This window comes from Platichthys flesus, chromosome 13 (genome assembly GCF_949316205.1).
Source record: "Platichthys flesus chromosome 13, fPlaFle2.1, whole genome shotgun sequence".
Taxonomy (NCBI): Eukaryota; Metazoa; Chordata; class Actinopteri; order Pleuronectiformes; family Pleuronectidae; genus Platichthys; species Platichthys flesus.
Genome location: NC_084957.1, coordinates 15,777,537 through 16,062,756, shown reverse-complemented (window position 1 = coordinate 16,062,756; position 285,220 = coordinate 15,777,537). Strand labels below are relative to the sequence as shown.

General features: G+C 41.9%; 17 protein-coding genes and 1 long non-coding RNA gene across 31 annotated transcripts in view; 12 read left to right on the top strand and 6 right to left on the bottom strand.

The window, feature by feature from the left end:
- Nucleotides 1-5,074, bottom strand: part of sox1a (SRY-box transcription factor 1a) — a 13,281-nt gene extending 8,207 nt beyond the window's left edge. For 2 of the 4 annotated variants that reach the window (XR_009924065.1, XM_062403450.1), the window contains exon 1: nt 812-1,989. Coding sequence is in view for 2 of the 4 variants with exons in the window: in XM_062403450.1 (XP_062259434.1) it covers nt 812-1,654 (843 nt within the window). In the remaining 2 variants the exon portion in view is untranslated. Of the gene's footprint in view, nt 1,990-4,840 lie in introns of those variants that run through there. The other 2 variants (XR_009924066.1, XM_062403449.1) reach the window with 2 other exon arrangements.
- Nucleotides 5,075-68,813: 63,739 nt separating this feature from the next.
- arhgef7a (Rho guanine nucleotide exchange factor (GEF) 7a) lies at nt 68,814-94,608 on the bottom strand. Of its 2 annotated transcripts, XM_062402694.1 has the most exons (22): nt 94,421-94,608; nt 89,928-90,011; nt 83,487-83,571; nt 83,201-83,334; nt 82,377-82,578; nt 81,014-81,102; nt 79,967-80,061; nt 79,678-79,773; nt 79,304-79,426; nt 78,464-78,602; nt 78,311-78,370; nt 78,049-78,195; nt 77,505-77,591; nt 77,341-77,419; nt 77,123-77,262; nt 76,528-76,749; nt 76,359-76,452; nt 75,717-75,806; nt 75,082-75,261; nt 71,177-71,270; nt 70,005-70,059; nt 68,814-69,680 (listed from the first exon to the last, which is right to left on the bottom strand). In XM_062402694.1, exons 1-22 carry the CDS (start codon nt 94,583-94,585, stop codon nt 69,558-69,560), a joined length of 2,583 nt encoding a protein of 860 aa, XP_062258678.1. In that variant the 5' UTR covers nt 94,586-94,608; the 3' UTR covers nt 68,814-69,557. The 2 variants fall into 2 exon arrangements, with proteins under 2 accessions (XP_062258678.1, XP_062258677.1); XM_062402693.1 differs by lacking the exon at nt 75,082-75,261 and having other exon boundaries at nt 94,421-94,600.
- Nucleotides 94,609-100,243: 5,635 nt separating this feature from the next.
- On the top strand, nt 100,244-115,688 carry aff3 (AF4/FMR2 family, member 3). The gene is made up of 19 exons (XM_062402978.1): nt 100,244-100,315; nt 102,067-102,111; nt 105,462-105,536; nt 106,225-106,258; nt 106,358-106,415; nt 107,373-107,424; nt 107,751-107,785; nt 107,967-108,150; nt 110,154-112,118; nt 112,398-112,528; nt 112,665-112,821; nt 112,905-113,008; nt 113,159-113,222; nt 113,751-113,887; nt 113,978-114,049; nt 114,158-114,251; nt 114,330-114,379; nt 114,500-114,705; nt 114,897-115,688. Exons 1-19 carry the CDS (start codon nt 100,244-100,246, stop codon nt 115,016-115,018), a joined length of 3,657 nt encoding a protein of 1,218 aa, XP_062258962.1. The 3' UTR covers nt 115,019-115,688.
- Nucleotides 115,689-118,282: 2,594 nt separating this feature from the next.
- On the top strand, nt 118,283-119,329 carry LOC133967492 (uncharacterized). Its single transcript, XR_009924041.1, has 2 exons — nt 118,283-118,940; nt 119,038-119,329. It is a non-coding gene; the product is annotated as an uncharacterized LOC133967492 (long non-coding RNA).
- Nucleotides 119,330-119,975: 646 nt separating this feature from the next.
- rev1 (REV1 DNA directed polymerase) lies at nt 119,976-130,851 on the top strand. Of its 2 annotated transcripts, none has more exons than XM_062402705.1 (21): nt 119,976-120,107; nt 121,594-121,669; nt 122,166-122,298; nt 122,793-122,961; nt 123,301-123,807; nt 123,887-124,722; nt 125,017-125,115; nt 125,231-125,347; nt 125,488-125,614; nt 125,833-125,961; nt 126,037-126,191; nt 126,274-126,393; nt 126,497-126,717; nt 126,820-126,992; nt 127,097-127,526; nt 127,605-127,892; nt 128,036-128,132; nt 128,226-128,422; nt 128,510-128,660; nt 128,753-128,855; nt 129,063-130,851. In XM_062402705.1, the coding sequence occupies exons 2-21, from the start codon at nt 121,604-121,606 to the stop codon at nt 129,172-129,174; spliced, it is 4,230 nt and encodes a 1,409-aa protein (XP_062258689.1). In that variant the 5' UTR covers nt 119,976-120,107; nt 121,594-121,603; the 3' UTR covers nt 129,175-130,851. The 2 variants fall into 2 exon arrangements, with proteins under 2 accessions (XP_062258689.1, XP_062258688.1); XM_062402704.1 differs by having other exon boundaries at nt 128,226-128,428.
- A 951-nt stretch (nt 130,852-131,802) lies between these two features.
- Nucleotides 131,803-135,185, top strand: txndc9 (thioredoxin domain containing 9). Its single transcript, XM_062402977.1, has 5 exons — nt 131,803-131,909; nt 133,200-133,406; nt 133,578-133,696; nt 134,119-134,373; nt 134,461-135,185. The coding sequence occupies exons 2-5, from the start codon at nt 133,233-133,235 to the stop codon at nt 134,579-134,581; spliced, it is 669 nt and encodes a 222-aa protein (XP_062258961.1). The 5' UTR covers nt 131,803-131,909; nt 133,200-133,232; the 3' UTR covers nt 134,582-135,185.
- A 2,266-nt stretch (nt 135,186-137,451) lies between these two features.
- On the bottom strand, nt 137,452-140,605 carry mrpl30 (mitochondrial ribosomal protein L30). The gene is made up of 5 exons (XM_062401960.1): nt 140,307-140,605; nt 139,776-139,859; nt 139,047-139,193; nt 138,616-138,689; nt 137,452-138,284 (listed from the first exon to the last, which is right to left on the bottom strand). Exons 1-5 carry the CDS (start codon nt 140,346-140,348, stop codon nt 138,152-138,154), a joined length of 480 nt encoding a protein of 159 aa, XP_062257944.1. The 5' UTR covers nt 140,349-140,605; the 3' UTR covers nt 137,452-138,151.
- Nucleotides 140,606-140,980: 375 nt separating this feature from the next.
- On the top strand, nt 140,981-143,036 carry mitd1 (MIT, microtubule interacting and transport, domain containing 1). Of its 2 annotated transcripts, none has more exons than XM_062401958.1 (7): nt 140,981-141,245; nt 141,338-141,439; nt 141,691-141,827; nt 142,075-142,161; nt 142,256-142,368; nt 142,459-142,519; nt 142,612-143,036. In XM_062401958.1, the coding sequence occupies exons 1-7, from the start codon at nt 141,101-141,103 to the stop codon at nt 142,705-142,707; spliced, it is 741 nt and encodes a 246-aa protein (XP_062257942.1). In that variant the 5' UTR covers nt 140,981-141,100; the 3' UTR covers nt 142,708-143,036. The 2 variants fall into 2 exon arrangements, with proteins under 2 accessions (XP_062257942.1, XP_062257941.1); XM_062401957.1 differs by having other exon boundaries at nt 141,335-141,439.
- A 259-nt stretch (nt 143,037-143,295) lies between these two features.
- Nucleotides 143,296-157,358, top strand: cracdla (cracd like a). 3 transcript variants are annotated; one of them, XM_062401955.1, is made up of 12 exons: nt 143,296-144,237; nt 148,944-149,068; nt 149,962-150,003; nt 150,175-150,234; nt 150,765-150,909; nt 150,993-151,128; nt 151,207-151,356; nt 152,873-153,121; nt 153,210-154,362; nt 154,897-155,873; nt 156,607-156,727; nt 156,828-157,358. In XM_062401955.1, exons 4-12 carry the CDS (start codon nt 150,186-150,188, stop codon nt 157,019-157,021), a joined length of 3,174 nt encoding a protein of 1,057 aa, XP_062257939.1. In that variant the 5' UTR covers nt 143,296-144,237; nt 148,944-149,068; nt 149,962-150,003; nt 150,175-150,185; the 3' UTR covers nt 157,022-157,358. The 3 variants fall into 3 exon arrangements, with proteins under 3 accessions (XP_062257939.1, XP_062257936.1, XP_062257937.1); XM_062401952.1 differs by having other exon boundaries at nt 153,207-154,362; XM_062401953.1 differs by lacking the exon at nt 149,962-150,003 and having other exon boundaries at nt 153,207-154,362.
- A 1,454-nt stretch (nt 157,359-158,812) lies between these two features.
- creg2 (cellular repressor of E1A-stimulated genes 2) lies at nt 158,813-164,655 on the top strand. Its single transcript, XM_062401956.1, has 4 exons — nt 158,813-159,296; nt 162,146-162,315; nt 162,733-162,846; nt 163,421-164,655. The coding sequence occupies exons 1-4, from the start codon at nt 158,865-158,867 to the stop codon at nt 163,560-163,562; spliced, it is 858 nt and encodes a 285-aa protein (XP_062257940.1). The 5' UTR covers nt 158,813-158,864; the 3' UTR covers nt 163,563-164,655.
- A 2,059-nt stretch (nt 164,656-166,714) lies between these two features.
- On the top strand, nt 166,715-194,883 carry mgat4a (alpha-1,3-mannosyl-glycoprotein 4-beta-N-acetylglucosaminyltransferase A). Its single transcript, XM_062402079.1, has 16 exons — nt 166,715-167,512; nt 179,519-179,686; nt 180,214-180,354; nt 184,926-185,059; nt 185,174-185,220; nt 185,358-185,471; nt 186,609-186,684; nt 187,343-187,457; nt 188,482-188,612; nt 189,152-189,259; nt 189,348-189,422; nt 189,517-189,635; nt 191,115-191,193; nt 191,488-191,548; nt 192,183-192,295; nt 192,427-194,883. The coding sequence occupies exons 1-16, from the start codon at nt 167,419-167,421 to the stop codon at nt 192,451-192,453; spliced, it is 1,602 nt and encodes a 533-aa protein (XP_062258063.1). The 5' UTR covers nt 166,715-167,418; the 3' UTR covers nt 192,454-194,883.
- Nucleotides 194,884-195,363: 480 nt separating this feature from the next.
- Nucleotides 195,364-197,320, top strand: LOC133967239 (cytochrome c oxidase assembly factor 5). The gene is made up of 3 exons (XM_062402553.1): nt 195,364-195,601; nt 196,636-196,719; nt 196,958-197,320. The coding sequence occupies exons 1-3, from the start codon at nt 195,500-195,502 to the stop codon at nt 196,997-196,999; spliced, it is 228 nt and encodes a 75-aa protein (XP_062258537.1). The 5' UTR covers nt 195,364-195,499; the 3' UTR covers nt 197,000-197,320.
- si:dkey-4e7.3 (uncharacterized protein LOC402865 homolog) lies at nt 197,307-201,459 on the bottom strand. 5 transcript variants are annotated; one of them, XM_062402548.1, is made up of 7 exons: nt 201,328-201,459; nt 200,339-200,427; nt 200,059-200,261; nt 198,851-199,030; nt 198,658-198,769; nt 198,135-198,271; nt 197,307-197,934 (listed from the first exon to the last, which is right to left on the bottom strand). In XM_062402548.1, exons 1-7 carry the CDS (start codon nt 201,402-201,404, stop codon nt 197,587-197,589), a joined length of 1,146 nt encoding a protein of 381 aa, XP_062258532.1. In that variant the 5' UTR covers nt 201,405-201,459; the 3' UTR covers nt 197,307-197,586. The 5 variants fall into 5 exon arrangements, with proteins under 5 accessions (XP_062258532.1, XP_062258534.1, XP_062258533.1 ...); XM_062402550.1 differs by having other exon boundaries at nt 200,339-200,416; nt 201,328-201,388; XM_062402549.1 differs by lacking the exon at nt 201,328-201,459 and adding an exon at nt 200,831-201,048.
- A 779-nt stretch (nt 201,460-202,238) lies between these two features.
- Nucleotides 202,239-219,801, bottom strand: inpp4aa (inositol polyphosphate-4-phosphatase type I Aa). The gene is made up of 24 exons (XM_062402547.1): nt 219,703-219,801; nt 214,390-214,661; nt 214,243-214,287; nt 212,507-212,625; nt 212,288-212,404; nt 211,863-211,942; nt 211,638-211,755; nt 211,290-211,380; nt 211,058-211,205; nt 209,672-209,802; nt 209,119-209,223; nt 208,917-209,025; nt 208,784-208,801; nt 208,499-208,679; nt 207,730-208,011; nt 207,491-207,638; nt 207,012-207,044; nt 206,489-206,661; nt 206,213-206,336; nt 205,531-205,798; nt 205,347-205,444; nt 205,161-205,273; nt 204,912-205,066; nt 202,239-204,375 (listed from the first exon to the last, which is right to left on the bottom strand). Exons 2-24 carry the CDS (start codon nt 214,487-214,489, stop codon nt 204,243-204,245), a joined length of 2,889 nt encoding a protein of 962 aa, XP_062258531.1. The 5' UTR covers nt 214,490-214,661; nt 219,703-219,801; the 3' UTR covers nt 202,239-204,242.
- Nucleotides 219,802-221,096: 1,295 nt separating this feature from the next.
- On the top strand, nt 221,097-234,051 carry slc9a2 (solute carrier family 9 member 2). Its single transcript, XM_062403150.1, has 13 exons — nt 221,097-221,597; nt 221,924-222,138; nt 222,230-222,478; nt 225,485-225,735; nt 225,817-226,034; nt 226,696-226,895; nt 227,234-227,323; nt 227,410-227,480; nt 229,476-229,643; nt 229,736-229,841; nt 231,201-231,317; nt 231,544-231,634; nt 233,064-234,051. Exons 1-13 carry the CDS (start codon nt 221,336-221,338, stop codon nt 233,489-233,491), a joined length of 2,466 nt encoding a protein of 821 aa, XP_062259134.1. The 5' UTR covers nt 221,097-221,335; the 3' UTR covers nt 233,492-234,051.
- Nucleotides 234,052-234,688: 637 nt separating this feature from the next.
- Nucleotides 234,689-240,448, bottom strand: mfsd9 (major facilitator superfamily domain containing 9). The gene is made up of 6 exons (XM_062403151.1): nt 240,119-240,448; nt 238,824-238,911; nt 237,906-237,949; nt 236,961-237,090; nt 236,433-236,642; nt 234,689-236,343 (listed from the first exon to the last, which is right to left on the bottom strand). Exons 1-6 carry the CDS (start codon nt 240,203-240,205, stop codon nt 235,478-235,480), a joined length of 1,425 nt encoding a protein of 474 aa, XP_062259135.1. The 5' UTR covers nt 240,206-240,448; the 3' UTR covers nt 234,689-235,477.
- Nucleotides 240,449-241,524: 1,076 nt separating this feature from the next.
- Nucleotides 241,525-251,598, top strand: tmem182a (transmembrane protein 182a). 2 transcript variants are annotated; one of them, XM_062403467.1, is made up of 6 exons: nt 241,525-243,802; nt 245,416-245,539; nt 245,986-246,012; nt 246,806-246,904; nt 247,005-247,142; nt 247,904-251,598. In XM_062403467.1, exons 1-6 carry the CDS (start codon nt 243,644-243,646, stop codon nt 248,128-248,130), a joined length of 774 nt encoding a protein of 257 aa, XP_062259451.1. In that variant the 5' UTR covers nt 241,525-243,643; the 3' UTR covers nt 248,131-251,598. The 2 variants fall into 2 exon arrangements, with proteins under 2 accessions (XP_062259451.1, XP_062259452.1); XM_062403468.1 differs by lacking the exon at nt 245,986-246,012 and having other exon boundaries at nt 243,036-243,802; nt 247,904-251,595.
- A 26,398-nt stretch (nt 251,599-277,996) lies between these two features.
- Nucleotides 277,997-280,466, top strand: pou3f3a (POU class 3 homeobox 3a). The gene has a single exon (XM_062401926.1). It carries the CDS (start codon nt 278,385-278,387, stop codon nt 279,648-279,650), a length of 1,266 nt encoding a protein of 421 aa, XP_062257910.1. The 5' UTR covers nt 277,997-278,384; the 3' UTR covers nt 279,651-280,466.
- The last annotated feature ends 4,754 nt before the right edge of the window (nt 280,467-285,220 follow it).

Below are 285,220 nucleotides of genomic sequence, written 5' to 3'. Positions count from 1 at the left end.
TCTTAAGAATCAATGCAACATCTTGTGAAATTTATTCAATTCTTGTTCATTGCAATATCAGGGCTTTTCACTCGCAGGAAAAGCACTTAAAATTACAACAGCAGTTGCCCGTCATCCTTTTGAAATATTAAAATTATTCACAATTTACAATAATTAGAGTGTTACAATAAAAAGAGATGATTTCCAAGAATTAAGACACAGGCTTCTGCAAATGAACACAAATATTTAAAGAACGTGATTTTTTTCCCATTTCTTTTTAAAGCACTTTCTTATGATTATGACACGTTTTTCTCATTTTCAAATAACTTACAAGAAAATTATGAGACAATTGAACCAAATACTCCCCACGTGGACCTGGCATAACCCTCAACTAAGACTGTGAAGTAATGGACAAAAAGATGATAGCACAATAACCAATATCTCAGCTTCATATTAGTTATATAATTTCACTGGTTGCTATTCCAAAAAAAGCCGAGATGAATATGCTATTTACCCTTCATTTACAATATCATAAACATTCTGTACAAAATGCAGGTAGATCTCGGGGCCGGGGTTATTTAGAAAAGAGGTAAATATTTGGTTATGTGTTCGTTTGCAGTTTTCAATTTTTCTGTGAGTTCTAAATATGTGTTAGAGGGACCGTCCCGTTCACTCCAGCCGTGGCGCTCTGGTAATGCTGCGGCAAGGCATGGAGTCTACTTTGCATTGACGGGTCCCCCGGCTCTCCGGTCGGTAAATACATGCTTATCATCTCTCTCAAGTCTCCGGGGCAAGGACCCCGTGAGTGTGTGCTGCTGACGGGAGGGCTTACACTCGGCTCCGATTTCACCAGCGACCCTAACGTCCCCATGGCAGTGGAGGAGGAGACGCCGGAGCCCTGGTGCTGTGTGTAGGTGATCCCGCCGTAGCCGGAGGGTGAAGCGTTCATGTAGCTCTGAGAGTTCGAGATGGGGCTGTACTGCAGCGCTGACATGTCGTAGCGGTGCATGGGCTGCGGGTTGTGTGAGTGGTGGTGGTGCGAGTGGTGGTGGTGGTGCGCTCCGCTCCCCGGGTGCTGGCTGTAGGCGAGCTGAGCCTCCTGCATCATCGCGGCGGCTGCCGCCGCTGCAGCCACCTGCCCCGAGTACGCGCCGTTCGCCCAGCCGTTCATGTGCGCGTAGCCGGAGCTGCCTGAGCCTCCGTGACCCCCGGGGCTCTCTAACCTCTGTCCGATCCCCGAGGATCCCATGCCGTGCCCTAAACCAACTCCACCACCCCCACTGGGCCCAGAAAGCAGTCCACCTGCGAGGGAATATTTGTCCTTTTTCAGCAGCGTCTTGGTCTTCCGTCTTGGCCGGTACTTGTAATCCGGATGCTCCTTCATGTGCATGGCTCGCAAACGTTTCGCCTCGTCGATGAAAGGGCGCTTCTCAGCCTCGGACATTACCTTCCACTCGGCACCCAGCCGCTTGCTGATCTCAGAGTTGTGCATCTTGGGGTTCTCCTGTGCCATCTTCCTCCGCTGCCCACGGGACCACACCATGAACGCGTTCATCGGTCTCTTCACCCGTTCCTGGTTCGCTTTGGACCCGCCATTCGGCCCGGTTTGCCCCGTGGTCGTGTTCGTTTGGGGGCCGGGGGAATGGAGGTCAGTTTCCATCATCATGCTATACATTCACCTGGTTTTAAAGTTCGCCACCAACAGAGAAAAAAGTATTTTTTAAGATAGGCTAAGTGCGCACAAAGTTCGGGGACGCACAGGTCGACTGAGTCGCAGAATGGATATTCTGAAACCCAAACGAATCAAATACGACACAAAAAAATAATCCGAGAAGGGATATCAAAATGTTCCAACCAGTTTTTCTCCCTGTCTTCGCCTGGGTTGGTTCACATCCACTGTGAGAGAATGCGCATTTGAGCCACTTTGCTTATGTCGGAGTTGAGAAGTTGGTTAAAGCGGCGGCCATATGATGCGCACTGACAGCGGTTAAATGAGCCACAAGCGGCCAATGAGGCTCTAGCAGCAGACTGATTTGCATGGCGTTTGGTCAGGTGACTAGGGGACCACGGAGGAAGAACACGCCGGAGGAGGAGGCGGAGAAGGAGGAGGCAGAGAGGAGGGTCAATCCCACAAATAGCACAAGGCATTTGAAATTTCAAAACACCCTCTCAGAGGCTCAAACTAAACAAAAATAACTAAGATTTGTTTGCAGCGATGAAGCGACCAAACGGTGGGGGCAGTATGTGATTAGACTGAGTCAAACATCTCAGCATATTTAAAAATATGGCTCATGTATGGATGGATGCTGACTTTCAGAAATCCGCTTTAAAAAGAGAAGCAGCAGTTTAAGTGAAATAATTTATTTAACCTCCACTTTCTCTTCAAATATGAAAGTCCTGAAAGGCTGGATCCAACTGTAACTTTACGCAGAGGTATTACACCACAGCCGATACGAACCAAATCACTTTCAGAGGACTTGATGCGCAACCAGCCCTTCAAAATCTAGATTATTAGTCACCTCTCCTTTTACCCAGGAATATAATTAAGGCAGGCTATGCAAGAGTGAAAGAGTGTGGCGGTGATTTGGTAAAAAACAGTAAACAGGAGAAACCCATGCGGGTGGATGGCCACATAACGGGATAAAATTGCCGGGGAAAAGCGCTCTTATCGCCGTCTGCTGGTGATGGCGCACGAGTCCTCGTGTCTCTGCCTTCAGCTAGAGACGTTGACTTTCTTTATAACAATATTTAATGTGTCTTTTTTAACGTCCAGTCCAGCAGTCCGCGTGCGTAAAAACCATGAGAAGGAACTGGGTCTATACGTGTCTTCGCGTCCGGGCATATATAATCCAGATTTCACAGCTGACCTCCTCTGAAAAGCCCAATCAACCTCTAATTGAAAGGGAAAACGAAATACCACTTCCCGCGGCGAGACTAACGATTTAATCATTCTATCGTTCTTTGCTGTGTTTTTTTATATTTTAATTAGAGCTTAGCTTGATAAAGCTCCCTGCTCAGGGCCTGAGGGAGCGGGATCACTCGGACGGATCCATGCGTCTTTGGTAATAGGGTTAACGGGAGATCACAATGGTCAATAAACGTTCGCAGTGGTCCGGGCCATGTGGCTTAAGGCCCGAGAAAGATGACAATATAATGACGGCGAAGGCGGAGGAGGGGGGGGGGGACATGATACCAGACAACAAGCAAACAATGCTGACTGAAAATAAAGTCCTATAATAAACCTTTGCTCGATATTAACCCTAATAGTCCCCACAAGAGTCTACTGTAATTTAAAATAGGCCCATCATTACAAGAAACGATATAAGCAGACATAATCAAATATTTGGGCACAGTTATTTCAAATTCAAAAAATATATTTTTTAAAATAATCTGAACAAGTAATTTTGATAAGCGACAATAGAGAGAAAGGTAATTAATATTAATATGAATGAAGTGGATGTATATTGTTCATGGAGAGTTGGCCTCACATGCAGTGACACAAGGATCCCGATGGTCAGTGTTTTCTATCTCTGTCATCCCCCATCAGTTACTCCTCATTTAACAAACCTCTTTTCAAGCCTCCTCGCTCCTTTGTGCGCGGCCTCCACAACAGGATGTGAGTGTGTGTTTGAGTGTGCGTGTGTGTCTCTGTGTGTGTGTGTGTGTGCGCGCGCGCTCCTAAGACTGGGGCTAAGGGTCAAAGCAGTTAGCCAACACTCCTACCCACACAACAAATACCCCTTAATATAAATAATCCCACGGCTATGAGCGTCCACGCGCATTGTCATTGGACCCTTATTTCTACACTTTTTCCCATCATCCACGCACAAAAGTTACAAAACCCGTTTTAATCTTTTACATTTTCTTCTAAAATATTTAACCTGAGCCAAAACGTTTCCACGCGCGCGCTGCATGGCTGTGCGTAATTGTGCGCAAGCCAGGACACTTGGAACTGGTTGGCGTTGGCTCTGGGGGTAAAAAAGGTAATATGGTCACCTGCTGATCACCTGGACACACAACACCAGGTCTTGTGTCGATCATTGAACCGATCATACTTGTACATATAGTAGTTAAATGTTTGCGTAACATTGTACCGATTTGTTGTCCTTATTTTTTCTGTTTATTTGTCTATTTCTGTACGTTGAAAGCAACGGAAAAGACGGAGTCAAATTCCTTGTTCGTGCGCGCATACATGGCCAATGAAGCTGATTCTGACCTGAAGAGAGAAAGCACCTGTTCACTCACACTAAAATCTAAAGATGCGGTGATCAGCCCTCGACCACTGTCCCCCGCCTCTCCCCGCCTACTGGAAGGTAAACAAACAGGCGTATAACGTAAATTCTGACAGCCAACAACACCAGTAACAATTCATCGCTTAATAAATAGATCCACATTTTTAAACCACGCAGCGAATTTGTTTCCTCTGTAATTCAGATGGAGACAGATGCATCAGATAATAACCACTCAGCCCGGAGCAGATCAGTAGCCGATAATGTCACTTCGGCGAGAAAGAAAAAAAAAAAATCAACCTGAGTCGGTTAGTGAGCAACTGGTAGCACCAGGAGCCGCGGAGCGCTGCGCTCTGCCGCGCTGCCGAGCCCCGCGGAGCGCACTTGTCCCGAAATAAAACCACAGCCTGCAGCTATTAAAACACACATTACCCCTCTCCTGAAATGACGATGCCAATAAAGACCAACATGTGCAGTGAATGACATCAGAGAGCTGTCAAGTTACCGCTATTTATTCCGCCATACAAATCTCGACAAAAAATAGATTTGACGAACAAGACAGGTTAAGTGCATCAACAAGTTAAATATCGGCACAAATGTCGCCTTTTTTTGGCGTGTATATGTAAACTTACGCATGTTCCCCTGGTTCCCTCTGCTCCAGACCAAGTGGGCAGATTTGTCCCTTCATGCTCCTAAAGCCGTCCTAAACCCTCCAAAGCTTCATGTAAGACCGCTACTCCCACTACAGTCTGGCCGCTCCAGTGCCAAGGCCATCCATACCCGGTGCCCAAACCCACTACTCAACACACACTGAGCGGCAGAGACAAGAAGAAATGACATTTATTGTACACTCTAAAAAAGACAATTCCAAGTTATTGTTTCTCTCTGCGAAAGGGGCTTGCTTCTAACATAATGAAGCGTCTTTTGTGTGGCACAGAACAATACAAAACAAGTATTCTAATAAATAGCCACTTTTTCTTTTTTTTTTGGCTCTCCAGGATGAATGGACTGGAGCGGCGGGGTTCTGAAAGGCAGCTGTGCCGCATTGGCGGAGGAGGGGCGAGGACTTGGCGAGGAGCCCCGCACCCCCTTCGCCTCCTCCTGCATTCTGACTCCCATTACTGATCCTGGAACAGAAAGGGATGCAGCGACAGGGGGAGAGAGGAGGGAAGAGGAGAGGAGGGAGGAGAGGTATTGACTTTGGAGGCTGTTTTCATTTGCGACATTAACCGAGAATGAGATCCTGGAATCACCAAATATTACTGAAAATACTGAGGAGAGACCAGTGTGTCCAGTCAGAGTCCGTTTATATGACTTGTGCAGCTCACAGACATATGGTTCTGACAGCTGACACACACACATACACACATACACACACACACACACACACACAGATTAATCAAACATCTCTTATATACACCCAGATGCACAGTTTGATGAATGTGCAGTGTCTGTCAGTGTGAGACAGACAGACAGACAGACAGATTCGTTTCTTTTCTGTGTAACCCACAGGATGAGAGCCAGGTGGATCAGCTCCTTCTCCGCTGAAGAATCAGGTGAACGGCTGCCTCCTTTCTGCCTGTTGCTGCGTCACAGTTGCCAGAGCTGACGGACTCCCTGATTAAAAGTCTCTGGAGCTGGCAGCATCTCTTCACTGCTTCACGTGTCCAGGTGCTTTCATGCAAGCCAAGGTGAAAAATATGTGGGTGCTATTAAAGTAATTCTGTCATTTAGGAACAACAAAGCAGACTCTTGGAGATGATTTAGGAACTGATCATTCATTGTTTTATAATGATTCGGTGACATTAACAGTAGACAAAGAGGAAGGGTTGGGTCCTCCACTTTAAGCCGTTTTTAAGGAAACACATGCAGAATATGCAACACTTTTACAATACAAGCTGCAAATGCAAATCAAATAAATAACCAAATAAATGTGCTTCAACTAGCATAAACAAAAATGAGATGAGCCCGACTGGGACATGCTCATGGCTCTTAAACTGCATTCAGACATGTAGGCTTGATATTCTCCTTAAATCTACTGGAGGGGCTGTATGTGAGAACACAACTGACGGTGTCATTTGCACCAGACATTCCTCTGAACATTTCCTGCCACCCCCCTGAATAAATGTCCAGAAAAATCCCAGCGAGTGATGGAAGCAAAACAAAAACAAAAAAACGGATGAAAAAGAGGTGCCACACACAGCAGATGTCAGCTTGGAAAGACGATGAGATCGGAGAGCTTTTGGGGATAAGAGGTGTCAAGGTGCGTTAAATAAAAAAAATGTGATTTCCAAAACAGAGTTCCTCGTGTCCTGCCTCCTGCATGCTCTATCTACCCAGATGCCACTTTTCCAGTTACTGTGAAAGCATCTGACTCGCACAATCTCCAGCCAGGTTCATTACTTTTTTGTATTGCCTGGAAACACTTTTGGTGGTAGTGTGACTTTTTGCAGTGCACGTCTCTTTGGTTTTATTGAATATATTTGCAGGGCATGTATTGTTTTAATCAATGATGTTTTTTCTAATTTGCTTGTCCTTTCTCAAGGTTGCAGTGCATTGAGCTCTCAGGGCCTCGGCACATGTGGTATTTCTCAACTCAACCTCAATAAACCTGCCACGGGTAACTCTTTCATTCACCTTCTGTCTGAGAAAAAGACTCGCTGCAGATTAAAACAACTGCTACGTCCTGTCATTTTCACTGATTCACCAGAGATTGCTCTGTCACTTTGTGAGATGTGCGGCATCAAATAAGTGCTATACCCATGAACCACACAAGCAGGAGATTGACACAAAGTGATAAAGCTAAGTAAAAAAGTCAATGTCGAAACTATTGAGGGGGGGGGGGGGGACAAGAGAGCGAGAGAGAGAGAGTGAGAGATGAGGTCAAGTTCAGGCCTGAAAGTGGTGAGGGAAGAGCGAGCCAATTGGCTAAAAGCAGAGGTCCACGCTCCGTTCCTTTGAGTACCCTCTCTCTCCAACACACAAATATTAATAACATGACACTCAAAAACACAAAGAGCTCCACAACAGTGAGAGACAACAACACACAAACATAATAAGTCAAGAGAGCTACCCCCAAAAAAATCAACAAATCTTGAACTTTCATACTCTCTTAGAACGACACAGTATTGAAAACTACGTGAAGGTTGAGGTTGAGAAACCCAACCCTTCCAGCTTTGTAAAAAGGACGAGACAAATGGGGAAGAGAGGAGGGGTTGGTGGAAAATAATGTATGTGAGAACACAAATGTCCGAGTCGGTTGCGCCTTTAATTTCTCCAGAACTTTTGTACAGACTGAGCAGACCAAGAACAGAAATCAGGTGTTGAAATTATTCAAGTTAGTAATGGCTGAAATTGGTTTATTTGCTGGACGTATTGAACATATTTTAGAAAACAACATAATGCATTGTGTCCTTATTGATTCGAGAGTGGGTTGGAAAAACCAAACTGCCAAACTGAAGGTGCCATTTTTTTGCCCTTCAAATCTGGGGCACTCTTGTCTACAAGCAATTTGTTCTTTTGTTGCTCCATGTGCTCTATTTTCATTTTCTCTTGTTAGAATTGTAAGAGAGGAGCATATAAGGGCTTGATGGAGTGGTGAGTCAGAGACAGGACGACATGAACAAGTGAGAAGGAGAGAAGGAGGGAGGGTGAGGGGGAGAGAGAGAGAGAGAGAATGAGAGACCAGGGAGGCCAATGTCAATCCCACAGCAAACAGCAGTGGATAATCATGGGCTTTAGGAAAACACTGTGTCCATAATGCTATTACCCAGGATTACCTACTCCAGCAGCGAAGGCAAGACTCTCTTCATAGTGTGGCACAGACCTTTCAGATAATCATCTGATCACCGACAACAAACTCAGAAGCAACATCCCGTTATTCAGAAAGGACGGAAAATTCTGCAGCCTGTTTGGAATGAAGACATATTGTAAGCCCAAAGTATTTCACTGAAAAAATATCAGATTTTGAATTTAGCACGCCAGTCACTTCCTCTCTCTCTCTCTCTCTCGCTCTCTCTCTCTCTCTCTCTCTCTCTCTCACACTTTCATTCTCTCACTGTTTCCTGCTCCCGGGGCGCTCTCTCCTTCTCCCGCAGGGCAATTAGAGACAAGATTTTACGCATTGTTCAGCTTATCAATTAGCCATAACACCTTCCCCCTCTGATTGGTCTGTAATGAACGTAATGGTTTTAACAGTCAGAGTTGCAACTCTTAGAGGTGCTGCGCTAATGGTGTCGCCACGGCGATGGAGTCACAGTAACAGCTCGGCGGAAAAGCAGGAAGGAGGAGAAGGAGGTGTTGGTGGGGGGGTGTGGGGGGGGGTTAAGTCAGCTCTCTCTAACATATCTCTAATTAGAGCTCACAGTCAGTCATTACTGATGTAATAGGGTGTAACACTAATGGCTATCAGGCAAGTCCCCACAAACAACAGAGGGGGGCTCTTGTAAGGTGAGAGGAGCTGGAAATTTATGGAGGAAGGAGAGAAAAAAAGCTGAGATTATGACGAGGAGATGGGGTGAAATGGAAAGTTGGTGTGTGTATGTGTGTATGTGTGTATATGGGTGTGTGTGTCTTCTACAAAGCCTTGTAGTAGATAAGGTTTTAAGTGCAGCCGTCAGACAAGGTCAGGGCCCATTAATGGAACATCTTTCTTGATGGTGAAATCTGTCATGTTAGACACTGGCCAGATATAGAGATGGACAAGACAAGTAAAAATGGATACAAATTAAGAAGGTATGAGAGCCTGCTTGGTCCCGGGGAGGCCAGAGGACAGACCGAGTGAGCCGGAGGGAGGGAGGCGGTGAGACAGACTCCTGGTTAAGCACTTTGGCACTTTTACCTTGTTAGCACTGATGCGCCCTGTAGCCCACTCAGCTAGTGATGCTTGTTTTTACACTTTTCAGCACTAGATTGCTTTGGCTGGAGCGAAACAGAATGACAGTGGTAAAGAGAAGGACGCTGGATGATGGGGAGCCAACGTCAGGAGAAATGAGAAGAGACAGCCTTGAAACGAGAGCTGAATTCTTTACATCGCCTTGGATCAGAGGGGGAGCCAAAGTCTGAGTAGTTTGTAAAATGATAGATGTTGGAATTAAATACATTATTTAAGATATATTTAGTTATCTAAAATGTCATTGTTGTGTAGATGGGGTACTATTTATATTCAAGGTGATGTGCATTGCCTGTGGTGGTATGGTAAAGTGATGTAGTGTGATTCATGTTAGGATGCTGTTATCGTAGCAGTCATTAAAATGGACAAAGCTACCCAGAATAATCTGTTCCTGTTAAATTTAGTTAACTGGGACCTAAGATCAGTTCTAAGTTTACATCCTGTCGTCATCTCCTCCTTGGGCTACTTATACTTGATATCGATTGGTTTGTAGATTGTAGGCGTGCGTCGGACATTGAGGTGTCAGTGTGGCTATTTTATTCTCTACCTTATTTGAAAAAAGTGCATAGAAAACAGTAGGCTTTCCATTAGGATGGAGAAAATAAATCGTCATCCAAACATGACATGATAGGAGGTGTAGATTACAAGCAATCCTGCGAGGAGCTGCGGCTTCTTTCTCTTCTTCTAGTGTTTTATGTTGTCTCAATTTTCTGCAATTGGTTTACAATTGCAAACAAATCCAAAACACTGCAATCCAGACTGAGACGACCTTTAGCATCGTTGGTCTGGACTGTGGTCCAAGGGACCTTTCAAGTCTGTTATTTTGGTTCGGACCAATCAAGGTCGTTGTGAAAAAGTCCTAAAAGTCAACCATCTTTAAACTCTAAATTGTTCTGAGAAGATTTCCTTGCAGGTTTTTCAAATCACTCAGGAAACTGTTCTACAACTAACAATGCAAATGCTTCTTATTTCACTGTCATCCAGCTGTCAAACAAAAAATGCAACAATATATACATGCAGTCATTCTCCCGTAGTACTTGGTAGACTGAGTTCCTAGTTTGCAGTGAGTCCTCTGAGGATATTAAGTTGAGCTGTGGAGGAATATTGTATGTGTAACCTATTGTGCAGCCTCACTTACAACAGTGGAAGAGACTTGGCCTTTGAGGGAGCCGCAGGACTTCAGGGGGGTCTCTATTCCTGAACTCAGCCTTGAAAGTGTGTGAGTGTGTGTGTGCATGAGTGTGCATCCGAGACCTGGCGTGGGGGTGGGGGGGGGGGGGGTGGGGGCTCCTTAGCTGCCCAACTACAGTCCCTTACCCAGAATTCGAAATAAGGTCACCGTCCCCGGGAGGCCCCAAGTCAAAGCCTCCCTTCTTCACCTGCCCTTTAACTCTCCTCATCGCCTCCTTTACCTAATTTAACTCTTCACCTGGGTCCCAGGTTTCCTCCTTCCATATAATCACATATGGTTTTTTTCTATTAGCATTATGTTTATGAAGTAATGGCCGATTCCTCTGTTATGCTCCACAGATTAAACAAACTTTTCCAAAAAGAATGCGAAATCCAAAAAGGAAGGACATCACAGTGACTAAGTTTCAAATATTCTTGTATCAAATATTATCCTTCACCTCAGTTGGAGCACGATTTTGTTTATCTTGTCCTCTACAAAAAAAGGTTTCAGTAATGTCATTGGGCCTTAAAACTGTAATTTGATTGGAAAAATTAATTTGATGGATTAGCAAAACAATAACAAAAATCATTAGATAACGCAGGTAACAAAGTGTATTAAAGCTCATGGAGTGTGGGCGTGTGTGTGTCTGTGCGTGTCCAGAGCAGCAGAGATGCATACGCCCAGAGTTAAACAGGACAATAACACACCATTCTTATGCTAATCAAGGAGGCCATTAATGTTTACATTCAAAATCCAGCCTTCCAAAGAAATGCATTCCCTCCCTAATAAACAAGGATAATTAGTTCCCTCTTAAACCCCTATTCCATTAACTCAGGTGAATCCATCAGAGTTTCATCAAATTTCTGCTTCATTTTGCATGATAATGTAATTTAAAAGCAAATTACATATTCAGACATACTTGGCGAGGGAGAGAAGGTAATATGTGTGTAAAAAGGCTTTTTTGTTCTATTTTACATGTATCTGGAAATATTTAAAAGTGTTTTCCTATAATTCAATGCTGCTGATTTATGCATAAATTTAATTTTGCAACTGTAACAGCTTATTGACGATTAACGAAGGACGCATTAAATGCTCCCCTGCTGGTTTTTCTGCACACTTATGACAAATATGACACCTTGTGTTCCAATGCTGTATGGTTGATAATGTGCATTTTCTTATTTGAATGGGTTAAGAACTGCAGGGAACCCCAAATCAGCAGTGAAATAACACACAACAACCTTTAGCTTCATTTTGCGGAGTGTCATACGTGTGCTTTCACCAAAAGAGGGAGGGAACATGAACATAAAAGGTTAACTGGTTCACATGCATACTTGCGCACACAGGCACATGTCTGTACAGTGTCCAATGAACTTTGCAGATCTTTACCGAGAATATTTTTGACTAAACCTAAAAAAAGTTTGCGGCAACTAAACAGGAAAGCCCAAACTGAAGAACTATCCTCAATCAGAATCAGAATCAGAATCAGAATTCTTTTTATTGCCTTGTATATTTTCACATACAGGAAATTGCCTTGGTGTGGTTGGTGCACTTTACAAACAACAATATAAAAACAACAATATAGAGCAATATAAACATCAATATAAAAAACAACAATATCGAAAAAATAATATATACAGTAAATGTGTTGTGTTCGGTTTTAAGGTGCAAAGATTGGTGGTAGTGCCAATAATGTAGTGTTATAAATTATGTGCGAGGGTGGGGGGGGGGGGGGTCAGCAGAGTCAGTGTGATGGGGGGGGCTTGTTTGTGAGCCCCACTGCCATGGGGAAAAAACTGTTCAGGTGACGCGAGGTTTTAGTCCTGACGGCCCGGAACCTTTTCCCAGATGGAAGTCTCTGGAACAGGTGGTGACCGGGATGGGAAGGATCAGCGATGATCTTGCCTGCTCTCTTTCTGGTCCTGGAGTGGAACAGGTCTAGGAGAGCCGGCAGGTCACAGCCGATGACCTTCTCAGCTGACCGAATGATCCGCTGCAGTCTGCCCTTGTCCTTGGCAGTGGAGGCAGCGAACCAAATGGTGATGGATGAGGTGAGGATGGACTCAATGATGGCTTTGTAGAACTCAACCATCACTTTCCGCGGCATGCTGAATTTCCTCAGTTGCCGCAGGAAGAACATCCTCTGCTGGGCCTTCTTGGTGATGGAGGTGATGTTCTCCGTCCACCTCAGGTCCTGTGCTATGATCGTCCCCAGGAATCTGAATGACTCCACTGTTTTAACTGGGGTGTCGCACATGGTGAGGGGGGCGGTTTGGGCTGGGCTCCTCCTGAAGTCTGCCACCATCTCTACAGTTTTTGAAGCGTTCAGCTCCAGGTGGTTCTGGCTGCACCAGGAAGCCAGGCTGTTAACTTCCTCTCTGTAGGCGGCCTCGTCCCCATTGGAAATTAATCCAATAAGGGTGGTGTCGTCGGCAAACTTCAGGAGTTTGACAGAGGGATGGCTGGAGGTGCAGTTGTTGGTGTAGAGGGAGAAGAGGAGAGGAGAGAGCACACAACCTTGAGGGGCTCCAGTGCTGATGGTCCGGGTGTCAGAGACAAGCTTCCCCAGCCTCACGCGCTGCTTCCTGTCGGTCAGGAAGTTGGTGATCCACCTGCAGGTGGGGTCAGGCACGCTCAGCTGGGTCAGCTTGTCCCGGAGAAGAGCTGGAGAGATGGTGTTGAATGCGGAGCTGAAGTCCACAAACAAGATCCTGGCGTAGGTGCTGGGGGAGTCGAGGTGCTGGAGGATGAAGTGGAGTCCCATGTTGACTGCATCGTCTACGGACCTGTTGGCTCTGTAGGCAAACTGCAGCGGGGTCACAGAGTCACTTTTCAAATGGTGTGACAATGTGGGAGAGTGAGCGGCAGAAAAAGATGGATTAAGGTGAGGGCATGGGTTTAATTTTATGAGAAAATAAAAAAATTAATTAAACTACACCCTTTGTATTTTACCATTTATGTAATTTCTTTGTTTTCATATATTCCCGTTTACTGTGCTAAACACATTTATATACGGTAGGTAGGTAGCTTGCCTTTTTCTCTCCCTTCAACGCACACACACGCACACACACATGTGCACACATACACACACACACACACACACACACACACACACACACACACACACACACTGTAATGGATAGGAGCTGGCTGAGGGCGTCTGTCAGGGGCGACTGTTCTAATCAGAGCAGTGGGGAGAGAGATAAAGGAGAAAATAATGAGTGTGGCATCAGGCCTTTCATAGCGCAACAAAAGGCCACGGGATCAGATAGGCACACACAATGTGGAGAGGAGAGGAAGGGAGGAGAGGAAGAGAGGGAGAGAGGGATGGGAGGAGGCAGAGCGGGGAGAGAGAGAGAGAAAGAGAGAGAGAACGAGGGATGGCCAGGGAATGGGCTTGCTAATAAGCCCTCTTGCACTGTAGGTGATGTAGGCAACAGTAGGCGACATTATAAAATGCAAGCTTATGTCTGGCTTTACTCAAAGGATACCGTCAATGGGGTTGGATGGACGTTACTATGACAACATCAATAATTTTAGCGCGGCCCTTCAGAGGGAGCTGATTATAAATGCATTTTCCCGTCCGCGCACATCCCTCCATTTGCTGTCTCCAAATACTTTGTCAGCCTCGTGCCCTCTTCTCCTACTGCTGATTAGTGCTGCTTCATTTACTGTGTGCGATAATTTACAGTCATCCTTTGATTATTAATGCTCAATTTACCCAGATTACACTCCTTTGATTATTAATGCCTAATTTAGCCTGATGACTCCAATCATTAGACAGTGCCCAAGCTGAAAGCAAACAACCTTAGTGGTCTTCCAATGTACCGATACAGCCTCTTCCACGGATAATGATACTGTTCGGAGGAGCTGGCGGGTCTCTGAGTGTTAAGTCAATGTCCACAGTTTTACCCAAACTACCATCAAACTTTAAAGAGAAAAGAAATACTAATTAGAAAATGCAAGCTAGGAGAAATGAGCAGGCAGACTCAGAACAGAAAATCCTATTCAGAGACTTAATGAGCTTGTCGAAGCTGAATAATTGATTTCTAATTCTAGCCTGCAGCTGTTGACCTAACCAGGGAGTGTTTTGAATAGAGCTGAAATATGTTGCGCTCTGACTTGGCACTGTTGACTCTCTGGTGGCGGAACCATCATCATGTGCACCTCACACTTTAAGGGTTTTTATTTTTTGACTCAGATGTAAAGTTTTCCAAAGCCAATGACTTGTACAAACAAACACAATCGGACTCCTTGTTTGAAAGTCATCACAAGAAATATCCTCGACGACCTAATCCTCCTTCAGATCTTGTTCAGTATTTCAGACGGGACACGATTCGATAATAAAGGCCGCTTGGTCTTCAGCTGCGACAGCTCGGCGAGGTAAACTCTCCCATCGTATAAAAGCGTTGGGAACCACTGTCCATATCAGATTGTAGGTGTTTTATGTTTCGCTCATTTGCTGCGGAGTGATTCTTTGTTGCCCTGCGTGGACGATCATATCCTGGGGGCTCTGGGGCAGGAGCAGCACAGAGCACCCTGTGTGTGAACCACAGCCGCCCAGCGTCCCTGTAAGATGACCTCACGGAAAATAGGCCTAATTATTGTCGTGACAGCCCATGCTATCATATTCTGGCAGATCAGTCACTACATAGGAGGGGGGTAGAGAAAAATTAACAGAAATATATACCTCTGGGCTACCAACCCCCCCCCCCCCCCAAACTGAGCCCATTTATTTTTAATACTCTAATCAGCGGGTCCCAAAGGTGGCTTGGCTCTCACTCACCCGCACAGTCAGGCACAGGTGAGTACAGGTGAGGCAGCAGGGAGAGAGGAGGAGGTGGACGGGGAGCGAAGAGGCTGCGGCTGGAGCTCAAGTTCTCATCAACAAACACAAACTTAGCTAAAATAATCGGCAGTAGCAGAAAAGTTTGAGGAAAATATAACTTTTCACCTCTGCAGGAGAGATAGGGGATAAAACGGTGCTGGATTAGAGACGAGACGGATGGCCTGAGAGGAAACAGTCATTAGACGCAGAGTTTAAGGTAGACAGCAGTGATTAACTCAAGGATCATCCTATTCCTGAAGCCATGCACATTAGGGCCGGATCATTATATGATACATTTCAGGGCTATTTGCCTGGTTTTGTTCCCAGGGACCGTATTCCGAGAGACACCCTGGGAATGGGACATACTACACCAATAGCTACCTCCGTGAGAAAAACACGGCAAATATCAATGCTCTGTGCTGATGTGTGGATGACGCTGACAGGGATGCTGGGTTGGGTGATTGTAGAGGAACAGAAAGTTTATAGAGACTTAAAATTATTATGCAAAATATTCAGAAGATTCATCTTTTGCTGCTAAAGCAATTTTTTTTTAAAGGAAATTATTTAAAACTTGGGTCTTATATCTGTGTTGTAACTCTTTTCAAGATATACATTGCCAGGCCATTTTAAAGATCTCCTATCTGACATAAGGTTTCAGATGGGAGATCGGTTCTAAGCCTAACAACTTCCTCTATTTGGTAAACTACTTAAATTGTGGCTCTTTAAATACAGGACTACTGTTAACTGTGCCTGTAAACCTGAATCAAATTTTCGTCGAAATCACATTGACCTTTCTACAACAGCAGCTCGATGTGCAAACATCCAAATAACGTTAACATTGTCGTTCAACCCTAAACACTGTTTAAAACCGACTTTCACATTAAAAGTTTAATATTATTCCCAAAATTGCACTTTTACTGTTTTCACCACTGAGAAAACCAGTTGACATATAATAAATTCATATACCCTGTTAACAGTGTAGCCCAGTGGAGTTAACAATTTCAAATACCAATATATCTGTAGGTATAAGAAGGATAATTGGCAATAATTCCTCAGATGTTATTATTAAATCTGTACCACAAAGAAATGTACTTGAGGCTTGATATATTACAGCTATTTAAATATAGATTAGATTAAATATATAAATATGTATACATAAAAAGAAAACAAATAAAACCAAACATAAAACTTTAATTAGGATTTTTTTTTTACTAAAATTATAATATATAAAATTATATCGGCAAACATGAGTGCAGATACCAATGTGTCGATTTGTATTGGCCAATCTATAAATTGGTCAGCGCTTGTCCTACATGTTTTTAACAAGTCAATTAAACATCATCAAATAGTTTATCTTTAGATGACTCACATTGGCCCCTTACACACCTGGTACTAACATGTACAGGTGTGGGGACACTCAGATCACACCAGGACACATTCGGAGGAGGTCTGGTCCACCTGTCCACATTCTTCTAGCAGTGTGAAGGCAGATGTGTCCTGGTCCACATATGAAGGAAACGCCTGCTCAGCTGATGTCCTCTGACCTGCTACAGTTTCACTATGAACTGAACCTATTTTCATTACTCTTTTTAACATGATTGGCACTTTTCATAAATCTGTCAAATCTGTCTTCACTGCAGCTGCACAAGATTCATTCGGCGCCTTCTGACTCCTCTCTCTCTCTCTCTCTCTTTCTCTCTCTCTCTCTCTCTCTCGCCGACACACAGAAACAGTGACATCGGACACATCTGTGAACTCAGACTGGGTCAAAACAACGTAATTTGGTCTTAACTAACACGGATGACACCCGTGTTAATTTGCATGTAGAGCGGGCAAGTGAGATCCGATCACAGGAGGTCACAGGAGACACATTCAGGACGCATTTTAATGTCAGGCGTGAACAGTGATCACACGTACTTAGCGCTGGCCATTTGTGATCGGATCTCTCAGGACGGATGCTAATACCAGGTTTGTTCCTGGCCATTGTGAAAGTCATAATTGTGAAAGTAAAAAGGTAAGCATTAAAGTTACAACCTGTAGTTACTGTAATGTTGCATTTAAATGCCTTTGAAGGATTATTCCACTCACATATCTGGGTTCCCAGGAAACAATTCAATAGTGATTTTATCCAAGCTTATTATTACATAAAGTTGGTGCCGTCCAATCTGATGTAATTCAAGGTGCATTAAAAAACACACAACTTTGCACGTGTGCATTGAAAAGCTCAGAACGTTTTTGAATGCCTTTATTCAGAGTGTTTTAAAACATGACCGAGAGCAGCCCATATAGTCTAACTCCTCTAACTTCATGTGGTCCCTGAACCCCAGCAGCCAGCAGTAAAGAGATGCTTCAAATGAAGGTAAAGAAAAAAAGAATTTCTCTCGCTTATCCTTTCCAGGACTGTTAGATAAGGCTTAAACGTACCAGGTTTACAGGATTTGTGGGAACCCCATCATATCTGTTCATTTGCACTTAACGGTGAACAGTTTGAGTAAATGATTTTCTTTTGTCGAAATAATTTCAGTTAACTTGGAGGTTTGTGTGAGGCTTGTGTCCTCAAAGTTAAAAAACAGAATTCCAATAGTCCCCTAGAATTAAATCAAGCTGCACCAAATTACACACATTCAGATAATGGTCACTAAATATGCCAGATTTTTTTTTTCAACAAGACCAATGAATTATTAGGGATTTTCTATTTTTTTTTTTTATAAAACCACCCTATCTCTCTACGTTAAAGAACAGCCCCTGATCCAGAACTGGGTTCTCCCCTGACCCGTACCACATCCAACCACCTAGTTTCATTGTTGTTCTAGTAATTTCAGGTACTGCTGCTAAGTAACAGACAAACAAACAAGCGCTGATGAAATACATAACCTCTTTGGTGGAGGTAACAAAATGTCATTAGTCTTTAGCCCTCTAGATCGATACATAGAAGTGTTTTCTCATCTGACGCCCTATTGTCACTAGAATGTTCTCCCCAAAACTGTAACAAAGGCTGTGGTGAAGGTTTCTTTGGGTTTACGAAGAAATGGGACTTGGTTAGGTTTAGAGAAAGATCACAAGTTGATCCACCCCAGCCTCCACTGATTTTCCTCACTTCATCACTTTCCCCCTCATTACAATCATGAGTGGATTTTAATGAACATTGTGAACGTACATATGTCATTGTGGTACCTGGATCACTGGCTAGACTTCATTAAGTATAATGTTCTTACAATCAAAAAAACAATGAAACAAAACTTGAATAAATGAAATCTACCTTAAAGCATCTTGCTTGAGATGACAATTCGATCAGGATGATTGGACAGAAACCAATAATTTAACAACTCCACTAAATAAAGATTAAAGCGGAGAAGTGGTGCAAATGCGCACACACACACACACACACACACACACACACACACACACACACACACACACACACACACACACACACAAACAAACACACACACACAATCAAGCAAGAGTAATAAGCTAATAATGTGATTAATTTCACTGATTACAAAATCCGCCATCTCGAGACAAATGCGTTGTCATTTGTGCGTTTCTGATTGTGTGTGTGTGTGTGTGTGTGTGTTTGTGCTCGGATGCATGTGTGCGACTGTGTTTTTTTTTTTTGCTGGGAAAGAAAAGAAAGCAGCGGTCACCCTTGTAACCCAGCGCTGCCCTCCACCCCCAGCCCCCCCCTGCTGTCACTGGCCATGTGTAGTGTGTAATAGGCACTGACAGTGTTTGCGCAGGTCAATAACCCTCTGGCCCCGTCTAATTGAGGCTAAGGATCCCGGCTTGTCCTGCCATCTATAATTAACCACATCATCTGCAGCCGTATGAAAGATTCAGCTGGACTGGGAGTGGCCGACACATGATCCCGCTGGTGGTGTTTACTGCCAGTGTGTAGAAGTGTGTGTGTGTGTGTGTGTTTGTGTGTGTTAGTGAATGCACCGTAGTCGTAGTGACTGAAGGATCTTCTGATTTACCAAACAAGTGAATTAATATGAATTGCCATTTCTACTATTGAGTACAACTGTGTATTTAACCCCTAAAACACTCATTTACGATACTATACATTAGTTATAAGACCGGACGCTGTCACATTTTGTTGTCTCTGATGTTATTGCTAAATGACAGCCACTTTCACCGACATCCAGTAAGTGCATGACAACAGACTTTGCCGTAAAACCTCACGCATCCTCTCTACCTCCCCAGCTTGATCTTTTCAGTGACAGAAACTTGAAGTGTGCGATGCCCCTTCAAACGCCTTGCCTCCCCGGGCTCTCTCTCCTTCTGGTCCTCCATCCCTTTCTCCTCCTCCTCCCGCTGCTGCTGCTCGCACTCCCTTCTCCCAGGCTGCCCCCCCCCCACCCCCCACCCCACCCCACTCAGCTCCTCTCTCTTTCCTTTCCCCGTCGATGCCTTTGAAATACAGGCTTTTAAAAAAATGCTGCTTTTTGAATTAATGAATCATTTTAGCCAGGTGTAGTCGGGGTGAGTGGGGGGTGGTGGGAGGCTGGAGATGGGGCGGGGGTGGAGGAGGGGGCAAAGGGGAGGGAGGCGGGGGGGGGGGGGGGCTAATAAATACAGAGGAGAGAGTGTCACCATTAACAGTCCTTCCTCTCCCTTGCCTGATGCACCTCTACCCCTCCCCAACCAGCACACACACACACACACACACACACACTCTTTCTCACACACACGCCTCTGCTTTTCCTCCCACAGCCCTCCACCCCCAACCCCCGAGATGAAAGGCCTGGCTCGTTCCTGTACCTTTAATTTAAAGCTGAAAAGGAAAACGAGAGCGGGGGTGCGAAACACGCTTATGAATATGGAGAAAATTGAATGAGAACCGTCCCTTTGAATAAATCAGTATGAATGTCCCCTGGCCTTGTTAGGAGGGAGGTCGCAGGAGATCCTTGGATAGATGGAGAGCAGCTTGATGGACCAATGCGTGTGTGTGTGTCTGTGTATCCTTCTTACACATATGCATGTTTTGAGAAGTTTGGAGTGTTTGCGATACTTTTGTCACTTATTCTGTATTTTATGCATATACACACATGCAACAATTAATCATGCTCAAATGCGACTGTTCCTAACCAGCGGGGTAGCAGTGCCGCTAAACACCCGGAGCAGCCATCTCCTCAGGCCTCACATTATTTAAGACACCTGTGGATGTAGGGACTACGAGACCATTCGGAAACATTTTTTTTTTGTGCAAACAAGTGGAGGATGTGACATGAGCTGTACAGGGCGATCAGATCCTCCCACTGAACAAAAGATAAGCTCAAATGTCCTGGATGTTAGTGCCCTTTGGACATCATTTGGAGCCAGACTCCTGCCACAGTGATCGTGGGATGGAGCCTCAGTATCGAGGTCCTATCACAACAGTCTCAGCTGTCAGTCATGATGTTTTACCGCATTTTATTTTTATTGATTCAAATAACTAATTAAAACCAAAATTAACGTTCAGATTTGTAACAAACCTCAATGTGATAAGAACCACATACAATGACAAAAAAATGATTTTAATCTTTACTCTGACGTTTTGGTTTGTCCAATCCATGAACATGGAGGAGGCAGGGTCTATGACCTACACAAAAGCCAGCCACCAGGGGCGATCAAGGTGTTTCGGCTTCACTTTTTTAGGGAGCCATGATGTCGTCTATCCATCTACGGTCAGATCTCAATGTGGACACTGACGACACATTATGTTGTAAATGTAATCAGGTTAAAATCATGCATGTACTTTTTACGGTTCAACATAAACAATGTCTATTATTATTATTACCCCATAATTTATTTCATTTCAAAAAATGATTTGACCAACAATAGCCCTATGAACCTTTGTAGAGGAAATCGTGAAATCCCTACATCTGAGAAGGTGTCACCAGAGAAGGTTTCTGCTCCTTTTCTCAATAAGTGATTGAATGTGTTATTATGTGTCCATGTTGGTTTTTAACGTGTGCCTTTTTTACTGGTGCTCATTATGCTGTAAAAAGCATACAGCGTAATGTTGAATTTCGCGTTGAATTCCCAACTACTGTGGTGAAGAAGGAGAGACTGACTGACACTCATGAGTTAAATGCTAATTGAAGGCAGCAGAGGTTTGGATGTGAGCTCAGAGAGCCCAGCGTGAATGGCACACGGCCTTGGACTGCAAGCACCACAATAGAAGGAGCTAAAAGCAGTGTGCATACTCATGCTACTCGTGGGTTTATGGACATGCTTCCTTTGTTGTTGTTGTGTACAGAGAATAAGAGATCGATTCCATTTATGTACATACATACAAACACATACACACAACAATGTGTATACTGTCTATCAATTTTACAATCATTGTGGTTATAATCCAATAAAGTCACGCAAATAAATAAATTATTATATACAGTCAGGGATTGTATGTATGCGAGAAAAGAGCAGACTCTTTAAATTAAATTAGTGACAGAATTAATTTTTGTCCCTTTCTTAAACATTGCAAGATTCTTATTATTATTTTTTTCATATTTTCACCAATTGCCCGGCAATAACGCATGGATGTTTGATAATTATAAAAGCACACTTAAAAGGTCCAGTGTGTAACATTTTTGTAAGAATTGTTGCTTTTTCTTTAACCTAGTATGAGCCCTTTGTATTTAAATACTTTATATTTAGATCAGAAGCAGGTCCTCTCTATGGAGGCCGCCATGTTTTTTTTACAGCAGTCCAGGCTGGACAAATTGGTGCGGCTCTAAATAGACTTTTTTATTTTAGTCTGGAAGGCACACCTGTAATCCTTGAATGTTGCAGGGTGCCGATGTGTTAGCCAAGGTAAAACTTTTAATTTTAAGATCTTACATCCTGGGGACATGGTAAACACTTTGCACTGGTATGTTTCAGTTTTCATATGTACAAATTAGCAGGTTATGCACTTTTGGGATTATAGAATAAATTGGGAGGAAATAGTGACTTGCTCCACTTTTTCAATGATAATATGGCTTGATTTGTTTGGTCTTGTCTTTGTTTAATGTTAAGTGACCATGTTGCAACATTTATTGGCTAAGACAAGACAAGTTGTACTTGTTCACTTGCAAAAGAAGAGAAACATGAAAATGTGCAGCTGCAATTGAGAATGATTGTGAATTGAGAAACAGCAGCTCAAAAGGTTTTGTTAAATAATGTTTTATTTTATCATGAAATTGTATCCGTACATTCTCAATAAAGATGTGTCAGAAGATCTTCATTGATTCTTTCCATTCTCAGCACACACTGGTATTTACAGCTGATATCAACAGCTGTAAAAACTTTTGACATCGGAGCCCAACACAACTCCACAGAGATATTCTGTCGGTGTAATTTGAACAAGACCCCCTGTGTTGCATGTCATTGATTTATCGGTGGCCCAGTGTTCAATCAATACACTTAATCTGTGCCTGAAATCCAATTCACTGCACTACATTCGACCAATGAATTAGACACCAACCTGCTGTTTATAGGACATGTTTACATGTGTACTTAAACCCAGGTTACAGTGAGAAATACCAAAATACTCATCTGCCATGAATCAAGGGGGACATACACTCACCAAGCACTTCATTACAACCATTTACAGTTTATACATATCTATTAAGTCAAACATCTAAATACAAGTATTCTGTCCTTTCCTGAAAAACAATCACCTGTGCATCAATCTTCATAGTAAGAGAATAACACTGTCACAGTTCAGGATGTTGATAAACAAGGGATGAAACATTGTGCAGACTTTTACCTCAGTAGTTGTGATGCACCAAGGTGTCAGACTCCACACAAACCGTACTAAAGGATGTACAATATATCAAACCTTCTTTTAAACAGGCCCTGGAGCTTCATTATTGAAGACCATAGTATTGATAAACTACAACGTAATTTAATCTGCTGTCGTTACTGGAGAAATTAAGAAAATTAACTTCCCGTTTATTATGCTAAGTTATCTTGCACCCTTACCTATTTCTTTCCCTAATTACTTAAGTATGAAATGTGTCCCCAAATGGTAGCCTATGATAAAACCCACACAGTAACAGTGCAACAAAGTAAACATGAGGAATGCGTTGAAACATCTCACAAAGGTCCATCACACACATAAAGAAACACACTCTTTTCATCTGTTTAACTCATAGCTCATTTGTCTTTGCCCCAGGTTATGTGTGCTCGCAGCCTGGAGCTCACACATTTAATAGAATTGCATAGAATAGAAAAGTAAGTTTTAATGATTAAAAGTAACCTGAAACCAGCCGATTCTTATGGGAACATTCATAAAAGAAATCTAAAAGGGTCAAAGACTCATCTAAACTGTTGCTCAGAAATTTACAGTTTGGGATCCAGATCCCTCAGAGCAGCAGAGTGAAGAGCTGCTTCAAACATAAATGTACCAGCTTGCTATTCAAGAATGTTCATTTGTATACATGTCTGATCACAATGTTTCTTATTCTATCTTTGAAAAGACCTAGTGTAGTTAAAATCTTAATACCAATCTCTATAAATTAAATCATTCAAATCTGATGGTAAAACATCAAAGTCCCTTATAGAGTCAATTTAAGATCTGTTAAAAGCTGTTTTTAAGTTAAAATAAATAAAATGTACCTGTACAAGACGTTATTGCCCTGGTTGTGTTGATTTGTATGGCTTGTATGGACATAGTGATTAATAATAGAGGAATTTAAAATGTTTTTTAAATGGAGAATAATCAATGTTGACACACTACATGCCATTGGAGGTGCAAATACAAATTTCAAACATGCATGGCCCCCATATTACTATCTCTAGGGCAGATTCCTGGTCTAACCTGCTCATTTCCATAAGATGTCGGGGGCAGTGGACTGTGTTAGCACGAGATAAAATGGGGCCTTAACTGTGTACACTTTGCTGTGTTTATAAAAATGGATGATATATAGACCAGTGAAGGGCACCTAAGTGAAAGATCTAAAAACAAGCCAGCATTAGGTTAATGCCATTCATTAGGGCTTGTGCAAAGAAATGTGGAAAAATATTCCAGCAGCGCGAAATACCACTTAAACGCAATGCATGTATGTGCACAATATCTTGGTAGCTTTTCAAACCAAAATTGTTATAACTCTGTTTATAATCTTTCAAATAGGCACAGACGGCACCAAATAACACACTTTAAAACCAATTTACCAGTGATCTTTTATTGGCCGTCAGATTTAACTTTCTGAATAAAATCGAATGGTTAAAATAGCGGTCTTATATTTAAGGCTAATAGCCCGGATCACAGATATCTCAGTGTGACAGTGAAGGGATATTGTAAAGCAGTAACAGCCTACCTTGAGCACAGTAAAAGACTGGATGTATAGAAATAACAGGGGTCAAGTAGTACATGGCTAATTAGTTTTCCAGCAGATTATAAATGAGACAATTTCATAGCAATATTTGTAGCTACAGTCTAAGGTTCAAGGCAACGGCCTTAATATGGAGACACGCAAGTCTTTTCTTCCACCTCCTCCTCTCACTTCTCCATTATTCGCATTATTGCTAAAAGTTTATATTGACTTTTCCTATCATAGCCATTAAAATGGACACTGCAGCACATACACAAAGCAATGATCACATAATACTGACAAGGACACGAGAGAAGCGAACCCAGTATTTCTACAAAGCCACAGACTTAAGACAAGCATTGTGGTGCATTTACTTCCAGGTGGTGATTGCTAAGGACTCAGTTGGATATGGGGGTTGCACCTCAAAGCATTAAATATTATGTAAACATGAGTAAATATATCAATTATTGCTAATTTTTAAGTTTTCTGTTGATGTTTCTGTATCTAATAAAAAAAACTGATATGTGTACGTTATAACATTTTACTCATTAATGGTGAAATATCGAAGTCACTTCCGCTAATTGAAAATAAAATGCAGGTCCAGTTAAAACAGGTGAAATGTCAACAACAACTGTATGGGAATGATGGCAGCAAGTTCATAACCCAGAGTGTTACTTGCAATCTGAGCAATCTCAAATCTCCGCTTTCAGGTACTGGTCGTTGGTCACTAGATAGCAAAAATTGCAGAACCTCAAGATAAAGTTGCAGGAGGTTTATGTTAGCTAACCATTCCAGCACCTTGATGCCCAAAATTCCACCCAAACAGCCGTGTGTTACGATGTCAATGTCAAAATCTACATTGTACCTGTTCAAGAAGTCATGTCTCTATTTATATTGGTCTGCAGAACATACACAATAATCACACAACACTGAAGACACGAGAAAAGTGAAACCCGCTTTTTCATTTAGCAAAGGCACAAACATACAGCAAGTGTACAAGGCAAGCGTTCAGGTGCATTAAATTCTAGGTAGAAATGGCTAGGGGCAAAGGGGGACTGTATCTAAAAGCATATGGTTTAATTTCAAGAGCCGATACCACACATGCAAGTAAACACACACAAACAAGCACACACTCTCAATGACAACAGGTGAAATGAGGGAAACCGTGTGTTGTATCTGAGTGGAGCTGAAACCGCAGTGATTGAAACAAGTAGAAAATGGGTACTTTTTTCTGGGAAGCATAAGCTTCTCTCAGGGTCATGCACCTCTTACTGCTCCGCTAATTGCAACCTTATTAGCCAGGAAGGACTCAGGTGCTGCAGAACGCTTCAGTGAGGGACATCTGCGGCTGACAGTGCCTGGAAGGCCGTCTCATCCAGACTCCATGGCTAATGAAGAAACACAAGGATTTTCTTTCAGATTAATTATCGTCACAGTGAATGGATTCCAGGACCCTTTTGATTGTCGTTCTCGGCATATCATCCTCCCATCAGCCTGTCAATCACCACAGCCCACAAACAGACCCACTGCCTTGTCAACACGGACAGAGATGCACACACACCAACGCAGAAAATGAGATCAGCTAATTAAGATATGGCGGCTGAGTGGGAAGTAAACTCAAACAGGGCCGGACAGATGTCTCACTCTGGTGACTTCAAAAGGGAAATAAAGAACACAGGGCCATGTAATGTGATTTAGATATAATGCTTCCAGGTCAGGGGTGATGGCTTGACTGCTGGGCAGTGGGAGAGCAGCTGACAGGCGTGTAACTAACCATGACGGATGGGAATTCAATGGACTGCCTGCTCTACACACTCTGAGCCCGACGGGAACAAATTGCATGGCTAACCACCTTGTCGGCTAGAGCAGAGGAGAAGATTCATTTGGTTCCCAGAATATTTTTTGACACATGCACGGACTATAATCACGTCAGACAAGACAGCATTGTGAGGGAAAGGCTCCACTCTGACCCTGCAATGGTAATGTCCAGTTGAACAGAATGATTTGATTAATGAGAATAAAATATCGTCAGTGTTCCTCCAGCATTGAAAAGATGTGACAATGATGTGAGGTTGTAGAAAAAAAAAGAGTTCAACATTCAGTTCGCTTGTGAATTGAATTAACAGGAACGCATTGTAAGTGATAAAGGAAAACTGAAACTAAAACGTATTTCCTCCTTTGTTATGTTTTGGGGGTTGTTGAATTGAGATGTTGCGTCTCCTGCAGTCGTACTCCTAGTATGATTAGAAAAGATACCTCCTGACGGCTACATCACTTTATTCCAATGGGCGTATGGACCGTGCATCCGTTTGGTTAGCTGTTACCTGCACCGCACTCATTTCATATCTGACCATTAGAGGAAGCAGCTTCAGTCCAAAGTGAGCATCTATACAGGATGTGTTCAGGCACAAAATTGACTGTAGGTCACCTTCACACTCAGAGCGTAACTACAATCCCTCTAGTCATGCACGTAGAAAGAAGAAAATGGACTTGAAGCATTCAAATATGGAAACGTGAGCTGTTACCCAGACCTTGTACGAAGCAGCAACACTGACTCAATGACTGAAAGACAGGACTAAAAATCCCATAGATTTCTGCTCCTGTGTTGGCAATTCTTGCTGTACTGTCAAAACTCGTTGGTAAGACATGCCGTCTTACCATCTTAATTTCAGACGTGTGTCCTAATCTGAACAGGCACGTTCAATGGCAGGGGGAAAAATTGAAGGTCATTGAGAGAGGAAGGGCATGGTATTGTTTAAATCATAGGATAACAGCATCTTTTTCAGACAGTCTCTCCAGAAAGACAAATAATTGTTCAACAAATATAAAAAAGAGAGCTGGAGAGAGAAAACAAATCCCTGGCTCCCCTCTCAGCTCAGCCCAGCTAGCCAATCACGATGGGATGCGGTTGAAAAGGTTGAATCGTGGGTTGTAGAAGTTTACAGGAATGGTCGGACACATTGTGACTTCAAGAGGAGCTTGTGAGGTTTTCGATTACCATGTGGAAAGTTATGTGCACAGTTTACTTGGGACTTCAAACGGCAATCAAGTTGTGAGATAAACGATATTAGGCAACAACAGCATGGACGCTTATATTAATGTAATGTGTCTGCTTCGAAACAATGAAGGGAGACAATTTAGGGAAGCTAACAGGATGTTAACGTAATGCAGGAAATGCCAAGGCACAGCAGACGGCCATTGTGTTATGAACTTTTTCCTCAGACGTAAAAAATCAACGTGACAAAAATATAATAGCTTAACATCCAAACAATGACATTTCCATGGCCTCAGACATCTATGAAAATGTCAGCAAACAAGTCTCAAGTTGAGGTCCCAAGGATATGAATACCACAAGAGTTCGAATGGAGACTTCTTCTGAACACTTATTTAATCTTCATCTAATCAAAAGTTTAGAATCGAGATATTGATTTGAAGTCATAACTCCGAGACCTAGTCAGTAGCACACCCTGCCAGCTGATGGAAAATCGTCAGAGCAACATTGGCCCTCAAATGTTAGTCAGCAAAGTCAAAATGTCAAAACTGATTTCAACCCTTCCTTAAAAATCTGAAACTTATGCAAAGTAGCTGCAGTGCTTTTGTGTTTCTTGTTTCCTTAATAATACTCAAATTATGAGAATAATGTTATTATTTTGTCATGACGACGAACAACAAACCTGTTAAACCATAAAATAAATAAAGTGCCAGCCATTTTGCAATTATCATATCCTCACAAACAGCCATTAGGAAACAAAATTCACTTTGGAATCCTTGGGTTGAAGAGAAAAGCAAAAGACAAAGACATTTTTTGAGCTCAGGAGAATTTCAGAGGTGAGAGCATATGGGGTGGAGCGCTGAGATGAGCTATTAAAAACAGACAGGGAGAGCATTCAGACATCCTAAGGAGGTGGTAAGGGAAGGAATTAAGGCAATGAAGGGTTAAAACATTTCACCCATTATGCTCTCACTTTTTCGCGTTCTCTGGGAAATTAATAGGAGAAATTAACAAAGCAATTACCACAATTACCATCATATATTTTGGACTAATTCATCTCATCCTGTCACAGCTGCATCCAGAGGTACTCTTTTCACCCTGCCTGCACATGTCTTTTTCCCCCTTTCACAAACGCTATTATTAATTTTACAAATTTCCGTTGGTGTCTTTTAGCCTTTGACACCTGAAGCATCGAGGGTGAACTCTGTGCTGTGTAGTTTGTGCTCTGCACTCTATCAACTCTCCATCTCTTATTCTCGCAGGAAGAAGACAATAGTGCAGTCGGTTTGCGACAGAGGAAAGCGCTTGCAATTAACAAATGAGCTTTTGTGTTGTGTACGAAATCTTTGGGACAGACATCTTCGTCAATAGAACCTTGTTGACACTCATGTTTAACTCAATTTGCCTGTGCCATGCGAGTGTCCCTGAAGTAACTCGTTCGTCTATTATAGATACGATTGAAGGGAAACTCAACTTTATTTTTGTTGTACATTTAATTGATTTACTTGGCGGGATATCGTATTAATAAATTAGATTTTCGAACAATACACACAGTGTATAGAGAAAATGGAAAAATGCCTCCGATACCACTAAAGATACAAGGTCAGACTTCAGCAAGTAGCACCGATCTGATAACACGTCCTTATACCATATCGGTCTCACCTAGATAAGACTGCGATTTGTTTTTGCAGAAATCACTTCATCTTTGCTGATCCAAATTAGAAGTTGTCACTGCCACTTGTAGGTTCTGTTTTTAGGTTACTTGTAGGGTAGCATTAGCCAGAGCAAGCAAAGATGTCAGCAAGTGGTAACAAGTCCCAAAAGAAAAAAGGCAACGTGAAGGCCTATCGAATGCAAGACTTCAGACTCGAGGGGTGGCCCCAGTGTTTTTATGACAATAGGCCAGGGAACAACAGCAATCATCACTTCCATACAAGATTAGTAGAATAGAGCCGTTCAAATATGTTATCCAAGTTGTTATTTCTTTAAATGCACTGGTATCCGACCAGTTCTCTGTATCAGCCGATACGCACAATCAGGTATCAGAATCAATATCAAGGAGGGCAAAATGGAAACATCCCTAATATTGTGTCCATAAAATCTAAAGAACTATGACTGGTGTCTCAATGAATTCAATATTGTACAGGAATCAAACGGAATAGCAGTTGAACCTTCATACAAATGGCAGAATGGAAGTCAATTCTGCCTGTGGTCATTGACTTTACAACTCTTCCCTCAGTGTCAGATACTCTGAGTCAATCGACCGGCTGGATCTATACCATAATTTGTTATAACCTATCTGCAATAACATCTTAGCTGTTGTACATATACTGTATTACAGTGCAGTACTTTCTGTTTCTATTGTCTCCCAGAGGCTCTATGTTTTAATGTGGGTATATAATTAAAGAACAACGTCCCGTTCATGTATGATAAACTCGTTCTGTGTTGCAGTTCATGCGATGTGGTGAATTAGAACAAATTAAATCATGCCCTCCTGTTCACCCTCCTGTCAAGTACAGATTCAATTAGCACAAACTGTGACATGTAAGCAGGAGAAATTTGGAAAAGCGGAGGACAAAATGCCAATAAGGTCATTGTTTACTTTGAGAAAGAAATTGACCACAGGAGAGATTTAAATACCTCGACCTCTGCAGTGTCACGAGAGGCTCACTCGCCGTAGCTCAACACTACTGTCTTAGCGATTCATTGATTAGATTGATCCCCGAGCGTTTTCACTTAGAATCACACTGTATTTTTCACACAGGAGGGAGAGACGAGAGCATCTGTTGCCCCCCGATAGCTTTGACTTATTTGACTTTTCCTGACACAGAGAGATGGGTGCCTGCCTTGATGCATCTCAGAGACATCAGTTGCAATGTGTTAACCTCGGGCCGCCGCGGCGATTCCCACCGGGGCCACTCAGAAAATGTCCTGCCCTGATGGGCTGATGGGAATCAGAGGAAATCAATAAGCAATGATAGACTTCTGCTGTCCACTCAGCTAATCCTGTTAGTGATAGCTGTGGATTTAATCGAATGGTTGCACACACCACAGAAGCTCAGACACTGAGACAAGTGTGTGTACGCACACACACATGCACACAAACCTCCAAGTACACTTAACCCCATAACATTCTTATGGATAAGATCTGCAGATCTTCCTCACACTCCCTCCGCTGTCATTCTGTTGAAACAAGCAGCAATTTGAGAGACAATTCATTCAGCAGCTCGAGGAGAATCAGTCAATTTAATAAATCCTTTGCTCACAGTCCAAGTTGGACCAGATTGCGGGAACATTTCCATTGGAGCTGAAGATGTGGAATAAAGACACATTTTGTCCCTATGATCATTCGATAAAGGATCTCTGTTTTGATATGGAGATCAGTACAATGCATGGCAGTGTATGGGAAGCTGAGCAGAAATGGACTTCCTTTGACAAAGACGATCTCCCCACATGCTGTATACATATCAAAGTGACATAAGCCCTGATAGCTGCTCTCAATACACGAGCCACACATATGTTGCAAAGTATTTCTGGGTTAATACCTTAACCCACACTTCTATGAGTGAATAGACATTATAAAAGCTGGCCCCAGTGGCACATGTTTAAAGGTACATTAAGAGAGCACATCAATTGTAGATGACATAATCCCCAGCCCTCTTTTCAGTCGCTCTCTCACTTCCTTAATCTCTCCGTTCTTTAACCCTCATCTTCTAAGAGGCTGAAAGCTCCCTTCATCTTCTCCTCAAGCTAGCAGAGAAACCGCACGCTGCCTGGGGAGGGAGCAGAAGAAGAGGTATTACTGAAGTCTGATTAAATTAACACTGTGATGCAGATTTCTTGCCTTTTCCTCTCCTCCCCTTGCCTTATCCGACTGTGTGGCGTCTTTGAAAATTAAATGAACTTGTTACACGAGGGTCTGCATGCGTATAATGTGCGTCTACATGTGCATTTGCTTTTAATTAATTACTCTTGTCTGTCATTAGCAGGATCCATGACATGGGATCCCTGATTTGCATAGGTGCCTCTGATATATAAATAAATATCAGATAGCGGGAATTAATAATAGACTTCACTGCACTTCTCTCCACCTCGTCCACCCCCTCACCCTCAGCAACCTCCAGACTCGCCCAGCTCTCCACGAAGCAGCGCGCGGAACCATCCCCTGTAGAAGTACTTTAATTACAAGCTTCCTACATCCAAATAACAAGAGGTTTACATAACTCCCGTATGAGCCGCTCATTATTCACAAACCATTCTTGCCATCCCTGTCTCCCTCTCTAATACTAATGGCGTTCAACAATGTCTGGAGATCCCACAATGCACCTCCTGTAAGTTAAAGTGAAAATTAAGAAAAGTTCACTTTGTCCAACACTACATCCAATTTTCTTCCTTACATGTGAACTGAATTCCAGCTCAGACGCTGATTAAATTCCACTATCTGAAGCTAATTAATCATTTCCATTGTGTCTAATATTGTCATAAGAAAGGTGCTTAGTTGACACTCTAATTCATAAAAATATGGCACAGCTCATCTAGTGTGATCAGTACAATGTGCCAACAGTAGAAAGAAAAGGAATCTAGCTCCACAAGGAGTATTAATTATATTCAATATAGACACTGACCAAGCCTATATATGTACATTTATACAGTATATAAGATGATGGTATGAACGGAACTACTGGACATATGAATGGACTGTCAGTCAAACCTCCCACCTCTCCATCCAATCTGTCATCCTCTTACTGAGTTTGCAGCATCCCCATATATTTTATTTCTTTGATTCTAATTTGCCCACCCATCCAACCCCCCCAAAAGAAAAAAAGACGACGTATGGAAATTGTGTAATTTTATTACTTCTGGCCATTCAGTCTCTGAACCGATGCCATTGTCCTCCTTCTTCTTCATTGACCCCATCCTTCCTACGCCCATCTGCTCCAACTAGGTGATGTTTATCTGCGGCAGGAGGAAATTAAAGCCTTGCTTCATGAGCAGCAGATATGCAAATCTTACACAGTGCAAATAGATTGCGGCGCTCACACAGTGAACGCTCGGTATTGGGCCGCCCATCGAGCCCCACTGATTTGAAATCCAAATCAAGACTTGGAATTACGAGGCACACGTGTGGCTTCCTCAAAAACCTGGACTTATTAAGGGAAATAAATAAAGGGCAGAGGGTGGAGACTTAATGGTGGACCTAAAATTGTAAAAACAGCTTATTTATTCAGGCGGTCCATCAGAGAAGATATGGTTTAATAACTTGTTCGTCCACAGGTGACTGCTTATCTGAAGCTCTGACACACGCAGCATGGAAATAAGTTCCTGTGATATCACCATTATATGGGATATGTGTTTTCTTGAACTCGCAAAATTGGATAGTAATAGTGGCCATGCAAAATGCCTTGCAGTTGTGGAGTATGTAATTTTGATATGCATTAGTGTTATTGTCAGGCGGGGTGTGTGTGCTGTTTCCTTGTGTGATTGCAGGTCTGGCTTGTATTGTGGGAGGGAGACAGACAGGAGAAGATAGTATTAAACCTGTCCTTGCCATTCCAATCGGTCTGCATGTTTCTCTCTATCATTCTGCAGTTTCTATCCACTTACGCTATAATTAAGTTTCCTGACCCCTGCCTTGCAGCCTTAACTAGGCATTGGGAAATATACAGCCACTGCAGATCTCTTAGCCTGATGTGCTCTCTCTCCCTCCCGCCTCCCTCTCTCGTCTCCTTCCCCGTTTCTGAAAGTCTCTCTCTCCCTCTCTCTCCCACTGTCTCTTTCGTTCCCCGGAGTCTCCATGGCACTGTAATGGAATAAGAATTATTAATCGAGTAATTGTGCGGAACACATTAGTTTGCATTGAATTTCTCTCTCTCATTTTCGATGCTTGATTATCAGGCTATTCCCCGCCCCCCCCCCGACACACGCACACACACACAAACAGAACATGCTCCCACACACACACACACACAGGCTACATCACACTTCTTTAAACGGAATAATCTCTCCCTCTTCCTCATTGCATGCTTGGACTGACACACACTCTCTCACTCATACACAGACAAACACACACACACACACACACACACACACATACACACAATGGAGTGAAGTGTGTTTGCATCACACCTAATGCCTAATATATGTGTGTGAGCTGCTGGAGGAGCCTCCTGCTGATAGGACGTGATGTGCCTTTAACCTCCAACATGCCTGATAAAAACAAAAAAAGCCAGACACACAGAAAATAACCTCCAGCATATGTACAAACATGATTTACAAAATAGGAGGAAAACAGACTGGCTGGCGCTAACATTCATCATAAAAAAAAACCTCTTCAATCATAATTAGTCTAATTAATTTAAATCAGTGTTGGATGCCTATCTAAACACAGTGACAACACAAAATGAACATCCTCCCTGCAGCACATAGCCACAGCCTATACGTTCCCATAGTGAAACACACCCTCGTAGGATTAGAGCAGAAGAATAGGGGGATTATTATTTCATGACCTTTCAATCCGCTGCCTGTCAGGTTGAACTAAAGCCATATATGCTGCTGGAGGACTAATCTCCTTCTCCCTTTGTGTCCGCAAGGGATGTGTCATTTCTTTATCCCCTCTATCCAGATTTACACCATAAAATAAACTTCCTAGCCTGATCTGATAAGAAGCCATCTCCTTACCGGGATAAGGCTGTGGTGCCTCGCCTCCCTGCTTCCCCCCGTAGCCGTATTTTTGGGTGTCAGATAACTCAAGACGGGGATGGGAACAGTCAGGAAATGCCACTTTGTCTGTCTGGGAAGCAGGTGACAACAAAACGACAGTGACTCTGATTAGAAAACACCCTCCGTCTCTCCCCCATCACCGCCACCGCTCTTCTCTCTTTTCCCCTCTTTCTAAAACCACCCCAAATAAAAAATAAAAAAAAGCACACATTATCAACACTTGCCAGGTACGCGTGTGAGAGAGAGACACAAATAAATTGATATTTGCAGGCACAGTCGTCACACCGCAGACACACACTTATGTTGCTGTTGCTATCGGCCCATCTTAATTACTGTTAAGTCATCACTGCTTCAGCTGTCAGTCTGAGCCATGATCTGCTGATCCGACTGCTGCCGTCTGCCTGTCCTGTCTCCCTGCCCCCCCCTCCCCAACCCTCCCGCCCGTGTTATCTTTTTTAATTTTTAAATGGACCTGAGTCATAGTTTAGATCTCTAAAGCCAGCGCAGACCGCAAAGCTCTTGCTATTGATGGGATGTGATGTATGAGATTTGATGCACAAATTCAGGGATTTTTCAAATGAAGAGTACAAGCTCCCCTTCCCTAAAGGTCACAGCCTACAGGTGGCAGAAATGAGCATTATGGATTGGCGAGGCAGAGGTTGGCAGCAGCTCGGAAAGTGCTGTTGTAATACACATTCAAAGAAGGAATTTCAATTGAGCCTTTGTCAATATATTATTAAATATTTAAGCCAAAACTACCATATGGGTTATTGGTGCTGAAGAAACTAATTCATCAGATGGTATTAAACAATTTGTGATGTAAAAAACTTTATTTTCTTTTGAATTACAACCGGGGCGGGTTCAGGGCCAATCAGACTAAACCGAGCCACCATAAGCCCACGCTCCATGGTCCTCACCATTTAAGGTATAACAATAAAAAAGCTCCTCGAAACAATAGAGGGGTTGAAGAAAAATAAAATGCTGGCAGAAGAAAACAAATCATATCATGCTGTGCGACAATCAGCAGCAGGGTCGACTTTTATTTTAATATCAGTAAAAACTGGGGTGTAGGCTTATGGAGAGCACTGGCTTGATCACATATAAGCACAGTTCAATTCCTTTGATTCTCATTTAGTACAGACACTAATCTCTAGATGGATAATTCAGTGACATTGTTCATTTTGTCTGCACGGTCTGAGTTGTAATATCTGTATATGATATACATGTATATAGCTCATTATAGAAAAAAGAGGAGTTGAGACAAAATGCTTTAAAAAAGGAATCAGGGTCCAGCCTGTTCATTTACTTTGTTGCTCCTGTAAGAGACACTGTGGACACTCAAACAGACTCATATACCCCAAGTGGAAGTGTTGCGCGTCATTGAGACGCTGTATTGTCCTGCAGCTCATAACCCTAAATGAGAATAAGAACCACAGAGGAGCCTATTCTTGCGCTCCTATAGGATTCCAGGTGCGCGCTTTTACAGACTTATTTATTTCAGCGCAACATTTCCGCTTGTCTGCAAAAACAGGATCCACACACACACACACACACACACACACAGTTTTTTTCTTCCTCCTCCTCTTTAACACAATTGAACGGCAGGTGCGGTTTTCGGAAAGCAGTGGATGTGTGCGCGCACGTACCGTATCACCAAAAATAACGCGGACGCGAAGAAATTACTACGACGAATAATAAAACAAAAAAAAAAATCAAAGGCTATCTTAAAAAGTGACAAAAATGTCTCTTTTTAAAAAAAAATGTCAGAATGACGCCGATAAGAATCTGAGGATGCAGGGAGGACTTTGGTGAGAAGTGACTAATTACACCGTGGACCGTCCTGATAGTGGAGAATAATTAGATTCTGCACAAAAGAGCCCAAACCGGCATCTGAATAACAAGAGCAACATTTTCAATGGGAAATTTTAATTTGATTTCGTTGCGAGTTCCCTGCGTGCGTGCACCCGAAAGGGAAAAGTGGGAGAAAGTATCATATCTTTGTATTACAAAACAAAACAATTTAAAAAAAGAGAGAGAGAGGAAAAGAAAAGAAAAAGAAAAAAGTTGTGTCGTGATGAATTCATGCCTGATTTGGTAGAAATAAAAAAAGCTGACAAAACGGGTTGTAAGCCCTGGACAGCACCTTATATTTATATATATATGCACAATTAAACAGCAATTACAGACAGAAAAACGTATGGACATAAAAACATGGCTCAATTGAACAAAGCTTATTATGAAAGCATCAATCACGTTGTGTTCCTTATGTCATGGTTTTATACAAAAATGGTTTGAAACAAAATGCAAATTGTTAATCAATTAAAAAAAAATCACAATTTCAATAAATAGCTTAAATTATTCTGAGAATTAAACAAAAGTGAGGAAATGTTGCTCATAATAGTTTTTTAAAACTGACTTGAATGAATAAAATGACACACATGCCAAACATTTACATGATTTTAATAAACCACACAAAACCACATTAACACATTAAATGTAAAGGTTTAATCCCACTGGAAAAAGTTCAACTGTAAAGACAAAGAAGGTGCAGAACAAAAATTTAAAACAGCCTTCAGTGGATTATTTGTAAACCAGATAGTAAGGTAGAAATTCAGACAAAAAAAAGGGTGAAATTGATGACTGTGTCATGCAAAGAAGGGAATTATTCTTCCATCCCTGTGTAAAATATCAGCTTTTATCACAGCCCATAGAGACGGGCATGTGCTAACTATGTAGGCCAGGCTACATGCAAATGGTGTAGAGAGTGCTTTAGAAGATTAGAAGATAGACACCCGGCCTGCAGTGGGCTGAGGAGAGGAGTGGGCTCTCCTCCAAGACTGTGTCCCATCTCCTCAGGACTGAAAAAAGAATCCTAATCCTTTACCTTTCATAGTGATCTAAAGCCGATTTAAAACTGTCACTACCCTAGTTTGTGTTTATTTCATGTTCATCTGCAGCTCAAGGCGATACTCTGCACACCCACTTATGACATGAGCAAAAAGATGTGTGTGTGTGTGTGTGTGTCTACGTGTGAGTGAGAGAGGGAGAAGAGAAATTACTGAATAAAAAAGTGAGACGAGCACATGCAGCTAACTGACCAGCAGATGAAGGAAAACCCGATCCCATTTGTGTGTGTGTGCGTGCGCGGGTGTCTGTGTGATCTGACTGCGCTAATTGTCGTATTTCTCTTCATGTGCTCAGACCTTGTGCTTCGAGTTGCAGACATCCACCTCTTATTTTATACGCCAGTCGAAACAAAAACAAAGCAACTCGGCTTGGATTCCCTTCCAAAAATACACACTCCCACACAAATAGATAGCCCACAAGACAGATGAGTAAACATCTCTCTGTTGCTCTCTCACACACACAGACACACACACACACACACGCACACGGACACAATAACACAAACCATTGACCGGCGAGTTTGCAGGCCCACAAGGCAGACCACCTTCCTCTCCTCTCCCGCCTGCTCCTCAAGGCCTTACTGTATTATTCTGTAAACAGCAAGAGCCCAGCATTGACAGAGCTAATCACTGGAGAGACAAGCCCTCTCTCTCTCTCTCTCTCTCTCTAAAAAACACAGACACACACACACACACACACACATACACACACAGAATGATTGACACACAATGGCAGTAAATCTATGCAGTGCCCCCCTGTCTTGCTTTTTGCTTTCTCTCTTCCAGCTGAAAAGACAAGGGGGGAGGTTTGTGTGTGTGTGTGTGTTTGTGTGTGTGTGTGTGTGCGTGTGTGCATGTGAGTGTGTATGTGTGTGTGTGTGTGTTATCTGGAGTGATGTCCAACAAACAGAGCCAGAGAAGAAGTGAGAATGGCAAAAGATGAGCTTGTGACTAACACTGTTGCTATCCATATACTCCTAATCCACCCCCCCCCCACACCTCCCTCCTTACCGGCTCTGTTAGGTGCAGGAGCCAATCTGGAGAGAGAGAGAGAGAGAGAGAGAGAGAGAGAGAGAGAGAGAGAGAGAGAGAGTATCAACCCCTCTCATACGAACGTGATCCTTGCGCTGGCTCAGGCCCAGAGAACCACTGATCCTGTTATCATCTCACCGGATAGAGAAAGAGAGGAAAATGAGAAGGAGAGACGCAGAGAGAAAAAAAGAGGGAAGAAGGGAGTTGCGTTATTTATTGTTTACTCATGCCTCTTGTGTCCTCCGCCAGCGCTTTGAAGACCCATAACCCCCACTTTCTCCACTTAATTCCTCTATAATTTTAAACCTCAAGGGACCTTTACACCGAGTGTGTCACTCATATCAGCGGGTGTAGTGTCAGGTGATAGTCGCCCGTTAAATGTAAGGCTGAATGTTGTTACACCTTTCTGAGCCACACGCTGATCCAAAGCTTAAAACAAATATATATATATATATTTTCAATCAGCATCAATAACATAAAACACTATTTTACAGCTGCATAAATGAATGACATCTGATCTTCTTACTGATTTGTTGGGAATTGGAATTTGTAAAACAAGAATTAAGTGTCAAACATTTTCAGGAGAAATTTACATCTATCTAATATTTCTAGCCGTCTGTGAAGCGCACAGAGGCTTCACTTAGCATGTGTATTGCCAAGGGCCCATGGAAGTGCAGTGTTGAATTTGGTGAGATTGGGACGTGTAAGGACGACACGATATGTTCAATATTAAGAAACTTTGAATAAACAGGCGACAAGTGCTCTATGGCAGCAAAGACAACGGATTCTTCCGTTCGGAGTTCTGCCTACTGAGTTGAGGTTCAGCCAACGTTGAATAAACAGGTGAACACGTCTTTGTGCAGCAGCTGTGGCAAAGCGTCAGGGTTCTGTGGTCACTGAAGGTCACTTTAACAGTTTCAAAACGAGAAGCTGGAGCCAACATCACCACAGGCCACCAAACAGCCCATTCCAAACAGGTAGGTTTAGTATGGCCACTGTGCTTGTAGGGAGCAAAGTGGAAAACAGCTAAACCAAACTGTCCTCTCTTAAAAAGGAATTTCACATCCATAGCACATTCCTATTCTTATTTCTCTTTACTATGTTCACAAAAAGTGTACCGCATATGTAGTGTTAGCACTTTTAATGCTCACCTGTCTTCATATTATACTGTGTTTATATGTTGCCTTGGTGCAGAAGAGTTTCCTCTTGCATGACAGTTGAGATCTGAACTGTTCGAGTGTTTGTGGGAAAAAACACTTTATTCTAGAGTGTCTGCTACCAGTGAGTGATGATTCAACAATACTATGATTTATTAATTGTCAGCAGTATGATATCATGGACATATGTTTGTTGTCCAAATTAATAAGTCATAGATAGATGTTATTAAAAACTAACATTTGTTACTAGGTTATTTAAGTATGAGGAATGTGTAAGAGACAATAGGTTTGTCATTATTTCACTTATTTAACGCATGATAATCTTGATTCATTTATTAGGTGTGGTCGTTTTCTGGCTAAATGCTGTTGCCGAATGCGACCGGATGTGTGGTTACTTAAAGAGTGGACAGCTCTCCACACTCTACTCACACTCTCCTGGTATTGTCATAAGCACCACTCCTTTGACACACTCCCTCAAGAGTCATTTCCCTATGTTTCTTAGGCCATGGAGGGCCGTGACGTGCCCTCCAGGGCACTGAAGCACACTCTGCTTAGTCTCTTTGGACATGTGGAAGCGCAGACTCAACTCCGGCCACAGCCGCCTTCTCTGCATAGACACATCCAGATAGCTGGTGGATAACACTTTCAATTCAGCTTGATGTTATCGCTTTCCTTTTCTTAGAGAAATATGAACCTGTCACATGGGGCGCCTTACAGATTTGTTACATAGTTCCAGGGTAGATAAATCCAACAAAAGGGCTAAGGCCTTGCCCTCCCTGCATGCAGAGCTGGAGCGACCGCAGCACTAATCAGTGGGAGAGGATCACATCTGGCCTGACAGCAGCTGCATCACTGTTTAGAGGAGCTGCCAGCGTGAGAAACACACAGGTCGATTCCCTTTTCTCCCCGGACAGAGTGGGTGTTCTTCTAATTCATTTCTTCTTTCTCCGTCCTTTTCTTTGAGCTAGCCAATTAACCTGGGAGCAGTGCACTAATGAGTTCCCTCTGGTGGCTCTGCACCGCTCAATGGAGAAAAGGGAAGAGCAGGGTGAGACGAAAGGGAAAAGGGGAGAGGGGTCACGGAGGGTTGGCATGTTGGCCAGTGGGTGGCTGGGAACGGAGGGGGTGGCAGTGCGGTCCAGACATGGCAAAGGCGAAGATGGGCTAAGAGAGTTTGAGAAAAGGGTGAAGTAGGGCTGATAAAGGGGTGAGGAGAAGGGAGGGACGAGGACAGAAGGGTTCAGGGCAAGGAAATATGGGATGGGTTGATGCCTGAGGAGAGGGGACAGAGCCCCATCCAGTTGGCCACTGCGGGCCTATCACCAAGACATTGTCAGCCATACAATAGGCTTATCAGCCTCCTTTTCACACCAGTCTGATTAACTGGGAGAAATGGGAGGAAGTGGAGGGGAGGGGAAATGGTATGTCCTTGTACCAGCCCAGTAAATGTCAGAAAAGGGGCCAGGGACCCGAACTAGCCTCTTGGACTGGGCATACGTTACAGAGAAAATGGGAACAGTTTTAAACCAACATCCTCACTATACACGTGTTTAACCCTGTTAGCAGATAGAGGGAGGTTCGGCCGTAATAAATCTACACCCTTTGTAAATGTATCTCACTAACCAGATTAACACGTTAGAGATAAGCACCTTTAAGCACCATTAGCTAAATCTGTCTGTGTCATCACTCACAGAAACACTGCAAAGCTCAGTGAGATGCAGCATGTACCCATAGATGCTGAGTTTAGAAAAGATGGAAATATCAGCAAAAAACACCACTTCTCATTAAAAATAGCACAAAGTTGAAGTCATTAATTCAATATAACTTAAAAAAAAAAAAAATCCTGTGCCCCAAATCTTACAATTCATACTCAACAATTCAAATTACACATCTCAAAAAAGAGAATAGTTTAAAATAAACTGTTATATCTAAACCAAGCCTGTTTGTATGTGGATATAGTCAAGGAGGTAACGTTTTCCCCCCTGTCTGTTTGTTTGTTTGTTCGTCAGCAAGATTACACAAAAACTACTGGAGTTTGCTGAGAGATGCAAGATGAGTTTTTGAAAATTTTCATTGATTTCTAATATAATTGGGCATTTTTAGGCAACTCATATTTATGAGTGGTTTCAGAAGGGGACTGTTGGTCCTTGGTGGAGGTAAGCACTCTACTGAGTGCCATTGTGTTTATATACTATTAACTATGTAAGTATATGTGAGAAATGCTGGTTTAAAGCCACAAACACATATTTGTCACAACTTGTCTTGCCTGCCAGCCACACTTCTGTCAAGCTTGCCGGGAGCTGTGCAAAACAATAGATGACTAAGAGACAGCTTCAGCAACATTGTTTGTGTCATTGTTCATATAGTCTTGTAGGATATTGATCCCGTTTTTGTTTTTTGTTTACTTGCTTACTGCTTCCCATTTGTACGGCCTTGACATCCATCTGTCACACACACACAGAGACAGTGAGAGAAGGGAGGTCGGAGTGGGTGGGATAGTGATTTACAGTGTTTGCACTGAGATAAAGGTGAATGGGGAAACTTTCAACGTGTAGAAGACTGAAGACTTAATAAAATATAGGGGGAAATAGGGATGGAAAATAGATTCTTTAGGACAGAGAACTCAAAATGTTCCCCCGAAATGCAGCTTTTTTGGGACATTCCTAAGCCAATGAATCCAGAGAAGCTTAGGTTCTTGTTACTCAATGATGCCAATTCAGTGGGGAGTGTTATAAAAACCAATGCTCGGCGTAACAAGTGGTTTTACTCTTCTTGCTCTCATTTCCTTTTTTTTCTCCATTTCTTTTTTTTTTTTCAGAGGAAAGGATGCAGTAATTAGAGAGTATACCAGGTGGAAGCGCACAACTCAAGAGCTCAGCGCTAGCTCACCCTCTCCTCTCCTTCCACAGGAAGCTGGGAAGAGGGAAATGTGGAGGAGGGTGGCCACGAATGGAGAGGAGAAAGTGGCAGAAGAATACATCTAGGTTAAAAAAAATGGGGAGAGGGGAAGCAGGGGCCGGGGTTGGGCGCATATTGGGTCAAAGAAAATAAAACGTGTCATTTAGCCAAAGAAAGAAGATGAGAGCAGTGTGCACGGTGTGGGGCGAGAGGGGGGTGATGGTGGTGGTCTTGAGCTATAGGACGGCTGGGAGAGGTGAAGGGGAGGTGGAGGCGAGGTTAGCTGTTAAATAAGGTGGGGGTCATAAGAGAGGGGGTATAAGAGAGGGGGGTGGATGCCCACCGTGGTACAAATGAGGGTCTGCAGGCAGGGGGGGCCACCCACGGTACAACTTGGCCAACAAAGGTGCTTCTGTCTTGGCCTCCCTCCTCCACAGACCTCCTTGAGTGGGCAGGATTCCATTAGCAAGCTGCAGAACCTGGGGTCTATTCATCCTCCCGTCCAGGCCTGACTGAGTGTGTTCGCAGGCACACAGACACACACGGCACAAGCACACACGCACAATGAACCACACACGTGCTCACCAACACGCACATGCATGCACTCATTCACAGTCACTCACTCACACACACACATACATACACAACACCACTAATTAATCCTCAGATTACCCAGCCAATTATTACCACACTTGTACTAATTAGAAATTATTTAAAGCATTTCCCAATTAGGGTTTACATGCTCAGTGGGGCAGGAGTCTGCCTCGATAAACCGACTGGTTTTATAGTGGGGAAAAAAACGGCAATCTCATTCACATATACATCCACATACAAACACACACACAGATTTCTGGATCTTACTGTGGTAATCAGGCCGTCTCAGCGCGTCCCACTCTCAGGAAGAGGGGGATGAGGACAGACAGGAGGAAGAAACAGAAAGAAATAAAACAACAAAAGACATGCTCCTTCAGAGCAGCAGCAATACTGTAGGTCGCTCTTGTTAGGGCTGGGGACAGTGATTAGGAGAGGCCACAATAAGACCTGCCAGGAAACACATGCCAATTACGTTACCAGGAGAACCACGGGCCCTCATTGCTATGGGAAACCCAGTTTCTGCCCCACATGGCCCCCCAACTCTCTCTCCCGCACACGCACACGCACACACACACACACACACACACACACACACACACACACACACACACACTAACACAAACACTAGTTTTTCCAATCCTTTGATTATGACATGAATAAGGGGAAGCCAAGGAGAAAAAACAAGACGGTAAAAGAAGAGGACATGACACTAGTGCAGTGGTAAAAATGATTGTAGTGAAACCAACAGAGCTAAAAGTTGAGGCGGGAAGAAAAAGCTGCATTTTACATCAGAGAGCAAAAGTTAGTTGCTAAGCAGGATCAACTTTTACAATCTCCCGGTGGATTAAAAGGGTGTCTAGTGGTCGGCCAAACTTTCACTGAGACAATGATGGAGGGAGAGAAAACAAGAGAGGAAGAGAGAGGGAGAGAGGGAGAGAGAGAGAGAGAGAGAGAGAGAGAGAGAGAGAGAGAGAGAGAGAGAGAAATTAAAAAGAAGCAACTAACAGGCTGTGGTGGGATAACGGGGGCGGGACTCCAAGGGGAATTATTAGCGGAGAGAATTACAGGCTCATCCATGGGTGACATGTAAGCCTCAGCTACACACTCAAATGTTTACAACAGTGATATTTGCTCAAGCGCGATGTTATCTGGCTTCGATGTAATACTCAAATCTTTTGTTCTGACTTGTGCGGCAACACTCACCATGTCTACAGATGCAATAACCAGGGAGCAGATAGCAGCAGCGGCACAGTGTTTGTCAGCTATGTTGTCCTGAGGAGCCGTGACATGACCCTAGAAGAACAGAGAGAAACCTCACCGTGGAATATTTGCGGCGATGTGATGCTGGCTGAGATGTTGATTAATGTGCACGGCCTCTGTTATTAAATAAACAGGGTGAATACACAAAATATACAGAATAAATTAGCGCGCAACTGATCTCCTCTGCAACATCCAGCTCATTAGAATGCATGAGGAAATGATGTTCTGATTGCGACAAGAGTCACTCATTAAGCCGTGTTTGTCCCCCGCCAGAGCACCACTCCCTGCACGCTGCCCCCCTCTGGCCCAAAACACTTATCCCTCACGCCTGCCATACACTCCACACCAAATCCCTCCCCTACTGCACACTCTCCTGCTAAAAGCTCCCTGACTTAACATCACCCCTTCCCAAAGGATGTCACTAACAAACCACTAACCCTCTTTTCACCCCCTTTTCACACACATCGTCCTCATTTTCCTCCACCCCTTCCCCTCCCACCTCCCCCCTCTCCTCTGCTGGGATCTGTGTCATCATTTTAATTAATTTCTAATCAGGCGAGAGTAAACTAATCAAGGGAGGCGTTAAACAATGACAGCTCTGCCTGCTCAGCCTCACACTGGGGGCTGCCAGGCTGCTCTGCATGCCGAGAGGAGCAGCCGCACATTGATAAACAAGTCAGAGTAGACTGGGTATCTACACCCATCTTCTCTCTCATACATGTTAATATGGACTGCAATGCAACGCATGTGTAAGCCATTTGCACTAAGAGATAATAACGTACTACTATTTGTAGGCACTCTACTGGTCAGTTCTAAAGGCCTCATGTGCAACGTAGTACCAAAGGGATCTGTGTTTAAATAAACATATCGGTTCATGGACATATGATGGACATGCATGTAAATGATCAGGATGAGCGAACAAATAACTGAACCCTGTCTGAATGGTACCGTATGTATCTGCTTAGAATGGGTTGCACAAAGACTGCAGTTATCTGTAGGCGGCCAGATCCCACCAAGGCTGAGCCATTGTGAAAACACAGACAGAGAGAGGGAGAGAGAGACGCACACAGGGAGTGAAAGAGAGAGGGAGAGGAAGAGAAAAAGAAAAAGAGAGCGAGTACTTTTGGGCAATAAATTTACTGAGACAAGAGTGTTGATTAACCTCCGCGAGTTTTACCCTGTCTAAAGTACCTTAAACCAACATAAGTCATTCAAAATTGGCAAATTCTAACTATATGATTGCATGACAATGAAGCTGACTTATTGTCATGCAATGACAGACAGGGACAAAAAATAAGTTAATGACCACCATCACATCCAATGCTCAAGTGTAATTTTAAAGGTGAATAAGTCTGTAAACAGTTTTCTGTAAACTTAGGTGGATGTCACCCCAGGCTCCTACAGGTGCAGCAAAAGATGCAACTCTTTATGGTTTTGTCTCAGTGTTCACAAGGAAGCCGCTTTTACATCTCCCTCATCAAAGCTGTGAAACTGGACCTGATTTCTCCTCCGGCCAGCGCCATGGCAACCGATGACCAACGAGTTAAGGACCAAAGCCCGTTGGGTTAGTTACAGCACACACATGCAAACAGATGCACACACAAAAACACATGGACAGAAGATAAACTTTTAAACTTTCTGCAAAGTCGCGACAACAACAACAAGCACAAGAGAAGGACAAATCTACACTGAGGTCGATGTTAATTTTTTTATGTTGACGCTGTAATTTAGGAACATATTTCAGTATAAAATAGAGATGGAGTGTGTTTAGAAAAGATTTTTTAAATATCAAGCCTCCCCCCCTCTCCTCCACCGAATCACCACCTCCTTCCTTGCCCTCTTTGCCAAGTATTAGATTCCCATGCCAACCGCTTCCCTGGGATAGAATGAGGATTGCGGAGGTGGGAAGCTCAAACCCTTCTATAACATGTCAAACAACGTTGGAATCCAAATCGCAAGAGGAAGAGAGAAAGGGTTAGAGGCAGATTTTCGAGCGGGAGAAAGAAACTGTCACATCATCAGATTGGTTATTCTAAGTGGAGGGATGCGGGTATGGGGGCGGAGAGAGGGAGGGGCGGGTGGCAGAGGCTCGGGCTGGAAGAATCTGGCAGTGATACGCAATGGCGGTATTTCCACTAAAATAATCAGCCCCCAGGCAACGGAAGGGATGGGGGGGGGGGGGGGGGTTGCAGGGAAGAGAGAGACACACAGAGAGGTTAGGGATTGCAGGGGTAGGGAGAAGGAGACAGGGTGGGTGAGGAAGGATACGAGGGAGGGAAATAGCAAGATGGATAGAAAGAAAATCTGGGAAGCTAACCAAGGAAATCCTGCTTCTCAGATATGCAGCTGTGGAATTAAAATTGGTATAAAAACACAAGAACAAAAATATACTTCACACTTCACAAGCCTATTGAAGGGTGGGTTGCTGGAAGGGGTGGGGGGGATGTGCCACTCTTGTGTTGGCACTGATACCTCAGGCACAAGGGGTAAACAGCTATTCTCCTCACTTCATTTTGTCTGGTGCTGTGGTTTGAGGGTGTGAGTGAGTAAGTGTGGTTGTGGTGGTGGAGATGGTGGTGGTGGTGTTGGTAGAGATGGTGGTGGTGGTGGTGGTGGGGAGTTGAGCTCGGTGCCTGTAGGGGTCTCATCAGGCTACAGGGCGAGCTCAAGAGAGAAAACAAGAGGCCCCTCGGAGACCAAGGAAAACAAAAAATGCCCCATGAAACAATTTCTACACCCGTGCGTCCCCTCGAGCACATCACAACGACAAACAGCGAGGCATTGATTCATGATCAAACGACCGTGATCGTCACTCAAATTCAATAATAACAACCTTCACAATCTGCGCTCTAAATATACTGTACCTCCACTTCAGGCCAGGATTAGGCCTTTTCTGTGCACACATTTGTGTTGATGTGCTGCATTACAGAACAAAGAGCTATCAGAATCGAAAAACAACCGTGCAAACACAGATCAACGACAAATCAATTAATTCTAAATGTGATGAAATTGACTGTACCAACGGCGCTGAATTTGATCGCAAAAATACGAATGTGATTATAAAATAATTTAACGCAGGATTTCCCACTGTATATAACACACTTAAAAAAGCCCAAGGAGTCAAAGCCCAGGAGGTGCTGTGTGTATATGATACACACTTTAACTGCAACTTCAAACAACTTAAAGATATTTTCAAAGTTAAAAACATTCCACTCAGAAAAACCAGAAACTTCTTTCATGATAGAAAAAGAAGAAAAAAAACTAATTAATAACTGCCGGCTCTAAGAATCATGTTATCAAACGCAGCCTACTGGAGTGTGACACCACTAAAATAATACAATCATCAAGCATAATGAGCGAGTCATAAAGTTCTCTTAATGCATGTATCGGAGTAAATGGTTGCAGCTGGGCATTGTGTTACTTCATCACTGCAGAGACTTGATCTTAATACAAATCTCTATGTAATACAGGCCTATTCATACAGCCTGCCTTTCCCCTCTGCTTCAATTATCATGTGCTCTTTTGGAGAGGTATTCAATTAAAAATAGGCTCCTCCTTTATTTTTATCAGAAAATACATTTGGCAATACATAAATAATGACTTCAAGACGTTAGCGAGAGAAAGAGGATATTTTGCATAGTCGAAAAAGTAAAAAGTTCGGTTCAACTGTGTTTTGTTTCTTTGTACAACCTCTTTTCCAGCAGTATTTCTTAATTAAGATATTCAACGAATGGGACAATTAAGCAACCGGGAAAATACTGAAAAGAAAAGCAAAAGGCAGAGAGAACAGCAAATCTACCTTATTCAGTGAGCAGTGTTTTTGTGGGAGAATTCTCCACTGAATTTGTCGGCTTTCATTTCATTTCTCTGACATTCTCTCTGTCTGACCATCCAAGTCCTCTCCTGAGACAGATGAGTGGAAGCCGAGTTCCAGAGAGAGCTATCAGGATTAGGATAATTAATATCATCTCATTTCACTGTGCAGCCCTCGTTTCTCCGCAGCCCACTGCACACACAAGGACAGGATGCAGTGAATACTACTGTGGGGAGTGTATCCAGTCGGCTGTCAATCTAGGGCCCCCCCCCCCCCCCCATACACACACTCCCCAACTCACACACACACAAATGCTGCCTCCGCAGTGGCTAAATTGCAGTTTGAGAGACGACAGGGGAGAGGCAGCGGTGGCAGTGGTGGTGGTGGGGGCTGCCGGGCCCGAGGGACGCCATACAATGGAGCGTGCGGCTGACCAGCGTTCAGGTGAAATTGAATTGGAAATCTTCCACGGCTGGTTAGCATAACAAAGGGCCTCGTGGCTTTAGACAAAGGCTGCTTCTCTAATGCACAAAATCAATCTCTCTACGGGCTCGGTGCATTGTTCCCTCTCGCCATACAGGTGTTCCTTCAATGGTCCTTAATCAAAAGTGTCAAAACAAAGTTAAGAGTTATCTCTGCTCCTCCGCAGCTGCTTCTGCACAGCAGAGAGAGGGAGAGAGGGACCAGACGCTCACGATAGCAAACAGCTGAGTATGTGCGTGTATGGGATGTTAGGTGCATTCACTCCATCCCACTGTCTGCCATGGTCTGTCGGTGCTAAAGTTGAGCCACACTAATCTCATTTCTACCAGAGCCCTGTCCAAATGTGAGCGACCGGTGCACCCTGAAGAAATCACAGAACAAATCCAAGCACAGAAAAAAAGGAAGCAGAAGTTTGTCTCAATATATTGCGCGTGACAGTGACCGCCCACTTTTAAAACGGCTCTGGAAGTAAATTTCGCACTTGTTTTTTCCACTGACGTTTAGGAAAATCCTTTTAAAAGAGTTTTAAGCCTGGAACCAGCGATGAATTGAATCGTCACTGTAAATCATTTGATTCGGGGCAAAAAGTATTGGAAAACGGAAAAAACTGGCAAAGATGGAAGACTGTATATCATTATTTTAAGAGTAAAGGAACTACGCATCCCATAAAATATTGAGAATGATCCCTTTCCAGTGACTTCAGTGCGCTTCATCTTACATTTAACCTTGTTTTAACCATCTCTGAAAACCATAGCATGAAAGGGAAATCATGGTTGCTCTGTGGTGAACATAATGTAACGCTGCACCATCCGACCAGAGCCGACATGACTTTTGCACTTGTGATAAACATTTCCTAAAGTTGTGCTTCTCCTTGACATCACAAATAACAATGTTTTTCATACTACAGAGCTGATATCATTCAAATTATCATCAACTATATCCAGTTAGTGTATATAGTGTAATATAATATGTAATATACATAGTGTTTGGCTATTTAAAATAAAATATACAAGGATTTCTGTGATGGATGGAGTTTTTCGGCCAGCGAGAGGAGGATGACAGAGAAGGAAGGATGTGATGCCAGGAGGGAACATCATCTTTTTTAATACAGATGCTGCCCCCCCCCCATCATTTCCCATCCCCAACTTCAATCTGAAGATCTAATAGCTGCCTTTCTCCTTGAATGTTGTTTAACAATAGGACAACAAGTACAAGCCTTTATTAGTACACCGCCCCAACCCGACTCCCCTGTGCTCCTGAACGGCAACACTCAACCCACTCTCTCCATCTCTCTGTAGGCTGGAGACCTTGACATGCTCAGGGTGGACTGAATGAAATAGGACGAGTTAAAACACTGAATACGGACCTCAGGCCACGGCCCCATCTCTTCTTCCTTTTACTGCATGTGCAGCAACTGATTCGTCGACAAGAGGATGACAAGTGTTGTTGTTCCGTTCTCGTTTTGTGTACTAGGATTACATTCATATACCAGATCTTTGTCCATGACATTGCAGCAGCCATACAGCACGGTAAAAGGACTCAGTCTTTAATGCCTGCTTTTCCTGAACTCGTGTTTTCTGACATCCGAGTACAGACGGATTCAGGAGCTGCGTGAGGGCGGCTGCGTGCCTTATGTTTGCACGTATCATCTGTTCTATATGGGAAGAGGATGCACTTGATGCTTGCTTGTTTTGATAAGGTGAGAATCTCGGTCGCCACTGTGTGTGTGGATTACCACACATACATAATAACAAACATAAATAATCTGTAGACTAATCCCGTCTTCTAATAAGTGGCATCATAGACTCCGACGCCTCCAGTTTGACAGCCGCCAGACGGCAATCCATCAGTCCACCAATACACACTCTGAACATTATAGCGTTCCGCACGGTTTAAAATGTCAGCTGAGTGACAGGGAAGCCTCTGTATGAAACCTGACATTTTCATGATTGTGACAAGGGGACAGTAATCTGGAAGAAACCATCGACCACGGTACATGTAATCTTTTACCTCGGATAGTCATACCTATCACGCTATTGTCAGTTTCATGAAAATTGAAACAGATGTGCTATATATTTTCAGCTAATGACGGACTACTCAAGACGACAGATCCTGTAAATATACAGCAACATATAAAGCAGTCGACAATCATTTCAATAACTATTTTCCTTAACTATTAATAGGATGCTACGGAAGTGATCTCTCAGTGATCTCTCTAAACCTGCAGCCCTGAACTCATCATTGTCCGCCATTGAAAAGCCTGAAATTCTCTGGCTGAATAGAATAACACAAAGGGCACACAAACATACAAATTCAGCCCCTGATGTCTAATATTTGTTCCAGGCTGATACCAGCTCACACCATCACACATTTTAAAAGACAGCAAAATTTCACCTATTTTTCTCTATATTTGGCCCTCGGCTTCAAAATATAACTCAGCTTTTCTTCTGAAAACAAAGCTCTTATAAAACTGTCCTCAGTGAGAAAATCTACAAAAAAGCCACATAAGGCAACTATAACAGCTCTAAATCGTTTTAATGGCACACAAACGTGTTATAGGGAGAATGGAGCATTTTTTCATTCCCACTCCCTGATTGTTCTTACACTGCAACTTAGATGAGGGTAAGATTTCTTCACTATCATTTGCCAAACTGAATGATAGTCAGCGGCTTGAACTGCCAGAATCGGGCCCCACCAGGTCCAAGAGTAATGTGCATCAGTTTAACAGACTTCAAATCATGAAAGTAATTAAAAACCAGGGTTCAGCTCCGATATAATGCGAGGGAACCTTAAGAACAAAAGAAACAGAGTTAGACGTGTTTGTTGGAAACTAGTTGAGACAAACCGTAAACCACAAGTCAGCCATGATGTGCTATGCAGCTGAATCAATAACTCATTTTAGATTTGGACATTGCTGATCACACAGCACAGATGTTAGTAGTAAGGTGGGTTTACGTTGATTCTAAATAATGCCTTTGGATTAATGAGACTGATAATTCAGTTCAGCAGGTAGCTGTGAAGACTAGGAACAAACTGCTATTTTGTACCGATTCAGGTTTATAAATGTGTGGACAGATATGAAGGCACAATCTGTTTGCCATCTTACAGCTAACGACTGAATAGATCAATTATCTGTTTGAGGTGAATAAACAAGGAATGCAAAGGGTCAAGTTCAAGATGTGAAAAATCACTTCTCTTTCTGACTTAGCAACTAAACTGAAACTCTCTGCCATCAGTAAAAAGACTCAGTTGAACAGTCAGCTACAACAAATAGCAAAAACTACTTGTGAACATCAACGTAACACTAAACCTTTATCTGAAGTGGTGAAGCTACATACAGTGTGGGCTGAAGAGAAACTTAACAACATATAGAAGAGTATAAAGAGATCTTTATTTTTCAAAACACAGCATATGTTAGCGGAGAGAGCAAGAGACATTTAAGCATGAATGAAGATCTTTAGCGGACACAAATTGTTTTCACACATCGACGGCATCTTCAGAATTAGCCGGAAGACCGTGGATGTCCATCTGTAGCTCTTCTGACTTCCAACATTACCAGTTAGCCAATCAGCAGCTCTCAGCTCAATCTCTCACAGCCTCTGCTGCTTTGGCCCTTGGGACGACTCATGCAGACCAGTTGATTAAAAATCACTTAGTGGGGAACACAAACAAAGCTGTCAGCCTTTGGCTTGCCCTTGGGATTGGAGAGATGGAGGTTGCAGAGGAGGGGGGCATAGGATGAACAAGAACAGATGAGGAGGAAAAGAACAGAAGAGACGCTCGGCGTGTTAAGCTAGATTTTAGAAGTTGACAAATGTTAGAATTAGGAAAAGGCCTAATTTTTACTAAACTCATTTTATGGCTGCTCAGAGGGCATGTCATAACCTCTTGTGTTATGAATACGACAGTGGCTGAATTGCCTGGTGAGCGATATCACCAACTACCACTTGAAACCAAATTGGAGGCGGAGGAAAACATATGGCATCTTTAAAAAGGGAAGGTTTTTAGAAGAGTCCCTGCTCACCATGACTACTAAAGGGTTCCTGTGATCGATTGTCAATCACAAACTAACTTCCTGCAAGACGGCTTTTATTGAAATGAAAGAAAACCATATACCCTACATATGGGGCTGTCCAAAGACTTAAAATGTCTTGTTCTTGCCCCACTTAAAATGGAACCCAACCACTAAACCTTTCTGAAGTAACAAAAAAAAGTGGCAAAGACATCTCATCTCACCTCAAACAATCCGTCACATGAGATACCTGAATTTAAAAAGGCCGTCCAGACTTGGACAAAAACAATAATTACAAAATTTCTCACGACTGCATGGTTAAATATTTGGCTTTGACAACATTCAATCTGTGACCCAGCTCATGATCTACCCCAAAATTGAATTGTTAGTTTCAGCTCTCATCTTTATAACATTTAATTATAAATGTTCAGAGTGTTGCTCACTTCATTACAAAAATGATTATTCAAGTCAGAGGTTCATTGCTGCAGCACCACAGGAGGCAGGCACAGAAAAGTTGGTTAGAAACTGTATCAACACATGATGGCCGTTACTGGTCTACTCAAAAGGTGACACCCCCAACAGTCTTAATTAGTGAGCACATGTAAGCATACACTCACACAGGTCCAAGAATACATAAACGTGCGACACACACACACACACACACACAGCTGCCACTGACAAGGGCAGGGCAGCATCTCCAACGGCCCTCTGGCCTTCACAACCAGATGGTGTTTCCCACTGGTTTTTCTAAGACACACACACACACACACACACACGCACACATTACGCACCTCTAACACATTTAAAGCCATGCTACAAGAAGTGGCAGAATGCATATGGTTGATGTATGTGCGTTCTTAAAAAAACAAAACATAACAGAGCTCAACTTTTCAGTTAAATTAAGATAATTCCAGGCAAATCAATATCAGAATTTGTAGCAGCTAATAAATCAAATGTTTTATTAATTGAACAGGCAAAGACTGGTACTTGTTTTTATGGATTCACCAGCGTCACTATTATGAGCTTGTACTCAGTACAGTAATGTTGGGTGCCAATTATTGATACCGTCAGACCATACATACATTTTCCAGAAGAATATGAATAGCTGATAAAGAAATCACATCATAGTGCTTTGAAGAAGCCATCAATCACTACTATGGCCCATATGTCTGAGACCTGGTCGTCTTGGATGATCTGATCCCAAGTGGACAGCTCTGAGTACAGCACTGAGGTCACATTCAGAGATTGTCTGGAGCAAAAGATCGAAATATAAATCACTGTTACGTTGTTGAAAAATGAATATACAGTAAATCAGCCAATATATCATTGTTTTTTTTAAATCGGCAAATATCCAAACAGACGTAGGCCTTTAAATAACTGTATCAGTTGGGCTTCGGTCCACAACACCCTGAGTTTCTACTTGGTTGTCCTTCAGCAGATACAGTATTATGTTTAACAAGTCATTCAACACAAATTGATCACATCTGCAAAAAGCTTGACCTCCACAGTTGACACTTTGTTATTGACATAACTCAAGGTAAAGCCAAACCTTAAAAGAACTGGAACTTGATTGATTTGTATTATACTGCAATAAAGATGGGTCACACAGGAATATCCAACACTGACCTGCACAAGCATCCACAGCTTATAGGAGCAAGGTGAAATGTTTCCCTGAGGAGGAAAGTTGAAAGAGAGACAGGGTAAAGAGTTAAAGAGTGAAGTACAGAGGGACAATAAAAGAGAGATAAGAGGTATATGGAGAGATGAAAAAAGAAACAATGAATACGGAAGTCTCCCTGGGTGCAGGAGCAAAGTCATCCCCCCCGGTATACCCACTGGGCCCTTTAAGGGTCAACTGAGAACATGGAGGCAAAGTGGCGGCCAGTATTATTGCCTGCACAGACTGAGGAAGGACAAGAGAGACAGACAACTTGTTTGGTGAATTAAAGATACATGCTCACACACAAACACACACACACACACACATATAGGGGCTACTCTCCGTCTCCCTCTCTCCCTCCGTCTCAACCCTTCTCACTGCTGTTGTGATTCTCCATCTTATTTTTGCTGACCTGTGTGTGGTGGGGTTGACAGAGGTGAGCACACAATCTCCCGACGCCCAAACACAGAGAATTGAATCACCCCTGGGCTGACCCCCTCGAAGCAACGCATCGCCTATCTGCACCCCGTGCTGTCGAGGGGTCCATTTAGGGCAGACGCTGACCCCGGCTTGGCCTCCCGGGTCCGCGGCTCCTCTACCTCGCCTGCCGGGCAACATGACATCCTATACAAGGCCCTGTCAAACACATGATTGACACATCCCCCACCCATCTCGGCCAACGTTCACACCCTAAACGGTAAATTACCCCAAAACCCAGACAGACAACGGTGTCTTGGCTCCCTATTTGTTCTCTTGTCATCTCTCATATGTTGTTATTCAAGACACACACACACACACACACACACACACACACACACACACACACACACACACACACACACACACACACACACACACACACACACACACACACACACACACACACACACACACACACACACACACACACACACACACACACACACACACACACACTCACACACTCACACTCACACACTCACACACACACACGCACACACACACACACACACACCGGGTATGGCTAATTGTGTCAAATAATGTATACCTGGCTGCAGCCACACGTAATAAAAGATGGTTTTTATTTTCCGAATGCAAGCTGAACCAAGGCCACAAGACGGGCTCCGATTAAAATGGAGGACCAGGTTATGCGGTGACTTAATAAGGGCAAAATACAAAGCAGGTTATTTAATCACTTTTACTTTTCCCATCTTATAGTGACCGATTTTGTCGCTGCTGCGGGGTCCGCCTGATCACGCTCCGCTCTTCATAAACCACAATGTCTCCCATGTCTTTGACATACCTGCCGCAGAGATTGGCACACGTACAAATACAAACAAATCGCAGGCGCACGTACAGAAAACACTCGCACACCAACACAAAAAGAGGGTCCCTGCTGTGAGAAAAAGAGCTACAGTACTCCCTACATCAACAGTGGCCTAGATAAACACAATACATACAAAAGAGTCACCCCATGAAAATAACCCTCCATCTAAGCATCACTGCACTTATCTACTCATAAACATAGGGATAAATCAATTCAGTGAGAATTCTTTTATTTTTTCACTCTCATTTGAAATTACAGCTGCGGGACCAAAGCTAGCATGATAGCATAGGTCAAATTCACTAACCTCCTTTCTCCATGGCAACAGTCTACCTCTTACAAAAAAGGCTCAGTGTGGTTGTTGAAGTCATTGTGAGATGTTTTTCTATGAACTGTTAATGTGTGCGTCATGTGTCACGAGTGTGTTGCTGTCCATTTGCGCAAGTTTCACAAGAAACACACAAGAATGCACATATATGTGTAAATACATGTTTACTTTCACGTGAAGATATATCTGTCTATCTGTGTTTGAGAGTGTGTGTGTGTGTGTGCGTGTGTGTATTTCTGATGACAACCCTGTTATCACAGCGTCTGTATTAGCATTGCAGCGTCTCACCGCTTTGTTTTACTCTGACCTGTATAATCAGTGTCACATTAGCAAAACAACAAATCAAACGCTGCGAGTTTCCCCCCGCAACCTCTCACATACATGCACTCATACGCGCAACCACGCACACACACACACACGCACAAACACACACAGACACTTACACTGCATGTCCTCCTTCATGTTCCCAGCTGGCCACCATACTGTGTCAAACAGATGCTAATTAATATGATAACTAATACCTATTACACACCATACAAACCTCCAAAACAGCTAATTTAATTTCTCCTCATTCAAAACCAGAATTAAAAACTCTTTGTCCTAATTTGCTCATCCAGTAAATGTCTGAGTAGCTGCTCTCAAAATCACTTGTGGGCACAATTGCCAAACTTTAATTATATCTAATATTACATATTTTTTGGAACTGCAATGCTTGAGTTTTGAAATAGATACTACCAATAATGCACTACAACCAAAATGATTAGTTGATCTTCAGCAAAATAATCTGCAGCGATTTGACTATGCATTAATTGTTAAAAATATTCACTTCACAAACACAAAAGACAACGAAAAGTCCTCATGATGTGAAATCTTGTAGTGATAATTGATTTAAACAAGCTTCTTAATGACCTTGAGCTTTTGAAAAAAAATGTCAAAGGGTAGTTTTCCTTTTTACATTTTAATAGAGGAAACAATTAATGGAGAAAACGATCAACAGTTTAACCGAAAGTAAAAGTAAGACGTTGTTGCTGCAGAGCTCCGACACACTAATTATTTTTCTGAAAGCAAATTACCTACTATTAAATATTTCACTTGGTTTACTGTTGTCGTGTCAAATAAGGATGTCAGTTTTTCTTATGTAACAACCTTTTCTTCACAGTTTTGACCAAAAGTTTTTAATTAACAAATTTATTTAAAAAATAACCCTGAACACTTTTATGTGACTGAAAGTGATAGTAATAGTATGAAATTGACTCACAGATGTCAGGAACTGAGATATTAATTAAGATTTCTTTTTTTTTAATAAAGTACATATTGGCTTTATAGATTAACAGCAGTGCAGATTCTTATTTTCCTCTCTGGTGTACGAGCAGGGAAGTCAGCATCCGCTCAGCTCGTTCTACTGTAAACCCTCCAGTGTTGGGAAAAAACAACAAGAAGAAAGACGAAAAGAGGAAGGAAGAAAGTCAGAAGAGGGAAGAAAAACAGAGGAAGGAAGGGAGAGAAGACAGGCGGAGACAGATGGGCGAAAAAGACGAGTGCGGAAAGAGACGGGAAGAGGGAGCTGAAAGGAGAAGAAGAGGAGTTGGGAGGATGGATTGAGTGAGGAGAAGGAGGCGTACTGTAGGAGATCCAGCTGACATTAGCGGGTGAGTTCATGAGATGTAATGATTAGCCAAATCCTGCTAATCAATGACACATTCACATGGGTTCCTGCTCTGTTGCTAAACACTAATTGGTCTATTCTGCAGCAGATAGGGAGATGCTGCTCCCCTCTTCACTGTAAGCAATGCGAGCTGACACAGGGACACATATGGGGCATGCACGAACACACACACTCCCACACCATCCCACACACTCCCACACACAAACACACGTGTCAAATGTTACGTGCAGGGACATACTGTACATCTGTAGAAGATTCTGGTACATAAAAAGGTCAAATTGGGACTGATTCAATTTGAGAGTGGATGAAGAGCGGAGGATCCTGCTTGACTCGCTCGAACAATAAGGAGAGAATTGTGTGTCCGAGAGCGGCCCAGTTCAACCAGCAGGGTGGGAGGAGTGGGTAGGGGGAGGAGGGGAGGCAGAAGAAGGAGCCCCTAAATTCAATTTCACTTTGTTGAGTATTTAGATAATGTTTCCTAATGTAATGCTGGGCCGGGAGTGGATCCACTGTATAGCTGCAGCAAGCGGTTGTTAATCACAATGCAGCAGCAGCGCCACCAATGTCCGAGCACAGGCACTGCATCACTTGAGCTGCGGGCTGAAACCATGAACCTGTAAGAGACTTGATGCAGAGGCTTCACCTGCAGCTGCGCTGAACATGTGTTGAAATATCAGCTTTTTGTTTATTCCTGCTAAATGGCCAAAATAACTGAGCAACTGAACCTACAATTGTGAAAGAACATGCAAAGAATCATTATTCTTTATATATGATTCAAATAGGTGTAAACGTGAAGGGCTGCAACTAATCATTACTGTTTTGGATTACTTACAAATTATCAAAGAATTGTGAAATTCCATTTCCAATTGATTATTTAATCCAATCACATCCAAAAGATATTCACTCGCTATATATGTAAATAATATTTTACACCTTTTGTCAGTATATTATGTTTGTATAGATATTTTAGAGGTTTATAGGTCTTGTTTCCCTTGTTTTGGCTGCATGTCTATTGGGATATGTATCTTCTAATCCAGAGTCCAATTCCTTTTGTGTGTAAATACAGTTATTTACAGATATAGTGATTCTAAAGCGTAGCATTGATTTACATTTACTAAACTGCAGTATGTATATGATCAAACCTGTTATAACCTAATTTTGGACCCTCAAAAATTTAGATTTTATATATTATCTGTGTATTAATTAGCCAGGAAAACAAGTGATAGCAATTTTGAAAATTCACAAATTGATCAAAAATGCTCCTCCAATGAAGTTTTGTTATCTTTTCAATGATTTCAATAATATATATTTGAGTTTTAACTATTTGTCAGAATATAAAAAAGCAATATTAAAATGTCATATTAAAATTTCGGAAATAGAATTAAAACATTTATTTAAATTGTCAGTTTATTAAAAAAATAAAATTCTGAGTAATGAATGAAAACTATTGTTAGCTGCAGGCCTCTTATACAGAATTTTCAGAAATAACAGATATTCACTCGCTATAGACGCCCTCACCTCAGAGGATATTTTCACATAAACATCTCTCAGTCTCTCTAATACTGTACATACAGACACACGCACACAAACACACACAACAAACACACACAAACACACACACACGCAATACATCCACACCCTAAAGCACGATGCGTATGTGGGCTGTATTCCTCTCTGAGTGAATGCCGGTGGTTTAACAGTGCTTTCCACTGAAGAGGAGGACAAGAGGAGGGTTCACTCAAACAGATGACTGTTACTACCTAAATGTTAGTGCAGGGGCTCTACCTCCCTCTTTCACCCTCTCCCTCTCTCTCTCACTGAGTGTGTCTCAGTATGTGATAGTGTGTCTGTGCACATGTGTGTGAGTGGATGTAATTATGTGCAGAGGAGAGGCTGTTTGGGGTAAATAGAGTTCCAATTATTCTTTTAACCTGTTAGATTGTCAGCCCCACTAACACGAAGGGCCAGGAGGAGACAAAATAACGACCCGATACATTCAGCAAAATACATTTAGTGACTAAACACTCAACTAAAAACTAAACGTCTAAACTCATGTAATGACAGAAATGTTTTTTTTTTTTTTGTCAGTCAGCTTTTAATGGGTTTACTCCGAAATAAAACACCACTATTATTTGTTGATATTTTTCTTCATTTACGAAATTACAATTATCGTAGCGCCTGTGACCCTGAAAAGATTCATTTGAAAAGCGACGACTTAATGAATGGATTCATGTGAATGTATATTTTGTTGTTACTTTTCAAAAGCCCTCAAAATGCACAAGCAGCTTTAAAGGCATGTGGTGAGCTTACTTGCTGTAAGTGGTTTGATCGCTGTGCATCAAGATATGATAACATTGACTTGATTGCCATACACTCGCTGTTTGACAGAGCTGTAATGTAATTCTCCGACAGACGCGTCAGAGACAGGAAGTGCATTATATTTTCCCTCAGTTCTTTCTAAATGGCCTCACAGCAAAACTGATGACTGGCTTTTGAATTATTGCATTTGACTACAAAGACTTCAAGATGGAGCAGAGCGTGTTAATACACAAACACTATTTTACACAAATAGGATCTTTTAAAATGTGCAGAAACAAAAGTACATTCATATGTTTAATCACCTCTTTCAGTTAGGAGTGATGCCTCATAATATCCAACAAATATTACAGCATGCTCCATCTTCAACTTTATCCTTGCACACACACACACACACACATACACAAACACACAAACCCACACACTCACACAAAAACCTAATAATGTTATCGCCTCAGATCGCAAACTCAGCAGATCTCAACCGCATGTCACCCAAGATAACTCAACACACGCACACGCACGCTCTCACACAAACACACACGCACAGAGTTCTGTGACCCTTGTCAATAGGACATTAAGGGTTTTGGCACTAATGACCAGTGTAGAGATAAGAGAGAAGAGGTTAATGTGTTGCTGTGAATGATCAAGATAACACCGATCCCTTCAAGCCTGCAGACAATGAGACAGTAAGAAAGGGGAGCTAGGATACACAAATCAAAGAGTTTTAAAAAAATACACGGAAATAAGCAAAAAGCTTTCTTGAGACAATGTGGATGTCTTTGAGGGAGGCCAACTGCAGTGTGTAAATTTATGTTTATCATATTTGATGTGCGAATAAGTGGATTCATGCAGATTCCGTCCATCGGTGCTGTGTGCATGTAAATATGCACACAGCACAGCAGAGGACATAACACAAAAAAACTGCCATCACCAACCAGTCCAGCCTTTCACTGAGTGGGTTATCAGCACCGCTCAATAGAAAAACCAAATATAAGACCCTGCCTTGCACACAAAAGAGCTTTAACGTGAAGCTTTTTTTTTATTTTGCAGGCCAGGATATTTATGTTTACATGTGGATATAACACGTAGTCTCTCTGTGTGTGTGTGTGTATGTGTTTGTTTGGTGATTTTTTTTGTTAAATGTAGTCTTCGTGGGGGTAGAAAGACATTGTGATTGCTATTCAACTTGCTCAGTGTTCACACTCAATGCATGCATATATGTATCTACACTATACACATACACACACATGCATGCACGCACACACGCACCTTCCTCCCTGTGAGTGAAAGTGACATAAAATGGCTGCCCCCCATCTGTGTGGCCGGCTGGGTCGGCTGACATTTGGACACTTGTCAATCATCTCTTTCAATAGCAAAGCGGCAGGAAAAATGGAGTCGGGGGGTCAGCAACTCAGTGTATCGCCATGGCAACTACTGCACTGAAGTTCATGTGCCTGCTGGGACTGTAGTTCTTAGTGCTTCCATGTTTGTGTGTGCGTGTGTGTGTGTGTGTGTGTGTGTGTGTGAGAATGTCCATTTTTGTTTCTGGTTCAAGTGTGTGTGTGTGTGTGTGTGTGTGTGTGTGTGTCCAATTGTTCCCCATCAGCCAGAGGCAAATACTCCTCCCATTTTAGCTCTTCCACCTCTCAACTTGCACCTCACACGCAGCTTTAGTCTCTCCCTATCTCCCATTTTTTAAACCTTTTTTTTTAACCTCTCTCCTCTTACCAGCGGGTCAAGGAACAAGGCCCTGCAGGAAGTAGCCGGCCGCAACTAAAACAATTAAAAAAGGGTACTTAACCTTTCATCACCTCGGCCTCTCCCTCTCGTTGCCCCTCAGCTTCTCACCATTTCCGTCTTCCTCACCAGAAGATATTTCACCATGATCCTGCACGTGTGCCTGCGCTACATTTAATTATTCTCTTATCTTCAATAGTTGTGCTTTCTTCCTCAATTGGAATTTGTTGTTTAGTGTGTGAGAGGTGTGCTTGTGTTATCCCATATTGTGGTTCCCATGTACAGCCAGGGCTGTGTTCAGCTGATGAACAAGAAAACAGAGAAACTGAGCATGCAAACACAGCCACAACAAAACTGTGGTTTCTGCTCCAGCTGTGATCTGTTTATGGGATGAATACTGAGGATAATTTGTGGTCTCACTCAGGGAAAATAGCTCAGATTGAGCCTCGCAGGACAATCCACTGACCTGTTTACTGAACACTTATCGCAGAGAGGTTCACCGCCACTATTCATCCTCCCGGGGCTTGTGCAGCCGCACAAGCAGGCAAGTAGTCCCTCTCTATCCACCCAGACTTTAATGACAGCACAGTGTGCAGTAACAGCAGCCACACAGAAATGAATTCGACACAATGCTCCAAATGGCTTGAAAAGTTGCAGCTCTGGGAATAAACACCTTTCATGACAATGTTGACATACACAACATTTACACAGCAGTTTGAAGCAGATTTTAGGGATTTGATTAGTTGGAGGGCGAAGCGCCAAACTTCTGTTGCATTTGAGCGCAATTGTGTTTCTTTTGGCACAAAACAAAATGCCTCTTGGAAAACAAAACACTGGGCTGCTGTGAGAGAGGGGGAATAAACTACACAGGTTTCTGGATGTATGTTAATTTTGTGTCCTTCCTCTTCCTGTAACTGGTGACTTTTATGAGTAAAATCTGCTGCTAATAGCTGTTTGATGTGGATTAACATGCTCCATTACCCCAATGTACCAACACTGCCAGAATCATTACAGAGCACACACACACAGGCAGAAATACACGCTCTGTGACAGTCACCAGCACTGCTCCATCCAAATCTCCCCGACAACGTGCTCACACACACACACACACTCACACTTCTTCGTCCAACATTCTCCCTCTTCCCCTCTCCCATCAATGGACAAGGCCTGACAGGAATGGCGTAATTCTGGGGGATAATTCATGGATAATTTTGGGATAATCTCCAGCAAACCATTCGGAACGCTGCCACCCGGTTTGCCCGCAACCTGATTACCAGGCTCCAAATGCCAGCCACTTGTAGTGACCAGCACCGCCAGCAACCACTTTGCTGCATGCAAATAAACACACACACAAAAACAAGGACCTGCAGCCATGAATCCTCCAACTCCATTTCCACAGGGATTAATAAATACAGGTTAAGATGTAAAAGACACTTAAACACACGTACAATAATCTAATGAGATTGTAAAGACACGTGGAGAGCATACACACCCAGCGTCTTCCAAGCCCCTGACACACACGCAGACAAACGCACACTTTTACTATGTGCGATTGCCATCTCGTGGTGGGGGTAACCATGTAATTAAGAATAAACACATGATCTTTACAGTGACATGCAATCAAATATTGTATTTTAAAGTCTAATCTAGTCTAAACGTGAGCCAAAAGCATTCTCTCTCTTTCACTTTTCGGGACTTTCTCCCCTCGATAGTCCAAGAAGTGTTAATTAAAATATCTAAAGCATCAATGAAGCATTATCAACTGACAGCTCTAATTTACTGTTGCATAATGTCTTGATGTTAAGTATATATCGATATATTTTACAGGTATATCATCATTTGCACAAACACCTTGCAGAGAAACATACGCACATTTTTTCTTCTTAAGTTTTATGCTCAATTTGGTGTAATGCAAGAGGTGCAGCAAATCTGCTTTATATGTTGATAAATACTGACATCTAGTGCCTCAAAACTAAACCGACACGGTCCAGGGATCACACGTTTGGATTATATCATCTGATCCAAGTAAATACTGCCACCTCTTGGCCAAATCCTACATAACAACAACCAGCATGTAGAAGATTATTTTGGTAATAACAACTTCCTGATTTCTGTTATATTATTATATGACTTAAATTTCTTCAAGTAACCTTTAAATCCTCTCATTTTAACCATACACTTAAGATTGTGTTGTTAGAAGTTGTTCTCCACATTTGATGATCCATTCATAATGAGCCACAAGGACACACACACACAACCAGGTAAACACAGGTAGGTAAAAGTAGAAACACATTTGTAAAAAAGTTTGCTATAATCATAAAGAAATCCTTCAAACACCATTTCTCACTCCTGTTGTATGATATTCTGCATATTATAGTGTCACCTTGACAATTAAGATGTTGTGCACGATGTTAACGGAATAACTTTAGTGTTTTATTTCACGAGAGAGAAAACTGCTGGAGACTGTTGACCATGGCTAAGCAATTACTTTGCATGCAACGCCCTGAACACACTCAGATACACACACACACACACACACACACACACACACACACACACACACACACACACACACACACACACACACACACACACACACACACACACACACACACACACACACACACACACACATGAACAGGGTGAAGTTTACTCACCATTGGTTAAGGGCCATCTCACCCTCTTACGCAGTAAAAACAAATCAGGTTTCAGGTTCATACTTGTATGTATTTCCTCATCATCCTTCACCTCCACTGTCACTAAACTCTGCTCAAATTCAGAAAAAAAGGACATGACAGGTCGAGATTATGGCACAAGCATCGTGTCTCCAGTCAAACAGTTGGTCAAAAATCACTCTCCATGAACTGGTTCAGATGCTCAGAGAAGACACAGGAAGGTGGGTCCCTTCAGTCAGCACATAAGTCCATAGAAGTCCAGCACTTTTCTTCTTGTCAAACACAGAAACTTCTTCAAGAATGTGTAGACTCAGCTGAAGATCATCGCGGTGAGCTAGCTTGGATCTGCACAATCACAGATTATAACAATGACAGATAGTCTGATGCGTCTGGGAGGCAGGAAAGGCTCACCTGTGTTTCCAAGCCACCCATCACGTCTCCAGGCGGTGAAAGCCCTCCTCTCAGTTTTATACCAGCGCAGACAAGCTGCTCTCCTCTCGTCTCCCCTCTCATCCGCTCGCCTGTTACTCGTTGACTGCTTTGCTCAGCTCTCGGTGCACTTGACCGATCCACTATCAGCCCCACCACTCTCAAGTCCACACAGCTCTGCACAGTCCAACCTATTCATTCTCATGATACTCTCACACACTTGCCTTCTACCCCCTCTGCTGTCGCCGCACCGGTCACCTGTAGGCTTGGAGGCACTCGAAACCATTTCCCAATCTTCTTCCCTCCTTGCCTCCTTCTTTATCTCGTCTGTCATCCGATTCCTGTCATTTTCACCTCCCTCACTCCCACTCACTTCTCACTCCTGCCCACTTTTAGTCTTTTGACTTCCTCTAATAAGTCCTCTGCCTGTACCCAACCATTACCAATTTTCTCTGACCCACTATTTGTTATTAGCCCCTTGCCTTCCTCCTCCCCTTCCTCTTATCCCTCCACTCTCCATCCCTGTCTCTGCCTATCCTCCTTATATATCCTCAGCCTTCGCTTTGCCTTCTCCCCATCTCCAGCAGCATGAATATATTATTATCTACACAATGGGGCCCTGCTTATTGTTTATGAATTACCAGCCTTGCGGCCAAACAAAGCCTATTTTCATAAGAAACCTCCATTTCATTTCAGCTCCAATTAGATTGGGGGCTAAAGAATAGGAGTCCTCAGGCCTCAGCCCCTAAGGATGGCAGGTCCATTCAGCTTCATTCAATGGGGCCTTATTGCTTTCCCATACAAAAGAGCACGTGGACGGGCTTTCAGACTGAAACACCAACCAAAAATGACTGGGAGACAGTACTGTACAATAACAAATCTTTAAAGAAAAGACACTGAGTGCTTATCCTCCCATCCATCAATTCATCCCTCACTCTTCGCTTTCTTCCTCTCCTCTGTTCATATATTGTAAGACCTGGACATTAATGACAGACAGTTGAAAGAGAAAGGGAGTGAAAGAAAGAGAAGAAGAAAGAGGCAGAGCAGCTCAGTTTTTCACAATACATGTCAAGTCTAAATGATCACTGGCTGTTGAATAGACAGAGGGAAGGGAGAAGAAGTGAGTCGTGTGTATGCATGTGTGTGCGTGTGTGTACATCTGATTGATTCCCTGCTTTGAGAAGAGAGAGAAAGGAGTGAACGAAAAGAGAAAAGGACCTTGATGCTTTTTCTGAGAGCCACAATGGTTGCGGGGTCTGAGCCGTATTGTGGAGCAGCCACAGTGACAGGCTGTCACTCCATCCTGGTGGGAAGAAAGAGGCAGAGGGAGTGAAGAGGGGCTGGGGCAGGTCAGAACCTTGATAATGCACGTCTACCTCCGTGGTTCATGAGTTTCTCACCCAGCAGACACTTGACATGAAGACAGAGGCTTTATAAGTTTGGCCCGGTAAAGTGGGAGCAGTAATAAAGCCATGCTGGAGCTCATGTGTCACAGCAATGTGACTCAACCTGGTAAAGCAGGCAACTAAGAGGTCCAGGTAAACTTTGATGTAACAAGTCAACTCTTGTTAATGCTCCGGTTCGTGAATGGGCAACTGAGCAGTTGTCGGCCGATCAGACACTGGCCAGAAGGTTCAGAGCACGACAGCGCTGGCCCTGGCTTTATCTGCCGAGATCTGCTTCACGCAATGAATGCCAATTTCGCCTTTGTTTCTACGAGGAAAATATTCGGCATGAAACAAAAGGCAACAGTTTTCATTACTAATGGGTGGACAAGGTGCAGAGTCACAGTGAAAAGGTTGACATCTGTGCTTATTCATCCAACTGAAGCAAAATGGGATCATCTCCCTCCACAAAGCTTGTCAACAATGGACAGGGGACAAAAAGAGGTGCACAAACACACACAAACATATACACATTCATGGGCATGAATGGTTTTTTTGTTAGGTTCAGAGACAAGATGCAATTGATATGAGTGCCATAAAAATTATCTGAACAACGGAGATGTTACAAATGGTATCTTGGTTTAGAATTGTGACATGTTTTGAAAGAGTGATTCTGAATAATTAGTGTGATTTAAAAGTTATCAACTTTAAATATCAACTATGGGTCATTTTTATGTCTCAACTTAGGTCAGCTCGTGTAGGAATGATTTCTAAGGTGAATGCGGCTGTGGCTGAGGGGTGGAGTGGTCGTCCTCCAACCTGAAGGTCGGCAGTTCGATCCCCAGTCTCGGCATGCTGAAGTGTCCTTGGGCAAGATGCTGAACCCTGATTGGCCCCCAGTAGATTAACAAAGTGCTGCGAATTGATGCACTGTATGAATGTGTGTGTGAATGGCTGAATGTTAAACTGTACTGTAAAGCACTTTAAGTGGTCATCAAGACTAGAAACGCACTATATAAATACAAAACCATTTACCATTCATAAAATCCCTGTGAGCATTAGTAAATGTCAGTGGAGTGAAATGGATGAATACTGCAAGTTAGGACTTATGGACAACACTATAAGCAACAGCAGCAGTCGAGGAATTTGTAAATGCAGGAAAGCACGGCAGATCAAAAAAGATTCCACAGGGCTAAAACTTTGATCTGCTTGTTTAGACACTATGGGTTATTTTCTACATAAAACCTTGCACCAACAACAAAACATCATGCCCCTCTTGCAAAAGCAAACAATAATTGAACATCAAACTCTTATAAAAGCTGTATTTTAGCTTCAAAACACATGATTATTATAAGCACCTGAGGCGAATCCTACGCAGTGATATATATATATATCAGAAATGAAAAACACTTGTAGCTTTTGCTTTTTCAGTTTGCAGTACTACAATATATGCACAATGGATATCTGGTCGCAACAACAGCTTGAACTTGAGGAAACATTGTCCTCTGTCCAAGCAGGAGAAGCACAGGTGTAAATAAAGTTATTAACAGTGTCTCTGATTTACAAAGAACCAAACAAGCTAACAAACTAAATGAAAGTTTGAAACATGCACGAACTGACTCAGCTAAAAAGCAGAGAAACGGTCCTACTTGTGAATTACCCCTCTCTGATCAGCTGTGTTGTCACTATACTACATTTTGATAGTGGAGCAAGGAGCTCTTCTCATGAAATGCCATCTGGAGTAAAGTAGCAGGAAAAGTCCAGAACTATTTAGAGCGCAATGTAAACAGAGGCTCAGCAGCAACTTAGGCTAATTTACTGAAGTAATGAAGAACACAAACATAGAAGACAGATGCTACGTGTTAGCACAAACAGCACTTAGCTTGCAAGGGTGAAGCAGTTATTCCCGGTCCCAAGTATTTACCAGTAGAAAAAGAAAACAGCTTCCAGTGCAATAAACAAATATTTTAGAGGATAATGTCGCGAAATAATAAAAAGAACAGGGGAAACAACACACTGAGGGTGTTTAAGGGGATTAGAGGCAACATGGCGGACGTAAACACTTCAAATAAACCCGCCTTTGGAAAAAAAAAATTGATATACATGTTTATAACGTATCACCTGTGGGCGGAGTGATACACTATGGAGTGGTTCGGTCAGGAACTACTTCGCAGGCTGCTGTTCAAAAAAGGAGAAAATTATGAATGAAAACAAAAAAAACATATCTCACTAAGTTACTAATATAAATTCTCACCTGAACTGTTCAGGTAAAAGGTTATTGCATTATACTGATATAAATTCGGTGGACATAGTAGGTTAAATCAGAATAAAAATGTAACATTATACTATACTTTAAACCATATACTATAAACTAACTGCGACATTAACCTATAGTGTAGTATAGTTACCGCTGGTAGCTCCATCATCATTTATAAGTTGATTATATTTTCCATTAATAATCTAATAAAATATAGTGGAGTGAAACGCAAAGTACTTGCCACCAATACTACTACTTCTCAAGTAAAGCAAATACAGTGAGATTACTACTAAAAGGGACAGACTTAGTGTTTTTCATCAGGTGTTTGGTTTTACTTTAAAACCATCACATGGAGCAGGCAGAGGTGGCGAGGAAACGATGAGTGTCCGTTATGTTGAATGATGCAAAAGGTCTCTTCTGAAAAAGGTCACTTGTTGATAGAGCTGCTGATATTTCATGTTCACAAGAAGCCTATAGACTGTGGTGAGGAGCGCCGAGTAAACGCATCATAATCTGAAAAAATATGAAAACACTAAACAAGGCCATGTACAGTAGTTGTTGGTGATATTTATGGATGAATTTAACTTTTATGGGGCAGCTCCAGATTGATCCAAATAAGATTTAAAGATAATCATTATTCCTGTAGAAGTGAACTATTCAACGTCATAGTTTTCTTTGCATCAATTTAAGACAACTTGATTCAATACAACTTAAAGTATAAACTCAATGAGAGTAAAATATAAACTAAATCAGACCTTGTCAGACAGTTCCTTTGTGGTCTTAAAAACAGATTTCAGAGGCAACTCAAAGTCATCTTCTAAAAACACATTTATTTCTCCCAAAGGACAGAGGCTCATCTTTTAGCAGTATTTACAATATACAGTACCGGGTTAATATCTGTACACTTCCCTTAGGATGCCCAGAAATTAAGTAAAACCGCAAAATGGTCAAACAATAAAGATGAAAAGACAAGAAACATGTATCCTGGCACAGACTTTCGTTAAGCTTATGTCATGGAAAGAGACCCAACAAAAGTAAATTCATAAAAAAATTAAATAACATAAGAGCGGTTATGCGGAAATGGCATGGTTCAAGTTCAGAGTTGTCCAAAGGGCTTTGTAACCATGACAACCATTAATGTACCATTTATGTACCAGTGGACAGCATCCTGATGTATGATTGTAAACAGACGGAGAGAATCTCGCCCTGGTTTCTCTTTGGCCACACTGATCAAGGCCATAGACCGGGGATGATGAATGTTGAAGGGTGTGATGTCCTCGCCCTCTTGCTTGCTGTTCAAGGAATGTTATTGTGGAATAGATGGTCGATGCTGTTGAGTGGTTCTGGTCTTGAAAGGGGCTGTATTGACATCCTGCTTAAAGTACACACACATGCATCCATGTCAAACAAGTACACAATTACCTGTTTACAGATGCACTCTTGCTCTCACTCACACAACCAGCCTTAACGTGTGCGCACAACAGAAGCAAGTCCACATATACGCATTTCTTTTTCTCTTTTCAAAGTTTCAGATGGAGATTGTGTGCGACGGCCTCACAGGTTGGTCTCATCCCAAGTTGGGTCGTTCATGCTCTTTAAAACCCTCCTCACAACCTTCTCTAGATCCTTCCTTGCCCTCTGCTCCTCCTCCAGTGACCTCTTCATCTTCTTAGTGTCCTGTTGTTGAAAACAATATTATAACACAGGCTGTTGATTAGCAGATTTAGAGAAGACATGAGAGACTGTCTCAATCCAAAGCTACAGTCTCTTATTATCGTTTCTTCAAATAATGTGCAAAATCTCAGCTTTCAAAAATCGGGTTTCAAAACGACATTCCTAAACTTTATTACAAAAACAGGTCAATACAAGTAGATCTAACTCCACTTAGTTAAAGTTATGTCAACCAACTTTTTTTTAGATTAGATCGTAAAACAGTGAAATTTTACTTAAAGTTATATAATTGATAAAAAACACAATCATAATCCATCATTGAACATTCACCTGTTTTAGTTCCTGAACCTCATCCCTCAGAGCGTACACCACATCCACCAGGCTCCTATCAGACAGGAAGATTTACAGGTCAGCACATCAGTAACACCCACAGGTCTGCTCATCAAATGATAGGTTCACTCTGATTCAAGTCCATTTTAAAATGAAACTCATATTTGCACTACCACCTTAGCATATTTGCACTATAGCACATAATTGCACTACTGTTTTTTTTCTGGTGTATATATATATTTAGATATATACATTTTAGTTTCGATTTAAACATTTTGATATTCTATTTTGTATTATTTTATGCAATATTTTGTTTGCTTGTAAATATACTGAGCATTGCTATAACAGAGCCTGTGACCCAAGCATTTCATTGCCAGCGACTGCTTAATATAATTGTTGTGCATTTGACAATAAACCCTTGATGTACATCGCAAACATTTTAGGTTACAGTCCATTTTGCATACAATTGTACTTTTGCAGAGAGGTACTATGGATTTTGTCCCCAATCTCTTCATCATCAGTATCTCCAGGAGCAACAACTGTATTAACCAGAATAGGTTTCATTGAACAAATGGGCATGATTGTTGTTTCAAGACCTACTTGATAAGAAGTAAGATATAATCTCAATGCAGTGGCACAGACCAAGACCATAATAAGAGTTACAGTTGAAACGTTACGTACTTAATATGCAAGTCTTGAAAAATATATATAATCTCAGTCATAAAAATGTTTTAAATGAAGGGAGACTGTGCATTTGTTGATTTGCCCATAAACTGGTCAATCCTCTTTATTTAGTAATAATGGCACTTTTTGACCTCTCTTTTTAAGTACTTATTAAATAATTATTCTCTTAATTATCTCACTAACAGAACATTACAATTCGATAAATCTTATTCCTCTGTACCATGAGCGTATTGAGCTGGTCTAAAGTTGAAGTCATCCCTAACAAATAAGTGTAAATAAGAGTAATAATTTCAACAATATACAGCTGTTATTGAAAATTACCCCATATTGAAGATCTTAAAGATTTAAGTCCTCAGTTGAAACAGATTGGCTTGGGGCTGTGTGCTACAATCACAGTTTGATAGTAGACTACGGCTATTTTGGTTTTGGTCCCTCAATGGGATTTACAAAATGTAAATTCAGGATAAAGGAGAAGAACGTTAACTTACTTGTCTTCAGCTGCACTTTGTCCATTGCGACTTACATCTAGGACCTTATCCTCACCAGGGATGATCACATGAAGTCCTGTTTCTCGTTGCGGTCCTGTTTCAAAACAGAGGAGTACTCAACACTTGATACACAGCTTTTTCTCACCTTGCAGTGAGATGACATCTTCAGTATATTACGTTTTCATTCCACAGTGTGAGCTTCTTCTGGAAGGGCCAGCAGCACCAAAGAGAAGGAGATATACCACAATTGTTGGTAGTAGTGTGTTAGTCATGCACAGAGAAGAAATCAGATAGGAGACAGAGGAAAGAGAAAGGAAATGAGAGACAGTGACAATATCAGCCAAAAAAACCCAAAGAAATTCCTTCATTTATTCACAATACATTTCTCTGTCAGTAAGAATCCTAAAATGAAAACACGCAGCAGATATAATCATCATATTTCATCCTCACAAATCACCCGAAAGCCAGTGTCTACCAAATGACAGATTTATTCAAAACTCATAATACAGCGTTTGGGACTTGAACACTTGAGCATTGTCGAACAGATACACTGAAGGCGCTGTTTGCAGATAAGACGTGGTCACATGTGTGAACTGGATACAGCACTAGAGCACACTGAGACGATGTTTGTCACAGACAGTCTCTTTACCCTGCCGGTCCCACAGTTAGTTTCACAGAATACACCCGTCACAAAGTATAGCACGTGATGTAAGGACAGTGATATTCTCAGCTCAAATACTCATAAAAGGTACGATGGATTTGTTTTCGCTTGTTCCATGACAACTAGTATTTACAGAAAGGACGCTGTGTGCTCTTCGTTTATCAAGTCCACACTGACAGTATACAGAGGTTGAGTGAATAGATCACATAGAAATATTTCCATATAGTCATCTCTTGTTTTTTTTTCTTTTAAACTACGAATGAGCATTTACTTTACAGTAACACTGAATACTTAAGTCTACCTTTAGGACTATATCATACACACTCTAGGCAGACGACAAAAAGTACAGAATTTTACAGATCTACCCCCCGCCCCCCCCCCCCACCCCACCCCGACGCCCATTTACATGATTGTGCAAAATAATTTAAACACTTCATGTTATAATTTCAGCGTAAACTTTAAATCAGACCAATAAAATGTAGAAAAAAAAGAACGCAAATGATTCATCCAGGGATCATTTTGTAAACATTGACATAAAGAATAACATAAAAAAGAAAAAGAAATGCCTTCATACAAAATAATGAATAAAGAATTTTAATTTTCATTAAATAGTACCGTTACATGGACCAATATATTCCACATGTTACCTGCATTGCTTACTGTAAGAGGAGATAGACTCTAAGTGGATGTCAAGCTGTACTTTTAATACCAATACTGGAAAAATACTTCTTCATAAAAATAGTTATTAATGCAGGTTAGTATGGAAAACCACGCAAACCAGACAACACAGAGGGGTGTCTGACTTATGAGGCCGTAGCATAGGTGTTAGTTTGTTGTGACACAAGGGATCTTTGTTTATGACGCTATGCTAACTATGTCGAACTGTCAGAGCCATCAACAGCTACACTTTAAAGAAATAGTTAATATTTTGGTATGTAGGATTATTGGCCTGTGTGCTGTGGATTAGTTAAAAAGAGACTGATACCACTCTAATGTCTGTGGTAATAATGGTTGTATCGTAGGATAAGTTAACCAGATGTTGGATAAGCTAACCAGGAGCACCCCAGCTTGGCAGGATAGCTTCTGGTTAAGGTAAGTTAACAAGATTTAGGTTGGTTTAGCAAGACAGCTTCTGGTTGAGGTAAGCTAACCAGATGCAGGTTAGCCTAGCAAGATATTTACTAGTGGAGGTAAGCTAACCAGATGCATGTTAGCCTAGCAACATAGTTACTGGTTGAGGTAAGCTAACCAGATGATGGGTTGCCTAGCGAGAAAGCTTTCGGTTAATTTAAGCTAACCAGATGCAGGTTAGCCCGGCAATATAGATTCTGGTTAAGTTAAGATAACCAGATGCCGGTTAGCCTAACAATATATCTTCTGGTTAAGGTAAGCTAACAAGATGTAGGTTAGCCTTGCAAGATAGCTTCTGGTTAAGTTAACCGCATGCAGGTTATCTTAACAAGAAGGCTTCTGGTTAAACTAAGCTAACCAGAAGTTGGTTTGGATAGCCAGAGGCCTGTAAACTGTAGCTAATTTATTATTTGTTTTCTGTTCCATCCATTGAAGGTTAACTGTTCTCATAACTAAAACATAATCTTCTCGTTATGACAAATAATATATAGATTCAATTTAAATTAGCCAGCAGCTCCTCTTCGTCTTCTCTTTATTTTTAACTAGAATACTAAAGTGTGTCGTCTTTGCACCTGAGAGTTGAATTAATCTTCATCTCGAACTCTCAGCAAGAAAAGCAATTAAGCATAATCCCAGTTCCAAAAATATCCGATCCTTCCTTCAATGAATTGGAGAAACATCCCTTCTCAACATAAATATCAACTTGTACAACTGTAGCTGTATTAGGTTGTAGTTTACAGTTATTAGTTTTGCACTGCCCTGTGCTGTTCTATGAAGCTTTATATTTCATTCATAAAGTAACTTGAGATATGATAAGACTGTAAAGATAACCCTGTAGAACCACTGACACAGTAATATTACTGAATTTAAGATCAAGTTTTAAAGGATTATGCTTAGTAGACTTCACAATACAGCAAATTATTAAAATGTTAATTTAACAGTGCACAAAAAATCTGTCTCACTTAACTCTAGTGGTGGAATCTGGTAATGCAGATAGCTTTCCTGGTATTTCTGCCTCCAAACATAAAAAATGGCTTACTTTCTTTTGCAAAATTTAAGATCAGAAAGGCATTAAATAAATTCATAGCTCACTGATTCTGGAAAGACCAATTGGTGCCAATTGTCTTAAAATGTAAATGTTAAAGCCATCTATAACTATCTGCACAACATGGATAGTACCAGAAATAAGTATGAAAATCAGTTTTTTTTTAATGCGAGGAAGCTCCTTAAAATGCACCATTCTTAGCTTGGATCTAGTTAGTGAAAGCTTGACCAGAGTGTATGTGATGATCTCCTCTTTTTGTAGCAGCTACAACAAAGAACGGACTGACAGTCACATACTGTTAATGTTCGCAAGAACACAGATTATTCAGCAGTGGTCTGGTTATTATGTTGAATATTGTTCTGCTTTCGGCTGGCAACATGAATAGAACTTTAAAATTATTAAAAAGAATATTATAAAATTTTAAGAATTTGGATATTACATTTACATGCTGCTATTTTATCAGCAAGCAGGGGCATATGTGCCTCATCCTGTGTGTCTGTATACGCGCATGTGTCGTATCTGTGCTATATTTGAGCATTCATACTCTAAAGTCACATACTGGAGAGAAGTAGTACATGGTAAATAGAATATTCTCGTTCCTGAATTACATCTGAATATCAGACAGGAAAAACTCAGTCCCCATCTCTCCCCCATCCCTGGTTCCCCCATATTCCCGTCCAACTTCCCTCTCCACTCTCTGCGACGAGAGTCCGTCGCATTTATGGTCAAACAAGGGGAGTGGTCACATTCAAGATAAATTAACAAGAATTACCTAACACTTACTGCATGACAACTACAGAAAGAGAGGAGGCACATAAAAGGGAAAGTGTCAAAGGCAACAGGGAGATGCTTTGAACATCTTCAAAACAGACCGTCGAAATAAATTAACAAAATAAGTTAACAAAAAAAATGAACAAATATATATAAGAAAATAAATAGATCAATAAAAAAAAACGTTTTTCTTTCATACATTGAAGGTAAAAGAGGTAAACGTGCTGTACGTTACATTAGAGTACAGGGTGGCAGTACTGAATATTCTTTAGTTCTGGTGAGAGATGCAGCTCTTGCGCGGCACTGAACCCATCCTGTAACTGTGGTTGGTCCAGATGGAGTCATAGTCAGAGTCCTCCGACAGGTCAGAGGTCAATTCGGGCCGTGACACGCTGCTGCGGCGGCCCGTTGAGTCCGCGCAGGAGCGGTTCACATCGGCAAGCACGTGGTTGTGCATCAGGTCAGTGCCCTGCCAGGCTGGACGAGGCAGAGCCGAGGTAGAGGTGACGTTGCGAATGTTGAGGGAAGAAATGGTAGGCGAAGGGAGAGGAGTGACGGTGCGGTTGGGGGGGGAAGGAGCATACGCAACACGCAACAAATGGCAAATCATAAAACCAATGAGATGGAGGATGAGATGATGGCGCGAATCAGAATACATGGAGAAAATCAAAGCGCAGTATGCAGAGGAGAAAGATTGATGGAGAAAAAAAAGAGAAAGAAGGAATTCAACCACAGCAATGCCAAAGAGTGAAGAGGTGAGGAGAGACAGAGAGAAGAGAAGATATTGTTAGAAAGATCAGCTCTGAATACCAGTGTTAAAGAAAGGCTCTGAGTCACAGATATATAGTCAATACTAAGACAGCGAGCTACAGTATGAACACTTCTTGCACTTCTTGCACATGTAAGAGTAAGATTTGTGTTTTCTTTCTTACTGGAGTTCAGAGTCTGCCTGGTTTTGGCGCTGGTGCAGTAAGCCTCAATAACTTTCAGGATCTGGGCGTCTTCCTCCAGAGCAGCTGTACCTGAGAGTGAGAGGGAAAAATTAGATCTCCCCACACTGCTCAATGCAATACTACCTACATTTTAGAAAATGTGCTGTTTTTTTTGTTTGCATAAGTTAAATAAACCCCACTGTAATAGCTGTCCTTTAGATGGCCCCTTTACTATGAGGCAGCTGGTTGGCAACTAGGTCGGTACAGATGTTTGGCCCAGATTATCTGGTAGTGTGAGGGGTTACAGAGCTATTCTTAAACCTACCGAACTGCCTGCAGCATCACCGGGACCCCATGATAATTATCTAGCATGTTTGATATATAGGATTTAAAATCAGGATGATTGCTTCAGTATATTCCTAACGTAACCAAAACAGCCAATAGGAGAGACTGAAGCAGTTGTTGGTGCAACCAAGCAAAGGTAAGCATTCTGAGGCTTACAAGAGGTAGTGGTTTGTTTACACAAAGAAAAACGTTAAAAACGAAAAAGTTTGAATCAAACTATAACTTATCAGTAAGATATTTCATCTGGGTTCAACACAAACTGTAAAAATAAAAAGGATCTTGAAATTTTGAACATACTCTTCCTCGAGGCAAATTCCTCCTCAGACTGTTTCCTCTCTGGCTTGCGCTTGGGAAGAAGTTTCTTCACACTCTTAGGGCTTTTACTAAGATCCTGTAAATCAGAAATTTATTGTGAGAATTTTAAAGTTTTTATACACACACACATCCAAAAGACAGAGTCCCCCACCTCCTTGTAGCAGAGAGCGGCAGAGGGCCTTAGAGGGGGTGCAGGCCTCAAGCAGCTCAGGCTCCAGGGTTTCGGGGTGTTGGGCGGCTCCAGTGGACCCCACATCATAGTGCTGTGAGATGATCCATGGGAGGAGGGGTGAGGCAGGGTGTGGTAGGTGGGGGCCACTGTCATGGCCCTGCCCTCAGCATGCCGGGATGGGGTGAGGGGGTGAGATGGGAGCTGAGGGGCAAAACAAAAAGGCTTACTTCCTAATATCAGCATCAGCATCAGCCTTCTTAATCCATACATATAATTCACTTTTTACTGTTTGAGATTAGACTAATGGTGTGCAGAGTTATTGAGATACATTACAAACATTTACGTTAAAATAAAATAGTTAAAAAAATATAACATTTGTAATAATTTCTCTAAATTCTTAATTTTGGGGTAAATAAGCACTATGTACATGCTTTGGAATTACAAACTGTCCACCTGAGGAACTGATTTTAGGGTTCACTCTGTATCAGTTGTTCACACTAAAGTGGGTAACACGTAAACAGACTAAAAAGAAAAGCCTCAGTATATGAGTATGTAATAATCGTCAGCTCCTGACCGTGTGGCAGGGCACGGTGAGAGGTTTGTGGCTGGGCGCTGTGGCTGAGGTGCGTTTGATCTGTCGGCTCAGATGCTCCACCCAGTCCTGCAGGTCCTGCTGGTTGGTGCACGCCACGTGGAGACGGTCAAACAAAGCTCCTGCAGGAACACAGACAATGACTGAGGGCATTGAAAATGGATTAAACTCTGCATCCAGCTCGTCTGGTGTGGTCTTACCATTGAGCTCAAAAGCATTTTTATGGGCTTCACAGTCTTCTAGTTTGTTCACTGTCATACTGGTCAGGGGCAATTTTCCCTGCAGAGGAAAATCATTATATCAGACAATGACTTTTAACACTGGGGAGCAGTTTAAGAAATGTTCTGTCCGAGAAATTACTGACCTGGAATATGAAGCCGCTCATCCTGGGGCTGGCAGACAACATGAGGAGGACGTGATGGAAGAGCATGAGGTAACGCTCACTCTTCTCCTAAAAAACAGGATCAAGAACAGAGAGGTGAATATAGAGAGAGTGAATACAAGGAAGCAATCATCTGGTGGGTGACACGGCTCTATAATGTCTGAGCCATGTTCAAATCAAAGATTCACAATAAAGCTGCTCTCAGACATGCACTGAGGTCCAGACATTTTATATACATTTTCTGGAGGGTCTGCATGTGAGAACGCAAAAGTCAGACTCAGTTGATCGGACATTTTCCAGAGTTTTTCCCCGCCACTAATGGAAAATGGCTGAGTTAGCCCATGTGAGAATACAGCAGGAAAATGTCCGGAAGAAAACGAGTGGGATTGCTACTGTAAAAACATGGCAGACTCTGAGGGAAAGGATCTGCCCTCAAAGTGGATGAAGAGGGCTATTTTTATGTTTAGTCACAAAAAAAAACATGATAATCAATATTAAATTCAATTTCTGTGGGCGGTGCTCGTACCTCGGCGCCAGGACTCTGGACTAAGACCTGGCTCATGTAAAGCACAGAGCCCAGCGTCTTGATGTCATCCCCCTCCCACAGGCGGATTGACTCGGTGAGAATCTGCAGCTCCAGCTCCTTACGCTTCCGCACCTCCTGACACTGAGCCTGGCATGACGGGAAAAGACAAGCTGCTTAAAGGCCTGTTGTTGATTCATGACATACAGTATGAAAGTCTGTCTACATGCTGCGTCTGACGAGACAGGAAGTGTTTTCAGCTTACAGACAGATTTTTGAAAGACGCCATGCACTTCTGGATGTCTGGCCTGTCGGGGTAAGTCTCCTGGAGGAAAAGACATGTATATGGTTATTAAAACACAATTCATGACCTATTCTAAGATTGCACCGAGACAAATGAAAAGGCACAGACACACACCTCCATGTGCCTCTCCAGCTCTTTGAGTAAGTTGGGGTACTTGTCGATTCTCATGAAGGGTTTACTGAGGCCCGTGGTCAGGGTGAGGATCCCAGGGATGACGGCCCCCCTCCCCTCCATGAACTCCCCCAATACGTCACTACAAGAGGAAGGAAAGAGAGAGACAGGGAATGGAGGTCAAGGCATCATTCAACCTGGATGACGTGCAAAGATTTTAAATATGTTCTCTACCTCACAGACACTTTTTCATTGGGTTTTTAACACAACCAACAAACTATTCAGACAGCAACTAAATGGACTCTTTAATGGTAGTTATTTTACACAGGTTAAAAAAAATAATTTAGGTCCAGCATATCTACCTGGCATTCAGACTCTTAGATCTCAAAATATGATGCCTTCATAATCAAGATTGATTGAGTGGAGCATTAAAAAAAAATGAAAATCACTGAACAAGTGTGAGCTGCGTCCACTTCTTTTGGTTTGACAAAAATTGTAATATTTAGTACTTTTCACACCTGCTAATTTGGTTCTGACTAAACTGAAATGTGTGAATGTCTGGACTAAACCGGATAGGTGTGAAACTGTCCTTTGTCCCTCTCCTCGAGTTGTATTCAAGTTGTTTTGCTTTGTAAAGATAAAGTACTGCCTCAGCTACAGCTGTGCTGGTAATAGAAGACTGCAAAGTGTGTCCTTAGTGTGCACAGGGTTGAGCCACTAGATCTGCCTCACTCAGCAAACAGCAGGTTACAACAACAACAACAACAGTAAAACAAAGACAAACTTCACCAAGTCCAATACCTTTTTTCAATACGACCACTTGTGCTGCATGAAGGAACTCACCTGTACTGGGTGAGCACATTGACTGCACAGGGATGGTTGGAGCAGTAACCGATATACAAAGCTTTCATCTGTGGCATGAGGTTGAGAAAGAAGCCCCCCACTCTTTGCTGACTCTCTGGAAGCCTAAAAGAAAAAGATAGAAAATCACATTGTTAAAAATATATCTGCACAAATTCCTGTGCACCAGTTAAGAAAACAAACAGCAGCAGCAGCAGCATATTGAGTGTTTGGTCTCTGACCCACTGCAGATTGGTGCTGTACTATTCCACATGCCTGCAGTACATTAAGTTCAACACTAGATGTCCCTCTGCTTGTTATGAAACAGTGATGATGCTGCTGCTGCAGTGAGGCTGGGTGTGTGATGAGGGACTCACTTGGTGCACTCCTCCAGCGATTGGACGAGCATCTGCTGGAAGGTGCTGATCTCCTCCAGGTTTCCCAGAATTAGAGCCACATCCGAGCTGCTCAGCCTGGAGGCAAAAAGGATGATGGGAAAAGAAAAATGGTGACTACACATTCAGACAGGCACTCAGCTCACATATGTTGTAAGACGACACCTAATCAGATTGATCCAGCTTCCTGTTATACAACAGGAAGCTGGATCAACAAAAAAAAATATCCTGGTTCTGGATTCATGGAGCTTTGTGTGTGAATAAGTCGTACTTGTCAATGCTCTGAAGAGGTCGCAGGTAGTTTGTCAGGAGGCTCTGAAGTTCCTTTGAATATTCTGTCTCTGTTTCCAAAATGTTTTGCAACACCTACAACAGGAAAAGAGGAAAAACTTACATTAGGAAATGTCCATATCCAAAGGACTGGAGTAGGTTAATTATTCTCTTGAGGGTTACAGATACAAGTTTTATATTAAATGAGTAAGTGCCACAATTTTTTGAGTTAATAAACGATAGAAGCATTAAAAAAATACTTTACTACATTATAATTGATCAAGCAAAACACGTATTCTACTCTTCCTGCAGATTAACTCAGGATTAAATATAATAGAAAAGATGCACTTTATCAATCCCAACCTGGGAAATTCCTATTTTAGAGCAGCAAAGTTTCACGCAGATAACACGCTTTACAAAATAAAAATATATATAAGAACAAATGAGGAAAGAAGAATATAAACAATAAAAAAGAAGATTATAGGCATTGATCACCTTCTGCATATAATGAAATTGTAATGAAGTGCATTTTATCAGAGGTGGTTAAGCGAAGGCCCAACAGTCCCCTTATCAAACCACATTTGAATTCAGTAGATCTGGATTTTCAGAACAATTAGCTGTTTCCAACACATTTTTATGACATGATAATCACATGTTTTAGAGGTGTCTGCTCTGAAAACACTGAAAAACTACAAGATGTATCCTTGAGGATGACAGTGTGTGTGTGTGCGTGTGTGTGTGTTTGTGTGCGTGTAAAAAAACAATATCACTGGGCTTATTATGCCATTCTGATCACAGCTTTGTGAATGCAGGAATTAGGCTGTAAATTGTCAATGAGCGCCTTAGACAGAGCTGAGAAAGTATGTCAGTAGTTTGTTTGGACGGATTTGATTTTAACGTTGTTTATCCCAGTGCTCCAGTTACAAAACTGAAAATCTACAAGTTCTTAATAGAAAATGAGCAGAGATACAGACAGAGATTACAAAAAGAATCAGTCTCTAACTCAGTACCTTCAACATTTCACTTAAATGTTGAGTTGCATTCTTACCAGGTTGTAGTAGGTCTTGCTGATTGCAGAAGTGTCAAAGCCTTTAGGGGGACTCTTCAGGGTCCCCGACTTGGGAGACACTTGTTTGTCTGTGATTAGAAAGTAACAAAATGAAACACTATATTGTACATGATGAGCCAATCAACTGAAACACTGAGCAGAAAGTAATTTATGCCTGAAAGATTAAATATCCTACAAAGATGTATATGCAAATAATCTTACATCTACAGTTTACTTAAGTGAAGATACCCAAGACTGTTGAAACCTGCATTCAGACATACAGAAATTTTGAAATCATAAATTGGGTTTAGTCACGTTGGCTGGGCGATCTACTTCATTTTACATTCCTGTAATCGAAAAAAAACATCAGGGAGCCGACTGATCAATAGATTAAGTAAGGGCTTGTGATTCCCAAACTATAATAAATCACTGAGAAAATAGGATATCTTAATATAAATATAAATTATTCCTGTTGCTCTGAGAAAAGATGAAAAATAAACATGTATTAGCCACATGCATTTATAGGTCATTGACACAGATCAAAGACTAAACAATGATTTTACTTCCAATTAAAAAAAAATCTAAGAATATATATGAAGAAATGCTACCAACTTTAAATAACAAGAAGGTCACTTCAGGACAGCTTTTCACTACTCTTAATATACAGTAAGTACACATCAGTTTTTTGTGTACTTATTGATAGTTAAGTAGAATCCCAAAACATGTCCCTATGTGTTTTTTTTGGTGCCTTGCAATGATACATTTTCCTCCAGCAGGATCTGAACTATCTATATAAATTGTTATTATATAATTAGTCTTTATAATCTACAGTCTTTAGAATCAGAGTTAAATTGATCAAGTTAAAAATGTCACTCAGACAGAAGAACGAAATTCGAGCTGCTACCTCGTGACACAAGATTTTTAACCAGTGAAAAAATAACGAACCACAGCAGATGTGAGGCTGTGTAACAATTGTATGACCAGAATGTGAAAATGGTAACTGTGATGTTGTCCATACATTGCCAGGTTTTGAATCTGAGGGATGAGAAAATATCTGTGATGAATAATATGTAATCTCTCCAGCTGCTTTGTTCATTCAGAGGAATGTGGGAGCAGAGGATCCTTTCTGAAATATGTGGTTGAGGGATGCAAGTGACAATTTTGGAGGTTGTAACACAAACGCAATAATGTAAAGAACTAAAACCCCACTGTATTAATATCTCAGTAAGCTAATGTACTGGTTTAGTTATAAAACCAAACGTTCTTATTGTCTTAAATCATTCAAATTCAAGAAGGATCAACATCACATAGCTGTCACCCATCATAAGCTCCCTGCGTGAACACAAGTAGCCGAGGTACCTACCAGAGCCCTTGACCTCGCGGACATAGTTGCTAGGAAACCAGCCACTCGTCCCGTTGAGCAGCCCCTCCCACCAACCGCCATCCTCCTGGCGAGTCACACCGATGATGTCCCCCTTGGCGAAGGAGAGCTCATCCTCGTTGGTCTGCTGGAAGTCGAAGCGTGCTTTCACCAGCACCTGCTGTCCACTGTTCTCCGACATGTCCTGACGAGAACGAAGGGAGGATGTTACCAAAGAGGGAATGTGAGGTGAGACACCGATGAGCAACAGATTTGTTGTGAAACATTAAAGGTTACATGGAATTGTGAAACAAATTATTCTGCAACAAGTATCACACTTTGTTTAATATCATGTAAATATATTCAACCAAAGCATTCTGATGTGAATAGCCTGTGCCATGTCCAGTTGCTTATAGATCTGAATATAGTGTAAAGTTTGAATGGAAGCGTTTAAGCTAAGTTTAGTGATATATATATAAAAATATATATCAATATATATCTATATAGTTCTTTTTCTGACAACCCTCAACCAGAGCAGAGGTCTAATCAGTAGCAATGGCTTAAACCACCATGTATGTGCAGGACCTTTAACCACCTATTTATCATCATATAATTGTGTCCTTTAACAACTTAGAAACATTAATTGTCCATATTTCAGCACTCACTTAACTACTTTGTATGATGTATAATTAAGTATGTATTGATTCTTAATTTGTCATATTTGATTGCGCCAAAATTACAAAAACACATTATCAGTTTTCAGTGACCCTGAACTTTTGTGTTCCTAAACCCAGCTGTTGGTCAGCAGCAGTGAGAGTTGAACTCACCAGACTGCGAAACTGGTTCTGCAGCAGCTTGGAGGATCGGCCCAGTGAAGACTGGGAAGACAGCGACTCGAAGGACTTGATGCGGTGGGCAGAAGAGTGTCGGGCACACACCGAATCGCTGCCCACTCCGATATCTGCACACAAAGGGCAAAATATAAATACACCAGACCTGGCTCTGGCAGCCAGCGCCCACACACCTACGACTACTCGCCTGCCTTTCATAAAAATAAAAACACCCCCACATGCCGCATGCAACTCACTCATATTGCACATATTTTTAACTCACCTGCAGTCACTTTATTCAGAGCGACCAGACTGCTCAGCACCTTGGAGAAGTTCAGTCCCAGCAGCAGGTCACTGGCCTCAAACGGCTGCGGGTGAGAGAGGACAGAGTGAGACAGGGCAGATCTGTGAGAATCATCAGCAAGTACATTTTCCTTTTAAAGCTAAATCGCTAATTCCAGTGCAGCAGGGCTGTGTCATCACTGGGCCACACAGTGCGCAAGCGGCGAGCAGTTGATCAATAACTCAGTAACAGAAGTAGCTGGTGAAACACAGGCATGCATGTAGGTCATATCTGCAGCAGCTACAGCTTTACACAATACTGTGCATCATAAAAGTTAACGACTGAAACTGAGCTTTGACCTCGCCCTGCTTTATGAGCAGGAAGTGCATCAAATGGTGAGATAGGACTTTTTTTTTTTAAATTGTACATTTTCAAAGCTCAAGAAAAGATTAAATCCTATTTGAGCAACAAATGCTGCTTAAATAACCTAAGCCAGAGGAGCGACAGCCGGAGGGGCTGTGTGAAACAATGCACGTAGCTTTACAAGTAAAAAAAAAGTATCTATCTTAAATAGAAGATGAATGTGTGAAGGTAAATATGAAGATCGTGGCGGTGCCGCGAACAGAGGCTGGAGACTCTGCCCTTTGCTGCCTGTCTTCCCCGATCTCCCTCTCCCCATTTCACAATTGTTCTGTCCCTATCTCGAAAGACAAATGTGTGCATGCTGATTTTCATGTAGAGCAGGGAAGTGAGGCACCATCACAAGTGGTCACTCGAGACGCATTCCCTCGCCAGGTGGGAAGTGATGCACTGAGAGCTGTGCACTTGTAATCGGATCCCCTGAGATGCACGTTGATGCCACGTCGGAACACGTCAACAGAAAGCTGAAACTACGATAACACCAAGTGAGTGTCACTGAGAGGGAAGGGAAGCCTGAACCATAGTTTGTATATGACAGGTCACTTTCTCTCACTATCCAGAAAATAAGGCAGTAGCGATCGAGGGATGGAGCAACAGTATCGACGTCCCAATTGTGAGTCATTCATGACATTTTAACGTATTTTAAGCATCAAATAACTGATTAAATCAAAAATTACTGGAAAAGGGAACAATTGAATAAACAACAGTGTGATAAGAATTAAAGACAGAAACCATTAATGATCTTGTTTTGACTTTTTGTTTTGACCCAGGTCTCGTCTGCTAAAATGGAGGTGAAAGGATTTATGACCAGTACTGCAGCAAGCCACCAGGCGGCAACCGAGACACATTGGCTTGACTTTTGGGGAGCTGCCTTGTCGTCCATCTTCATATACAATCTATAATCTGAACGATTAATAAACTGTAGTAGACTGATGCATTTATGGCTTTTGGTTTCACAGAAAAATGGAGAATAATTCCAGCCTTGTCCTTAAACTGCAGTAGAAGAGCAAACACTGATTTTATCACTGTCAGTGTGACGCTCACTCTCCCCATGGTTAGCATGAATGGCAGCGATTGTATCTGTGTTGATGACTGTGGTTGTCTTCTCTCTTTGGGTGTAACGGCTTCAAATGATAAACTGCCCCGGCTTCGCTTATATTGAGTCTGAGTGACTGTGAGATGCTTCTCTCTCGTCTTCCGCTCTGATTGCAGATGTGTCCTCAGGGAATATGTGAACGACTGTGAATGCAAGAGTGAGTGTGTGAGTGTGTGTGTGTTTGTGCACACTAAAAGACTGTCCCTGGTGAGCATTCATGTGAGAGTGCCCCCTTCCTCACCCATCTATACTTTCACTGGAACTCAAACTACAAACCACATTTCCCTGCCGAACGTAGACGTGAGATAAATCGGTTCCTAGTTACAAATGTGACACATCTCTCACAAGAGAAGCGTGGCGCACATCAAACATTCATGCAGGGAGATAATGAGCATGACTAACACGACAAGATACAACACGTCTGATGGGCCTCAGCATCACAGGCAGGTAATGATCCCCTCAGAGCAGACAATAGTGCAACACCCCTCGGTGACTCAGCAAGCTATGGCAGCGCAGTAAACTGCTCCCACACTTCCCACACCTACCACCATCAAGGAAATCAGTATTTACTGCACAGGGAATTACAACCCACTACACCGGGTCCACTACAGATAATGGAATATGGTGACAATATCATATTTTACTTTAAAGCATCACAACTTTCTTTTTACCTAAAAATATCAGCTGTTAAATTAGTTTAATAGTTCACTCACTTGGAATAGGGACTATGCTGCAGCTTTCATTTCTAATCCTCATACTTAACTTCTGTTCTTGCTCTACGTTACTTTGACTGATAGTTGCTGCTTAAATTGACAAAATCAGGTCCAGCAAGTTCAAGAGTAATGATGAACTGTAGATCAGTGCAAAAGACTTCATTCATCATTAAATCATTAAAAAACTGCTTTTATCGCCAACTTTTAGCGAGGAAACTTTTAATAAATGAACAATTCTAAATAGAGATTGATGAATTTGTTGCAGCAGCTCTTCTGGTTCAGGAAGCCGGGAATCATGGGTAAAATCCACCATTCAGCTGTGTTTCTGGGACTTCACACTCAGAGCTCTGGCTCTGAGTGTGAGCCTGGCTAGGGGAGCCCGGCTCCCCAGAAAGCCTTAGCTTGTGAGCTAACTGGGCCGATGGAGCCCCGGCTAGCGTTAGTTAGCGTTAGCTCGCTGCTGCTACCCGTCAGACATTTAAGTGGCCGCATAAACATGGGACCCCCGGGACACCTATAAACGTTGACTCAACAGTGTTGAAGGATGCTGCTGCTGCGCAAGCGCAAGCTCCCACTGCTCCCACTGCGGGGCTGCGCTGGGGAGCTGGAGCTCTCGCAGCCAGGCTTCGGTCCACCTGACTCTGGTTCAAAATGAAATGGTTGCAAGATTGTATCTTCATCTCCAGTAGCCATATTTCTACAGAGGTAATGGATAGCTAAAAGTCTGGGTGCTTGTATCTCCTGAAGGAGGGAGGGGCACATAAAAACAGGTCAATCTGAGGAGGGCTGTTTTAGACATGGTAAAAAGGTGCTGTTTTAAATGATCATTGTGGTATTTTGACCAAAATATGTTACAGACATTTCATTAAGACCCCAAGGAACCATATCAACTTGTGGTAAAATGGGCATAATATATCCCCTTTAAATTTACTAAATTAGGATTAAATTCCAATACTGAGACTCCCATTGCTGTTTTATATAGTATAATACAATATCAACAGTGACACATGCATATCTTTAAACAGTAATACTGCAGGCAATCAAACTAAATAACAGCTTTTACTTTAAGGGTGTTCAAATACTGTATATATACTTATTATATGGATAACACTGGACTCATGGGCAATATTCCTAAACATAGAGACAAGGCAGACAGTCAGTTTATTGCTAAACAGTAGGAAATTCTTCACGGAGTAACCTGACCTCAATCCAACTGATCATGCGTCTCCATTCTGAAAGACCACATTGAAGACAAAAATCCCCCGAGGCCAGAGAGAATTGAAGATTGCAGTCGGAGCTGAGAGTTTTTAAATTTGATTTGATGCATCGGCCTGAGTATTTTCTCAGTCGACTGAATATGGCCGCAGCAAAGATCTGCTGCTGATGTCTGTGCGTCACAAGCCTTCGCAAACCATCAACTGTGTAGTTAATATGAGATGTGCAGTTCTTTTTTTATTATCTGTTAATAGTTTCCTAGAGGCTAAAATGATGTCATCTATTCCCTTGCTTTGTTGGACTCACAAGAACCCAGAGATCTTAATCTACCATGATGTGGTAAACAGGAAATCAAAAGAAATCTCAAATTTGACAGCTTTAAATTCACAAAAATATATATGGGATTTATGCAGGTAAAATAATTAACAATCAATTCAGCTAAAGTGCCAAATATTCCCGTTTCAACTGAATACAATGCTTTAATTTTCTCCTGATTTTTGGAATTTTTAACTAAACATCTGAGATTTTGGCATTGTTGGTTTGACAAAACAAGATATTTTAAGCTTTCACCTTTATCTCAAACGAATGGAGGAATTTTGAATGAATGTTCAGTAAATTGGACAATTAATAGAAAAATAACTGACAGTTATTGATAATTAAAAAATGTCTTCGCTGCAGCCTTGAGCCAACACCACAGAAATTGGTGCTTTTGTAAACATCTTCAACAGCTTACTGCCAGGGTAGATACAGGGTAAGGTTACTGTTGCAGAGGGACTAGCGGGGTCATGAGAATTCTAATGATCACTTCCTGTGGTCAGAGTCATCAGAAGTTAAGGGTAAGTACCAGCAGCTGCCTAAGTGTCGCACACGCTCTTGGAGTGACTAATCGGGAAGGGGTTTCAACATTCGATTGAAAATGGGATCAATCTGGTTGAAATATGGCAAGACCAGCGCGTTGATGCTCTGCCAAACATCAAGCTTAACTCAATTAAAACGAGGAAGGTCAGGCCGGCGAATAGCCCAGCCTCTATCTGCCACATCTTTCACATAAAAGCAAACCACTGCTCTAATCTGCAGCCGCAGCTACCTGGGGCCGGAGCCAGCATTGCCCGGAGCTCTGGAGAAGATCCATCTGCAGATGGTGAGCGGGAGCACTGCCATGACCCCCAAACCACAATAATCCTGTGCTGTCCACTTCAGTCCCCCCAAAAAAATTAAAAGTCACATGTTTAAAAACAATTTCGCCTGCCAGGACTTCAACACAATCTTAACAAATGTGGGTCCTTGCATGTCAAATCATGTTTTGGGCTACAGAAGCATTTCACATGTTTCTCACATGACCAAATCAGCGTTTTAAATTTTCTCAAATTTTGTTACGATCTGTGACAACCCATACAGGAAGTTGGTGGCAGTGTTGATTGGAGACCCAAATCATCACAACATATCAAAAAGGAGTTGTTATGACAGGGGAACGATTACTTAAAAAAAACAGATTATTGCTCAATAGCTTTGCCAAAAACTCTCCCTCCCTGAACTGAACCAAAACAAACAGAGGCTCTTTATTAATAAATCTTCTCCCTCACCGGCATCTCAGCTGTGTGTAACCACTAAATGATGTTTCACACACTCAGTGTGACAGCGCTCTGTCTCAGCCCGTCTCCACCTCTCGTTCTGTGGCTGGACAACGCTGGGAAACAGTGAGTTCCATTGTCACACTGGGGCGGTTCAATGACCCCACTGTGCACTGGCCAACACACAGACTTAAACAGCACGCTGCCTTCAATTTGCTACAGATTATGAACGGGTAAAATCATTACTCAAAAACTAGAATGCACCTAAATACTTCTATAAAGACAAACACGCGTGAGGTCTTAATCTGTGGTGGTAAGACTGAGAATTACAACAATATCTATAATGACTGCATTGTTATATCTATAAATAGCAATGTAACAAATATTAAATATACAACCCTGAGACCACTCCAGATTTGTTTTAAGTCTGCATCTCTACATGTACGGCAGCCATTGCATTAGCGTCTGTGACATCTGGGATACATGTTTTCAGTAGTTCAAAGACTATTACTCTTTTTTTCATATTTTACCTTGTAAAAGCAGATAATCTGATAATCTTGCAGTGGACTGCTAATATTTTCCAGAGCTGTATATAGACACAAAGGCTATGCATTGTACAGGCACAGTGAGGAATAAATCAATAATTAATCAAGCTCAGATTTGAAAACAATTTTGCTGATTAGGTTTAGGATTTGCCATTTATCGTGATAATTATTGACATGTACTGATATGAACATTTGAATCATGATATAATTTGTGGGCACATCGCTCAACCGTAAGTGGTCGTGACAATAAAGACACATGTGAACCCAAGGACAAAGCTTTGCATTAATTAAAAAGCTTTAACATGGGCTGGGTGATGTGACCAAAATTGAGACAAAGATGAAAAATGAATATCTATAATTGTCACATTAGTATATCTTTTAGGTTTAAAGATGTTTGGTCCTGAGTGAAGGTTGAGGGTTCAAACACTTATTTGTGGCTGAGGGTAGATCCAGTGCTTGCACAATGAATTAGCAACAATCTAAATCGATATATACCCAACCTTTGTTACATTTCTATTGATAAACACGATATTCCGATAATTACTGTTATTGTTTGATCACCCAGCCCGAACGTAAACAAAAGAAGGAAAAGTAAACAGGCCACAGTTGACCAGTTTGACCCATTAACGTCACTGGTGTTTGCTACAACGTTGCACAGCCCCAGTTCTGTTGTGCCCGGCCGATGTGGGACTGTTCCCGGCTGCTACACTTCCACTCCTCCTCCCTGTGTCAGCGGCTCCACCGGCCCCATTGTTCGAGTCCCCCTCTTGCACACAAACTTCGCGATGCACTCGGTGATACGCGCAGAGCAGCGTCACGTTTTAACACCAGATATGCCCAGACATGTGTAAAAAGAAAGAAAAGGGGGGAAAGCCTCTCACCTCGACGCGGAACGACAAGCAGCCCTTCAGAAACTCCTTTATGTTGCTCAGACACTCGCCGTCGTTCTTCGGTTCCTGGTAAATCTGGAAAGACGCAAACGCTGGTTAGAGAAAACCAAATGGATAAAACGCCTCCTGCCTCCCTGCGGCTGCCGCTGGACGAGTCCTCCTCCTCACGCTGCAGGTATCTGTGAGTTTATCAGCCCGGAAGATGCGTCTTCTTTCCCCGACGCGCATTCTACAGTTGGAGCGGCTGCACTGGGCCTGACGCTCCGGGGAGGCTGAGCACAAATCCCGCAGCGGGGAAGTGGAGGAGGCGGCGGAGCTGCTGGAGGGAAATGACGTTGACAAATAGGGATCCCCCACTGCTGTCCTCCCAGCCTATGGCAGCACTGGGTTTTATTTTAACTTCCTGTTACCACATGGGAGAGAATAGCACATTTAAAAAATCCTAAAAGTCTGTCATCACTCATCCTTTAAAGGTCCAGTGTGTAAGGTTTAATTGAAAGGGATCTATTGGCACAATTTTTATATTTACATTTTTTTACTTACATGGGGGCTGCCATATAGTAGCCCAGATGGGACAACTAAACACCTTTTGATTTTATTAACAAATTAATGCTACCACAGCTTCTCTGTCATGTTAGGAGGGGAAGGGTGAGGTGAGGGGTGTTCACCTGTAACATGCAACTTCACCACTAGATGTCACTAAATTCTACACACCGTTACCTTTAATATAATGATTTCCAATGCAAAACAATCACTGACTATAATCTCAGTGCTAAGACATTGAACACCTTAACAAAACCCATTAAAGAACAACTGAATATCATTATCATCACGAAAGTATATAGACTTTAAGACATAACAGCTGCATTAGATTGTACATGTCTGCCTGTTAAAGTCACTTCTGAGTGTATGAAGATATTTACACAGTATGGTAGTTTGAGTGATGAAGGATGTTTAAGACAAGAACAACATATATTCTTGAGGAAATACAGCAGGTTGAGTCCGTAGATTCCTTAAATCTAAGCTTGGAATTTAATTATGTACTGTATTTCCTGATTCTACCCAATTCTAGTTTTAATTGTGTCAATAGGTGTTTTTTATTCTATATTGACTGTGTTTACTTGTGTTTTTGTGTTATTTTTATAAACACTGTTTTGAGAAGTGCTGTATAAATAAACATATTGTTATTATTGTACGTTTGAGAAATCTCATTGTTATTCTTTCTTTCCATTAAACATGTTAAAAAACAACCTAACAAGGTTTTCTGGGAAGGATATCTTGAAGAATTTTGACCATGATATCAAGAAATGTTATATTTGAAAATTACACTTATCAGCTCTCTCTAGTGGACACATTGTGTAAGGCAGCCACTGTTTTCTGTACCTTTATTAGGTTACTGATTTGTCTTGGTTACTTATCAGTCAATATAAAGACCATTACTGGTATATTTGCAGTAAGTTCTTCAGTTACAGTTTTTTTCTCATATATCTCACTGTCCATCCATCCTCTATCTATACGATCACAGCCAATCCCAGCAGACATTAAGCGCATTATGGACTCATCACCGGCGTATTGCAGCATCAATATATACAGACAAACGATTCCCTCTCATTCACACCTATGGACAATTAATTTAAAGCCAAATCTGCATGTCTTTAGAATGTGGGAGGAAGCCAGAGTACTCAGCAGAAAACATGCAAAGCTGGGATTTGAAACAGGAACCTTTGTGCAGTGAGGCAACAGTGCTAATGTAATAAAGTAATAAAGTGCTAATATGATGATGAGAAGGGGAGAGGATCATGTTGTCTGAGTGTGCCCAGGTTAGAGGTAAGTATAGGAAGCGGGCTGGTAGCTAGTCATTGATTATTAGTCACTAGAACGATCATGTCGTGTGGGTCACTGATAAACGAAAAACCTTCTTTCGAGGATATAAAACTGAAACATCCTCACATCATGGCCTTGCAGCTCTCGCTTGCTTTGCGCTGTAATTGGAGGGGAACTGAGCAGCGAAGATGAGACGTGAAGGACGTGGACAAAGGGGAATTTTACAGCTAATTAGAAATAACATGATACAACCTCATGTTTACATATCTGGTCTGTGGGGTAATGCTACTGGCATCTACCTTGATGGTAACTGACACGTGGCCCACTTGTGCCCCCTCCTCATCTCATACTTTCCTCTGGCCCACATTCACATCCACTACTGCAGGTCTGAGGGCAATTATTCAATCCGATTATAGCTCTGGGAACTCGGTACAGAACAGAAACAGGGAAGGATGATGACTACAACATCTTGGAGATGCTGTGGGTCGCATCTGGGTGTGCCGACCAATGATACCTCAGATATATGCCAAGGGATTCAAACCCTGCTCATTATTTTAAAAGCAAGAAGGAGAATATAAATGTTAGATAAAAAAGGAGGCATACATGGGGAAAAGAAAAACATTATTAGCATTTATAGTAAAAATAGTGTAACATTTAGAATGATAACACGGCCAGAACAGGTCGATATGTTGGTCAATGTTAGATTACCACATATCAGTTATAGGCTGTATATAAAGATGGCTGACATGACGGCGCCCCAAAAGTAAAGCTAATCTCAATTGTCCCCTGGTGGTTGGCTGCAGAATAGGTTATAAATATTGCCTCATCTATATTGGTGGATGGGACATGAGCAAATGAACATTTCTCAAAGATGGTGTCCGTCATTTTAAGAAGTTCTTATCACAATGATGTTTGTTCAAATGTTCATGTTTTTGGAGGTTTCGATTTTTGGTGTGGTAACGGGTCGAAATGTCATGATTGACAGCTTAGACTTATACGTCAAGTTTTTGCATTAGTGCGACCTTGCTGCAATTGCTACAGACTAAAATCCAAAAGGTCATCCTCGCAAAATGACAGCATATTGAATACAGATTATTTTGACTTAATTTCTGGATAGTGAGGGGAAGTAGAAACGTGTCGTCCATCTGATAACAAGACAGTTATCAGCGTAGACATGACAAGTATCTGTTTGAGATATCATTGATTCCATTTCATAGTTTGTCCACCAGGGGGCAATGACAAGTTAGATTTTCATTTACTATATGTCCCGCTCAGCATTGCTCTCCCATAGTATGGTCAGAAATCCTAGATTCAAATTTTCTCATCAAAAGCAAAAAGAAAATATTCATCAATGCATATTTTGGTTTGAATACTTCAGATTATCTACCACTTCCCCTTTTCTTCTGTATTCCTACTATAAAAACTAGAACCTGTCTTCAGTGACAAACATGCCATTCACTGACCTGTTTTAAATCTATTGCCAGGTCACTCCTGTCAGACCATTATGGTAAAACAAATGATGAGGTGAAATACATACCACTGCAATAGTTTGATAATATTAAAATGCTTTTGCAGTGCAGGACGGAGGAATTCCAACATCTTCTCTGCAGCTACTTGCAAATGAGACACATGAAATCCTCCCTGACATAAGATGAGAGCAGATGTGAGAAAGAAGCTCAGCAGCATACAGGCTGATTGGGCCTCAGACTTCATCTGATAAATTTCATCCATTAGTGTGTCTGTGCAATGCTCAAGATGTGTCCTCCTTTATGAACCGTGCTTAGAGATACACTAGCCCTCATGAAATGCTCATGTGAACAAAACGGTGCAGAAAACAAACCCTGATTTCATCATGTCACACATGAATTAAACAACGCTGACAACGTGCAAATTGGAGGAAGCTGTTTTATCATTTAACGCACACACGGAGCTGCAGCAGGGGGCCTCCTGGCGGAACGTTCACTTTCAAGGGAAACATTGGCTCCTTGACGCGGGGCCTGCTGCAAGGCTGGAGCTTTAGGTTGACGGACACAAACACGTGCACTGTGTCTTTAAATGGGGAGAGGGTCCATGTCTGTCTGTCTGTGCGCCTTTGCAGTCAATGGCGGCCCACTCTTATAGCCGAGGAGTGTGTATAGTCATCCCTCACAGACATACAGGCCACATCGCCGTGGATTAAAGAGGAATTTGACACCGAGGCTGTTGAATAAAACCTGCACTGAAACATAAGCTGCTAAATGAGGCCTGCATTAGTTTATTTATAAGACCCCACAGTGGATCTAACCACCTCTGATACATCTGATCGATCATTTCTCCTGTTGTTGTGATGCTGCCTTGTTTGGAGCAGATCAATACGCACCGGGGCCTCCTTTCTTTCCTCCTCTCCTTTCTATGATCCTTTTTCTTCTCGTTGCTTTTGAATCGCCCCCACGCTGACACACGTTATGTGCCGCCACGTCCCGGCGTTGTTTTCGCAGACAATAACCCGGGCTGCCGTGACCTACAAAAGAAATCGCCTCACGGACCAGTGCGCAGAGGGAGACGCCAGACAACAAACCGCGGATCCGGGCAGCGCGCCCCGCCGACGGGTCGGGCGGGCATAGGGTTCTGCAGTACACGGGGAGACGGGGTCAGTGTGTGTGGGGGTGTATTGCTCTTACTTTCTCCGTGGACCCGGGGCTGAGCCGCTCCAGCAGCCGGCACAGCACCACCCCATCCTTCAGGGAGCTCTGCAGGAACGCTTCGGGATCCGAGATGGTCTTCTTCGGCGACTCCAGCACCCCGAGCGTGATCAACCATGTCACCGTCTGTTCCGCCGAATTCATGTCCAGTCACAACAGATCCCCCCCTCCACCCCCGATGCTGTTTGTCTTTCTCCCCTCCTCGACGAAGCGGCTGTGTGCGGGTCTCTCTAACGGCGTCCACCGGTTTACACTGCCAGCATCACCACCGTCACCATCCGTGCGTTAGAGAAGGAACATCCTGGATCCGTAGAGAAGGATGATGTCGATGAGGAAACCTGGATGCGGAGGATGGTGACGGCTGACTGGTGGAGGCTCGGCAGGTCTGGTTTCCTCCCTTCAGCGTGTGTGTGTGCGTGTGTACGTGTGTGTGTGTGTGTGTTTTCTCTCTCTAACCTGGCAAGCTGTCAAGTGCGCTCCTCTGTGATGCGTTGAGGCAGCGGGCTAAATGTATGCGCATCGCAGCCGCCAGCCACTCGTCCATTGGATGACATCACAGCAGAGGGACAGGCGAGTCCAACCAGTTGTTAGGACGCATCAGTGTGACTAGAGCAGCCCCCCCCCCCCCCCCATGTGTGGCTGTGCGTTTCCTGCCCGGTTTTATTATGGCTGCTGCCCGTTGTTATCTCTGTGCCTCCATTCAGTAGGAGGATGAGCAGACAGAGCAGCAGCTTCAACAGTGATGATGCTTTATTTACACAAAACTGATCAGCTGGACTTCAGCACTCTCATGATGATCTGCTGTAATAAAAACAATATGTCAGTGATGCTCCATAGCTGTAATGATGTGATGATTCGTTCTTATATCCCCAAAGAGGAAGTTCCCAAACAGGTAATTCTGAAGGGGGCACATTTGTATTTGTCCTTTAATTTATCATGATGGGCAGTAATGAAGCAACAAAGTTTCAAATATAAATACAAGTAGGGACAACCTAACTGTACTTCTTTTTAAGTAAATACACTCATTGGCATAATGCATTGCCTATAGCCCCTATCTCAACCTAACCTGACCCCAAACCGAAAAGCAAGTCTTAACCCTCAAACAGTGACCACAATTCACATCAACCCTCAACCAGGACCTAAGAAATTAAGTTTGGCCTCATTAGGACCTGGATTTGGTCCCCATGATAAATACAATGCCTGAGGCGGTGGTCTAGTGGCAGAAACTTGGACTATGGGCAGAGAAGGTCTCTGGTTCGTCTCTGGTTCGACTCCACGGAGAGACAACAAAAGACAAACCTGGATTGATCTGTCCAAAAATCCAACAAGAGTCTCCCTACCCTGTCTAGTGCCCCTGAGCAAGGCACCTTACTCCCCCAACATCTGCTCCCCGAGCGCCGTACATGGTCGCTCACTGCTCTGTGTGTCCTGCACCAGATGGGTCAAAAGCAGAAGTTAAATTTCCCTGCATGAGTGTGCCTTTGCATGTCTGTGCATGTGTTTGGGACTTAATCTGATTTTAGACAAGATTGTTTAATTTATAATGGAAAAGGTTCAAAAAGGCAACAAAAGTTTGTAGGCACACACACATACACACACACACACACAAACACACATTTACCCTCGTAAAAATGTTTATATTTATTTATTTCAATGTGAAATATGTGAAAGGCATCGATATCCACTACATAAACAATCTGAGAGGAAGAAATGTCTACACAGGTTGATATTCTGTTGCGGGGTCACAAGGATGTAACTCTATTTTGAGGCCCTCATAATCTAAAGTGGTCAAATCCATTCTTATAACATTTTCATTTAAAGCACAGTTTCATTTTATCTGCAGCAGTGTTTCGGCTTGTACCTGAGAAAACCGCCTGGACAAAGATTCTCAGATGAAAAGCCGTTCAGAGACTCTGTTCAGTTCAACCTGAGCTGACCTGTGTTTTGTTTTTGACCAGGGGAGGAAACTGGATCACCTGCTGGAACAACATGAACAGGGAAACATGCAAATTATTCAGACACAGAGAGGCTTGGGACAAGGCTCCACTGAGCCAGCGAGACGTTAAAGAGCTGAAACTACTAGTCAATGGGTAAATGAATAATTGAATAAAAATAGCAAGAATTAATAAATAGATAATGATAAAATACACTGTCGGTTGTAAGCCATCTTTGGTTCTAGGACATTTTCATTTTAGTTTTTATGATTTATATTGTAAGCCCTAGAAGGAAACATTATCCAACCCTCTCTCGTTGTGTTTGTCCTGAGGCAAAATGAAAGGTTGGAATTTAACATAGTTATGACAATAATGGAGGAAGAGGTAATGGAGCACATTTGCACTTATCACTTTGCCACAGGATGGCGCTCTCTGCCTACTGTATCTACTGGTCTGTAAACTGCTTTGTTTCTCGTATGCTTATATCTTCAGGTGGCCAATAGCTTTACACAACAAGTTATCTCCTATTTATAACCTGTGTCGGCTACAAGTTAATGATGGCCAATTAGGTATCTACATATCAGAGGTAGCTTTAGCTGTAGAGTTAAGATGACCTCATACTGATGAAGAAACGTCCATAAAGTCTCCTTAAAAAGGACAAGTTTCAAAGTTTCATGGTAGATTTCTAGTGATGTATGGTGACATTCAGTCTATTTGTGACTAGCATCCGTCTAATCTCTGCATGTGTTCCGTGGACATATTAATGGACTATCAATAATTGATTAATGCTTTACAAATCAGCCATTATTAGGCTGTCATTGTGTTGCCAGGCTGTGGTTGTTGTTATCCTCTTCTAGCAGGACACTTTTGTCGTGGAAATGTCATCCTCGCGTAACCTTTCTCTTTCAGCCATGGCTCCAATAGCTGTTTGGTGTAAATTGTTCATTCCAGTAAGCTCTTATCTTTGGTTCCTTCCCTCCCTAAGACGTGTAGTGAAACCACCTGCTTCATCCAAGGTTGCTCCTCACATCATGAGCCTGTAATTATTACTTTGTTTCTTATCGCCTCTCTGACAGTGAGCTGTGCTGAGCTCTGCGTTGATCCTTTTGCAAGAGTTTCTTCTTAATAAATACAGTTTCCTTGTTTGCTTTTTATTCTCAGATTTGTACACACTCGGTTCTTCTTTTTTGGTCTTAAGTCTATCAGAGTGACCACTACAGTAGATACTCCCTTGTACTTTGTGTTAAGGAAATACACAATTCTTAATATTTCAAAAGGTGTAGATATAATTGATTGATGACTCATTCAAATTTTAGAATCCAGATAACTTACAAGTGATGCCATGGCGTTAGTAGAATGTGAAACGCCTCAATCATTTATTAATTTATTACATTACATGTCATTTAGCTGATGCTTTTATCCAAAGCTGCTTACAGTTTGTTTTTTTTAGAACACTCAGCATTTTTGAGGGGCCATTTAGGGGTTCAGTATCTTGCCAAGGACACTTAGGCATGCAGATGGGATAGAGATGGGATTTTTATTTTTCCATCTCTACCTGCAGGAATCTCGGATACCCACAGGGTCTCCATGGTAACCAAAGAAAGCTGCAGGGACAGACCTCCCAGCTCAGGCCTGCTCGCTCTCTCACAGCACCTGTCCATCTCCCTCTCTTCTGTGTGAGGGTGACACGGGTTGTGTGGGTCCGTTGTCAGGAAGCTTGACTCTCGAGGCCATCCGTGTTCCCAACAGGCAGCGTCGAGGGATGCCGATGTGCCTCGGAGGTCTTGTCGCCATGGGTCCGTAACCAGGGGTGCTAATGTTTGGCTGGCCCCAGGCTCCATGTATCCTTTCATTCCCAGTCCATCCCTACATTTCCACAGGAAAAATCATGCTCTCTCTTCTCTTAGTTCACAATGATCGTCAGGAAAAAGCCCATGTAGTGTTAAATACTCTGACTTCTCAACCTTGTCAGCGATGTTCTCCTCCATGCATCTGCCTGATACTCTCCAAATTAGGATACCTGATGCTCACTAAGCAGGAGAAGATTAGATAGCAAAGTATTTCAGGCAGGTTGTAATGTCATTAATAGATGGGAGTCACCAGTTATGGTGGAGGTCTGGAAGAGCAAAACTAGCAAACTTTTCAGGAGAACTGCATGTGGGATTAATAGAAAGATAAATCTAATCCTCTGTTCGAATGCAGAATACTGTCAGGAACACTCAGCACACTCTGGTTTACTATACTGCTTAAAAAATTACCTTCATGGAGGACAGGCAAAAACTTTCCTGCGTCCTCACCACAAAATTTTGGGAATATCGAAACAAGCCGATGGAAATAAGTGCTGTGTTAAACAAAAGGCAAGTTTAGGGAAAAACATGTGCAGAAAAATTTGACTCAAAAGTATGATGTCGATCAGGTTCCGCATTAGGGTGGATGCACCAGTGGCAGGAGCAACTGTTCACAGGTAGTGGGGGAACATTAATCCAAATCAATAATAGCAATTTCCCGAAGCAAACTTTGCACCCTTTGTAAAAAAAAAGGATAAAACGTAGATGGCTTCTACAAACACATCTCAGAAGCCACACACTTTCATCACCGTCACAGTCCCCTGACTTATCTAGTGTCAATAAAATAAGATCAACCTGCTTGTTCAGGTGCTTTGTAATCTTTTATTTTGTCTTCAGGAGCAAAGTGAGTTTTCTTGGCTGCCTCAAAACTGTACCCAAATGTCCAAATGTTTTCCAGGTATATCTTTTCCCCTTGCCTGCGATTGTGATGTCAAACAGTGTCGTATAGAAGCAATAATTGGTTTAAAACTTTCATAAAAGGAACAAAATTGCTTGTTAACCTTTGTTTACAATTTTAAAGTTTAAATTGTTGGCTGAATAAAGTTAAGCTGCTGTGGGGGAACAAAATAATAGATTATTGATACATTGTATTGATGACTTTTTTATTTTATTTTAATTATGAGTTAATTGCAATGATTTTGTGAATATGAATTTAACTCTTAAATATTTGCTTTACAATGGGTGCATGTGATCTAAAAGGTGACAGAAAATTAAGATGAGATAATACAATACAAGGCAACACCGAACATCTTAAAGGTAGATTTCACAATTTCAAGCTCCTTCAGAAACTTTCAGGAAAACATACAGAGTTCAAGGCGTGTCTGAAAACAGCTTTGATGAATGTTCACTGTTGTAGACACTGTTCTTCTGCTTTTTTATTTATTTCTATTTGTGAGGCTTTTCTGGCTTTATTTTGGATGGGATATAGAGCTGGCTGTGAAGGGGACCAGAGAGGGAGTGGGTGGGGGGAGGACATGCAGCAAGGGGCCGCGGGGCGGAATCCAGCCCGGGTCACTGCATGAGACATAGCCGGTTCTTCTTCTTGATGGATAAACAGTTTTTTAAATTATCAATTGAATATGTGTGACTACAGCTTGTTGCCCCCTGATGGCAAAAGCCAACAATTCACCCAGGTCCATATAATTCCCAGCTACGCCCCTGTCGGTTGGAAGCATGTCTTTTACTGCCTGAGGTGTCTCCGCCACATTTAACATCCAAACTGCGCATTTGAAAATACACCATTGCACCGTCACAGCATCGCTCTGAGTCGTGATCTCCATGACTGATCTCAGTGTGTGTGTGTGCGTGTGTCATCCCTGACGTTACAGACCCGCCTACATCACCCTCTGTCTCCCCCCCGGTGACACACGCACTCAGAGGGGGGAGACTCTCCAGCAGCTGCGGGCAGGAAGAGTGAAGAGCCCGGAGTGTCAGGGCCAGACGTCCGCATCCACTGCACCTCAAGACGCGTGTCCTCAGTGGCATGGACTCCGGAGGAGAGCACTGACCATCCAGGAACCATGCCGACTGTCCTCGGCGGCAGAGAGAAACTTTCCATCGTCTGTTTTCTGCTCCGATGCGCGTATTCTCAGGTGAGAGGGAGCATGGAGGGGAAGGAGCTGTGATCAGTGACGGTAGTTTGATCTCTTGGTCGTATTTTCTATGTGAAGTCAACAGTTTGTGCAAAAAGTAGCTTCAGGTGTAACCATCCTGTGGAATGAATAGCTCTGCATGTTCTGCTCTTACCTTCACAAAGATGCAGTTTGCAGCACTCTCAGATTTTTCTTTAAAAGCCCACAACACAGATGGTGGTGAGGTGGACCCTTGCTGCAAAGAAATGTGCATATAGAGATTGGAAAGGAATAATATCAGTGGGTGAAATGATTGTAAATCTGAGGCAAAAATAGCCTCAAAGACAGTATGCAAAAGCCTGTCAGATTTACTTAATGAAAACTGAGAGAATGGATGGACTGAAGGAGGGAAAGCACCCAAAACAGTCTCTTGTTTGTCCTATATGACTGTATAAATGTTGAAGAAATACCAAAGCAAATGGACATGCCAAATTTAACCTGAAGGACGAGCATAACTTCAGTAAATGCACGTACTTTAAGAATGCAACAGGTGATTATAGTGGAGCTGGCTCACATACAGCTTGTTGTAGCTGTTATGATGGGTTGCGGTGTGATTGGCCCTGGGGGATTTCCCTCATCTGGGTATTGCACCAGAGCCGTGATGCTAGTGGGTAGGAAACACATCGCACATGATAATGCTCTTAACTAATGGGCCTATAAGAGTGAAGTGGCTTCAGAGTTTAGCCCGAGCACCACCACAGGGAGCTGAAATACTGTCCGTCTGTGTTTATGTTTTTCATTCAGCGCCTACAGGCCTCATGGCTGCTACAGTTTTCTCTCAGTGTTTTCCACCCGCAAGCTTGAAGTCCAGCCACTCAGACACTGACCTTAGTGAGTCATGCTTGCAAGAAATGACGGTTTCACACACACACACACACCACATGCATGGACGATGCACCACACACACACTTTCTACTGTGCATACCAATGTTGCCCAGATGGCAGCAAAGGCGAGAAAGGGGTATAAGAAGCTAAATCTTATCTCCGGAATTAATGCTCAAGCTCAAGGATTCTGGGCTTTCATGCCAACATAGTGAATTTGAATTGTGAGCTGGGTTGTGAAACTGAGAGAAACACGGGGGAGGGCAACAGAAAGTGAGAGAGAGAGAGAGAGAGAGAGTGAGAGAGAAAGAGAGAGAGGGGTTGCCTGTGGACAGTTTCCCGTGGACAGGAAACTGAAAAGTTGCTCGCAATAGTATCAGCATCCGTCTGATCATCTGCAGCTGTGATTTCTAAGATATGAATCATCAACGTCCTCTCAACTTTCACAATTACTGTGTGTGTGTGTGTCTGTGTGTATGTGAGTGTGTTTGGGGGGGGTTTACAGTAAAGGGTGTATGTGAAAGGTACAGCAAAAAGGCGGGAAGCACTGTTCGGAAGGTAATTTTCATAATGTGTACATGTGTGTGTCCTTGCGATGCAAACGTGAAAGAAATGAATTATTTAGTTTTCCATACATGTGAGTATACATTTGCATATTAACTGTATTTCCTGTGTAGGAGATGCTCACTGTACCCACTTGGCTGTAATGTAGACGTCTAACTTGCTTTGTGCTGCCAGGGATCTTCTTTTTTCCAGGTGCTTCTCCAGTTGATGAATGAACTAATCTGTTGCTCTGAGGTGTAACAAAGCTCCTCTGATTAACCGTCAGTCCTAACTTCCTGTGACTTTGTCTTCATTTACCATCACCTCCATTCTTCTGCTTTGCACAGGTAACAGGAAGCCAACACAACAGCTGTGCCAAAGATATTCTGGAGGTAAGGAAATGACTCGAGTTTGATTTGCAGGTATCCCAATGGCATTGAACCTTTGCAAAAATTAGCTTCAGCCCTTATTTAATGCATTCAAGTCATTTTAAATGCGTTATAGTCTAATGTGTTTTAGTCACAAATCATTTGTGTAATTTATTGGTTGAAACTGATTATTCTTTTCATTATTGATTAATCTGTAATTCATTTTTGACAAATGTTATTATCGGTTATTCTATTAAATATTCAAATATAGTGTAAACATGACAGATGTTCCAAACTTAAATTAAATCAGGAAAACAGCAAATAATCACACATGTAAAGATGGATTGAGTGAATGTTTAATAATGTTGCATGAAAGTAATCAATCAAATCGTGAACCAGATAGCACTGGTAGCATGAAGGTTACTGGTTTGAATCTCAGCTTAGCTTGTTTGCATGGATTTCTCGGGGGAGTTCCAGCTTCCTCCCACAGTCCAAAATCGTACAGATCGGGGTTAGGTTATTGGAGACTCTAAACTGACTGTAAGTGGGAATGTTTATCACTGCCGACCTGTCCAGGGTGAACACTACATCTCACCTAATACCAGCTTGGTTGAATCCAGTTCCGTGTGACCCTCAAAGCAGTATAGATAATGTGCGGATGCATTGAATGATTAGAATAATAGTTCCAGATTCATTCTCTATCAACCAACGAATCAGTTAATTGACTAATAATGTCAGCTCACCGATCTGAGCATCCCAGGGGTCTTTGTTTTCATGTTATGTCAGGTTTCCTACGGTGTAGTGGATGTTCGGTCCCCAGTGTGGGACCGAGAAGAGGAGCGCAGCAGATGAACAGGGATACAGAACATGGGGTGAGGGGAAGGAGGCAGATAGCAACACATAGGGCTCCACCTGGGAACCTTGTTGTTGTTGTTAGAGGAGGGGGCGTGGGGGGGGGGGGGGGGTGACGGGTGAGGGCTGCCGCTGTGTCCTCTGTGATTGAGGGAGGAGAGTTAACGAAGTGAAAGGGTGAGCAAGGAGAGGAAACACTTGTCTCCCCGGGGGCACAATGTAGAGAGAGGGAGGAGAAGAGGAGCAGAAAAGGTTGAGAGTCGCTTGATCAAAATGGGTCTGCTCATGAATGTCTTATACTCTAATTCAAGATAAATAGATTAACTTTTGCTCTGTTAAATGCAAAAAGATTGATTATTCTGTATGGTGGTCTAAATATGAAGCTACAACCAGCAGCCAGTTATCTCATTTTAGCATAAAGACTGGAAAGAGCAAAGCTTATTTCATCTGCAAAATGTTTTAGGCAGATTTTGTTAATTTCAGCCACGCTACTGTTCCCCCCAGAATCCAGCCTTTATGCTAAGCTATGCTAACTGGCTGGTGGCTGTTCACACACACATACATGGTAACGTCTCCATTACGTCAGAGGACTTACATTGACTTACATTCATTTCCTAGGGATTGACTCTAAACCTAACCATAACTATTCCTCCCTTATAGCAATAACCTTAGCCATAACCTTAACCTAAACCTAACACTTAACCTTAACCCAGCGGTTGGCAACCTGCGGCTCCGGCGCCGCATTCGGCTCTTCAGCCCCTCTGCACTGGCTCCCTGTACAGTGCATGTTGCGCATATTTTTCGCGAAAGGTGAACTTAACGAATCAGTTCTTTCACATGATGAACGTGAGTGAACGTCACGTTCACGTTCATTTTTTAAATAGTGAAAACAACGAGTTTCTCTGGTCTCAGCTGATCAGAGATCAGCGCCTAAGCTTCTTGATCAGAGCAGAAGCTGCAGGTGGTTTGTACCGATCTACAGTTTCTGTGTCGGCCTCCAGTCTGACCTGCTCTTACGTTTTGTTTTAATATTTCAGCAACTCAAATATGCGTCACATCCCATTACGTCCCGGCGCTCTTCCCTGCAGGTCGCTAATCTATAGTTCCGACCCCCGGCCTCGGTAAACTAATCATGGATAAATTCTAGCAAAGAAAATTCTGGGAGGGAAATAGAGTTTAATTCTGGGTGGACAGATTACTTTGCTTTCACTGCCACCAATGCTGTCTTACATGTATGTTTGATATGTGGCGAGGAATTAGCAAACAATAAGAAACGTAATGTAAGATATTTCCAGAGCAAGCACACAGCATCTGCTGAAAAGTACCAAGCTGGAGATGAGCAAAAAAAGTTCTGTTTTTAATTTATTCCAAAGTAGGCCCACACATGTATTTTGTTCTCCAATTCATAAGAGTTTGGTGATTTTGTAACAGCTAAAAATAGCAGTTAAATGTCAAAAAAAAAAATTATTGTCGTTCTATGACAGATTTAATTTTGGGGAAGAGGGGGCGAAATGGCTCTTTCGATAGTAAAGGTTGCCTACCCCTGCCTTAACCCAATCTTAAACAACGACCCTAAATTACACCTAAACTTAAATATAAAAATAAACGTTAACTTTAACCTTAACCTTAACCTTAACCTAAATCTAAATCTAAATCTATATCTAAATCTAAATCTACATCTAAATCAAAACCTTGACTTTCACTCTGTGCTCCCTGTAGAATTATTACACACATATACTTTACATTACACAGGACCCCCATGCTTGCACACTGATGTAGCTGAGGAGCCAGATCAGGTTAAAATACTGAACGACCATTTTATCAGCAACCACAGGGATTGTCTGAGTGTGGCTCAGGGCAATCTAATCAACAGAGATAATAATCATACCATGTACTGTGGACACAGAGCGGTCTCACTTAGGCTGGTTTCCTGTTGTGTGGTGTGTAGTGAACAAATAAGAAGTGGTGTAAATATTCCTGACAGGTCAGATGTATATGTGTAATCATCACAGACCCGTCCGTAGTCCCTCAGGGGGACAATGACATGTGGATGTGTACACATGTGCACAGACAGACCCAGCTTGCACACAGAGGGATCACAGGCACACAAAGGAAGAGCTGTGATCCTAAACAGATCCAATAGATAAGAAATAAAGAAGAAATGCCTCGAGGACGATACAGCTATAGTGATCATCAAAGAAAAACCACACAAAAATCCCAACATCTCTACTAGGTACACACTCCATCTCCAACCATGAACTGTTACTGTATAGAGCCTGACCCACATTCCCCCACCCAGACACACCCCCCCCGGTGGGGAGGAACTGTGCTGATAACAAGAGTCAGCTGTCAGATGCCCTGCACTCTCTGCACTGTATGTGTGTGTAAATGGAAGAGAATCAAAGGGGAATAAAGAAAGCTCCGATGACAGATTTAGGAAGCCTGGGGTTTGTTTATGTGAAGATCATCACTCACAGTGACATCGCACAATTCACCTTTGACCCCGTTTTTCTATTGCGCAGGACATGACTCAGTCGTGGACGTCCCAGCAAGCCTTAGGGGGGGACCAGGCCCAACAAATCCTCTACAACCCAAAGGTATGTATGTGTGTGTGTGTGTGTTTTAATGAATCCTTTTGTGCCTCCATGATAAATTGCCTTAAGTGATGTCATGGGAGTCGGCATCAGTTGGGTCTTAAGATAACAAAGGGGAGGGGGGGGGGGGGGCTGGAGTTAGAGATAATAAATGTAACCAGACCTCTGTAGCCCCCTCCTCATGTCTGTTAGCATCTAAAGGCTACATTAGCTACCACTAGCATGACGCGCCAGGTTTTTCATGAAGGAGAAGAATGTGTGGAATTAAATATCTTTTCCTTTGCTGCATTGATTTTGATAATTTTTCTGTACGAGCAGCAGTATTATGAATATGACTAGACATATGTTATAGGTTTTGACGACTTGTGTACTTCAGTTATCCAAATTTTTTCCAATAAAGTTCAAACCCTGAGAAATCCCAGATTTGGCTCAAGGGAACAGGCCTATTGCCTCATATCTGCTCTGCTGCTATGTGGGGTGAATAATCTTTAATACATTATCTCAATCATGAAAATTATTTGCATCAGGTAGATTTTCATCTGGAAATGGTGTGAACAACTCCCATGATCCCTCACTGTTTCAGGAAGTCATGGAAATGGGGCTTCTGTGATTTATTTTTGGTCGAGAGACTCCTAGTGGCCGAAGTTACATATTGTATGTTTACCATTTCATGTTCTCTCTCTGTTCCAAGGACGTGAAACAATCGACTACACAGCCAAGGCAAAGTAAGAAGTCTCCACTGATTGATAGACTTTCACCTCTGATAGCAGCAGTGATTTACAACTGGTTCTCTATTGAATGTTTAACATTTCTCTCTCTGTCAGGTCGGGGGGATGTTCAGCAGCGATTGACCCGTCACCCTCATGTGGCACCTCACAAATCGTAAGTGATGCTCAAGGAAACACGATCCACTAAAAGGTCATCGTACCTGAACCCCAACTGTGGAACGCACACAGACAATAACTTGAAAGACTCGCTTAACCAGTTGTATTCTTCTAACCAAGTTTTCTGAAATGAATTTAGGAAATGCACGAATGAAAGAAAGGGAGAATGAAGGGAAGTCAACACACGGGGGGGGGTTTGGTCGGCTAACTTTGTGTTTGTTTTAGCCTGTGTAACATAAGCTAGGTCAAAGGCCAGTTAACGGTCTTGGAAGCTGTCAGTGGAGAGCGATGTGCTTCTGTGTGTTAACTCTTTACGTCCTCCTTTTAATTTGAAACACATGTTCAGTAGTGTAAGCATGTCTCCAATGATCTCACAGCCTCTGATATGTAATGCAGACGCTTAGTGACAGATAACATTTACAAAACCTTTGGAAAAATTATTGTTTTCCAAAGTGAGTATTTTGAGCTCTATATAATCTATGGATATATACAGTATAAGCAAACAGCAAAAAAAAAAACAATACTTTTAAAGATTTAATAATCTTATTTCATACAAGATATATACGTTTTAGTAAAATGTCATTGTTATCCAAGAAGGTCTTGTTGTATGAACTTAAATTATTGCTAACTTTAACATATTACCTGCCAAATTGTTCATGGTTTTCGAAACCCTTTTTATTCTGAAATATAATTGGTTTATTTCAACTTTATCAGAGGTACAGATAAATCATGTCCCACATATTAAACAGTGGATCACGTGAATACATTTGACATATCACATTTTCAAAACCCCACAGAAGCATTAATCTTAGATTTTTAAACAATGGCTTACTTGATTGGATTATTTAATTTAATTTATATTGCTCTATTACTCCTTATATTCTATTATTTCTATGATCGATCCACATTGAAAAAATCTTTCTAAAAAAATTACAATTGCAATGTTTGTTTACAGCATGCTCGCTGATGACCTTAAGCTGAGCAGTGACGATGATGACACTCAGAGGGTGAGTATCTTCAAATTAATTTTCAAATGATAAACCTGTATTGGTAGTTGTGACATCAGCTGATCTTCATTGTGTTGTGCAACTAAACAAATACTGTGTTTTGTTTGGTTGCGTGTGTTTGGCAGCTCCGGTTGCACGTTGCCTGTTTTTCTGGTCTCACACGCCCATAAGGCGGCACGAGCTGCACTTTGATAGTTGTCCTTTTTTGCCGCTAATTACATAAAGAAATAAAGCAGCACAGGTAACAAGTATGGCGAGTGTACTAAGCTTTTCACCGGGCTGCTGCTGCTGTGGATGTTGACGTTTCTGCTTTTTTCCCTCTAAAGGCCACTCACGAGTCAGCACCCTGGGACAGACACAGGTACTCGATTACCAAATTTCATTTGCATGTTTATTTTTTAGTGTCCGTCTGTTAACACAAGTTGAACCGTGCGTGGCATTAAAAAATAACACAATGTCTCCGCCTTTGGGTGTGTTGCTGCTCTCATCTGTGTACCTATGCTGACCCCCCTCTTGATGTTTGTGTGTGTGTTGACTGACAGCCTGTCAGCACAGCGAGCGCACACACATGGCAGGCGGGTGAGACATTCCAGCTCGGACTCCTCAGGCTCAGACTCCACCGTCGGGTCGGGCAGCAGCAGCCCTCGTTCCCGCAGCCCGAGCCCGGACGTTCAGCCAGATCCTGCATCGCCGGCCGCCGTGCAGCCGCCGTGCAACAGCAAGGAGGTAACCAAGCCAGAGTCTGGACTTCTGCTCTCTCATCTCCTCCGTCCGTGCCTCTCTCGTCTGTGTTTGTGTGCCTCAGAGGGGAATTCTCCGCAGGGAGTGGTGGCCACAAGGCAGTTGACTGCAGGTGTGGGGAGGGACGGAGGAGTGAGGAATGCGTGTGAGTTGGACAGGAGGGGGGAGAATGAGGATGTGGGGTCGAGGGGCAGGGGTTGCTTTGGAAATTAGTGCCTGGGTGTCATGTCAACAGGCTGAGCCCCTCGGGAGGTGGAAGTCGTCAGGACTCGGGTTCATGCCGACACCGAAAACCTCCTTCAGAGAACAACAACTCACAAGGGAATGTGTGCGACTATGAAGGGCTTGTGGAGGTGAGGGGCATTGTGGGGGTTGGTGTGAGACCTGCACTCTGCGTTGGAATGAAGGGGGGAAACCTGCTCCTCTTTTATGAATGGAAGGCCCTGTACACGACATAGCAGACTGTATGACCAAACATGCTCGACATTGGGCCGATCCAGAGAGAGCGGGGCAGTTGAGTGTGTGTGTTTTTGAGGGAGGGTGTGGGTGTGTGTCTGTGGTGGGGGTGGGTGGGTGCACGCCATGTGTTTTTCATTTACATGGAGCATTTGAGTGTCTCCCGGAGAAGAGATTGGGGGTTGGAGAAGTGGAAGCAGCAAATCCAGACTTCCAGGTAGTGAGAGAAAGAGGGAGGGACAGAAAAAAAAAAGAGGGGGGGAGGAAGGGAAAGCGAGACGGCACAAGAGATGCAGTGTCTTCCCTGGAAAGAGGGCGAGGGATGTGGAGGTGGGCCGAAGAGGAGGGTGGGGGTGGGGGGGTAACTGTTTGACTTGAGGAGTAAAGGTTTAATTTAGCTCTTGGTCAGCCAAGAGAGAGAGAGAGAGAGAGAGAGAGAGAGAGAGAGGAGGGAGAGAGAGAGGGAGAGAGAGAGGGAGAGGGAGAGGGAGAAGGAGAGAGGGAGGAAGAAGTTTGCTCTGAAGTCGTGAGTAACCCCTTTGTTTTTTATTTATGTATTTGAGTCTCGGACTCCTGCTTTCTCTCGTGTTCGTCTCATTGTTGCGGCCACCGAGCCAGTTGTTAAGCAAACATGAGGTGAGTCATTTGACATTGAACGGGGGAATGTTGAGCTACTGCAGACTGTCACACGCTGAGGTTTTAAAATCTGTTCGACTTATTTTATTAAATAAGTACCTCATTACCTCATACCAATTTGTTATTTGGAGTTTGGTTGGTTTTAACAGCAGCTGAGTCTGTGAGGTGCAGTAAATGTGGTACATGTTTGATTCATGGCTCCGTTGGAATGTGCAAACGTTGGAGTGTGTGCACACTTGTTTGAAATATGTGTCAGTCCTCATGTGGTTAAACACAACGCCTTTCTCTGCTCGCACTTCATCTCTACATTAGTGCACAGAAAGACGTGTGCAGAGGCGAATTAACAAAGTACATTTACTCCCAAAGTAAAAGACAGACATACCTCAATGTATATTTAAGGGCTTAAGTTACAAAGTTACTATCACTGAGTACTAACCACCTATTTCCTGGTACAGAGACGCACATTGTACTTTCTTGTATTTAAAATGCAGTCAGATCTTTATGACAGTACAACAGAGTATTAGGGCCACTTAAAGGGGATAATACAATTTTTAGAATAAATCCGTACAATTACTTGTTTTTTTCTTATTTACTAAAAATCATTTAAACCACATTTAAATCCACTACATCCAGATGTTTGTTGAGAAATGTAAGAAAATGTTGACAACGCCCGATCTCTAAATGTTAAAGAAAGTGGGACAAATTATTCCTGGATCTTTCCCCCTGATCCCGATCCATGCCATAATCTTTAATAATAAAGTAATATAAGAATAAATAGAACATTTTAACGTGGTATTTATTTCCATATTGTTGTATCAATATAGATTTCATTTGAAATGTATCTAGTTCATGATTTATATTTTTAATCTCTCTCCCTGTTTCTGTGCTTTCTTTAGACTGATCACCCCGCTACGGCCCAGTGGCAGTTGGACAAATGGCTAAAGAAGTCCCACAAAAAATCGGACAGCAGTGAACAGGATCTGTCCCAGAGCGCTAGGAGACGCTTGCCCTCTCCCCACACCCAGCGTGCCCCATCCCCAGCCAGGTCCTGGGACAGCAATCAGGAATACAGCCCCAGTCAAAGTCCTATTCCCAGCCCACAGTTCAATTACAGCCACAACAACACCCCTCTTCCAAGCCCTGGTTACAGCTACGGTCCGAGCCCCAGCCCCTTCACCAGCACTTGCCCCAGCCCCAGCCCGAGGCTCATCTCCATCCCCAGTCCAGCTTTAAGTAAATGCCCCAGTCCGTGTGGGAGCCCGCTGGGCAGCCGCAGCCCGAGCCCCCTTCCTACACATCCTCCAAGGAGCCCAAGTCCCAGCTTACCGTCTCCTTCAAGGCTCCGTCCCTTCCCTGAGATTCAGACACAAACTGTCCAAACAACCAATCCCCACAGGACAAAAGTTAGGTCGTGGATCCCCCCGTTGCCTAACACAAAGAACAAGCCCACGAATGGTTCTCATCCTCAGGCGACTCATCAGCACAGGCCCAGGACCCGACCAACGTACGACCAAGAGCCAAGCAAATTCAAGGCCTCTGTCACAGTTTTAAACTCAGACCTGAATCACAGCCAGAAATCTAGACCCAAGTCTAAGGTTCATCCTGATTCTACACCGATCTCAGAGGCTCCCAAAGCCAAACACACTTCACATTTTGAGCAAATCCAGGGCAGCGGGTCCAACCACAAGCCCGGGCCTCCGTTTCAACGTGGCTCACAACTTAACCCCACCAGAGCAAAGCACTTAGCTCCTGCTAGTCGTGAAACCAAGGCTGGCCACTGCTCTCAGTCGCAATCTACCTCTAAAGCTGCTGCTAATTCTGCCAGTGGGTCGAACTCGAGGGCTGGTCCGAGCCTGAAACCAAGGGCCAAGCCGTGGGAGGCCACAGTGCCGACACCTGTGCAAGTGAATCCCACAAAAGCGTCAAGGAAAGTATACCAGACCAAAGAACAGGAGGTGGACCACAGGCGAGATCATCCAACACAAACAGAGGGGAGAAAACACGAGAGGACAGAGGACAGACATCGGGAAAAACAGAAAGAAAGAGGGGCGAGCAAGGAAGACAGGAGGCTGGCGGAGGAGCAGCTGCTGAGACGTCCCTGGATCCAGAGTTCAGCAGAGGAAGAAGAGGAGGAAGAGGAGGAGGGAGTGATAGAAAGGCAGAGGAGGAGAGAGGAGACAGCAAAAGGGGAAAACAGGAGGAAGGAGCAGCAACATCGGCGTGAATGGCAAACAGCGCAGGTCAGACAGAGACCGCCCACTGATGCCAAGCAACGCCGACTGAAGGACGACTCAAACCGCCAGGGGGCGACGAAAAAGGGTGTGAGAGCTGAGGAGGAGAGAGAGTTACAAGCGGACCTTTCACCTCCTCCGTCACGTTGCCCGACTCCCCATCGACGGTCTTCCTCATCCTCTTCCTCGCGTTCAGATTCTGAATCCGAACATCCGATCACCAAAGTTCCAGCTGACTCCACCTCCCACAAGAGACTCGCCAAGAGAGGGCAACCAGGCACGGGCAGACCCGACACCAACAGGCCCAAGGCAGCGCCCCCCAGAGGCGCCACTGCTCATCCAAGCGAGGGGCAGCCGGGCGAGGCCAGACAAAAACTCTACACCCTAGTCCCGTTTGGGCGAGGCGACAAGTCTGTGGTTTCTTCCCAGCGAGGGCTCAGAAACCTGGTGGTGCAGATCGACCTCTGTCTTCTCAAACGGGTCCCAGACACCACGAGTGGCCCCGCCATTAAAAAACCCTCTTCCTCTCCCTCCTCCTCCTCCTCGTCAGCCAAGGACAAACATAGAGACACCATGAAACACCTGTACACACCTGAGACTGTGACAAAAGACAGCAAAAGGAAACGCAAGGTAGACAACTTGTATTTTACGCTAACCTCCGCCAACTAGGAAAACATTTTTTTGTCTGAGTAACTCTAATTGTTTGTTGGCAGGATTACTCAAAACCGACTCCAATTTCAATGAGATTTTGTGTGGAGGTGGGGCATGACCCAAGGAAGCACATGTAACATTTTGTTGCGGATCTGGATCAGGCCGGCCTCAGGAATCGTTTTTCTTCCTTTTTAACATTGTAACAGAAAGTGTTGATTATAGAAATGTTTTTGTCTTTGTGTGTTTGTGTGCGTCCAGCTGGAGAACGGTGTGTCACACAGAGAAGGCAAGAGGAGTCTTCCCCACACCGGAGGAGACCTATCGGATCGCACAGAGCCCTCAGCTCACACAGCTGGGCGCAACATTGTGACCGAGACCACACACAATGGGTAAGAAAACACCACACACACCTTTGCATTCTACCCACGGGTGCACTGGCTCCAGCTGAAATCAGATTGGTCCCTGAAGTGCCCCTGTCCTGTCAGCAGTCAATGCAAATATGCTTGCGTGTGTGTGTACTCAAAGGTTCTGCGAGGAGTACTTAGACAGCAAGAGGCCGCTGTCTCCCCTGTCTCCACTGTCCATCAGCCCAGATCCCAGCAAACCTCCTCCCAAAGCCAGGACTTCAGAGCAGCACCACAGCCACAAGAACAGAGACAAGACCAGAGATTCTGCGGTGAAGGTAAAAACAAATCAGCTGCTTATTGACATCACCCCAGCTCTAAAGCTTGCATCACCTAATTTACACTACACATTTGTCCTCAGCCCAAGATGGAGGTGGAATGCGTTAAAGTGTCCAGACAGACCCAGCCCCCGTCTGAGTGCTGGGGCCCTGCAGGACACCAGGGGGCCATGAATAAATATGAAAGGTGAGCAATGACATGCACTCCGCGTAGTGCAGAACTGCACAGCTCACCTCGTCTGTGGTTTGCCTGATCAAGACCCAGCAGACTAATAGATTTACCGATAACAAAAACACTCTGACTGTATTGCACTTTCTTTGTTGTTCATCTTCCTAGTCCTCACCACGCTGAGTACTACTTACACGAAGCGAAAAGGATGAAGCATCGAGCCGACGCAATGGTGAGAACTTCACCTTCTACATTATCAACAGCAAAGAAAAATATATTGCGAAATTTTCTGGTCAGTAAGAAAGGAAAACCAAATTTTTTATTTTATTTCAGTTTTTTTATGATAAAGTTTGTGGTGGAACTGTAAAATAATGAGCCTTAAGGGTTTGATAACAACATCATTTTTTGATTCCTAATATCAGTCCTCCCCGGGCTCTTGTGCATATTGAATTGGCAAGTCAGAGAGAGGCTGTGGAGCATTGAGGGTGTAAAATAGAAAGAAACAGCTAAAGAGTAAAAATATGCAAATTCCAGATGCCTTAATTTTTCTTATAGAGCCTATATACAATATATGCAAAAGTAGATTCTTGATAGGACTTGAACCTTTTGTAAAATTAGCAATCTGTATGTTACGCTTGACTTGACACATCCTGTTGACTGACCTGCCAATTCACGCTCGTTTTAGACACCCAAGACTGATATATTAAATTTCCTCTTTAATATTAACTCCAGCTTTACATCATTTTTCTTTCGGTTTCAGGTGGACAAGCTGGGGAAAGCTGTGAACTACGTGGACGCTGCCCTCTCCTTCATGGAGTGTGGGAAAGCCATGGAGGAAGGACCGCTGGAGGCTAAATCTCCATATACCATGTACTCGGAGACAGTGGAGCTCATCAGGTGAGTCCAACGTTAATTCAACAAGAAAACAGACCGTTTCCATGACCGGCAGCAGCGTAGTTAATATTCCCTGTTGGCTGTTTTTTCAAGGTACGCAATGAGGCTGAAGAGCCACTCTGGCCCTGGGGCAAGACAGGAAGACAAACAGCTGGCGGTTCTGTGGTGAGTGTGTCATCGCCTGTGTTTATGCCACATCCATCATCACGCTGAAGAGCCCGCAGTTTTGCATGTGATTTTGAGTTTGTTTGACCTTCGCTTGTGTGTCCACAGTTTCCGATGCCTTGCTCTACTTTACTGGCAGATGTTTCGGTTAAAGAAGGACCACGCTCTGAAATACTCCAAAGTGCTGCTCGACTATTTCAAGGTATACCGGAAAAAAAGCCTGATTTACAATTTTAAATGGAGTGTAAGCATCTGTATAACGTTTATGGTGCCGTTACAGAGTTCTCCCAAAGTGCCTTCTACACCACCCTGCTGGAATGACTCTGGGAAGTAGGTGGATAATACATTTTTTTCACAGCCTCTCTGTTCAATCCATTTATTTTCCATTCCCAGCCACTGAACCCTCATTGATCACCATCGCTCTCTCGCTCCTGTGTCTCCACTCCCCAGGGGTGCAGAAGGAGCCCCTCCGTCACTCTCACCCAACGCCAAACACCTTGCACGGAGTTCACATGGGGGCAGCACCTCCCCCTCCTTCATAAGCATTCCACAGCGTATCCACCAGATGGCAGCAAACCATCTTACCATCACCAACAGTGTGCTGTACAGCTACGAGTACTGGGAGGTGGCCGACAACCTCGCAAAGGAGAATAAAGGTACATTTTCAGAGATATATAACCGATAATATACTTGTTAGAAATGCATTTTAATGGATTAATCCCCCTGAGGTATATTGTTTTTTCGAAGAAGTCCCACACATTTACCAAAAAAACACAATAACAGTAATATAGATATTTATTGAATTAAGCCACTAATTTAAGATTTTGTTTTCCTTTTCTCATTGCAGAGTTCTTCAATTACTTGAATACTTTATCAGGGCCGTTGACTCTTCACAGTAGCATTGCTCACACGGTCCAGTTCACCAGACAGGCTCTTCAGTGGATTCGCATCAGTGCCAAACTTAACTAAAAGAAGAGGGATTTTACTTTCACCTGCTCGCTGGATCTCCAGGCTTCATTTACCGCAGAAGATACAACTCTATGGATCTCCGCTGTGCAGCTGACAGGACAACACTGACACACGCCTGCTGCACTGTGGAGTTGGATTAAAATCTCATGGAGCCTGACATTTGTCATCCTCATAGGATGTTGTGACGCTCACCGTCTGGGCCTTATTGTGTGAAAAATCCTGCTTGAGGTGCGAAATCACTGGATTATTCTGACGAGGTGCCTGCGCTGTGGATTTAAAGTCTCTATTCATTTGCCAAACTCTTCTCGGATCTTTAAGAACTCACATTCGAAGCCTTTCTCAACCTTTGGAATGAGTCATTTTTTTCTCTGGGGCCAAGACAGGAGAATACGTTTAAAAACGATCAATCATTCACCACTTTCTCCAAGAAAAACACTTGTCGGCATCTTTTTTACAAATGAAGGTGTAAAAGACTCTTAATTGTAAAAAACTTTTTCACTTTAATGTGTTTTTACTGTGCAATATTTGATGGATGTCAGTTTTTAGAAAAAGAAGAGAAAATACAAGAGAATAAAATGTTGGTGAGTTAAGTTACAGACTTTTAAAAGTTACAAATCTTATTTGTCTCTTTCCTGAGTGTGTGGTTGTGTATTTGAATGAAAAATGAAAGCTGTCGAGTTCTTCCAGGCTTCAAATTTAATTTGTTGGTTCTAGAGAAGGAGTATAAATTTAACATTTCCGTTTTGTATGATAATGCATCTCATTAGACTTATGGTTTTAAGACAGAAGATTAAGGGATTTTTCGCTTAAAGGAAACAGGAAACAGCGTCAATAACAAAGTGATGATTACCAGGTCATCTGTGGGTCAAAATATTCAAAATCATCAGAAGCAACTGGAACACGTTTAACTTAGTGTGATAGTCATTCATTTCATTAATTGTTTAAAATCCTTTGAACCATTCAAGAAAAGAGTTTAACCCTGGGGGTCACTGTAGAGTTATCAGCTTTCCAGTCTCAACCATAGGCTGCACATTAACATGGATGACGCAACTTCCTCCCACTAGCCAGAAATTAAGCCAACCACCAGGTGGCGATCAAGGCACGGTTATTGCTTTGATAAAAGAAAATCCTACATAAAACCAATGGAGTCTGCTTTTGGGCTCCATTGGTTTCAACAAGGAGTACCTAATAAACTGGCAACCCAGTGTAGGTGTACAAGTACAGATACAGTCTATAGGATATAGGTTTTCTCTCTCTCTCCATCTCGCTCTCTCACACACCCACTTAATAGGTGCGAGAGTGTGCTTCAGACTAATTAAGCAGTCCAGTTGTGTAGACACACACACAAAACACAAACACACACACACACACACACACACACACACACACACACACACACACACACACACACACAATCGCTGTAATTCTACTTCCTCCTGCACCACCACAGGAGTCGCACATGCAGCTTCAGCATCTGATGTCTGGTACCATAGCAACAGTGAACCACCAATGAGGAGGCAGTTAAGGACAAAACAGGCTTCGGGTCAATAGCATCATGGTTTTCTTTGATTTTATGAAATTCATTTTTCATACTAATCCAGAACCAGATTAAATTTGTTTTTATTTCCCTGGATAATTATTTATTAGCTCTGTTGTCCTTTACTTGACTTAATTAGATGATTAATTTAAATTAATAAATCCATCCCTTGCAGACTTGATTGATTCCATAAAGCAGATAGTAGATCTTGTGTCAAATCAGACAAGCCCCACTACACAGATAAGGACACTCTGAACTGAGGTTGTGCCATTTCTCTGTGATTCTCTGCTGCTGGCTCAGTGACCTTATTTCACTGCATTATAATCGAATCCATTCATCGAGCAACTGCCTAACATGGAAATCCTCAGCAGTCGTGACTGTGGATTTTAATGTGTTTTTTTTTCAGACTGCAAGCTACAAGAGAATTATCGTCACAGTGTGAGGCTGTTGGAGGGGACCACCGTGTCCACAGTGGGGATGGGATGTATGGATCGGTGAAGGGTACCGCACCTTATGGCTCAGGTTATTTTTGAAGTGCATTTTAAAAGAGGGATGATCACAAGCTCCCAGTTAACCTAGTTGGTGTCATAGACTGTACATAAAGATGGACGACAAGTCTCCTGTACATAAAGATGGACGACAAGTCTCCAGTTTCTCCCACTATGCAGAAATGAAACCAAAATATCTCGGATACACTGCAAACTCTTGGTAGTTGGAGCAAGAGTCTGCACAGTAGCTATCAGGGAATATAGACGCTTTAACAAGGTCCCATCGATACACCCACTGGGTCAATTCAAAGTCAGTCTCATCTGTCAATTATGACATTTTAACTAGCTTTAATAGGTATGAATAACTTATTAGAAATAAGCTTTTTTAAATCCCCAGGAGGGGATCAAAACACTTTGACTGTCACTGTCATGTTATCAATTTTTATATCCAGTTTATGCCAAAAATACACATTTTGTTGCTGTAGTGCCACCTATAGCTGAAATATCACCTACGTTTACAGGGTGACCTGTATCTATTTTACACACTTTAAATATTCAGCGGCATTACTTAATTTTCCCAGTTGGATCCATGTCCCATTATCAACTATAGACGGGATTTATGAATTTTATTGCAGCCAGCCAGAGAGAAAAAGCTTGTTTGGTCCATGTCCCATCCACTTACCTGGAGGAGGTGGGACTTCTGAACTATACTGCAGTCTGCCACCAAGAGGCAATGGAGACAATTTGGCTTCACTTTTAGGGAGTTGTCATATTATATCACCTATAGGTGGAATACCATCAACTCTTCAAATCTTCACAGCATTAATGGTAAATGGTAAATGGTCTGATTTTATGTAGCACTTTTCTTATCTTGATGAGCACTTTACAGTACAGTTATGCCATTCACACACATTCATACATCTTTGGGCAGCACTTTTTCCTTTTTTCTTATGAGAGGCCATTTGGGTTGAGCATCTTCCCTCAGGCCAGCCACCAATTGGCTTCCCAGTCATGTTATTTTGGCTTCACTTTTGAGGAGCTGTCATGGCCTCCATATTTATGTACAGTCTATAGTCAAAACTGTATTACAGAGGAAGCCTGAATGTCCACCTCAGTCCCAGCCTGTCTGAAGAGCAGGATCTTTGTATAAGAATGAGAGCTTTCGGGTTGGACCTATCACAAAGACTCGGATCGTCCTGGAGCGTCATCAGTTCACAGCCTGCGTCGCTGGCTCGCTTAAGCCTGAAACATGCTTCTGCGACTGCGTCTGCGTCTTTTCACGCCGCTGTGGCGCAAGACTCGTTTTCATTCATGCTTCCCCAACCGTTGCGCGTCTTACAAAGCAATTCCGCGCCAGAACACTAGGCGGAGTAATGCTTTTTGTCGAGACGACCTTAGAGACGCTTCTTTCTTCTTCGTCGATTGTTTATTTACATAGCCACTGCGGCTCCTCGTAGCCTTTTTCTGGCGGACAAATCCGCCAGTCAGTGACAGGTTATACAAGTGATCATACTATCGGATATCTTCTGCCAAGTGCTCTTCTATTTGGTCCATATTCGTTCTTCTAAATCTTCCGTGATTTCTGCCGGTATTATGGGGGCATGAAACCGGAAATGCAGCTCCAGAAGGGATGTAGAGCAGACCAATCACAGCCTTGCGGGCTGAGTGAGCTTGCGGAGCTTTGCCGTAAATTTTAGAAAAGGGGGTCGACACCCGTCAGCACGTAAGGAGGGATACATAAGCACGTAAGGGACCCGGAAGGGCTCTTGCGCTTACGGGCCCGTGAAAACGCAGAAGCATGTTTCAGGCTTCATCCGGCACGTGTCTCTGCGTCACGGCCTTTAGCTGCCTGTGCGCCGGGGCCGTGTGAGGACAAGCAGCTCGGAGCCAGACACACGTAAATAAATAAATAAAGGACGGAGCCTTTTTCTGATCCACTGTCTGAACACACAGACACAGTGGCTGATCGTTTATACCCCATGTTGTTCTCACAGGTACACAGAGAGTGATGTTAACCAACCCTGCTCCACACCAGCGACTCACCTGTGCGCCACTGACCCGGTGCGAGGTGTCACAGGCTGGTGGGCTTTATAGAAAGTGTGCGGAGCCTCCAGGACACGATGGACCCAGAGGACACGATGGACTCAGTCACCTGCACAGTGCAGGAATTACAACACGAGTTCAAAAACAACAAGCCGGAGACACGTCAAGCTCACGGTGCTGAGATTTGAGAAAACTGGAAGGAAGTGGGTGGGATTTTGAAAATAAAATACGAATGAAATGAAACTGATTTGTGATGAAATCGATGCATAACACAAATATTATTTTGTTTTGATTGATCACCATATTAAACAAAAAATGCCAACAAGAACAAAATTACAGCTTAACTTAAGTATGATTGAGGCTTACGTACAATTATAACATTGCTCAACAGCATGAATAAAATGAGATTAGACAACATAAAATAATATGTTTTAATCCCACGCCGGGGAAATTCACAGCAATAATAGAACTCCTAGAAATAGAGGAAATTATTGACTACAAAATTGATAATATAATAAACTATAAGATAGTGCATGATACACACCTTTCACTGTTGAACATATTTTTATTATTATTATTTTTAATTTGTGACTGTATTTATGTCTGTATTTATGTCATATTGGTAAACATCGTATCGATGAACGTTTTATTTTGAAAAAATCCTCCGGAAGCCCAGCGTCTCATCCTCCCTGTGCTTGACGTGTGGGAGCAGTGGGGGGAACAGATGAGGCGGTGGAAATGGAGAGGACAGGGAGGGGGAGAGAAAATGTTGAGGAGCAGACATGGCGAGGCAGCGTGACAGAGTGAGGGGATCTCAGGTCGTCTGAGGCGGATCGGTGGAGCAGGTCGAGCCGGAGCAGCGGAGCGAAGCGGCCGCAGGATCCCGCTCTTTCTTCTTTTTGTTTCCATTCGGCTTCGCTCGTTGCTCTTTCCTCGTCTGATCGGAGCGCGCACGACGGCTGTGCGGACTCGTATCTGCAGAGAGAAGTGTGGACAACAACCCGCTGTGACAGGAACAAAGGTAGATACAGAAACAACAAGTGTTTACCAACGGACACTTTGTTTGTTGACAAATGGGACGGAACAACGAGGCGCCGAAGTTCCACTGTCTCTCCGCCCGGTCCATTGTTGTGCGGCTCGTTTGGCTGCAGCGTCAAACACACTGGGACTCGTGTGTTTTTCCTTTTTTCTTTTTCCTGCAGATATGAAACAGTGTCGATGTTACCGTCGTATCGTGGCGCACGGCCGCGCATGGTTAAACAGCCGAGCTAATGTTAGCACGGTGAGATGTGAAGAGACAAAAAGTGCCACATGGGGCTGTGGTGTAACAGTGCAGAGCTGTCAGTGGCGGAGGAGCTGCCCGTACATGCCCTTGGACACTTAACCCCCTCCCTGCAAGGCAACATCAGAAGCTTTATGTTAATTGACAATATTTCACAGAATGTTCGATATCGATAATTATTACTATACATGTCAAACCAATGGTTTTATTGAAGTTGATGCACCTTAGGGAAGGTTGTGGCAAACAAAGAACAACTTCTGTTGTATTGATATAGACGAAGTTGCGATGTATGTATTGCGATATTTTAATTATTGTTATTGTTTTATCACTCAGCCCTATCATAAAATTCACTCATTATCTACTCACCACTGTGCAGTTGGAGGGGTGGGTGAATAGTTTGAGTCCACAAAACACTTTGGGAGTTTCAGGGGTAAACCGTGTTGCAGCCAAATCCAAAAGAATAGAAGTAAATGGTGAGCGATTCTTCACAGGTAAAATACCTATGCGTAGAAAACATAAAATACCTCCCTACTGCTCCTGTGGTGTCATCCAAGTGTCCGAAAGTCCTGACATTCAAATTTGACCCGAAATGGTGTAATTTTTACAATACTTTTAGTCTCAATGTTGTTGTTGTCCTCCTCACGCAGTACTTACTACAAGTTCTCACAAGACGAGATCAGCAGGTTACTCACGATACTCAAGAGAACTTGCGATAGCGGCAGAACATCACAAGAAATAAAGAAGTTGGTTGTTAAATGAATAAAAACTTTATGAACAGGTCCATATAAAGCACCTTTACATGAACCTTTTTTTTACGCTTGACTGATCAGCCAAGAATAAGGTAAGACAAATAAATATGCTGACAATTAAATGCCATTCAAGAGATTTGAAAAGCTGTAATAAGAATATTAAATAAAATAAAGATTCATTAAATAGAACAAAAATTAAATAGAAGGGGATGAAATCATAATCATATTAACAGACAGTGAGTTAATGTTTATAAACCATACCTGATCTAAAGCCAGGCTAATGAGACCACAGAAGGTTTTGGTCCTGCACTTTCTAACTACTGACTGACTCCAGGACCATGTTAGGATGTTAGATGTTCTTTGTTTGCATCATAACATTCATAATAACCTGCTAAGTTAATGAAGCACTGTGTGTATTCTGATGATCTGTCTTGTATGATTCAGTTTTGCTCACTTGGCTCCTCCTGTGTGTTCAGGTAACTCAGTATGAGTCGAGATGTATGGATTAAGAAGAAAGCCAAAGCCAGTGATGACAGTGGTTGGGCTGAAATGGTGAGTGTCGCTCAGTTCATCATCACCAACAATGGACAGAAAATGACTTTGTATGAGATAAAAGAGATTATGCAGTGAGTATAAACAGTATTTATATTGGAGCTTACTGCACCTGGATTTAAATCACCTTACTTAAATTACTCAACCTGCTTCTGTTATTTTGAATACACACACACACATCCAACCATAAACTTTATGTATAAGATTGGGCACCGTATTGAGAAATGAAGGATATGCGCATTTGGAGCCGGAGTCTGCATGACATTGATCGCGGGGTAGTGGCGAGGTCCTGTCAATAGTGCTCGACCAATCCTGAGTCTTTCTCAGCCGTCAATCATGTCTTCTCACCCCAGCAACAATCATCAATACCTTATTCAAAGGTTGGATGTGCTTAAATTCCATATGTGACAGTTGGAGCGCTGGGCCTCTGCACATGCAGGTGTGAATAATACGACTGAGATTGACCTTCTCTCACCGCTCTCCTTCTCGTGTGCAGGGCGGCTACATGGCGGCCAAGGTCTCCAAGCTGGAAGAGCAGTTTAAGCTTGACGCCCCCAGGGAGAAACAGAAGCAAGGCATATGCTCCAACATCTTCAGCGGAGTGGCCATTTACGTCAATGGCTACACAGGTAACACTTGGCTTCGTACATAACTTAACATGACTCAAGTTTGTGTGTCTTCATCTCCTCATAATTTCCTCAGTCAGTGCTTCAAAGTATGAAGGACAGAGCAGCAATGTAAATGTTTGCCATGACTGTCCCGGAAGAGTGTCTGATATCAGAATATGGAATACACAAGCGCACGTCCTTTTGAGGTGCGCCAGTTGACATGCGCAGCACACACCGGACTAATTATACAAATGGAAGACGTCAAAACTCAGGAGCCGGGACGAGCTGATCTGAGGAGTGACCGTGATGAAATTGCTGTTTTTCTTGGTTGTTGATGCATGATGACACTTTGAAATGAGAACGTGGCAAAGCCTGAAAAGAAAATGGGGTTTGAGATGCTGCGAGAAGTGTGTGGGCTTAAATTATAAGCTAATGGCTGCATTTGTGAGCTGCATTATCTTTGTCTTGCTTCTCTTTTCCTCTTACTGTTTTGGTTCTTGATATTTTGCGAGCAGACCCAAGTGCGGATGAGCTGCGGAGACTGATGATGCTGCACGGAGGCCAGTTCCACGTCTACTACTCGCGCTCCAAGATCACACACATCATCGCCAACAACTTGCCCAACAGTAAAATCCAGGAGCTCAAAGGGGAGAAGATCATCAGGCCGCAGTGGATCACGGACAGGTATTTATTATATGTATTTATTCCATGGCTTCACATATGATTATTTATATTTTACAACACAAGTGCACTGCCTGTTCTAAACCTGTTTTGAAGGGGCTATTGGGTTGGTCTGTGATTCTGGTGGAAGCTGTCTCTCTGAAATGGCAAACGTGACCTTTGAAATAAAAAAATCGAATTATCAAGTTGATCTGAGAGACAGAGAGACAAACTGCAGTCGCCAATCACGGCTGTAGATTAACTAAGTATGTAGAAGAAGACATGTTTGCCTGTTTATCAATATTGAATATCAGATGGATGCTTAAAAATCTCTGTATTTATTTAATCTTTTGTTTAAAACAGTGTGAAGGCTGGGCATCTCCTGCCGTACCTGCAGTACCAGCTGTACACCAAACACAAAGGGCCGCTCTTCCCTGGCATGCCGCTGCGCCAGATCTCAGAGATCGCAGGACCGAGCAACGGGCCGCTGCAGCCCAGCGTCCATCAGAAGCTCCACCTGCAGCAGCACAGCGTACGACACTCTGCGCCCAAACATGACCACCCGTCATCCAGCCACCAGAATGAAGCCAACCCAACACCCAGCCACAGCCAACCTCAGTCCCTCCAGCGCAGCGCTGCAGCTTTCCTCATGAGCCCCCAGCCAAGTCACTTAGCGTCCAGTCACCTCAATACAGACCCCAGTCACAGAGGCCCTTTACCCGCCCACTCAATTTTAAACCCAAGCAGCACAAAGCCCCCACAGTCTTATCTTCAGACACCTCAACGTTGTCTCAGCAACCAGAGAGCCGGCCAACAGCAACCTCAGAGCAACACCTGCCAGAGCGGCTGCAAGGAAGTGGACTTGAAAGTGTGAGTATTTTGTTCATTTTAAAGGAAATGGTTTCCCCATTAAACGTTAACATCGACTCATCAGCTCTTTGTCTTACAGAAATGGATCCTTGCAGACCTCAGCTGACTTGATAATGAGCCATTCCAAAATGAACAAAATGCAACAGTGTGGCAAAGACCTTTATCCACCGGCGGTAAAGCAAGTGCCCCTGACCAATGGACACGTTCATCATGTTAATGGTGCCTTAAAACCAGAGGACCTGTCTCCTGTTTCAGGCGACCCCTCTGTTGACGAAGAACTGCCTGACTACAGAGTCCAGAGTCCTGATATTAAACCTCAGAATCGTCCAGTGCGGTGTCAGGCCAAACCCGACCCGTATGAGTTTCCCCACAGTCCTCCGAAGCAATCCGACCAGTGGCCTGTCTGTTTGGAGGAGTCCAGCGCTCAAGCAGCCAACGAGCAGAGACATAAACCACCCCCACCCTCCTACCAGGAGGCCATCAAAGCCACCGAAAGCCACCTAATCCCAAAACAGCTTCAGCCATCCCTTCAGGTGGATTCACCCCCTGAAAAGACTCATCTATCCTCCGCATCTCAATCTCTTTCACATTCCCATGTTCGACTGAACGGAAGTCACCACAAGGCCTTTTCATCAGATCCTGCATCGTTCAATACAACTATCACTGACAAGCCGCCATCATCATCATCCTCCTCGTCGGCGGGCAAGTCTTCAGCTCAGCTGCAGACAAAGACGAATGATTTGATCTCCGAGTTCTACTCTCACTCACGTTTACACCAGATCTCCACGTGGAGGACCGGCTTCTCCGAGTATGTCAATGAACTGCACAGCAAACGAAAAGCAGCAGGGGGCGCCTCCTTTCCAGGGAAAGAGCGACTAAGGAAATGTGTGGCACTGCGCTCTTCAGACAGTCAAGGTGAGAAAGGAAGGGTCACTTATTTTCCTCTGATTTTTCTTGTTGAGGACGACTATGTTGACCTGTTGTCTCTCATCATCACATATACAGAGACCAGTACTCTTTACGTGCTCACTTCACAATCTCAAATATTTGTAATGTGTATAGTGTTAATTAATGAGGCAACCACTCATGACTCTTGATGCCTGATTTCTGTCCATCTGGATTATTTGGGATACATTTGCGACTCTAGACTCTGAATGTTTTTTTTATGATTTGGAAAAGTCCAATGATGATCTGGTATGTGTGTTTCAGGAACATCAGCAGCCACAAATGTGAAATCTTGTATCCTTCACGTGGACATGGATTGTTTCTTTGTGTCTGTGGGGATCCGACATCGACCGGACCTCAAAGGTACCTCTCTCTGATTAAAGGTTGACCTGTTTATAAATAACATAGGCTCATGCTGCAAAGAACAGTGTCACATGTAAAGTGAGCTCCCCTGGTTGATTCTGCACTGTTCTTGCAGGAAAGCCTGTCGCTGTGACCAGTAACCGTGGACAGTCCAGAGTGCCCCTTAGACCAGGGGCCAACCCTCAGCTGGAGCAGCAGTACTACCAGAGGAAACACACTCTTCCTCCAACAGGTGAGACTGTCACGCTCCACCTGTTTGTCCTGAAGAAACACCACTTGATTATCACAGCCCTGGCTCAGTGTATTTCCTGCATTTTTCCTGCACATGTTCTACTGTATTATAACCTGCTGGATAAAATGTATCTCTCTCAGAGGGAAGTGATGAGGATCTACCAAGAACTCCATCACAACAGAGTCCTGAGTCACATGTCAACGGAGTGGACCAGGACCCTGCTGTTATGTCAATGGCAGAGATTGCATCTTGTAGTTATGAGGCTAGGTAAGATTTCAACTCACAATCGCCTGCGCCTCATAGCACAGATATAGGTTTTGTACTGAGCAGGAAGATCTAAATCTGTTGATTGATTACAAATACACTGAAGGCATATTTCCATTTTATATGCTACACAGATTTCTAATGAAGAAATTACTAATAATCAACATGTAAGTCTCGGTCATGAGTTAATTTGTTTTGCTTCAATCTGTTTTCTCTCACAGACAGGCGGGCGTGAGGAACGGGATGTTTTTCGGCAAAGCGAAAAAGTTGTGCCCCTCGCTCCAGTCCGTCCCGTATGATTTTGAGGCTTATAAAGAGGTGGCTCTCAGCATGTATGAGACTCTGGCTAGGTAAGAGCAACTCCCTCATCTGTTTTTCCCTCACTTCTCTCAGCGCTACCCTCCTCACTCGTTTGTTCTTTGCAGTTACACCCATGACATTGAGGCTCTGAGCTGCGATGAGGTGTTGATAGACGGCTCCGCTCTGCTGACCGAGCTGGGCATCAACGCGGATGATCTTGCTGAAGCTATTAGAGCAGACATCAAGGAGAAGTCAGGATGCTGTGCCTCAGTGGGCATGGGTGAGTTCATCTTTATACTGGTAAAAAAAAGACCAAAACAGTGTGATTTAAAAAATTCTAAACTGAACTCTCATCTGTTCAGGCTCCAACATCCTGTTGGCTCGGCTGGCGACGCGAAAGGCCAAGCCGGACGGGCAGTACTTCTTAAAGTCTGAAGAGGTGGATGATTTTATCAGGGACCTGCCAGTAACCAGCTTACCAGGTATAACAGCACCACCTGCTGGTCATATCCATCAATCTACAACCTATTTGCTTTTGTCTGTTAAACATGTGACCACAGGGTTAATGTAGCCTTGTCTCTCCAGGTGTTGGGCCTGTTATGGGCAGGAAGTTGGCTGCTATGTCCGTGAGGTCATGTGGGGACCTCCAGCAGTTGTCTCTGTCTCAGCTGCAGAAGAAGTTTGGACCCCGGACCGGACAGACCCTGTTCCGTTTCAGCAGAGGGCTGGATGATCGGCCCGTCCGCTACGAAAAGGAAAGAAAGTCTGTCTCGGCGGAGATGAACTACAACATTCGCTTTACAAGGGTTAGACCTTCAAGTTCCCTCCTGGGCCTTCTCTTCTTCTATTTTGATCATCCTTCATTTCCTACCTGTCTCTGTAACTCTCTGGTTCTTCCCTCTCACCAGATTGATGAGGCAGAGAGTTTCCTGAATAACTTGTCCATGGAGGTTCAAAGACGTTTACAAGAAGCGGGGCTGCGGGGTCGCAGAGTTACGCTCAAGGTCATGGTTCGCAAGGTTGGAGCTCCACTGGAGTCGGCTAAATATGGTGGTCATGGCATCTGTGATAACCTGGCCAGGTAAGAGGCCGTCAAACCCTGTATGTTATAAAGGATTGATAAAATCCTCTTTTTATTGTTTATTCTATTATCCTGTTGATTTTTGATCTGTTACCTGCTGCCAGGACTGTGATGCTCCCTCAATGCACCGACAGTGGTCAGCTGATCGCCACTGCAGTCATGAAGCTGTTCCACGCCATGAAGCTGCAGGTTCAGGACCTGAGAGGAGTCGGCATCCAGGTCCAGCTCCTTGAGGGACATCACTCTGTCCCTCAGGACTCCACAGGCCAGGGGTTACGCTCCATCAAAGAGCTGTTACTCGGTCAAGGAAGTGCCAAAACCCACAACAGAGGTTCGTCTCGGGTTGTAGGTGCTGCAGAAAACGGCACGCATCAGGAAAAGACTCAGACAATAGCCTCATCATCTGGCTCCACTCCACATCCTTTGTCTCCTCCTGAGCCGGTCCCAGGGACAAGCAAAGACCAGCAGGCACGAACTCCGAAGAATCCTCGAGCACGACTCAACTTCAGTATCGAAATCCCCTCCCCTTCACAGGTAAGGGCTTGGCGCATATATCTGATTCAGTTTATTAGTGATACAGTTTCAGCAGCCTGTGTCTTTATGACTTCAAAGGTGGACCGTTCTGTGTTGGAGGCCCTGCCTGCAGACCTGAGGGAGCAAGTGGAGCAGTCGTGGAGTCATCGGGACAGGAGACCAAACAATCATCATTCACCGAGTCCACAGATGCCTGCTCCTCCTCCTCCTCAGTCAGCCTCTCTGAAGACATGTCCGACCTCACCTCCTCGTCCGTCTGCCTCCGGACCTGCACTGAACGCTCCACCCTTCGGAACCTTGGTTCTGCAGATTCCAAACCAGCCAGACACTCCAGGAATTGTACTGGAACTACCACACTTCTCACAGGTAGGATTGCAGTTGTCCAAGAGTCTGGAGCATGGCCACTGTGAGGGGGGCTGTCGTGTTTCCACATTACTGAGTGCTTTACTCACTGATGTAGCCAACCACCACTCTCTGCTTCAAGTAATCTCTTGAATCTCTGGCTGCAGGTTGATCCAGATGTTTTCGCTGCCCTTCCCAAAGAGCTTCAGGAAGAACTGAAGTCTGCCTATAACCGCATAACTGTCCAACCTCAGACAAAAATGTGTAAGTGCCCAGGGGATTTAGTTGGCCAGGATTGTCTTCTACTTCATCATAATGCATATACACCTCATTTTCGCCCTCTTTGTTTCTCTGTAGTGGAGCAGAAGAACCCACTGATGCAGCTAAAACAGTCAGGAGCAGGGGCCGGTGTCGGTCGTATGAAGCGACGCTACAAGAGAAAAAATGCAGCGAGTCCGGTTAAAAAAGGACCTTCTCCTACGAAGAGGCGTCACACAACAAACAGCCCTGCTAAAACCCTGCCACCTCTTAGCACATCACGGGGATCAAACATGGTAAAGGTGAGTCTATATATGGTTTCACACATGAAGATTAAGGTCCTGTTTTCTCTAGCTCGTAACTTAACTTTTTTCTCTTCCCAGACTGAAAATGTTCCCTCGGCATCCCCCTCAAAACCAGTCATCCCTGAGTCTCTGACAAAATTCATCCCTCGTCCTGCTCCTGCGTTGGCTGGAGCCTGTGACCTGACGGATATTAAAACCCTCCTACGGGAATGGGTCACCTCCATAACAGGTAGACGGACGAGTGCAGCTCAGAATCAGAATCAGTGCCAACACATATTGGTTGTGGTATTGCAAAACTAATCGCTACTTCTTGTTTCTTAGAACCCATGGAGGAGGACATCCTGCAGGTGGTGAAATACTGCACTGATCTGATCGAGGACAAAGATCTGGAGATGCTGGATTTGGTTATGAAATATATGAAAAGGTGAGCTAACATTCTCCATTTCTACACCTGCTTCTCGTCTTCCATTCTTTATCACTCCAAATCGCACAGAATTCAACACTGCACTTTTTTGGGCCCTTACCACACATGTCAAGAATGAAGCCAACAAGATGAGCTACCCACATTTAGAGGGACAAACAGAGCTTTGATTCTGATTCTTAATGTTGCATGTCGATCTTTTCTTTGCAGACTCATGCAGCAGTCGGTGGAGTCCGTCTGGTGTATGGCTTTTGACTTTATCCTGGACAACGTGCAGGTGGTTGTGCAACAGGCCTACGGTAGCACCCTGAAGATGGCATGAAGAACGAGGGGAATCTGATTTCACTGTGTTCACCACATCTTGTTTTGCTACTTTGACGAAGACATTTGACTAAGACATCTGCAGCACAGATTTTGACACCTCCTCAATTGTGATGCCACTGCCACGTCTGCCATGTAATGGCCTCACAAACACAAAGTATGAGACCCATGACAGTATTAAATGAACGTATGTACAGAACATTGTTTTATTGCTCTAAAAGAGACATGTTACACAATCTGAAGAACTGGTAATGTTCCTATTGAAGAAATGAAAACCCAGAACAGTGCTAATTGTAGCAGTTTTTGGAAATTCCTCCTTTTCCGATGAAAGCTCTTTCTATCCCCAACAATCAGTTCCATAGGCATGAGACATTTTTGTGGTAAGATTTCTGCTGGCAGTACTTCAATATTTCTTACACACTCAAACGAGCGAGAGCTGGTAACATTTTAAATTCCTATTTCCCATGTAAGTATTTTCCATCTGACACAGCAGTCGAATTCCCCTATTTCTCTAAAGTAATAAATTGTGTCCCTCAGAATCACTTTCAGTCCAGGTTTAAAATACTGACATTATCATCATGTTTAGCAATTTTTGACTTGTAGCACTGCTCTGACATCAACATTCTCCTGTTTTTCATTTATGTTTCTTTGGTGTTCGATGCGATCAACACCGAACTGTGAAATATCCACTACTGCTGTGTTTTAAAAAACTAAATAGACTCTGGTACAAGCAGTAGTATGTTTTTCTCTTTCTTGTTTGTTGCAAAAAGTGCCAAAACCTGTTTATTCTAAAATGTAAATAATGTTTTTCAAAGATCCTTGTTTAAAGTTTTAAAAGAAAAGATGTATGTAGAGGGCTTACCTCTTGTATTGTTTACATGTAGTGAATTCTTAGTAACTTTCTTTAAATTGTAAATTTTCTCACTCTATTCGTTTGTACGTGTTCCAACCTGGAAATCAGAAGCTGGCCAAAGCACTTCACGTGAGGTCAACTGTTGATTCTCAGTAGCACTCTGATTCCGGAGGACTAGGGTTATGGCAATCAATAAGTAGCCAATGCATCTCTTTTTTTCACTAAAGAGTAAGATGTCCCTTCGAGATAATGTAACGTTTCATATTCGCTTTGTACTTGGGAGTAAATCTTGTTTTTACAATCTGTTTTCACTGGTTTCAAAAACCTGAATATCAAAATAATGCTGGATTTGCATGGGAGCAGGAGGTGTGATCTTCTGTAACATCACATTGCTGGAGAAATGTGTGGCTACATCATTGTATTTCTTTAAATTGAACTGTTATCACTGCGATGATGGTGATCAGAGGTAATCAGCAGATGCGGTCGGCTGGCCATCTTGTGATCTCACCACGGAAGACACCATGTGTGTGGATTGCATAAGTTTGTTTAAAGCCGTTTCCCTATATGCAAACCAAATCAAGCTGTCATGTTTCTTTTTTTTTTTTACTAGTTGAAATGAATGTAATTCATAATGTGCAAGTGTCCACTCGCTCATTTTCAAGAAGTTGCTTCTCTTCACCTGTCATATCTTTCCAGAAGGGAATGGCCAGGAGTTCAACTCGGCCAGTCTTGTCTTCTCCGAACTGGATTGTGCCTGACGACCTTAAGCTGTGAACCTGTTTGTAAGTTTTTCTAAATCTTGGTAATAAACTGTAAACTCTGTAATGAAGAATTTGTCCTTGGCACTTTTTGAAGCACTCAACAAACTAAGATGTCCAAGAGCTTATTCTGTGTTTAAGTAGAAAGTGTTCAGAAGGTTTACAAAAGCACCCAGCCGGACTTGTCGGACATAAGCAACGAAAACTAGAAGGCAAGAACTGCCCATACTTAAGTTTAAGCTTCCACAAATTGAAATCACCTCCCAGGTAACACATTAGAGAAATGGTAAAAACTATGGGAATTTTGGTATGAAAAGGCTTGTCTTGTTGATTCAGTAATTTATAAAGCCAAATACAAAGGCAGTATTTAGATTGCGCTCTTTTAAAACTTTTAATATAATTTACAAGATTGTAGAGAATTTAAACAAATAGTGTTTCAAAAAAACAACTGGATGTTTAAAGTGGGTAGAATTTAGTGACAAAGTGGTAAGGTTGGATGGTGCAGCTGAAAACCCCCCACCTTATTCTCCCCTTCCAAACATTTTATATAAAATGTCTGTCAATAGATCCATTTCACCTACATCTTACACAATGGACCTTTTGTACGGAATTGTTGTGGGGGTTTGCACTTTAACCTTTACGACTTACTATTATATATGTGAATGCACAGGATGTACTCACTCTGTTCATAATTAGGATAAGATAATTATTTAAATATTGGAATCATATTGTTTAATATTGTGTGTTTCTTGGGAGATTTGATCCGATGTGGGGCCCCCCAGGTCCCTCGATACGCTCCTGAACTTACGAATTTACTTTTTATATTTTAACTTTATTTTCACATGACTAAACAACTTATATACATATGGAATCTCTCCATTATAATAAGATTCACAATTTATCATACTTTATTTTCCATGAGACCAAAGAAAACATTCCTCCAAAGTAAAACAAAATTGTCATCAATATCTTCAGTAATAACAAAAAATAGATCGTAAACTTACCAACACGTCTAACCCGGATGTAGGTAAGCCCTAATACCCACAAACCGGGCCTCTCGCGACGTCAGTTCCGGTAGGATTGTTTGCACCTCGCGTACCAACCTCCCATCCATCGTATCTGCAGGTAAATATCGTTAGAAGACAACTTGACCATGGTTAACATTTGTATCCACCATGACGCCACAGATTTTCACCGACTCACTGGCTCACACACCGAGTGAGAGGAGTTTCCCATCGCGCCTGTGGCCACTTCTAGACTTGCGGCGATGACAGTGGCTAACTAGCGTAGCATGCTAATAGAAGAATACGCATCGTGTTATGTTCATGCTGTTTTCTACTTGCCAGTCTTTGTACCCGGCAACGCATATCAGACGTGTGTTTACGAGCTACACGGGAAGTCAAGTGAGAATGATTCAGTAAAGAAACAGCTGTAACAAGTACCCGGGGAAACGCAGCGAACAACCGGGGCAGAAACGAGGCGTGTCCCGTTACCGGGGTTTTGTCTCCACCTGACAGACGCTGCTCGGGCTTCATCTTTCAGGGTTTCTCTCTGCTGAGGGTCGCGTCATCCCCCGATCATTTGACTGTACAGCATAGGCGTCGTGACATGTGGGATTCGCTGTGTGTGTGTGTGTGTGTGAGTGCTGCACAAAGAGGCTACTTGCCATTGTTGTCAAGTAGCCTCTTGACAACAATGACGAGTAGCTGCATAATTCACAGAGGCTACACTTGTAAACAGTGCAATATTCATTCTGTCGGAGCAGAGCAATGGTTCCTGTGCAATTCATTCACTGTACATTTCCCCCACACTGCGAATATTCTGTATACTAGTCTTTATTCAATTCATATTTGTATATTTCCTTGCACTTAAATATTGCACGTTACTTATTTCTTACTGATTACTATGTATCACTGTCTCTGCTGTAATATTGCAAATTTCCCAATTGTGGGACTAATAAAAGATTATCTTATCGCAAGTAAAGTGCCTCATCTAGAATTGCCAGTTGGTGGAGAAAATTCTTTAGCAGTGGCTAGTAAATCCACTCAAAATGATATTTCAACAAGGAACTATATACTATATGATAGTAGCAATGTCAACAACAACAATGAAACAGACTTTGAAGTGTTATAATGACTTTTGATGCTTTTATTTTGTATATCAGGGAAAAGCTTACTGTGGAGCTGGAAAATAGATTTTAAACAATGAGAATAACCTCGGTGAGAGTCACAAAATATGACAGAATGCTTAATAACCTTTCTATGTTTGGCTGAAACAATAAATCAATTATCAATATGCAGTGATGCAACAGAGTTCAAAGGCTGCCTTCGTTGTCATACTGTTTAGGGGCAGTTGTCGGTAATAGGGTAGAACCACAGTCACAGAGAGGCTAATATCTGCTCTTTATTCACGCAGGTTCAGTGAAGGATTTACACTGAGCAGGCAGCCATGGCCAACCAACAGATGGATATCTTATCAGCGGTGTTGGAGCAGTCGGCCAAACTGATGGAGGAGCAGGTGGACGCACAGTTACACAAACTGAGTGAAATGGATGAAGATGAATTGGACAAACTGAAGGAACGGCGATTGGAGGCACTCAAAAAAGCCCAGAAACAGAAGCAGGTATGTGGATGTTGTCACTTAACTCTGATACTGTGAATTGAATCATTGTTATCTGTGAGAGTTGTTGGATAATCTTGTATCAGAAAAGATTAGAGCTCAATTCTCATTATTATTTGAACTGCTATTTGAGATCTCTTGATCTGTTACTCACCTTAGTTCTCTGTTTTTAAGGAGTGGTTGTCTAAAGGCCATGGGGAGTACAGAGAAATCTCAAGTGAGAAGGACTTTTTCGGCGAGGTGAAGGAAAGCAAGAATGCCGTCTGCCACTTCTACAAAAGTTCCACCTTCAGGTAAGTTATTAAACAGTAGTAATATTATCAGTAAAGATACATAGCAAAAGATACACTGATACATTTAAGATGAGGACAAAAACATGAGCAAATACTCTGATAATCAATTCATTCTGTAATTTATCAAGTAAACCTGAAAGGAGTATTTACATCTGAATAGTCATTGCTTTTTTGCTTCATCGCTGCTATTAGACATACAGGAAGTCCATGAATGTTTCTGGAGGGGCTGTTTGTGAGAACACAAATGTCTCTCAGATGTTCACTAACTTTCTGGTGTTTTCTTCTTTACGATTTATGTTAACATAATGACATGTTAGATCTTCTCGTACAACTTTAGCTTTGGTTTTGAATGTCAGTAGCGGCAGTATGTTGTTGTCATGAAGCTGCTGAACTTGTCTGTGGTTTCTCTCCGTCACATTTAGATGCAAGATCTTCGACAAACATCTGGCCATCCTGGCAAAGAAGCACGTTGAGACCAAATTTATCAAACTGAATGTGGAAAAGGCCCCATTTCTGACGGAGAGGCTGCGCATCAAGGTCATTCCCACTCTGGCTTTGGTGATAGATGGAAAAACAAAGGACTACGTGGTTGGATTCACTGACCTGGGAAACACAGATGAGTTTTCCACAGAGATGCTTGAGTGGAGGCTTGGCTGCTCAGGTGTTATTAACTACAGGTGAGACACAGACTCCCTCCTTTGTCTATTGAGGCCCTCATAGCTTATTGTGTGACTCTGCTCTAATGTTTCTTTCTCCCCTCCCAGTGGTAACCTGATGGATGCCCCCACAGCAGGGAAGAAATCGGGCTCAAAGATAACGAAAGTGGAGAAGAAAACCATCAGAGGCCGAAGCAACGACTCTGATTCTGATTCTGGAGACGACTGAAATACGCTGATGCTCATCTGGTTTCCTCTCGGGGCTACATCTTAAAAAAGAATAGCGAGCAAACAACCTGCTTTCAATACCAACCATTTAAACTTGGATCCCTCCTTGAGCTTGTGTGGTTTAATGCCTAAAATGTGCTGAATTTGACCTGCTTTTTGTCATGATAAACTTAATGTATACAGCCATTTTCTTCACAATGTTACACCGTGCTTTGCAAGGATGAAATAACACAAGACAAGTGAAACATTTGGACTCCAATGAACATGCATTTCATGAAAAACCGCACACATTAAACTATAGATGTTTCACTGAGCCACGGCTCCAGTCTTCTATCACATGTCTCTGACTGTGTTGCTGTTGATTTTGTCTTTACTTTTAGAATTCAGAAAGTTTTCTCTTGAATTACAGATGTGCTCTTTTAGTTTTTCTCCTGTTATTTCATATGTTTTCTTGCGACTGTTTCTCATGTTAGAACAGAAACCATTAATGAGTTAGTCATGTGAGTTCCAAGATTATCTTCCAGTAGCAGATTACATTTTCACACCTGACACTTCCTTGTAGCAAGAGTCTCAAGCAATCCAGAGTTAATAAAGTGTAAAAGGAATTCTCTGCGCCTGTGAGTTTGTATTGGGCCTTGGCCGTGTTAGGTACTGCGATAAATATTTGACCTGGTGAGACTTGTGAAATAAAGAGATACGAGAGTAATAGTCCTTTTTAGAGGATTTTATTACTTGCAAGGAAGATCAGACAGTCCTACAGTGCGCGATGAGCATTCTGCAGAGGGAATGACAAAAGAACAGTTGAAGACGTATGCTTTCTATGCAGATACAGTGAAAAAATTTGTGCGTGTGAAGAGCTGAACCGTGGTTGGGAGTTTGTGTGAGAACTAATGTATGTGTTGAGATCTATATGTGTCTGAATATTAGATCCCAGGAGATAAGAGACATGCTGAAGGCCTCTTGGTGGTGGGAGACAGATTCGTGGCTCTAATGTTTCTTAACATTTTCACAAGCAGAAATAGTATGCATAAGCAGAGATAATATATAGTGTGGTATATTGGTAAGATTTGTTATTCCTCCCTTTGATCATAAAATGATAGCACACCTACACTTTGACAAGTGCATGTTTTATTATTTATTTCAGATAATTGAATCTCTACTGATGCATGTTGAAATGATTTAATTCTTTGCTTTGGGTTTTTCAGCCATATTAGGATTAAGGTGTAAACAGAGACAGTTTCTCTGAGAAGGAAATTCTCTTCTTTGAATATTAATGGTTTATCTACATTCTACTCATGGACCTGTAGTTTATCTACTTGACGGTTAGTTATGTAAGAGGTAGTAGGTATTTTAACAGCTCATGTATTTGGAATACACAAGTATCCACCATCACTACAAATGTGTACCCATCATCCATATTGTGTTGTGTATGAATTTGAAGGAAGTTTTATCCTGTTAGTACAAAACTGAATATCAAAAGCAGCATAGGATGACACGGATACACACACAAACACGATAATTTGTCCTTCATCTTATAAAGCTTAGTTCTTTACAGAAATCAGCAGGCGGTATGGCCCAGTTGTGAGAGTGATTGTTCTCCAACAAAAAGGTTGTGGGTTTGAATCCCGCTCTTTTTCGTCCTCTTGCCGGCAATATACTGAAGTCTTAAAATAGGCAGGGATTCACCTATTAATTGCAAAAATTTGTTACACTATTTAAATTAATTAAATACTAAAATAGAAAATTTTATTAAATAAAAAAAACTGGGCTTGCAATTCCTGTACAATGGGCATCTGTGCAAGATGTGCGCAGTAGGCTTCTGCGCAGGATTTTTTTTATTAAATTTAATTAAAAAAAATTATATTTAATTTTAAATGGTTATGGTTCATTTTTGTTTGAAATTAACATGGTATAAGATATTGTGCAAACATGACAGCCTGATCCAGCTCCTGTGTCCGCTGGTGTCCTGATTCCACGCATGGCACTGTAGTGGCGTGGGGCTGGCTCATCCCTGTGGCCCAGGGAACGCATTTCTCCGCGCTGGTTCAGGGATAAATGATGCTGGTCTTCACAGGAGACTGACCTACGCAAGCCTGTAGGCTCAAAGATAACGAAAGTGGAGAAAAAAAACATCAGAGGCTGAAGTAACGACTCTGATTCTGGAGACGACTGAAATACGCTGATGCTCGTCACAAATGCTTGTGTGAAATCAGAGGAGTGTCCTTAACGTGGGTTGAGGTTTGCTTCTCATACACCTTGAAAAGCTACGCAAGCCTTGATACAAATATAAAGAGCTCAAGTGGTGTGAATGATACCAATGGCCTTGCACATTCAGACCTGTTTGGATTGTAGTTAATTAAACTGTGAGAACACTAATGACAATGACATAGATATATATATATAAGTTGTCCTGTCTCATCAGGTAGAGCAGGGCAGCAGGTGATCTGTCAAAAACAGCCTTGAGATGTCAGCTTCAGGCGGGTCTTGAATCCTGATCTCTGGTTTTTAGCACCTACTGTATATTCAGTGTACAGTGGCAGGACACTGTGCTAAACTGCAATGCTCAAGTAAAATGGAGGAGCTTCTCAAATCGAGAAAAATAGACACTAGTCAGAAGTGTCTCTACTTCCACCAAAGTCAAACAGTCACCTCAAATCCAAGCTGCACCTAATTTCCCACACCTTCTTGGCGGAGGTGAAAAAATCTTAGTGTTTTGAAGTTAAACACGGTCATTAATGTTTCGTTTTTTAGTAAACATGATGCAATGGAGCTGCCTGTGGGAACACATGATCAATGTTGCTCCACATTAAAATATACAACAATTGAGACGAGTCATACACGCATGATTGAACAGTGGCATTAGAATGTTCCAGTGGTACTATGGGCCTAACAGACTTATTTATTTTCTGGAAAGTCATGTTGTGGGAACAGTCTCCACACATCAGCTGTGATTACCCAGGGTGCACCCCGCTTCCTATCCAATGTTAGCTGGGAGCAGCTGCAGCCTCTCGCACTCCTCTGGAGGATTAGAAACTACAGCGAATACATGGATTGTGTGATATTGTATCTTGTTATATGAAATATGTGCGAACACCTGTACAAGTAAAAAAGCTTTAACTGGTATCTGAAAAAGTTAATAGAACCATTGTGGAGAAGGTGACACAGAAAAACACCAAAATCAAAAAGATACATGTATTTTCTTTTTAAAGGTTTTTTAATTTTAGCTTGTATAAAGTGGGTTTTATATAGAAAATGAGCAACCCCCTGTTTCTAAACTGTCATGGAAATGTGTGATTAATATGGAGCTATTTAAACTGACATAGACTGATGAATAGACTAAACAAACCAATAACTTTACGGAGTAAAACAGGAACCTGTTCAAACCTGCAACACAGACAGATTTTACACAGCAAAATTAATCAGTCTACTTTATAATCCTGTTGTTCCTGCTTCATTATGCAGACCCATAGTCAGCTACTTTCCAGAAGTGGAATCTGAACTGGTACACATGGAGAAACTTCTTTACATGATATTTATGTACAACTGACTTATTCACTTAGTGAGAGTAAGGCTAGGATTCAATGGCCTTGGGTTCTACAGGTTGGAGGAGGCGACGGACAATCAGCTCTCCCTTGCTGTTAATGAAAGTCTCGGCCATGTCCTGCTCAGCAGGGAGTCCATAGGGCGTCCTCAGAGGCTGGACTCTGAATGAACCAGGAAACAAATGACAGAAAGGAAGGAAATTATTCAAACAGTCGCAATTCATGTGTTCCTTCAACGACCATCAAGTACCTCAAATGGATAAATAAATCCTCATGTGAAACTCAAGTTATCTGAACTTTTTCTACTGCAATCCTTGATGATGTTCAGAGACTAAAAACACACATTTGCTCACTAGAACATTTATCATAACATTTTACTCAGGGGCAGAAAAAACTCAGGGAAATGTCCAGAGTTAGGTGCATGTCTGAAAACAGCTGTAAAATTCCTAATTCAAAACAAGTGTTTCACTCCCTTTTGGCACAGTAACCTTACCTCACCAGGTGCTTTACAAATTTCAGTCGGTTGTTAACTGCAGGAGTATTTTTGTGTATCACAGGGACGTGTGCCTAAACACAAAGCAAAGAGAGAACAAGGTGTGAACAAGTAAATAAATCAAAGCATTACATTTTCAATAGAAATATATACATAAAAAATACTTGGTGCCTCTATAGTGGATCAGTTTTCTAATCTCAAATTACTACCTGTCTTGAGCACGGCTGGTTTTGTTTTCAACTCATGAGTTTGTGCATCTGTCATTATGTGGCGCTAGAGACGTCTGCTATAGCAGGAATTTGATTAAATTGTAAAAACTACACAGTGCGCATATAAACGCTGCTGGTGGTGTCATCACAGGATGGGCTTTAGTTGTCACTAAACATTAAAGCAGAGGAGGCAAACTGAAATGGGATAAAAGTCTAACTTACCTTTTCAAGCCCCAGATCTCTCACCATCTCTTTCTCCCAGTACGGTCTCCGCATCACACTTTTGATTCGAGTCACTATGTGCAGTTTATGAGGTTGCTCTGGATCTCCTCCATATTTCTCATGTTCTTTTGACCTCTCTGCAAAGAGCTGCAAAGAAACACAGAGAAGCTGAATACTGACGACATAGAATAATAACAGAATAAGTCATTTCAATGTTTAGAAGTGAAGAACAAAGCAGTCACCATGGTTCTCATAAATGCTTCGTTACTCTGTGCTACGCTGCAGTGTGTGTTCATGTGAAGGTGTGTCATATGAACTAAACAAAAGGATTTTGACTAAATTTTGAGTATTTGGGAGTGAATCTCCAGATGTTCATCTTTTGGAGCTAATTGGTCGGGGTTGGGGTGAGAGATAACACCCCTGTAGTCGAGGACTGTATGATTGTTTTGTGAACGCATACAGCTAAATTGGTAACTACAGAGTTGACACTGAATCCTGCCTTGCATCCGAAGACAGTAAAATCTTTACGGATGGCCACCAACCACAGAAGCGGGTAGAATTTCCCTCAGGGCGGCTAATGGTCAATCTGACAGTGACAGACAGTCGATGATTTTGTGTGTGTCTTTCTCAAAGAGAGTGGAGGGAAAGCTGAGTGGGGGTGGCAGAATAAGCAGGTTATCGAGCCCCATTTTTTGTGGTTTAGATATATAATGTCACCCTGGTTATTACCTCTTTTGGGATCCTTGATTTGTAAAACTTGCTGCGTGTAGACACAAACCACGGGCGGGGTGAAAGTGCAGCTTTTGTCAGAATCTGTCAACACACACAAACAGTGACAGGTCAAAAACACACAGTTAAACACAGAGGCTGGAGGAAGCTTTGCTCACCAATTTAAAGAACACAAATACAATAACTTGTTCATTTGGACCATTTAACAATATGATAAAAACTGCAAAAACTGCATGACAGTATCGCTGGGTTCATTTAAAAATCAAAATCAGTACATAAGACTAAGTTTGATTAATTCTGCAGAGAATAGACATACCACAGGAAGAGTTGGTTCTTATCTTTTGATTCCATTTTCACCATTAGATCCCTTTCACCTAAATCTAACACAGTGGACCTTTAATGGTTTCTGTGAATAATACTGCAATGAGACGATCCTGATGTGTGAGGTATCTCTGTGCTGGTTTATAAAACCCAGCGAAAACGTGATTTGATTGGGCCAGTATGTGGCTGTGGTAGCAGTGAGGTTCTCACCTGTGTTGACAAGGAGCTCAAACCACGACAAACACCTGCCATGTTTTCTTCAGGACGGTTACTTCTTCTCCAGCTGCATCAAGGTTATAGTCCCCCCGACGCCACAAACACAAAAACACCCAACTAAACTCACACTAAATGAACGAACACACAGCTGTGACTATATTCACCTCCCATACATGAAATATTCTCTAAGTTTTTATCCAAGAGCTGGAAAATAGCGGTGATTCAGTTTGATCACGTTGGATTTATCCTCCATGACCGGCACAACCGGAAGTGTCAAAGAACTACTGTGTAAATCCGCCGACGTTACAAATGTTACTTGAACAAGGTTCCCAGCCCACTTTATTGGATATTTTAAACCGAGAAACAATAAGCTATTAAAATGTTTTTGAGAAAAATATATTTCACTTCTTATTGAATTTATTTGTATCTAAAACTTTGACTGTTGAATCAGGTTATTTTATTTTATTTTTAATATTTGCTATCCACTTAATCCAAAGGTGTGAATCATTTTTGACAACATTGTTGACAACAACCCATGTTTTCTAAATCTCCTGTAAACACTATGAATCGATTTATATGAAAGGTGAAATATAAATAAAGTTTGATTGACTGATATTGCTCATACAACTTTGCAGTGTTATGTTTCACCCGGACTTATTTTGGCGGTGCTCTCTCTCAGCCATCAGGAAGCAGTCGCGCTTCTTCCAGCGAATTTCTCAACAACTTTTAATCATGACGACATTGTCCGTTTTATAAAATCGAGTCGAAGAACAACAGGCGACTCAACCATGACACAGAATCACGTGACAGGGATGGAGAACGCCGCCGTGTCCGTCCTGAAACGGGCGGTGGAGCTGGACCACAGCGGCCGCCTCCCGGAGTCTCTGGTCTGCTACCAGGAGGGAATCCAGCTGCTGATCGACGTGTTGAAAGGTCTCTGTCTGTTGACTGGATCCCACAGGTACATTAGTGAGAACCCGGAGACCGGGGCCATCACTGTTTCTTCTTGTTTCCTCTGTCAGCAGCTGTGAAGGATGATTCCAAGAGAGGACACTACAGAGAGAAGACACAAGGCTACATGGCCCGAGCCGAGCAGATCAAAGCTCTGGTCAGCCAGATGAAAGAAGGTAGATGTCATCCGCTCATCTATTCGTCTACTCATCCATCCATGTATTCATGAACTCATCTATCCGTCTATTCGTCCATTCATCTATCTGCTTGTCCATCCACTCATCCATCCATCAATCAACCCATTCATCTATTCATTCATCCATCTATACATACATACAAACCTACATTCAAACATTCACTTATACATACACACATATATAAATATACACGCCTCTAACTTTGATTTTGTTTCCCTCTGCCCTGTCAGACGGGAAGTACCATGAGCAGAATAAAATACCGGAGGATGCTACAGGTCATAGCTACGAGGTTCTGTTCAAGCCGTACATCAGCAGTTCACTGACGGAGGTCTGGGTGGAGGACCCATACATAAGACACACCCACCAGGTACGTAAGTAGTTATGACTCATTAATATGAGTAAACCAGATTTAAGAAAAGTATCAATCATACCAGCTAATTCATAACCTGAAGCCAAATCTTCTATCTTCTCATAATTTTTTTCAAAGTGAGAAAGTTCTGTTAAAGACAATCAGCTGCAAACAGTCATGATATTCAAGCTGTGTCCAGACATGAACTTACCCTTGTACTGTATCTCATATCCAAAATGCCTTTCATCCCCTCTCGTCACCACAGCTCTACAACTTTGTTCGGTTCTGCGAGATGCTGCTCAAAGCGCCATGCAAGGTGAAGAGCATCCATCTCCTCACCTCACAGGATGAAGTAGGTTATTTATATATATATACTAGCCCACAGCATCCTTTGCACTCTCTGCTGGTCGTAATATGATGTTTGTGGTCTTCGCTTGCTCCTGCAGCAGGACAGCAGCCAACAGACAAGAGCTTTGGCTGAGCTCAAAGAGAGTCTCAGCCCTCACGGGATGGATCTGGATGTGCAGTACTCCTCCACCATCCACGACAGGGAGATCAGGTACAGCTGTCACACATCAGCCTTCCTATTTTGCCTCACTGTGAAGGTATTTTTTGGACCGGAATCTAGATATAATTTAGTTTTTAACAGGTTTGACAATGGTTGGATCATAAAGATAGGAAGAGGATTGGATTACTTCAAGAGACCTCAGGTGAGTTTCCACACTTCCTAGTATCAATCCTTTAATTGTCATGGAATATTGACATCTGGTGGTAAACTATGTTCTTGCATTACGTCCCACAGGGCCGCTTCTCTGTTGGATATTGTGACTATGACCTCAGACAGTGCCATGAGACCACTGTCGACATTTTTCACACCCAGCACACTAAAAAACTATGATATTCCTCAAGCTGGACTTTCTGTTATTCTATCTCAAGGGGCTTCATCCATTTTCCTGCCTTTAATTCACACACATACTCATCTGCTCTACTGCTGGATTATTGCCTTCATGTAAACTATAGTGATCAGCATCATCTTACATTACGCATCTCGGTCCTGATACATTTTAACTATCGACCAGCTATGTGATGGAGTATTTTATATATCTTCTCTGCATTCGTCTTCATCACTTTTGAGGCGTCTATTTGAGGGTGTCATACCGCCACCTGGTGGAAATGTTTCTAAATAGTTAGTTTTTTTTTAATTAAAAGTGCTTGTATAACATTGTGTCTCTGTGTTTTTCAAAATCGTTGAGCTTTTCCTGAGACTTACATATTCAGTTATTTTAAAGTATATGTGACGATAAAATAAGTCCTGCAGAAGTAGTAACTTAGCTAGTATAATCTCAGGTTTCTACTACTAATTGGTTATTTTAGTAGATATTGAGTTTGTACTTATTTTGTGTGAGAAACGATTATTTCCACTTTAATTAAAAAATAATTTTAACTAATCCTCTTCATACTTTGTGCCAGAAACATCTTTCAAACAGGTCCAAAGACTTTCAGCTATTATAGCCCTTACCTGACTGTCCAAGCTAAATGCCTAACCCTAACCAAACCCCAACTCAAACCTAATTCCAACCGTAACCCTAAAACCAAGTCTTAACTATCAAACAGTTGATTGAATAGTGAGTGCTGGCAAAATGTCCTCACTCTGTAAGTCTATGATTAAAATGGTCTTCACAAAGTTATAAGTACAGGAACACACACACATTGCCTTTCAGATTTTTCAGCAACATGTTTCTTGTTTCTCAGTTTCTTCAGCTAATGATTAAAAACAAATAAATTCAGAGCAATGTATTGAAGAACTTCATATTTTGTATTAAAAACAATGGGAAACTGTTGCATCATATATACCTGCAGATGTCAGATCAAAATGAACATTATTTCGAAATTGAGGTGAGATGATCACCTTGGACAGGAGTCAGGGTTCCGCAGGGTTTGGAGTCGTGAAAGGACGAACCAAGTTTACTCCAACCTAGGTTGAGCTTAGCTCGACTGACATCTGGTCGGAGATCCCCTGTCGCACAGCCAAGCCTCTCATATCTTAGCCAAACAGTGCCATTCCTCCTGCGTTTTTGTGTGTTGGACCTCCAAAGCCTCATATTTAGCCCCGATGTTCTGGTTCTCCAACCTTAGTGTTTCCATGTCATACCTCATGCCCTCTGTGGCTGCTGAGACTTTCCTTTGCATCACAATTTTTTCCAACGCTCTCGAGACCCGGCCTTTCTCCCTCTTGAGTTTTTCTTCAAGTATTCTGCCGGTTTCTCTGAGGTCCTGATCAGCATGCCGACTCTTGTTTAGGGCATCCTCAAGACGGACCTGTTCTTTTTTGTCCCTCTGCTGCTGTTGCGAGAGCGCAGCCTCATAATCCCTCTGGAGTTTGACGTCCTTGGCTTCAATATTACATTGAAGATTCTCAATAAAGAAGGTAAGGGATTGGATTTTTTTGTCTTTTTCACAGTTTCTCAGCTTCAGTTCACAGAGTTCCTCTTTTCGATTCTCATCTGATTGCAGCTCACATCCGAGTTTTTGGATCCTCTGCTCATTGCTTTTGTGACCCGCTGTCATTTCTTTAATCTTCTTTTGAAGCTTGGTGTGTCTTTCCCGATGAACCTTCTCCGATATCTTAACATAAGTCATTCTAATTTTCGTATATTCCATTTCAACACGAAGACTGTCTTTTTGAGCTTGCTCATTCTTTAAAGCTTTTGAAAGAGCGTATTTTTCTCTTCGTTCCTTGTTCAGGGCTTCTTTCATTTTGACTCGATCTCTTCTCAGTGTCTTCAAGTCCTCAAGAGCAGCTTTGAGATTTCTTTCCATTTGTAGTTCTCTTTGTCGTCTATTAGAAGTTCTCAATGTACTGGATACACTCTCCTGTGAAGCATAAGATAGTTATTCTTTTTCATTCGGGTTCACCATTGAACAATGTTTTCAATTCACAATATTTATCAAGCTATTAACAGTTGTATTTTACTCATAGCACAGAAATATTTAAATATAGTCAAGTGATGAAACTAAGTCGATAGTAGTTAATGTTAGATGCAAGATGAGCTACATATCATGAAAAATGAATGATTGCAAGATTAGATAATCAATAAATAAGTAAAAGATGCCTTCTCTGATTCTTTTCATTTCAAGTGTATTCTTAATTATTTAGGTGGGCTGAAGTCTGTTGCTGATTTTAATTCAAAATATTAAATAATTTTTTTGGTTGTGTTTTTTGTTTATTTTTAGTGTATACAGTTACCTCCTCAGAATCGTATATGAAGTTTTTCTTCTCAATCTCTTTGTCAATCTAACCCTAACGTTTTGTGTTCCTTAATCTTACATTACATTACATTACATTTCATTTAGCTGACGCTTTTATCCAAAGCGACTTACAATAAGTGCATTCAAACCCGAGGGTACATACCAAGGACGACAAGAATCAAGAAAATACAATTTCTTCAAATAAAGCAAAACTACATAGTGCTATAAGTAAGTGCCATTTAAGTGCTAGTAAAGTGTTAGTTTCAAAAAGTTGTTAGTGTTTTTTTTTTTTTTTTTTTTTTTCATTCAAGGTAAAGTCGGAAGAGGTATGTTTTTAGTTTTCGGCGGAAGATGTGTAGACTTTCTGATGTCCGGATGTCAATGGGGAGCTCATTCCACCATTTAGGAGCCAGGACGGAAAACAGTCGTGTTTTTGATGATTGTTTAGCTCGCAGTGAGGGAGCAACGAGCTGATTGGCCGAAGCAGAGCGGAGTGAACGGGGTGGGGTGTAACGTTTGACCATGTCTTGGATGTAGACTGGACCGGATCCGTTCACAGCATGGTACGCAAGTACTAGTGTTTTGAACCGGATGCGAGCAGCCACTGGTAACCAGTGAAGGGAGCGGAGGAGAGGAGTAGTGTGAGTGAATTTAGGTTGGTTAAAAACCAGTCGAGCTGCTGCATTCTGGATGAGCTGCAAAGGTCGGATGGCAGTAGCAGGTAGACCTGCCAGGAGCGAGTTACAGTAATCTAGACGTGAGATGATCAAAGCCTGGACCAGCACCTGCACCGCCTTCTGAGTGAGAAGGGGGCGTATTCTCCTGATGTTGTACAGCATGAATCTACAGGACCGTGTTGTTGCAGAAATGTTGGCAGTAAGGGAGAGTTGGCTGTCGAGTGTTACGCCCAGGTTCCTAGCCGTCGGAGTGGGGGTTAACACAGAGTTGTCAAAGTTAATAGTCAGGTCGTGGATGGGAGAGTCTTTCCCTGGAAGGAAAAGAAGTTCAGTTTTGTCAAGGTTAATCTTCAGGTGGTGTTGAGACATCCACTGAGAGATGTCGGTCAGACAGGCAGTGATTCGTGCTGCTACCTGTGTTTCTGATCGGGGAAAAGACAGGATTAGTTGGGTGTCATCAGCATAGCTATGGTAGGAAAAGCCATGTGAGTGAATGACAGAGCCGAGGGAGTTGGTGTACAAAGAGAAGAGGAGAGGACCTAGGACAGAACCTTGAGGGACCCCAGTAGTGAGGGAACAAGGTTCAGACACAGACCCTCTCCAAGTTACCCTATAAGTGCGTTCATTGAGGTAGGAAGAGAGCAGGGAGAGAGCAGAGCCTGAGACACCGAGGTCCTAATCTTCTCCTCATTCTCCTCCTTATTCGGCCTCTGAGTCTCGTCTTCTATCTCCTCCTCAATCTCACCATCAAAAATGTCAGGTTTAGGAGGACACAAGAAAACACTTTCCCACAATGACATTTTTATTGCTTTCACATATTAAATACACATAATTATTTTCAGAAATGTGTAAAACTTTCATATGCCAGTACTTTTTTTAGATTATTGTTTGAGATGTTTGGGTTTGGCAAAGCATCCTGGAAGCATTCTGTAAAAAATAGCATCAATATGAAGTATAGTTTTTGTGTAAACAGAATTTAGTTTTGATTATTTCTGCAGTGGTGCTCCTCTGTTAGACACACACAAGTGCATCTGATCAGTTGATTAAACACCCTTCTTTTTCACTATTTCTTTTGGGACAACTCATTGATATGATACAGCTTCTACCAAACACACACATACATACACACAAACACACATATGCTTCTAGAATTCCATTCAGACTTTGTCTTCCAATTGTCGATTTTGCATTTCAACAGATTTTCAGTTAAAGTCTTCTTTAGGTGCAATCATCAGTTTTATTGTACCACTATTCCACTTCATCTTGTTGGTTTTTTTCAGCAAAGAAATCTATTCAACTAATTCAATTAAATTGATTTTTTAAATCAAGGAAGTTTACATAGTAAACTAAACTCATTCAGCTGTCTCTCAGCTGGATTCAGCAAAGCAACTCAGCATTCACACTGCATTTTCAGCAAGAAATGCATTTGTTGGTTTTTATTCCGTTCCACCTTTACACAGAGTTTCTGCTGGCTATAGACACACCACTTTAAATATGCAGTCCTCAGTTTACATATCATCTGGTGTTCATGAAACACAATCTTGTTAATGCCAGAATATACCATCTATAATGTAATGTACTATAAATAAATGTATGTAAACCATCAGTATGCTGTGGTAGCAGTAATTTTTGTGTCTCTCTTAATATGAATTTAACGAGATTTTAACTAAAATAAACATAGTGAAAATACCCTCCTTTAATATTCATGGCTATCAATTGTTGGTAAGAAATGGTTACGCTCCTGAGTTCAAACAGTGCTGCGATCGGATTATCCACCGGCCTTAATCTCGATATGCACAGGCCCCATCTGGGCTCTGAGAGGGAAAAAATATAATCCCATCACATGAACCAGAGACCATCACAACTGTTTCTGTTTTACTTGAGGGAAGGGACAAAGACCAGCATTACAAGTGGCAGTCAGTGCTATGTCAGTATTTGCAGGCTGTAAACCCATTTTAAATAAGATATGCATATTGTCCTGTATGTGTAGATTATCGACAAAAAAATCCATGAATGGAATTGGAATTAAAAATACAGCACATCCCAGACTCTTATGTCACTGTTGACATGCTGCTTGTGGTTTGTTGCATGTAATCCAGATGTCAGTGGCTGGGATTATGTTCTGCTGGTTTCCCTCTCACTGACGGTAGCCCAGTGGCCTCGATACTCTCATCTCTAAATACTATCCAGTGTGATAGTAGGGGACCACTGTATGGGGATGGAGAGCTATTGACTGATGTGTGTTGGCCATTCCTTTGTCTATGGCTCCCAGTTCAACAGCTGATTGGACGAGGCAGGGGGAGTAATCAAGATAACTGTTAAACCTAATCCTAACCCTAACCATCACAGCTAAATGCTTAACCCTTAACCTAACCTTAACCATCACAGCTAAATGCTTAACCCTTAACCTAACCTTAACCATCACAGCTAAATGCCTAACCCTTAAGCTAACCTTAACCATCACAGCTAAATGCCTAACTCGTAACCTAACCTTGACCATCACAACTAAATGCCTTTCCCTGACCCTAACGCTATCCTAAACATAATTTTAGCCCTAATCCATAATCCAAGTCTCACGCTTTAAAGCTCTCTGAAAAATCGAGGACCGGACAAAATATCTTCCCCTGGTGAGATCAATGCTAATAATGGTTCTCATAAAGATATAAATGCAAGTATATACACCACACGTGATCCTAGAGGGGTTCAATGTGTAAACAGTTCGATGGGCTGTAATTCCTGTATCCTCGTCCTCTTTCCAACTGGAGCTTTATTTTTTCCCTCTACTCTCATTTCTGGGCCTAAAATCAGGTTAGTGTTTCATAAGGAGCTTAGCGCAAAGGGCCACAGTGTGCCACTAATGTAATAGAGTATCTCTCTCTCTCTCTCTCTCTCTCTCTCTCTCTCTCTCTCTCTCTCTCTCTCTCTCTCTCTCTCTCTCTCTCTCTCTCTCTCTCTCTCTCTCTCTCTCTCTCTCTCTCTCTCTCTCTCTCTCTCTCTCTCTCTCTCTCTCTCTCTCTCTCTCTCTCTCTCTCTCTCTCTCTCTCTCTCTTGTCCTCTTTTCTCTTTGTGCATTTGCTCACCCTGTCATAAAGTGACCTTCTCTCACTCTCTCTCTCTCTCTGTCGCTCTCTCTCCCCTCCCTGCCTGTTCTTTCTTTCTTCTTCCACTTCCCTCGCTCCCTTCCCTCTGCATCTCCCTCCATCCGCAGATGTGCATGACGCAAGCCTGAGGTTTAAACATTTGGACAGGGACACAGCCGACACGGGACAACTCAAAGCAGAGTGGAGGACAAACGGGAGGAAGGGGAGCAGAGCTGCTGCTGCTGAACGCTGGGTAAATTAATGCATTGTTGTACTGCAAAGTGTGTGTGTGTGTGTGTTTTAAAGGTTTTCACATTGTGAATCAGAGCTACTTTTCCTGCGCATGTCAGGTGAATGTTGTGCAGTGGAATACGCGGCAAGAGAAGTTTGTGATTAAGCTGTCGTTGTAGATTATGGTGCTGTGAAATCTTACAAGGATCTCTCTGCAATGTCAATAATCCATGAGATTATCCTCATTTCTGCAGGGGCTATAGCTTGGCTCATCGGATAGCAAAAACTCTGGCCTGATGCATGAACACTTTTTCATTCCCTGTGGCGGTAATTCCAATTCATTTGTAGGGCGAGAGGTTCAAACCTTATGTAAGTCAAAATATTACACCACAGGCAACTTTCAGATTGTCGAGCTGCGTTTGTGTGCCTTTATCCTTAGAGGTTGTACTTGAGCCTGTTGACTGATATGAGAAGTGCAGTGAAGTGCAGACACATCTGGTCTTATCACGCAGCCATGCTGTAAAGGATAAAGATTTGTTGACACCATGCAGTTTCTAGGATACACAGGGAGAAGTGCATGAAACACAGAACCTGGTGTGTGCAAATCTCTAACAGAACAGTATCACCGGGGGAAGGCAAGTCTGTAAAACAGAGCAAACACACTCCCTGCAATGATCCTTGCATCCATTAACATTACAACCCAATCCGTATGTTTGTCAGGCAAGGGTGAAGCTGGCTGAGATGAAACATTTGAGCTTTAGCTATGTCCAGAGTTTTCCAGGCTGCACTCAGCCTTGCCGTACCAGAAATCCTCCTGCTTGGAACCTGCATAGTGGGTTTTCTTCATGAGGCTGCACTTTTCTACCATGTACTATGCTCTCGTTAAAGTGTCTTTGTTTGTATTTTGTTGCTCAGGGAGAGAGTTTCTTTGCCACACCCCACTGAGCTACAGTGAAGGTTTGTTCTGTTCCTGATAACACCAATAAACCTTTGAACCTAAAGTCCACAGTCACATCCTCTGGCATCACACGACTGCATCAAGTGCATATGCAAGCTCCATAGAGAACAGAGCTAGTTTCCTCTTATCAGTACCTTTCTTTTCACACTTTCCTGTGCACTTTTCTTTAGAGCTCAGACCAATGGAGGCTTCCTCTGGAGATATTGAAGAAAGCACTGAAGACATTCCAGGTGAGACTATCTATCGTGATGTTTTGCAAGAGAGAATTATGGTGGGGAGAGAAGCAACTCGATGACAAAAGCAAACTATCAGAGTAAAGGACTTTGTCAGCATAACACGGAAACATGTGACTCGCACACGCCACGGCTATCGGCAGTGATAGATAATAATCTTAAGCACGAGCTGATGTACGCCTGATGTTACAATTAGTAAAGATCATTTAGACAACAGTATGTAAATTATGCTAGTGTGTGTATGGTATAGGTATTACTCATGTTGTGGGGACTTTTCTTTATTATGGGGACAAAAATCAAGTCCCCATAACGTAGGGCTAGGTTTAAGTTAAGGTTAGGTTTAGGTTTGGGTTAAGGTTGAGGTCAGGGTAAGGGTTAAGGAAGTAGTAACTATGGTTAAGGTTAGAGTAAGTCTCGAGGAAATCAATAATAGTCAATGTAGTCATGGAGACACAACTGTGTGTGTGTGTGAGTGAAAGAGAGAGAGCTGCTGTGACCTGGATCTCCTTCATCTCAATCTCTGTCAGGACGGAAAAAGTCCAAACTCAAGTCCCTGAGAACTCGTCTCTTCGGCAGGAACAAGAGAGCAGATGGAGAGGGAAACACCAAACTCAGTCAGTCGTCCAGCGACATCACTGCAGAACAGGGACTAGGATCAGAGGAGGATTTGGTGTGAGTGCCTGTACGATAGTAAATCCTTGAATAAATGACCCCTATCCCCTATCTATGAAACTATTTCTGTTTTGCTACCTCAGATGCTCCCAGGGAATGATGGGATCCCGGGCGTTCTCCCATGACAGCATCTTTCTGGCTGAGGAGGTTCTGACAGACACTGAACCAGCCAGGGTCTTATCCCAGGAGAACGTTCACAGCAAGATCAAAGCTCTGCAGGTATAAACTCTCGCTGCGACTTGGGCCTTTACAAATGAAGTTGTATTTGTTTAAACACTAGGTTCTCTGGTATCATAGATCAAGCTTCAGCAGCAGAAGATGCATTTGGGGCCACCCCCCTTGATTGTGCCAGTCAGACGTCCAGAGGACCTGTGCGGCCGCTCAGAGGATGACAGCTCATGTGATGTTTCAGGACAGGATGTTACATCACAGGGAGGGGTCTGCAAGGTAATAAGTCATCTCTCTCTTAAGTGAGAGTTATCTACATGGTTAATCAGTACAAGTATATGAGTTTATGTTTAAATGAAGCTCCGTGAGTCATTCTCATCATATAGTCTCAGTACATTTATTAAACTCTGTCACACTGTCCTATGGAGCCACAGCTTTAAGTTGAGCAGGAACAAGAGGAGAAGATCAGAAAAGTTAGCACCAACAATATGTGCTCATCAGTTTAGAGGCAGTGCATTTGAACTTCAGGACTTCTTCATGTTTGTGTGTGCTCATATGGATATTCTAGTTCAGGAATATGTGGAAATAGTGGTGGTCTGAGCTACAGAGATAGCTCATCCTTTTTCCGTTTCTTTTCATGGGATTACTTGACGAATTGAAAACTATAGAATGAGCAGTTAGGGCAGAGTCAGGCTAGGTCAGGGGTCGGCAACCCGCGGCTCCGGAGCCACATGCGGCCCTTCAGCCCCTATGCAGTGGATCTCAGTACAGTGTTGTTTTTCAACGGTTAACTTAACGTATCAGCTTTCATATGATAAGGGTGAGTGAACGTCATGTTCAAGTTCATGTTTATTTTTTAAATTATCATCACATCAGGCCGTCATGAAATACCAGGAGCGGGCGAGTGGGTTTGTTTGTGGGTTTGTGTGTGCTCTCAGATAGCGGACACACAGGCCCCGGCCCCTTGTCCCCACTCGCCCACTCAGAAACACCCCGTGAGATTTGAGCTTGTTCACATTAAGCTGCTTCTTATCAGCGGAAACAGTGAAAACACCCAGTTTATCTGGTCACAGCTGCTCAGAGGTCAGAGCTGCAGCTTCTAGATCAGATCAGAAGCTGCAGTTGGTTTGTACTGAGCTTCAGTTTCTGTGTCCGCCTCCAGTCTGACCTGCTCTCACTTTTGTTTTAATATAACTTCAACTAAAATATGAGTCACAGGTTGATCACTGTACGTGGCTGATGGAAAAAACAGAAGAAATGACAACACACTGAAACAAACTTTAGTAATAATTTAATACAAACTGGCCTTTTTTATGTTTACTCTGTTAAAGCTATTAGGCTGGAGCTTTAGCTTTATTTATTTCAGAGGGCTACTTCTTATTTTATACATTTCCCACAAATATGGGGAGGACTTTTACAGCCTGCATATTTCCGTGTTTAATTTATTTCAAAGTAGGCCTATGCCAGTGTATTTTCTTCTCCTCTCCATAAGAGTTTGGTGTTCTCCATTGTTGTAACATGTAAAAATAGCAATACAATGTCAACCGTTTTGTTTATTGTCATAAATGCAACAAACATACATATATAATAATATATATCTATATATATAAAACGTTATAAGCTATGTTGTCAAATATGTATCAAAATATGGTTGGCGGCTCCAGACAAATTTTATTTAGGGGAAGAGGGGGAAAATGGCTCTTTTGATAGTAAAGGCTGCGGACCCCTGGGCTAGGTTTAGGTGTATAAGGTAATGAATATGATGAATAATATTTTATTAATTTCTTCTTTTCAGACCATATCCAAGCCATCCCTTCGTCCTCTCTCACCTATCTCCAAAACCGCACTGACCAACTTTGTGCCCCAGTTTCCATCCCATCCTCTACCTCCTGCTGTCCCATCCATTTCCCCCATCATTGACAGTCCGTTGGACTTCAGTTCTCCTGCTCAGTTCACCCCCTGCCTGGATACCTCTGCTGCACGCCACCGGATGTCCGTCAAACCCAGAAACCAACGGGCCAGCACCAAGCAGAGACTCGCTACAGTGAGTGATTGGTACTGTTCGTCAAACAACACAGAGCACATCTCATTCACTTTCATGACCTCTCTGTCTTTGTTTTTTTTTTAAGCAGACTGATTTTAGGCTTCCGTCACAGTCCCTGAACAACATTGACCACCCTGAGTATGTGGAAGAAGAGGAGCAGCGGCTTTGTGCTCCAGACAAGGTGTCGCTGGAAACAGAACAAAGAGAAACAGACACTACGACCATAGCTCAGCACCTTCCTACCAAATCCCCAGAGTTTGCACCAATAACTTTAGAAGAAGCCCCCAAAACATCCAGTTTGACTTCTTCCCAAACGGATCATGCTCCTCCTATGAGAAAACCCTCTATCTCCTCACAGGTTCTTCGACCTAAGCCTCAAAGGTCAGTGGATGTTGCGTCCGCTGGACTTCCACATTCATCCTTTATAGAGTCAGAACTCAAAACCAAAGGAGAGGGGGATGCTGACAAACATGTAATGTTCCACGACAAGAGGAATACTCTGAAAAAGGTTGTAGTGACTGAAGAGACCCCTGGCCAGATGTCCTCTACCTCCAGCTCAGCACTGGCCTCCAGGGGATCCTCCATTCAACAGCAGGTAAAAGATGAGACAGAGAGCATAAGAGGAATAAAGAGATCTGCCCCAGGATCTGGCTCCTTCCATTTCTCCATCACCACTGCCAAGAAACGAGATGGGGAGAGACCCCGGTCGAGCAGTTTTGTGGGAGTGCTGATTCAAGCCGAAGCCAGGCACAAGAGCAAAGGGGGGACAGAGGAGAAATGTGTCGCAGGCTTAAGGGAAAAGGAGGAACTTAAAGACAGAGTTGTGGGACGCCTAAAGCAAGAGGGATCTCTACGCAAAGGCTCAGGGATAACATGGGATGAGATGGACAGCCTCAAAAAGGCAGAACCAGTGGCATCTGCGTCTAAAAATGCAGCCGCAGACACTTCAGCAAAGGAGGAGGTGGAGAGCAGCCGGGAGGTGGTGGAAGAAGCAATGGAAGCACAGGAGGAGGTCCAGGAGGAAGAAGGGAAGACAGCATTTGGTGTGAAACTACGCTCAACGTCTCAATCAATGAGAGTTCGAGCTGATCCGACCCCTAACCATTTCTCTAAGCCGCCAGTCAGTGAGGACCAGTGTGACAAACAAAACAGACAGGAGATGCGCAATAATGTCGGCTACGTGTCCAAAAAGCCGCTCATCCCTTGTACCCCATCCACCTCTGGAGACATCAGAGTGTCAGGTGAGTTTTTTAAGAAGTCGTTAATCTGCTACCTTTGTATGTAGACTAGGTTTTCGTCCAAACTATGTCATTTATTAAGAAGAAACTTAGTGGAAGGACGCCATGTGGTTCAGGAAAGAATCCATAAAATTTTGGTAATAATCCAGATCAGGGTGACAGATCCAGAGTGTGTGACATTTGTTGCAGATCCAAATGAAAATCCACATCTAGTGAATTTAAATGCATTTTTATTAGGGGACTTTGGGGTTTTGGCTTTAGCTTGAGAGCTTCAGGTAATGACAAAAAAAGCATATATATTTGTTTACTCCATATTTGCAACGAGCCATTAATTTCAGTCTTGTGTAAAGTTAATTATTGATTCACTCTGCAGTGCTGCACCTTTGAAAGGAGATAGGTCCCACAGCGTAAATTATCTCTCCAGAGAGATACGATTCTAACTGATCACAAAAGACCTTTGCGCTCATTAACACGCCACCCAGGCTAGCTTTAACAGTGTTGTCAAGAGTGTCTAACAGATTTGCATCACCTCCACAGGTCCAACCGCATCTGGCTCCACCCTTCCACTCAAGAATACCATACCATCAACGGGCAATTCTTCCATCACGTCTGCAGAGGTCCGAGCAACCTCCTCCGACGCCGGAGAAGTAGGTACTGCCCCTTCTGGGCCTCAGGAGCCCCAGTCTGCCCCCGCACCAGCATCGTCTGAATTGTCCTGGATGAGCCTGGCAATGGAAAAGACCAGAACACTGCAGCATCTCTTCACAAGCAGGTTCCCCAGAGATTTTACAGGCGCGCACACTGTGGCTCGACCGCAAGCACAAGTGCAGCCGACGACTCAAACAGAGACACAGATTGCTGAAGTGCAGCAGGGTTCAACACCATCGCAGGCTGCAAATCAGCCATCCAGTTATACAGTGAAAACAGCAACGGTGCAAAGTACAAGTCAAGCACAAGCTGTCAAACCATCACTTGTGTCAGTGCAACAGAACACCACAACGGTAGCTACTGGTCTGTCAGAAACTCCTAAAGAAGCACAAACATCCAAACAAACCAATGAATCCCAGTCACACCCAAGTACAACTCAGTCTGCCTCTCAGTTTCTGTCTCATCCACCTGTACAGACCAAGCTATGGACCCCACAGTTTCCACTACGTTCTTCTACACAAGCAGACACCTTGTCTCAGTTTGCACTGAAGGGAAGCGCCACTCACTCTCTTGCACAATCTTCTTCAAGCCAGCCAGCCACCTCCCAGCCACCTGCTTGGACTAATCGAGGTGTCCAGCCCACCAACCAGCTCAAACCCACAGCTTCAGTTTCCACCACCACATCGATCACAGCTCCTCTTCCCCCAGTGTCTGCCCTGGGAAAAGGGGAGCGAGACGCCAACATGCAGGAAAAAGAGGGTCCCTCACCCACAGGAAGACGAGCAGTTCTGGGCGGGTCAGTGAGCAAAAGGGCTGCTTTTCTGGAAAAAAAAGCAGAGTGGGTCACACCAGCCGGAGCGAAGGAGGTGTGTAACTTTGCAACTGTGAAAACGACATAAAGTACAAGTCTAGTAACACATTACATTTGTCTTTCTCTGTAACAAGTCCTCACCCTTTCCTTGCTCTGTCTCAGTCTCAAACCTTCCCTCCTGCTGAACCTGTAAATCTTTAAAAACTGATCACAAAGAGAATGACAGAACTTCCGAAAACAGTTGTTTTTAGCAAACGAGAGTATAAAGGTGTTTGTGACAACTCAGATGAGTATTTACAGCTGCAGGGAGGTAAAAATGGGATTGACTTAAATATATTAAATATGCCCATGTTCATGACTGCTGAACGGGTATGTGATATCTAATGTAAATATAAAAAGATTGGCAATCACCTCCGCCAAGGACAAACAGTCCCCTCATGAGGACTGGGACCCGATTATTATTGGATCGTCATAAATATCAGTTCCCTAAACATGATGGATTTAATTCATTAAGATCTGGGACTCATTATCTGAGTAATCAACGAAAATGTTGAAAAAAAAAACTATCATGTTAAGTCTAAGAAAAATAATTCCTGGGCCAAAAATGAATGGGGTCTTTGTTATGTTATGTCTCATATCTCCATAATGCTGCAAATAAACAAAGGAAAACCAATCCTCCTTGGCAGAAGTGAATATTATTCAGATTCAGAGATTCATCCTTTAACTACCTGGATCCTGGACCAATATTTTTATCCTGAGTAGATGTTCTAACTCTCAGCTCTTCTCAGGTGGAATTGAAGAAAGCTCAATCGGAAGTGCAGTCATCAGATGAATCCCATGTCTCTGCCACTACAACGCCTCTGAGCACAGACACAAAACCAGAAGGAAGACCAGGGGTAAAACCTACAGGTGCTTTTACATACAGTATAATAATCATAAGGATACCTATAGAAAGTCAGTATCTGGCATTACAGCAATGTGACACAAGTTATGTTTGTTTATTGTGTAGAGTCGATCCCCACCAACGTCCCAGACAGGCCCAGTGAGGACAAATGGCTCCGGAAAAACCCTGCATCTTCTTCGCCCTCCTCGTCCCCCACACAGTCGTCAGAGTTGCAGTCCATGTCGGACAGTGGCAAGCCGTCCTGGATGGAGCTGGCGAAGAGAAAGTCAATGGCATGGAGTGACAAGACCATGGACTAAGAAGGAAAAGAGACCAATATAGAGAATATGGCAACATGAAGATGAGCTGCCCTGCAGACAAATACCACCTTTATTAAGGTTAATGAGCTGAATGTTTGGTGTGACTGTTAGAATGATGCGGATACTGTGATAATTTATGTTGTGAGGCTGTTGTGTTTGAATTGTATTTAATTGTTAGTTGTTAATGTTGAAAGATAAAGTACATGTTGAAAAGTTCACTATGATCCCTCTGCACCACAACCACTTTAAGATGAGGGGTATTTCCGAATCATGTTTTATCTGATTCATCATACAGCTGTTGACACTGTATGTTAAATAAACAACAAATTTAATGTCACTTGTGGAGTCCCTTTATGTACAATGACAAGTCACAGTAGCCCAGTACAATATGCACATTATATACTGCTTTAATAACTGATCAGAAATTACCTCATAGCTGGTTGAGATGAGGCAGTAAAAAGTGTTTGGACAAGGTCAGTGAGTGGATTAATGGCTGATGATAAAAATAATACTAATTTGGTTATAGCATCCTTTTCTAAATCCACATTACAAAGTAATTTTCATAGGCAGCATAATAAAACAGATAAGGCATCAGCGATATAAAATAGACAAAACACCTCTGCCTGAGGTTTGCATAGTTCATGCTAGTGCAAACTAAAAGATCAGACAAAGCTCAGAACTGGGGCCGTGCAGAGCCTTGTAAATTACCAGTAAAATCTCCAATCTATAACTAGACAGTCTGCGAGGATGTAATGTGTAAAGATTATAAAACAGGGCTGGTGTAATCACGCCTCTTAGTTCTGCTAAAAAAAATGCCTGGCAGCAGCGGTCTGTTTTGCTCAATAGATGTTTGTCTCACTGAAGTAAAGATGGCGGAAGCTTTAATCCAGTTGGGATGAAACAAAAGCAATTAAAATAGTCTCTGTGTATTTAAACATTAAAAACGGATACATTTCTAAATCGATAAAAACCTGATTGTACAAGCTTGCGCTGTTCAAAACTTAAATTGCTGTCAAACCAGACGCCATGGTTCCTTGCAACAGGACTGAAATTCTCCAACAGAGAGCCAGTAGAGGGCAGTGTGTTTCCCCACATGCTGCTAACCAACCACAGCAATCTCTGTTTTGTTAATAACTGTTGTCCCAGCTTGTCTGTTGGGGATAAATTACGCAGTTATGAAAAGATATATAAAAGGAAATCCATTTGCACACGTATTTGCTGTACAGCATCACCTGCAGTCCATATTTTCACTCTGTGCCTTGCTGCACTCCGATCATTGAGGATGGGTTTTGAGTAATCTTCATTAAAGATACAGTGAGTTCAAATGTGGTTACATTAGGGGACTGTTGGGTTTGCACGCTGCTGAATGCAAACCTTTTACTGCTTACTCTTTTTTTATTAATATTGAATATATTTTTGGATATGTTTACATTTCCATTTGCACACTTACTGTGCTTAACATGTGCTGTCAATGCTATACCTGATTCCTTTGTACATGTTTTTTCATAAAAGAAAAAATAGTAAAAAATATCACTACTTGTTTCGTTATTCTCTCTCTATATATATATTCATCATACATCATATTTAATTTACCATGCACATTTCTGTTTTGTATAATCTATATTTGCACTTATAATGCTTTACGTGTGCTGTCAATGTTTAAACTGACTTCCTTGTGTCTATGTTGTCGTTATGATGCATTTCCCTGGTTGGCCGGTAGGTGTCACTGTAGGCAGCATCTCTGTCTTGATATGTCCTCGTGTTGCGCAAGCGCGTTCACGTGAGTTTTGTAAACATAAGCGTGAGCGGGGGTCGCGCTGCCATTCCCCCCGAGCTCTATGCTATGAAGACTATGGCCCCTTACTTTCTCCTGGCGCTCCTCGCCACTGCGCTGAGTCCGGGTCAGAGCTACACCCTGAGGAGCGCCGTGTCCTGGGTCTTCTCCTCCAACGATGTGGTGGAGGACGCGGACCTGTCGGAGGAGGTGGCCCCGGCGCTGCTGGTGGACGGCGCGGGGCTATGGAAGCAGGCGTACCCGACCTCCACAGTCCTCGGAGACAGCGTTGAGAGCCCCGGGGAGCTGGTGACGTCCGAGGGTGACGAAGTGGCGCAGCTGTCCTCCCGCCTGTTTTCATACCGGCTGGAGAAGGTGAAGAGTTCCGCCACCGGTGCGGCTCCTCCGCCGCCACCGCACCAGGAGACCGCCCGGACCGCCCGATACATAGCGCACTACAGTGACTGGGGACATGTGTCCACCATCTCTACACAGGACAAGGTACAAACAAACACACACACAGTCGTACTTTTCTCTTAGTGAGGACACTAATTGGCATAACTCCAATTATCACCTCTTACCCTAACCCAGAGGTCGGCCCTAAATAAAATGTGTCTGGAGCCGACAAACATATTTGATAACATGGCTTATAACGTTTTATATATATATCTCTATATATATATATTATATGTGTTTGTTGCATTTATGAAATTACAGAACGACAATAAAGAAAACTGTTGACATTGTATTGCTATTTTTACATGTTACAACAACTGAGAACACCAAACTCTTATGAAGAGGAGAAGAAAATACACTGGCATAGGCCTACTTTGAAATAAATTAGACACAGAAATATGCAGGCCTGTATAAGTCCTCCACATATTTGTGGGAAATGTATAAAATAAGAAGTAGCCCTCTGAAATAAATAAAGCTACAGCTGCAGCCTAATAAATTAAACAGAGTAAACATAAAAAAAGGCCAGTTTGTATTAAATTATTACTAAAGTCTGTTTCAGTGTGTTGTCATTTCTTCAGTGATCAACCTGTGACTCATACTTTAGTTGAAGAAATATTAAAACAAAAAGTGAGAGCAGGTCAGACTGGAGGCGGACACAGAAACTGAAGCTCAGTACAAACCAACTGCAGCTTCTGATCTGATCTAGCTGCAGCTCTGATCTCTGAGCAGCTGTGACCAGATAAACTGGGTGTTTTCACTGTTAACACTGATAAAAATCAGCTTCACATGAACAAGCTCAAATCTCAAGGGGTGTTTCTGAGCGAGCGAGTGGGGACAAGGGGCCGGGGCCTGTGTGTCCGCTATCTGAGTGAACACCCCCACCCACAAAAAAAAACACTCATCGGGTTGCCGAACCCTGCCCTAACCTGAACCGTCACTACTGAATGCTTAGCCCTAATCCCCCCTCTGAGGCATTATCAATCAATCAAATTGTATTTGTATGGCCCATATTCACAAATCCCAATTTGTCTCAGAGGGCTTTAACATGGTGTGACATCCTCTGTTCTTAACCCTCAACAAGAGTAAGGAAAAAAACTACTAAAAACCCTTTTAACAGGGTAAAAAGAACAAAGAAACCTCAGAGACAGCCACATGTGAGGGATCCCTCTCCCAGTACGGACAGAAGTGGAATAGATTTCAAGTGTACTACATATCAAGCAGTCCTGCTGCAATCATAGTCTATGGTCAGCAGCCAGCAAGATCAGGATCCACCATCAAGATCGGATGCCACCGTAGTCCACAGTCATCCCTGCTTCCGCCAATTAGAATCCATTATCAGCTGCCACCTCGGTCGTGGTCCACCACCATTATCGATACGATAAAGGATCTGCCATTATTATTACAATCAGCCAGCACAATACAGAATACGCCAAACCGGATCCACCATTACGATCTTTGATACGCGATTCACAGATCGTAATCCATGGTGTGGCCACAGCTACGGCCCTGGATCTGCGGTGATAAGACAAAGGGACTCCGGGAAAGGGGTCAAGTCAGTAACATGTATTGATGAGATATGAATTACTTTGATGTAATACTGATTTGAGAAGAGGAAGGAGAAGCTGGAAAGAGAAGGTCATTGTGTCATGTGTCCCCCTACCTTCTAGACCTATAACAGCATAACTAAGAGCAAGTCTAAGACAAGCCTGGATCAGCTCTAACTATAAGCTTTAGCTTTATCAAAAACTCTTAAACGTACAGATGTTGTCTGCTTCCTGAACGGAAAGTGAGAGATTATTCCACAGGAGAGGGGCTTGATGGCTGAAAGCTCTGGCTCCTACTCTACTTTTAGCGACTTTAGCGACGAGAAGTAAGCCTGTATTCTGGGAGCGGAGTACTCTAGTGGGTTGATAGGGTACTAAAGGGTCTTTAAGTTTTAAATAATATATTCTAGATTTAACCGGGAGCCAGTGTAGCGATGCTAATACTGGAGAAATGTGCTCTCTTTTCCTGGTTCTCGTCAGGACATGTGCTGCGGCATTTTGGACAAGCTGCTGAGTCTTAAACGACTTACTGCTGGGGCCTGATAATAAGGAATAACAATAATCCAGTCTGGATGTAACAAACGCATGGACTAGTTTTTTTGCATCTCTTCGCGAAAGGACATGTCTGATTTTTGAGATATTACGCAAGTGGAAAAAGGCCGTCCTAGAAATTTGTCTGAAGTGTGAATTAAAGGACAAATCAGGATTGAAGATCACTCCCAAGTTCCTGACTGTTTCATTGGAAGCAAGGGCAATGTCGTCTAGCGCCGCTATATCATTAGATAATGAATCTCTAAGGTGTTTAGGACCAAGTAGTATAACCTCTGTTTTATCTGAGTTTAAAAAGAGAAAATTGCGGAGCATCCAGTTTTTTATGTCCTTGAGACATGCTGGAAGTTTAGGGAAATTGATTACTTTGCAGAACTATGATGTACTCTGTACTGTACTGTACTGCAATAACAATGGTGATAACGATCATGTAGAGGTCCTCTGGGGTTGATACTGTAATATAAGTTATAAAATGTATGCTCATGATATGACTTGTGTTCACACATTGATATCTTGTGAATATGATTTGGGACTTTGTGCAAAATTAGTACTGTGTACATTTGCTATATTAAGAGCATTTTGCTGAAATAAAATCTGAAAGGCAGGACTTTTACTTTTAGCAATGGGTTTTTACATAATAGTATTTCTAATTCGACTTCAGCAAAGAATCCCTGCATACTCCCCTGCTTCTGTTTAGTTATTAACATAAAAACACTACAGGGATCCTCTCAACAACTTCATTGCCGACTTTGCTCGGAAAAAAAATTTTTTGTTAACAACCTGTTGTTTTGTTTTGCACAGATTAAAGGTCTCCCATTTGGGAACATCTTCTCAGTCAGCGATGGACCAGGGGACAACAGCTCTGGAGTTATCTACTTCTACATGACTCCAATGGACAACACTGTGATAGACCTGAGAAGTAACCCGTATGCTTCTCTCACCTTCTCAGAGGCAGAGGGGAACTTCTGCAGGTAAACCTCGCCATTTAATGTGCTTCATTGAGCTCATGAAAATATTCATTTCATAAGAGGAAGGACAAATTAACTGCTGGGCCCTAGTTAACCTGTCAGTAGCTATTCCAACACTACATGAAGCATGTCCAGTTTTTCTTTGCTGAACTAATTTGGAGCAAGCTTTGTTGTGTGGGAATTATAACACACGTATGATTTGCGGAATGTGTAATGGAGCACAAAACACACTAACTTAAAATAGTTTTCATCTTCACACACAGCCTCACGATTGTGCATTAGTCTAAGGCTTGTGGGGCCCCCAGGACAGTTTCACACTTTCCTTGGTTGGTCTTGTCATTTGTTGAATTATTACTGGAAAACACTGTATGTGTGTGGGGGTTGCTACAACGGTAACTGTAAAGTCTTTTATACCTAAAGGCAAATGGTGTATGACCCAGAGGATCCAAGATGTGCTCGACTCACACTGACAGGCAAGATGGTGGATGTGCTGCCAGAGGAGCTCGCGGTTGCAAAGGAGGCAATGTTCTCCAGGTAATATAAAAACAGAAGCCCTTTTCAGGCATACATGACAAAGTCCTAATTTTCATGGCATTTTCCAGAGTTTATCTTTCACATATGAAGAACGCAGCAGGAGATTGTGCGGGTCAGAAACATTCTCAACAACAGGAAAATGTCTGCAACATTTAGTCGAGGGGTGGCGTCTGAGTAGAGCAGCAGGAGGCAGGACGTGGATGTAAAATTTCCGCTGCGGAAAGCACGTCTTCTTGTTTACATCACATTTGCACCGGCGTCAGCCCTTATCACCCAAAGTCTCATTGCCTGTCTGAGTCATCGACAAATCTACCTGCTCACTCTGAATTATCTAGACGGTTTCGTGCTGTATTGCCATGTGGGCTCACTCGGACATTTTTCTGGCAATTTACAAGGGGAGGTGGACGAAACGTTTTGAAAAATGATCAACTGACTTGGACATTAACGTTCTCTCATAAAGCCCCTCTGGAAAAAGTTCAGGAAAATGTTTGGAGTTCGGTCCATGACTAAAAGCAGCTATATATACATGAGCATTGTGCAGTGTGATCATGTAATGCTGTTTGTTTTATTATAGACATCCCGACATGGCAAAGTGGCCAGTGGAACACAAGTGGTTCTTCATGAAGCTGGAGTTGATCCAGGTATGGCTGCAGAACTGGGTCGGGGGCGTTAAACTCATTCCAATCGAGGACTACTATAAAGCAACACCCTTCTGAGAATATCCCTCCCTCTGCATCATGCCTACAGAAACAGATCAGTCATCTGGCTGCACCAGGTTCCTGTGTGATTGTATTTTAAATCAGTGAGCTTATTAAACTTAAATGTCACAGTAATCACTGCTACTATGAACAGGCCTGTGTCATTAACAAATTATTTTTAAACAATGAATGACTACTATTGTATGGGTTTGCATCAAGCTATATTTGCTGTCCGAGAAATAAATTGTGACAACACAACTTTTTAGCATATTTACTTATTTTTTTATGATGGTGCATACAGATAACATTTAGGTGAATGCAGCTGAAGATAAGGCCACTAGATGACGTGCTTCCTACTTGTTGAAGGAGGAGCGGCTGCAGCTCCAGGGCAGAATAAAAGAAGCAGACAGCTTTCAACTATGGCCAGTTTTTCTCAGCTGGTAAATGATAAGATAAAATAAGCAGCTTTTAATGTGTTAACTTTGGCTTTGGGGAATAATGATGGGCATCTAATTTCTGTAATAAACTGAACATTCTATCAGTTATTTAAAAAAAAATTGGCAGGTGTGTTTTAAATAAGAGCAGTTCAGGGTATAAAAGTCTACCCTCAGGTTTTATCTGTGTTACTTGAAATAAAGAAAAAAAATGATCAAGCAATTTGATAAAACACGTTCCAATTGTATTATCCCAAATGTACGCCTCTTATGGTGAACACACCATATATAATAGATACCATTTTAAAAATATATTTTAAACCACACCTGTCTATGTATTGATAAAAATCAATATATACATATATGCATGTATATGTTTATTTAAATATGTCTTCTATAAAATGCACAATCACAATATACGTCCTTGTGCAATAATTCTGTACAACTCAAATAAGTTTCTCTAGAAATGTTTTCGATCTTTTTGAAAGGTGTATATTATGTACATATTCATATTTGTATTTTTATCCTATCATTTCACCATTCATACTATTCATACTTCCAAGTGTTCGCCACCTTGCTTGCACTATGTACTGCCGTAAAAGTTTATTTCCCCTGCACATGACCAATAAAGTCTCTTACCTCCTTCTCTTAGAACAAATAAATTCAATAGGTCAGTATCTGTCTCTCTCTCTCTCTCTATATATATATATACAGTACCAGTCAAAAGTTTGAACACACCTTCTCATTCAATGAGCACTTGTTGGCTGCTTTGCCTTCGCTCTGCGGTCCCACTCATCCCAGACCATCTCATTTGGGTTAAGGTCGGGTGGTTGTGGAGGCCAGGTAATCTGACGCAGCAATCCATCAATCTGCTTCTTGGTCAAATAGTCCTTCCATAGCCTGGAGGTGTGTTTGGGGTCAGTGTCCTGTTAAAATACAATTAGTGGTTCCACTAAGCGCAAACCAGATGGGACGGCATGTCGCTGCAGAATGCTGTGGTAGGCATGCTGGTTAAGTATGCCTTGAATTTTGAATAAATCACCAACAGTATCACAGGCAAAGATTAAGATTAAGATTAAGATGGGATTTATTAGTCCCAAACACATGCACAGACATGCAAAGGCACACTCATGCAGGTAGGGAAATTTAACCTCTGCTTTTGACCCATCTGGTGCAGGACACACAGAGCAGTGAGCGACCATGTACGGTGCTCGGGGAGCAGATGTTGGGGGAGTAAGGTGCCTTGCTCAGGGGAACTAGACAGGGTAGGGAGAATCTTGGATTTTTAGACAGATCAATCCAGGTTCGTCTTTTGTTGTCTCTCCGTGGAGTCGAACCAGAGACCTTCTCTGCCCATAGTCCAAGTTTCTGCCACTAGACCACAGCCTCTCCCCAAAGCACCCCCAGACCATCACACCTCCTCCTCCATGCTTCACGGTGGGACATACACTCCTGATCAAAATCTTAAGACCAGTTCAAAAATTGCATGAATTTGCATTTTGCACTGTTGAATCTGAGGAGGGTTCTAAGAGTTTCAAAATGCAAAAAGAAGTAATGGGAACAAGAGCCCAAAAGTTGTGAGCAGGCATTTTTATTGAAAACAACAATTTAACTGAAGTAGGCTGTTCATCAGCTGATCAAAAGACCACTGGTCTTAAGATTCTTAAGATTTTGGTCTTAAGATTTTGATCAGGACTGATGTAGAGACCATCCGCTTACCTTTAGTCTTACAAAGACATGGCGGTTGGAACCAAAAAACTCAAATTTTGACTCATCAAACCAAAGTATAGGTTTCCACTGGTTTAATTTCCGTTCCTTGTGTTTCTTGGCCCAAGCAAGTCTCTTCCTCTTGTTGTTCTTCAACTTCTTTGCAGAACTGATGGTCTCAAAGCCATTAAAAGGCAAGGAATTCCACAAATGAACTCTTCACAAGGCAAACCTGTTAATTGAAAACCATTCAAGCTGACTACCTCATGAAGCTGATTGAAAGAAGGCCAAGAGTGTGCAAAGCTGTCATCAAAGCAAAAGGGGGCTACTTTGCAAAATCTATAATATAATACATATTCTGGTTTGTTTACCACATACTTCCATGTGTTCCTTCATAGTTTTGATGTCTTAATATTAATCTGCAAAGTAGATAGAAAGAAAAACAAAGAAAGCCCATTGAATGGGAAGGTGTGTCCAAACTTTTGACTGGTAGTGTATATATTTATATATATATATATTTATGCCATATATATGACACGATATTGCACGATATGTGCAAATATATACAGTTTAAATCCAGGTTTTGGCTGACGATCCATACTTTTCTTGCGTGCTCCTCTATATTCTTGTAGCGATTCCTGTTGTAGCTGATATTGTACCTCACTGGTTCAAATGTCTGACAGATATAGACACGAGTTAAATTATTTAAACCACATTTGCAGTTTTGGATCCTGGTTCTGTGCAGTTAATCCAGATGTAACTTTTATTTTGAAAGTTCTTACCGGAAACCATGCTCACAGCTACTGGAAGGTGAAGCCGCTATTCAGTGAATATAGTGAAAACGTAAATGTTTCAACCCAGTTTCTTGGTACTAAGTCGTGTTGGGACGCGTGTCGACTGAAGCGGAAGAGCTCGAAATGTAGAACCATCATTCGGAGACCAGCGACGACACTCCCCGCTTCCTCCCCACGGCTGCTTTTGTTTTGGTAACGGGCAGGTTGAGGGACGGACCCCGGCGTTTTCAACTTCACGCTAGCTCCGCAGCTACCTAGCTCACACGGGCTGTGGCGCAGTCAGTCGGCGGGTCGAGCCCCTAGCATGGCCGATGGGAGTTAGCGAGTATATGTGGAGGAGAACAACGAGGTTGAGCTAGTTAGCAAACACACTGCTTTTATTTATTTGTATCCATCTGTTGCCAGTCGTTGCTGAGTCTTGTGCGTGGTTTGAGGCGTAGCCAGTGGGACGCCGTCAGAGCTGGAACAGCCTATCCCGGAGGATCAGCCGTCACACACTCGAAATGCTTCCTCCGCGGAACTTGTAGCTAACGACAGGCTGTGAGAAAAAACGGACCCACGATGGGTTATGTGGGCAGCTAGCTTGTTCTGCCTCAACCCACCATGCGAGCCGAGTTGTCACGGAAAGCGGTTGACTCGTGACTGATCACTGGAGGACGGCACGGGAGGAGCCCGCCACTGCCCTCCGGACAACGACCGGAGCAGACGCACCGACTACCAGGGTACAGCCGAGCACCTCCCCTCTTCCCTCCGTGCTCCCACTCCTGCTGCCTGGAGCTTTTATTTTTTTTTTAATTCAAAACCCGTTTGACGCCCCCATATGTCCGAGCCCACGGCCGTGACAACATCCTCAGGGCGCTGAGAGGTTGGAGGGAGGGAGGCGACGGCAGCTCCGGGGGTCCCCGACACTCAGCCAAGGAGAGGCATCGCTGAAATGAGATGAGGCTCAGAAATGGAACTGTGGCCACTGCGATTATTTTCTTCACGTCTTTCCTCAGCCTGTCCTGGTACACAGCGTGGCAGAATGGCAAAGGTACGTGGAGGGACATACACGCAAACACAAACATACACAAAGATGTGGGGTTAGATGAAGGTCTGGTTAACACATATGAAGCTTGACGTGGGTCCAACACATCAGCAGCATGTCGCAGGACAGCAGGTGTTGCCTGTTGTTCACCGATCACCCATCCGGGTTGTGTTGGCTAATGTTGCATTCCTCACATAGTAGTGCTGCAAGGGATTACATGTTGTAATATTTGGCTTCGCTGATCTTTATTTGCTACCTTTCATTTGTGCTCGAAAATCATTGGGGGTTGATCCTCCTTTATGATATGGAATTAAAGTACAAAGAGAGTGGAGAAGAAATGTATCAAAAAGATCAACCAAACAATAAATACATTTAGAGATAATCCTTTGTTAGTCCCACAATGGGGACATTTGCAGTATTACAGCAGCAAGAGTCAAAAAGGCATCAGCAATACTTGAGTGAGAGGAATATATAAAAAAGAAAAGTAAACTATTTTGATGTGGGGTAACTGCTTGTTTGTATCGGGTGTTTGTCCTTATACAGACACTTTAGATGTTATGTACAATGCACACGGATAGATTATTAATATACAGTTGTGATTACATAAGATAAGTAATTGTATTTGATTTCAGGTTGCCTTGTAAAACTGGGTAGGGACAGCAGAACAAGGAGCACTGCCCAAATCAAATGAATAAACAAATTCAAGTGAAAAAACACGACTTTGCAACCTTAAAATGAAAATAAAAATACAGTCATAATATTAACCACATTACAGCTAAAATAACTAGACCCAAATAGATCACATAAATAATTAGTTTTATAAAAAAATGCATATCATATCGTTTTATTTAACATTTTACCCCAAGCTCTGGCTTTTTCATGTCGTTACTTATTTTTGAGTTTATCAATTCGTGAAGTGTGTTCCTCTATATAGGGTCCGCTGAGTGCCACAACTAGAGCAAGAGGCAAACATAGGCTTGTCCACTGTGTGATAAGCAAAGGTCAAGAGAAAATGCCCTCTGCTCTGACTGTGAACCCGTTGATACAATCTGTTACATCTGTAGTCAGAAAAGGGATCTCCACAGCATTTTATTAGCTAGTAGTTTTCTATAAGCTGGAAACAAGCATACATTTATTTGCACTTCACAGTCGATTTAGTACATGTTACAATGTACAACTTTTGAGGCACTCAAATGTGAAATAGGGAAAAACATGTAAGAGTGTGATTGCCTTTGACAGTATATCAAACTGTAAATGCATTTTTTCCTTTTGACTTGAACATTAAAGGATAATCTATTAACCATATTTACAGAACACACATTTTGACATGTCATAACAGGAAAACCACAGGTGAAGCCATCACAGTTAGAGATGGCTTCTTTGTGTGACAGTGGGCCGTCACACACAAAACCAGAACCTTGAAACCTTGACAAAAATCGAATTCAGCCATCATTAATGTTATTATTTACACTGATGCTGTTCCTGCTTTGATATGTGACAATTCTGAAAGGCTCAATGTCTAAAAAGGCCTATGAAGTATCACCAAGGTGGCTATTTGAAAGCAAAGCTGCTGGCAAAAGTGGCAGGAAGAGCTAAACAAATCATTGTTACATGAGGAAACTCAAATATATGCAAAACACATTTATTTTGCTTGCAGGCAGAGTTCTCTAGTATTCCCAAATATCTCCCAAATTCAATAATTTTGAACAAATTGACAGGTGGTATTTGTCTATTTCTTGTGTTTACCACACATTTTTTGTGTTGTGATAGTGTTGCAATATTTTTTGTATTTGCTCGTGAATAACCCCAAGGAGGTTATGTTCACATTACTGTTTGTCTGAAGGCAGGATTACACGAGAACTACTCAAACACTTTTCTATGCGTAACTTTTGGAGTGGATTTAATAAAGGAGCGGGCCTAGGATTTGTTTTAATTCTCTCTAACAGATATAGCATTAGCCTTGGTGGAGTAGTGCCCTTCTCGTTACTGTTATGCAACAAGTTTCTTTGATGAATGGATTTTGTGTGGAAATAATGGTCACTATGCTTCTTAATTTGTTACTCTTATTTTCAGCATTGCTCTATAATGCTGCTTTGTATCTTACATATTCTTTAATCTGTTTATTGAGTGTATATTTAGGGTTAGGGTATAGTTTGTTTTATTAAGCTGCAGTGCATTGGGCAACATATTATTGAAAACCGAAATACTATTTGTTCAATTGAAGGTTGACTTCAGTTCACAGAATGTGACAAATATTTATTTTCTTGGGGCAAACCAGGTGTGAGCGTTAACAAAGAGCTCTCCTCGTTTTATATAAAGCTGGAGTATTGACTGATGCCACAACCTCTGGGCTGCATTAATTACACTGGACTGTGTTATTTTGTTTTTGTTATCCTTGATGGGGTAAGGGGGGGACACAAAAGAGATACAGTGAGATAATACTGAACTAAAATCTGTTCTGTCTCCTTTCATTTTTTGTTGCAAATGCTTCCAAAGGATTTTTCTTAAATTTCCCTTCAGCTGAATATTTATTACAGTGTCAGTTTAATCCTCAGCATGTATTTTCATGCATTATTCTAAGTGACCATAAAACTCTAATTGTTGTATTACCTTCATCTGTGGGGCTTTAAATGCATCAAAACATTACAAGTTTTATTCATATAATTCAGCGTTTACTGCACCAGCTCTCTGGCTCCATGCCTCTGGCTTATGATGTTTCTTGTCCTAACTTGAGATGTTTTTATGCACTTTTCTTATTTTTTATAACATATGAGGCTCTTTTACATCCTCTAAAGTTTCTCCCTGCAGTTGTAGATGGCTTCTCCTGTTGATGCTGCCTAGTGTGGGTGTTTGGTGTTTACTTGGCCTCCGGCATTGAGACTTCTAGGATAAGGAAACATTTAATTCAAGTTTGAGTAGTTGTACAGAGGATATTCATTTGCATTAAAGGAAAAGTTTACCCCAAAATTTTAATTCCCCATTATCTACTGCCGATGGAGGCTGGGTGAAGCATTTGAGTCCACAAAACGCTTTTGGAGTTCCAGCGTTAAAGATCGTGCAGCCAAATTCAATACAATTGAAGTAACTGGGACCACTTCTTCAAATGTAAAAATATATAAAATGCCTCCATACTGCTTCTGTGGCGTCATCCGAGTGTCCATAATCCCCAGACATTCAAATCAAACTCAAAAGGGTGTAATTTATATGATTTTTTTAGCCTAAATATCCACTGTTATCCTCAGTTCAAGGGGCAGATGACAACATAAGCGACAAGTTGCGAATATTGCGAGATCAGAGAGAACTCGCTTTAGGGTTAACTATCCCTTTAAGATCATGACTCTGTTAGGACACCATTGCTTTTATGTTTTCATGGGGTAGAGAGGTAATCCTGAGCAAAGTAATTTTTATTTTTTTTAAAGTCATTGCTTTCGATAGTCTGTGTTGTCCCCAGTCACTTGACTGCTGTGAATGAGAGCTGTGCCAGTCAGCTGTCTAAACACTTAATGTTGAATGACTCTCCAGAGTGTGTACTTCGCTGTCAGAGTCTGCCCTATCCCCAAGCATGAGGCTTCTCTCTGGTATCTCCCTCGTTGTGAATCAAGTAGACCCAACAATGCTAACAAAATATCAATAATAAAGCTGGGGCTTTAGTTTAGAATAGGACAAAATATTGATGTAGCAATATTTTTGGAACATATTATCAATATACTTAGCCAAAACTGAGTATTGCTTCTTGATGAAGTTCTGTTTTCTATTTATGATAATAGTGATATTAGGGTAAGTGGAAAGAAGTGCATGTGGTTCACAATAGGAACTGATTGTTACATTACACACACACATTTAAAACATGAGATGGATGCAAAACAGAAAAGAGAAAACAAAAAGAATACACATATCTGGTGCCACACATTTAAAAGACTCCAAAGATGTTATGCGATTCAATTCTGTATGTCTCTGAATTCCCAGCAACACTAGCACTGACTTCAATCACACAATAGGGAACGACATCGTCTTTTTCAAGTGTTTCTGCTGCCTTTGCAAATATTGTCACCTCCACAGGCCAATTGCTGCTTTGCTTTGGCACTGATACTTGAAAAACTTCAATCTTCTTTGCAGACTATTCAGGACAAAGCCGTAACAATTTGCCTGGTTGGTCTTGTTGGTTAACAATCCAGTACCCAGTGCTCAGCATAAGTGGTTCCTTGTTCTAGACCAGTGAATTGTTGGTGCCAGAGTCAAACCAGTTTTTTGTGGAAGCAAGGCAGTTCTACGGCTGTTGAAATAAAAAAAACTGGTTCTAGATCAAGCACTGGCTTGCACTTGTGGAAGAGGGGTAAGAGTTTACAGTTACAGAGCGAAAATCTTCCCTTTTGCAAATGTGGCTTCCTCATTGCCTTCCTTGAACCCATGCATCTCCCTTCCGCTGGTTTTAAGGCTGTGGTTTTCTTCCATGATGACATAATTTCCAACACAAAGGACCAAAAATAGCAAAAGTGATTTCAGTGAAGGGGATAAATAGGAAGACAGACAGATGCTGGTAGGCCACACATTTCAGTTTATTTGTAAGAATGTAGCTCGGACATTCTGTGTGTTTGTGTGATCGCACATTCATTTAGGTTGTGTGTACTGCGAGGTAGGGCAGTCTGCCAGACAAATCCTAAGTGGTTTGGAAAGAAGAAGTGAGTAGAAAGGCCAAATCTGTAGAACCGAGGCTGAGAAGAGTCCGAGGTAGGCTGTATGATTTGAGAGAAAAGAGTGCTGACACACACACACACACACACACACACCCCTTTATCCCAGAGAGCCCTTGCTGTGCCGAACAGGCGTCCTCATCTGTTAACGAGTTAACAATCATCATAGTTCCCTTCCTCGTGCTTCTGTACACTTCCTTAATCCCATGGCACCATTTATTCATTCATTCATTCAATCATTCATTCATCGATCCATTCAGTCATCTATTCACTCAAATGCAATTGTTGCCTCTTAACTTCTGGACAAAATTCCCAGACAGCTCACAATTCCTCCTCAGTATCAGGGAGGAGAGATGGTGATTCTTTGTCTCTAATGGTTCCCTGTTGATTAATGTGTGGCATACGCTCCCTGAATATACTGGGACATCTCTGTACCCATTAGTTTGTCTCTGCGAAAGTGGACATGAATACTTATAAGCATTGTCACAGTTTACAAATTCAGGGCCAGATATTATTGACAGGAATTTGTGAATTCTTTGGCAGTTGACACAAACCCTTGCTGATATGGGGAGATGATGTTTTGCATTATGTGAATCTTTTGGGCAATGTAGATTTGTGGGGTTTAGAATTTAATTTAAAGGCAGATTGAATAATTAATTTTAAACTGAAACCAGTGCCAAGTAACCTTATTGGGCAGCTGGATGTTTCACAAGTGAGAATCCATCTTGCTAGGCTCCTGTCTATTCACTTGTGGCCCAACCATATGGGTTTGGAACAATCAGCGTCTTATGAAGGAGGAATAACTATCAGTTATGGATGTGCCTTAGGCGTACCAACAGCAGGACGTGATTATTTGGCAACAATGGCGACTCCTAAAGAGTATAGCATAGGGGCTGCAATGGCATCAGCTATATCAGAAGCAGAGAGTACTTGTACTTCAAAAGAAGAGCAAAGAATGGTATTGAAGACTTTCATCGATGAACATATGTTTTTTTTTTACTACTCTCACAACTGGCATCAGCGACCTTGACAGACAGAACCTTGTCAGCTTCATCCAAACACCTGACATGTATTTTTTCAAAGCACCTGCCTCTTTCCAAACAGTTTCCAACAAAGCTTTCTCAGAAGTTTCTGTGTTTATAAACCCTCACGTCTGTGGATTATCTTGAAGGAAACAGAACAAGACTCTGTCTGGGTGGACATTAGGGCTGCTTGATTATTCAAAATTTAATCGTGATCACGATTATGGGGTCGAACGCTCTCCAAACCGCTATAATCAAGTTGAAACGATTATTTGAATTTTTTCCGAAAGAGACGCGCATGTGCAATTCAGTCCTTCCCCCAAAGCATTCAGCGGCACAGCTGACTGGCACTCACTCTCAAGCAGCAGTAAGGTGAAGGAGTCGAGTTGTGTGTGTGGTGACCGGCGGTGGAAAAAACAGCGCGAGTGGAAAAGCAGGGAGGGCAGCATCACACTGTGAAGCGGCCGCGTCGCGCACCGCTATTCTCAAGCGCGCTCCCGCCTGACTGTACAGACCGGTCAGACCAGACCTGCATTGCTCCTTGTCGGTCATAGAGTGTTAGGGTTGCCATCATTAAGGGTTTGAATAACCGGGCACTGATATCCTGGTTTCACGGAGGAATAAGACAAGCAGCCCTCATCGGTGTTTACCAGAACCGGAAGTGATTACAAAATAAAACATAGAATTCAGAATAAGGGCACATATTAATAATCGTTTGAATAATCGTGATTTTGATATTGTCCAAAATAATCGTGATTATGATTTTTTCCATAATCGAGCAGCCCTAGTGGACATCTGCCTTGACCGGTTGGGGTGAGCTGAGATAAATGGGAATGAGAGGAGAGGTGGGTGGCAAAGACGGGAGAAGAAAGAGTGAGATGGACCCAGAGCGTCTTTGTTTGGAGAATTCCAAACAAAGAGTGATAGTTCTGATCAAAGCCTTTCATTAGCCAAGTGGAGGCAGAGTGGAAGTAAGCAGAGTAGGGCCCTGCCTTCAGCTGATTGCTGAAGGCATGGGCCCAGCTTGCTGCAGGAGCTTTTCAGGACTTACAGCCACAGTATAGGAAAAATAATGGGTGGAAGACAGGAGAAAGACAATGCACCAATAGGGTTGAACCCAAATTAAGAAACCTGGTTGGAAACCTGCGAAGGGTGCAAAGGTGCAAAAAGGGTAAGTCTGGATGATTTTGTTACAGTTAAACTGCAACCATTTTAAAGGTGAAGAGAAAGGTTGGGGGGGTGATGCAAAGAGAAAAAAAGACAGACTAGGATAAAGGTGTATATTTTCTCTTTTTGCAAACTACAGAAAACTCTTCAGGGAGTATCACTAGCCTACTCTTAGATTGACTTGCTCTGCTCTTTCTGGAAAAAAACGAAAAATCAATACTACCACTAAGTTTGTGTGTGCAGTGATATTTTTTTATTTACGTGTGTTATGCTTTCTTTGTTTTCACAAGTGGTTATGCCTACCGTTGAACCAGAAATGTTTAACTTTTGTGAACGCGATTGATCTCTTTTGTCCAGTGGATATGGAGTGAAACAGCACAGTGTTTTTGACCTCGGTAACTTGCAGTGTTAATTTTAACGTGACTGATGGACCTAATGTCGTATGTGAAGTTTTGAATCCCCCACCACCACTGCCAAAACACAAATGTACTATATCCATTTCTGGGTTTTGTCCTATTAATGTCAAGTTCATGTGTTGCACCATCTGTCCTACTTAAGAGATAACATCCTGGTTAAATGCGTTGTGTTGCACACAGCAGCTGCAGTGTAGAACCATGAATGTAGCAGGTGCACTGCTTGAGGGCATCATACATGCATAAAACATAATATGGACATGTTTTGCATGCATGTGCATCTTCTTTCTAGGTCTCGAAAGAGGAAATCTGTCCACTAGATAAGGTCTAATGATGATGCACCTTTTTTAGGAACTCATACAGGTCACAGGACTTTTGAATCTGTTAAGGTTTTAACACTGTTTTCAAAGTCTATAAATGACTCCCTGAGAAATGCTAAAAAAATTAGAAAAACGTCCATGTTTAAGAAAGTGAGAAAAATACCTAATATGGATTCCTCACAAAAATGTAATGGGTTCTTTCCTGACTCATACCACGTCCTTCCACCTAGTTTCCTGGTAATCCGCCCTGTAGATTTTGCATAACTTGCAAACTGACAAACCTCCAAAAACAACTAATAAGGACGAAGACATGATCTTATTCAGGTAATAATGGTATATGTGCTTTTGAGATACATTACAAGCTTCACAAATGCAAGGCTTGTGGTTGGAAGGTCACATGACAAACCTCAGCTATTCTGAAATTCTTTGTTCTGCTTTGACCGTTTTATACAGTTCATGTCAGGCTTTGTACCCTGATGAGCAGAATAGTTGTTGATCTAGTTTGAATTCTGCTTCCTAGAAACTGGATGTTTTGAAATAATGTCGACCAGGGAATGGGAGATTTACATGTCCTGGTAAAAGTAGAACTTTCTTCCAAAAAGCACATCTTCATATTATGTTGTTTTCTCACTCATGCTAACATAAACTGCACCAGCCCCTCATCAGCACTCATATGGCCACAGTCAGCATCCTGCATCAGCGAACTAGAGTGAGGTCAAGGACAAGATCCGAACGAGGGCTTTGATGAGCTGATGGATTGACTGATTCAAATCTTTAAAAAATCTGAATTTTTAAGCACCAATATCATTCTTGTCCTCTCTTAAACTGTGTGAGAGTTTGGAGAGGTACATGTCCAAGCCAGGTTTCTGTCAGCCCCAGATCGAGTCTTCAGATATTTACTAGATACGACTTAGGTCAAAGTGAATAAGCACAATGACAGAACAAATATGTAGACTGTGTTTAAAGATTGAAAACATATAACTGCTTGTCATAAGTGAACCCAAAGTGTCTTGATTTCCATCTATGGCTGCCTGTTTCATGTCAATGAATGGGCCATGCACCAAACTAAAAAGTCAAAGGAGAAGTCACAAATATTTTTCTCACACACAACGTGCTGATACCACATAAGGAAACATTTTTTGACCAGTTGGGTGAGACGTTTTGAAGAATATGCAGAAGGCAGAACATGACGTATATATTTCCCTGAGGAAATCACGGCATTTAGTTCTCATCACCAAAAGCTCTTTAATCTCGTTGTTTTTTCAATTTTGCATACATATAACACCACTTTTTCATCCTGAGATATTTGTATTCTTCAAGCTCACTGCAGTCGCGTGTTGCAAACATCAACACTTGTTTGCTGTGAATTTACTGAACATTTTCCTGCTGGATTCTCACATTTGCTCACTCAGGCATATCTGGACATTTTACTAGGGGGCTGGCACAAAAAAAAGAATCTCAAGAGCAACTGGCTCAGCCATCTTAGTTTTTACAAACAGCTCCTCACGAAACTTTTAGGACAATGTCCAGATGTCTGAAAGCAGTTTAAGCGAGTGTGAGCTATTTATTGAGTGTCCAATATATATTCAACTCCTCAGTCCTCCCATGTACCTCCATTACTAATCAAATTAAATGAGATGAGGAATCAAGGATGGCACGTCAAGGCAAAATATCACAGGAGAGTGGGAGGAAATGGGTGTATGGAAACCAGGGGACAAGCAGAGAAAAGCCAATGCCAGAATGGAAGTGCAGAAAGTTATACACATATAAGACACAAAAATATTTAAATGGTATGAAATAAGAAGGGAAGAATAAGTCGATGTTAAAAAAAAAGGGGAGAGGATGCAGATGGAGGAGAGGAGATGTTTTCAAGCACAGAGGAAGAGGATAACCACTTAGCCCTTCCCCCATTACTCATGGTTCTCGAGAGCAGAGCAGAATAATGACATTGAATGGATGTACGCCAGACCTCAGGTAGGTCTAATTGTTTAATGGATTCGTGCAACCATGCAGTCCAGTAGCTTGTACACCAGCAGAGTAAATTCACCATTCAACCTGTCAGGAAAGCATTTATGTGAGGTCATGATTCTATTTTTTTGAACGGTAATGAAAAATTGTGAAAGAGAGTAAAGTTACATTTACCTTTAAATGCTAAGAGACTTATGGATACACTGACCAACACACATGAGCTTTTACACAGTGCTCAGGTCATGGGAATGGAACTTCCCGGGAAGACAATGTGTCACGCAATGTGACATGCAAGTTTCATCACCTAATGTTCATGCACCTTAGAAACTGAGCTAACCAGAAACCTTATCTATTTCCTGTTTCTCTTCTCTGGTGCTCTGTGTCTCTAGTTTCTTTTACACTGTAGGATTACAGGCTTGGTTTCATCTCAACAGGACTGGAGTCTCCACAATCAAAATGACTGTCATGATGATGAAAGTCTTGGTTTTGGTTTAAGTTGCCCTATTCTCAAGGTTTGAACCAAATGACAGCATCTGTCTGTGTGTCTCAGGGATCAGCATTCATGAAGGACAACATGGTTCTGGGAAAAAGGGGAACAGGGGCAGGGTGGATGGACAATAAGCTCAGTCAGAGGAAGTGATGGAAGGGGAAGATAAAGGGGAGTCTGGGATTTGTTATCGTTAACAGCTCTCTGCAAGGGCACAATACATCTACCAGAAGTGGAAGATCAGACACTGGCCAAACCCACAACCCCCGTCTAACTTATTCTCGCTCTCTCTCTCACACACATTTGTACAGCTATTTTAGTAAGGACTCTCATTGGCATATTAAACTAAATGCCTAACTCTCACCCTAAATGTCATGTCTTTGTTACAGGATCTACAGTTGATCCGGCTAGTCTTGTTTTCACATTCCAGACTAGGAGGCATATAGAAGAACTTGGTATGTCATGTTTGTCCTTTTGTCATCACCGACAAGGGCTTAGTCAACCTTCTTTTGACATCGATTCTTGCTTGATTGGTTTGTAGATGGTTGTGCTTGGCGTTGGTGCTTTGTCAATTTTACCAAAGGAAGGTCGGTGAGAAAGATCAAGGACATTAATCGATGCCTCATATTTTCTTGGCTTTAGTTCACTATCATCTCCATGTCTCATCATCTCCAAAAATAGTACTGTTAGTAAACTTTATTCAAACAGCACTTTTCTAAAGCTTTCACAAAGCACCAAAACAGTCAGGGAGGGGACATTCATTTAAAATAAGAGAAAACCGACACAAAGAGAATGTAGCGTAAAAACCTCAGCAAATTAGATAATGAGTAAGATTGACTCAGTGTGATGTTTATAGCTTATGTAGAACATCTGATCTTGGCCCTCCAACAAACCACAGCTACTCTCCGTTTCAAAAAATTTCCCGGCCACTACTTTCAAACTCATGCATCAACCGCTCAACTTCTGTTTCCTGATAAGATCTTCTCAACCTCAAAAGTTTACATGTAGAATCCCGGAAATCCTTTTTGGGGCGATTGAAAAAATATCTGTCTCTGTTTCCTTTGCAGCTTCACTTGCTCTATACATCCAGACTACTTCATTTCAAACTGTAGTACACGTTTTACTGTCTTTACAGCTCGCATGTGTGAATGTCTGCTTATTCAACATTACTACAACACCAGCCTCCAAAAGACTAACTCAATAATAACAATAAAAAAGTGTTCAGCCCAAGTCATGCTTCTGTGTCTAATCTACGCTGTAACTCCAACGTAACAGCACCCTACGCCGTACCCTAATGTGTGCCTCCCCAGAGATGTAACCACGCATCGAGGCGACACAGACCGCAAGAGCTATGGTTGGTCCGCTTGGTAGATCACATTTCTGACAGTGTTTCCGGAATCTCCTGCTTAGTCTCTTTCGGTTTAATGGTCATACAGAAAATCTCCTCCGACGTCCTTCTTTTATACTTTGCAGTTCTTTCAGAAAAAGTAATTGCTCTTATACACCTATCTGCTTCAACTCCAACATGATAACGCTTGCCATTGTTCTGAAGTAACCTGAGAAGCCAGAGATACTCAACACAGTAGCATAGGAACTCTATGGTCACAAGCGTTTTGGATCCACGCCCACTAGCAATTCGGTGGTGTAATTGAAGTGCGATGCTCACACACCAATTCACATCTACTTTATGCTCACAACGGCGTAGGCCCCATGCCTAGGCTACGTGCGTACCTATGAGGTAGCTTTGATGCAGAACCATAAATCTGCCTTTTAAGGTGCAATTCTATGCAAATTTGATCTAACATAAGGGATAATAAGGCCGTGGTCCAGGCACAAAGATATTAGTTTTTGGATAGGTTGCAAAAAAGATCATTGTGAAATTTAGCACTTTGTAACCTAATTAGCTTGCTAATGCTACCAACTTTCCTTTTATTCCTCTTACAGAAAAGCTGACAGCATATCAGCGGGAGTTCCATGCCCTGAAAGAGCGCCTTCGTGTGGCAGAGCACAGGACGCTGCAGCGCTCGTCTGAACTCAACAACATTCTTGAGCAGTTCAGACGCGCAATCGCCGAGACTAACAGCAGCAAAGATGCTCTCACAAACTTTTCAGGTAACGAACACTTACAAAAACATCTGATGACTCATTAACTCTAACCAAGGTTTTACACTGTTGAGTTAACATCAGAGCTGATACAGTACATGTATACCGTTATATCGGAACTAATGAAGAAATAACAAAAATAACTCTTCTGTGAGTCCCGCAGTGAATAATAATTATTGGATTCATTCTGTAGTTATAGCATCAATTTCCTACCAGTGCACATTAGTGTCAACAGGTGGTAATTTAAAAACTCATGTTTTTGTGACCTATTTCTGGGCGGCTGTGGCTGAGGGGTAGAATGGTCGTCCTCCAACCTGAAGGTCGGCAGTTCGATCCCCAGTCTGACCCATCTGCATGCCGAAGTGTCCTTGGGCAAGATGCTGAACCCTGAATGGCCCCCCATAGAATAACAAAGCGCTGCGAATAGATGCAATGTATGAATGTGTGTGTGAATGTAAAACTGTACTGTAAAACGCTTTGAGTGGTCATCAAGAATGGAAAGCGCTATATAAATACGATGCCATTTACCATTTCAGATGAGACGCAGAAACTACTGAAGGAGCTCTCAAATAGGAAACAGCTCCAGGTGCCAAATATCTACCACCACATGCCTCACCTTCTCAACAATGAGGGGAGCCTGCACCCAGCCGTGCAGGTTGGTCTTGGCCGCACGGGAGGTGAGAAGCTTATACATACACTGCAAGTTATGTAGAACAGGAAGGCCCCTGGTTTATGAGAGGCCTTCTTTCCTGCATATGCATGCTCTTCCTACACAAACACACTCAGACCCCCAGAGATCCTTATTACTCATTAAGGATGAGAATCAAGTCTCAACAAGTTTGCACTCAGGGAACTAGTTAAAAGCATACATCCCCCCTGGACTGAGGTTTCCAACAATATCTTACTGATGAACACTGGCAGAGTTGAAGATGAACTGTAGTGCATGTACAGTATGAGCCCATATTTAATTAGCAAATTATTTATTAAACAATGTTTATATCTTGTATCTGTCTCTCTATCCTAATATATTTTTGCTTACATGGTCTTGCGCTTGTTTTAAATGCCTTTCTCTTGTTTTTTCCTCTCTTTTAATTTGATTGAAAATACTCTTTAAAAACAAAAAAACAGTCACACAAAGTTTACTAAAGTAAAACCAGAAATTTCCCATGGTAACTTCACAGCAACCACATTTTTAATAAGTGCAATGCGTCCTGTCAAAGTTGTTTTATATGGATTATTTCACTCCTGTTTCCCTCTTCTCTATTCGCCCCCATTTTTTAGAGGATTATTTATCTGGCATTGTTGGTGTGAAACATGGAGTGGATCAGGGACGTGAGGGAGGTGACTTTAATGGTGGCTACGGCTCGAATGGTGTATCCAGCTCATTCCTAATGACAGCGACAGAGGGGGGGAAAACCGTCTAGACAAGTTAGAGGAAAAGACGGCGGGACAAGTTGAGTTTTTTGTCCCTGGCCCATGGCCTGTTTGACTAATGAGTGCAAGGTATTCCCACGGGAAACCAGAAAAATGCAGGGGCCATTGTTGCCGTCTTTCCAAGTCACTGCTGTCGAGCTTTCAGGAGACTTTTTGGCTTCCTTTTAGAAATCAGAGAAAAAAAGTCTAGCCACTGATAATAGTCTGTTGTTCTCACCTACTTACAGCCCTTGGGTACTAAAAGTTGTGCTGATTGCATTCACAGTTATACTGGGGGTCCAAGCAGGAAGTGGTAGCACAACCAGCACAGAGGCTATTTTAGCCCTGTCATCCGTGTGGATGCCACATGACATACTTGACAGGCCGCTGGCAACTTTCGGCTCGAAGCCCAAACAGTGACTTTAATCTTTCCCTGTTTTCTGCTGCTAATTGTTTTTCATAGTGTCTTGTGTTTCTCCTCTGCTGGTCTAAGCATATTTGACATTCTCCTGATTTTATAGCTGAGCAAATTAGGCCATGATCACACTATAAAAATGAACAAGTATTATGAGGAAAAACAGCTCAGACACTCTACTTTCAAACTGTAGTATCGCGTTTTCAAAAATCATCAGAGATACTGTTTTACTGACATGGTTGGAGTTTGGCCTGGTTAAATCCCCTTTCATACAGAAGTCAATACGAGTATAATTGCGATCGCAGCCCTGCTAGTTCCAATCAGACAGTCTTCAGGAAGTCGTCTATCTACCAACTTATGCCCTTTTGCACTGTCAATACTCTGTTGGTTACTAAGTAACTTCAATTATACACAAGCATTTGTTTGTTTTGACCAGCATGCCACAAGCTTTAATATATCTCTACTCATGCCCTTCTCTCTCGAATTCCCTTTAACAGTCATGATTGACTCTTCTGTTGGCCTAAGTGAAATCCCTCAGGTTTCTCTGCTCTCCAGTAGATGTGGCCTGTGCAGTGACAAGAATATCATCCCTCAGGAGCGTCCCACTCACTGCTGTTAATCACGCTGCCAACATTTTCTTTATAAGCAATACGGATTTACAGAGAGAAATATTTTGTTGCATCTGTGTGAGATTATGTCTGTAAATCAGTATTGCTGAACAGATACACTATTAATTGAAAGTACTTAAACCTTATATTAGCTTACTGTTTTTTTTAAGTCTTTGTTATTGTTCTTTGTGCAAAGTGTTCAACATGGCAACCTTTGATTCTACTGAAAACTTAGTCAGTTCGAATGGCAGATGTTGTGATCTCATTCAACAAGATCAGTCTAGAACTTGATTTGCTTTTATTTTTATGAAATAGTTAAATCTATAAAGAAAGAAAATTGTTTTATCTGGCCCTTTATTCACATCTGCACCAAAATTTGATAGGGTCTTCCCAGGCGCAGGCTTCAACCCTCACCCAAGTTTGGTAGGAATTAGTTTTGTAGTGTTTGTGTAATCCTGTTAATAGACATGATGAGAATTGGCTAATGATAGCGAGGAATCATCTGAATGCTCTAAAAAGATTTTCTATTTCATTGAAATATAGCAATCAGTGTGCTGCGGCAACCCTTTGCATTGGAAACATTGATAAAGTTTTTACTCTTGAAACAGAAGCAGTAACAAAAATATTTTATTCTAACATGAGACCCATTGATGGCTAAATCACCCACAAAACATTGCAGCCGTGATTTTCTTAAGTCACCAAAAACAGATGAATTAATCAATCAAAAGGTTAAAAAGAGATCTCCTTGCCCGTTGATCAGAATGCTTCTTTTTTTCATACCAATAATCCGTAGAATATTCCACTGTGACCAGTTATGTTTTTTTAATTTAATTCAACCTTGTTTACATTGTAATTTACAAAAATGTATCTAGTGAAGTCAGTTCCTGTCTTGACACTAGACCTAATCTTAAATAATGCAACAAGTCGAGCTGGAAATATTCGGCTGCCCATTGAAAGCATAAAGACACAGTCGAACACTTGCTTCTTTTATATGGAATGCCATGCCAAATCACTTCTTTTCATTGATTGAGTGAAGCGGGCAGACTGATCTATGGACACGGGGAGGGGCAGTCCTGCTCCAGCTGCGCGTACATGCGTTATCACTCACTCACTGTCTTGCACCGTCCCTTACTCTGTCACTCTCTGTCTCCTTTCCTTCCTCCCACATTCTCCTTTCATCCTCGACCTACTTTCTTGCTGGTGGTGGTGGTGGGTGTCGCTATACAACACGGAGCTCAGTGTGAGAAACACAAAGCAAAACTGGGACAGATTCTCCACGCTGCACAGATCACTCTGGAGGATTGCACCCCTTTCTCATGTCCACTGCACAGCACCCTATTTCTGCACCTCAAGTTTTTGTTTTGTGCCTTTGTTGAGGCCCCTTGCACCCCCGCAATCCCCTCAGTCAGCAGCTTTTCCCTTTTTAAACTGTACACACACACCAACATGCACACATTAGCCTCGGTTTGTGTGTTTCATAATCATAACAATCCCCTATAGAGCCAAATATAAGATGATTAGGACAAAACTTGAATTTGGTTTAATTTCTCTGGTATGAAAACAAACATTACCCACGGCTTCCTTCTGTAGATTTTGGCACAAGGATATGAATTCAGTTAAGAGCAAATGTATAGAAGAGAAAGCTAAATATGAAAATATACAGTACACAAACTATTAGGCAATTTCATGCTGCTGTGTTGACTTATTTTCTTTTAAACGCTGATTGATTGTCAAACAAGTTGCTCCTTGTTACATTTGCATCTCCACCCCTGTTTATGCTCTCTGCTATCTCATCCTCTCACTCTCTCCTTACCCTGGTGAAAGTGATCCTTGTAGTCTTCTGAGCACAGAGAACTGGATTTGTGTTGGTAACAGGCCATTGTATTTCTCCTAGTCTCGTGTAGCTTCGGGGGAAGTCTCTCCATCATAAAGAAGAGGCCGTCTGTGTTGCCTCTCCAAGCCTCACACAATAGGGGCAATAAGAAGATGACAATAGACTCTCTTTTCCTCTTTCCATGTCTCGCCGCTGTGTCACCCGACTAGTCTGCTCTCTGCTCCGTCTCTCTCCCTTAGCTCAGACGTGGGGATAACTTCCTTGGTGGACGTTATACATTTTCACCGATTTATTTGTTCGTTGGCTGATTTATTTGCAAGCAAGATGCTGCAAAAACTACAGTTTTTCACATAGATTGGTGGAAGGATGCAGTATAGGTTAGGGAAGAACCCATTCATTCAGGGGGGCAATACAGGACAACTTCTCTAACATTGCGCGATTGGGTGTTTTTTTCAATTTCGATTTATGCATTTTTCAGTTGCTAAAATTGGTGAACATACTGAACCTTTGGGAGTTGTACAATAATTTAACCAGTTTTGGTTCTGGACACTATTTTTTTTTAATCAATTATATAGTATCGTTTTCAAATTATAGCGGTCTGATGTTCTCTGTTCATCGCTCTCTGTTGCTTTAGTCTGTCCAACTTCCTTTAGCTCACACACATTTAACAACATGTCGCTGATCTCAGAGTAAAGGATAATCTTTTGTTAATGCCAGTTATTAAACAATAACCCCAGTATTCAAATTGTTGATTCTTTTATTAATTACAATTATAAGATTGTGTAAGATTCAACTAAAGAACATGCAGCATATTAGTGCAGCTGCGTTACAGACTAATGGCCAAAACTTCTGCTCTTGATTTAGGCTGGTGTAATCTGTTGGTGTCCGACAAAAAGATAATTTGGTTTCGGATCCACTTGATTTAAAATAGCCATCCATTCCTGATTCTCATCACATGCTTATCTCTCTTTTTCTCAGTTACCATGGTGATGGGGATTCCAACAGTGAAGCGGAAGGTGAAGTCTTATCTGTCGGAGACGCTGCGTTCGCTAATAGACAAGCTGTCACCAGAGGAGAAACTTGACTGTGTTATTATTGTCTTTGTTGGGGAGGTGAGATCCCATAATCCAAACTGTATGTGTCATTACATGATTCTTTTACACAGTGAACAAAAATTGATAATAAGAGGTCAAAGTGTCTAAACTACTCCTGGTTGATCTCTGCAGACTGATGTGGACTACGTTCACAGCGTAGTTGCTGTCCTGGAGAAAGAGTGAGTACATTTCTCTGCCTTCTGCCAGACCCACAAAAAATGGAATTGTTTTGAATGAGTGAAAAAGACCCTGATTTAGAGAAAAGTGTGCATCTCTGTTCGACTTGTTGACATCACCAGTGACTCTCTTTCCTCAGGTTTTCTACAGAGCTGAGTTCAGGCTTGTTGGAGGTGATTTCCCCTCCGGCCACCTATTACCCTGAGCTTACCAACCTCAAGGAGACATTTGGAGACTCCAGAGAGAGAGTCAAGTAAGCAGTTCACTTCGCCAAGACGTCTGTGTTATCAGTGTGTTCAGTGCTGGCATTTAATTATGCAAAATGTGATAGAAATCATTATCGAAATCTAGAGCAACCAGCCCTGGGAGAAATGAAATGCAGGAGAGCTGCAGAAAAAAAGTAGAAAGATGAGTCAGGGGGATGTGGGAGTGAACGAGCGAGCAAGAGATTTTTACAGAGGCTGCTCGGGTACTTGGTATTCCACAGGCATTTCTCAAAGTCGGATCAAGGTCATCAGCATCAGCACCCTCTATCTCTTTCTCTCTGTAGTGCTCGCTCTCGTTATTTACTGCGCTTAATACTCGTTATAGTGTGCTAACTGCGGGCTTCATTAGGAGTCTGCTTATGGTGCAGTTTGTGCTGACTACTAACAGTATGTACTTGGGTAATAGCATTTAGGACTATTTGTGTGTGTGGGTGTTTGTGAGCACAGATGCTTATCTGAGCTGTATCTTGTTCAACATTGGCCCATGGGACACACTAATGTTGTGTGTGTGTGTGGGGGCACTCGTGCATGGACTTAGGTCAGTTATATATGAAACGTTTTAAAAGATGTCCTCTTTGCTGAAACTGCAGCAACACTGAACCACCTGGTAGAGGTGAAGTGCATGTGCATCACCTGCCCTCAAATTCAAATTAGTGGTGTCAGGATCAGTAGGCCTCATGGGAACCAAATAGGCATAATTAGATCCTGGTTAAGGTTAGGGTTAAGCATGAATTGGTTATCATAAGGTTAGGTTTCAGGCTGTCCACAATGAATGGAAGTCAACGTGAAGTCGTACTTAGGATAGCGGTACAAACCTGTGTGTACCACCTCACACACCTGTTCTCTGGAGGCATCTCGAACACCTGCAGCTCTCAGCCAACAGCAGCTGGTCCATCTGCAGCGAGGGCAGATCCTTCAGATCAAACAGTTACTGTGACAGCATCGGCTTATAAATGATTCAAATAGCGTCTGCTGTCGTAACATGCAGGAAACCTTGGAGCACCAGATTTGCACAGTCTAGCTTTTCGTATGTGAAGCAGGGACTTTGACATGCTTTTTGTGTAATATTTAACCTTACAGTGACACAGCTTTCATGTTTGTCGATTTGTATCTGCTTTGTTTAGATGGAGAACCAAGCAGAATCTGGATTATTCCTTCCTCATGATGTACGCTGTGAGCAAAGGGGTTTATTATGTCCAGGTATGTCCTTACAATAATACATTTCCCCATAGCAACTTGCTGGAGTGTATTTTAGGAAAGGTTCTGTAGACAATTACTCAAGTATCAGAGTGAAAACCTTTTCTCTGCAAACTCTGACGTGCCCTTAGACTGAAGCTCGTCCTTCCAAATTAAAACACAGCTAGTACTTTAAGCAAATCTGTGTTGTTACAGCATTTCTCCAGAGCCCTGTTGTTGTTGTTTGTTTTCAGACCGGAGTCGGTTTCACTTATTCTCAGCCTAATCCTCTTAGACATCTATAACTCTTATCCCTCTTCTTAGATTAAGTAGGCGTTCAATTGGGGAATGTTTACATAAACATTGACTCTCTGCAGATTCGTAATTCTGGGAGCAGCCATTAGAGGTTGAATTTAACTGTGTTGTCAATCTTGCATCTCTGTGTCAATTCCATCATCTGGTCTCAGCTGGAGAGAAGAGGTATTGCCCCTCTAACATCTATTACTGCTTTAGAATAGTGTAGGCACTCAGCAGTGTCCTTTTAGATCAGCTTGGAGTGATACAGCAGGAGGGATACTCCTATCCCTCCTGCTTTTCTCCCTTTCCATCAATAATAAACCCAACTATTCAATGTGGTTATTTCCATCTTACATTTCTTTTGTGTGACCCTCTGTTTGTTCAGCTGGAGGACGACATTGTGGCCAAGCCCAACTACTTTGCCACAATGAAGAACTTTGCCCTGCAGCTGTCGTCAGAGGACTGGATGATCCTGGAGTTCTCTCAGCTGGGCTTCATTGGTATGATCCATTAAGCAGATGATCGTTGCTCAGCATCCACAAAGGCTGTCAACTGAAAATCTGTTGCCAGGCTATATGATTGCTATAAACTGGTTTTCCACTCATTCTTTTAAATCAGTATTACAATTACAAATATTACTATTGAATAAAGACAGACAGTGATCTTAGCAGCCAGTAAAGAAAATATGGACATTTTATTAATCTCTATGGAAATTGGGTTATTGCAAAGTAATGTTTAGTGGTCCATATAAAGCAAATCCAAATGTATCCATATCTATTCTTTTACGGCCAAAATGGCAATGATTAACAAAACCTATCCTGCATGATATATATATATATATATGTATATCATTGGATATTAATATATATATACCTGTTTATGGATCTGTGTTTAAATGTAAGTACTGAAATGTAATTGTATTATTAAAATGAAAAGATTTAACATCCACAAAGCTGGCTTCAGGTTCCGAGATGAGTTCATTACAGTCGATATAATGAATGATGTGATATGAAAAGTGTTCTGCTTATCTTAATGCAGCTGTTATTGGTCTGTTGTTCCTGAATATTTTGTATTTTATCAGAATCATCCTTCATCTGAATGGAACGTTTACAGTTTTGTAAATGGATTTTTGGCACTAAAAATTATCAATGGGAGCTTTGAGGGAAGCTGATGATAACCCTGGGTTTGTCCTCAGTTTTGCAGATTTTGTCCTTCTAACTCAACAAATATTTATCTTGCCAAATTTTGACCCTTACTTTTCTGCTAAACAATATACACCTTATATCCAATAAAAGTATCTTCTGGTAAAATAGGAACTATCAACAAGCTTCTAGCATCTACTCTTTTCTGGACTTAAGTATCTAAAGCGTGAAACCTTGCTATACAGACTATTAAAAAATAAAAATAAACAGCCTTGAAGGCAAATTTTAATAACGTTTTTTAAATTGCTCGTTTGTAATAGGAATTACGGTTGATAATTGGATATTAATGTGTAGTTTGCTCTGTACTTTGTTTCTCCTTCAGGAAAAATGTTCCAGGCTCCAGACCTAAACCTCATTGTTGAGTTCATCTTCATGTTCTATAAGGAGAAACCCATCGACTGGCTGCTGGACCATATTCTCTGGGTCAAAGTCTGCAATCCTGAAAAAGATGCGGTGTGTACTGTGATCAATTAATGCATGACTAAGATTCTCCGTCATTTTTTATGGTTTGTGTCAGTTGAATTCGGAAAAGGCTGGGTATGAGATCCGTGTACATACAAAGGGGGAGAAAGGTGAGGAGAGGTGGGTGTGACGCTGCAAAGCCAGCAGCAAACAGACAGGTGAAAGGTAAACAGACAGTTAATGACTTTAACGTAAATATTGCTGAAGGGTTGATTTTATTTCTCTAACTGCCTCCACCCTTTTTACACAGACGAACAAAGCAGCTAATTTATAAAGCCAACATCCCCCGCTTCTCTTCTAAGGAAAATAAAACCAGACAGTGTGTACACACCTATACGTTTGTTGCATAAGTTGGAGGATAGGAGGGGGTTGTTGAATGACTGTGTGAAAGACAAACGATTACCATGGCTCCCAGGTAAACTATGGGTGGGTCTCTGAGCAGAATTCTGCTTAACGATAAGTACATGCACACAGCAGAAAGAAGAACATGTATGTCAATTTGGTCTCATTCCCACTTTTCTTCTTTCCAGAAACATTGCGAGCGTCAGAAGTCCGGCCTACGTGTGCGGTTCAGACCCTCACTATTTCAACACGTAGGACTTCATTCGTCTCTCGCAGGAAAGATTCAAAAACTCACAGTGAGTCTCGCACCCTCTGAGTCATTTGTTTTCAGCAGCAGTTAATGCTACTTCCTGTGTAACACTGGTGTCTGCTCTCAATCTGCAGGACAAGGATTTCCTGAAGCCGCTGCTCCACAAGATGCACGTCAACCCACCAGCTGAGGTTTCCACATCAATGAAGGTCTCACTCCAGAGAATGTATTTTACATTATAATATGAAAAGAAAAATATAAAAGTGAAAGCAGTGATCAGAACATTTGTGTTGTGTCACGCAGGTGTATCAGGGTCACACACTGGAGAAGACATACCTAGGAGAGGACTTCTTCTGGGCCATTACTCCGACTACAGGAGACTACGTCCTCTTCAAGTTTGACAGACCCGTTAGCATAGAGAGGTAGAGGAGCTTTTGCCTCTGTGGAATATGCTTGTGGGCACAGCTTCTTATCATTTCCTTTCAAACTAAATTATGACAATGCACATTACAGCCTTCTTGCTCACACAGGCATATACAAAATCTTTTTTTTTTCTCTTATTCCCTCCTGCTGCCTTTAACTGATTCAGGTTTAGATTCAGTGTGTGCTGTGTGTGTCATGTGCTGTGTGTCTCCGGGGATCGGGTTGAGTTAATGAGAGTGCTCTAAAATAAGCATTCACAGACCAGCCTCCTACTCTCTGTGGAGCCGGGGTAGAAAGGGAGCAAGACAGTGAATGTGAAGGGAGCAGTAAGCGAGACGGACGGCTCAGAGCACAGCTGAAAAGGTTGTCAGCTGACATTGGGACGAGAGGTGGGGCACATCCGGGACACCCGCCAGCTTATTGTAGTGGCAATAAACAGAGAGACATATAACCATTCATACTTGCATTCACACCTAGGGCCAATTTAGAGTCTACCATCAACCTACCTCCAATCTACCCTCCTCTTGTAACGATTTTATTTGGGCGGTGATTACGTTTTCATGGACTCCAATAATCTTACTATTGACCATCAATCAATCAAATTTTATTCGTAGGGCCCTACTTATAAATCACAATTCGTCACATAGGGCCTAACCACTAACCATAACCTTTATTCAGATTATTTTCTTAATCTGGTTAAAATCCAAATATCGGTGTCCATGTAGAGGGGGCAGTGAGTGGGAAAGAGGCCGTCTTGTGTTCCAGAGTTGAGGCTGTTTTTGAGTGACACCAGTTACACTGGCTCAAACTGTATTGTAACGGACGTCGGTAATCATTTCATTATTGCAGGCAGAACTGAACCTTCATAATTATGTTAATCAGGTAGTGAAATGGTGCCTTTTAATATTTTAGGTTTCATGAAATTTACATTTTTTCCTGTATTTATTTTCCATGGCAACAAGCTTAATTTGGCCAAATTGAGAATAAACTCTCAACTCAGACCTTTTCACCAGTATACAACACAGTGTGGATATGAAGGGATTAACATGTTATCACTGACACTAAGTTACGGGATCAATTAATACTCAACACCTGCACACTAAATAAACACTATAGTAAGACAAACAGGAGTGACCATGCACTCCTGTAGGCAGCTCTCAGGTTGTAGTTAGGAAAAAAATTCTCACTGTATGTTACTTACGTGATTTATTATCATCTAAAATGATATAAACAAAATTACATGCATTTCTTTTGTACCTTTATGATTGTGTGTTTTTTATATAACAATTCTTGATCACTGAGTGAAATATTATGACTGTTATAGCAACGAATGATCTGCTCTTTCAGAACATAATTTCATGGACATAACTTCATGTCCACAGGTGATTTGCTATTCTGTTTGTGTGTTTGTTTGTGGTGCAATAATGACTACCTGCTGGTGTAAATATTAAAAGAAATGCATTTTATTTGAATTGCAGGTTCCTGTTTCGCAGTGGTAACCAGGAGCACCCAGGGGACAAAATCGAGAACACCACAGTGGAAATACTGCCCGTCTTGGTAGGGATACAAATACACACACATGCAAACACACACACTCACAGTCCGTCCACCTTCTGTGGTGTGATATGGAAACGGCTCTGATTAGATTACATCGAGTGGTTGCTCTTAGGAACGAAGCGCATTGATTATTGACAGGAATGTGAGCGTGACAGAATCGACACCTCCCGTATAGACACAGAATCTAGTACCTATTTTGCTAAGTGCTGCTCAAATGACAAAATCATTTAGATCTGAATTTGTGTCTTAACATATTTTTTTTTCTGACCATCTTCTGCTGTGTTGGCATGGCAGGAGAGTCGACTACAGACCAAAGAGAAGTACAAACGAACAGAGGACCGCTTTTACAGAATCGGTATGTGAGTCTTTTATCACCATGTGTGTTAGTGCATGCAAACACCGACACTGAGATCAGATTACACACTCGCGTCAATGGTGCCTAGTTACAGGCACTGCTCAAGATGTGTGACATTTTTCAATCTGAACTTATCTGCTCTCTCTTTTGTCACTTTGACCTCTTTATAGATCCGAATTGATGTGGATCTGCACCAAATTACAACACTCATAAATATCAGTCCTTTAAAGACTTCTTCTCTGAATAATCAAGGACAATGTTAAAAAAAGCACCAAAAAATTCTTTGATCCATCATCTGATCCCAATCTGCACCAAAATGTATTGGATTCCTGACCGATACCACATCCTTGCAGCACATTTTATGGAAATCGGTTGAGTAGTTTTTGGCATAATCTTGCTAACTAACTATCAAACTAACGTAGATAAAAAAAAATAACCTCTTGTTGTGGGTAAAAACAAACCAAAAGAGATAAAGATCATGTGCTAAAATGTATTTGTTGAATAAATTCCAGTAAATCAGTGAGGATTTTTTTCCCCACTTATTTCTGTGAGGTATTGGCCCTCTGCTCGCTGTGAATGATTTGTAGTTTCTCATATTTGCTTTTCTCTCTGTCCGTTTTCTTTAAACACACAGGTCAGTTTGAAAGGGGTGTGGCAGAAGGGGCTGTAGATCCTTCCTTCAATCCTATCCTGGCACTTCGGCTCTCAGTTATCAAAGACTCTGCTGTGTGGGCCATCCTCAGTGAAGTAAGCCAATCAAACACCACACCTGTTAGCCTCTTGTCCAACCACTTGATAAGTAATGCCACTTGCTCCAGATGCACTCCTTACTTCTTTGGTCTTACTAACAATTGTGACTCTCCTCTCTCCTCCTGCAGATACATATAAAGAAGATAACTGGCTGACTCTTCTGGAGGGCGAACATGACTCATGGCCCCTGGGGGACCAAAATCTCCTAGACTGCGTATGCAGGGCCTCTGGCACCTAGCAACCAGCAGTGAACTCATTAGAGCACACTAGAGTTTCTCGTCTGAGGAAATCCACCTCTCTGTCCCATCCCCCGCTCCTCCTAATGTACCTTGTTATTTTGCTTGTCATCGATCGATTTCCCCTTTCTTTCTTTCTGTCTGCATATCTCCCTCACTCTTGTGCTCTTAATTAGTGTGTGAGATTGTGAAAACTACTGTCTGAAGAACAACAGCAGAGTGCGTGAAGACGTCGGTCCCCAGCTCTGGCTCTGAAAGATACTGTGATGCTCGGAAGCTTTGAATACAATCAGAAAACGCCTGAACAAACAAGGAGAAATGATCACACGCGTGGAGAACCAGTCAGCTGGCCACCCTGAAGATGCTGCCAAATCCCTTCACCGTTACTCAATGCTGCCACCTTTGGGCGAGCTCGGGCATTGCACTGTCACTAACGCCCCAGCAAAGCCCAATGTGATGAGAATGTTATCATCACTAGTGGCCAGTTGTTCTCGGCGCTCTAGATCGACACCAGCCCAGACAAAATAATTTTCCTCGCTCCTTGAGTATTGTAAGTGTCACCCAAACGCTTCACTGGTCCTGAAACACAAACTCAGGAAGAGCTTTTCAAAACTATTCCGAAATCCTGCCTGCAGCCATTTTGGGACAACTTTGACCCTCGGCTAGATTCATGGTAATAACCCAGGTAATCGAGGAAATAAGATCATGACATCACATCTCTAACACCTACTGTCTGGTGGGCTGTGGACGATCTCAGTGTCCACTTTTAGTATACCATCAGACATTGCCTTGGTGTCATTTTCCGATGGAATATATTGATATATTATTACAGCTTTGACGATCTATGAAGGGGACTTAATTTATTTGAAATAAATCTTTAATTTGTACAAGAGGTAAAATATATTTTTATTCTATTGAGAAATGTTTATCCAAGATCGGAATCAGTTTCATTTTAGTATTGTTGTTTATTTCTAAATTGCTATTGTTGATTTTATTTTCACGGTTATAGCTTCTTGCGAAATTGCTGTGTCGGCAAGTTGCAAGTTGGTCAGTTCAGTTTAATCAATTGTTTTCACGTTTCACACTGAAATGTCACAGTTGGGATCGTTCATTTTCTCAGTTTGAGCGCAAAACGTTAGAAGAGTTGTGAAAAGATGCTTTAGAAGTGGTCGTTGGTCAAAATTAGAAAAATGTGCCTTTATCCAGCTTCGTTAACATTGTCTCAGCAACATGATTCCAGTCTGTATTTCTGAGTTTTGTGTCCACTTTGCTGGATATACTAATATTTTAAAAGTGAAATACAGTCCAATTAGTGATTGTCAATAATAATATCTGTGTTATGCTCAGTGGAAAATGGATGTTTTTTTCTACCAGGTTACCATCTGAAACAGCATGATTTGCACTGCTTTTCCACTCTTATGTTCCCATCACACCCCTCACCATTGTACTCAAAAGTCCCATTTTCACACGTTAGATACTTATTGCTCTGAATCCTCTGAAATCCTCTTCACAATTTATTTAGTCCAATCCCGCATCTTGGTTTCTGATTGGACAGAATATCATGACTACTGATCATTGCAGAGTGGAGTGCGTCTTTGTGGTTTGATTTGGCTGAGGTGTCGTTCTTTGGACTGATTGTAAATCTCGGCAACTCTCTCTCTCACTCACGCTCTCTTGCGTCACTTAATAGCTTATTTAAATTCACTTAACAAGTTTTGTGATTGTGTGTGGCCAATGTTCTCAGTATAAGCTATTTTTTAGGTAAAACTTAGCTCATTTTACTCTTGGGTGGTTTACTCAAGGGGTTGTGAAGTGCCTTTGGTGGAAATTGATATGACGGTTGCGATTAAAAGTGCTTGTTCACATGCATGGTCATTATTTGTAATTTATAAACTGTTTTTTTTCTTTTTGTTTGTTTTGAGGGGTTGTTGTTTTTTGTGGGGGGATCAGAGCAGGCTCCCAACCTTCTGATCAAAAGACCTAACCTAAAGCTGGACTCACTTCCTGATTGGATTCTGTTCCTTGGGAGTGGGGATTACTCCATGTAAATGTGTTGTTTTGAAAGGGTTAAGACTTTCAGTTCTGCTAACAGATTCGGCTTCTGTCCCTTTACTCTGCATCCACATACAATCTGACACTGAAAGCATGAAGACAGCATGAACGGTTACGTGACCATCTACTGTATTTGTGGAAAGTGGACAGGAGGCCAAACTCTTCCCATACACAACAACCCCATGCCCATCAGTTCATGTGCCTTTATCATGAACAGTACATGTGAATGCCTACATGTGATGATTTCACATCATTTTTCATGGACATCTTTGAAATAAACGATAAAAGTTCATAGAATTCATGACCATTTTTTGTTTGTGTGTCAAGATTTGGTTTCTTCTTGTATCACTCATACCATCTGCATCACCAGGTCCGAAGTAAAATAAATGCTTTTTGTCAAAGTTATGAATTAATTTGACAACATTGCAATATGACTGGAAATTTCAGCCGAAAGTTTCTACTCACTACAACAGAGGATTAGTGCCAATTAAAGAGCGAAAAAATTGTGATTTCAAGATGAGAAATAATTATCTTAACCCTCGTTTCTCTCATCAAATTATTACAACTTTGTCTTAATGACTTTTTTTCTCAAACAATTCCAACTTTATTCTTGTAATATTACAATCTCTCTTTAAATTATGACTTTATTCTTATATTACTAATTTCATTGGATTTACAACTTTATTGTTCTCGAAATCACATTTTGTTCTTCAATGTGACCCTAGTACTCCAGAGTACACATCGAAAAACTCCCAGCATGCCTTTCTTCACACCACCTACTTCCGTGTACCCATCATGCCGTTTCAGAAACATGGCGGCTGAGTTTTCATAACATCGATGCCTTTGCGATCAGTCGTTCGCCCATTGCACCAAATAAACAAGACAAGAGTTGTGTTGCAGTGGATTTCACACGATGCCGAAGTATTACGAAGATAAAGAGACGGATGACAGAGCCTGTGCTGGAGTCAGAGAAGACTTTAGAGAATGTCTCCTTCGACACGACTGCGTTGTAAAGGTACGTAGTTCTTGTCCTCTGCTCATATACAGGTGAGCAATACAGCTGCAGATTAACTGGTTTAATACGAGGCTACATTAATGTTGAGTTACTGAACCACACATCAGTTTTTATCTCCTGTCTATATGACGGTAAAGCCCCAGTCATCACTAACATCACAACACAACACATCCACCTCACTGTCAGCCAACCCAAGGAGTTGAGCTAACATGCTATGCTAGCCCCACATCCTTTCATTCCCTTAGCTTCTGTACCACCAAAGTCCATTCAGAAAAGTAGCAATTAAACATTATGTCGTAACTTGTATAGCTCATAGTCATCGGGTTGGCTAAATACAGCTAACGCTAGCTTTAGGTAGCAGCAGTTAGAGGTTAGCTAAGATGCTGCTCTGTCACCATGGTTGACGGTGGCATTAACTAATGTAGAAATTCAAACTACTGTCCCCCTGGTGGTGAATAAATGTAAATTTTCCCTGCTGACGCTCTATACAGTTCTATGTAATTATTATGGAGTTCATGTTATGTATGGAAGATGATGCATTGCAGGACCTAAATAGTTTCTTCCAGTTCATGGTTATTTTATAAGAGACAAACCACTAATATTTCATTATATTTTTCATCAAGCACACAAGAAAAACAGTTCAATTAAAGGCCTGTTAGTTGGCCTCCATCTTCCTACACTGCACAGTTCAGCTCCCAAAAATGAAGCCAGGCGTCTTGATCGCCACCTGGTGGCTGGCTAATTATATGTACTAAGTAGTAACTTAGATCCTTCTCCTTACAATTCATGAAGTTTTCTTTTGGAGGAAAAGCTACGTCAGATGGAAACTAGTAAAAGCTGCAAGTCGATCAATATGCCCCAGGCTTTTTTACTTTTGATAAAAATCTGTCAATAATAAAGAGTTGTTTGGGTCCTATGCTGACAGGGATTTTGATTGGATTAAAAAAATAGACGAAGGCTAATGTTGTGGAAAACAATTATAAGGACTCTAAATTGATAAGATAAAATGTCTGACTTGTTGGTTATTTTGTCAGGAGGGGAAACTGCCCAGCGAGTGCTTGAAGGAAGGCCACTGCAAAGCCCTGCAGACCTCATTCTTTGAGTGCAAGAGGTCGATGGTAAGTCTGCGCTATCCATCATGTTCTGCTTCCTGCATGTTCAGCCCAGATGTCACCTGTCACCTGAATGTTACAGACATTTACATCTGTCCCAGACAATCTCCTGCTGTGGGCCTCATATGTAAAGGACAAACTCTGGATCCTTTTCCAGATTTCCAGTCTGAAAATGGCTACACAGAGATAATATGGGATTCATGTTTTAAGCAAATACTGACCAGTCTCTGTCCTCTATCTCAAGCTGGACACGAGGTCACGATTCAGAGGAAGGAAAGGATATTGAAGCACCAATGAAATGCTGATGTCGCTGTGTCGTTGAGGTTCCTGGTTGAGCAGCTGTAAATACTTCTCTTGTTCACGGGTCAGTGTACGTGCAGAGACCACATCCAGAAGACATTTGTTTCAAAAGCAGATCTCAAATGACCACGAAACGTGAAAGAACAATGGTCATTGATGCTCAAAGGATTCATCAACTCATCAGTAAAACGCACTGACTGGAGCCTCAAGCACTTCCATTTCTTCTCTTAATTTATGTGTTATTTTGGATTAATGAGTGTGTGTTTAATGATATGATTAAAATAAATAAAAAGGACTTTCCACAAAACTTTTAATGTCATGTCATTATATAAAAACACCAGAATAAATTATACAATTTCCTGTGAATTAAGAACCTGTTAATCATGGTGTCATCATACAGTTGAGTTAGCAAATTAGTCTTTACAGTTTTAAGCAGTGCAAAGTTACAATATACAGTTATAGATAAATAACCCTACAGTTGGTTCCTTTCATTATTAAAGATAAAAAATAGCTGCTGGTTTGTGAGAGCACACTGAGTTTGAATGTGGACTAAAGAACAGACATGGTGAGTCATCACTTTAAAGCAGCCATCATCATCTTCTCGAACTTCTTCATATCCACCTTCTTAATAATGAAAGCCTTGTTCGTTGACTTCAGGAGGCCCAAGGTATCGACCACCATCATGCCTCGCGTGTGCGTGCCCGTCAGCTCCACGCTAACAGCATAGCGGTCGCTCTCTGTGATGAACGAGTCGTCTACGGCGGCCGCCATCGCGTATGAGTCGCAGGAGACGAACCCTGAGCCGGCGACAAACTCTTTCTCGAATCTCTCGCTTTTCGACATCTCAATGCTGTAGCGGAAGATCCGCGCCATGAAACGAGCTTTGTCGGTGTCCTGTGCCAACCAGGCGTCGCAAAACTCCTGTAAATACCATCAGCGACGTCAACAATGAGATCTGCTCCACATCTCTTAAACGAAATCTTTAACATTGTTGATGTATTACATTCTTATAAGTAAATTCTCTATGAGCTGTGATATTTTCAGTTATATTTGTTGGATGTATAAATCTTATTGTAGTCACTAGCCGGTATCAGTCATCTGTGTAAAAGACTGAGCCTTACCCAGGACAGTTTGCTGTAGCAGGTAAACTCCCAGCAGGCCAAGTAAGTGGGACACTGGAACTCGTTGAGTACGATGTAAGCAGCTTCTGGATCAGCAACAAAATTAAACTCTCCACAAACCGTGATGTTTCCCCGAGCTGGCAAAACATACCACAGAAAAACCACAGATCAAAACACTATTACAGCAAAACATAGGGGAAACAGAGGTCGTGGATTTGAATCCTGAAATAATTTGATTAGGTACAAAAACTGTGTGGAGAAATGTTTAAAATGGGATATTTACAAATATATTATTCACTATTCTATACAAACAAAATTTCTGTCGTAAAAGGTACATACATATATTGTTTTTATTTCTCTTGTCTACCTCATTTTGTCAGCTGCTGTCTGAATTGAATTTCTCCAGTTTGTGATCCATAAAGTTTTATCTTATCTTAAAAAATAATAGTTGTAATACAGGAAGTTGCAACCAGACACTATTGAGCTTTTTCATGCAAATAGTTATTTAGATTATTTTACTGACATTCAGTGTTTCCTCCCATGATGTAGAGCCCTCGCAGTTTACTTGGTAGGGACGGATCCAACCTCACAGCCAGAGCCAGGTTGGTAAGTGGCGCCGTGGCAACCAGAGATACCTAGGGAATAAACACAGATGTAACACATACAGGAAATGTTTTATTTTTTAAATTGAGCGTTGTCTCTTTCACACCTCTCACCTCTCCTGGGTTTTCATTGACGATCCTGATCATCGCTGACACGGCGCCCTCCTTCTGAACCAGATCCAGGCCGGGGGGGTTGGGGTCAGGAGCGTCTCCGAGCCCGTCCTGTCCATGGAAGTGTCCCGCATTAATGGTGTTCCCCAGAATCGGCTTAGCAGCACCTTTAAACACTGGAATCTGGCACATGAGAGAAGAGTCAATTAATGCTTTACTGCTGTTCATAGTTAGGGTACAAAGTATTAGAATTTGGGAAATATGAATATATACAGTTAATTCCATGGGATGATATAAATTGAGATAATTACGTATATATTGCAATTCTTTTAATAATAAAAACACTTTTTTATATTTTATTGCCATCATACTATTACTTTAATATGAGGAAGACAGTATTGTCATTTGACTGTTCCTATTATTTTGTCTATGGAGACTTGAAATTAAATTTCCAGAGAGTTTATTATTTCCTCATATAATGTGTTAATTTTTCTAAATAACATCATGTATGACTTGGCTATAGCCCAACAACCCTACTACTACAAGATCAAATGTGGACATGATTTATGTGTAAATGGCAAATTCGATTGGTTATTGAAACTTGCAGTAAAAAAAATTCATAAATTACACTCGCAAAGGAGCACATTTGTTCTTCATCAATAAATCTCAGTTTGAATATTTTCTTTCCAAATGTACTTCCTCATATTTTTTATTTAATGTTACTCTCAGTTTCTATAGCAAGACTAAATGGTTTTAACTGTTGGGCTCCACAACTGTGGAATAAACTGATCTGTGTCAATCAGACAAGCTACCTCAGTGTCCTTGTTTAAAACTCTTTAAAAAAACGTTATTTGTACTATTATCATGAAATAGCCAGCAGAATGGAGGCTGATGAGGAATGATGGGCGATTACAGTGGTGACAGTCACCAGCTGGATGGAACCGACAACGCCGCAGCTCATGTTCGATGCTCTAAACCTCTGGATCACCTGATGCTCCGCTCATCTACTGAATCTAACTGAGCTCTCAGTGTTTGTCTGGTCCCTGCAGTCACGAGGCTCGAGGAACAACAACTCAACTGTTGAGCAGTTTTATGATCAGAAGCCTTACTCGACACGTGGCCAGAAAGTTTACGTCAGACAGAACCTCGAGCAGAAACACTGATGTGAGACGATGATAAAATTATCTGCACTGGACAGAAAATGCACCCACCTCCAGTTTATTACAGGCTTGTAGAACACGCAGAACGTTCTTGCACACGTTGTCCACCGTGGTGTTTCCGTGCACACAGGTGACGCCCAGCAGCTCCACGTTGGGGGCGGCCAGCGCCAACATGATGGCCTGAGCATCGTCCACACCGCAGTCCACGTCTACCAGCAGCTTTTTACTCATCATGGACCCCGAGGAGCACAAACCTTAGTGCAACAAGACCTAATCATATTAGGAAATGATTAAACTCAGAATAACATTCTAATTCTAGAACATCACTGACCAGCGACTGAGTGTAAAGCAGAGAGACGTTGGTGTCTGCAGCCTGGAGCTCTTCCTCTCACACCTGAAGGATAATCAGCTGCAAACAACCTTTGTTACCGTTACAAAACAGATAAGAAGCTAAAGTTAATAATACGTCCGGCTGAATGTTTTCCACAAATGAATGAAAGACGTCTCTGTTATAACAAAAACACATGACAGCAAAATAGATAACAGACATAGTAGATGATTTGTGAGGCAGAAATGCTCCTTTACTTGAGGAATACGTAAAAAATAAATGTTTTTGTAACTGGCATTTTCATGTGGATTAGTCATGGGTCTCTGTAAGCTAGTTTGGATGGTGAACATCATGCATATTCATTTATATAGATAATTGGGATTATAAACAATGGATCATTTCCTTTTATTTCAGTTATTTTGTATTTGCCTTGTAAGAACTGGCTGAATGGGATTAAATACAAAACAGAGGAATCGTCAATTATCAGTAGTTTACCTTTCACACACTAACACAAACCACTGAGACACGTGAATGAGCAGCAGGTCTACGGTCATGAGTCTGTCTCTCTGGTGTGTTTGAGGGTGAGTCTGTCCTACTACTGTGTGTGTGTGAGAGTCTGTCCTACTAGTGTGTGTTTGTGTGAGTCTGTCTCTAATGTGTGTGAGTGTGAGTCTGTCTCTCTAGTGTATGTGAGTCTATCTCTCGTGTGTGTGCGTGTGTGAGAGTGTGTCTCTCTATTGTGTGTGAGTCTATCTCTCTGGTGTGTGTGTGCGTGTGTGTGAGAGCGAGTCTGTCTCTCTAGTGTGTGTCCGTGTTTGTGTGTGTGGGAGAGTCTGTCTCTCTAGTGTGTTTGAATCTGTCTCTCTGTTATTTGTCTGTGTGTCAATGTGTGTGTGTGAGTCTGTCCCTCTAGTATGTGTGTGTGTGTGTGTGTGTGAATGTGAGTCAGTCTCTCTCTGGTGTGTGTGTGTGTGTGTGTGTGTGTACCTCACCTCCCCACTGAGCAGGTGAAGGTTGCAGCGTTAACTCTTCTGAGGACAAACAGTCTCTGTCTAAAAATCACCGCCATGCAGAACAACACCGATCTGAGAGGAGGGGAAGACAAGAGGTCTCTCTCCGCAGGGATTTCTGTGCACCACAAAGAGCAGCGAGCCGCACAGTGTAGTTCTCTATCTAAACTAAACACTTAATTTAGTTTGATAACGTCATCATCCGATTTACTGTGGCTGCTCCTTAATCGCTTTAATTTATTATTTTTATTCTGTAAATCGAATGAGTTTTTCCCATCAATAAATTACGAATTAATTATTTTAGAAATTTAAATTAGTATTTTATTGTTATCAGGTGATGTCAGATATATTTCCTTGGTCACGGCCCAGGTTCACCATCCAAACATCAGTACTAGAAGCAGAGGGAATCTGCGCGTTCGTGACAATGTTCGGACTTGAAAGGGTCATGTTAAGGCTGCTGTAGTGAGTCATCTTTATTACTAGACGATTTATGTTAAATACGCAAATACCGGAAGTACCATTCAGAGGTTGGTTAAAGTGCGACATTTTTATTAAATCTTAATTTCTTTATACTCCAGTTTTCTAAATCAAATTGTCAGATAAGTTGTTATTATTCTTTTTTAATCGAAGCACTTCATTATTTCAACATTCCCTCTCTCGGGAGTCATGGGGCAGAATGAAGCCAGAGAGTTTCACTCTTGGAAATTTGGTGCAGCTTGATTGAATTTAGCGAGAAGGTCGGGTCTTGTGCTCTAGTGTTATTATAGTTCCTTGTGGAATATGTGAAAATATCAAAAAAAAGCATTATTCAGTTTTTTTTTTTATGATGACAAACAAACAAATATTCTTGAAGGAGGAAAAACGATGATAATGATTTTACTCATGACGCCTCTTTTAATTCACTGGGACAGTAACTTAGCATCAACAAGCTTTTATTCATTATCCAGTTTCAGTTCTTACGTCTGAGGGGGTGCAGGCGTCTCCTGACCTCCCCCGTCCAGCCCCGGTGCATGTAGAGCTCACCATAACTCACTCAGTAACAATGGATGAAAATATGACACCAGCCATATAGACATTAATACCTGTAAGCAAAATAACATCTGAAAAATAAAAATCACTGTCTCTGTCTCGTTGTGTACAATAAGGTACATTAGAGTCCGCAGCAGGTAAACGGACAACAGAGGAGGTGTTGATGATGATAAACTGCAGTTTTCATTTTCATGCAGGTTGAATTAAAAAAGAATTACATTTTTAAGATTGAAAGACAGCCTGATGTTTATTATTTTTTCTGGATATAGCCGGCTGGAATGCCTTTAATATATTGATTTTATTATTTAAGATTAGAATAATAAAATAATGTGATGCACAAAACTCAGAAATCACATAAGAAATCATTGTTTTACAGACACTGGTGGGTGAAGTGTCTCATGAGTTTACTTTTCTGAAAGATCTGTGCTTGTTATGGTGTTGAGTATTTGTGTGACTGAAGAGGAAAGGTGATAGGGAGAGACAGTAGGAGGAAGATGAACGACTGCAAAAAAATCGGATAAACAAATTCAACAGCATCGTGTTAAAGTTCAGGTTAGGTCCAGACGGACATCTTAACAGGCAGAGAGTTTGAATGAAGCTGATGGATTTAAAGAACATTTAAAACATTTGGCAACTTAACATGTGGATGGCTCCAAATGGCAGAAGGTTTTATTTCCCTCATCACCTGCTCGAGATTTCAAGAATAAAGTATTAATATTACAAGAATGAGGTAATGTCCACCTAGTCTGTGTGGTTGTTTCTTCTGAATAGACAACTTTATTCTTGGAATATTATGACTTGACAAATAACACAAATTGTTGATGACCTGAGCAGAGGCGCACTTTGCTATTGAGGTTGAAAATTAGGGAATTCTGCCGAGAGGTTGTGCTTAGTGTCGCCTTAAAGAATGAAACTGTCATTCTTATTTTTTATTGTCAACATATCTAATGAAAAGTCTGAAAATAAACTGTGCTGGTCCTTTTCTCAATGTTCTCCAGCCTCTGTGCCGTCTCTGCAGCATCAGGCCATATACTTCAGAATGAATATTAGAAATTAGCCCCAATACATATCTTTTTCTGGGAATTGTACTCAAATGTGTTGTTTTGGGACAATTTTCACGGGTGGGTTTCTGTATGCTTGGTCTGCTGGTGAGTTGTTATGGCAGAAGGGTGGTTTACACAGGTTTGACTCACAACTATAGTACCCATGTTCCCAATAGTGAGGGATGGGATGTTATCCTGTGCAACAGTGTGGCTCACTGGTGTGTTTTTAATTCGCTGTGGAGTCACACTCTATGTTACGACTGAATATCCCAAATCAGGCTTTGGAAACTTTAGAAAATCCCTCTCGGCTGAATAAATTCATTGCTCTTCATGGGATATGTCGACAGTGATAACAGCTAAAGAGGATTCCCAGCCTTATTCTGTAGCTGACAAACTGGTAACATCAAATAAAAGCAGTGTGGTCACGTATGGACACCTTCAAACCAACATCGTCTTTCTACAGACTGGGATATTTGCACGTCTTATTTCTATTTACGTCAAAATCGCAAAGCGGCAGTTCGCTTCCTGATGCTACGACTGGTCCTGCAGCTGGAGTCTGGACAATGGCTAAAATGAAACACAGAAAGTATCTTCTGCTTGCGGCTGTGAAGAGGCTGTGTGTCGTTCTAGTACTGTTGAGAAGAGAGAGAGGAAACTGCTATAAAACGATCTACAGTAGCACTGGCACTTGGACATGAATCATCTTAACAGTGACTAAGCACAAAACATAGGGGGTGTTGTTCCAGTCCGTGTTTTTTTTCTTTTCTTTGTGTGGTGCCATTAGTATAATCTCCCCGCCTTCAGTCTTTTTGGTTCAGTGTCCACTTAGGTCTCAACCTTCCCATACGTCCCCTCTGGGGGGCGGTATTGTTTGGGGAAGGCCTTGAGCTGGAGAGAGTTAAAGGCGTATTTACGACATCCCACGTTCTTCATGGTGTTCTCTCTCCTGCAGCCCTCACTGTGGACACACACAACAGAGGCATTATATACATTCCCAAATTCAAATAGAGCCTGACCGTAGACTTTTTAATATAGCACATCATAGCCGGAGCAATCACCACCTGGTGGTTGGCTGCGGTACAAGTCACAAACCTGCCTCCTCAGTGTTATTGCCTGGGACAGGGACCAAATCATTTTTCTCAAAAAGATGATATTTGAGTAAAGATATACAATTATGTTTTAGTTTTCTATTGAAAACTACGTTTATTTTTCTTTATTCAAGTTTTACATTTATATATATATATATAAAAAATAATAGTAATTTATAATAAACTTTAACAGTTAAGCTGTATGATGTTAATCCTCAATAACGTATCTTTGTGATAATGGTTTGATAATGAATCGCTGCCAGTTTTTTTCTTTCTATATATCAGCTGATATATCTGTATCTCTGATATACTTTTTACTCTTGAATATTGGAACCAGTATAGACCCGAAAAAATCCATATCACTCGGGCTCTATTTTTTCAAATGAGTGTGGGTGCCGGGACTGACCTGCGCATACAGTCCAGAGCCTGGTAGAAGACCTGCGGGGCCAGGGCGTGCTCCTGCTGCAGGATCTGACACTGCTCTAGGGTCAGAGACATAGCCGTGCGGTCCTTGGCACTCTTACAGCTGGTGAAACGCACTCCGTTCAGGCGGCGACATGCCTTCAGGGTTCAGAGAAAGATGTAAGAGGAGGAAAAGATGGAGCTTTTCAAATTTCAGGGGCTGAACACATGAATGCATGAAAAGCACGTCTACCTCGGCCGCCTGCCACAGAATCTCCACGTTCTTGCTTCTCTTGGCGCTCACGCTCTGGCTCAGCAGCTTGAGCAGCTCAGGAAGACTGCTGGTGCTGTGGGAGCGGGGGAGGCCTGAGGAGAGGACAGAGGGGGCAAATGAAAATCCAATCACTGATGATGGTTTGATGAACGTGTGAAGACTCACTCTCTTCAGGCAGGACTTCTTTAAACTGGTCGTAGTATGAGCTGAGGCGAGTCATGCTCTCCGTGTTGATCACATCCTGCAGTGACGTATCACCAAACCTGAAAAAATGTACGATATTAGAAGAGAGAGAGGGGGACAGTTTTTTGCCGTTCACCTTTCCATTGCTCTGCACTCAGTGACTCACTTCTCAGCCAGCGTCTGCTGCTCGTTGATCCCCACGTTGAAGAGGATGGGCTGCACGCGCAGCAGCATTCCGTTCTGGATCTCTCTCGGCAGGGAGTCAAACATCGCTCCGGGCATCGGAACCCTGACGTTGAAGCCGTTCCTGTTCCCTGTGATCACTGGCATCATGTCGGGGGCAAAACCCGAAGTGGCTTGTGTGACTTTGAAGGTGACGTTTCTCAGGTCCATCACTCCGACACTCATGTCCTCCAGCATGGCCAGCTCCTCGCCTTTAAGACGGGGGAAGGTTGCACAGAGCTTCATGATGACGTTAATTCACAGTTATGATGTATGATAATGTCAATCCAACATTCACAAACTAAATGATATAATATAGAAACACAAAGAACACTGGCGTCTAAACATCAATTCTGCAGGTTTGTGTGCGTGTCTTTAATTTGGCACAATATGTCAATAACTGACTTTGATGAAATATAATGGAAAGAAAAATCTTGTAATGTTTTCTAATGAAGATTGTACCAATTTATAACAATTTGGTTTATGACCTTTGAACTGCAAAGCCAAAAACTTGAAATCTGGCTCTGGAACCTTTGCCTACTACTTTTGATGTGTTTGGAACTTCTTGATTTCTTTGTGGCTCACAAACAAGAGCAAACAGAGCGATACTCTCACAGTGGACTTACCATAGGTGCTGAGCAGACCCTCATACTGCACCAGTAAGCCGATGGTGTGCAGCTGCCTGAGGAAGCCTGAGTCACACAGACAGTTCCTCAGCTTGAGAATGAAGCCACAGATCATAGCCGTCAGCTGTAAGCAGCACAAGTCGTATCAGTACAGTGACGAGCAGTCAGGTTTTTGTTTTGCATTTTCCACATCTAAAGTTTCATGAACATTTCGTTTATCTGGAGCTAAACATGCATTAAAAGACATAACAGTTGGGGGGGGGGAGGCTGACGGACCGTCTGGCAGAAGACGACGTCGCGGCGGTACTGCATGGTGAGGCTCATGGCGATGGTCGGGGCGCTGTCCTGCATCAGTAGAAACACCATGGCCTTCTTGGCTTTGTCGCTCATCAGAGAGACGCAGTCGGTGTGTGTGGTGAGGAGAGGATAGAGGGCGTCGCTCCACTCGCCTGCAGACACCACGCACAGGTTAAACTCGCTCACACACACACACAGGGCACATGCAGACACTGGACCTGTACAGTTCATATAATATAAGTAATATAAGTTCATCTGCATAACTGAAATCCAAGAAACAAAATTATCTTAACAACATTAGCCTTTTCTAAAACGTACTATGTGTCTTAATTAAACTTCTTTGTTAGAAATCTTCTGATTCTCTTAAGCTTTAAGAAAATATTCTAAAATAGAAAAATATTTTCTTAACCTAAAATTCATTACACAAAAATAATACAGTAGCTGGTCTTCTTTTTTTTTATTTTATCTTGCATGTGATTTGTAGAGGACATATTGCTCTCACCTGGGGACTTCTTCTCTACTTCTGGACTCTTATCTTCAAGTGAAATACAGAGAAATAAAAACATGAAATTAATTTTAAAAAATGGTCTAGTTTTACTTTCAATCCTGCATTGTTTAATATCAACATTCAGCGACACTGGAGTCTGGTGTGAGGATGACGAAGATGAAGGCTGACAGGTTGAGGGTGACGAGGCGGATGCGCCGACAGTGAGGATAATGGAGGATGACGTGATGGTTGAAGTAATGATGATGATGGTGAATCAATTATTTTATGGTCAGGGTGTGATTACTATGGATACCTCTTAAAGGCCATTGGTTCATATGAAGCCTCTGGTCTTCGAGGACTGAGGTGAGATCAATTAGTACATGAATGACTGATTGAACCTCATTCACAGATTATATAGCAGATATGTGTGTGTGTGTGTGTGTGTGTATGTGTGTGTGTATGTGTGTGTGTGTGTGTGTGTGAGTGGGTTGCACCTTTCTTGGTGTTACTAGGCTCCTCGTCGGCGAGCAGGAAGACGTCCTCAGAGCTACTGTCACTCTGGAGTTTGTCTCGCTGCAGCAGCCGGTCCACCCTCTGGATCACACACTCCAGACTCTTATTCACATTTAACCAGTCCTTCTCCTGCATCAACACACATCATAAATGTTTAATGCACGTTGTTCAGATAGAATAAAAACCACACCCGAACAGGGGCCTTCAGGCTCTGTCTTACCCACTCCTCCTTCTGTACATCTGCGTGCACGGAGCACCGCTTGTTTTTGCTCCCTTCGCTGCCCTCTGGAAGAGCCATGTGGCGAGAGGGTGAGGTGGCAGCCCGAGACGGGGAGGTGGGGTTACGAGAGGGGGAGCGGGCTGGAGAACGAGAGGAGGGCGAGAGGGAGGAAGAGGACGGCGAAGGGGTGCGCTGCTGGATGAACTCTGGGCGGGCGGCTGCCAGGGCGAGGATGGCTGAGGACAGGAGCTTGGAGTCGCACGCGGCCACTAACTGACGAGTCTGCAGAAGGAGAGGAAGAGGAGGCGGACATAGAGATGAAATGTGCTTATACAGGCGACATTAGGTGAATGTAAATCAACTGTGTCTCCAAACAACCCTATTTGAAGCTATGGAAACTGGAATTACAACCCTGCAGTTTTATGCCTCTGTCAATCAGTCTAAATGCATTTTTCTTTGCCAGGTCACTGTGACCTTTGACCTTTGACCACTGAAATCTCACAAGTTCATCTATGAGTTCAATTGACAACATGGTCAAAATAATTCTCTAAAGGCAGTCTCGAGATAAGTTGATCTGTGAGTCCACATGAAGATTTGGACACATTTTAAGATATTCCCTCAAGAGGTTCCTGAGATATCGTGTTCACAAGATTGGCACAGACAACCAGAAGACTAAAATCAAGATGGTGTCGTATCTCTGCTTCAGATTTTCCCTGATTCCTCTGAGTGTTGCGACATCCGACTGAGAAGAAACACTTGATCGTCTTACCTTCTCTGTCAGGATGGCCAGGGTTCTCTCCAGAGCGTTGGCCGAGCGTTCCTTGGCAGCTCGCGACAGCCGTTCGGTGTAGTAACACACTTGCGTCTTCAGAGTGTTGATTTGACCAATCAGCTCCTTTGCTTTTACCACATCCTGAGGCTGGTATGTCTTTGCTGTAGAGCCAGCAGAGCTTTGTATGTGCGTTAACAGAAAAAAAACAGAAATTAACGAAAGTGTTGGATACAGAGCAACAACAACACACAATCTGTCATCGATTTATACACATAATCTCACCTCTCCTCCTCATATGTGCTGATTTACGAGAAGCAGGTAAATGAGAAAATCATAGAGTGAGATTAATTAATAACTTACTCACTAAAATCAAACACCACCAAGAACCACATGTTTTTTGTTTTCCTCCACTCACTGTTTTCTGGCGTCCTCGAGCTTGTGAAGCAGTTTTCGGAGGCCGCAGCCTTTAAAGCCTTGGTGATGGGCTGCAGGAGCTCCGATGGTCACGACATCATACGTGTGGTCTGAATTGAAGGGCAGTGTGTGAAATAAGATATTGAACCATCGGTATCATCAGACGTCTGGACTCACGTAATCGTGTGTGCACAGATACCCACCGTAACCGGACTCTCCCTGTACTCTCATCCTCTGGATATGAAGGTTAGTGGGTATGAACTCCAGCTTCCTCTCAGCTTTCAAGGTGCTCGCCTTAAAGGACGGACCTGAGAGGACGGAGGAGGTCACAGAGAGGTCACATGTGGCTGTATGGCATGAAGGTGAAGTTAAACGTTTAGTTTGGACTGATATCAACAGAGATTTTTTATTTGTTTTTCATGTAAAGACACTTCCACTTATAAAGTTATTAGAATCATTAGCGATGGATATAAAGGTACAGTGTATAGAATTTAGTGACATCTACTGGTGAAGTTGCATGTTGCAGTTGAATTCCTCCCACCTCACCCTCCAGAACCAATGGTAGCATTCAGCTGTCATAAAAGCTGAAAAGGTTTTTAGTTTGTCCAGTGTGAGCTTCTGTAAAAATCATGGAGACCTCCGTATAGAGTTTGTTTGTTCGTATGGTTTTTTTTTAGTTTCAAGATCTTTGTTTCAGATTTGACATGTGAAATCTGTGGTGTCTGTTTTTCTCACAAAACAGTTTGTGGTTCTCACCTTTGTACTCGTGCAGGTCACTTATGGTCTCCTGGTAGGTGAGGATGATGGTCTGGTACTGAGTGATGATCTGCCTCCTGAGGTTTTCCCAACACGGAGACAGCTCGCCCAGTTCCTCCAGCTCACACACCCTGTGAAGCACAAAGGCATTAATGATTCAGACATCCAGCTAATGCACTGATGAGCTCTCAGCGTGAAGCTGGTGCAGCTGCTTCCGTTTATGTCTCTGAAATAAACACAAAGGTTGCACGTCTCCATTTCCTCACATTATTAACATCACAGCAACCATTAAGATGGTAATGAGGATGTTGTTTTTATGGAAGTTTCCTGGAAGCTGGTGAAAGGAGAACTCAGGCAGCTGTCTTATGCGAAAGAGTTTAATGTGGACTTGATGCATCATGGAGACCAGAAGGTGGAACAATATACAAACGCTAACAGAGTAACATGAGCAACCATCACCCTCAAGTTTGAAGATGTCTCCCACAGCATCCCAGTATATCTACTTGCTTCACCCATTCTAAAAGGACATCCATGAATGGCTAGAATTGCTGTGGCTCTCTAAATTACATGTAGGAAATGTATTTTATTTATTGGAAGTTAAGCCTAAATTATGCATTCCTAGATCGCACTGTGTCCTTACATCTTGATACTGGTGAAATATGCAAAATATCTGAAGTTGGTGAAAGTTGAAGTTGGTGTCCTCTCTGTCTGGCTCATCTGAGTTAGATATGAAAGTCCCTAAGCGTAGACGCGACAATAAATGTTAGTTTGTCCGTTATCTATAACCTGTCCTTGGGTTAAGCTTAGAGAGAGAAGGGAGTATCTGTGGAATTAGACAGGCGTTATTCTCCTGTACAGATATAATGCTATATACACTCTAAACATAATATACTGTATCTCACAATGTGTGAGGATGGTTAAAAAGAACATCATCCTCTGGGGTAACAAAGATATAATGTCCCCAAGGAGACAGGAAAAATATCTTCTCTTGATACAAACACACACTTAAAGACAATTATCATAAAAATGATGCCATACTCTTATGATTGGACTTAAAACCAAGTCAGCATTTTCCGGAATTTATCGAGAGGGGCTGTGAGAACGACAAAGCTCGAGTCAGTTACTCCAAACATTTTCCTTTTCCTGCCTAACCCCCAATAAAATGTCAGAGTGACTCCATGTGGGAAAACAGCACGAATTCACAGCGAGTGAGTGGATGCTGCTAACACATTATAGATGCAAAACTGAATATGCCTGGAGCCTGACACCAGCATGACAGCATGCTGTGTGTTAAATCGTCACCACCTCCCTACAACTCCATGCTGCTCCCCCGGTCAGACATTCTCCCTCTGCTCATTCACACCAAGACAATGATCAGGAAGTTACCTGACGGCATCTTCCTCCAGCAGCAGCTTGACAAACTGTCGAGGGATTTGCAGGGAGAGGGCGCTCTCAGCCATCTGCTCCAGGATCCGCAGGTGGTTTCCATCCGTGGTGGGGAAACGGTATGTCCGAGACATGACGCCTCCGAACACTGGACAGAACATGCAACATTACAGCTGAATCGAATTGACGCGAAACAGATGTCACCTGTTAATATTCATATGGAAACACTCACCAGCCTTCAGCTGTGGATCTTTACACAGGGACGAAGACTTGGATTTTATACCCCCGGATTCAGTCAGGCTCTCATCAACAGGGAGAACCATCTGACACAAACACACACACACAAACAGACACACACACATAAATCCATCAGAACTTCACGTCTAACTTCCCTGATCTGTAACAACTGGACTCATCAAAACCGTATCACCAGAGTACAAACAACTAAAATCCTTAAGATCACAAGTGTGTTATGAAATAAGACGCAAACATAGAACATGAGCTTGAAAAACAAATGAGGTAATGCTTCGGTGGATTGATGTGAATACTGATGGTCTTAATTACTCAGTTTTTCACTCACTCTTCCATTGACAGTGTCTCCTCTCTGTAACCTCGCGACAGGAGCCCTCTGCTCGCGCTTCTCCTCTATCTGCCAGGCGATGACGGTGATGTTGCCCACGCGCTCGCTCTCCGCTGACCTGACACACAGCGACATCAAGTGAATCAAACCCCCCCGAACTCGAAATTCAGCAGGTCATTAAAATTCTTGTGGTCATTTACTGAGGAAATTGTCTCTGTGCGTTACTTGAGAGTCAGGTGCAGTCGGTGGTGTTTGTCCTGCAGCAGCTCCTTCACGGAAAACATGGACGAACCAAGCATGTACATCTGTCGACACAAGCGCCAGAAGGTTTTAAATAATCCTATAAACTTTTGGAATGAAGGTTTCAAAGGAGATATATCCTGCTCATATTCATGTAGAAATCAATGGTCTTGTAGATCATTGCTGTAGATCCTTTTTTCAGACTCTCTCTGAAACACCTTCAGGTATTTAAGGACTTTAGGCTTTGTAACTTTGCAGAACAAAAAGCCTTTACAACACACTTGAGTAAAGGCAAAAACAAAAAAATGCACCATATGTTTCCTTTAATAAATGAGAATGTTCTTCATTTCCTAACATGGGATTTAAAGGTCAGTGCTTTGGTAAAAAATGATTCGAGGTCTGGGGCTCACCGTGCCCTGTGTGCGATCCTTCACATCATAGACCGAGAGCTTGACCTGAGTCTGCTGATTGATCAGAGAGTCCTGAAAGAATGCTACACTGCTCAGGAAGATGGGGTTACTGGTCCCCTGCAGAAAGAGAGACAGTGGGAGAGAGAACAATTGATGAAGGGGTTTGGAAGTTTCCAAGATCCGACAGGAAAGAAGAAGGGCAAGCGAGCAATTGGTCACCTCAATGATTTCAGTTTGAGCGTGCTTGGTCCAGAAGGCCTGGGGCGGCGTGGTGCAGCTGATGGCAACAAAGCTGGTTGGCTTACGATCCAGAGACGGAGTAACCAGTTCACTGCAGGCTGCCACATAAAAAAAAAAAACACAGTAGGAGATTACAAACTGCAGGATTTAGTAGCTGCATGGTCACTAATCCTCGGCCACGGGAGGAATGTACTTAAATTCTGCATCTCTGAGTTGTTAGCACTTGTTGAGCAGCAGTTGCATTTAAGCTTTCAGGTTGAGCGAGACGGTCAACAACCTTTTCCACAAGTTTTAGAAGCAGCCTTCTCCCATATTCAGTTCACACACTCCGGACAGTTCACACATGTAAACCAGGTTTAGTCTTCATCAGAAGTCGCGCCTAACTTTATCTCACCCACTTCATGTTATACATTTGGGCATCAGATATAAAATTCGTTGGAGGTTCTAAAAGTTCAATAGAATATTTGTCAAAAAAATACAAACACGTTGATGAAATGAAACGTTTATTTATGGATTTGTTGGGCACACTTTTTTCGATTTGCAGGTACACCCCTCGCCAGTAGGGGCTGCTGCAGCCCCCTCAGCACTTCCTGAATGTAGAGCAGAAATATTGATTATTTCATGGCTACAAATGGTAATTTACTACTTAGGATGATAGATTAAAGATGGACGACATGGCAGCTCCCTAATAGTGAACCCAAATCATCTTGAATCCCTACCTGGTGGCCGGCTGCAGGATAGGTCGTAAACTCTGCCTCCCCAATGTGAGCACATGGGACATGGACCAAACTAATATGTCAAAGTACACCTCAAATAAACTTTTGGCTAGAAGTGTCCCAAGTATTGCACTTCCGTAACCACTAGTGTGGGACATTTCTAGGCCTTTTGCTTTAATGTAAAGTGTCCCAAGTAGTGTCCCAAGTATTTTATTTCCCTAACACCAAGACTGGGACATTTCTAGGCATTTTGCCTCAAGGATAGGAGCCTAGAAGTGTCAGGCTCATTCTGATTGGTCCGGACATTTCTTGGCATTTTGCCTCAATGATAAGGTCCAGGCTTGTCTTAGACTTGCTCTTAGTTATGCTGTTATAGGTCTAGAAGGTAGGGGGACACATGACACAAGGAGCTTCTCTTTCAAGCTTCTCCTTTCCTCTTCTCAAATCAGTATTACATCAAAGTAATTCATATCTCATCAATACGTGTTACTGACTTGACCCCTTCCCCGGAGTCCCTTTGCCTTATCACCGCAGATCCAGGGCTGTAGCTGTGGCCACACCATGGATTACGATCTGTGGATCGCGTTCAGAGATCGTAATTGTGGATCCAGTTTAGCGTATTCTGTATCGTGCTGGCTGATCGTAATAATAATGGCAGATCCTTTATCCTGTTGACATCTGATAATGGTGCTGTACCATGACCGAGGTGGCAGCTGATGATGGATCCTAATTGTCTGACTCTTCATTGGTTGAATGTGCATAGGGGCGGGACCTTGAGACCACGGCTCCACTCGTGATCATAACTGAGCAGACTAAAAACTTTAGCTTCTTTTAGTGGAGATGCATTGTCCAACCTAATGTATAGTCTGGCTTGGGCCTTTTCATGTAATTTGTTAAGTGTACAACTTAGTATAAATAATTTAGCATTACTAATAGATAGAAGGACAAACACTGTTAGATCTATATGTAAAATAAACATGAAGTGTATCGTTTACATACCCACACTGAACTCCAGCACAGGCTCGTCTGGATCCTGGCTTTTGCCTGTAGGACGGAGTAAACGGGGGGGGGGGCTCTCGTTACGTGCCCTGGTATTTCATCATCAGTGAAGTGAACAGGTTACCATGGCAGCAGTTTCTTAGTTACCTGAGAGCGCCAGTCCCATCATCTCAGCAGAGAGATCAAACGTGTTGGCCCGGTAGACTGACCATGGCCGATGGCGGGGGCTGCGCTCCCTTCCGGACATGGTTTCACGTCAGGGGACGGGGATTGATTTAGTATTAGAGGGACCGCGGAGCAGAACACCTTGGAGCAGGACACAAATCCAATCGTTTTGTCACGCCAGTTCTTTGAGATATACGTGAGACGGTTTCCCTTGTGTGTTGATCCGAGCGGTCACACGTTCGCCAATGATAAACCTGCAAGAAAACGAGAAGAAAACTCAAAAAAGATCATCATCTGTCCTCAAAGACACTGTTGAGAGACACTGCTCATGTTCCACCTGTGGATATGGATATCATCCTTTCATCAATGAGGCGGGAAACTGATAAAATTAGAAAACTGTTCGTAATTAGTCATTTAAAGGACGCCACTCAACTGGCTGCACACGTCCACAGCATCACATCAATGCTTTCTTCTATTCACAAGGTTAAAGTGATAAAGATCGCTGATGTAATTTGGCTGTTTGAAGTCTGAACGTTCCACTCTGAGATGAACATGTGCAGTTTCCTGTTTGAACCTCTATTTGTTAATATTCTAATTTAAACAGTGGGAAAAAGCTTCTGTGCGGAGAAGTGAGAGTTTTCACACCACATGTAGGAAATGAGACACAGCAGCAGCAGACTGATTCTGTCTCCTGATGCTATTTTTGCTCGTGTGATGTTTTTCCTTAATTGAAAACAGAGGTCTGCGCTGCTCACAATGACAGGCACATGGCCGACAGGAAACAGAAAACCTTTTTTGACTAAACATAACTTTAAATTAATAATTTCATGACCTTCTTATACAGTATACAAGAAGAATTCCAATATGGTAAATGGACTGTATTTGTATTGTGTTTTAGTCTTATCGACCACTCAGAGCAATTCACAGTATCTTGCCAAAGGACACTCAGGCACGTGGACTGGAGGAGCAAGGATCGAACTACCAACCTTCTGGTTAGTGGACAACCTGCTGTACAGTATTTGGCCCGATGTCTAAACAGTGTCAATAATAATTAAAGGCCTTCTAGTAGTTTTTGGTCAAACAACAAATTACTGTATGTGTAGGAATGAAAATTATATCAAGGATAAGCGGTATAGATAATGGATGTTTGCTCCGGAGTGAAGGTTTTGGTTTTAAAGTCTTCTTTATGGTCAGAAAATAACAAAGACTTGGTAAACAAAACAAGTTTTACAATTCTAAAGTACATCAATTACATATCATACCTCCTCACTGTGCTGCACAATGCCAAAGCAATATATAAATATATATTGGACTTTTTTTATATTGATGAAAATTATATTGCCATACATTTTTCTATCATGTTTGATCCAATCTTTCAAAGTAAAAGGTTTTCTAATGCAAAATTCTTCATGTAAAATGCTGCTCATGTTTTTCTACCTGGTTTACAGTGCACCTCCAACAAATGACCTGGAGCAGTGAGACACAGGAAACTGAGTGTGCCAGCATCGGAGATTTGGCTGCTCTGAAATATTTATATCCTCTGCTGATTCATTTCCTCGGTCTGCTTCTCTCTTTGATTCACTTTGGCTTCATCATTTCTCTTGATTGAACTGATAGAAGACAAAAGACGTTCGGAACCACTGCCGGGCCTTCACCTCTCCATACTTGTATATGTTTATAAGCTCCAGAGATGCCTTTGACGTGTCTTTCTCTCTCTCAAAGAAATTGATCCGATCTATATTTTTGTCTTTGTCCTTGTTTGAAATTTTCTCCCTGCAGTTTCTCTGCTGGTATCAGTGGAAACCAGGAAGTTTATTTCAACAAACAAATAGAAGAAGGAAAAAGAAAGAGGAAGAGAAACACCTCTAAAAGGACTGCAGTTACATAGAGCTTCCAGTCTTAACGACCAAGTCGATAGTCAGTAGACTAGAAGTCTACTTTCGTCCATTCGCACATGCTGCACAGCACCTATTCTCTCACACACCATTCACATATTTAATCTGTTATTTATGATAATTTTTTATTCATTGGTTTTAATGATAAACGGTTGTACTCTTACTGCCCCCTCAAATTTATATAACAGTGCCCTCACTTCAGCGTTTTGCTATACACTGCTGCTAATGTACAAATCTATACATGCTGTACTGGTGGGCCTCTGAGGTTTTGTTGAATTAAAGGCTGCCTCCAGCCTCCGAAGATAAGTTCAGCTCCTGTTAACTACAACAAAGCATTGATATAAAGCACAGAGCAGTGAGTGGAGGAGAGAAACATGGATGAAAGGAAAGAAAATGTAAAAGGTTAAGAGGGGGAGAAAGGGAGAAAGGGACCCAGCGAGTGGTCTGATGACTAACGTGAGCTGAAAACTCAAATGGCCCCAGAGAGGTGAATCTTTACATTTCCTGTGGCACGTCAGAGTCAGTTAACATTTCCATTTCACCTCTGTGTGTGTGTTGTTTTTGCTTAGCGTGATCAACTGGAATAAGTGTCACTTCCCTTTTCCCCCGTAACAAAACAGACCTGCTCGACCGAGGTGATATCATGAACTGTGTGTTTGTTTATCTGTTTTGTGTGTGTTGCCATTTGTCCGATGACAAAGGGTGAACGAGTCTGTGTTTGTGATATTGTGCATCCATGTGCAATGACTTCAGTTAGGATGTCTATTTTTACACTTGACAGGGTTTGACGTCACACAGCCCACGCACAAGAAAACACCATCTCCCTGTGACACACACACACACACACACACACACACACATACGCAAATGTGACAGCTAAAAGTGTGATGATCTTTGCCACTTTAATATCTGTTCTGGCAGCTTCATGCGAGACCAACAACAGATGACGATTACAGCGGGGATCCTCTGCCTCATTAGGCTGAGGGGCATTAATTGTTGTTGGGGGCTGTCTTTTAACTTCCTGTGATCTTCGCTGCCTGTGGCACTGTGGGAAACTCTCTGGGAAACCCGGAGTGGACCCATTGCTCAACCACAGGATGTCACAGATCTTATGACTCAGTCATCATATACATGTGGTCTGCTTGACGGGAGACCAAACAGCCAGGAGTGGAGCTCAAACTATCTGTTAACAGATCAAACAATGGGCAGGTTTTGTTAATTAAATCATCAGACAAGAATTTTTCCTACTGGCTTCGAAATGTAGACTTGGTGTGTTTCTTTCTTTTACACTGAATAGGTTTCGACCAGAAGTGCTGCAATGGGGAATTATCTTCACTATCGTTAAGTCTGATTATTATTTTCCTGATTAATCAATTAAAGAATTGGTCTATAAACTCAAATCAAAAGCCACACTGTGATCAATCTGGACCGAGGCCCACATCTACTGATGACAAATGGAGGATTAAATGATTACTTGTTATCGGCCGATACACAAAGTCCAGGCTTCAGAATTTAGTACCGTGAAAGAAACGATATAAGAACATCGGAAAGAATTTATGATGTGATACATTGAAGAAGAGAAAATCCACCAGATGTAGGAGCTAGAATCAGTGAATGTTTTGTTATTCTAGCCTCCAACACAAGTAATCCACTACAAACATATTTAATAATAATAACGTCTGACTAATCAATCGTCCATTTGTTTTCAGCACCTCCTGGGAGAGTGGATGTGGGCCTCAGCTCATATTGGTCACAGTGTGGCACATTATTCTGGGTTGAAAAACCGACCCCACTGACGAAGTGCCACTGAGCAAGAGGCTAAATCCCATCCAGCTCCACAGCGGCTGCACGTACTGTACGTGACCTCTGACCTCCACAAACCAAACCAGGTAAGGGCCGAGACATGTTCTGGTCTCTCAATCTTTAAAGGAAGGTTTTAGATGGTGAAAGCGGAGAAGATGCGAGATTACAAAAGGCAGAAAGATTCAGGCAGTCCTCACTGCAGACGGTCCTCTGGGACGGTACGGAAACCCAAATGACCCAGTTAGTGCGGCTGGCGGCACACAGCTGGCCCCCTGCAGCTGCTGTCAGAACCGGCTGCACTGCAGTACCTCTCTCTCTCTCTCTCTGTCAGACCTGTCCTCCTTTAACTTATCTCTCCCAAATGTCTCACTTCCCACTCATTCTGCTCGGTCATCAACCCTGTCCCCTCTGTAAACCTGCTCCTCTTCTCCACATCCATGGATTGATTGAGTCCAGAGCTGAGCTGTGCCAAACGGACGTCCCCAGAGTCTGATCTACAGTCGTCTATTTGATGAAGAAATGTCACACGGGTGCGCTGTAAGCAGAACTAAATGTTTTTTTGATCTGAGTGATGGAAGAGGAGGAGAATATGCAGAGGAGTTTACTCATTAATCCACTACGGCAACTGGAAGGGACACATGTGAAAAGAAGCTATGGGATAAGTGAACATCAGAATATGACACCATGGAGGATGATGACGATGCTGATGAAGATGATGATGATGAAGATGATGATGACGATGATGATGACGATGATGATGACGATGATGATAATGCTTAGCTATCAGGAGGAACATTCAATGAACAAACCACAGTGCAGATGAGCAGCTTCAGAAGTCTCTCAACATGCTTTGTTCAATTGCTCTATCAAAAATCTTTATCCGAAAACAAATCAGCACAGACAGATGAAAAAAATAATACATTTACAGCTGGAAGTTGACAAAATAAGAGCTTGGTTTAATTTAACTTCCCCTCTCTCTCTCTTATAAATAGAGTGAAACGGTGATTCAACAGATCAAATCTAATCCTTTACGCTCGGCTGTGAGCATCTGGGGAGGCCTGCAGGGGAATGACACTCAACATCCGGCATTACACCTAATGTGCTTTAAAAAATATACATACATATGCACGTGATAAGCAACATGCTCCTGACACGTCAGCTCTAATGTTTTTCTATGCACGACAGTGGGTGTCATCCTGGGCAGAGGCTTAGAAATAAACAGGGCAGAGCTGTCCAGTGTAAATCTATTTATGGCAGGAGCATATTATCCACTTTCTCATTCACTGACACTGGGACAATAACAAATATTGCGTCATGATATGAGCTGATGCTGAGGCTGTGTGCTGCTGCAGGGTTTTACACACCATCCTGCACACTCCCATACAGGCCACAGTACATAGAGATATATATAAAAAACACACACACACTCGACATTAGAGATGATGCTATAGCTGTGAAAATGTCTCATTTGGATGCTGTGTATCATCGACAGCATCACAGAGAACAGACGCCCTCGAACAAACCGTGACGCGGTGACACGCACAGCGAGAATGAAAAAATAATAAAGGATAAATGATAAAGAATCAACGTGTCTTACCGTTGAGAGCAAGGCGATGGTTTCTTCTCATATTGATGCGCATCCTGGTTCCACACTCGACGACGTCTGCAGCTAGGACTCGCCCTGACTCCCTGTGACACAGCCCAGCGTAATACCTCCACTGGCTGCAGCTCTCCACTGTGTCCACACGGAGGCGCAGTCCACCCAAGCTGCAGGGACGACTGTGCTTTTGTTAATGGGTGGAGTAATAGTATCCCAAAATAAATACATTAGAAATATTTAATGTAGAGGCACATGTCTTCCAGGAAACAGGATACAAGAAGCAAATTATAAACTCTCAACAATCTTTGGATTTAGCTGCTCTTGTTTATATTGTTAATAATTTGTAATCCGTCATAAATATATCAAGTCGATACTAGATATTATTATTGCAGATTTTTCTAGTTCAAGAGGAATTCCTAGATCAAAATTATGATGTAAGACACTAACTATTATAATACACTGCTTGTAGTCATATTAACAATATACTGATTCATCAAGAAGATGTTAGAAACTTTACAAATAATTGCAAGTCAAATTGATAAAAAAGGAATTAAACATTCTGTGAGACCATAGGGACAGAAGTGAAAGTGTGCAAAAACAGAAATTGTCAGGTAAAGAGACACAAGGACATACATGTGTAGAAAACTCAAAGCTATAAAAACAGTATCTAATATCAATTATGTTTTGAAGGAAAAAAGTATTATTTAACGTCTCATTTTGCTGAAAAGTAAAATTTTAGATTTTTTTTTGGGCTGATGAATGTTCAGGTTGGATTGAGGCCAAGCACCTCAAACCTTTATTTACACCTCCACCTCAGAGAATTAGTTTCTGACCTACTATCCCCCCCCCCCCCAAAAAAATGTATGGGTATTTGGGAAATGCTACCACCTCAAGTAGCCTAATCAAACATCACAGTAAAACATTTGAATTATCCAGGTTCAGTCTCTGTCATGTCTTTCAGGTCCATGATACTGTGGTGGTCAAGAGGAACTGTGAATTTTTTGTGATATTGATGAATTATTTTTTGCTTATAAGCAGTTTCCTGGCATGTATGTTTATTACTTATATCATATACAGGCCTATTTAAACTGTACCATAGACTAATTAATTTCTGATTCATGAACCATGTGAAACTGTGTATCAGCTGAAAGTTGAAACTATGTTGGGAAGCTGCTGCTGGTGTCACCGAAACTAGAGAGGAGAAAATGAGAGGACTCTGAATGAGCTCCACAGAAACACCGCGTCCCACCCGCTGTTGATCCGTTGCAGGTGCCGGCCAATTGGAGCAGCGCCACGGGGCCGCGCCCAGCCGCGTATCGGAACTCGTGAAGCGCTCAGGTGAAGTACTACCCAGGTGTGGGTGTTGATCTGCAGTTTGAAGGAGACTCGCCACGATCACGCATCTGTGCAGGACGCCGAAGCTGAAGAAAAGTGAAGGAAGCCATCAACGGTGAAGAATTCGGGAGGATGGGGGAGTGAGAACACGCGTTAAATCAAACTTTAGAGGAGAAACGAACTTTGTCTTTAACTTTTTATTTTCTTGGATCGTGAAGTTGGATGGAGTGATTGAGCTTCGACGACGTAGACGTTCCCATCGGTTTGGATTGTTGTGCAGGGACTGTGTGTAAAAATGGATTCAACCTCCTCCACATTCAGAGGAGCTTTACTGGTTGTATTCACAGCTTCATGTCTTCTGCATGGAGCCAGAGGAGAAATGCCTCCCCAACCAAGCGGCGGGAGCACGCTTCTTCCCCCGGTTAAGCATGAAGCCCCCCAGGCTTATCCAGACGCAGAGAAGTCGAATCTACCGGTGTTTACAATGGATTATCCGAGAATACAGATACCATTTGAGATCACTCTGTGGGTGCTGCTGGCTTCATTCGCAAAGATTGGTGAGTAGCAGCAGAATGCTCCTTCTTCTCTCCCCGTTTTCCTGGTCACCCCAACCGGTCGAGGCACACGGCCACACTGAGTCTGGTTCTACAAGAGCTTTCTCAGGATATGTTTCTCTCCTCAGTGCCCAAGTGCTTGCTTTCTGTGTGAAACTGCAGGGCTTCTCTATAACATTGTAAGGTCTTGACCTTCTTATGTAAAGTGCTTGAAGTATGAAATGAAATTGAACTGAATCCAGGTGATTACTGTATTTATATCTGACTTTTCAAAGAGGATGCTCCTACTGTTTTCGGACGGTTCGTTAAAGTCACATCTCTTCTCTCAGGTTTCCATGTGTACCACAAGATCACCATCTGGGTTCCGGAGTCGTGCCTCCTCATCAGCATTGGTCTGATCGTTGGTGCCATAATGCACTCTGTGAACGAGGAGCCCCCCGCTGTGCTGTCCAGCAACGTCTTCTTCCTCTACATGCTGCCCCCAATTGTCCTGGACTCTGGCTACTTCATGCCCACCAGGCTTTTCTTTGAGAACGTCGGCACGGTCGGTCGCTCGTTAGCCTCTGTCTCTTAAACCAGATTCAACTTCTTGTTTTCACGCACGAATAATTGACATTCATTGTTTGTATGTGCAGGTGTTGTGGTTTGCAGTGGTGGGCACTCTGTGGAACAGCATCGGTATCGGCATGTCCCTGTTTGCAATCTGCCAGATTGAGGCTTTTGGAGTCCAGGATGTGAACCTCCAGGAGAACCTGCTGTTTGCCACCATCATCTCGGCCGTGGACCCCGTGGCTGTGCTGAGCGTGTTTGAGGACGTGTCTGTGAACGAGCAGCTCTACATCGTGGTATTTGGAGAATGCCTCTTCAACGATGCTGTCACTGTGGTGAGTTTGCTCATACAAATGTTGATTTGTTTCATTTCAACATATTGTTTGTCCTTGGACAGCTTCACTGTCATAAGCTGAGACTAGATGCAACATGTTTTACCTTCTCTGGATACCTCTGGGTTACTGGTTGTATTGAAAACATGCAAGGTCAGGATGGGCAAGGCATGTTATTTATCAGGCACCTTATACACAGGGGTTAATCAAAGTGCTTTACAAGCAAAACATGTAAATACATGAAGGAACGAATTAAACCACAGATGTACAGGCACATTTATGAGATAACTAAAAGTACGATGTAACTGATTGATTAGAGCAATGGAAAAACAAGATTTTAGGTTCAAGAATGGCTACTGACAGGCAGGCTTCACACTGGCTAAAGGCCATTTCACCACCAGTTGACCAGTCCCTTTTAGATATGAGTCCTACTCAGTAAACAATATAACTGCAATTGGTTTTGGGCCCAGACAAGACAAAGGGAGCGTGGTTTTATCCAGATTTGCGCTATCTCGAGGTACAGGTGCAGTTTGGTGAAAGCACTTCATATAATCAGCATATAGCTACGGTAATCTAACTTCATGGAGAATTTATGAAGCATGAAAACTTTTAAATAGAACTTATTAAGACTTGAAATCAGCCCTCAGCACCCAGTTTTCTCTTTTCAACAGAGGCCTGACGGGTGCTTGTTATGAAAACATGGAATGGAAGGTACCATTCCTAGCTGGTCTATGTGTGTTAGTGGTTCAGGATTGTGGGCCACATGTTACAGACCAAAGAAAAAACACAATTGCTGATCAACATTAGTCCGACAAAGGGGATATACGTTTTGTCTAATCGGGTTATTCTAACAAGGACAAAATCACACACATTTAGTTTATTATGGGCACCATTATAACTCTACTGACCGTGTCAGGACCTGTTTGGCGCCTTGAGTTTCATGAATACTAATTTATGAAAAAACAACTTCACTATTGTGTTTTCTGAACTGTTCCTGTTCTTTAAAACTAAAGGCTCAGCTCAGGTATCACAAGGTACTGTACAGTTTGTTGCGCTCTCTTTTATTCTGGGTTAGAATACATGCATGAGAACATAGTGTGTGTGGGAGGTAAAAGTCTGTGCACGGGCAAAGAACTGATAATTTGTTCAAAAGTGGAAGGAAGGGAATGTTGTCAGAGAAATGAACAGTTTGGAGGATTGTGTCACTGTTCCCTTAGCTGCTGCAAAACCTGTTCCTGAAGTCAGCGGTTCATTTGGTTATGGGAGGAGATAACACACACACACACACACACACACACACACACACACACACACACACACACACACACACACACACACAAGGAGTCACCAAAGATTTGCCTGCAGTGAGCTCATGCTGGAGTTTCTCTCTTCCCCCCCCCCCCCCCCCCCCCCCCCCCCCGCCTCTCTTCATTGTGTTAAACACCCCCACAGAACCAACATCAACCTGCTCTTAGCTTTGGTGTGGTGACCCTTTTGTTTAGTACACAGTGGCAGTGCTGATGCAGACAGGGTAGACAGGGAGGTTTTCTGTTTTTCAAAATGACACCAAATCAAACAAGATGTAATATTTGACAAAAGCACAAAGAATTCTGATTAAAAGGAGATGCTGTCACTGATGTGGGCTAAGTTGTAGAGGCGTTGTCAGGAGATGACACAGCTCCCTGGCACCCACAAAACTCCATTTAAAACCTTCTCTTAATTTGGTTAAGTCAAACTCAACAGGAAGAATAAAGAAATTCTAAATTCTAAATGTCTTTACACAAATGAATACAGACAGGTACACGCATCCCTTGGATACCTAGTGTCAGATAATAAAATGGAGGGGTCTACAAATCTGGGATCACACTGTTACAGATGGTCCGTGTTTCCAGCTTTGAATGAGAGGGCCAGTTTAATCTAATGTAAATCAGCCATCGATACCCAAAGAAAACTGTTTCCTCCTTAGGTAACACAATACATGATAAAAAAAGATTTCACAACTGTTTCCTGCTCAGTCTTTTGTGTATGATGAAAGAGGAAGTTCCATAGAATAAATGTTTCTTTTAAATTAACCTTTGTGATAATATTCCTCCAAACCGCAATTAGGAATTTTTTATTTTTCCTTACTAGCAATTTTCTAGAACACAAAGGCCAAATCTCCAACCACACTGAACAACCCAAACTGATTTGGGTTGTATTTTTGCCATGTTCATCGAATATTAAGAAAGTACATAAATTAAGTCCATGCTGTGGATTTTAGCAAGAGTTACCCAAATAAGTGTACACGTAGCTTTCACTGTTGGACGACATTAAGCTGCAGATTTGGTGCATCGGTGAGTTTTTACAGCAGCAGGACAGTGTGTTAGGAAATCACAGAAATTAATCTACGGAATATGTGGCACAGAGTAATTATCAGGCCTTGGTTAAACTTTCCACACTTCTAAGGAGAATCAGTCGTGCTATTTCTTAAATGGAATTCATGGATAGATTTCTCTTTATTTGTGCCGTAGGTTTTCTGTATTGTCTCTGACTTAACTTTTCACATTATTTCCAGTAGACGAATGTTTAATTTTCTTCGACTGTGTTAAAAAATGTAATCGATGTGTGCAGTCAGACATCTTGTAAGCAACCAGTAACATCACCAACTTTAACACTGACTTTAGGATATAACCTAAAAAGACTTCATGCGCCATAAACGCCGGACAGGAGGAGAAGGAACAAAACCCAATGCTCCTTTCCATGAGTCATTCACTGCACTCGGTGAAATGAGATTATCAAATTGCAAACAGTGCAGAGTAAATATTTCAATAAATCACTCTTATCTGGAGCAGTGTTATTAGACGCCGCAGCCCCTGACACCACCCATGACCTCTGACTGGGATGTGTAAATGTGAGGGTTCTTTGTGCACGTGCAAGCATTCAAAGCTGTGCATTAAAAGAGTTTGTGATTTCTTCAGCGTTTCATGTGCTTGTGTATAAATGTGAACGAATGTGTGCACGCGTTTTCAGGTGTTGTACAACATGTTCAGCTTTGTGGCGGACATGCCAACGGTGGAGCCAGTGGACGTGTTCCTCGGCATGGCCAGGTTCTTCGTGGTCGGGCTTGGTGGGATGGGATTTGGCATTCTGTTCGGCTTCGTGGCCGCCTTCACCACGAGATTCACCTCCAGGGTCAAGGAAATCGAGCCACTGTTCATATTCATGTACAGCTACCTGGCCTATTTGGTGGCCGAGCTCTTCGCCATCTCATCCATCATGGCGTGAGTAGATTTGAAAACAAATAATTCACTATTCTGCAGGAATATGGCAGAAGTAACAGCCGAGTGTTTCTTTTCCTGCAGCATTATTACCTGTGCCCTCACCATGAAATACTACGTGGAGGAAAATGTTTCCCAGGGTTCCTGCACAACCATTCGCCACGTGGTCAAGATGCTTGGCTCCATCGCCGAGACCCTCATCTTCTTCTTTCTCGGGGTTGTCACGATAACAACAGACCACGAGTGGAACTGGGGCTACATCCTGTTCACGCTGCTGTTTGCCTTCGTTTGGAGAGGTCTGGGTAAGCAGATTGCATCACTGTCATGTATGAGTTCAGGGGAACGATGAAGCAACGTTCGGCTCGCACACATGCACAAAGTCAGAGAATTGGTGGTTGTTAAACCTATGGTTTGTGCCGACAAAGACCAGGGAGCAGAAATCCACTTGTAAGGAAACTGGGACGTAAGCGATGCATAATTTAAATACAGTCTATAAAAGTGATTTATTTTACGGAGCTGGTTCATCAAACATCAAGAACTCACATTATGCATTCTGATGCGTTCACATTACTTTCTGTTTGTTTGTTCCTGCCGAGCTCCAGCAGTTAAACTTCTCCCATCGCTGCAGTGATGTACAGGCGAACTCCTTGACCCCATGACATCACTGTAGTGTGTGTGTATCAGCTAACCACACCCACTGGTGATGCTGGGTGTGGTCAACAGGTGAAACCGACTTGAAATTTGAATCAGAGGAGGCATCAAAACAGTTTCAGCTGATGTTGCGCTTTAAAGCTGCTTTAAGTGAATTGAACACTTGGGGAGGCAGAACAAGCTGTAAACACGACATATTTATTAACTGTTTGTGGTTGTTGATGCATTTTGTTTATCTTAGGCCCAGAGTTCCCCCGACATCTATCTCTTTTTCATTCTCCTGTTTTTATTTCACCCGTTCTTCCCGCCCAGGTGTCTTGGTACTGACTCAGATCATCAACCCTTTCCGCACCATCCCATTCAACAAGAAAGATCAGTTTGGTTTGGCCTACGGTGGCCTGCGAGGCGCAATTTCATTCGCCCTGGCTTTCACTCTTCCTGATACCATCGTTCGCAAGCCGCTCTTCGTCACGGCCACCATCACCATCATCATCTTCACTGTGTTTCTTCAGGTGAGACTTTGGGGTTGTAAGTTTCCCGCAAATGTAAAGACATTTGACTCATGTTGAATGAAGGTGTTTGAAACAGACTGGTGGCCAGTTCCATGATTTTTCTACTCATCAGATATCCATGAAATGTTTTCATGTGGATCTGGATAAGGGGGTGAATTTAAGATATAAAAAATCACTTTCTTTAACATTGCGAAATTGGGATTTAAAATATTTTGATTTTCTTTGATTCCTCAGAAAATAATTCATGGATCTTGATTGAAAAATGTCAGCCGTGTTTATTGGAATGATTCAAGTCTCTTTTCTGGGTTCTGCTGAATCTGTTTTTCTCTTCTCAACAGGGCATCAGTATCCGTCCTCTAATTGAGTTCATCAATGTCCGCAGAACCAACCGCAATCTTGACACCATCAACGCAGAGATCCACTGCAGGGTGAGACGCAGCTCGTGATCATTGCACACGTCGTGGACATAATATTTTTGCACACAGTGTTAACAGCTCTGGTTTTGCTCCCCCAGCTCATGGACCACACTATAGCAGGCATAGAGGACCTCTGTGGACAGTGGAGCCACTTCTACTGGAAGGACAAGTAAGACCTATTCTTGTTTCTGCTCAACAAAATGTCATTATATTCCTTATTTGACAAAATGTACACCTATCTCACTTCATCTTCAACTCACTGCTTTACTGCTTCATGCGAATAAAACCAAAGAGAAATAATCTGCAGGGAAACTGGAGGAGAGGTGTCAGTTTGAGTTTACCTGCTTTCAGTTTCCCTCTTTGTGGTTTTGTTTGACAAAGCCATTGTTCACACTGGGACCGTGTGGGAACGTGGAAAGCTTTTCAGACACTGGTGTCGTGTTCAGCTTCTGCCATGTTTTTCTTCCTAAAGCTTGGTAACGTGTTCCCCTAGTTTCTCATTGTGTCTAAATGATTCCATCATGGTCAACTACGTCAAATATAACCTGAATTTGCATTATTGCATTATTTTGATTATTTCAGTTCCTTTTATTAAATGGAGCGAAGCCAGCGAGCTAGTTCTGGCAGGCAACTCGAGCTGCGCTGCTTCAGTCATGTGCATATATCAGGTGACATAAATCAGGTGACATACATCATGTGACATACTTCACTTGCCACAACCAGCCACAGCACTCATCCACCTCATTAGGCGGTCCATTTAAGCAGAGGGAAATCCCATCACTCTCTCTGATTCCTAACTACTACGCAGTAGCAAACTACTGCCTCAGCCCCTCCACCACCCCAGCATCCACCTGTAGGCTTCAACGGGGGGGTTACAGTATTAGCTCATCACTCCCATGATTCCTGTGTTGGCATATGGGGAGTGATTAAGTTGGAGCCTAGACGCCAAACACAAACATGCTCTACTGTGAATAATAAATATCTTAATAAATAAGATAAATAATCAAACGTGAGTTGTCTGACTGAACTGCAGCATCATTAGTCTGTTCAAATACAAAGATTGATATATTGAACTATTTTATACATGTTCATCAGAAAGTAATTTTATGAAATGCCATAGGATCAGTGTGAGCATTTATTTTAAAATGTAATAATTAAATACTTCTATTATTGACCTCATTAATCCTCTTTTGATAATATATTTGGTCAGTTGCATTACATTCTTACAAGTAAATTCTCTAGTCCAGTAATCTATATTTACTTTCTTTTCATTTTCACAAATAAAAAGGTCCTATTATAATCAATAGTTTATTGTGTTACTATACTTTTAAATTGGCCTCTTCCCCACCCCTGAATTTATATATATATATATATGTATATATATATATATAAATATATGTGTGTATTCAACAATAATTATATACTAAACACTACTGCAACACAGTATAGATTGTTTTACAGATTTTTCTATACAGGACATCAGACACCATCTTTCTTTATTCCACTGTTTCCACCTCTCCCTTTATCCCCACCTTTCTCTCGCCAGTTTTCCTCCTCCTCCTCTATGTTGACTCACTTTTCATGTTTTTCACGTGAGACTGGTCCATCAAGTCTCAGAGTGTTAAATTAAAGTAGTGAAAAACGGCGTGAAAAGCCCAGTGACCTACAGAAAAGTCAGAAAGTAGGACTGCCTTTATACTTCGACATTTCACATTTAGACTTTAAAATGAACCTGGTTTACCAACTAGTGAGTTCAGATCCATATTGTTGACAGTCATGGAAATGCACAAAATTCTAAATGCGTTCATCTGATCCTCGACAGGGGAGTTTAAAGTGTCAGAAACTAGAGCACTATTTTCTTCTGTTTACTTCTGCTGTACGCAAAATGAAGCATGGGGAAACCATACGAACGGTACAAAGCTCAGCAATAGCTACAACTTTTCACTAAAGCTTCACCAAAAAGATAAACATGGGACCAGATATTCAATATATGTCTTTCACTTGAATTATTTTCTACCCAATGAAAGTATCTATCCATCTATCTATCTATCTATCTATATCTATATATCTATATATATATATATATGTGTGTGTGTGTGTGTAAAAGGTTACAGCTCAGGCACTCTTCGTGTGACATGCAACTCAATCTCAATCTCAATTCCAGGTTCATGAAATTCAACAATCGGATCCTGCGTAAGATCTTGATCAGAGACAGCCACGCCGAGTCCAGTATTGTGTCGCTGTACAAGAAGCTGGAGCTGCAGAACGCCATGGAGATCCTGGACACGGTGTCGGGCGACCTCAGTGCGGCGCCGTCCCTCGTCTCGCTCTAGTATGAAACCTTCATCATGCCTCTGTGCTAGTCTGACTATCTCGTCACCTCCTTATTGTTACCTAATATACATACTTCTGTCTGATTTTTAGTGAGGAAAAGAAAAGCTCTGCTAAACCAAAGAAGAAGTTCCTGACTTCCGATCTGAAGAGCATGCATGATATCCTGTCCAAGAACATGTACAAGATCAGGCAACGGGTGAGTTAATGCACCACATTGGAATAAGCGACGAAGGACATTTACCCAAGTGCTCCACTTAAAGTACAATATTGAAGTATAGGTATTTTCCTTCAGTATAATACATTTTTTTTAACTTAATAATTCTGCTTCACTGCATTTTCATGAGTTGTTAGCAGAGAGACATTACCCCCTTAACTCTAAACTTCTTGGTTTCATTTCATTCATTTTGAACCTTGAAGAAAAGAATTAGAACTTAGAACCCATTTTTGATTCTGATCAGATTGTGACGGTTGGGGGGGGGGGGGGGCCTGACCGCGAGGTTAGGAATCAGTAGATTAAATTAACCAGATCCACCTTGAACAGCTATAAAATGCAACTATAGTTAGTAAAAATGTATTTTAATCTTGAAATGAACCCACGAGCACTGCAGCTCTTTGTCCAAAACAGTGGCCCTTTGGTTTTTACATGAATAGGATGTTAAATTTTAAAAGAGTATTAATAACTATAAGATTTGTTTTTTACTTAATATTCTGGAGTCCATGTTTGTTGGATACATCTGTCTGTAATTGTAGGATTTGGGCGGCGCTCTCCTCTTTCCAGTGTGATTCCTCCACACACTGAAACTGGCTGCTGTTTTGCATGACCACAGACCGTGTGGCCGGCAGTACTTTTCCATTAGCGACATGACATCACTGGAGAGGCTCCGAGAGACACTTTGATGTGCAGATAAATGGAGAGCATGTGTCTTCTGTTCTCGGGTAGACTACTTGTCTGATTATCTTAATGGCCCCTCTTTCCAAGTGTTTCTCCATTCTCACACAATCTCTGAGTCCCTTCAGCCTGTGATGTTTGTTTGTTTTCACGGGAGCGGCTCTTTGCTTCCTGAGCAGCTCGTAAGAAAAACGACTTGCTTTTCAGCCTATGACTTTAGAGGTTTCAAGTTATTATGATCTGAACGGGATTGTGAATTGTTTCCTATTCTCTGACCAAGCTGAACTCCTTTTGTTGCCATTAAACCTTTCTCTAAAGAACTGTGGCTGCTTTAGAGTGTTGGAAAGGTGTCCGTGTTTGTTTGAGCTCTATTTAATTAGAACTGGGTTGACGGTGAAGTTTGCAGAGACACAGACCCTTGCGGCCAAAACAGGTGTGGCCAGTTTTGGTGGAGTAATCCGATCTTCAAAGAATGCGGTCTCCTGTAAAAGCATCTCCACTGTTTGTCTCCACATTTTGTCAGGATGGGTTGCTCACCAACTGCGGTCGCTTGTAGACTTGTACGTTCATCACAGATCAACATGAAAAATGGCAGAATTGCTGATACGTGCATTAGAGGCCTGTGATTGGTTTAAAGACGTACCTCTTTGTGTTGTCTTCATTCAGACGACGGCGTACACGGGCAAGCACAAACTGCCCAATGAAGCCCACGCCAGGGAGATACTGATCAGACGCCACACCAGCATCCGTCGCAGCATCCGACCCGGCAGCTTTCAGTCATCGGTAAGAAAGAAGCTCTGTTACTGTGCTAGATACTGACCTGAGTCTTTCTACACACGTTCTCAATCTCTCAGTTAAAAGTAGATAAGATAAGATTGAACCTCATAAGAAGCAGGTGAATTAACTCTTGAACACACTAAGATTAAAGTAGTTTCACAGTTTTATCCCATGCCTTGTTCATTATTTTCCTTTTTGCGTCTTCTTCTCTAATCTGTTGTTTCATTCTCAGGAGATGACCAAGTCTCATAAGTATTTCTCTCTTCCTGCCGGGAAGAGTCTGGACTCCAAGTTATTTCCTCCAGAGAGAATGAGCTCTACAGGTAAAGCTTCTTAAACCAACTGCAAACCCCTAATATCCAGATTCCCCTATTTATTTTCCTTTTATTAGATTGAAGGTTGGAAACAAATAAATAATAATAATAATTCTCTGTGAGAAAATGTTTAAAATTCCAGAATCACTTGGGTCAGTCAGTGTGACAACTGAATTAGCTCAACAATTGGTGGACAGATTACCAGGGAAATATGTGCACACATTCATTAGGAGAAAGCTTGATCCAGTGACTTTTCCTCTCACGCCACCATGAGTGTAACATGTGTACTTCAGAAATTTGTCCAACATATTGGTTTATATGACAGACCATTATAGCCGTACTAAGGAAATAAAATTATAATATTTGAGAGTAAGCTCGTTATACGAATGAAGTCTCTCGTAAAAGTAAATCTTAAACATTATTTTAGGACTTTATTCTTGAAATAGCAGATATTGATCCTTCCAGAGCAAATGTTAGCATCCCAAAGCAATGTAAATATGTTGATAAACATTAGTAAGTTATTATGTTTATTAAACTTGCATAGTAGCATTTAGTTCTTTAGCCGTGGATTGATGTCGCATGGCATCAAATGTAATTATTGTCCTGTGGATAATTTTCCTCACATTTCCTCCAAATTCAACCTCATATGGAATCGGTTTGTTATGGAAGTTTCCTGGAAGCTGGTGAAAGGAGAACTCAGGCAGCAGCTGATGTCATAGTCAGACGATTTGAATGTAGACTTGATGCACAAAGGAGACCAGAAGGTGGAACAATATAAAAACACTAACAGAGTAACATGAGCAATTGTCACCCCCAAGTCTCAAGAAGTCTCCCATAGTACCCCCATACATCTTCCGCTACTTGTGTCACCCATTCTAACAGCACATCCATGAATGGCTAGAATTGTTGTAGGTAGGTGTTCGCATCCTATAGGATAGTTAAGCCTAAAGTATGAATTTCCTAAATCACATTTTGTCCTTACCTCTTGCCACTGGTGAAATATTCAAAAGATTTGAAGTTGGTGTCCTCTCTGTCTGGAGTATCTGAGTTAGATATGAAAGTTCTAAGCGTAGACACTACAATGAACTGTTGGTTAGCCCTTTATCTCTAACCTGACCTTGGGTACTGCTTAGAGAGAGAAGGGAGTATCAGTGGAATTAGACAGGCACTATTCTGTACAGATATAATGTGTATGATACAATATACATTATATAAATAATATAAAGTGACATATACATTAACGTCTGAATATGGTAAAAAATTCCTGAAGAAGTTTATAATGATTGCGCCACCAGCAGGTCATTGACATTTACAGGTTTATTGTAACACTCTCTGCCCACATGCACTTCCTCTTTTACGGAGCTGTGTAAAACACAGTATGCATTGATGGAAGGATTCAGAGATTTAAATCATAATTCATTGTTTTTTTTTCTCTCAGACGATCACGAGACCATGTCAGAAGTGGCCTACCCCTCCCGACGCACTCGGTTTGGCCAGCCTGCACGCTCCTCCTCCAGAGCCATGATGCCTCTACGAAGGCTGGACACCCTAAAAGAAGTTTCCTCTGTTGAGGTTCTAAATGAAGGCAGAGGTGAGAGGGGCGGGACAGGGCGTGCGATGTCAAGGACCAATTCCTCCTACAGTGATTCCCATGTGCCCGCTCCTCGCCGTCACTTCAACGCTTCTGCTGACAATAACAACGGCTCAGCTGATGACTTTAGGAATGTGTATCAGGAAGCAGAAGAGGAGGAGGAGGAGCAGCAGCAGCCTTCCTATCCACCTCCAGCCTGGGCGGTTGAACCCAGAGACAACTCGTCGACACAAAACCCTCTGCTCAGACGGCCTCAGTGGAATCCGAAGAAGTAAAAATGTTCCTGGGCTTTCAGCGGCAGCTGGACTGCCACAGAATGAGGGTCATGTTCCCAAGAAGCTCCAGGGAATCTAAATATAACTGTGTGTTCATGGTGTGTAAAGGCCCAGTAAGTTAATGGTGGAGATTCATTCATGTCTTAATGGAGGAGAACCGCCCTTCAAAATGAGCCAGAATGGACAAAAGTCAGAGGCACATCAGAGGCACAGTGCACTTTAGTGCGGGGACTGTGTATGATCTGTAAACTGTGAGTCATATTTCAACAAGTGACTTTTAAATACTTATCTTCCTGTAGGATTTTGTTTTTTTATGTTTAAAGGCGATTGTAGCTTAAACTGTTTTATTGTGACTCATTATTTCTGTTCTTTGTAAATATTAGTCTTTTTGTATTTTAACTGTCTTGTGTCTTTTACAGTTGCATGATTGAAGATAAACATTTTATTGCTGTGTAGCACAAAGTACTCTGAGGAGTAACTTGGCGTCTGTTGCACTCTGGGATCCACAAATCTGATTACACATTGTAACCATTTTCTTCTTCTGTAATAAACTTTTCATTCTGGTCAAATCATGAATATGATCTAAGAAATGTGAACTGCACCAATAGAAGAGAGAGGAACTGGGTAGTCTCCATGATACAGTTGAATATTTATAATTACACAAACAGCATTTACTTTTAAGGAGACATATTATACTTATTCAAGTTGGTCATTTTCGTTTGGGTCATATCCGAAAACGTGTACATGCTCTAATTCCGAAAGAACATCCCACATCTGTCAATCACTGCATCTCCACCTTTCAGCCTCTGTCTGAAATTTTTGTTTTAGATACTGTCTCTTTAAGGCCCTCGTCCTGCTAAGGCCCAGTCTGCTCTGATTGACCAACTGTTTCCAGTCCGTGTAGGAAATGTCAGCCTCCTCTCTTGAATTTGGGCTTTTTTAGGAGGCGTACCAGAATAGCTGCTCTGCGTGCGTTATGAAAAATGGGGAATTGTGACATCACGATGGCGCGGTCGCACTACTGACGAAGTGTTTCAGGAGCTGTGTTTTCTCCCTTTACTGCAGACTTTGCGCTGTTTAACTTTCCAGACCTGTTACCCACAAATTACGATATAACAGTGATGAAAGAAACGGAAAAAGGACAATATATCTTCTTTTATGTTTCATGTAGAATTCAAAACATAATTGACTCAAACATAGAAAACACATTTTATTCATTGACTTTTTTTTGGCTTGAATCTGGTTTGTTCTTACAAGATTTTGTGTCTTCTTTACAACATGAGCTTACACCATTTTTCTTCTTATAGTATAGTGGTGCCTTTACCTGAGTTGAAACTGAACTTAGTTCTTCACATGTCCATTCCTACGATAAAGATACAAATCTCCATAACTGAAATTCAAAAGTCAAAGACTAGAACAAACATTTGTTCATATACCACCATGGGAACCATTTAAGTTGCAGTGCATTCGAAGAAGGAGGTAAAATGTGTAAAACCAACTTGCCGACTCCTAAAGTACAACAAAGTGATCTATCATGTTGTTAACCTCCACCGGGAGTCTGTGATTGTTTATTTGTTTGTTAGCAGGATTGCTGGAAGGATTTCCATTAATCTTGGTGAAAAATAATCAGGCTGGATATTTACGAGTTTGTATGATTTGGTTAAAAAGTCAAAGATCTTTAGGTATTTGGTGTTTCATCAGCAGACCTACAAACTCGAGGGATTTTGGACAAAGTAGTGGTTACAAACATATAGTATGTTTCTGTCTGATCGAAGCAGATAACATTTTCAGGCCTCTTGAATCGTGAATCCTTTCTCCCTAAAGAAGGACTGCACTGCTGGTGGTGACGAACCACTTTGACCCAGAAAACCTTGAGTGGGACACATTGATCCCACTTCTAGTCCTTCACAACTGGCCTTTCAAAAATAACTGCACTTCTTTGAAGGGAATGTGCCTTTTTTTGGTCATACTTTCGTCATTATTTATTCAGTTACTCAGTTTGGCTGTTTTGATCATTCCTCTCCCGTCCCACTCAGGGATCCTGATAAGCAGTAAACCTACAGCTGCTAGAGCCAGGACCACTCCCAGACTCGGGGGACCACAGGGGCTGAACTCCTGAGCGAGACCCGAAAGGAGGGGAGCCAAGACGCGACCGACAGCTGTAACCGACTGCCCCGCGCCAATCAGAGTCCCGCTGGCCTGGACCCCTCCCCTCTGCAGCTCCATGTCTGTGATACACGTCCGTCCAATGGAGGTGGAAATGGCGAAGAAGGTGGAGGAAAGAACCACCTGCCAAACGTTGGGCGCGGCAGAATAGAGGAAGATAAGTGAGCAGGTGAGCATCGTGGAGTGAAGCAGCATAGCGGCCATGTTGTTCTTGTAGAGCTGCGTGACAGGCCCCACCAGGAACCCAGCCAAGGCCCCCAAGGTGCTGCTGTAGCTGATCAGATAACCCGTCATCTTTGGTTTGAGCGAGAAACGCTCCTCCATGGCCAGAGAGAAGTTACTGTAGTAAAGCATGATCGCTATGCCCATCAGAAGACGCACCAGAAAGAGATCCCACATGTCAGAAGAGGCGACCATTTTTATCCTGGAGCCCACTGACGACAGCTGTCTCCAAACAGGCTGCAGCAGAGACACCTCGCTCCACCGGAGACCACCTTGGTGCTTGCCTGGAGCTGCAGGGCCTGGCTGAGCGTCTCCTGCCGGCAACGTCTGGTGTCTATTTGCATGAGAACCATTCTGCACAGTCTCCAAACAGTGGTTGTCATGACAACGTTTACTCGGGTCATTGCTGGAGTTTGTGTTACGGTGAACTAGTGTGTCGTTCCACGGCAGCATCCAGACCAGTCCTGGAGCGATAAACACATTTGGTCAGATAATATTTTTAATTTCTCCCCTTTATATTTAAATCAGGGATTTCTCGCCACTTTCAACCCACCCGCATTCATGAGGAAGATGGCTGCACAAGTAAAGGAGGAGGTATAGAAGCCCCCTTCATGCTCGGTGAGGTAGCCGCCCACCATGGGTCCCAGGATGAAGCCGACACTGGAGGCTGCATTGAAGTGTCCCATCACCAGAGGGCGCTCTGACTCAGACACCAGGTCAGAGAGCAGGGCTCTGCAGATTGACAGGGAGTGCTTGAACAGTCCTGAGACAAACAACATGAGGAAGGGGATTAGAAGCTGAATTTTTAAGGAAGCAATTGTTGTGTATTCATGGATTTATTTATTCTTGTACTTTTTCTAACAACAATGATGGCAATTAGCACTTCCCTACAGGCTTAGTAGCAAAAGCTGTTAAAATACGTCACAAATATTATTTTATTTAATGCACTGGTATTGAATCAGGACTCAGCCAATAATAGTAATGGTATCAAAAATGGTATCATAACATATGTCATTTGAATTATTGCAGCTTGTATGAGCCTTGAAGTAGCCACATGCTTGCGGACAGCGGTCCCACTCACCCACAGGAATCCTTGCGAGGACGAACAAAGGGATGCTGGTGGACATCCCCAGCAGGCCGTAGCCCAGAGCACTCAGCAGCAGACAGGTGAGCAGAGAGTACCTCCGTCCCACCACGTCACTCCAGCTGCCCTGCCAGGTGAAGGACACACAACCACAAACTGAACCAAATTCTTTTCAAGACTTTCAGAGTAGATGCTACAGATATTTTCTACATCCACCTGGAGAAAAGTGCAAATTTGACCGATGACATAACAAATACATTTATTTGGAGCCTGACATTTAAAGATCCGCCAGAACCGATCAGCCACGGATGTTATACAAGCCTTTATTGGATTATCGCCCCCTCTTTAGCTCTCACACTCACATACACACCCATCTGATGAAATAATAGAATTAGGACCAATTGAGTTTACTGTGTTCTGTACGTAACAGGGTGGGCTTATCATAGAGCGCTAGCTCTTCCTGTATCTGTACATTTATTTGGATTCAGTTGCTCTGCACAAGGGAATCGACAGATGACTCCTTATCCGTTTAATTTGTCGCATGACCCCCGAGAATTAAACCAATTTTCAGTAGCTGTGGGCGGCAGCAGAGAGACATGGAGGGCTGAGACTCTTGCATCAGATGCCTCGCTCGTCGCAGAGTGTTGTGCATGTTTGAGTAACTTCCTAACAGTGTTCAGGGCAACGTGCTGCGTGTTAAGTCTTCCCAGTGTCCGGAGGTGTCTTGAGCCTGCGTGAGTGTGAACACGTAGATTAACTGGATATAATGTGTGACCGCAACTGTCTTAAAGGACCAGTGTTTATTGTTTTCAGGAAATACCAGAGATGACATTGAATGCCGCCATTTTGGCCACTGGCTGTGAGCATGCCTTGTCAAGCAGCAGAGACTGGACAGACGCTTAGAGACAAAGACGGAAAGAGGGAAACCAAGTCAATACTTACAACTATTGTGCTTGAGAAGAACTGTAAGATCCCATATGTAGACACTGCAAAAGTTTCAGATTTGTTACAGAGCATCATGTCTTTATATCATCTGAGACTTAAGTGATTATGCTATTGTAAAATTATAACACTACGACATTCAGAATGAACTGTTTATACAACAAGTCAGACCCATAGACTGTGAATAAAGAAACTAACTAAACTATCAGAAAAACATTACGTATCAGAAAAATTAACAAATGAACATTCATCAGTGTGATAAGAACTACCTAAAATAACAGAAGGCATCTTTTAAAAAACAAATCCACATCCACCAACGCGGAGGAGGCAAGGTTTAAGACCTATGCTGCAGCCAGCCACCAGGTGGAAGACAAGATGCTTTGGGTTCACTTTCTTGGGAGAAGTCATGTCATCCATCTTAATGTAAATAGTATATGGTCAAACCCGCCCATAAATTATATTTAATATATGAATGACAGTTTCCTGTTCTCTTCTTGTTTCGTGTCCCACTGACTGTTAATGTACGGTGATCCTTAGAACTCATCTCTCACACTGCAACTTGAAGATGCAAATGGACAAAAGCACAGGCAAATTGAGGAAACACAACCACAATCATTCTCCACACTTCTGTTTTGTCCTGTGCAACTCACACTGTTCCTCTAATTGCCTGTGTTTTTTCTGTATTCTGTTCATTAATTAATTAGTTATTTGTTTCTTTTATTAAGAAATGTATTGTTAACAGTGAGGTGTCTTTGTGGCATCTCTTAAAAACTGGAGAGCAGATCATTATTTTGTTGTAAAACTTGTATTTCAGGCTGCTACAGGTTTGTGCATTCATTATTACTATACAACCAAGGAGCCTCCATCTGCTGCTATAGAAGCTGTATAAAATACTTGTGTTTAATAGGCACACCTTACCTACAATACCGGCCACAGTGGGACCGGCTCCAAGAGCCTTCACGTGATGGCTCAGCAGCGGGATGATCATGCTCACCCCAAACAAGTCCTGAAAGAAAGTGAGGAGGCGAAGGCGAAGGAGAGAGAATGACACTAGATAAACACCAGAAACCTGAAAAACCCAAAGACAATATAAAACCAGCCAGACTACTCATCACAGAGAGTCTGGACAAAGCCCCACAAAGCCAATGCTCATCCTGTTTATCTGCTTTGCTCAAAGCAGCTCCTGCCAAACTCCTGATTGAAGTCACACAGCATTTCATACAGTGTCCCACCAGTTACCATCCTATTACACTAATTGCTTAACTTTCAGTAGCAGTCCCGACATTTTCCGTCCGCTCTTTTGCATTAATGTTAGCTGCCCTGGATCTCTTAGTCACGTTTAACTCAACCACACAGACTGAAGGGGAAGTTATATATGAAAAATGACTTGGATTCTCACCATCATATAAATATGTAGAACTGCTGATTTATTATAATAACTTTTATCATGGGGATCCTGTCCTCAGTTCAAGTAGGGACTATAGTCCTCTGTCATTTTCTGACTGTGAGGCTTGGAAGAAGCACACCTCAAAACACTCAGGTGTCAAAACAACCTGCCATGTTCTATACGTCGTCCTCGTGCTGCACCCAAAGAAACAATTCAAAATAACCAAACAAACAAAAGCTGTGTGTAAATAACATACATTAATTTTGATTTAACAGTATGTAACTTGTATAAATTTTGTCTATATGTCAAGAATCTTCTATTCTGAGTTCCCTTTATTTTACTGGCCACATACTTAGATAGTTTCCTCATATTTTTCTAATTTAAAAGAACACAAAGAATGTGTAATAATCCTTTAACAGAAGCTCTGCAGGAGACTATTTTAACACAATTTACAAACATATTTTACCTTTTTCATAATATATCTGCAAGTGATGTTGACAGATATAGATCAGTTTCTACAACAAACAGTGAACACGTTTAGAAAATGACATATTATATTAGATATCATATTCAATATTTTAAAAAGCCCCTGAGACCAAATCACCATCCTCTTTTCTCCAACTATTATTATTTGCATATGAAAAGTACTCTTAACATTGGCTTTATTATGATCATTTAAAACAGTTTTTAGGGTCAGATTCTAATTCTAATGTAGACACCATGTAACCTGCCCACACTTCTCTGAGCGCGTGAAGTATTTATTCTATTCACGTGGAACTCGTGAGAGCAGGACGCTGCGGCGCTGAGCCAGCAGAGAGCTACTCACCAGGAAGCCCACCACACAGATGCATCGTTGGATCCTCGTCGTTCCTGCGGATGTGAGACATGAGGAACTACATCTCAGGTCGCTCATCCTCCAGCTGTGACGGTGCGGCAGCTGCAGCCGGAGAGCAGCGGCTCTTCCGCTCCACTCAACCAACGCGTCTCCGTCCCGGCCGGCGGGGGTCTCACGGGCAGGGGAGAGCGGCCTGCTCGGGGCCAACTGCTCGGATACGCCCGGTGTAAACGTTGGTAGGTTTTAAAAACAAGTGTAAAACACGACTCCGTCCATAATCAGAACTGTACAGGTCGCGATTCCTCTGTCTCCCGGGTTGAATTGTCGGGTTGCTCGATCTGACTCCCCCCACGGCTGCTACCATAGATGGTTCCTTCCGACTTCCAATCCCGGATGTTGTCGTCCATGACGAAAAGTAAGCATGTTCAATGGAGGGGAATGGTCTCTATTCAGAGATTATGAAGATTTAATGATACATGAAGACCTCGAGTGGAAATAATAAAAAAAAAAAAAAATTAGTAGTATTTTCTTTTTCAACTTATATTTTATTTATTTATTCATTTTCTATTATTATTTTAATTATGATTGTTATTTTATGTAATTTAATTTGTGGATAATGACCCTCGTTTTTTTGTATTATTTGTTCGTAAGTTTCAAGTAAAAAAAATAATTGTATCATGTCTGTCAGAAGTAAAATCAAAATCAAAATGGAAATGTTAAGATTTGTAAGAAAAGCAAACAAACAAGTGGCTTTCACCTGATCAGTTTAACGTCCCTGACAGCAATCTATCCAGTGGATTGATCTGGAGATCTGCAGATATTGATAATGAAACTTCTCGTCACTTATTTACTGGTTTTATTTGATACATGTATTTCCATCACATTTTTGTTATAGCTGTATAATTGACCAAGAACAAGACAAATAAAACATTAACGTCATGCTCACTGCCATGATAAAGCTTAATGAATTAAACAAATTGAAACAAAACAAACAACCAAATGAAAATTGTACATCACACATCCATACTTTTCAAAAACCTAAAACTATTTATGCCTGAAAAGAGTCAGTCTGTCGCCCTCTGCTGGACAAACGGTGTCCAAAACATAACAAACAGCTCACTCAAATTTATTCAGTGTGAGGCTTGTTTGCATCCTAATGGCAGCATTGCTTAAATATCAGTATATTTCTATGAGCTTCGAAATCACTTTAGCACAAGGATCCAACAATTCATGAAGTTACACATTATTGTTGTTATGTCGCCACATAGTTAGATGGCTGTTTCATTTCTTGAACTGACATGCAGTTTATACATTTCTAAATACATGAAAAGTGAACATATCAGTCATAAATGTGTTGAAAGATGTCCAAAAAGGAACTCAGCAGATACACATTGTATCAGTGTCTTTATTACAACAAAACTGTACAAATATTTACATATTTTCTCTTATCTGTACACTCTTTATATTAGTTTTTACTCCATTTATATTTTTCTAGATTCTTTATATTCACTTACACTTAAGAATAATTATCTTTGCACCTAAGTATTGAATGTTACTTAGTTTTACTTACTGATGCCTATTTTTGACTCTTGCTGCTGTAATATTGCAAACTTCCCCATATTAGAACTGATAAAGGATTAATTTATCTTAGTTTATCTTAGAGAGAGAGAGAGAGAGAGAGAGAGAGAGAGAGAGAGAGACGCCTGCCAAAACCAAACCCTATGAAAACAGGTGTTACCTGTTGGCAGGCTGACTACTCCCCCCGCCAACTGACATACCTGAAATGCAGACAGACAGAAGCAGGTGACAGGAAAAAGGTCAGGGGTCGTTACAAAGCGAAAAGTGAAAGTAGCGCAGTGGATTTGAAATGATGCTCACTGAGTCCATTAATCAAAGTGAAACTCAAACTGTTGTCACATGGTCAGGTCACACACCCACACACACACACACACACACAGAGGCCTGGGTCACATCAGTGTGTAAATTGGCCAGCGTCTACATTTAGCTTCACTGCTAAATGTTCCCATTGGATGCTAATAAACCAGAGTTTTCACCAGCTCACCTTGACATATACTTACACCAAAATAAGTATTAAATCCTGTGTGTACTTTTCTTTATTAAATAATTGAACTGTCACCAGAATAAGATACAGGTTTAATGGATCAGAAAATATTTAAAAGAGCCCTTTCTGTTTAGTTTTCACTTTTAGTTGTATTCACTTTTTAAGTCAGGCCTAATTGGAGATTATTTTATGAAATTGATCAATTTATTTTTATTTTGAAGTCCAGCCCATTGGATAATATAAATAAGGTTTATTTGATAAAGACTATCTCCCGGAGCAAAGTCCCAAAGTGGCTCTCATAAATAAAATAACACCATATAACACCAATAAATAATAGATATATGTAGTAAAAGAGAGTGGAAAAAACATGCAAACAGAAGGACAACAAAAATGCATGGTTTCTAAACTATAATATACAAGCTGGGACAATTATTAATTTGAATAGTCTGGGTTTCAGTTGTATTTTAAAGGCTGAAACAGATGCTGCAGTACGTAAGTCAATTAAAATGAACATTCCTTAAAGTTGCAACCATGACTTTAGATACGGTAAATACCTTTCAGTTTTTAGTATGGCACATGTGATGACCAGTAAATGAATTATGAGTGCTGCACTAATAAATAATTGTAGATTATGGTCTGTTTGTGAAGACCATAAAAATGTCATTGGCAATAACAACTTTTTACACTCATTCATTTACAGTAAGCTTGTGGCTTTGTGATCTGTATCTAAATGTATTCATTGTTTAATTTTCGTTTTTTTGTTTCGTGAAATTTATGTTGCGTATCTGTAAAATCACTTGAAATGTTTATACTGGTGTTTTTTTAATGTAGTTTAAGAGTTTATAAAAACTCATTTTGATAATTATTATAGTCTTCCGGGCATCTGACACAACCAGAATTCATGCAGAGCTGATGAAAAGGAGCATTTACACCAAATGACCTCACCCCCAGCTGCGGGGGAAATTATACATTGTGTGTGTGTCTGTTTACTAGCATGTTGTGCTGGTGGGGCAGAAGCTCTGGGTAGGGCTACACCTCGTTTCTGTCCGTTGAGTCTCACCCTGGCTTGACATTCCCGTACAGATGCCGGGTGTCCAGTTGCCACCGGTTATTTCTGTGATGATCCCCTTCACACGCTCAGCCCAACCCTGGAGCAAAACAGTCGCCCTCAATCAGACCCCCAAAATAGCCCCGGGTGGTGTGGCTGCAGACCCCAGAGGACGGTCCAGTGCAGAGGTTGTGCACAACCTTGTCCTCCCATAACACAGACAGGCGGGACAGGAGAGGAGTCAAGATCCTGTGACCCCACCAGCCTATCTTTCTCAGTGGATGCCACAGTGCAAGAGGAGTGTCTGTTTCTGCCTCTGCTTGTCACATGCGCTCACTGTAACCAGAGCAGAAAGTCAGACCGAGTGTGGGCCTCAAGTCGTCGAGTGGCTGGTCAATCCTGGACCATGAAGCTAAGCGTGGCGTTGTTTTTTGCAGGCCTCTTCGGGGCGTTGGCAGCCGTTTTCATCCTCCTCTCTTTTGGAACTGATTACTGGCTGCTTGCCTCAGAGAGCTGCCACCCATATCCTGAGGGCACGGTGGGGCCTGGTGGTGTGACCATAGAGGTGGGTGTCTGAAGATAGTCAGAAATCACTTATTTAACCTTCTCTGTATGTTTCTTATCATGTGTTTTTAGGCAGAACAGTTTTCATGCTAGTCACTTGTGGAACTGAAATAAGTTCAGTTGCTGTAAGACCACAGGCCAAATCAAGCTTAGTAGTTCCTTTGTTTTGAAGTATTTCAGCTTTATTTACTTTCTTAAAAGTTACATTTTGACCTTTAAACTAAAATGAAAGCTGCTTGTCCTATGTCACAGATTGGGATCAGTTGCTTCAATCATTCTCAATAAACTGCTGAGGGTCGAGGCATCCGTGCTGGGATGTATCCTGTAATCAGACACTGTTTAATGTACTGTGTGTGCAGCTATGCAGCGGGTTAGACATAGCTTGTACCATGAGGCTCGATGATAGAAATACAAATACCAGTACTCCCACTGGTATGATACTATTATATGTATATATATGGTATGATAGTATTAAATATCACTGACTAGAACATACTTGGCTCTTCATCGTGAGTACAGATGATACTTGAACTGAGACATGATACCATCACAATAAAACTAAAGTGGGCCTGGGTTTGTACACTACATAGTAAAGCAACGTGACTTCAGTTTAATCAATGATAAAGTATTATGAATCGAGCTTAATTGTTATAATTGTTTAAAAATGTACAGGATCAAGTCAAAATACAGTGAGATTCATTCTTTGGACCATTCAGTAAGTTTGTTGGCAAACATAGGTTAGTGACGCTCCACAGCTTATTTGATTCCTCTGAGGAGACCCAATTTCCGGGTGTTTGATATGATGGTCACATGATTGGTATAATGGTTAATATTAGCCTGCAGAAAAGATGTGCATTTGGATTCTGTCCAAACACATTCTTGTTGTGGGGAAGTCCTGACTCCCTATAGGTTGGGAGCCAATGTTCTTAAGCATCAACTGGACGCATCTTTAGAGAGGGAGTGAAAACATAAATCAGGCCATCCGGGGACACCGCTTCGTAACAACTCGCAGACTTGTTATAGGTTTGGGTACTGTCTTCATCTGGGAGAAAAGATCTACACCCATTGTTCAAAATAGAAATGTGAGACTGATCAAAAGCAGTCTAATGAATACTGAGTTTTACAGACACAGAAAATAAGATGAATCAAAATATTATATTTATATAAAGCCTAAAGCATAATACAAAAAACTACAACAGTGCAATTGTTCAACAAGGTCTTCAAAGTCAAACACGCCCTGTGCTAACCTTGACTTAGGCTAATTTACATCACAGTATAACATTTATCTGAGAGGTTTGTTATGGATGATGAAAGAGTCACTTTAGGACGTGTGTTTCTGCTCTCGTGCAAAAAGAGGGACCACCCATGATGAGGGTTTCCTGAGCGGGTACATCCTCTACCTGCACACACGCACATGGAGCGCCGAGCCGAACCAGACCAAGGTCAGAGGTGCTTGCTCAGCTCCACCTTTTGACCTGGATCAGCAGCTGCTCCTTCCCACTGTGACACCACCTGCCTCAGAAGATCCAGAGACGGCAGAATTACACCGACAGATTGAAGTGCAGTGCATTCACAAATATTCATGTGTAAATATTTATTTCCCCCTTCTCCCAGCATGGAGATGTGTTGGTGCAGGAGGATCATAAGGATGTAACTCTGTATCATGAGGGCTTCTTCTGGAAGTGTTCCTTTGGAGGCAACATGGAAGATGACGACCTGCTCTGGAAACTCTGGTTCAGTAAGTGGGACCCATGACTTAGTTACAATAGTTAAATATATTTGCTATATTTAGTTTATATCCTTCTGATCTTATTAAAACCAAAATAGAGAAAAAGTATTGCTGTCAAACATTTTCAAAAAATAACAGCTTGTAACTGTGTTTTTAAAGGTGCTATATAAAAGGGTTTTTGTAATTATTTATTATTATTAAATATTATAGTATACAAACCTATTCCATCTTTATGTTATGTATGTACAGATATACTGTATATTCCTCTTTTTTTGAATAGTTTAAAAAAAAGGTAACTTCCGAAGACAGAATTCAACTTCTGGGCCAACTCTCCTGTTAGTCCTACTTTGGATTTACTGAAATTTGGGACTGGGAAGGGACACTGCTGTGTTAAAGGTGCTGTTAATTACCAGTACAGAGCATATGAACATCCATTGTATTTTTATATTTTACAGCTGGTGTCTCTGAGACCCTAAACCCAGGTAAAACATCACTTTTCATAGCAGATTCCTGAAACACGTCATCAGTTAATTCCTGATTTCTCTTTATCATGCTCTCTTCTGAAGCTGATGATTGGTGAGTGCAGGGACCCGTTCTCCTCCAATATTACTCCTCCACACAGTCACGCTGCGTCACTACGACCCTGCTGTGGAATCAATCATCAGCTTCTGATTGGTTGCTTCTCTCTCTCTGTATATATAAATTGTTTTGGTGACACAGTTGTAGAAACACTCCCATGTGACTTTTTTAAAAAGAAAAGTGCCATGTGATGTTATTGTGGTCGCTTGTCAGATGATTGCGTGTCCTCCAGTTTCTAATGGGGGACTTTGACTGGTGGTCCATTGTCAGAAACACCCACGGGCGCTGAGAGGACCTTGTGAGGTTCTTTGAATTTCACATGGTGGAAGAAAAGAGAGAGAGGGAGGAGGAATATTAAAAACATTGGAGGAAAAGTGCACAGTAATGCTAACGTTCCATTTCTCCATATAGCATATATTATATATATATATATATATATATATATATATATATATAGCTGCATCCTTATCCAGGAAAACTAGAGGTAAACATGATTGCAGACAAAGTTTAGAATGATCAGAGAAAGTGACAAATGAAGTGAAATAAATGCTAATTCTAATTTTCTTTTAGAAATGGCTGTTGTTTATTTGTTTTTTTTCTGTCACATCAGACATATCTGTAGGGAATAACTGGGATCTCCTCTACCAGAAAAATTGCTTTTCATTTTCTTTGTTGATTTATTCTTTCCATCTCCAGCAAATCAGCCACAATCCAAAGTGTGCATGCACGCCTACCTCTTCCCGTTCCCTGTGTCTCATCAGACCCACAATGCCACAGAGTACGATTCTGCCATAAGTAAGTGTTATTCTTGCATTCGCCTCTTTGTACAAAGTTAAGACTGTGATCCTCTGAAAGTTGCTCTTGTGCAGCTGGCTGAATATTCTTGTTTTCCCAGTCTACAGAGGCTTCTGGAGCATCTTCATGCTCATTGGCGTGGCAGCTGTGGTGCTCGGTGGGTTCGTCATCATCTGTGCTGCTCCGTTTGCCAGCAACCGCCTCTACAAAGCAGGAGGCAGCCTCTTCCTGACATCAGGTGAGACTTTGACATTTTTAAATCCTTCTTGTTTTATGCTACTCGCACTATACATTTATTTGAAAGTACTTTTACTGTCACTACTATTGTATTACGTTCCCTTTAAAACTGGGTACACCTTGAGCAATAATAGGAAAATTGTGCTTAAAAATCTATTAAATTATAAAACGTCAGTATAAAAGAATGGTATCAAACAAACTAAGATATTTTCTTTAGAGTGACCTTATTTATAAAAATAATAATAATAATGTACTTCAATTTAGGTTTGATTTTTTATGCTGGACTTTGACTTGCCGATGAAGAAAGAAACGTATATTTAGTTGTTTGATGAGAGTGGCTGATCTTCTTGGTGGCAAGCACAGTGGTAAACACAGGTCCGATAACATTGTCTCAGTTGTTCTTACTTGAATCTATGAGTTTATTGTAAAGCTATATATTTTACCATCTGGGAAGGAACAGATGATAAGTCTGATGGCAGCTCCTATAACGAAACACTTTGTTTAGGAATACATACATTTTATATACGATATGAAAAGTTTAGAAAAAATGCATTAATTCACAAATTCCTTGAAACCTGCTTCGGTGACATGTGAAATAATATCCTTTATGTTGGGTGTCATGATGTGCATCTGAATAACACTGGTTAAAAATATTTGTTTTTGTCCCCTGATCTACAGGTTAGTGTGTATACATATGTACACATGTATATGAGTGAGTTTCAGTCATTACATATCTGTCTGTATTGTTTTTCTCTGCTCCAGGTATTTTCCTGCTGTGTGTGGTTGTGATGTACGTACTGTGGCTGCAGGTGCTGGATGTAGTGGAGGTCTACATCGACCACCAGCGCTCGACGCTGTGTCCAAACTTCCAGCTCTCCATTAGCTACGGTCTGTCCTTCATGTTTGCCCCCATCGGCATCTTCTTCTGCCTCCTGTCTGGCCTTCTTTTCCTCCTCATCGGCAATTCCATCAAGCTTGAGTGTCACTGACTTTAACCCTACTATAGGGTCTGAAGATGTTTTCAGGGTTTTTTCTTTTCTTTCTTTTCTTTTGTTAAACCCGAATATCTTTACTATTTTCTGCTGCATGAGCCTATGGATAGATCACAGCTTTGTGGCGTCAATAATCTGACAAGTTTGGACATTTTGTTCCATGACAAAAATATTGCTCAAGTATTTTTGAGAACAGAAATATCATTATAATCCCCCCCTGCAGTGAGCTACATTCAACTGAGCTTATTTCCCAGATAGCCTACAGATGTGGGCCACTTCAGGCAATGATACAGCACTTCAGGCCCTCTTGTGGTCTGAACAAATGGGATGTGAGCCTAAAGTGGCTTATGTGGGAAATAACATTGTGGCCACCTTTGGCACCTTTGTCATTGCTATGTCTAACTTGTGGCCCAGATCTGGCAAAATGGAGTGAACCGCCGATGTGCTATCATTCCATGCAGCATGTAGGCTGGATATGGGCCAAGTCTGGGCCAAACCTATTTTGCTCTGTGGGTTACACATAGTTCTGTGCTATCTGTGGGTTATAGACACGCATACAGTACAAGTATCTGAGGTGTATAACACAAAATGTTAATCCTTTGTGTTGATGGTTATGAGGCTTATAAGTGCTTATTTTTATAATGCAAAAATACATGAAATTTAATGTTGATGAGGAGATATTGTGTTATTTAGAAAATATTTTGATGGCACGCAAAAATCTTCCCTGTTTAAACAACTTATTATAAAATATATTTTTGCTCTGTACAGTATCAATAAATAAAACAATGAGCATAACAGAATGCTAATGAGGTGGTATGATCATTATTTATGCAGTAAGAAGTTTGCGTTTTTAGAAAGAGCAAACTTTTCTCTCTTCAGTTTTGATGAGGCCGATGGTAGTTTTTTGTCAACAAATTCCATGAAAAGCCCAAATCAAATAATGTGAACGACTCTTATTATGTTCTCCAACCTCCACATCTTAATCCGTTTGTACTCAACTCCAAATAACAGATAGAGGTAGATACTTTCATGTTGAGATGGTTGTTTAATAATCAGAAAGTCACGGTTTGATTTCTGCATCACAAATAGTTCCTGACAGCTCTGTATGAATGATGTGTGATAGTAAAATAGTTGCAATGAATGCGTCAAGGGGACTTTTTGAGATGTTGATAAGACTGGATGCTCTATGTAAATATAATTTATATGACATATTTACCATTTAGTTGTTGAGAGCAATTTTTTACCTGCAGAATAAACACACAGTCTGTTTGATGACTAACAGAACCCAGGTTCATGGTAATGAAGGAACGTGTAATCAAGTGCAATATTGTGTTTGTTAATAATCTGTAGACAAAAGTTGAGCTCGATGGCACCAAGGAATTAACTAGTAATCATAATTATCATTATAATAATCATTTTTATATTATGATTATTAGTTAATTTCTTTATTTCTTAATTTGTTATTACTATTATTATATTAATGGGTCAAAATATTGTTGTTTTTGGTCTTTACATGGGATTTTCTTCAAGAACTATATAAATATAAAATCTGATCAGACTAAGAAGTACAATTTGCTTCCTCTCCAATATTATTTGATTACTTCTGTACGTTGTGTTATTACTTTTTTCTGTTGCTTGTATGTAACTGTTTTATGTTGCTTTTTTCACTCAGTCCATTTTCGCGGTGAGTTATAGCATAGTGTGTTTAGAGATACAAACATAACGCAACATTTCTTTGGTGATTTGTTTACCGACAAAGAAAACATGGAGAAGATACGCTTTGGTTGGTAAATAAATAATTATTTTTCACATAAGACATTGGAAATAGGTTTTCATTGTTTAATACAGGTATTTTGACCAAGATAATGCTGCATGCTTCTAAAATCATCATTATGATTATTGGAGAAGGGGCTCTCATCAGCACAACACAACAAACATAACTCTGATATTGGCAAATCAATGTAATACGTGTAATAAATGCCTTTGCTTCTCTTTTGTCAACATGCAGGCACAAATATGATTGTTGTAACAAAGGCTTAGACAAATCCAAAAGATTCCACTACAATACCATCAGATGGCGCTCTTGCCTCACTTGATCCACACTTCAACTTGCACCTTGAGAGGCAGAAATCCCATTTTGCTTATCTGGAGTCTCTGTGGAGGGTATATGGCGTTATGCATTTAATCAAAACTTCAGAGGGGGGATCTGTAGATGAAAGAATTCACACCTTGGCTGACAGACGGACTGTAATTTCACTCATGAATGGAGCATTTGATCAGGATCTGAATGGACCCCTGTGTGGACTCTCATGTGTCTGTATCAGCGCTCAGGCTTTATAATATACTTATCAAACATAGGGAAATGCATCTGCGGCTTGAGAGTGACACAATGTGAGGCATTGATTACTGCGTGAGATTGACTTTGCCTCCATAGTAGACTCTTGTGATGGAGATTCACACTTCCACAAATTCTGAAATTCTCATTGCCGTCCACATGGGAGGAGTGGCCTCAGCAGAGCTCGAAACCACTGCAGGTCTAGCCAGGAGGCTACAGAGGTTGGCAGATGCTAATAAATTGTAAGATAAGATCACAGGATTTGTCCTGTTTCAGGTCTTTTCACGAAAGGTCTCCCCGAGGAAAACAGATTTCTTATCTTGGTGGACTTCCTGGTTTAAATTAAATCCTAATAAGATGAAAGAAAAAAGGTTTAATCATTTCTCCATCCATATCCAAATGAGCATGTGTGTGGAGGAAGAGCATGTGTGTGAGAGGGTGAGTTTTGATGCAGGTGAGGAGGAAGCTACCTCCAGGAGAAGCCCGGGCCTTGCAGTCAGTAATGTCATCAGAGTGGGAGTCCCAGCTGAATTCAGCACTGTTCTGCATGATTGCCCATGATAATTGTGTGTTGATAGGGAGCGCCGGAGATGGAGTATAATTTCCACCGAGAGATTCCTAAACAAATACCTGTGCTCAGCAGAGGGATGGTGTGCAGCAGGAGGTGAGGAGGAGAATCGCGGATGAGGGCAGATAGAGGATGAGAGGGTAACGCTTCCAGAGGAGGAGGAGGAGGAGGAGGAGGAAGAAGGAGGAAGGACAGACAGGAAGCAGCATTTTACCTGCACAACCTATAGTCTGTACATAGTGAAACCAGAGCAAGGTACTGCAAGACACTGCACTTAAAACACAAGAAGGACAGTCTAGTGAGCCAAAAAACACAGTTCCAACAGAACAGAAGAAAGAAGAGAATAAATACCAGAATACAATAGAATAGAATAGAACACACTAAAGCAGAATAAAGCACAACAGAAAAGAGTAGAAGAGTAGACATAGAATTTTGGAGCAGTTCGGAGCAGAACAAAATAAAACTGGGCAGAAAAGAATAGAAAACAATCAAACTGAATAAAGTACAGAACACAATGAAATAAGTGTTACACACGGACGACAGTTACTAGAAACAGGTCAGAATCCAATGAAATAGAACCAAACACATCAAAACAAAATAGACCATAACTCACAATAGTAGAACAGAGCAGAACAGGAGACAACGGAACAACACAATATGAAACACAACAGAACTTATTAAAACAGGAAGCAGTAGAAAGATCAACAGTAGGATTGTTTAAGGGCAGAGAGCAGAGGGGGCTGTTATCGAGGGGCCGTGGACACACAAGGGGGAACTGTTCCCACTTTTATTTTTGGTTGTTTGATCAAAAGCCCACGTGTGTGCTGTTACTAATAAACCATGCCTTTTGTCTGAAAGGGAAAACTAATCTATCCGGGTCTGTTTGGAGAATTAGAGCTACGTAACTTTGGCCTCCATCAGTGTACAGAATGTGCACATGTGTCGCTCGTGTGATGGCATCAGCAGCAAGACTCGTGCGGGACATGTTGAAGTCTGTCACTCGTCTGGTGGAGAGCAGGAGATAAGTTCGACTCCCCGTCAACACTTGTATATTTAACCTTGAGGGAAGTAAATTGGAAGCCTCTCTTTGCCTCGGTGCTCTCACCTCACGGCACGTAGTGCAGTTATCATAGCTTATCTTCCAAACGTGTCCTTATCTCACAAGACATGCAAGTCAGACTACATTTAAATCTGACTACTTTCAACTCTCGGAGAAAAAAGAAAGCAAAAGTATTTGAATTGCATGAACAATATGGCAAGTCATATTACACGCCGCTCTCCTCTTTGGAGATAGTTTTACATAATTTCCCATTCGTTTTGAAATAATGAATAGACAATGGGACATATAATTGTGAGAATTTACAATTCAGAGGACCACGTCGTATAATCACCGCGCATAATTCAGTGAGTGGAGCACATAGGTCAGCGGTGGCAGCGGCACAGAAAGTAACTCAGGTTTTTCAAACCAACAGTGGAAAATCAACACTTTTATTCTTGCTCAGCTTGAAACATCCCCTTCATGAGGGGTTCCTTCAGTATCATTGAGGAAATATAAAGAAGTACAAGCGGGGCATCCAATTATCTTTACACCCCGTGTGTTTCCTTCGCAGCAGAGAGATTGTTTCAGTGGAGTCTATGAGTTCAGAGGAGCTCAGTGGTGTGTGAAGAGGCTCTGGCAGCAGAAAAATGGTTATAACACCGTTGGCCGGTGGTAACTGTACCTGTGCAGAGAGGATCCTTTCGGCCCCTCTAATATCCTCTGGCCTCACACCCCGGTTTGTGCATATAAATTACATTCCAAAGTGTGTATGGATGGCCCTCGTTCATACTCAAGGTCTCTCATTTCAAAGGCATGCTAATGTCTCTCACGGTGAAACTCCATTCAGCCGCTCTCTTTTAACTGCCGGGGCAACTGTGTAGGAGATGATTGGGACTCTTCAACCACATCTCTTCCTGAATATTCATACATCTTTAATGGCACATAAAAATATATGAATATGTATCCACAAATAAGAGACGTATCAGTCAAGAGTGCAAGTTATTAACACTTTGAGCTTTAGCTGCTTTATTTTTGAATTATTTACTTTTACTTAAAACATCTCTGTATGTCATGGTTAAATAAAGTTAAATGGATAAGTGAATTTCAGTTGTGGCGTCCCGCTCTTTTATTTCCCGGATCCGAAATGTGTTAGCACGCGCTTGTCGCAAATTTTCTCACTCTTTAATTCTTTCTCTGAGATTTCCGCGCTTCAGCACCACGTGCTCCGGCTTCTTCTTTGGGTTCAGCTCCCCCCTCGAGCAACTAATTAATGCTGCAGTACAAACAGCCGTTGGATTTGATCATGAATATTCAAACGCACCACTTGCATATCATTTTTTATGCAGCGTTGTAACACAGGACGTTAGTGAGGCACTGCGTCGGGGGTTTCAAAGCCATTTGAGGCTTTTCTGTGTCGTACTTTCTCTGTCCCAGTCTGAAAGGAAAGTCTGTCCCCAATTATCTGACAGAGTGAGACTTAACTATCTGCCAAACTGAAACTGGACGTATTCATAAATGTTTTTGTTTTGACATTCACCAACTTCCCTACTTCATTCTCATGTTTTGTTAAGTTTTGATTATATATATTACTTCAAAAATCATATTATCATCATAAACTATTCAATCTGTTGTGCAAACATCTTAAACTGTCTTTTATAATTACCGGACTATAAAATAAGTAATTTATTAAATAAACTGTCAATTACATAAATTGCTATTGTTTAGTTGCTTAAAGTACCAACTGCTGTTTATTTCCTTTTATATGTTCTTTTTTTCACAAAAGGGAAACAAGAAAAACATTTTTGGGGGAATTCATACAATCATATTCATAAAATCAAAGTACAATATATAAATATCAGAGGTTCAACAATTAAATAACAACTTCTAATGGATTTAAAGAGAATATAAAACTCGACAGTTATATATTTTAAGCCGCTCATTCCACATTCAACATGTCTCAACGGTGCAATCAAAATATTTGCTGTTCCGTTCTGTTGAACCACAATCGCTCACATGTTTATTTATGCTGTCTTACAAAAGGGCATTGTCATATTTGTTAGCCTTAAACATGTCAGCATGTTAAAAAAATAAACAGGCACAAAGACTGTTTATCATATTTAATAGACATGAATATACAATTCTACAATAAGTATTCAAATGATTTCTCCTCTCTGTGTTTGTCACTTCATGTGAATTCATAAGATTAGCTTAATAAGCAACCTCACTTCATTAGAGTTACATTTATGAAAATGATGTATAATGTATTGAAATCACAGCAACACAAACACAGGCCCATTATTAACACTTGAGCTAACTGATCTGTATAGATATTAGAGTCACACCGCAGGGACGTTAACAGAGGTGACGTCTCGCTAAAGTTACAGAAGCACCAGCGACTTCTCGTGCTCCTATTTGTAGCATGAATGACAACAGATCTGACAAGAGCAGGACATTTTTCAGTAGCTTGAGGTGGTGAATATACACAGCAGTCATGTGGCTCTGATTAGGGGAGGAAACACTCATGAAACACATGAAAAAGAAGCTTAAAGTTTTAAAACAAAAAGCTTAATTTTACAGCGTTTTAGCTGCAGTAAAAACATAGGTAAATGCAATAGTAGATTTGAAGTACAGGGCAGTTCACAGGGAACATCAAATTAAAAGACACAACACAATAGAAGACAAAGAGAAACAGAAATACAGAGTCTAACAAAGACTGAACGCGTTACCTGCAGTTTCCTTTAAAGTCCTGCTGCAGCGGGAGTGGAAGTACAATCCTTTCTCTCCATTCAGACCTAACTTACATTAATGTTACTGTCCTTTATACAGGGTCCATGTGTGTCCTCGTCCTGTTGCAGCCTCTGTGCTTTTATACTGGTTTCAACTTGCAAAATTATACCTTTGACCCCGAGTAGTGCTGACATTCCTTGAAAGTAAAATCCTGTGTGTGAGTGTGGCGTTCGGTTTTGCAATGGTAAAAGTAGACTTTGTATTAATTGTAGTATAATGATATCTCCAGCATGGATGTTGGGGAAAAAAGCAAGTGAATAATGTATCTCCATGCAGATGATAAATGAATATGTTCATATATTCATTTATTAATTTATACATTTGAATTGTGATTTGGCCTGACTTTATACTTTCCTTTATATGTTTTACTCAGGACACATCTTTTTACAGGTTGTCATTAAATCCCTGCAACACATGCTGAGTTGTTTGTTATTGCGATATTTCACCTTCGCATAGGATCCCATCTTTTTTTTGTATCATAGGACATTTTATCCTAATGTGTCCGTTACATTTTCCCGTTTGTTTGTTTTTGCAACGCCTTCACTGACTCTCGCTTCCTTGATGTCCTCGTCTCTCCTTTTCTTTTTCACTCATGTTTGGTGAAAAGCGAAGAAGGAAAGTAAGCCCCAGATAAACAGACGACAAAGTTTAGCAAAGTTTCACAAAGTAAAAGAGCAAAAAAAAGAAAAAAGGAAATGCCAACCGAAGAGACACTGCTGAGCTTCAGGCGGCTGAAGTCACGAGCCTCAGGGACCGTACGGGGGCTGGTAAATGTTACCGATGATAAATAAACATTATTTAAAAGATCTGTCAGCTCTTGTTAGAACGTAACCGTGGTTCATTTGTTTCAATGCTCTGAGGGGAAGAGGAATATTTAATCACTCATCTGAATGACATGAATAATCACAGATACCGTTCTCCTGAAGCCACAAGCAGAAACACAGATGATGACTCCAGCACTGATGTTGAAGATTTGCATACATGTAGATGATAATCTCAACAAAGCATTACAACATTTATTGTTCTGTTAGAGTTGTATACAAAATAATAGTTAGAGTTATATACAAAAGAATATTTGTTGATTTGAATTTTAAAAAATCACAATAAAATACAAATTGGTGGACTAGTTCCAAACTTTTTTGTGTTATAGTGATCTTTTTTTCAAAATAAAAAATATTGCTGAATATCATAACCATAATCTCCATAAAAGCTTTGTGTGCACACTGTACCACTTTAAGATAAGTTATAGAAAACCAAATTGAATCTGATAATAATAAATGTAAGACATTTTCAACCTTAAAATCTGTCTAATATTTAACAAATGAAGACAATGAGCATTTGTGTGTCTGTGATCCTGAAACATTTCATCCCGATGTTGCAAAAGTTATTGTATGAAAAAGGAGAAAAGGAGATTGCGTATAACATCAGTGCATATCCTCAACCCGATTTTCAAATTGAACCCCTGAACTCACTTCTGTTTATAAATATAGGCACAAAGATTTTAAAGAGAAAAATGTATGTTGTAATTTAAATAGTAAGATCCCTAATATCTGTATCAAACTCTGCTTTAATCAGTATGTTAAGTATAGATCACATGTTGCACACACTGTATGTACAAGGGATCATCTGTGCTGGCAACTCCAGATCATTCATTTGAAATATCTTTAAAGGTCTGGAGTCTTTTTGTTCACATTGTTTTGGTTGACTTTTACCACGTTTACCTCTCTGTCACAGAGACAGTGTCTCCCTGAGGAAAACTATGCAGCATTTCACTTTTAAAGAGGCAGATATTTCTTCCTGGAGGTGGTGGAGACCAACAACAGGGGAAAAATGCAGAGTAAATGTTAAGCCTATCATATGGACACAGACATGGATGGGTAAAAGGAGTTATTATATTGCTGTTTATTCCCACACTGCACTGACCCACCAGGCCAAAGTCAAAATGTACAGAAGCAAATCAGCATATGACTAACAAGTTACGTGCACCTGTGTGTGCAGACATGCAAGATTTATATCATTGTTTCTCAAAAATGCTTTCAGCAAAACATTACATTGAGATTTGATCAGAGACAGGTCCCGCAGACACCACTGGGAATCAACACAAAGTCTGGCCACAATGTAAGAAATAAGCAAAGATGGCGTCAGACTCCACAGGAGGGTAGCAACATACAAAGGTGGTCAGCTGCTCTGGTTGAATCCGCCTGTGTCTCTGTTTGTGTGAACTTGCTTGTAACCCTTGCTCCAGTCCCTCCTTTGCCCCTCCACACTCAGCAGAAGAGGTCATGCTCGTGTCTTGCACATTGGCACATAGGACACCTGCTTGTGGGCATGGTGACATGTGAGCCTCTGGGACGAGCAAGAGGGCAGAGAGAGGGGCTTAACGGGTTGCCCTTAGCAACAGGCTTCAGCAGGCCTTGGCATCTGCACATATATTGGATGAATGAGAAAGGTGGCTCTATCTATCTATCTATCTATCTATCTATCTATCTATCTATCTATCTATCTATCTATCTATCTATCTATCTATCTATCTACAGCATGATTTATTTTTTAATTTGTGGGTGTGTTTTTAACTTAAACTCTGAGGTAGTCAACATAATTTTACTGTTGTGAAGTCGATGACGTTTGTCACTCTGCTAACTCTTCTATAGCATTTTTTTTAATGAAGCGATTTGTATTGCGATGCTTCAAGACTTCTGAGGAAAAATGACTTAAAAATTATCAAATGTAGAATGTTGGCTTATCTTGACCACAGCTGTCTAAAAGATCTGTATTCTTAAACGAGCATGTGTTTCACTCGGCAGTATTTTGTGCTCCTACAGTGGAGAGAGTCTTATTTTGTAGCTGACCCTCACCTTGTGTCATTCTTAAGTTTGAAGTCTTCCCTCCTGTCTTTCGAACTGTTCCCTTTGCATTTCCTGTTGCTCATCATGATTTGATTCAGCAACATTTAACTTTGCACAACATGTTATAAAAGTATTTGTCATTCCATTATCATCTTTGGATTTTAACATGAATTTTGTCCAGGTTGATCCGTATGCCAAGATACAGATTGGAATTAATATTTGTTATTTTACATTATTAACATGTTCTATTAATCTTTTTAAACACAATTTAAAACCAGTACATCATGACTAAACAAGCTGACATCGTTTTGCACTTAAATCCTCTTGCTTCATTTCTAATAATGTTTTGAATGTCATTCTTCATTCAGTCTTTTTGGACTAACATACACATGTCTAGGTAAAGTCATTAAGAACATGATTGAATATTTAATCCAGCTGTCAGATTTAAAGTTGTGTCACCTTCTAGTTGTCTTAACCTTCACTGCCTATATATGCTTCAGCAGCATTTTACTCTCATTTCAGTCCCTGTGAACACATTTTCACATCGTGAGTTTCATATATTTTTTTGCATTATGTGCCACGATGATGGATTGAGCAGATTGTAGATCTAAAGAATTGACAAAACAGAACGGGTGAAGAAGCAGGAAAAAGTGTCATTTGGTGGAGTTTGTCCAGCTTCCCACACTCATCAACCCAGGACAATAAATCTTCTGAATGCATATTTAACACTGAATCAATGGACGCTGCAGCCTGAAGGTTAACCTGCTTCTTCTGTTCAGATTTGTTATTTAAATGCTGAATAGTATAGCAGCAGTGTATTCACAGCACTTATTACTGAGTAACAGTAAAAATGCAGTGTTTATGGGACCAGTATAAGACTTATGGCCAGCATCCAAGAATTCACTAAGTGAATGTAAAGTAAATGCTGTAACTTAATATTAAGTAAAGAGATTTTCCTCAATATTTAGATTTTAAAAAAGACGGTGTGATCTTATATTTCCGGACTCAACACTTATGTGTCAATTCACTACAACTAATGCAATTGTTTTAATGGAGACAGTAATCTGCCAGTGTAACTATAGTTCTCCAAAGTGTTGCATTATTAATTATTTCCTGCCTTATTATGTTGCTTGCCTGTGTTGGCCTTCAGTGATGCATGTCACAACTCCAAAATGCAAATAAAGGACCAATATTAAAAAGTTTCAGTCCAATGCTTTAATGAGTGATATATAATAGATCAGACACAGTGGGATTTTTTCATTACCACCCATTCAGAATAAACCCCAAAATACTTGTGCTCGCAATTGTGCAAAAGTAAAATCTGGAGTTTGACACTTTCTCTTTCTCACTTCCTGTATATTCAGGTCTATGGACCATTAGTGTCGGAAATGACCAAATAACCAAAATTCCACCTGCAGGAAACACATGAAGAAAGTACAAAACCCACATGGGACACCTCTACCTGACCATGCAACTCCCCCCCACAAAAAGTGCTTCTCTGGCAAAATGCTTTTGTAGTGTATTGATACCTCATTACTCTGCAGACCAAGCGCTCTACATTAACGAACACTAATGAGGTGAGATTTAATTGTTAGTCTGACCTCAGGAAGATAAAGATGAACGACACCAGTTTTGCACTTTGAACCGGAGGAATTGCTCCACAAGCACCAAGGAGTCATTATCTAGGGATTATGAGCCCCTGCTTTGTTAACAAGGTGCTGCATGGCTACAAATCAGAGCTGCTAATGACTTAAAGAGCACATCGGCTTTGGCTGGTTTGCTTAACAGCAGAGCAGCACAGCGCTTTGAGTTTCAATTTTAATTAGGGATTGGCTAAAACACAGCTCCCTGTGGTCCAGACACATTACCAATACTCCCCGATCGGGTCTATTAGTGTTTAAAACAGCTCCATGAGGACCGCAGCATATCCCACGTCTGTCCGATCCTTAATCTTTAAGAAGGTAATGTAATCTGTTGACATTGTCTGTGCACATTACACAGGAGGAGTGTAATGCGTTTCCTGCACTCTGCATTCAACGTACACAGGTATTGATCGAGATCTGTGTGGAGTCACAAGTTCACCTTCGTTCTTGAGCAGACGTTCATATTCTTACACGAGGAAGAGAAACAGCCACAGCCTCTCTCAATCAAGCCCTGATCAAGCACAAAGGCACATCCGACTCTAAATATTACATGACTCGTCTTCCCATACACACTCCCCCAGCGGGACACTGAAAAGAGGGAGCAGGTTCAAACATCTCTCCTCATCTTCAAACGTCCATGCCTTCATCTCAGCTGCTGCCAGATTCTCTGACACGGTTTCATCCTGGAGAGGAAGACATTGTTAGTTTGAGACCACGATTGTCCTTGTCATCAAAGACTCCTTTTGAATGCAAGACCTGTCTGATTCTCAGAGATTACAGACGATTTGCAACGTAGACAAACCGACTGTTGAAGCATATTTTGATAATTCCGTGGGACGTATTTTCTGTACATTTCCGAGTTGCACAAATGGCCAACAGGATGCCCATTTGGGCACAGGATGTCAGCGTAGCATTATTCTACCATAAATATATAAATGAAAGCTGTAGAGAAACCAAAAAAAGCAGAATTGATTAATTATAGTATGTAGTAAATCCGATTTTGAGATTCTCTTCCAAATGAAAAAAAAAATCTTACTTAACCTTATCATTTATTTCCCTGCCGGGATCATTAAAGTTTGTTTCAAAATTACTGAGACATCTGTAATCATTCTAAAAGTTTGTTTAATTTTTCTGGACAGTGATGCTATTTTTTTGTGTGATCCCCATTTGTCTGAGACAATAGCAGCAAATTCTTCATTCATGTAATTCCAGCTAATATGGAAAAACACCAAAGCCTTTTGTAATTGTTACTTGGGTGGAATCAAAGATGGTGAGTAGCACTGTCGCTTTGAGTTTATGATATTAAATATCCTAAAGTAGCATTTTAGCAACATTTGGAGGGCGAACAGAAATCGCCGGTATTGAGCCCTCTGTAGTACATCTTCTTGCCAAATGGAAAATATCTGATATGATTAATATTTCATGCTCCTAGCATTTCAGTATCAGAGCCCATCGGCTATTATCTGACAACAAATTAGCCTCTAAGGGCAATGGCTGATATTTTAGTAATCTAGACAGCAGATATCCGCTCCAAGACTTGAACATTTCAACTTCAACTTTGTTAAAATCCAATAATTTCATATTTACATCACAAATGCTGCATTAACTGGTATTTTATCTTTGAATGTGGATGGTGAAGCTCAGGGCCCAGTTTTAATTTTTGAAGTTGCTGACTGAGTCACAGAAGGTAGTGGAACAGACTTTAACCCAAAGGTGGAGTCAGGTCACTGCCACTGTGTGAGTCTTTTATTCAAAGCTACTAGATGCTGTTGCTGAACCCTGAAGGTAAAACTTAGACTTAGTGGTGAATAATTATCACATATTGTTCAGTAGAGTGATTTTGCAAAGAATGCAAAAATTCTAATTGCAGTGTACGGTAACTTTTCTTGTCCGAAACGCGGCCACTTGATTACAACAAAAATAATATTCCCTTCTCTTTGACTGGGAACGCAGACACGGGAGCAGAAGGCATGCGGCTCAGTGCCGCTGCTCTTTGGCTGGTGATAAAGATTCAGCCTGTTCCTTTAGCTCCATGTGTAGTCATGTGTATAATTGCTCTGGGACTGGAAATGCACCATGTGTGAATATAAAGGAAGGGCCATCTAATAGGAGACACTGTTCAAACAACATAGCCTCGGTTTGTCTAAATGTCCCGTGTCACAGAGAAGCTGCAGAGGACAGAGGAGGGCTCGGGCTGCCGCAGCATCCAGTGCAGTGAGAGCACAGAGCAAAGAGGGAATAACAGGAAACAAAATCAAAAAAGTGACAGAAGGATGCTAATCGCCACAGATTGTTCAAACCTAACAAACAACACCAAAAATAGGACGAGATCAAAATGACAGGGGCAGGTGGGAAATGTAGAGGTTCACTGGGCCCCTCTGTAATTTAACCCATTGCCTCCACAAAGGATGTTGTGTACTTGTCTTCGTTTGTTTGATTTTCATGATATCTTGTTGAGGGGTGTGGCATGACCCAAGTGGGGACACGTTAAATTTTTGGTGCGGATCCAGATCAGAAAGTGGATCCATGATTATATTCACTTTCTTTTAAACATTTTGAGAGATGGCATTTTTAAACATTTTCCTTGATTTCTGAATAATTCATGGGTCCTAATGAGAAAGGGATGTTTATGAGTATGTGTGATTTGGTGCAGATCCAACAATTCCAGTCTAGTGAATTGAAATGTAGTTTCTTAAGTGGACTGTTGGGCCTTGGCAGGTGTGAGATCTCCACTGAGAGCCATTACAGTTTTGTGTATGGAACATTACATCGTGGACATTTAGGACAACAAGCCAAAAGAGAATATCAGGACACATAGCTGAGAATACAACAGCACTAGCGATACTTACATTTTTATGGACATCATATTGTTTTTCAAGTAGGCCTTTAATGTTGTTGTTAATGTGATGGATTGATTTGATCATGGGACAAAATCCAATGAATAACCTAACAACCTTTCCAAATAGTATCTTTGACCAAGTAAGTTTCGTAACCTGAGGTCCTCAGAGAAGACCCTGCTCGCCATTCTACTGTTTGATGAGGACTGAGGTGACTGGACCTTTTCTGTCAGGACCCCCATCCTCTGAAACAATATCCCTGTGGGGTTTCGTCGGGCAAAATCCAGATAGTCTTTTAAATCTCTCTTAAAGACACATTTTTTATTGGTGTGGGCTCTCTTAGATCTTACTGTCATGTTTTTCATTTCATATTTATCTTGTTTTTACTCTTTTCTCATCAATGATATTTTTTCATTTCTGTGTCTGTGCTCTATTGCTGTGTGATCTTGCTTTTAAAATGTTTCTAATTGGGTTTTTTTTAAAGTGTCCTCATGTTTGCCTGCAATTTCTAAAACTACCTGTGAAGTTACCTGTACTCCGTGATCTACCTGTTCAGCCTTTGCTTGGGATTGATTAGTGATGTCTGCAGAGTTCGGAAGACCACAGAAGAAGCATTGCACCGTAGAGGGACATATTTCATTTTATAGGTTACGTTGCGAGCATGTTAGCTCTTAAACATTTAAATATATTCACTTTGTTCTATTATATGTTTTGTTAAGATACCGATGTTGAGTTTGTCTTGAAGCCGTACCTTGCTTTGTTATTTGTTGGTTAGAATTATTGAGCAGCTAGCTAAAACTCCTCCCTCAGAAGCTAACACAAGGTTAGCGTGATTGTCACACATATTATGTGTGTTTTGATCGTGTTTACCTCAGCAAGAAACACACGTGATGGATTAGACTTAGAATAATGATGCTGCAGAAAATGCAGAAGGAAGTTTCTCGGTGTAAAACATCATTAAGGCCATTACTACTGTGGCGGGAACTTAGAATTAAGCTTTTCCTTAAATGTAAAGTATAAAGAACATTTTCCTTAAACTTTACATTATCAAATTTGTGGGTGCTCTGATTATTTTATACCATGAACCCATGAATACCATAAGGCCAATTTATGCCTCTGCGTCAAAGCTACCACATGTATACCTACGGCGTGGCTTATACTCTAATAACAAGAACCCATGCTACATTCACTACTTAAAGACTGTTTACTTCCCTGCCCACTCAAAATTGTATCACATGCCTCTGTAAGGTGGACTCTTATAATATGTCTTCCAAACATGTTATATTTTAGAAACAGTTCAACATGAATCAGCTTGGCTCATGAGGAGCTGGACTCAATGTATTGCAGTATACGGCTATGCACATTCAGATTTTCACAGTGTTAGGAGCTCCCTCTGCGTCTGGACCAACACACATGAGAGCGTTAGACTGAATCAAATAGTTTTGGGCTGTAAAACCAAATCAATTAGCTCCAAGAGGAGGGTAGAGTGACTGAGGCTGTGTGCTTGAGTGACCAGGCTAAATGTAAATGTCTCATCGATCGATTGACCGAGGCAAGCAGAGACCCTGCCCTTATTGATCAGCTCACGGCCAAGGTCAGGATGAGGCTGACAACTCAGACACTGACCTCTGCCACCTTGACCTTGGCCTAAAGCCAGAAACCTGCCCTTTAACCTTTATCAAGTGACCTCTGGCCCTGATGGGGCCCTGGATGTGATCTGAGCATGGTTTTAGTGTCCTGGCTGCGCTCCCTCAATCCCAGACTGAATAACCTAAAGCGAAGGAGCATCTCCAGAGAGTTCAAGAGGAAGACAGACTGAATGCAGCTGCACCTCTGTCTGTAATTGTGTGTGTGTGTGTATGTGTGTGTGTGTGTGTGTGTGTGTGTGTGTGTGTGTGTGTGTGTGTGTGTGTGTGTGTTTGTGGAGAGAGCAGAAAAGAAGAGGGACAAAGTAAATAAACAAAATCTGTACACTTAAGAAGCACTTGTAAGGTTACTGTCAGCTCTGTTGTATTGATCAGGTGATTTAATTATTTTATCCTGCATTAAACACATACAGACAGGGAAGTGATGGATCACAGCATCAGAAAGCTTCTGAAAAAAAAAAGATTATTGACTTTAATTCAATGTTATTTCTTCACTGCAAAAGGTTTTTCTTTGTCTGGACTCTGGACTGAGAGTTATATGGTCGAGGTAACTGTATGTCTCTTAAGGGATGATGGGGATATCTGTCTAATTTGAAACAAAAAATCAGATCATCTCCAGATGTCAACGTACAGAGCAGGATTAAGTATTTTATATTAATGGGAAAGTGTAATATCATCTTTTAGAAAAAATACTTTTCCAGTTTCTCACTGGTTGTTTTAGATCAAATTTATGGAAGCCCATTTCTGCCACTGTGATGAAGAAAATAAAAATCTTCTATCTCATAATTATGACTTAGTATCTCAATATAATGAGATAGTATGTCATTATTATGACATCTTCCCAGACATACGTCCCTCCATCAGGTTCGATGCAAATCTGTCTAATATTTAATCATAATAATAATAATGTATTGGTATTATTTAGTATATTATTAATAAACAAACAAAGCAAGAGGCAGCCGGTGACATAAGTAGAAACAAAAGATAATCAAGTATCTTAATTAAAGGTGAGATGTCATGGTCAGCCAGATGCGATGGTAGATCAGTGTATGAGACAAAATTAGCTTCTTGCTCTCTGCTAAGCATATATCTCATCTCCAGAAATATGTGAGTGTGTGTGTGTGGGAGGTCTGTCCAGTTGTGTTTGGGGTTATCGATCACTATACCACCACCCACCTTGTCCAATCGCAGTGAACACCTGAGCCTCTCATGAATCATTAACGACTTTAAAAGAGGAAAGAATACATGATAGCCAGATTATAAGATAACATGTATTTCTCTTGGTGAAATTATACACTTTGATTATGCTAAGGCTCTCTGCATGTGGTGTAAGTCAATAATGACAGAAGCAATTAACTCAACTGATCTTTTCAGTAACACCTGCAGCGGGGGGCTCAATCACATGTTTTTTCCAGAGTAAATCAAGGAACAATTTCCATACTGCTAATTGTCTTGTTATGTGGTCCTGTCTTTTTACTGTAAGTTCACATCCTCGTCCCATCTCCAGTCGCTCCGGCATCGTGGGCCTTTTGCCTTTATCAATCTAATGCAGCCTGGAACAAAGACCTTCGTGTTCAAACAGCAATTACTCTCTCATCTTCCGAGGCATCAGCGAAGGCCTAATTGGATTTAAATGAACCCCCAATTTCCCCTTTGTTTCAGCAAATAATATGCACAGCTTTTTAATTAAGATCCGATACAAGCCTGATGTGTGGAGGGTCCAGAGTTGCTTTCATGTCCTGCTCTGCAAGTACAGGTTTGGTCCTGTGTGGCGGACAGCAGAGTTGGCCTCAGTGGAACATTACACATTGGTAGTGGTTGTGTGTGTGTGTGGGGGTGTGTGTGTTCGTGTGTGGTGGGGTTTGCTGACTAAGAGAGGTGAATCAGTTAATCAGAGCAGCTTAAATGTGATTGATCAACTTCTTTTAGAAATTTGAGGCCGCAAGAGGTTTTGGTCTTTTTTGCTTTTTGTGTTGCTTGACCTCCTCCCAAATAATTTTTTTTAAAGATATCAATCAACTTTTATAATTGTCACTTACTATTGTTACGTCTATTTTGTAGACTAAATGATGCATCTGCTGCAGGACTTTTCAATCCCTGTAAGAGGGATCTGGCCTCTGTTGCTCTTTCTGAGGTTTATTCCTTTTCCCATCTTAAAGGCTCTTTATATGCTCTTTTGTTACCTCCACCAAGGCTACACCAAGGTGGATTTGTTTTCGCAGTCTGTCCATTACTTTTGTTGGTTGCTTGGCTTGTTTGTCAGCAGGATTACGCAAAAAGAGAACCCATCCAGTCAAATTGGCAGATACATAATTTTTGTACCTATGTGTTTTTGACATTGTTTCCAAAATAATAATTCATGGATCTTGAAGGAAAAAAAACGAATAACTGTGGTAACTGTATCTCTTCTTCCGTAGGAGTAGTTGGAGGAGTGTTCAGTCCCACCAGCCTGTGTAACATGTGTTAAACAGATGCTCGAGCATTGAAAAGAATGTTTTGCCTTTGGCATAGGTGGTACAGACAGAGGGAAATGTGCTGAGTCTGGGAGCAGAGGTGTCAACCTATAAACTTGGACTCCACAATGACAGTCCGGATCGTTCGATTTCAGCTGGCCAACGTTCCCTCAATGGCTCAGTATTGTTTGATTGACTAATTGATTGATCTGCCGCTCACGTCGAGCACACAGGAAGTCATCAGTCAGCCATGTGTCGTCACAAATCATTCAACCTTTGACTCCATTTCTTTGAGTCACCTTTTGCTGATCGCATTGAAAAATTCAGGGGCAGACAAGTGATGCACCAATTTTCAAATTACATTTTGGGATTTTTCCTTTGATATTATCATTGCATTTCCTCCAGTTTGTCTGTAAAGTTAAATGCTGTTTATAAAACCACTATAGTATTAAGTTTAAAGTATGTATCGTATTTTCCCATGCTTCAGGGAATTAGCCGAGGAAATAATGGTGGATGATTGAAGAGCAGGGAAATCATCTTTTCATTTGCTGATAGCAGAGCCTTCTCTTTCTGTCACTTCGCTTGCAGTTCAGGTCATTTCCATTACTGCGCCTGAGACTTTGGAAGATAATTAGAAAGTGCCGAATGGAATATGTGTTCACACTCCTCTCTTCTAATATGTAATTTTCTTTTTTGAGAAAGGAGGAGGAAATATTAAGTTGAAATAGGAAGATATTAGCCAGACTGCACATGGTGACCAGCGTCAAAATGAGCTGTTTTATATCATTGGAGTGTTTTTGTATTCAAAGGTCAAACCTCCACTAACATTATGGATGTAAAGAACAAACACAATAACAAGTTCCATCATATACCATCCTCGTGTGTGTATAATTGCATGTGGTGAAGAGGAAGGAGCTTTAGGTTTGTTGCAATGATGGTGTGTGGAGTTCCAGGTGAAACTGTGTATATCGAGAGACTGATGGAGAGTGAATGGAGCTGAGACTTTTCAATCCTCCTCGTTCCTCCTTCTTTTAAAGTCCACCGAATTTGGCTCTTATTCCATAAGGTAAAGTCAAACAGTTCCATGCGGTTTGTGAGTGAATTAATCATGATGATTAATTGGCTTTCAAGTTAAATATCCAGTGAGCGATGTCAGGCTGCCAGACATCAGGTCCAAATTGACAGGCCTTTAAGGAGAAGCAGATTGATTTACACAGCAGCTAATGAATCCCCCACTACTCAGAAGGGGAGGAAAGGTAAACAAGTCTTTTCTTTTTCTTCCCCCCATCTGCCTTGTTCTAGCACACTTTGCTCTTGGTATTGAACTCTAACCGGGTTTTCAGACTCCGAGACTATTGATAAATTTATCTTCTAATGCTTTCCACCCGCAATAATAGCTGAGAGGAAATGCATCTGTTAAATTAAGTGAAACTAATTTACATCAGTTGTATAGCTTTCAGAAAATATACACTCACGCTGTACAGTTAGTCTGAGGACATGTGGTCTTTCACTTATATTTCAACAGTTATTGGAAACTTGGCCGACATCCATGATCCCAAGATGATGAACCTTCTTGAATGTGTGGATTTCGGACTTTTCCTTCCATGCCACAATGAGCTTCATATTTGTGGTTTTGAGTGCAATACCATCAGAACTATTGTTTGGAATATCTTGAAATCTGGTACATAAAGTATATTCCTAGTGTCCAGGAGGATGAATTCTTTCAACAACTGTGGTGTTTCACTGAGTTTTCTATTAGCGGCACTACCAGGTCAAAGTTTTCCATTTGTCAGTTAAATACTCCAACATCTACTGGATGGAGAGCCACCAACGTTTTCACTTTCCTGGTTGTCAGAGGAGGAATCCTTCTTGAGGATGCAGTTGACTTGGTATAGATTAGATTGATGGCCATAAAGTTTCATACTGTCATTCACGTCCCCTTATGATGATCAGTGATTCTCTGAAGTTTCATTCACTATCATCATTATTAGATCAACATTTGACTTATCCTAGTACCTGCAGAACAGCCAACAACCCTGTGTATTTATAATTAACAAATGATGCTTATCTAACTCAGATGTAGACCATGGTGTCCATTACACCTGCTAATTATCAGTATGAATATATCAGACCCTGAGAGACATTTCAAGCTTTTGGACACAAATATTTGTACTTTATTAGGCTGAAATAGAGTTCTGAAAATTGCATTTGATATTGTTGCATCACAGATGATGTTGCAGAAGGCTTTGCTCACAGTATATGTCTATATAATAGTACTTATCTATAATTAATCCGGAGATTATCCGCTTCCTATGTGCAGATTTCACGGTGGCAGCTGAAGAGTTGCAGCAGCCTCTCAGGGTCAAAGTAGTTGACTTTAGCGTAACTTAATAGATTCTAATGTTTGCTGTCTTACTAGTATGTAATCTGAATAAACCAGTAAAGCCTTTATATGAACTGTTCATTAATGGCTTTTTTACATAATTATAGTACAAGAATAAAAACATTGTGTAGAAGTTTGAGGGGTTTTCCATAAAGTCATTGTTTGAATCAATTGTTGTGAAAAGTCCTAATAAATTTTACTGGTCTGTATATTACGTTTAAATATTGAATTCGTTTTTGTCTCCTGATGAGGTTCATAAATCAGATTCAGAACTAACCAGCTCTGTCTTCAGCTGTAAGACGTTGAATATAAATTCATCATCTTTACATTAAATACATGTCAGTGAAGTTGTTTTAACAGATTCCTCTGTAAACCATGAAGCTGACCCTTTCTTCTTTCAGTTCTGCCATCGAAGGAGACAACAGAGTGGAGATGAATAAGCTGCACATGTTTGCAGCTGGAAACCAATGCAGCCAGGTGTTGATTCCTCACAATAAACTATTTTATGGAGAGAGACAAGACAAAGGTTCCATCTCAACGCTGGTAGGTGTTTTTTTTTTATAATCTCATTATAGAGGCACTGAAGATGCTGAAAAACTTCCATCACAGCAGGAGCTCAGACAACAGGATCAGTCTGCAGCAGAGTGAGGGTCACGTCTGACTGATGTAAGGACGGACTTACAGACTGTAATCAGATGTGTATGAATGCTTCATCCGACAACAACAAGTAAGAGTTGGAGCATGCTGACAGAAGCATATTGTGTTTTGTATCTATAAGTAAATAATTGTTGGCTGAATCCAATTTATAAAGCAGCTGTCTGAAATAACAGTCAGTCTTTAAAAAACACAGGAACAATAAAATGTTCAGACGGTTCAGCTTTACCTTTTGTTATTTCTTTCAAAGCTTTTTCCCATCGATCACGGTCTGTGCAGACAGTGTGAGTCAGGTCTGGTGTCTTATTGTCTAAGACTTAGGAGAAGTTTTGTCATAGTTTTTGCGATAACTTATGGATATTTCTGTTCTTGTAGGAGCAGCTTAATTCTTATGAGAGGGGTAAATGCTTCCTGTTTACTTAATTTATGCTATTTTGGAATATACTTACATATATTACAGCCTAGGCTATGTTAGACTCTGGTCAATGCAAGATTGTATTCCCTAAATGGCTTATCAGTAGTTACCAGGTCTGAATATAATTTAATTTAATAGCCTACCGGTTATTGAAAGAGGAAAAAATGTCTCAGAAGTTCGACACTGTTGTAGGTGGACAAAGTGTACATGTATTAAAAAATATTCAAACCCCGTCTCACAACTGCTCACGTTTTTGGACCTCCATTAACTGACAGAAGGAAAAAACATTGACTAAAAGCTCAAAAGCTTCAAACGCTTCCTTCATTTCGGACTCTGTAACACTGCAGTCGCTACAAGGTCTGAAAGGTTCATAGTGACAATGCTGAGAAGTTGTGTTGACTTTGAACGTGACACATACGTTTCTGCAGATTTACTTTCTCAGTCTCTGTCATCTGTTCTTGGTGGGAACAGTTGTCAATTGGATTAATGGTGGCAAAAGTAGGAGATGTCCTCCCCTGTGTTGTTTTCTTTAATATTGTGTCTTTCAAATTCACAATATCCATGTTGCAGCTCCTCGCTGGTGTTGAAAGGTCATGGCTGGTGAAAAGCACAAGTACTAGATGTGTTTTGATGTTCAGTGCTACCTATTCCCTCTCTGTAACCCCCACGAGCCCCTCTGATCTACTCTTCGGCTCATTAAAACACCCTCTCCACCTCCACATTAGCATCAGAGTCATGGTCAGACTGCTTTGTGTTATAAGGGGGGAAAACAATATCAATAACAACAACAAAAACAATAGTAGCCTTTGGTCCAGGGAGGAGAGGAGAGAAAAAAGGTCTTTGATAATGTACATCAAAGTGAGATGCTGAAGTGGGCTGTGTTTTCACTGCGTGCATGCCAAGGTCGTCTCTGCTCCTGCTCACGCGGTGTTAGCGCTCAGGTCTGATGATGCAAGGTGAGTTGCTGGGTCTGCAGGACATTTCCTCAAGGATGAGAATTCAAACCTTGCAACCAACAAAGGCTTGTCATAGGTTAAAGACGTCCCTTTATTGACGTTGAATTCTTCTATCTGCCTCCATGTGCATAGTGTTTACCTGAGTTTAAAAGCCTTGGGAATGTAGACGGGTTTGCAGTTAGGTAGTATAAACTTTGAGAGCTCAGATGCTATGAATGTCTGTACAATGTAAAACTGGCACCTGTGTACAAGTACAAGAGGCCCTAGAGACTTTGGGGGATTCATACAAACACAGATGCAAGATCACTGGTCTCCATCTGGCCTCGTGCGGGTCTCGGGATGACACGTGCTTAGGGTTGACAGTTGTTTTCTACTCTCTTTGTACACATTGGAGGGAATTTGGAAGTTAGAGACAAGCTTTTATTTTTAAATCCCTCTGAGTAGAGTGTGGAGTAATTCCAATTCAAACTGGAATCGAGATTATAATGCCTGGCTGTCGTTTGGCCGTAGTGTTTGCACCTCCATTTGGCTACCCTGTCTCCTAGTAATGACATTGATGTAAAACAACTGTTTCCCGATTTTGTAATGGTAATGTAATCATTGTCTGGATTATGTTCAGAGGATTTGGTAGAATGAATTAATGAAACTCTATATTTATAAATGGCAGCAGTACAGAGAACATGAATGTCATACTTGAGACTGGGGTTCCCATCCAGAGGCCTGTCAGGGTGAGGCAACAAAAGCACTTTGGTTGGAGTCAGGGAAAGATTAATGGTGGTTTCTGGTTAAATGTGAATGAACCGTTGAGTCTGAAGTCACTGTGAACTTTTTAAGAAAACCATAATCCTTCCCTGACGATAAGCATAGCTTGCCAATGCCTAAACATGTCCATCACAGGTTTAATAAGGCTGTATTTGTTACAAGTGGACAGTGTTTTGTATGATTGTACATTTTTGGCAGATAGACATTGTCCATAAAGAATTTATTCTTACATTCATAATAAAATTTTTGCAATATAAGATACATGTAAAGTATCAAATTTAGAATTTGGTTTCCCTCAAAACAAATTTGCCTTTACAAATTAGTTGCATATAAACAGAATTTTTAATAGTCAAGGTTGTAAATGATAAAATAACTGCACTCCTTTCTGATATGAATTCTTTATTTGGTCATTATAATTTATATCGATATTGATTAATGTGTATAAAAATGTTATTAGTTCTCAATAACAATTGATTGGTTAAGATTGTAGTGGGTTGCCAGGTTGGAAAACTCCATAATATAGTATTCATCAGTGGGTAATTACTCAGTTTGTTTTCGCTGAGTGTTACTTCCTGTCCTTTGAACTAGCACTTTGATCAAGCAAATCAACCTCCACTTTCTAGGATTTCCAGCTATTAGCCATATTTCACATATATTTAAACAACATCACCCTTTTCTCAATGATTTGAAATTGATCTGTCGACAAAAAATGTAAGTTTAAAACATAGCTTGTTAATGGTCTATGGAATCGTAATAAAATATTTTTATACATAAATAAAGACACAGGGCACTGCTTGCCCGTTTGTACAGATAAGCATGGCTCATAGAAAGTGGTGCTAAACTTAACTAAAGAAAGACAGTTAATAGTGCAAAGGGTTAATGGCACGTTTGCTTCCATGCATTTGTGAACTTTGCAGTAACACATCTGGAAAACGATATTATCTTTCATCCAATATTCCATGGTTTCCTTCATTAAAAAGCAAAATGTGTAACTTTAACAAGAATTAGAAATGACTGAAACCATAAATATCCTTCTTTCTCTCCTCCCTCTGGGAGCGTGTGGTGGGAGTTGTAGCTCATGAAGTGTGCAGTGTCGATGTGAAACTCTCCTCACTGTGCAGTGAATAAGTGTTAATTTCCAAAGCTGCACGACATTATTAACCTGCTGTGTTTAAAGGTATTCACTGTATTTATTTAATTAGACGTCAGTGTAAGGTGTCTTGATTGACGTCTCGGCTGATCCACACAGTCCTACTCGGTGCCGAAACCTTTTTGGTAACAGCGACATGTTCTTTTGTTACGCTGTTCTCAAATTGCTCAAACAAGTCATTATAAATTCCGGCACTTCTTATCACCCTGCTGAATAATCGCAGGTTTGTTTTTATTTATAGCTGGAGTAAACACTGAGTGTACAATGTCGTTAATGGAAATACAACAGACCAAAAAGGTAATGATAGCGTGATTATCCATGATTGGATATTTCTAATAAATTCCAACGCTGTTTCTACCTGCTATGCAATTATAATCCATGATCTCCAGGAACAACAGTGTAACGGGACCACAGGATCATGAATCAAAATGCCACAACCCATTCTGCCACTTGTATCAGGGGTCACTTAATATTTCAGTATCTGATACTTCCTTCTTTTCCTCCAAACCCACCTGAGAAATCATCGTAACTACAGAGATCCTTTATGAGCATGTGGACCTCAGAGAAATCTGTCCATTCATGAAAGGCTCAGGGCCAGCCAGACCGAGCCAGACCAGCCCTTCAGGGACACCCGCTGTTTGACTTGGCTCGTGACTGCGCGCGGGTACAGGGCTACAGTTGTCCGTAGCCACAGGCTGCAGAGCTGCAGGTATTTCCTGACTCAATTTCTCTGTCATACTGTTTGCAGTCATAGACTAAGGACGGCAGGGGAACTTGGGAGCGAGAACGTGGATGAAATGCCATTAGATGCCAGTGTGGGAGGACACAAATACAAAAAAACATACCTAGTCACAATGTATTTTTCGTAAGTTTCTCTTTCAGTTCATGAGCTTCGGTCGAAGCTAAGAGGAAATGAATAGCTCAAAGACTTCCTTTTCTTTAATCCAACATCCATATCTTATCTTTTGCAGCTATATAAGCACAATGTTTTTTTGGTGGTATAGGCCTAGAGTTTATCTGAATGCACTGAAGCCCAAGAGTCTAATCTTTTCTGAATTTCCTCTGTTTTTCCTTCATAATGACCCAGATGTTGCTCTCCCATGTTTGGTTTTGGAATAAATATTCATCGTAGACTATGCCACCGTTTCGAGAACATCTTTCACCATTATGTAAATGCATATAGACACTTGGAAAATGTCTATGGTTGCACACCTGCAGGCACCTGGACACAAGCACACATGCAAACACATGCACTGAAGTGTGCTTTTCCTTGTCACTTTGGACCCTCTCAAATTATCCGTTAGGATTAATTAATGTCATTTTCACACATTAACTTCCCCAATCTTATACTGGGCCGGCCCACAGCAGTGTTTAACCAGTGCATCTGTCCATTAGGTATCATCCGTAAAGTCGCAGCAGGGGTTTGTAAATGACAGTTGTTCCAGTGCTGTAAACACAACGGCCCTCTTCCTTTTCCTCTCCTGGCTGCGAGCATCCTTCTGCTGAGTAATTCTAAAAACATCAAGTTCAGTTGAGAAATGGCCTGTTGTCTCGGCGAACTTCTCATGCCCGATGAATCATCTTTAAACTCAGTCACTGACAGAAATCTCACATCAAAGTGCAATAAGACACATGTTGGAACCTCAGAGATGTTGTCTGCCTTTAAATTTGAATAGAATTGGTCATGTTTGTCTCATACTTTTCAGTCCGTGTGAATGGGGGGATTTTTGGATTGGATACATTTTGATCATTTCCCCTGCGTATCCCCTGTTTTCCCACTCTTTGTAGCCCGACTACCACCGCACTTTGTCTCTCCCCATTCTCTCGCTCTCATCTCCGTGGGCGCCTCTGCTTCTGATTTAAACACACAGCGGGGGGTTGTGGGTAGAGGCTCACGCTGCGAAGGATCCCTCTGACTCAGGGAGAGCTGAAGGTCAAACACACTCATGATCAGAACCACGAGATGACACGGAAGAGGTGGAATAGATAGAGTGCGGGATGGAATCCGGGTAGATGTGTTCTGTTCTCTCAGCGGTGGGCAGTTCATTCTGTAAACACCACAACGTATGGCCTCACTGTGGAGGAAGCTTCTGCAGCACAACAGATGTAATATCAAACAATAAGCAAGTTTTCAGATGTTCAGCATCACCCAATAAAAACTAAAACACATAAAGACTAAGATCTTTTCTCGTCTCTGCAGAGAATATTGATAAAATACTTAGCTGTGGCGATACCAGCAAGAAAACTGTCATCTTTTCAAGTTAATTTCGTTTTGTCTGCCTGGTTGTAGTTTTTTCTCGCTTCTTAATTATTGAGACCCTTGACTGACAAAGCAAACAGAGCTGCAACACAAGAATGAACACGAGGAAAATCATCTGTTTCTTTGAATGGAAAAACTCCTGGAGCCCAGATGAAGCTTTTCCTTTTTCTCCTTTGCAATTTTTTTTTTTTGTTGGAAGCATTTGCATATTTCAAAAGTCTACCAAAGAAAATAGCCCAGGGGCAGAAATGGCCGATCTGCATATTGAAGACTCAACAGAGGGCGAGGAGTGGGATACAGAGAGAGAGGGAGGGAGGGAGGGAAAGAGGGAAAGAGTATAGAGTTGAGGACATCTAAATGACTTGAAAAAGATCTAAAAGAAGTAATAATGTCTATTAGCCGATGGTGTCATTGTGCTGGATTAATTGCAGTATTCACTACAACTAAAACAGCTAATTTGCTCAGTTGTAGAGCGTCGGTGTACAGATAGAGAGAGAGAGAGAGAGAGAGAGAGGGAGAGAGGGAGAGCAGAGAGAAAAAATGTGCATCATAAGAAGGCCTCTTCACCCAGCTTCCTTCATGAATAACAAATAGTGGACCCAGTGCTGTGACCAGCCAGCACAACACATGAAAAACATTACTGCATTCCCTGAGTCGTCTGGTTTTCTCTACATCTCGCTGGTCGGCTGGAAACATGAGAAACACGGCGTCGCTTTTGAACATCTACGCTTCATGTTTTTTACTTTGTTTGACCGAATGCAGCTCAACAACATACAGGTTTTCACAAGGTGTGGAATTATTAATCACTTAATCAAAGAGTTTGAAGTACTCAAGTTGGATCAAGTTCTTATCTTGGCTTGATTATTGATTAATCAACATAAATACATTAAAGGCCAATTCAATTGTGTTAAACAGAATAATTTTGTGGTTGCCAGGAATGAAAAATCCCTCTGCATGGTGAACGTCCTCTTCCCACTACACACTTATATATATTACGCTTCAATAAAGTTTTTTATTACAATCACATGTCTCCAGTTATAAAATGTAGTGTTTGTAAATCAAATTTTAATAGTGATACCAGTTGATTAATTTGACTTATTCCTTAGCCCTTTTATAAGCCGCTTATAAAATACTTTTATAATATGTATTCTATACAGTAATATGATGCAGATTACTGGCTTAACTTTGTGTAAGGAATCTAATTTGTTATGTATTGATATATGTATGTGTAACTTTTTAATATTGTAATGTTAAAACCACAGAGTCAAGGTATACCTCAAAGAACGCGGTTGAAAAAATATATATTTTGATGTTTCATCGTTCAAGAGTGGACTGGTTTGATGGTGTGTGTCCTTTGTGTTTTTATGTATCTCTTCAGAAAAGCAGCTGTCGAGCACCTGGAGTGAAATCAAAGCGATAACAAATTAATAAGAAAAATTACTGAACCTTTTATATTAAGATCGTATTCTCAGAACCCTTCCTTTAATTGCCCTTTAACATTTACAGCCAAGTGTCATGCTGGTGGAGGATAAACACTAGAAGAGATTTTTCAAAAACATCCAGTCCAAAGGTTTTTCTTATAAATCGCTAACAAAAGACTTAGTAAATTGAATGATTTTAATTAATGATTTATAAAGTCATCAGCTTCAATTTATCCAACTTTTAAAATTTGTTTTTTTATCAGAAAGTTTCACCTCTGTGTTTGTTTCTGGACTCATACAGGCTGGAAGTTTATGCAGCTTTTTTCAAACACAACATATTATTTAAACATGGCCAATTATTCACTTACCTGAAAACATTTAGTGTAGAATTGAATGTGTTTTATACATTCTACAATTAACTGAGTGAGATTGACATTATGCTCTCAGGAGTTGAACCCCTGAGTGTCATTCTGCCTAAAACATTCACACGGACACGTTGAGTTATTAAGGGGACGAAAACAAACCGAATGTACAAAGTACTTCACTTTAAAACTCCTGGACTTCTACTGATACTGCTCCTGCATACCTCATTACGTTTATTGTGACCTTGAAGAACCTAAATTCACTTTTGTAAACCTTTTACAGCAGCAACTTTTGCTATAAGATTCCTATAATATTAGTGCCTTACAATGATTTTTCCCCCAATCTTTTTAGTCAAACCAATTTAACAGTGATATAATTTAACATCGGGGGATAGAAGGGGATTTATGACAAAAGGTTTAGCTCAAGCTGTAGATTTATGGGAAAACGTAATTCATGCGTATTTATCTTTTACCTTTTTGGCCACGAATCAACTCCGCTGAAAAGCATCAATTGGCACATTCACTGGGCAGCACCTGGCTCTTTCCTCCGCTCACAAAACTTCAGTCGAACATTCTCCTCTGAGTGTTTATTCAGCGCAAAGTAACGGAGCAAAGAAATATCATCCTAGCAGAACTGGATTTGTGTTTTGGTGTCGTGGACGATATGCGTGCAAATAACGGTTCGGTATTTGTGTGTGTGTGTGTGTGTGTGCACCTTCAGCGCGCACCAGAGCGGCGCGTCACGCCACTGTGGCCTTTTCCCCTTTACCATATGAAAAGGAGTGCGCATTAAGATGCAGGAGGCGTACGAACCCCCTGTTTACCCAAAGCTGACTGGAGTATCCTTGACACGGGCCTTGCTGCCTCTGTGCTGTTCCAAAGGAGATCATTCACCACAGTACGGAGTTATTCAGTCTGGTACACGCAACTTTAGTGTGTTCGTAACCTCAGAGAGAAGCATAATAATAAAACTTGTTTAAATAGTATAATCATAAACCTTGTTTTTATAGTTTGGAAGACTTTTTGTTGCCGGTTTTTCTTCTTCAGCGTTATTCGTGTACATGCTGCTTAAAAACACACACGGATTCCTCAGTGTCTTTCCCCCCTTATTGCAAGAGGTCATTTTTCGTTTGCATTGTTGCGTTTTCCTGCTACAAGAACTTTGTGCACCCGAGGTTTGACTCTGAGATGCACCAACTCCTTTCTCTGGCTGCGCGTCCAATCAGCGGGAGCTCTGCAGACTCTTCCAGCTGTAATTGGACGGAGGTTGAAGAGGAATCCGCAGCCCTGGCACAACGTAAACACATGCCCGTCTCCCTCGCTGCACAGAGGACGCACCGGTTAGAGCAGCTGGAGTGACCTGAGAGGACCACATCGCTTTAGAGGCTTTAAAGTCTCTTTTCTTTTTTGTCGGTATCATTTACTCACATCCAGTATATTTCTAAATATAGAGAAAATCGAACACCTCTTCGGGTTTGGGCGTAGAGAAGGTCTTCTGCCATATCGTCGGGTCTGTGGATTACGCACGGCGCAGCTCACGGGACAGAAAAGTTTTGTCGCACAGGACTGCGTAACGAAGCGCGTTTTTCACCAAGAAGTCATCAACTAAAATTACCATCTAAGCCTCAATGGAGTGATTTTAATTTGCGAGTTGCACAAAGATAACGAATGGTGATCTAGACTGAATTTATGGATTAGGAACAGTGGGACTTTGATCAACACATATCCAGATTTATGCTTTGTGGGATGGCAACAGCAACCTCCAGTCCCTATCTAACCAGCAGCAGGATTTTATCCGGCCCGGTCCTTCACTCTGACCGGAGGGGTGGTGGCATGCAGCCGGGCAGCACCGCTGTGACCACGGTTTCCAGTGGCTACAGAGGGGACCCGTCAGTTAAGATGGTGCAGAGTGACTTCATGCAGGGAACCATGGTGGCGAGCAACGGGGGCCACATGCTCAGCCACGCTCACCAGTGGGTCACGTCGTTGCCGCACGCCGCAGCCGCAGCAGCCGCAGCCGCGGTGGCAGCAGTCGAGGCCGGCTCCCCGTGGCCACCCAGCTCCCAGCAGCAAGAGGTGAAGAGAAACGGCGGCAGGGAGGACCTCCACTCGGGATCCGTTCTGCACCACAGGTCCCCACATCTGGGTCCTCATCAGACTCACCCGGGAAGTTGGGGAGGCTCCTCCGCGGCGCACATCGGCATCTCCGAGGGGCAGCAGCAGCAGCAGTCCCTCATCTACTCCCAGCCAGGGTTTACTGTGAACGGGATGCTCAGCTCACACGCAGGACAGAGCCTCATGCACCCGGGGCTGGTGCGCGGCCAGTCCCCGGAGCTGGACCACGGCAGCCAGCATCACCACCAGCATCACCACCACAATCACCACACACACCATCACCAGCATCACGGTGTGAACCATGAGCCGCACTCAGACGAGGACACGCCGACGTCTGACGACTTGGAGCATTTCGCCAAACAGTTCAAGCAGCGACGGATCAAGCTCGGTTTTACGCAGGCAGACGTGGGCTTGGCGTTGGGCACCCTGTACGGCAACGTGTTCTCACAGACCACCATCTGCAGGTTCGAGGCGCTGCAGCTGAGCTTTAAGAACATGTGCAAGCTGAAGCCTCTGCTCAACAAATGGCTGGAGGAGGCCGACTCCACGACCGGGAGCCCGACCAGCATCGATAAGATCGCCACGCAGGGCAGGAAGAGGAAAAAGCGCACGTCCATCGAGGTGAGCGTAAAAGGCGCGCTGGAGAGCCACTTCCTCAAGTGTTCAAAACCCTCCGCGCAGGAGATCACCTCTCTGGCGGACACTCTGCAGCTGGAGAAGGAGGTGGTCCGGGTCTGGTTCTGCAACCGCAGGCAGAAAGAGAAGCGCATGACGCCACCTGGACTCCCGCGCACCCCGGAGGACGCGTACTCACAGGTGGGCAGCATGGGTCCCGACACTCCGTCACCCTCCATAGACTGCAAGAGGATGTACAGCGACACGTGAAAATAACTGTGTTTGATTAGAAATTCAGAGAAACGTTTCCCCCGAAAGACTCAAGTATTTGCTTAACTTTTCGTACACTACATATGTCCAGTTATTATCCAGTCTGCGTTCATTTCAGAACAGGACAGATGTCATTTTACCCTTCGTCGAGTATTTTCCTGCACAATGGATCATCCTTTGGGACTGAAAACCAAAAGTTAAACGGAAATCTGAGAAGAAAACCAGTTTTATGTCTTTTACATTAAATTTTTCCAGAGACCTTAAGGCTCAAGTTCAGAAAAAAAGCTATTTGTGCAGTTAATAATAAAAATAAGTTCCCTTGTAATGCTGCAGATTTCAATGCCCCACTCTTACCTATATGGTTTTTGAATTGAAAGGCATTTATTCAGCATTTTGTTGTGTTTATGATAAGCAATCATTTATCAGGTGTTAAAAGGTGTTTCTCACTTTTGTGTTGTGTCAATGGTTTTATGTTGTTTAAAATGGACAAAAAGTAGAAATCATTCCAGTTTCTCCTTCATAGGAAACTTTTTTCTTTCTTTTTGGAAACTAGCAAACATGCCCTTAAGTTAATGTACAAGTACGTCTGTTGTGCATTTCTTGTGATTATTTATTTCTTCCACTTGTGTTTACCTTCACTGAACAGACAAATAATTTAATAAATCTTACACGAGGGAAATTGTGTTAAAATACTTGAGGTGGCCCAAACGCACACACACACACACACACACACATACACACACACACACACACACACACACACACACACACACACACAGGGTTAAATATAAGTCTCTACCTGTCAAAAAGGTTAATTCATACTTATTGTGTCGTTCATGAGAGTCAAAGACAAACTCAAAGACAATAAACATTATCTCATGAATTGTATGAAGTCAAAACATATATGTCTAATATTTATATCATTTGAACTGAAAGCAGTTTGAAATTCCTCTGTAATAATTCCAATAATCGATCAATTATTGCATTAAAAATTTCAAACTTTTGCTTGTTGCATTTACAGATTAGAAACCTTTTTTTTAACTCAACATCTTATAGGTTATCAAGAGAGTTGGAATAGAAAAATATATTTTTTGTATCTCGGAAAAGTTTGTAATTTCATAGTTTCTGCTGTTTTATGGAGAAAACATGTTGTGGACAAAATAACTCGCCGATTTGTTGATGCTTAAAATATTCACCGTAGTTGCAGCACTGGGAGTTTCGTTATGTTGTCACCTCCGTAACATAAACCAAAAGTATTTGTCCTTAGCCTACACCATTTTGTATGAAGCCATGTTGACTCTATTGAAGCTTACTGGACACACCACGTAACCCCATTCTGGAAAACAAATTATACCTTGCTGTGTGATACTGTATACAAGTGCAGACACATATACGTCCTGTGGCAGCGCTGTGGACTGCTGCTCTGTGGAACTCCCAGCCGGCAGTTCACCTCGGCAGCGGTTGCCAAGGTGACGGCGAGCCGGAGTGACACAAGGCAGCCGATCTTTTGCCACAGATGATGGGTTTGGTTAATATAGGCAACGAGAAGCTCGGGACGCCGGCTCTGAAAAAAAAAAAAATCAGCGTTACTTCTTTCTCTTTCTACTTCATGCACACAAACACACAACATACAATAATAAAAAAAAACACGTGCAGAAAAAAACACACATGTGCTGATGTTACAAGTCAAAACTCTTATTGATAACAATGCCAGGTGTCAGAGGACGAGTCAACGAGGAGCTGCTGTTACACTGAAGGTGGGAGGGAGGTCAAAGGTCGGCTGGTCGGCTACAGTAGCTGCACAGCAAACCAGACGGAAAGTGAATAAACACAAACTCGGAAGTTAATACATAACTGGAAATCTAACTCTTTCAATCAGCATCAGTGTCTTTTTTTTGCTTCGGATCTAAAGAAAATACATAAACACTTTTTGGTAACTTTTAATGTGATTCAGGTTTCTTATGGTTTCATTAAAAAACAGCTAGCCTTCACACATGTCAATATGTGTGTGAGGTGTGTATACGCCCCTGTGTGTGTTTTGTGTGCGTCTCTTAGCTGAACATTGGCAGGATTTAGGGGAAACTTGGGTCTGTGGTTATAAATAGCAGTCGTCCTGTATGAATGGGCAGTTTCAATTGGTCTTTTACACATCAGCCCGAACAGACGTCTCCACTGCAGGTCAATTTCTAATCTGTGAAGAGGCTCCGAGGAAACCAGTATGATGTGGACATGTTGATGGTGCTTGTGTGAAGTTTAAGAGGATTCAGCTGTTGTCGGCTGAAAAGTTCATTCATTTCTTGGCTTTGGACAAATTTAGGTTTTTACAGAAACAATGTTTTAACGAGACAACGATGAGATGCAAAAAAAAAACTTTTACTCACCTTTGTTGACTTTGTATTATACAGATGCAATCAGAAATATTCACAAAGTACTGAAGCTGGGGGGTTGAATAATACTGCACATGCACATGTGTTGAAAGAGTAAAATTTTCATTTGAGCTTCAAAGTTAAGTCAACTTCTGTTGTCAAAATAACTAAAATACGCATCAATTAATATCTTTTGTTGGTTGATGAGGTTTTTTTGTCATTTATTGTCATTATCTGTCATCCACATCACTATAATGTCTATTGAGGTGAGGGGGTTGAATATTTCTGATTGCAACTGTATATGAACTGGTGCTGCCATAATTTAAAACTTTGTTTTTTTTTCTCTCTCTCTCTCTCTCTCTCTCTCTCTCTCTCTCTCTCTCTCTCTCTCTCTCTCTCTCTCTCTCTCTCTTTCTCTCTCTCTCTTCCCCCATTTTTGTCCAGTCACCCCAACCAGTCGAGGCAGATCGGTGTCCACCTTGAGTTTGGTTTTGTTCGTTGTGGGAACTATGGTGTTTCTCTATAATAGTGTATAAAAGTTCTTACTATGTAAAGTGTCTTGATATTATGTGTGTTGAGATGTGGGGCTTTACAAATAAAATTAATTGAATTATTTGATTCAAGATGAAAGACACTGTATTATGTCATGAACAAGGTTCACAATCTCAAACACACAATGTTAATGAAGTCGTCTGCATGCTCGTGCAGTTGTATCACACAGAGATGGACAGGTAGCTCCGCTGCTCACTGTCATCCATGGCTCTTAACCTGATGTATTCCCATCGAGCTGCAGTAGTTGAAGCTCGCTGATAAAAAAAAAAGGAGGAAGGCAAAATCTAAGCCACTAGGATTGCACTGTGATCCCCTCAAAGCTTAGTGATGTAAAGATTGTAGATAAGGCTGGAATTGAGGGGAGATAAAAAGCCCTTAAAGGGGTTAATGTCCTCACATGATGCCGAATGTCGTGTCTGAATATCAATGCTGGGATCTGGAGGGTTTACGAGCCGGTGATGTAACAGTACTCAAAGTATCTGTATCTGAACCTCCACAACACCTGGGCCAAAGTTTCTTTATTTTTTCAGACAAAATCTTTACAAATGTTTAATCACAAGAGCTGCATCAAATTGACCTGGAATAGAGAAGAATGAATAATAAGATCCAAACCTAGAAAAGGACAAACAAATAGCAGAAAAAAACGTTAAAACATAAATATAAACTTACACATCCATACATAGACAGAGAAAAGAAAAGAACATTTTTTACATAAAAACATTGTTGAATCAAGTGTTCAGAAGTTCAACTCTGTCAAAAGGTGAACTCTCACAACCATGAACCCTATAGTTTCTGTCCACACCAAAACTCTCTGATTACTCCTGCAATAACTGTGCATTTGGAACATCTTGTATTCATATTCATATTTGACCGCACGGCTTATTATCATATTTATGTATTTTAGTCATGTTCCCCCCTTTATCTTTGCAAACAACTGCTGCAATTTGGCCCGCTTGTCTCTTTTTTGTCATCTTTAGTCTCTTGACATGTAGCTGTAGCACAATCATTTCCCAATTTGGTATCAATTAGGTTTATCTATCCGTCCATTTATCTATTAATTAAAGGTTACTCTTAAGAGGAGAAGGTTCAATAATTGCCTGATATAGAAGAGTGATACAGCCCCTGTGTCAAGTCAAAGTACTCCAGTCCTTATCAGGTAGCCTGTATGATAATAGTTCTACGGGAGCCAGGTGACCAAGAGAGATGAGCAGCCCTGATGGTGACTGTGTGACGCTTTCCAATCTTTGACCAGAAGCTCTCTCCCTAACTTAAGCGCGGTCTGGGTCCATTCAGCAAGTAGTGAACTTAGAGCCACCTCACGTGTCCATTATGCATCTGTTCTTGTCATGACATAAAATGTAGCCTCTGCTTGTGCATGTTAAGTAAGTATACACGATTCACATTTAGGGCTAATTGTTTCTTGCATCACTGGAACAGTGGCTGTTTGCAGCTTACACACTAAAGATGCCATTATACCTCCTCCCATAACAACTGCTAATATATTTGTTCGTAATTGCTCTTAAAGCCTTCTACATAAGTACTTTACGCAAAGCAATTACTGCTCGATAATCCCCTCCTTAATGATTGCTGTTTGTGTCTCAAAGTTCAGACGCAGTGACGTGCACGCACAGACTCACACCTGCACCTGTTCCACAAATTATTTAACAACGGCAAAGGTTTTCACCTGCAACTCTTTTCATGTTGGTTTGGATATGGTCAGTTCCCAGTTTCTGGTGTTAATTATTTTCTATGTTGGTTAATGGCTAAAGTCTAACACTGATTAACACATCATGGCTTCCGCAGTGTGACTCAGTGTGACTCTTACCTGAAGTCAGAAGCAACGTTGTGCACGAATGAAAACACCCAATAGGTGCGTTTTAAGTGGATTTTTTTATTTGCATGTGAGTGTATTAAGACAGTTGTATGCACATGGCTCAGTTATTATTCTTACACGTGTGGGTTCTCTCCTCTCCTCTCATCTGAATATTATGATTTAGTGGTTAACATGTTTCACTTTGCCAGTGTTTGCTCTTTTTTTCGGTGAAAGATGGAGTTCCAAAAGTCTCTCCATTAGGAGGAAATTAAAGCAAACATCTGTGGAATAATGGACGGGGAAATGAATTCTCTCACCAGCGAGCCTTTTTTCGTGTGTGGGTGCCACTGAACGTGACGAGCATGCATGTGCCAGACCGGCGGAGTGGAACTGTTTTGATGGGCATGTTCAACACATGGGCATGATGCCAATTTAGACAAGCATGCCCATGAAAAGGAGCTCCGGCTGCATACTAAGTGTGAACGAGTTGTTAGTGTGTCAAGACTCAGAATATACAGATGATAACAGATTTTCATTACTAATTCATTACAATTGAATTAACTGTAAAAAAAAAAAAATAGGTTGCCATGTTATTTTGATTTTGCCGACATAGCATGTGATACTTTATTATATATTCCTGATTATCTCATCATTTAAAAAAGAAAGTCTAACTTAAAATATAAATAAATCTACATAAGAAAAAGAAAATTCATAAACATATATATAAAAACATATATAAAACATATATAAAAACATAGAAACACCCAAACATAGAAATGTGGCTCACCAAATGAAGGCCAAGTGGATATAAGGTATAATGGTGCCATCTCCTGGAAAAA

What these genes read in the sequence shown, in the direction of transcription:
- arhgef7a (XM_062402694.1), bottom strand. Translation starts at nt 94,585, where the DNA reads ATGAATTCGGCGGAACAGACGGTGACATGGTTGATCACGCTCGGGGTG. An exon ending in GCTTGTCGTTCCGCGTCGAG is followed by an intron (nt 83,572 to 89,927) that starts GTGAGAGGCTTT and finishes TCTCACCCGCAG; the next exon opens with CCGTTTGAGGCCAGTGACCT. An exon ending in AATGTGCTCACCCAGTACAG is followed by an intron (nt 78,603 to 79,303) that starts GTGAGTTCCTTC and finishes TTCCTCTTGTAG; the next exon opens with TGACGTATTGGGGGAGTTCA.
- inpp4aa (XM_062402547.1), bottom strand. Translation starts at nt 214,489, where the DNA reads ATGTCCGGAAGGGAGCGCAGCCCCCGCCATCGGCCATGGTCAGTCTAC. An exon ending in CTCAAACTGAAATCATTGAG is followed by an intron (nt 212,405 to 212,506) that starts GTGACCAATTGC and finishes CTCTTTCTGCAG; the next exon opens with GGGACCAGTAACCCCATCTT. An exon ending in GCTCTGGACTGTATGCGCAG is followed by an intron (nt 204,376 to 204,911) that starts GTCAGTCCCGGC and finishes GTGTGTCCACAG; the next exon opens with TGAGGGCTGCAGGAGAGAGA.
- slc9a2 (XM_062403150.1), top strand. Translation starts at nt 221,336, where the DNA reads ATGGATTCAACCTCCTCCACATTCAGAGGAGCTTTACTGGTTGTATTC. An exon ending in CTTCGTTTGGAGAGGTCTGG is followed by an intron (nt 226,035 to 226,695) that starts GTAAGCAGATTG and finishes CTTCCCGCCCAG; the next exon opens with GTGTCTTGGTACTGACTCAG. An exon ending in TCTTCACTGTGTTTCTTCAG is followed by an intron (nt 226,896 to 227,233) that starts GTGAGACTTTGG and finishes TCTTCTCAACAG; the next exon opens with GGCATCAGTATCCGTCCTCT.
- cracdla (XM_062401953.1), top strand. Translation starts at nt 150,186, where the DNA reads ATGGAGGCTTCCTCTGGAGATATTGAAGAAAGCACTGAAGACATTCCA. An exon ending in GGATCAGAGGAGGATTTGGT is followed by an intron (nt 150,910 to 150,992) that starts GTGAGTGCCTGT and finishes TTGCTACCTCAG; the next exon opens with ATGCTCCCAGGGAATGATGG. An exon ending in CCAAGCAGAGACTCGCTACA is followed by an intron (nt 153,122 to 153,206) that starts GTGAGTGATTGG and finishes TTTTTTTTTAAG; the next exon opens with CAGACTGATTTTAGGCTTCC.
- mitd1 (XM_062401957.1), top strand. Translation starts at nt 141,101, where the DNA reads ATGACACAGAATCACGTGACAGGGATGGAGAACGCCGCCGTGTCCGTC. An exon ending in GCTGATCGACGTGTTGAAAG is followed by an intron (nt 141,246 to 141,334) that starts GTCTCTGTCTGT and finishes TTCCTCTGTCAG; the next exon opens with CAGCTGTGAAGGATGATTCC. An exon ending in ATTACTTCAAGAGACCTCAG is followed by an intron (nt 142,520 to 142,611) that starts GTGAGTTTCCAC and finishes TACGTCCCACAG; the next exon opens with GGCCGCTTCTCTGTTGGATA.
- rev1 (XM_062402704.1), top strand. Translation starts at nt 121,604, where the DNA reads ATGAGTCGAGATGTATGGATTAAGAAGAAAGCCAAAGCCAGTGATGAC. An exon ending in ACAGTGGTTGGGCTGAAATG is followed by an intron (nt 121,670 to 122,165) that starts GTGAGTGTCGCT and finishes TCTCGTGTGCAG; the next exon opens with GGCGGCTACATGGCGGCCAA. An exon ending in CTGTGCCTCAGTGGGCATGG is followed by an intron (nt 126,192 to 126,273) that starts GTGAGTTCATCT and finishes TCATCTGTTCAG; the next exon opens with GCTCCAACATCCTGTTGGCT.
- tmem182a (XM_062403467.1), top strand. Translation starts at nt 243,644, where the DNA reads ATGAAGCTAAGCGTGGCGTTGTTTTTTGCAGGCCTCTTCGGGGCGTTG. An exon ending in GCTCTGGAAACTCTGGTTCA is followed by an intron (nt 245,540 to 245,985) that starts GTAAGTGGGACC and finishes TATATTTTACAG; the next exon opens with CTGGTGTCTCTGAGACCCTA. An exon ending in AGAGTACGATTCTGCCATAA is followed by an intron (nt 246,905 to 247,004) that starts GTAAGTGTTATT and finishes TTGTTTTCCCAG; the next exon opens with TCTACAGAGGCTTCTGGAGC.
- pou3f3a (XM_062401926.1), top strand. Translation starts at nt 278,385, where the DNA reads ATGCTTTGTGGGATGGCAACAGCAACCTCCAGTCCCTATCTAACCAGC.
- mrpl30 (XM_062401960.1), bottom strand. Translation starts at nt 140,348, where the DNA reads ATGGCAGGTGTTTGTCGTGGTTTGAGCTCCTTGTCAACACAG. An exon ending in TGAGCTCCTTGTCAACACAG is followed by an intron (nt 139,860 to 140,306) that starts GTGAGAACCTCA and finishes GTGTGTTGACAG; the next exon opens with ATTCTGACAAAAGCTGCACT. An exon ending in GAGATCTGGGGCTTGAAAAG is followed by an intron (nt 138,690 to 139,046) that starts GTAAGTTAGACT and finishes CTTTGTGTTTAG; the next exon opens with GCACACGTCCCTGTGATACA.
- aff3 (XM_062402978.1), top strand. Translation starts at nt 100,244, where the DNA reads ATGCCGACTGTCCTCGGCGGCAGAGAGAAACTTTCCATCGTCTGTTTT. An exon ending in TGCTGCTCGACTATTTCAAG is followed by an intron (nt 114,252 to 114,329) that starts GTATACCGGAAA and finishes GTGCCGTTACAG; the next exon opens with AGTTCTCCCAAAGTGCCTTC. An exon ending in CCTCGCAAAGGAGAATAAAG is followed by an intron (nt 114,706 to 114,896) that starts GTACATTTTCAG and finishes TTCTCATTGCAG; the next exon opens with AGTTCTTCAATTACTTGAAT.
- mfsd9 (XM_062403151.1), bottom strand. Translation starts at nt 240,205, where the DNA reads ATGAGCGACCTGAGATGTAGTTCCTCATGTCTCACATCCGCAGGAACG. An exon ending in TCTGTGTGGTGGGCTTCCTG is followed by an intron (nt 238,912 to 240,118) that starts GTGAGTAGCTCT and finishes ACTTTCTTTCAG; the next exon opens with GACTTGTTTGGGGTGAGCAT. An exon ending in CCTCGCAAGGATTCCTGTGG is followed by an intron (nt 236,643 to 236,960) that starts GTGAGTGGGACC and finishes TGTTTGTCTCAG; the next exon opens with GACTGTTCAAGCACTCCCTG.
- txndc9 (XM_062402977.1), top strand. Translation starts at nt 133,233, where the DNA reads ATGGCCAACCAACAGATGGATATCTTATCAGCGGTGTTGGAGCAGTCG. An exon ending in AAGCCCAGAAACAGAAGCAG is followed by an intron (nt 133,407 to 133,577) that starts GTATGTGGATGT and finishes TCTGTTTTTAAG; the next exon opens with GAGTGGTTGTCTAAAGGCCA. An exon ending in TACAAAAGTTCCACCTTCAG is followed by an intron (nt 133,697 to 134,118) that starts GTAAGTTATTAA and finishes CGTCACATTTAG; the next exon opens with ATGCAAGATCTTCGACAAAC.
- si:dkey-4e7.3 (XM_062402548.1), bottom strand. Translation starts at nt 201,404, where the DNA reads ATGGCGGTGATTTTTAGACAGAGACTGTTTGTCCTCAGAAGAGTTAAC. An exon ending in TGCTTTACACTCAGTCGCTG is followed by an intron (nt 200,262 to 200,338) that starts GTCAGTGATGTT and finishes TGTTGCACTAAG; the next exon opens with GTTTGTGCTCCTCGGGGTCC. An exon ending in GCTACAGCAAACTGTCCTGG is followed by an intron (nt 197,935 to 198,134) that starts GTAAGGCTCAGT and finishes TGGTATTTACAG; the next exon opens with GAGTTTTGCGACGCCTGGTT.
- LOC133967239 (XM_062402553.1), top strand. Translation starts at nt 195,500, where the DNA reads ATGCCGAAGTATTACGAAGATAAAGAGACGGATGACAGAGCCTGTGCT. An exon ending in GACACGACTGCGTTGTAAAG is followed by an intron (nt 195,602 to 196,635) that starts GTACGTAGTTCT and finishes TTATTTTGTCAG; the next exon opens with GAGGGGAAACTGCCCAGCGA. An exon ending in TTGAGTGCAAGAGGTCGATG is followed by an intron (nt 196,720 to 196,957) that starts GTAAGTCTGCGC and finishes CTCTATCTCAAG; the next exon opens with CTGGACACGAGGTCACGATT.
- creg2 (XM_062401956.1), top strand. Translation starts at nt 158,865, where the DNA reads ATGAAGACTATGGCCCCTTACTTTCTCCTGGCGCTCCTCGCCACTGCG. An exon ending in CCATCTCTACACAGGACAAG is followed by an intron (nt 159,297 to 162,145) that starts GTACAAACAAAC and finishes TGTTTTGCACAG; the next exon opens with ATTAAAGGTCTCCCATTTGG. An exon ending in GCAGAGGGGAACTTCTGCAG is followed by an intron (nt 162,316 to 162,732) that starts GTAAACCTCGCC and finishes TTATACCTAAAG; the next exon opens with GCAAATGGTGTATGACCCAG.
- mgat4a (XM_062402079.1), top strand. Translation starts at nt 167,419, where the DNA reads ATGAGGCTCAGAAATGGAACTGTGGCCACTGCGATTATTTTCTTCACG. An exon ending in GACTCCAGAGAGAGAGTCAA is followed by an intron (nt 185,472 to 186,608) that starts GTAAGCAGTTCA and finishes TGCTTTGTTTAG; the next exon opens with ATGGAGAACCAAGCAGAATC. An exon ending in GCAATCCTGAAAAAGATGCG is followed by an intron (nt 188,613 to 189,151) that starts GTGTGTACTGTG and finishes TCTTCTTTCCAG; the next exon opens with AAACATTGCGAGCGTCAGAA.